This window comes from Bubalus bubalis, chromosome 2 (genome assembly GCF_019923935.1).
Source record: "Bubalus bubalis isolate 160015118507 breed Murrah chromosome 2, NDDB_SH_1, whole genome shotgun sequence".
Taxonomy (NCBI): Eukaryota; Metazoa; Chordata; class Mammalia; order Artiodactyla; family Bovidae; genus Bubalus; species Bubalus bubalis.
The window spans coordinates 185,174,403-185,439,670 of NC_059158.1; the positions used below are offsets into that span (position 1 = coordinate 185,174,403).

Below are 265,268 nucleotides of genomic sequence, written 5' to 3' on the forward strand. Positions count from 1 at the left end.
AGTGGCTTCTCTTGCTGCGGAGCACAGGCTCTAGAGCACTGGGCCTCAAGAGCTGCAGCTCCCGGGCTGCAGAGCACAGATTCAGCAGTTGTGCTGCACGGGCTTACTTGCTCCATGGGGTCCTCCTGGACCAGGGATCAAACCTGTGTCTCCTACACTGGCAGGCCGATTCTTTACCACTGTGTCTCCAGGGGAGCCCTAGGGTTTTTTTAACGTATTTTTAAATAAAATATTTATTTATTTGACTCTGCTTGGTCTTAGTTGTGGCATGCAGGATCTTTAGTCAGGTCATTTGGGACCTAGTTCCCTGGCCAGGGATCAAACGTGGGCCCCTTGCATTGGGAGGGCAGGATCTTAGCCACTGGACCACCAAGGAATTCCTTCTCAGGTTGGTTTTAAGCCAGGCCACGCCTTACAAGATCTTAGCTCAAGTATGTCTGACCCTCCCGGCAGCCTTAAGTTATGAAGAAGGAGGCACGATGGATACTAGAAACGGGTCCCCTCGCTAGCGTCGTTCCAGACCTCTATCTAAATCACCCTGTTGCACCATGCCCTTCGTTTTCCCCTTCACATTTGACTCTCAGTCTGCCTACCTTTACACTTGGTGATTCGTTTTCTCCACTTGTGAGCTCAGTCGCTTCAGTCGTGTCTGACTTTGTGCGACTCCGTGAACTGTAGCTCGCCAGGCTTCTCCGTCTATGGGGTTTCCTGGGCAAGAACACTGGAGCGGGTTGCTGTGCCTTCCTCCAGGGGATGGTCCCAACCCAGGGATCGAGCCCGTGTCTCTTAGGTCTCCCGCACTGGGAGGCGAGTTCTTTACCACTGGCGCCGCTTACAGTCGCTTTACCTACCAGACCACATATTTACCACCGCTTCTCTGCCTTGGCCTTTGCTTTCCTTTTTGGCCAAAATGTGGAGTCTTTCTGACCTCAGTGGTATTGTCTGCCTTAGATAAATAGGTCACTATGTCTAGCCTGGGCCTAACAGTTAATGACCTCAACCAAGGTCCTCTCATGGTCTGCATGCCATTGGTTCACTTGAACAAAAAATAAAGCTGATACGTGTGTTTATTTACTTAGAAAGGTTGAAGCTTATGCAGTGGAGAGAATACTATTTTCTTTCCAAAATTTTTAAAAAATTCTACATGAATTTAAATAATGCTTCACAGGGCTGTCAAATCCTTTTTTTAAAAACGTTATTTTGGAAAAACAGAATTTTCTTATTTTGGCCAAATTAAATTTATCAATTTATTTTCTTTTTTTAGCTTGCACTTTCTGTATCCTAAAAAAACCTTGGTCTATGCAATGTGGAGAAGATTTTCTCTCACATTTTCTTCTAGGAGCTTGAAGGTTTTAGTTTTTATGTTTATGTCTGTATTCCATTTTGTTTTAATATTTACGTGCAGTAAGGGTCAAGACTTATTTCTAGCACCATTTGTTTAAAATGCTGCTATTTCCCCATTAAATTACATTGGCACTGTTGTCAAAAATCTTTTAACTGTTAGCAATTCCCTGGCAGTCTACTGATTAGGACTCCATGCTTTCACTGCTGAGGACCTGGGTTCAATTCCTGGTCAGGGAACTAAGATCCTGCAAGCCTGCAAGCCTCCCAGCATAGCCAAAAACAAGAAAGAAAAAAACTGACTGTCTATACGCAGGTCTATTTTTGGACTAATCTGTTCCATTGATCTGTGTGTCTCTGCTTACGCTAATGCCACACCGTTCTGATTTCTGCAGCTTTATGGTAAGTCTTGAAATCAGATAATATAGGTCCTTTAATGTATTTCTTCCTTTTTCAAGATTCTAAGATCTTTGCATTTCCATATGCATTTTAAAATCAACTTGTTCATTTCTAAAGAAAAAAAAACTTGCTGGAATTTTGAATTGGATTGCAATGAATCTATGGATTATTTGGGGGACAATGAACATCGTAACAATATTTTCTTCCAATGCATGAATAGGGTATCAGTTCAGTTCACTCCAGTCGCTCAGTCGTGTCCGACTCTTTGCGACCCCATGAATCGCAGCACACCAAGCCTCCCTGTCCATCACCAACTCCGGAGTTCACTCAGACTCATGTCCATCGAGTCAGTGATGCCATCCAGCCATCTCATCCTCTGTCGTCCCCTTCTCCTCCTGCCCACAATCCCTCCTAGCATCAGACTCTTTTCCAATGAGTCAACTCTTCGCATGAGGTGGCCAAAGTACTGGAGTTCCAGTTTTAGCATCATTCCTACCAAAGAAATCCCAGGGCTGATCTCCTTCAGAATGGACTGGTTGTATCTCCTTGCAGTCCAAGGGACTCTCAAGAGTCTTCTCCAACACCACAGTTCAAAAGCATCAATTCTTCAGCGCTCAATATCTATTTATTTAGATCTTTAATTTCCCTCTGGGCTTCCCTGGTAGCTCAGCTGGTAAGGAATCCTCCTGCGATGCTAGAGACCTGGGTTCGATCCCTGGGTTGGGAAGATCCCCTGGAGAAGGGAGTGGCTGACCACTCCAGTGTTCTGGCCTGGAGAATCCCATAAACTGTATACTCCATGGGGTCACAAAGAGTTGGATGCAACTGAGCGACTTTCACTTAATTTCCCGCAGCAATGTTTCCTAGTTTTCAGAGTACCCAGGATTTGCAGATCTTTCATTAAATATATCCCTAAGTGTTTCGTGTTTTGTGTTATGGTAAGTGAAAGAGGAGAGTGAAAAAGTTGGCTTAAAGCTCAACATTCAGAAAACTAAGACCATGGCATCTGGTCCCATCACTTCATGGGAAATAGATGGGGAAACAGTGGAAACAGTGTCAGACTATTTTTTTAGGCTCCAAAAGCACTGCAGATGGTGATTGTAGCCATGAAATTAAAAGACGTTTACTCCTTGGAAGGAAAGTTATGACCAACCTAGATAGCATATTCAAAAGCAGAGACATTACTTTGCCAACAAAGGTCCGTCTAGTCAAAGCTATGGTTTTTCCAGTGGTCATGTATGGATGTGAGAGTTGGACTGTGAAGAAAGCTGAGCGCTGAAGAATTGATGCTTTTGAACTGTGGCATTGGAGAAGACTCTTGAGAGTCCCTTGGACTACAAGGAGATCCAACCAGTCTATCCTAAAGGAGATCAGTCCTGGGTATTCTTTGGAAGGACTGATGCTAAAGCTGAAGCTCCAATACTTTGGCCACCTCATGTGAAGAGTTGACTCACTGGAAAAGAGTCTGATGCTAGGAGGGATTGTGGGCAGGAGGAGAAGGGGATGACAGAGGATGAGATGGCTGGATGGCATCACTGACTCGATGGAAGTGAGTTTGAGTGAACTTCGGGAGTTGGTGATGGACAGGGAGGCCTGGTGTGCTGTGATTCATGGGGTTGCAAAGAGTCGGACACAACTGAGCAATTGAACTGAACTGAACTGAAATGGTATTTTAAAATATTTTACTCCCCATCGGTTGTGGCTTTGGTCTTTTGATCTAGCTGGTGGGCTGCAGTCCATGGGGTCACTAAGAGTCGGACACAACTGAGCGACTTCACTTTCACTTTTCACTTTCATGCATTGGAGAGGGAAATGGCAACCCACTCCAGTGTTCTGGGGTTGCCAGGGACGGGGGAGCCTGGTGGCTGCCGTCTATGGGGTCACACAGAGTTGGACAAAACTGAAGTGACTTAGCAGCAGCAGCAGGGATCTGTAACCCCCAGGCCATGGACTGGTACCGGTCAATGGTCCCTTAAGAACCAGGCTGAATGGCAGGAGGTGAGCAGTGGATGAGTGAGCAAAACTTCACCTGTATTTACAGCCGCTCCCCATTGCCTCCAGATGGGACCATCTAGTTGCAGGAAAACAATCTCAGGGCTCCTACTGATTCTGCATGATGGTGAGCTGTATACTATTTCATTATATATCACAATATAGTAATAATATGAATAAAGTGCACGATAAACGCAGTGCACTTGAATCATCCTGAAACCATCCGCCCACTCGGGTCCATGGAAAAATTGTCTTCCACAAAACTGGTCCCTGGGGCCAAAAAGGTTGGGGACCACTGATCTAGCCTTTCACTTGACTGGTTTTCACATGAAAAAGTCTTGCCCTTTTTTTCAGCTCCTACATCAGTTCTGCAGCTGGTTTAGTTTCATTCAGAACATTTTGTGCCTGATTGGAATGAGGGATGAGTGCCTTGGAAGAGTTGTGGGGGACCCAGGTTTCCATCTCAATCGTGTTTCCCTGGCTTCGCACTTGACGGGCACCATATTCCAGATCTGTTCTGTGATGTGAGCCATGGTCCCTGCCTCAGGCAGCCCGGAGAGTAGTAGGGGCAGATTACAAATGAAAAGGTGTCCTAAGAACAGGGTTTCCATGGGAACACAGAGAAGGAGGCCCCCAAACGCAGCTTTCGAGGGGATCGGCAAAGAATACTACACGAAGGAGGAGGTGACCATCCTTCTGGGTTTGAAGAGTTAGCCTTAGGTGCGCTGTTGAGGACATCCCAAGCCTGGTGGGTGGCTGGCTGGCCAGTTTAATAAACAAAACATGAATTCTCCCAACTATGCATGTATCAATAAAAACTCCAACAGCTGGCCCGCATGTGAGAAGCCTTGCTCTAACTCTGAGCAAGACCCCACAGATGGTCAGGATACAAATAGTTCTGCTCTAGCAGAAGGCAGCTGTGAGTTCTCCCAGGTACCTATTAGAAAAGCAAAAACAAAAGCCCCGAGAAGGTGATGTCTAATCCTCTGACAGAGCATCCCCACAGCGCTGAAGACTTGGGGGTGTGTTTAAGAGAACCGGAGTGCTAGTGGTCTGTCTACCTCCCGCCCCCTGCCCGCCCCCACCGCTGCTTCTTGCTGTGTACTTTCAAGCTGCTGAGGGCTGGAAGAAGTTGATCTAAGCGGTTTAGCCAAGACTGCCACCCCTACAAACCACGTAATGTTCTGTCTTCAAAGGAAATCAGCATTTGGCGGACCTCTAATCAGTCCTGCTTAGGATTCCAATGATAAGAAATTTATGAGACCTAAAAGGGGCCTGTTTTGATCATTTGCATGAGCTTACCCCAGAATGCATGCTTGTCGTGACCGTCTGGTCTTTTGTGTTTCTACTCTTCAGCATCCTTTCTTCTTCTTTTGGTAATAGTACCCTGGTCCCCCCTCGTTACATTGAAACAGTCCCCCCCACTCCATTATGGGGTCCCTATCCTGCCAGCCCCAGGGGTGGGCTCATGACTGAGGCCTGCTGGTAACTCAGGCCATGGGTGTGGTGAGATTGCCTAAGGAGAAGCTGCAAGGTCAGAGGAGGCAAGAACCCCATCACTTACAGGGTAGAGAGTCTGCAAAGAACAGTGAAGGAGCAGTCAGAGAGGTGGGACTGAGACCAGGAGAGTTACCTGATATCAGGGAAGCCTGTGGACCAGAGTGCTTCAAGAAGGAAGAAGTGGGAATTCCCTGGTGGCCCAGTAGTTGGGACTCTGTGCCTTCACCACTGGGTCATGGGTTCAGTTCCTGGTCAGGGAACTGAGATTCTGCAAGCTGTGTGGTGTGGCAAAAAAAAAAGAGGAAGCAGTGACTGACCAGTTCAGGTCAGTTCAGTTCAGTTGCTCAGTCGTGTCAGACTCTCTGTGACCCCATGGACTGCAGCACGCCAGGCTTCCCTGTCCATCACCAACTCCCGGAGTTCACTCAAACGCATGTCCATTGAGTCGGTGATGCCATCCATCTCATCTTCTGTCATCCCCTTCTCCTCCTGCCTTCAGTTTTTCCCAGCATCAGGGTCTTTTCCAATGAGTCGGATCTTCCTATCAGGTGGCCGAAGTATTGGAGTTTCAGCTTCAGCATCAGTCCTTCCAATGAATATTCAGGACTGATTTCCTTTAGGATGGACTGGTTGGATCTCCTTGCAGTCCAAGGGACTCAAGAGTCTTCTCCAACACCACAGTTCAAAAGCATCAATTCTTCGGCGCTCAGCTTTCTTTATAGTCCAACTCTCACATCCATACATAACTACTAGAAAAACCATAGCTTTGACTAGACGGACCTTTGTTGGCAAAGTGATGTCTCTGCTTTTTAATATGCTTTCTAGGTTTCTAGGTTTTAATATGCTTTCATAGTTTTCCTTCCTTAAAAAGGAGCCAGCGTCTTTTAATTTTTTAAATGACCAATAGTGTCAATTATTACTGGGGAGTCCAAGGAGCTGAGAATTGAAACACATCCACATGTGATTCGACAAGAAGGGGTGACCTGAGGGCCATTTCTGTGGAGGAGTGACGGACTAGAAGGGAAGGTAGGAGATAGGACATGCTGTCTTTCTCTGTAGCTGAGAAAGACAGGAGACAGGGTGGTGGGCTAGAGGAAGCCGTGCAGGCTTTTTCTCTTTTTTTAACATACGAGACATTTGGGCATGTTTAGAACCACAGTCACCATCTAGTTGAGAGGGACTCATTCAGCAATCTAGGGGGGCGTCCCTGGTGGTGCCGTGGTAAAAACAATCCGCCTGCCAATGCAGGAGACACAGGTTGGATCCTTGATCCAGGAAGATCCCACAGGCCAAGGAGCAACTAAGCCGGTGAACAACCACAACTGCTGAGCTCTAGAGCCCGGGGCCACAACCTCTGAAACCCATGCACCCTGGAGCCTGCGCGGCAACAAGAGAAGCCGCCGCGATGAGAAACCTGTGACCGCAGTGAAGAGTAGCCCCCAAATCCGCAGTTAGAGAAAAGCCTGTGCAGCAACAAAGACCCCGCATAGCCGTAAATAATAAATAATTTTTAAAAATTTTTAGAATTTTAATTTAAAAATTAAAAAATAAAAACCTATCTGGGGGGAGATGGAATAACTGAGGTTCTTAAAAAAAAGAGACTCCCCCAAGCAGGAATCTTTTTTTCTACATTTCTCAAATTTACTTGATGAGCCATCCCCCGGCTTCACTCAGTTTAGTGTTCTGCGGGGAGCATTGTGGTCCAAATTAGGTCAAGGGCCTAGCCCTAAACCCAGGCTATGCTTTGGCTTCAGCCAATCAGGCTCCTGTCCTCGGGAGCTGGGGATGGGCTCCACTCCACCCAAACTAAATGTCTGAAGGAGACTTGAGTGCTATAAAAGACCACTAAGTCAGCTGAGTGATGGGGAGATGGAAATACCAGGTGGTATTGCTTCCCTCCTGGGACTCTTGGTAACAAAGATCCTTGAACTGAATCCCACTGAACCTTCAATATATGGAGTTAGGATGTTCAAGGGATATGGTGTAAACTCCTTGTCTGCAGAATTCAGAGAAGCGAGGGCTTAAAAGCTGGCTAATTCTAGGGTTCTCTTATATCTCCAAAAGACACAGTAAAACATCTATAACCACTTTTAGTAATGAGAAGATCCCCAACTCAGGAAGCAGGCTCTAGCCTGTTAAAATCAGAGGTGATTTTAAACAAGTCTCAGCTCTTGCAACAACTGTGCATTTATTAACCCGACAGTTCCAGCTGTGGAGACTTAATTGAAGGAAGAAAGAAACCACATTGGGCACACTTCTGGGTAACGCCCTTTTCATGCGTCTGATGTTGTTTGCTGTTTGCTCAGCTGATCAGTCTTGTCCAGCTCTTTGCGGCCCCATGGACTGTAGCTGGCCAGGTTCCTCTGCCCATGGAATTTTCCAGGCAAGAATACTGGAATGGGTTGCATTTCCTCCTCCAGGGGATCTTCCCAACATGGGGATCGAACCCATTTCTCCTGCAAGTTTCCTATATTGCAGGTGGATTCTTTACCGTTGAGGAAAGCCCATATGTATATATATATATGTATCTGTATATGTATAGATATATGTATATATGTAGACAGATATAAAACTGGATCCCTTTGCTGTACACCTGAAACTAACACAATACTGCAAATCAACTATATGTCAATAAAATAAATAAAGCAAACAAAAAAATATTTGGGGGAAAAAGGCAAAAGGACCTAGAACTATATTCAATAACCTGTGATAAACCATAACGGAAATGAATATGAAAAAGGGTGTGTGTGTGTGTGTGTGTGTGTATATACACACACATATATACATCTGAGTCACTTTGCAGTAGAGCAATAATTAAGACAACACAGTGAAGCAACTATACTTAAGTGAATTTTTTAAAAAGCACTTGGAACCATATTCAATACCTTGTACTAACCTATAAAAGAAAAGAATTGAAAAAACGCATATATAATAAATCACCTTGCTGTGTACCTGAAACTAAAAACATGTCTTGTTGTTGTTGTTTTTTGTTTTTGACCATGTTGCATGGCTTCTGGTATCTTAGTTCCCTGACTAGGGATTGAACTCAAACCCCTTGCAGTAGAAGTGCAGAGTCCTAACCCCCAGGCCACCAGAATATTTCCCTAATACAATATTGTAAATCAACTGTTGCTGTTCAGTCACTCAGTTGTGTCTGCAGCACGCCAAGCTTCCCTGTCCTTCGCTATCTCTCAGGGTATGCTCGGACTCATGTCCATTGAGTTGGTGATGTCAGCCAGCCATCTCATCCTTTTTTGCCCCTTTCTCCTGTTCTCAATCTTTCACAGCATCAGAGTCTTTCCAATGAGTCGGTTCTTCGCATCAGGTGGCCAAAGTATTGGAGCTTCAGCTTCAGCATCAGTCCTTCTAATGAATATTCAGGGTTGATTTCCTTTGGGATTGACTGGGTTGATCTTCTTGAAGTCCAAGGGACTCTCAAGAGTCTTCTCCAGCACCACCATTCAAAAGCATCAATTTTTCAGTGCTCAGCCTTTTTTATGGGCCAAATGTCACATCTGTACATGACTACTGGGAAAACCCACAACTTTGACTATATGGACCTTTGTTAGTAAGTTATGTCTCTACTTTTTAATGGGCTGTCTAGCTTTGTCATAGTTTTTCTTCCAAGAAACAACTTTAATTTAAAAATCAGGGAAGGAAGAGAACATAGGGAAGATGCAGAATTGTTGGTAGAGGAGAAGGTTTCTGTCTAACTCCATCATGTCTGTGAAGTAAGACACCAGCTCATCTGCTTGGAGTGAAAGATGAGAAAAGGACAAAGAAAGAAGACTGAAAAATCGTCCTCATGGAGTGTGGGAACCAAATACAGCAGGAAAATACAGCAGGAAGGCTAGGCAGGTTTGAGGGCTCATTTGAAACTAGTGGACATCAACGTAAAATGATGCCTGTCACTTTTAATTTTCCATCGGTGTTCAGATATTCTGATGCAGGCAGAGAGGAGGGGAAGAGCTGAGTTTAACCAGGGTTGGCCAAGAAGAAAAGAGAGGGGTAAAGGAGGTATGGCAGGTGGAAGACTATGACACGAGGAAAGAAGAAACAGTACCAAAAGTAATGATGGAATTTGCCTCCTACCCACAGCCCCTCAAAAGTAGCTGCTTAATGCCACATGCCCCCATGTTCATAGCAACAGATGACTGGTTAAGGGGTGGGCTCTGATCTGTGGGCAGCCAGTCTGTGGAGCTGGCCAGTGACCTGACCAACGAACTGTCATTATTAAAAGATGAGTTGAGTTAACTGGATTCTGTCTTAGGAGCTAAGCTATGAAACACAAAAGAATCTGCCAGTTAATAGGACAAACTGATGCAGAGAATAAGAGGGGCAAAGGTCAGCGGGATGACTCCCAGGCAGGCCGAAATGTTGAGGGAACAGGGCTACAGGCAAACTGAGGATGCCAGACAGTCAAGAACGCAGCAGAAATGGGGCCACGTGAGAGGGATGGATTAGCCTGTCCCTGAGTTCTGGGTTGGTTTCCAGGCCCTCTTATTATGAGTGAACTTAACTTTCAAAGGTTTTTGAGCAGGAGAGTGATGTGATCAGACCTGGGGTCATGAGTGTAGACTCACTCACTTCTCTCTATGTTCACCTCCTAAGTAAGTCAGCTCACCTAGGTGTTTTATGCATTTAAGTACCTCAAAATATCATTTATTAGCTGACACTTCTCATCAATTTATCACCAACTCCAAACTTTCATATCTGACTACTTGACATCTCTATTTAAACCTCTGAAAGGCAACTCAAACATAACTTACCCCAGACTGATTCTTACTAGCCAACCCCTCAAAAAAAAAAAAAAAGAAAACCAAAATACTCAGACTTCTGCTCCACCACCCCCCCAACCTTCCACAGATCAATAAATGGCAAATCCTTCTGGTGCTGATCAAGCTGAAAATCTTAGCATCATCCTGACTCCTTTCTTCTCATGCCCAGAGTTGCGTCTCTCTGCTGTGTGACCTAGGGTTTATCTCCCCAGGCCTCCGTTATGAGGATTAAATGAGTCGTTATTTGTAGAGTGCATAAGAGTGCCCATCACACAGGAAGTCCCATATAAGTGCTTTTGAAATAAATAACAAATGCCTTTCATACAGAAAGGGCTTTCCAATGGCCCTAGTCCCCCTACAGTCCATTCAGGACACAGCAGTCTCCCCATCCCTTGAAAGGCCAGGCCAAATCCTGTCCCTGCCCTGCACCTCTCTGACCTCACTCAGCTCCTGCCTCTCTCCCCGTGTTCAATCTGAGCCACCCATTTCCACCTCCTTGTGCCACAAACACACCAGGGACTGTCCTCTTTCGGACTTTGCCCTTGCTGTTCCTTCTACCTCCCTCTGATCAAATGTTAGGCCTTCCAGAAATCCAAAAGAGAAGGGATATATGTATACGTATAGCTGATTCACTTTGCTGTACAGTATAAACTAATACAACATTGTAAAGCAACTAAGAAGGGTTATTCGCACAGTCTTATCTGACTCTTTGTGACCCCACGGACTGTAGCCCACCTCTGTCCATGGGATTCTCCAGGCAAGAATACTGGAGTGGGTAGCCATTCCCTTCTCCAGGGGATCTTCCTGACCCAGGGATCGAACCCAGGTCTCTTGCAATAAAAATTAGTTTTAAAACAAGTTAGGCCTTCCTTGGCCCCACTTTTGCTGATCTGATGCTGGTTCCCTCACTCTGATTTTCCTCCACATCTCCATTTTTACTTAGTACCTAGTTGTCTCCCCTCCCTTGTTTAAACTCTGCAACAGGAAACGTTTTGTCCATTGCTCTATCCTTAAGAGCCTAGAGCAGGGCTTGGTAGACAGTAGATGCTCAATAAATACCAAGAGAAAATTCCTAAACGCCACGCCCTTGTCTGAATCCTCTTAATACAGGTCTGAATCATTCTTGGGGGACTTATCTGGGTCACTTTCAATGCCAGTGGCTGTTTTTACTTGACTGTGAGCTATACCTGAGGACGGGGCGGGCTGTCATGGCCTGGCTGGTGGTGCCCATTCCTGTCATTTGTACAATGTTCTGTAGTTTATAATCCCCTCACCAGTGGCCTGATTTGCATCTTACAAAAGAGAGAGAGAGAGCAAGCTAGGGAGAACAGTTATTACTAGCGGGGCTAGCGTCCCAGGCCTCCTGACTTCTAGATCAAGCGTAAATACTTGTTGAGCGAAGAGAAAAGAACATTTGAGTCCCTGTGCGGAATGAAGAAGCCCCCCTGGGCAAATGGGCGGGCGCTCCTCTTAACATGTGACGTTTCTCGTGCCGGATTTTCTCATTTCTGCCTGGGTGGTGCTGACAGCATCCTCGGAGCAGGGGAAAGATCGTTATGTCCCTTTCATCCCTGCTATCTTCGGGGCCGCACCCCACGCTCGGTGTGTGCTGGCTGCTCAGAGAGGAACGTGGCCCGAGGCCCGGTTTTCGCAGCGACTGGCTGCAGGTCCCACACGCAGCAAAAAGCGGCAGCGCGGGGGTTGCACTCGGGGATCGCTGGCCCCGCCGTGTCTCCCGGCGGGCCGCACCAGTTCCGGGCGCGCCGCAGGGGCGAGCGCGTGCAGCGCAGTGGGGGTGGCGGCTGACCGCTCAGGGTCCCAGCGCCTTCCGCATCCCCGCCCGCAGGACCCGCCCCTCAACAGGCTCCGCCCCTCAACAGGCCCCGCCCCTCGCAGCCCCGCCCCTCGCTTCCGCGTTTGGGGCCCCGCCCCCCCTCGCCGCGCTCCATACTTGGCGATCGCCGAGGCCTTGCGCGCTCATTGGCCGACAGCCGGCTGCGTGGGGGGCGGGCCCAGGCCGGGCCGGGGCGGGGAAGGAAGGAAGGCGGCGGCGGCGGCGGCTCGGCGCGGGGGGAGGGGGCGCTGACCCGGATGTTCACTCTCGGGCACCCGGGGAAGTGGAAGCGCCGGGCCCTGCTGCGGGGGGGAGAGCCACAGACGCCGGGACCGGGAGCGCCGACGCCGCCGCCGCCGCCGCCGCCATGGTAAAGGCCTGATGGCCCCCGCCCCAGCCCGGGGCCCCGCCGGGGCTCGGACCCCTCCCGCCGCCCGGCCCGGCCCGCTGAGGGTGGGCTCCCCGAGTGGGGGAGGGGCGCGCCCGGAGCCCGGGGGGACCCCCTCCGGCTCTCGGGAGGGGGCCCGGCTGGGGGCGACCCCGGCCCCCGCCCCTGCTTCTAGCTGGACTCCACGTCCGAGTCCAGGCTGCGCTCTCTCGTAGCCCGGGCCAGACCCTTCTGGACCCGTGGTCCCGGCCGGGCACCCCCTTCGGAGACCCAGGCGTGGTCCCTCTTCCCCCCGGACCGGCCCGGCCTAGGCCCCCATCCCCTGTGCCTCCGGCCCAGGCTGGGCTGTCGCTTCTTCCTCTTCCAGCCCAGGCTAGGCCTCTGTCCCCGTGTCCCCTTCTCCATGGCCTCAGTCTTCCGTCCTCCCTTCTCCGTGGCCTCTGTCCGGACCCCCAGTTCTCCCCTTCTCCATGGCCTCTGCCCCCTTTTCCATGGCCTCTGTCCCCCGTCCCCTCTTTTCCATGGCCTCTGTCCCCCTCTCTCCCCCTTCTCCATGGCCTCAGTCCGGACCCCCGTTCGCTCCTTCTCCATGGCTCTAGCCCGCATTTGCTCCCCTCCGCTCCGCGGCCTCAGCCTGGCTCGTCTCCTCCCTCCGCGGTCTCAAGTCTGGACCGCACTCCTGCGCTCCGGGCCCTCGCCCGGACGTCACCCCCTCCGCGCCCGCCGTCCCCCTTCCCCGGACTTCTCACCGCCCGGCCTGCGTCGGCCCCACTCTGTCCTGGGCTTGGGCCCCCCTCCCCCGCCCGGGGGCCCCTGACCCAGGTGGTCCTCTCACCTCCTCCCGGGGTGCGCCCTCCTTGCCGCCAGTGGGAAACGAAGGGCGCCCCCCGGCCTGGGTGGGGACGCGATCCCGGGGTTGCGCGGTGCTCCTGGCAGCGAGCGGGCGAGGGCAGGGCGGGCATCAGTGTGTCCGGAAGGCAGCGCGGCGCCCCGCGGGCCGTCCCTCGCGACCGCCACCTGGGCGCCGGGGGGCGCGGGACTAGCGGAGCGCTCTGTCGGGGTCCGCAGGGCGCCTGGGGTGTGCGCGCGAGCCGAGGGGTGAGGGCGGGGGAGCCGCGGGGCCGGGGATGAGCGCACAATCGCCCTTGTGAGGCCGCCGCCTTTGGGGGGCCCCCCCGGGCTCCGAGGCCAGCAGACGGCCCGGACACGATGCACCCCTGCAGACGCAGCCTCCCTTTCCCCCTCAACTGTCAACTCGTGAAGGTTGGAACTGCAGATTATGGAGGTGCCTCGGACCAGGTGAGCCGCCGCTGGCTCCGCTCTGCTGTTTGTTTTGGTAATGAAGGCAGCTGCTCGGCGCTGCCGAGGTTTCACCTAGGCCCCCCATCGGCCAGCCCTCCACTTTTGGAACCTTCTTGCCGGGCAGGCCCAGCACCCAGATTGGAAGGGCCAGAGGGCTTCTGCCTCAAGTCGCCGAGGAGCCTTGGGCGAGTGGACTGAGTGTTCAGGCTGGGGGCAGGCAGATGTTTGCATGTGGACTTTGGGCCCCAAAGGGTTTTGAGGCTCTCGGTTCCTTGTTTAAGGAAGAGATGTTGCTGCTGAACTAGGGTGACTAATTCAGAGCAGCTCGGTTTTTTCTTAACGCCTTCCTGTATGGTGATGATGAAAAACGTGGCCCTTGTGATTGGCCTTCTCCGATAGCATCGGTGGAGAACTGACTGCAGGGGAGGTGGCCCAACCCCAGGCCTGGGTGGGGAAGGACTTCTCCAGGACAGTTTTGGGTGAGGACTCGGAGGGAGGTTTTGTACATTTGCTGTTAGGGCAGAGGCGGGGAGGAGGGTTGGCGTGGCCAGTGGACCTGCTCACGGCAGCATCTCTTGCTGTTTGGGGGTCGGGTGCAGTGGGGAGCATCTTGCCTTGGCCTGAGCCACAGAGGTGATGGAAGGATGCCTGTAGTGACCCAGAAGGGACCGGATGATACTTGAGGCTTCTGAGCATCCTGTATTTGGGTCTTAGATAATCTGAAAGGATCATTGGAGGAGTGTCAGGAAAAGGCCTTCTTTTCTGGAAGGGTGGGTGGGGCTACTAGATGCCAGGCCCTTAACCCACCCAGGGCCTTGTGAGGCAGTTACTATCCCCATTTTACACGTGAAGAAGCTGGGGTTCATACAGTGGGATAACTTAACTAAAGATGCTGTTTAGTTGACAGAGGGCTCTAACTGCATCCTTCCCATTGTCCCAGGCTGCTTGTGTGTTGAGGATGTGAAGGACACTGTTTAGAAAACAGTGAGGATGGTCATTCAGATATGGGGAGGGGGGAGCAGCACTTACTGGCTACTGACGCGGTCCTGGTTGTTTGCACAGGGATATCGTTTCATAGTGAAACTGATGATGATGTGATGCAGGCTTACTTGACGTGAACTCTCTCAGGGCAGGGAGTTTTGTCTTTTGTTTTGCCTGTCTATATCCCTGGGGCCTAGAACAGTACCTGGCACTGAAGGAAATAGCTCAGAGTGTTCCCTTTTGGGGCGTGTCTTGAACTTAGCCATTTGGATTTCATTCTCATGGTCTTAATAACTTGTTCTTAGTATCCCCCTAGGCTTGTAAGTAATTTCTGACTGCTTATTGTTCAGTTTCTTCCCTGCCTGAATATTCTGACAAATAAACCAACATAGACCAGTTGGGATAGGGCAGAAATGGTGGTGGAGGGTTGCATAATAGGTAAATTAATTAAGACCATTGTGTTTTTTATTTTCAGTAGGTTTGATGGTAGAGAAACCAGCTAGTTCTCAGTTATCTAACTTAGAAGGAAATAGCAGTTTGAGAATCTAAAATACTTTGGACTTTGAAGAAAATGCCATGATTTTTGTTGGCATCAGTTATAAATGCATAGGCAAATAGAATTTCTTTGCATTCTCTTAGCAGGTAATAATCTCACTATTGTAAGTGCTTTATAGTTACAGAGCACTTTTCCTTGCCCAGCTCTAACTTCTAATGTAGAGTTTAATTTAGAGTTATGATTCTGGTGCTGGGTGGTGGGGCTGCAGCATGCAGGGACGGGCCGGGCCCCCTCCGGAGTTGTCCTTCCAGCTCCCACATGGTTTGGCCTGACAGGAGAGGAGAGGAGAAGCCTGTTGTACTGTGACAAGGGGAAACCATACTCAGACCCCACATGTATATACAGCCTTGTTCATTTCAACCCAGCTGGATGTTCTTTGGCGGAATCCTTCAAAAAAGTGGCCCATGGTTGATCAGTTGGCTTGAGGTGAAGGAGATGCTAAACCATCTGACTGAAGCAGATATTCCTGTTTATAACCCGGAAGTCCTATTCTTTTATGTCCCCTGGGGGAGGGGAGGGGACAGATGACTGGCCGCACAGGGAAATGGTGGCTGGGCAGGTCCTTTGAACATTGAGACTCTTGCTTCTTAGACAGGGAAATGCATGCCATCAAGCAGAGTGGGGTGTGAGGGGGTGCTGGAAGCTAACAGGTAAGATTAATACACCGTATGCAGCATGTGTATGAGGGGCTTTCTCTGTGCTGTTTTGTGTACTGGGGACAGGATCGTCCAGTGAACAAGACAGACGGGCGCACGCCTTCACAGCTTGCATTAGTTGGCCGGGAGGCATGTCGCTCTTACCTGAAGTTTAAGGAAGCAGAGCCTTGATTAGTATAGCTGCGAACACACTTGCATGAGATGATGTGGGAGACTTAAGAGAAGGTTGGAGCTTGTGCCAGGCTTCAGCCCTGGCCTTGGGGTGTGCACCCGCCCTTGAGATGGCACTGGCCCCATGGTCTGTCCCCTGCAGACCGGAAGCTCTCCCAGCGGGGAAGGTAACCTTGTGCCATGGAAATCCAGCCCTTCTCTTCTGGGCAGTGACCTCTGATTGAGGATCTGCCGTCATCCAGAAACCTGACTTAGGTCTTGCCTCATCCCTGGATGGATGCTGGAGAGGTTGAGTGACTGGTGTGAGTGGTGGGTCTGGGACTCGGGTGTGGGTCCACCCTCCCCTGTGCTGAACATTCACTCGGTTCCTAAGAAACGGCGAGCAGCAGGGATCCCAGTACAGACTCTGGTCCCATTTTTCCTTGTGGTGGATCCTGCCAGTGAGAGAGTGGGGCATGGACGTCCAAAGTGTGCAGGCTCACCCACGAACACACTTGGCATAAGACCGGCGAGGGACTTGGCTGGTGGTCCAGGGGCTAAGACTCCACAGTCCCAAGGCAGGGGGCCTGGGTTCCATCCCTGGTCAGGTAGATCCCACGAGCTGCAGCTAAGAGATGGTGAAGTGGAAGTCACTCAGTTGTATCAGACTCTTTGCATCCATGGAATTAACCAGGCCAGAATACTGGAGTAGGTATCCTTTTTCCTTCTCCAGGGGATTTTCCCAACCCAGGGATCGAACCCAGGTCTCCCGCATTGCAGGTGGATTCTTTTCCAGCTGAGCCACAATGCCGCAACTAAAGATCCTGCACACTGCAATGAAGATTCAAGATCCCAAGAGCTGCAACTAAGATCCCGGTGCAGCCAAATTAAAAAAAAAAGATCAGTAAGAGCCATGCCATTTCTGAATTTAGGCTTTTAGAGATCAGGTCTCTGGGGTGAGGAGGTGGAGGCTTGCCTGCTGCGGGAGCTCTGGCCCTCTTGCAGCAGCCCCACCAGGAAGGTCCATCCAGTCTTAGGAGGGAGGCAGCATCGCATGCAGACTTAGGAGCCAGACAGCCTTTGGGATAACAGTACCTCCTCGTAAGGCTTTTATGAGGATTAAATGAGATAATACTCTTCAGATGCTTTCCGGCACATAATGAACATGCATCATGGCTACTGCTGTCGCCATGTAACAGATGGGCGTCAGAGGGGTGAGTGGTTCGTCTGTCCGTAGCTACTAAGTGGAGGAACCAAGTTTTCTGGTTTCCGAGGTAGATCCCTTTCCTCTACTCTTTCCAGCCTGGTGAAGGCAGATATGAAGTTTGTTTGGCTTTGGGCTGTGTCTTGAACAAAGCACGTCGCTGGCAGGGTCTGAGGCTCTGCTCCACCGCAGCGGACCAGGCGCTGTGTGCTTCAGATACCACATGGTGCCGTGGCCTGATGCTGTGTCTCGGGCTCTAGATACCTGGTCTGTACCCGGTGGAGCCCCCCGTGAACGGAGTCCGTGCCTTCTGCCACACCTGTGAGCCTGTGAGCTCCTCGAGGGCAGACACCTGTCTGTTTGGGTCCCACCAAGAACCCACACCTCCCATGGTGCTCCTGGCACTTGGTGAGCGCCTCATAGATGCAGAATGAGCAAGTGGTGGGCGCTGAAAGGGGGCCGCTCCCCAGGACATGGGCTCTGGGGTTCGGCAGATGGGTGAGGAGTCCTGTTTCTGCAACTCAGTATGTGACCGAAGCGAGGATCGTACTCTCCTTCAACAGGCAGAGCGAGAGCCGCATTTTATAGGGATCCGGGGAGAAAGAGGTGGACATTGTAACATGCTTAACCCATGCTTGGCGCACAGTGCATGGTCGCCGTGCTTATCGTTTGCTTTGTCCTGTGCCCTCCACAGTAAGGACACGAATTGCCCTGATCCCCATGCTCGGGTCCAGTAGGGGAGGCCAGGTGCATCCAGAAAGCTAAGTGCAGCCGGAAGGAAGTAGTAAGAGAGACTCAGTGGGTCACGCGTCTGTCCATCCCTGCGGGCTTGCCTTGCAGTCCACTGCCTGTTCCACACCCTGCTGACCACACCAGGCAGCCTTGGTGGCGACGGGGTGGGTTGAGGCCCGGAGAGACCATGACCAGGTGGAGAAGAAGGGGTGGGGTGCAGGGGCCTGGAACAAGAGCAGAGGTCAGGGTGACAGTCACCTGGCGAGTTTGGGGACCAACTGCAGAGTGCATGGCCGGGGTGGGGGAGCCTCGGTCTCAGGAAGGAGTTGTGGAGTGCCTGAGTTGCTAAGCTAAGGAGTTTGCATTTGATCTGGGACAGCATGGAGCCAAGTTAGATTTTTGACAGGGCAGGTGGAAATTGGAGGAGGCTGGCAGAGTCGTGGTATTTTAGGAAGAGGCATCTGGTGGTGGTGTGCAGCCGGGAGGGAGGCGTTTACAAGCATCACCCTGCAAGGTTCTCAGGGTCCCGGCTGCCGAGTGGCTGCGGGGAGGAAAAAGGAAGGGGTGGGTGAGAAAGATGAAGATAGGAAGCCGTGAGCCGTCGTGATTGATCATGTCTGGGCTGCGGGAAACCTGCCCTGGAGCTGCCCTGTTCAAGCATTTGGACAGGATGCTTTATCACTGACCCAACCGCTATTTCTGGGCAGTTTAAATCCTAGATAGTGGTGTCTGCAAAACCTTGATATCCTCCTCATGCCTGAACTGGGGTTTCGGTCTGGTTAGCCCGGGGACCCAGCTGCCCAGCCCTCTCTGCCTCTGTGGTGGCACCGAGTCCCACTCAGGCTGTGCGACCCTCACGTCCCCTGCATCAGCTAGCCCACCAGCCCCCAGGGCCTGAGCTCTGGGTACCAGGCCCCTCTGTCACTCGTGATTTTTTCCATCAGGTCATTCATCCCCTTGATGCTTACCCAATAGTCAGACCTACTAGAAGGTGACTCCTAAGTAGAGGAGGCAGATAAAAACAGGCTGGTCTGAGATTGTGCCTGACTGGGTCATCACCCGGTCCCTCTCCCCCCCCACCCCCCGATTTCAGACAGCTCTGAACACCTCTGAGAGGAACCTTCCTCTGCAACTATTTCTTCCAAGGCTGCAGCAGCCCTGGCTGTTATATCCACCTGCCTCGTGGTGGTTATTGTGAGGACCGAGTGAGTTTGCACATGGAAAGGGTAGAAGGTGCCCAGTACTCTGTCGGTACAGCAGGACTGATTACGTTACTAACATCAATGGTTGAGAGGTGGTGTTTTACTTAACCTCCAGGCCGCCTGGGAGCTAAGTGGTTGTGGCCTCAGTTCTGCTGAGACCCCGGAGAGGCAGAGGCCCTCGCTGTCGCCCGGCGATTGGAAGGGCTTCCAGCCCCGTGCTTTCTCCCCGCGAAGCTCTCACCGCACCGCAGGTCGTGAGTGCGCGTGTCCACTGGCTCGGCCCGACTGTCTCCACCCACTGCTTAAGCCGCTCCGCAAAGCTTCCTCTTCTGGCGTGGAACTTGGCGGGCCCTTAAGAGTTAGGATCTGCTCGGAAATCCGTATTAGTTTAGTGTTACCTGGACTTAGCATCTCAGAGGTTTCCATAAGATTTGGGCGGAGGACTCACTGTAGGTACTAAGTGAAGTATCTTCAGTGTAAAAAGTGAGGGTCCTGTCAAGATGCTTTTGCGCGTGCCCTTTCTGCCGGGGTCCGTGACAAGCAGCGTCCCCTTGGAGGTACCAGGGGCTCTCCCCCTTGTCGGTGGTGGCGAGAGACGCAGACAGGTCGGGTGTGGCCTGTTCACAGGGCCCGCTGCCGCTTGAGGCGTCTCCATGAGTCTTTGGCCCTGAAGAGGTACGTCTGATTCCGCGTGGACGGGCTTCCCGCGTGCTGTCCTGGGCCCAGGAGCTCAGAGGACGAGCTTTTTACCTGCTGCACGCTCCTGCGGAGAAGTCTGATCTAAGACCCTGTGGCCCCCGAAGGAGCTCCTTTTGGGTTTGTCTCGGTCTGACCCGAGGCTTCATTTTTTTATCAGCCCCTCGCTTCTCCGCTGAGCATGGCTTGGTCAGCGCATGGTTCCTGGAGCTGGATGCGAATGCAGCAGCGGCCGGGCTGGCCCGCTTCAGGCGCTTGGCTCTGTGAGAGTTTCTTTTCTTTTTGCCACATGACACGGCAAAGGCGGAATCTCAGTTTCCTGACGGGGGTTGGAACCTGCGTCCCCTGCATTGGAAGGCAGTCTTAACCCCTGGACCACCAGGGAAGTCTCGCTCAGATTTTCTGACGTGCGCCGTCCTTGCTTCCTTCTGTCCCCTCCTCCAAACAACTCCTGTCTCAAGACCTCTTGCAGCCGTAGCGGGTGTGGAGCCCCAATAGTCCGGGGTTTTGAGGCCTCTGACTTGGTCTCGAGGAACAGGAAACGGAGGTGCAGCGTCCCTCCCGTGCGTTATCAGGTCTCCCTCCCGGACTCTCAGTCACAGAACCGCCTCCCTTCTGCCCTGGTTTCTTCTGGGTGCACAGTCACTCTCTAACTCTCTCAGCCCCAGCCCTGTGAGGTCTGTTTCCTCATCCTGCAGATAAAGCTCAGAAAGGTTTAGTAATTGGCCTAAGGGGCCTGGCCAGTTAGTGCCAGAGCCAGCGTTCGGATCCAGCCGTCCCGCTCCTGTCGGGTCAGTTCTGTGGTCCTGCCTGCTCATGTGTGGACCCACCAGCACGTTTATTTTCTAGATGAGGAACCCAGGGCCGCGGGGCTCACCGCGGGTCCCGCCACGGTGGCTGAAGAAGTCTGAGTTTAGGTTAGAAGTTCAGAGGGTTGGGACTTCCCTGGTGGCTAACAGTCTGCCTTGCCATGCGGGGGATTTGGATTCAAGCCCTGGGGGGTGGTCGCGGGGGCAAGATCCCACATGCTACTGAGCTTGAGCACTGCAACTCCAGAGTCTGGGCACTGCGGTGGAAGATCCCACGTGACGCGTCTGGTGAATCTGAGTGCTGCTACTCAGAGCTACATACCGAATAAGTAAATACTAAAAAAAAAAAAAAAAAGTTAGGAGGGCTCTTTGGTGCAGGGTGTAGAAAATGAAAGCAGCTGGAAGCTCCTGAGCCATGGTCTGTTTCCAGAAAGATGCCTGCTGAGCCTGCAGGTTAGGTGTGTCTCATCTGCCCTCCTTAGGGGGCACCTGGGCATTCCGGCAGCACTGTTGTTCATCGTGCTCTAGGTGTGCACATCCTGGTCGCTGTGGGGACCCTGGGCTCTTCCCTGTGAAGCCCGTCCTGGCCTGGGCACCACAGACTGGGCCAGGTGCCTGGGAACCTGCGGGGAAAGACCACACTGTTCTAGTAGTTGTATGACTTTGAGCAGGGTGAGCTGGTCACCCTCACGATGCCTGATACCTTCTGTTTCTTGTCCTTGGGAGAGAAGGCAAATGCCAGTTCCCCACTCAGCTCAGAGCTGTGTGTGGTCGCCATGGTCCGCTGTCTCTGGCACATGGGCCATGTTTTCATGTTAAATGGGTGAATGTCTGCTGCTGCTGCTGCTGCTAAGTCGCTTCAGTCGTGTCCAACTCTGTGCGACCCCATGGATGGCAGCCCACCAGGCTTCCCCGTCCCTGAGATTCTCCAGGCAAGAACCCTGGAGTGGGTTGCCATTTCCTTGTCCAATGCATGAAAGTGAAAAGTGAAAGTGAAGTCGCTCAGTCGTGTCCGACTCTTTGTGACCCCATGGACTGTAGCCTACCAGGCTCCTCCGTCCATGGGATTTTCCAGGCAAGAGTACTGGAGTGGGGTGCCATTGCCTTCTCCAGGGTGAATGTCTAGTAGGTCCTAAATGAACATAAGTGCCCTCTCCGCGTTGACTTGACGTGTGTGTGTGCGTGCTCAGTCACATCTGACTATGCATCCTATGGACTGTAGTCCGCCAGGCTCCTCTGTCCATGGGATTCTCCAGGCAAGAACACTAGAGTGGGTTGTTGGGCCCTCCTCCAGGGGATCTTCCCCACCCAGGAATCAAACCCATACCTCCTGCGTCTCCTGCATTGCAGGCAGGTTCTTTACCCTCTGGGCCACCTGGGAAGCCCATTTGAACTACATGCGTGCTCAGGTCACTCAGTCATGTCAGACTTTGCTTTCCTGTGAGCTGTAGCCCACCAGGCTCCTCTGCCCATGAAATGCTCCAGGCAGTCGTACTGGAATGGATTGCCATTTCCTCCTCCAGGGGATCTTCCCGACCCAGGGATTGAACCTGTGTCTCTTGCATCTCCTGCATTGGCAGAGAGGTTCTTTACCACTGTGCCACCTGGGAACTTGCCATTCTCCTAGGTCAGAAATGGCCAAATACACGCATTTCATGTGGTTCAGCCTATAACAGACCAAACGAGAGGGCCGGGCACTTCCAGAGGGAGGCTTTCGAGCACGTGTCCAGATCTCCTGTGGGACCTAAGCCCTCGGCCACACCTGGCTTCTCAGGACAGCAGTGTTGGGCTCCTAGTCGGTCAGTGTCACTTCAGGTGGGAATGACTGGAGTGGAAGGAGCCAAGCGGGGTCTGCCCATGGGATTGGGTCTCCTGGTGCAGAAGACTGTCTGGAGGGTCCAGTGGTGGGGGATCGGGGCCGTGTGGAAAGGGGGCCCTAACGCTGCCGGCATTCGCTGCAGCTCTGCACGTGGGGGACGCCGAGCACTTGGCCGGGTCACACAGCTGACCGTCCTTGGAGTTGGAGGCAGGCTTGATTCCCTTGAGTGGAATCTTGACCTGGACCTTGAGTCCAGGTCATCAAGGGGCAGGTTCTGGAGCCGGACTGCCAAGGTCCTGGTCCGAACCTGCAGCCTTGGGCAGCTTCCTTCATTCTCTGCCTCAGTTTCTTTGTCTCACAGTGAAATGGTGGGAATAAGAGTATTTCTGATGGGTTTTATGAGGATTACATGAGTTAATGCATGTAAAGCCAGACACAGGATGGCATTAACTACTATTACTAATAATACTGCATTATTATCAGTGACATGGGTTTTTGGCGTGCTGTTAGAGCCGAAAGAGACTTGAAATGTGGAAACTCCCTCTGCTTTGTGTTGGAAGAAGTTTGGACTTTGTGTTTTTGTTAGTTTCCCAGAGAAGGCGTTCCTTCTCCCAGAGCTCGCTGGAAACACACCCCTGTTAGCACGGGCCTTACAGGCATGTACCTGCCTCTCCATGAGCGGTTGCTGGAAATGGTCCTTTTGTTCCAGGTTATAATATAAGTCACTCCTCTGGAAAATGGCTTAATTCTTTTTTTTTTCTTTCTCGGCATGAGTGGCCAACTCTGGGGTGCCAGTTACATACAGCATCCAGAGCCTCCGAGGGGAGCAGGGCAGGGTACTAATCAGTGGGACTCGTCTCCCCCCACCCCCCCCCCCCCACCCCTCCGGCCCCATGCCCCTGGATGTTCTGATCTATTTTCTCCTTTTCTGAAGGTGGCAGGTTTTCACAGGGGCTCTCAGCTGCCACTAAGCAGTGTTGCATTTGTGAACTTCTGCAGACCTGCCAGACTTCACTGCCTCAGGGATTTCATGTTTGATTTTTAAGGATGTGTGTTTGATTTTAAGGTGTGTGGAGTGTTGGGGTTTAGGAGTATAAGAAGGAGGCACAATAAAAGAAAATGGAGGGAAAAATGATCATTGGAAGGCAGTCTGGTGTAGTATAGTGGAAGGGAGACCCCTGAATCTTGTCTTCTCAGGGACGGTGTGAGCTCGAACTACTTACTTACTCTCTGAGCCTCAACTTTTCCTCATCAGTGAAATGGACATAATCTCCTGCTCTTCTCAGAGGAATAAATAAGAATAATACACATCAGTGCTGTAGCTCAGGCCTCATATGATGACGCCTTGTTATGTATAGGAATCTCATCTTTTGTCTTGCAAATTAGCACCGGTCCACTGGGAAGAGAATTGGATGGCTCTAGAAATCCCTGTACTAAGGAATACCCTAAATCTAAGACGCTGGTGTCCTGATGATCCTGAGGCGAGTCCTGACCTCCAGCGTCCCCAGGGCTGGCTCTCTGGCTGGGCAGTCCTCCGTACGCTGGCTTAGATAGAGGATTTATCGTGCGCATGGACCTGCATGAGGTCAGCCTCTCTGTGCTGAGCGTTGAGGGCACCGTCGTCTGTCACGTATGCCCGGGCCCTGGTCCTGCCCCTGTTGTGCAGTTGTGAAGGTGGAGGCCTCAGCGGTTAATGAACCTCGTACAGGATCACACAGCTAGTCGGCCAGGGGTGGCCTTTAAACTCCATCCTTCTGATGACCGCATCCTGCCCACAGTGCGCACTGCAGGCTGGCCCAAGGGTGCCTTTTCACGTACGGGTTTTCTCCTCTGAAGATCTACCAAGTGTTCTTCAGCAGTTTTTGCCTTCTGCAGCTCGAGGCAGGCTGTTCGCCAGCCGCCCCCAGTTTGGCCCATCCGCGCCGTCGGCCCTGGAGCCTTGGGTGAGCGTGCAGTAGCTGCAGTCCTTCGTTTGCAGGGAGCCTCACGTCCTGCTGGGAACCGCTGGCCCACGGCAGGTGTGGCCTCCCTTTGGAGGCCCCGGGCCCCTCACCCTCTGTTCCTCCCTGCACCGTCTCCTCATCCCTGTGCATGTCTAGGTGGCTCTGAGATAATGCAGCTGTCGTGAGCAAACTGGCATGGGGACTCAGAGCCAGCCCACCCCGCGCCCTGGCTGTGCCACCCTGCAGTGGGGGCCGGCAACGAGAAACGTGCTGTAAGGACAGCAGCGCCCCTGGATACCCCGCGGACGGCTGGGCGTGCCGGTGCCAGGTGACCCGTACGTGGCTGCTGAGCGAGGCTCCTGTCCTCAGGGAGCTTCGCGAGCCGGGCTGTGCTGTCAGGACCTGTCCATCCACAGAATGGGCAGGGTCTCCGTGACTTCCGGTCATCTCGTCAGGCACTAGATGATATTCCTGGGAATACGTCCAATCTTCCCAATTCCTTATCCACCCTGATTTCTTCATTCCTTCCTTTAAATAACCTCTTCCAAGGGTGTTTATGTCGCAGCCCGCTAGAGCAGCCTTGTCCTCTTCTGCTGCTGCTGCTGCTGCTAAGTTGTTTCAGTCGTGTCCGACTCTGTGCGACCCCATAGATGGCAGCCCGCCAGACTTCCCCATCCCTGGGATTCTCTAGGCAAGAACACTGGAGTGGGTTGCCATTTCCTTCTCCAAGGAGTGAAAGTGAAAAGTGAAAGTGAAGTCGCTCAGTTGTGTCCGACTCTTAGCGACCCCATGGACTGCTGCCCACCAGCCTCCTCCATCCATGGGATTTTTTTTTTTTTTTTTTGAAGAAGGAGACTGAGCTTTTATTATTTTAAATCAAAGTACAATTGTCAGACAACATCTATTAGTATCAAGTGTACAACATAATGATTGAGTGTTTGCACATGGCAGACTGTGGTTTCTGAACTTGCTGAATTCCAGACGGAGAGCGCGCAGCAGCTCCTTGGGACTTTACTCCGGGATCCTGCTTTTATTTTCATTCCATGGAATCTGCTTGGTGCACATTGATTGTTGAGGAAGCATTTCTTGAAATAATAGACAAGAACTTGTTGCTGTGGTCCCCAAGGAAGGGCCAGCCCATCGGTGACTAATTACCAGAACGTGGACATAGACATAGCATTGGACCTTTGCTTGGTGAGCTCAGGGCGCTCTGTGAGGCTAGGCTCCTACTCGCACGTCCTTTTGAAGCATTGGATTAACTGCTGGAACTCTGTAAGTTGAATTCCATCACATGGCAGAATCTCTAAGGAAAGGAAAAAAACAAAAAACAAGATTTCTAAACCTCAAGTGATGGGCTGTGTATTGAAACAAGTGCAGCCAGATTCCAGGTCAGCTGAAGCATTGAGCAGGCCCTCAGAGTAAGGAAACGGTGGCAGGAACAGCTGTCACTTACGCACTTTACTTAGCGCTTGACATGCATTATCCTGTTAGTTCCCTGAATTTTACTTAATCACAAGGTCCTGGGAATTTAGGACTTTAGGTAAGTTATGCTGCTGCTGCTGCTAAGTCGCTTCAGTCATGCCTGACTCTGTGCGACCCCATAGACAGCAGCCCACCAGGCTTTCCCATCCCTGGGATTCTCCAGGCAAGAACACTGGAGTGGGTTGCCATTTCCTTCTCCAATGCATGAAAGTGAAAAGTGAAAGTGAAGTCACTCAGTCGTATCCGGCTCCTAGCGACCGCATGGACTGCAGCCCACCAGGCTCCTCTGTCCATGGGATTTTTCAGGCAAGAGTACTGGAGTGGGTTGCCATTGCCTTCTCCATAGGTAAGTTATACGTTGTGTAAATTTAGAGATTCTACAGATGGCTAATCAGTGGCAGAGTCCAGACTTGCACACAGCTGCTCTGCAGTTAAAGCCGCTGGCCTTCATCTCTGCTGTGTCATGGAGTTTCATCATTCACACGGCGCTCGCTGGTGGCTTGTCTGGATCCCACCGTGAGTCCCCAGGCACTGGGACTAGGGTCCTCGTCTGAACGCTCTAGAATCGACTCCACGCCCTGGAGTAGGCCATTGTCTTTTCTACCACATGAACTCAGGCCCATTTGAAAGCTCGCCTTTGAACGTGCTTGTCCAGTGACGCATGGAAAGACCACACTTTTCAACATGACCTTGTCGAGTTCCTGTTGTTTAGTCACTAAATTGTGTCCGACTCTTTGCGACCCCACGGACTGTAGCCCACCAGGCTCCTCTGTCTGTGGGATTCTCCAGGCAAGAATACTGGAGTGGGTTGCCATGCCCTCCTCCAGGGGATCTTCCTGATCCAGAGATGGAATCCAAGTCTCCTGCGTTGCAGGCAGACTCTTTAGCCCAGGAAGTCAGTACCCTGAGGTAAAGAAGAGATCTGCGGGCAGATCCAGGTTCAAACCCGGGGCCTTTTGAGACTTGCTGTTGTGTTGCAGTGTACACAGGAGATGTGAATTGCAGTGACAAAACGCTGGAGAAAATGAATGTAGATTGAAAGGTAGAAAGTATTGTAGATAGAAAGACTGAACAAAGGTGGTGTGTCTCTTCAGTGGGACATGATGTTTATCTACACACACACGTATGTGTGTTGTATGTATTTGTCTCCCCTTCTTTTGAGTCACTTAAGCTAACTCCTCAGGAGTGGGACCTCGGGGCTGAAGAGGACCCACGTTTTCCTCAGCGCCCGGCCTTCCCGGCACTCCGCTCTGGGAGCTGCCATAGCTTCTGCCTCCCTGGCTGGCCCTTGGGGCCCTCTGATCTGACCAGTTGAGAGTGCTCTTTGCTTTCCTCTCTCCATGTAGAACTGTTCAGTTTACTTTGAATTGCCTCATCTTTTCAACTTGAATTATTTAAGCAGAAGGATTTCCCTGGTGGTCCAGTGGCTAAGACTCCGAGCTCCCAATGCGGGGGCCAGAGTTCGATCCCTGGTCAGGGAACTAGATCCCACATGCTGCAACTAAAGGTCCCAGTGCCACAACTGAGACTGGGCACAGCCAAATAAATGAATATTTTTAAAGAAAGACAAAAAAAGGAATTATTTAAGGGGACCTTTGTCATTACCATGAGTGGAAGACTAATATTAATTGCCCCGAATGGAAAGTACAGTTAAACAAACCTGAGTAACTATGGATGTGGGAGATGCAGCATCTGTGGACCAGCTGATGTTGGTGACTGCCGGTGTCCAGTGCCTTCCTGGCTCTGGGCCTCCAAAGACCCCGGGGGAGGGAAGAGGGTGGCGGGCAGGGGTGTGTGCAGGGGCCCTGAAGGAGGTGTTCGGCTGGGGGCCATCAGGGCAGGGGCCCTAGGGGAGAGGTCCAGGAAGAGAGGCCTCCTTTGCCAGAAGGACAGGGGGGGCGGGTACAGAGGACAGCGGGTGCCGGGACGCAGAAGTCACGTTCAGGGACCCTGACAGCAGCATCACGTCCCTGGAGCCAGGAGGGTGAGCGAGCTCGGCGCAGAGGCGGGGCGCCTTGTAGGGAAGGCCTGCGCGTGAGGGAGGCTCCGGGGGCGCCCGGTCCCTTTTAGCACCCTTTGTAGCCCGACCAGACGGCAGCCCAGCAGTTGGCTTGCTTTCCTTGGGTGTCATTTGCTGCCGGCTCCCTCTCACCCCCGCCACTCCCCAACCCAGCCTTCCGGGCGCTGGGTGCTGTGGCGGGCCCGGGGCTCGGGGCAGAGAGACAGGCGGGCCGGGCCCAAGTTGCCCGTGGGCTAGCGGAGGAGAGATGGCCATGGGCACCAGCGGCAGGGGCCCGGGGAGGCGTCCCCTCCGTTCGGCATCCCTTTGGAACCTGGCGTCACTGTGAAAGTTTTTTGTCCTGTTTTCTCTTTTGTACGAAAGGAACACATTTGGGGTCCCCCTCGGTGGCTCTGTGCTGAGGACTTGGCACTTTCGTTGCTGTGGCCCCCTCAGTTCAGTCCCTGGTCAGGGACCAAGATCCCACAAGCTGGATGGCACGGCCAAATAAATAATGTGCTCATTCCAGAAAGGCTGGAAAACATAGAAAAGGCGGGAAATCACCCATAACCTCACTGGCCAACAGCTGCCCTTCACCTGGTGTATCAGTTCAGCAGCTTTGTCTCTGTACAGCTCAAAGGTTTTTCCTGTGATTGAGTTCATACCGGTCTGTGATACTTTTCTACAGTGTTTGTTTGATTTGTGACCGTGTCGGTTCTTAGTTGTCGCATGTGGAATCTTTGCTGTGACGCGGGGCTTGTCTCAAGTTGGCCGCTCACGGGCTCCAGGGCGCCAGGGTCAGCAGCTGTGGCTCACAAGCTTAGCTGTCCCAGAGCACGTGGGACCTTAGTTCCCTGACCAGGGTTCGAACCCGTGTCCCCTGTATTGGCAGGCAGATTCTTAACCACTGGACCATCAGGAGTTCCCCTGGGTTAATTTTATATTCTGCTTTTTTCCTTATAAGATTTTCTTGTTTACGAACCCTTCAAGAACATTTTAAATGACTAATATTTCAACTGGTTGATATGGTCATTTGGTTAACCATTACCCTAGAGTTGGACTTCCCTGGTGGCTCAGCTGGTAAAGAATCCGCCTGCAATGTGGGAGACCTGGCTTTGATCCCTGGGTTGGGAAGATCCCCTGCAGAAGGGAAAGGCACTCCAGTATCCTGGCCTGGAGAATTCCATGGACTGAATAGTTCATGGGGTCGCAAAGAGTCGGACGCGACTGAGCGACTTTGACTCTACGAGTCGGACACGTGGGGGTTCTAGGTTTTCTCTGTGCGTTGCTCTGCGCTCTGTTGTTTTTCCTGCTCTGTTCTGACTGCTGAAGTAGCCTGTGTCTGAAGGTGAGGACCAGCGCTCCTCGCCGAGTGTACACAGTGTTCTTGTTGCTTTGGGCTTTCTTTCTGTAAAGTCACCACCAACACTGACTAAGCAAATCCTGAACCGTTGCTTCCAGGGGAGCACGGTAAGGTTCCTGGGATGCTCTGGTGAAATTTTTGTCGTCTGATCGTTATATAACCGGGGAAGACAAATATTGTGTAGTATCACTTATATGTGGACTCTTAAAAGAAAAATCAGATTCGTAGAAACAGAGTAGAAAGTTGGTTGTTCATGGGTCACGAGTCGGGGAACGTAGGGAGATATGGGTAAAAAGGATTTGAGTTTCAGCTCTGAGATGAGTTTCAGCTCTGAGATGAGGCGCTAATGTGAAACATTAAAAATATTTTTTTCCCCTGATTTATGTGTGTTTCTGCTTAAGGACACCTTACTTCATATCTATTTCTGACTCATCACTGAAGCCAGGGCCGACAGCTTGTCCATCGCGTGTTTTCTCTGTAAGCGCATCTCAGCCCTTCCATCCTTGGGACGCTGGACAGCACTGCGCGGGGCCGTTTTTAAACAACAGAGTCCACAACGAGGCGGAAAGTGTGCGCCGAGAGGCTGTGAGAAGCGCTCCGTTTACAGTGGAGAGCTGCACCTAGAAGGGCAGAGGTCGCCTCGTTCACACTTGGCTGGGTCGGGCGCGTTGGGGGTCCTGGATTCTTCTCCACTCTGCGTGTGTCTGGGTGACCCCACCAGTGGCCCCAAGGATTGATTTGGGGGTTACGCATACATTTTAGCCAGTGGGTGAATTTGCAGAATGGAACTTGAGTTAAAGACAGTCGACGATTCCTGCCAGCTACCCAGCGAGCCTGGGCTGCGGCCCGTGCTGGACCTGCCTGCTGGGGGAGGTGTAGTGACAGGGAGGGCGCTTCACGAGTAAGACTTGAGTAGGCTTCTTCCACGTGTTTTGATTTTTTTTTTTTTTTGGTTGGTGGGTGGTGTGGAGGGAAGGATAATCCCTATGAGTATTTGATACTTATTTTTCTGCTTAATCAGTGAGTCTCAAAGTCTAATAAGAGCTGATGAGACTTTGCGAGTCACCCTGTTCCCTGTCTTAGAACAGGTGTGCTCTTGTCTCTTAGAGGAGGCCCAGCTACAGCGTGACCATGAGGCTCTTTGTGTCGGTTGTATTTTATTTATCGATTTGCCTCTGTTGGATCTTAGTTGCATTTGGGGTCTTAGTTCCTGAACAGGGATTGAACCCACAACCCCTACACTGGAAGGTGGGTTCTTAGCCACTGGATCACCAGGGAAGTCCCTCCCCGGTGATTTCAGACGAGACCCCCACTCGTCAGACCCACGGGTGGGGGACGGATGGCACTCCGGGGCCGCCGCTGCCCTGCAGTGTTTCTGGCTGCACTTCCGAGCCTCTGGTGCTGATGTGGAGACTTGTGATCCGAATTGTCCTTTAGACCAAAGCAGCCTGGTAATTAGGGCTTTCGTAGCAGAAGAGAAAGGAGAGTCATTGAGGTGAGGAAAGGGCTCAGACACTGACAGCTGGCTCTGGGGTAGGGAGCAGAAGGTAGTCACCTTGACAGTAGTCTCTTGAGTTAGGGGGTCCATAGGATGCAGGACCTTGACTCCCCCGACCGGGCTGACACTTGATGTTTGGGGTGTAGTGTAGGCTGGGTCGGCTCGACAGGAGTTGGGGGATGAGACGGGAGGAGTGAGGCACTTTGTCCTCCGCTGCAGGGCCCTGGCTCCTGGTGCAGGAGCCGGGTCACCTGTGGGGACCACGGCAGGACTCCACACATCTGTTCCTCTGGCTTCCTCCATTCTCCCTTCTTTCTGTTTCATCCTTTCCTTTTATTCTTGCTTGCTTTAATCTGCCCCCGGATGAGCCCAGGATGGCGGAGACACGTTCCGCTACTTGACTGTCTACCAGCGCAGTTTATTATCTCTGTAATGTTTTTCTTTAAATTGTCTTGAGCCTAACACCTCAGTCAACTTGAAGCAGAAACATCTATGAAATCACACTTTTGATGTGCTTAGTTATATTTTTCCCATGCATATTAAAAAGAGGTAAACCACTAAACTGCATTGGTCCGTATCCCTTCTGACACACCTTTCTCAAACCCCGCTGACCTGTATACCATGCTCTGGAAAGTGCGGGAGTGGCAGAAAGAGCACTTCCTCCGGAAGTCTGGAACCCTGACTGCATCTTGGCCCCTGACCTGCTGTGTGATGTTGACCTGTTCCCCTCCTGCCTCCTGGCCTCGTTTGCTTCCCATTGGACTCAAGAGCCGGGCTCAGGAGCTGAAAGGATGCAGGTCAGCGGTGCCGCCATGGTTTCCTAGCCCCTCTGACAGCAGCTCAGGACTCTGACCTGGTCATGTAATTGATTTGTTCAAAGAAGTAGAGACTTTTAAAACACTGGAGTTCGGGAACAGTTTGTCTTCAAACGGGCTTCCTGTTTTTATTTGGGTTTCGGTGGTCACTGCTCGGTAGCAGGGAGGAAGGAAGCAGCTTGTTTAAGGGTGCAGAGGGAGGGTTGTGACCCTTCCATCCTTCTGGCTCCACCTCCCTGATGTGGGAATCTAAGGCCCTCCTGGCAGGGCTCTCCTTGCAGAGGAGGCCAGATGCATCGAGCCGTGTGGTGTCTGATGTGGGTTCCCTGCCTGCCCTCAGCCCACGTGGTGTAGACCTCAGTGTTGCCTCTGTCCTGGGAGCAGAGTGGTTCTTGGACAGCCGTGTAAAGCTTGGCTTCTGGAGCCGGACTGCCTGGGTTTCGGTTCTCGCTGCTCCACTTCTAGCTGTGCCGCTCGGGGCTTCGTGTGACTCTCTGGGACTAGTTCCTCCTCACGGGGTCTTTTGGAGACACTTTGGTACCTAGCGGGCAGTGAGGGCTCCGTTCATGCTGTTGATTTACCCTAATGGGACGATGCTGTCCAACTGAGGAGTAGCAGCTGGGATACAGGAAGTGCCCGGGACATGGTGGCTGTGGCTTTGTAACCTGTGGCAGGAGGCCTGGTCCGGAGTGAGAGCAGAGGGCTGGTGTTCCACCCGCGACTCCTGTTGGATGAGCCCTTTCCTCCTCCCCACCCCCACCTGCTCTAAGCCTTTCATGTCTGTAACTCTCCAGCAGGAACCCAGTGTTGGACCGCACCGGCCCATCTGAGCCTGCGTACAAAGTCCTCCTCTGCATTTGGCTGGAAAAGAATTGTAACTCAGTTTTGGAAAAGGCAATACAGTCATAACCTCCAGAAATAAAAATACGTGGCTAAAATATTGTGTGGTGAAAAATCTCACTCTTGTTCTCCTCCAGCTTGCCCCTCCGTTCCTAAATCCTTGAGCCCTGGGTAACACTGCTAATATTTCTAGGGTCTCTTTAAGACATTATTTACATACAGTAAAACTCACCAGTTTTAATTGTCCATCTTAATGAGTTTCATTAATAATTCCATAACCACTCCCACAGTCAAGTTACAGAACAGTCCCCCACCCCAAAAAGTTCTCTCAAAAAGCTCACACCCTACCCCCTTCCCTGGGCAACTACTGATCTGCTTTGTCACTATGGTTCTGCCTTTTCTGTAATTTCATAGAAATGGAATCATAGTACATAGACTTGTGCTTGATCGATTTCACTTAGCATGGTTTTTCTTTTTTGAAAAGTTTCCGTGTTGTTGCATATATTGCTGTTTTGTTCCTTTTTAGAGCTGTATGGGACTCTGGAGTATCCCAAAATGAAAGTGAAGTCGCTCACTCGTGTCCGAGTCTTTGTGACCCCCATGGGCTGTAACCTACCAGGCTCCTCTCTGTCCATGGCATTTTCCAGACGAGGACTGGAGTGGGTTGACATGGCCTTCTCCGGGGGCTCTTCCCGACCCGGGGACCGAGCCAGGGTCTCGCGCTGCAGATGGGCGCTTTCCGTCTGAGCCACCGCTGGGAACCAGCAGTGCCCGGGCTTCGGGTAGGGCAGCGTGCCCGTTACCCAGCTGGTGGGCGTTAGCTGGTGTTTCCAGGTTTGGGATGTTAGGAATAGTTCTGTTATAAATCTTCAGGGCTGAGTTTTTGTGTAGCTCTTTTTTTTTCTGTCCTTGTGTTTTTCAGCATGACAAATAGGAATAAATTCTGTTCCTCCCCCACTTTCTACGTAAAGGGTGAACCATTCTAAAGACATCTCTGGCGCCCTGTGCTTCTTGAATGGGCTTGAACACCACGTGGGGGGATCCCTGTCCAGCCTCTGATTCGGTCCTGTGTGCTGGTGTCCTCGGAACTAAGGCCGCAGAGCTGTCTTCCTGCCTCCCGGAGGGGGGGGGCGGGGTGGCAGCCTGGCCTGCTGGGAGCTCGGCGGGTGTGGCTGCAGAGAGGGTGACCGTGAGGTTCTGCTGGGCCTCGACAGGGTCACGTGAGTGCTTTGGCATCAGAATTGTGAAGGAAATTAGCTTGGGCACCAATCACATCCTGTTGCAAAACCACAGATGGTTAGCAGAGGTAATGCCCACCCTTTTTTTCTGTGTAAGTGAGGCTAGATGAGGGGCTGGCGGACCTGCTTTGAAGAAAGTTCTGTTTACTAATATGGAGGACAGTGGTACAAATTATGTGTTTGTTCGGGACTCCTTTTACTAAAGACACAGTTTCACTTGTCCCTGGTCCCCACTGCTTTCCGGACTTCAGCATCCCTCCTTCCCCCAAGGATATACTGTTGAGATTTTTCTGAGGGAGATTAGGCTCCGTGGAATGTGCAGATTTGCATAAAAAAAGAAGGCTGTCGAGGTCTTTCCCTTCTTACCTTCTGGTAGTGTTGTTAGTAGACAACAGGATTTAAGAAACTAAACCCACTGTTTAAGTAAAGGTCTGTATTGCCAGGGAAGTCTACTGCAGCTGTATTTACAACTAGAAGTGCATGGGGTGGTGCTCAAAGTGTTCTTTGTCTGGGTGGTGGTGGTGGTTCAGTTCCTAAGTTGTGTCTGACTCTTCGTGACCCCATGAAGTGCAGCACGCCAGGCTTCCCTGTCCTTCACCATCTCCCGGAGTTTGCTCAGAATGTCTTGTGGCTCTTGGGGCTTTCCTGATGGCTCAGCTGGTAAAGAGTCCGCCTGCAGTGCGGGAGATCTGGGTTAGATCCCTCGGTTGGGAAGATCCCCTGGAGAAGGGAAAGGCTACCCACTCCAGTATTCTGGTCAGGAGAATTCCATGAACTGTATATTCTACAGGGTTGCAAAGAGTTGGACACGACTGAGTGGCTTTTACTTTGTGGCTCTTGAGCCCTTGAAATATGTCTAGTGCGATTGGGACTGAATATTTAATTTTTAATTTAATTTTAATGAAAACTTAAACTTCAATAACCTTATGTGGCTGCTGGCTGCTGTATAGGTCAGCTTGGGTCCAGATGAACATTGACTCCCAGTGTTAAATTTTCTTTAATTAAAAAATTTATTCTAGATAGAAATCATAGAGAATACCATTACACTGCATCTGCTTTAAGTGATTTTTAAGCAGATTAGATGGCTACGTCATTTCATTTGGGGTGTTATTTATATCAGTTCAGTTCAGTTGCTCAGTCATATCCAGCTGTTTGCGATCCCATGGACTGCAACAACGCCAGGCTTCCCTGTCTATCATCAACTCCTGCAGCTTGCTGAAACTCGTGTCCATCAAGTCAGTGATGCCATCCAACCATCTCGTCCTCTGACATCCCCTTCTGCTCCTGCCTTCAGTCTTTCCCAGCATCAGGGTCTTTTTTAGTGAGTCAGTTCTTTGCATCAGGTGGGCAAAGTATTGGAGCTTTAGCTTCAGCATCAGTCCTTCCAGTGAATATTCAGGACTGATTTTCTTTAGGATTGACTGGTTTGATCTTGCAGTCCAAAGGACTCTCAATAGTCTTCTCACACCACTGTTTAAAGGCATCAATTCTTCGGCACTCAGCTTTTTCTTTATGGTCCAACTCTCACATCCATACATGACTACTGGAAAAACCGTAACTCTGACTGTATGGACCTTTGTTGGTAAAATAATGTCTCTGCTTTTCAGTATATGGTCTAGGTTTGTCATAGCTTTTCTTCCAAGGAGCAAGCATCTTTTAATTTCATGGCTGCAGTCATCATCTGCAGTGATTTTGGAGCCCCCCAAAAAAATAGTCTCTCAGTGTTCCCATTGTTTCCCCATCTATTTGCCATGAAGTGATGGGACCGGATGCCATGATCTTAGTTTTCTGGATGTTGAGTTTTAAGCCAACTTTTTCACTCTCCTCTTTCACTTTCATCAAGAGGCTCTTTGGTTCTTCACTTTCTGCAATAAGGGTGGCGTCATCTGCATATCTGAGGTTATTGGTATTTCTCCCAGCAATCTTGATTCCAGATTGTGCTTCATCCAGTCTGGAGTTTCACATGATGTATTCTGCGTATAAGTTAAATAAGCAGGGTGACAATATACAGCCTTGATGTGTTCCTTTCCTAATTTTGAACCAGTCTGTTGTTCCATGTCCGGTTCCAAATGTTGCTTCTTGACCTACATACAGGTTTCGCAGGAGGTAGGTAAGGTGTTCTGGTATTTTCATCTCTTTAAGAATTTTCCACAGTTTGTTGTGATTCACACAAAGGCTTTAGCGTAGTCAGTGAAGCAAAAGTAGATGTTTTTCTGGAATTCTCGTTATTTATAGAGTACTCGCCTTGGTAAGTGCTGTGTTGGATAATCAGAAGTTATCTAAGTTACTTACCCTCCTTGGACCTCAGTGTCCCCGTCTGTAATGAGAATATTGGACCAGATGGGCGTTTTAAAGTCCTTCCGTGTGCAGTCAGGTTTACGATTTGTCATTAATGCAGTAAGACTTGTTTTTTGCACACCCCTGTGTGCCAGCAGTTGTACCCAGGACAGTAAGTAAGTGTGTTATCTCATTTAAATGGAATGAGCCTGTGGCCCCAGGGGAGCAGGAGTTCTAGCCTCGAAGATGAGAGCACCGGGCTCTGCAGGGTCCGCAGTTCACCTGGAGTTCCGTTTGTTGGCAGTTCACTGTGGAATTCAGAATTCCCACTTGGGTCTGCCTCATTCTCAACTAATTTTCAGTTAAATCTTTATGCAATGGCTGTTTTGAAAATAGATCGCTTCCTTAAACATTTACAACTCTTAAGTAAAAATTCAATCAGGTTTTGTTTTGTTTTTTAAATAGTCGTGCTCGTGTTGGGAGTTTAGGAGCGAGGTGAGCGGGTGGTGTGGCACAGGCCAGCTCACGAGGCACGCGCACGTGCCCCTCTGCGCACCTCCGTGAAAGGCCCGGCTTGAACCCCCTCTGGATGCCCCCTCTGGTGGGGAGGGGAAGACGGCGACCTCGGTCGTGAAACATCATCTTGTTCCCCTGTGCCCCCGAGCAGGAGCAGCCGAGGACAGGCTGACAGACTGGAGCCGGAGGTCGGCCTGGTCTGCCACCTGCCTACTGGCTGGACGGTGCCCCGTGCCCATCAGGCCCCGTCTCTGAGCCTGGAGCTTCCCTCCCGCCTGCGCCAGCTGCACTGCTTGTGACTGTCCTGTGCGCCAGAGGGCAAGAGAGCCCGGGCCTTTGTGAAGCCTCATTCTTTCAAAAATTGGATTGAATTTTTAAATTCACTTTTGGCTGCACTGGGTCTCCGTGGCTGCGTGTGGCTTTCTCTGGATGCGGTGCTCAGGCTTCTCTGGTCGTGGGGCACGGGCTCTAGGCATTTGGGCTCAGGAGTTGCGGCTCCTGGGCTCAGTGGCTCTGCGGCCTGTGGGATCTTCCTGAACCAGGGATCGCTCCTGTGTCCCCGGCATTGGCAGGCGGATTCCTAGCCACCATGCCACCAGGGAGGGCCCGTGAAGTTTCATTCCGATTGCTCCATTTCCCATCCTCAATACAGGGCCGTGGATCTCGGGGACCTGCCTTTGGGGTTGTTCTGGCGAGTTAAGGAGACACCTGGTTAGCCCGGTTACGGTGCCCCTCCGCAGAGCTGCCTGGGTTGGTTCCCCAAGGCCGGTGCCCTGTGGCACTAAGTAACTCTTCAGTCAGAGTCCTGGGCTGCCATAGGCGGCCCTGTCCTCAAGGCTGTTCCGAAGGGGCTGGGCGCTCCAGCTCAGCAGAAGCCACACCGGCGCAGGATGCTCCGAGCACAGTGCCCTGCCCTGGCGGTCTCCGCTACAAGGTGTTTCTTTTCTGAACACCCCTTTTCCTCTCTTTTTGAATCGAGAAATCCTGCCACGTGGGAACGGTGAAGTAGGGGCTGGCAGGCTGAGCAAGGAGTGATAAGTCAGTCAAAACATCTCCCATTCTCTTTCTTTTCCTTAGTGTTTTTCTGACTGCAAAAGTAATCCCTTATCTATCTGAACATAGACATGTGTAACTTGGAAAGTGAAAGCGGCCTTATTCCCCCCACCCCACAGATTTTGATAGACACACTTGTCTGAATATTTTCAACACATGTGCTTATACGTAAAAAAACAAACGGCCCCACCCTCTGTAGATGGACCTTCCCTCTGCCTCCTTCACTGTGAGGCTTCCTGCCCTTCAGATCCTGTCTCTTGGGCACAGGGAATCAGGGTACTTCCCAGAATAAATCAGCCTTGTCCTGAGGCCAGAAAAGGGAAGCAGACGTCCTCTCAGCCACTGGCCTGAGAAGCTGGTCGGTGGAAGGGCAGGCAGAGACGAGAGGGGAAATCCAGGAGGGGACGGATTCCTCGCCCCCACCACACCCTCCTGCAAAGAATCGCTCCAGTGTTTGCTTTTACCTTCTGGCTTTCCTGAGCCGGTGAAGGCTCTCTGCCAGTTGTTTGAATTTATGGCATAGAAGTCCCATCACGGTAGTGGATGCAGAACCTGGCCACGTTGTTCAGAACTGGGCTTAAATATGGTGAAACTTGCTTTAGCTGTTTTTTCTATTAGCTGTTTCATATTCTTTTAGAAGGGTTTCTTTACTTTTTTTTGGATTATACAATTCTAATGGTGGATTTTAGACCCATCAATTCATTTACCCATATGTTTGGAAATGTTTCTTTATGTTAATATTAAACAGTGGGTGGTGGTATGGAATAAAGATAAACATTGCAAATGTCTGACGTTATTAAAAGTTACTTGAATTATACAACTATTAGCTTGAACCATATGAAATTGCACTTTTTGTAGGCCAGAAATGGGTGATCATTAGCTGTTTCATATGGTTCAACATAAGCTTCAGTGGGGGGACGTTTGGATCCTAGAAGAAAAATGGCTTGTAACAAGTTGGTTTTTTTTTGTTTGTTTGTTTTGTGTAAGGCCTTTCTTTTTGTGTATATCTATGGTTTGTGATTAGTTACAGGCTCCATATAATTTTTTATCTTCCTTTTTAAAAATCAGTATGACCAAACAATGAGATACTACTGTATAGCTGTTCAGTTGCTCAGTCATATCTGACTCTTTGTGACCCCATGGACTGCAGCATGCCAGGCCTCCCTGTCCATCACCAAGTCCTGGAGTTTACTCAAACTCATGTCCATTGAGTCGGTGATTCCACGTCCAAGGGCAAAGGAGAAGCCCCAGCAAGACGGTAGGAGGGGCGAAATCGCGATTTAAATCAAACCCCTTACCCGCCAGAGGTGCTCAGAGGGCTCAAACATACCTTGTGCACGCCAGGACCCAGAGACCCCACAGAGACTGAGACGGAACTGTGTGTGAGTGTCTCCCAAGGGGGTACAGGTCAGCAGTGGCCTGCTGCAGAGGCAGGGGCTCTGACCTGGGTGTGGCATAAGCCCTCTTGGAGGAGGTCGCCAGTAACCCCGCCATAGAGCTGCCGGAACTTACACAGGACTGGGGAGACAGACTCTTGGAGAGCACAAACAGAACTTTGTGTGCACCAGGACCCAGGAGAAAGGAGCAGCGACCCCACAAGAGACTGACCCAGACTTGCCCGGGAGTGCCCAGGAGTCTCTGGTGGAGGCGTGGGTGGCGGAGGCTGCTGCAGGGTCGGGGGCACTGAGTGCAGCAGTGCCTTTGTGGGGCCTTCTGAAGGAGTCGCCTTTATCTTCATTGCCTCCACCATAGTTTGGCCTCAGATCAAATGACAGGGAGGGAACACAGCCCCGCCCATCAACAGAAAATTGGATTAAAGATGTACTGAGCATGGCCCCGCCCATCAGAACAAGACCCAGTTTCCCTCACAGTCAGTCTCTCCCATCAGGAAGCTTCTTATTCTTCTCCATCAGAGGGCAGACAGACTGAAAACCACAATCTGTCTGATCATGTGGACCACAGCCTTGTCTAACTCATTGAAACTATGAGCCATGCCGTGTAGGGCCACCCAAGATGGATGGGTCGTGGTGGAGAGTTCTGACAAAACGTGGTCCCTTGGAGAAGGGAACGGCAACCACTTCAGCGTTCCTGCCTTGAGAACCCCATGAACGTTATAGCTGTTAGAATGACCAAAATCCAGAACTCTGACACCACCCGAAGCGGCAAGGATGGAACGACAGGCGCTTCCGTTCCTCGCTGCTGGGAATGCCGAATGGTGCAGCCACTTGAGAAGACAGCTTGATGGTTTCTTACAAAACAAAATACTATTAACCAAACAGGTGATCTAGCAACTGTGCTCTTTGGTATTTACCCAGAGGAGTCAAAAACTTATGTTTACATGCTAACCTTGCACGCTTAACATTTGTAAAGCAAGTTTCCACTCCAGAATGGCCACTCTAAATGTCTGAAAACCCCACCTGCCAAAACTTGGAAGCAACCAAGATGTCCTTCACCAGGTTGAATGGATAAACAAACTCTGGTACATCTAGACGATGCTATATTAAGCTGCCAAGCCCTGAAAAGTCATGGAAGAACCTTCAATGCGTATTAAGTGAAAGAAGCCCATCCGAAAAGGCTGTCCACTGTTGTTCCAATTGTGTGACATTCTGGGAAGACAGCGCTGCGGAGAAAGGAAGATCAGTGCTTGCCAAAGGTTAGGGGAGGAGGAGAGAGGAGCAGGCGGAGCGCAGAGGGTTTCCGGGCAGCAGTCTGTGCTGCTGTGCGTGGTGCGTGCGTGTCACTGTGCGTTCGTCCACACACAGGCTGTAAGTAACCAAGAGTGGGCGTGGAACCGAGTGATGTAAACCGCGGGCTTCGGGGGTTAACGGTATTGTCAGTGTCGGTTCATCAGTTACAACCAGGGCACCACTCAGAGTGGCGGGCGGGCGGTGATGAACCGGGGAGATGACGCATAAGCGGGGGAGGAGTTATATGGGAACTCACGTTTGGTGAGATTTTGCTCTGAATGTAAAACATCTCTAAAAAGATCTGTCAAAATTAATATCACTTAGGAGTTTTTCTACATTATTAGGAAGACTTCGTAACCATGATTCCTTAGTGGCTGCTCAGTACTCAGAGGGGAGAAGACAGACACAGCAGCAACTTCTGGAACACTCCGCCTTTAGGTTGCTTCTGGGTTTTGCGTTATAAGCAGTGATTCAGTGTCTGTGGCTCTTTTTGCAGTTTTCTTTGTATTTGGATCCTTGTGTAGGATGAGCTCCCAGGAGCAGCGTTACCACGCCACAGTGTGAACACGCTCAGAGCTGTTGACAAACACTGCCCAGTCGTTCTCCCAGCGGCGGCGCTGTGTCACAGGCCGCCAGCAGCGTGACTGTCAACGTGCTGCTTCATTGTCAACCCGGGGCGTTTGTCTCCCTTGGTTTTTGGTTTAATGAGCCAAAGGTAGTACCTTGTGTCTCTGGTGGGTGAACAGGTGTGAGTGTTTTGCCCACACACGTGTTTGCTGGGCGCCTTCATTCAGTGTCATTTCTCCTCACCTTTGAGCGGTGTGTGCTCGTCCCGAGGCAGGGACTTACCTGTGGGGCGTGGCACGGGAAGAGCGCTGCCCAGACGTGCACGGGAGATGACGCGGTGCTCTGAGCCGCTGTTGGGAAACGAGGGGTGCCCAGGGAGTGTGGGTCAGGGCTGGGGGCCAGCACCTCAGGCCTCGTGTGCAGTCCCTGGGGCCTTCGGTGGTCTCTGTGCCATCTCCCACCTGCGGCTGCTCCGTGTGCCCAGCTGAAATCTGATCACATTACAGTGTGGCCTTGGAGAGAGGTTGCTCAGTCGTGTCTGACTCTGTGACCCCGTGGACTGTAGCCTACCAGGCTCCTCCGTCCATGGGATTTTTCAGGCAAGAGTACTGGAATGGGTTGCCATTTCCTTCTCCAGGGGATCTTCCCAACCCAGGGACTGAACCCAGGTCTCCCACATTGCAGGCAGACACTTTATCGTCTGAGCCACCAGGGAAGCCTTCAGTATGGCTGAAGGGCCTAATTAGCCGTAAACCTCCGGAAATTCTAAAATTAAAGAGTCCATTAATCCCATGGCCCCTCCTCTCGTTACCGCTCTAATTCCCCTTGGGTTCGCTTGATTCTCCTGCTGTGCTTTAGTTCCCACAAGACTTGGGTAGAATGACAGCCTTTCTGCTGGAACTTCGTGCCTTTCTGGGGTTAAATGTAACCCTTTAAGCCTCCCCTCTCGCCTCCCCCCACCTCTGAGCTAATCTCTGAGTTAATAGTCTGGAATGCTGGTCATTATTTCATTTCCTGGATGAAAATCCTCCAGGGCCTTAAGGTGCCTGTAATGACCCTTAATCGTGCCCCTTCCCGCCTGGTGACCTGGGTGGCGGCACCTCCTACGGACGTTGCTGTCAGAACGAAGCTGGTCCGCCTTTCCTCTCCCCTTAAAGTGCTGGCGGGCTTGTGCGGGCTCTGTCTGGCTTCCTGTGGTCTGAGCAGGAATTAGAGCAGTCAGCCCACCAGTTCCCCCTTCCCTTCCCACACAGACTGCAGGGGCAGCGCTGGGGAAGGTCACATTGTTTGGGGCTGTCCCATGTTGGAGGGGCCGGGACTCAGAGAGGGGGCTGGGGGTGGGGAGTGCCTGCCTTTCGGTGCAGTCGTGCCAGGGTGGGGGCGGTTCTGCGCCCCTTCTGAAGCTGTGTATTTATGAGCCGAGGGGACCTGCATTTAACATTTAAGGGAACTCACGACTGGGGTCTTGACGCTGGTGGAGTTGGAAAGATGTTCCTGTATGCCAGGCTCTGTGGAATCACATCTGTAGTGTGTGTGTGTACACATGTGTACTAGCATCCTACAGAATACCCGATCCTGCCTTGGATTTGCAGCAGACCCTCTTCTGAGAGGTTTTATTAGCATTCAGAAATTAGTTTTGTATTTCTTTCATCTATTTCTTGAAGCTTTCACTTCTCTCTGTAACTCATTCCATTTACTTTATCTGTTCTTTTTAAAATTATGAGCATTGTATATAAGAACCCTGTGAAATGCAGGAGAATGGGTTTTTTTTATTTTTCTTGCATCAATAACTGGCTCTGATACTGTGACCTGTTCATAGCTCAGAAAGTGTCTGGTCATCTGCGTGGTGCTAGATGTGGCTGGGGCCGTGGGCCCCTGCGCCCGCCTGCCCTTTGGGAAGAATTTCAGATGACCAGCACGTTCGGGCCTTGGGGCTGTTTTCTGTCTGTAGGGCCTCGGCGACTTCTGTAGAACAGGATTGCAAATGCAAAGGGCCACGTTGGTGAGTGGATGCCAGTGAGCTGGCCTGGCCGGAGAGACCCCCGAAGTGGCAGGGCCACGATAGATATGGCCTGGATGTCCTGCTTATCCTAAACCACCAGTGTGTCTGTGGGATACTGCAGGCAAGAATACTGGAGTGGGATGCCATGCTCTCCTCCAGGGAATCTTCCCGACTCAGGGATGGAACCCACGTCTGTTGTATATCCTGCTTTGGCAGGCAGGCTCTTTACCTCTGGAGCCACCTGGGAAGCCCCCCGTGTGTTACAGGATAGATTAAATCATGAGCAAAGACCAGTGGTCCCAGGCCAGATCTTGAGGACCAGGCAGGGATTCCTGCTTGTCTGGACCTCTTGTTGCTGGGTGGGCCCATCAGGTGGGCATGCAGAGGGGCCCTCCTGAATTTTGGCCTCTTTTTAAATTTTCTTCTCAGTTTTGCATTTATCTTATAACTGCAGGTTTGTATCTTTTGACTACCTTCGTCTGATCTCCACCTTCCCTCACCTCCACCTCTGCTGCTAAGTCGCTTCAGTCGTGTCTGACTCTGTGTGACCCCAGAGACAGCAGCCCAGCGGGTTCCCTGGTCCCTGGGATTCTCCAGGCAAGAACACTGGAGTGGGTTGCCATTTCCTTCTCCAGTGCATGAAAGTGAAAAGTGAGAGTGAAGTCGCTCAGTTGTGTCCGACTGTTAGCGACCCCATGGACTGCAGCCCACCAGGCTCCTCGGTCCATGGGATTTTCCAGGCAAGAGTACTGGAGTGGGGCGCCATCGCCTTCTCACCTCCACCTCTGGCAGCCACAAGTACGATCTCTTTTTCCATGGGCGAGTTTGCTTTTGAAGTGCAGGAGACCTAAGGGCTGTGTTAGTTCCTGTGCACAGCACAGCGCCTGGCATTTCTGTGCATTTCGGAATGGCCGCCGTGATGGCGGCAGGTCCACTTGTGGTCCTCAGCATACAGATGCGCCTGGCAGTTGCTGGCTGTATTCGCCACACTGTTACACTTCCTGTCTTTGACATTTTTGTTGTTGTTACTGCGGGATTTTTTAAAAATTGGAGTTGATTTACACTGTTGCATTAGTGTGGATGACTCTTGTTAACTGAAAGTTTCTGTCTCTTAATCTCCCGCACCTCTCTTTGTCCTTTCCCCAGGTAGACCGCCCTGCTTTAGAGCGGAGTTTGAGATAGAACTTAGGGATGGGGAGTCCTGGGTGCGATTGGCGGCAGAGCTCCCCCGGCAGGGCAGAGCTCCCCCGGCAGGCGGCACTCCCCTTCGCCCGCGCTCAGCTCACCTTTGACCTCTCGTGCTTCTCAGAGGGCCGCCTTTGTTTCCTCTTGGCGGGGGCACCTGTCTCCACCTGCCGCTCCTTCCACGGTCGGGCTGCCTGTGATTTGAGGGGGAGGGTGGTGGTCGGGCTGTCTGTGCTTGGCCCGGGCTCTCTGCATCTCAGCCGCTGGGTCTGCAGTTTGGCTTCCTCCTTGCAGGCTGATTCCTTGAGTTGAATCTGCCATTTGTACTGCCCCGAGCAGCGCCCTCCTGCTTCCCCTCCCCAGGAGCTTGGCTCTCCTCGAGGCTTCCTGCCGATGCTGGTGGCTTTTGGTCCAGGGAGCGCGCAGCTGCGGTGGGGTGCGCAGGGATCACGTGGGAGAGCCGGGCTTCAACTCGCACGGGCTCCGGCCGGCCTTCCCGCTTCCAAGCTCTGCTGCTTCCGCGAGTGCTTCCGGGTCACTTGGAGAAAATCGCAGCACGTTGCCGAAACGCACGCTCGAAGCTTTCGGTGTCGTGGTGAAGAATGCACGGTTGCAGTCTGACAGCCTGGACTTCCACCCACCTGCTCTGGGGTCTGGACCAGGTTCACTCCACCATGGAGCCTCCCGGTCAGTCGGGACGATCTTGTGAGCCTCGCAGGGTTTAAGGAAGTGGAGATGGTGTGTTCGTGTGCGATGTGTACGAGACAATTCGTGGTAGCTGCTAGTAAGTGTGTATAACTTTCCGACAGGAGCAGTAGGAACCCCTCGCAGATGTCATTTGCTTGGACAAGCAGATGTCCATTTTCTGTGGAAAGGTTTTTAAAAACCAGGATGTACGTATTTAAGGGTGAAACAAGTGGCCTCATGGGACGGACTTGCCTTCAGAGGGTCCGTCGTAGCGGCTGGCACCTTGGTGCCCCGAGAGGCTGCCTCTTCCTTGGGGGTGGGCAGGAGAGGGCTGGGTTGCCCGCCTGCCCTGGCCTTGGGGTTGCTGCCCCAACCCTGCAGTTTCTCCTAGGCTTTTTTCCAGGACCGCCTGGGAGAGGCCGGGCTCTGGGGAGCACTCTGCGGAACGGGGGTGCCTGCGCTCCTGGAGCCCTTGTTGGTGCTGCAGACAGCCGTGGTCCTGGAGCACGGGGGGCAACCCCCGGGGTAGGGTCCGTGCCAAGGGGCTGGAGCTGCTCCCTGTGTCCCTTGCCCTTCTCACCCTGAGAGGGGCCGAGCTTCCAGTCTCGGGCTCCTCTCACTGCCCGGACCCCGGGAAGGCCTCGGGGTCGTGTGCGTCAGGCTCTATTCCAAGGGCTACAGCAGGCCGCGGCGCTCAGCAGGAGGACGCTGTGGTCTCATGAAGTAGGTCGTTCTGATGGCTACAAGAGGCCAGGGAGGGCGCAGAGGGAGTCGTTAAGGCATCCAGGGAGGGAGAAGTCGGAGGCGGATAGCACTGGGGCTTGCTCAGAATCACAGGACTTGGCGGTGGACATCGATTCCTATTAGAAGGCCCCTGGGGTTTGTCTGGGTTGAGTGATGGACGCCTGCAGGTCCAGGCACCCTGGGCCTCCCTGTGCGCACGTGAAGACTGTTCTCCCCACACGTCCCTGCTGCACCCACGTGGGAGTAGAGGGCCCTGCAGGACGGGGGCCCAGCCCGCAGCCCCTTCTCTTCCCTGCGCTCAGGCAGAGGACAGAGCCCCCAGTTTGCCCCGTGAATGTTGATTCTCCATGCGTGCGTGCTCAGTCGCTCAGCCGTGTCCAGCTCTTTTGCGACCCCATGGACTGAAACTCACCAGGCTCCTCTGTCCATGGGATTCTCCGGGCAAGGATACTGGAGTGGGTTGCCATGCCCTCCTCCAGGGGATCTTCCTGACCCAGGGATCAAACCTGCCTCTCCTGCATTTCCTGCATCGGCAGGTGGGTTCTTTACCATTGAGCCACCTGGGAAGCCATTTATTCACTGACCATGACTTAAACTCTGTGCCAGGCCAGGGTGATACCGAGGTGACTGAGAAGGACATCACCGTCACTCTCCTGAACCTGTAGCCTCGTGGGGGAGATGTGATGTGTGAAAGTCACTCAGTCGTGTCTGACTCTTTGCGACCCCATGGACTGTCCATGGGATTCTCCAGGCCAGGATACTGGAGGGGGTAGCTGTTCCCTCCTCCAGGGGATCTTCCCAACCCAGGGATCCAACCCGGGTCTCCCGCATTGCAGGCAGATTCTTTATTGTCTGAGCTACCAGGGAAGCACAGGTGGAGATGGACACCAGCAGACGGTCACTGTGCCCAGGGAGGCTTGCCGCCACGGGGCAGGGACAGTCAGGGCGGGCGGGGCTTGAGCTGAGGGAATAGCCGCCCAGGCGGAAGGAAGAGCGCGTTTAAAGGAAGGAGCAGAGAGGGCTGGTGGCTCTGTCTGTATCCCGGGGACCCTTGAAGGGTGCAGTCAGTGAGGGGTGATAAGCTTGAGTCCAGAAAGCCGTGGAGAAAGGAGGGAGCTGGCACAGGAGACGACAGATGGGGCAGGTGAGCCCCAGGAGTGGCTTGTGGGGGGGGGTTGGTATGGGGCTGGAGAGACATAATAATAAAATGATAATTACGGTAAGTAATAAGTTTAAACGCTTCGCAGCATTACTGACACAATAAAACTAAAATGCTCAGTAAGCGTTAGCTATTATTTACATGATAATCACAGGCTTTGGTGGGGGAAAACCCTGAGGTTCGCTTTACATAAATTGAGGCAGTTCTGAGTCATCCCGAGAGCAGTGGAGGCAATGCAGTTAGACGCGCATCCCTTGCTGATATTTCCGGACTGTCCTGTGCAGAAGTGTGCTCAGGTCCAGCCGCAGCCTTGTCACGGGTGGCCGTGCGGCCCCGGGGCGCTGACCCCCCAGGCCCGCGCCCTCCTGTGTGGAGTGGGGCTGCCGTTGCCTGCCCTGCCGCTCTGTTTGAGGGTCCAGGAACCCTGCTGGGAGCGCTGCAGGCCCTTGGGCGCTGCTCTCCTGCAGGCTAGGGTATCCTTTCCTCTGGTCCTCTCCACCCTTCCCAACACGGGATTCGGGTCCACGCATAGGATTGTTCACCCTGCTCTTCAAGGCTGCCCGCCTGCCGCCCAGTTCAGGAGATCCTTTTTCTCTCGGCTGTAGTCCTCCTTTACCTGGATGTCATTCTCTCCACCCCACCACCCGTTTCTGCCTCTGCCCCTGCCATTCCCCTTCCTGGTGCCCTAATCCACCCAGACCCCTGTGGTGGATTCTCCTTGGGAACTCGCAGATTCCGTGAGCATTTCTAAGCAGTTCGGTGGCTGGAGGTTGATGAGCTTGAACGACAGCGTCCTTAAGGCCTTCAAGCAGAGGAGGAACAGCTGGTAATAACGAGAGGCACAATAACAGTTGCTCCACCAGCTGACTTGCTGCCTATCATGTATCAGGCAATGATAATTGTTACAAACTTTGTAATTCGGCAGTCTTTGCTTGTTGCCAGATGAGAGCATTCCTGGCATGCAGGAATGAGTCATATAATAGCAGAGAGAATTCCTACAAATAATAAACATCCCTTTCTGTAATTCCGTAGACAGGCATGTGCCGATGGTGCCAGTGAGGCTCTTCGTAACCTCTCGTGGACTCCTGGCTGGTCTTTCCCAGTCATATGTGGCGAGTGTCTGCATTTTAGTTACTTTTCCCTCGCTGGCCCCATTATCCTTCAGACCTACGAGATTTCCCAACACAGGCCTAAATATCAGCTGACGCTGCAGAAGTGTAAAAGGGTAGTTTTTGAGGGCTTTTGCTTCCATGGGGTCTTGGGCCAGCTTCTGTCGTGTTGGGTCCAGTGTTCTGGTTTGTGGGGTGATGGGGTGAACTGTAATCCTCTCCAGGCACTGTCCCCCCTCCTGCGTCAGCAGATGATCTTGGCGCCTGGCCTTTGCTCCTAGATTGTAGGAACACTCTGGAAGTGGACAGTCAGTAACACTGACTTTTTGTATGTCAGACACACCCTTAGGGTTGATATAATGAACTTTAAAAAAAATTAATATTTTTTTTTAAGTGAAAAATTCTTCTGCCACATGTGGTTATTCTTGGCAGGAGGTCTCGGGGGGTGGGGGACTCTGGGAAAGGACTGGAATGCTCACCTGTTTGGTTTCCTAAATCAGGGTTCCCCCTGCCCCCCATGCCAGCGGGTCAGGAAGCAACATCAGAGCCTGGCCGTGTGGCTTACTGTTCCCTCTTTGAAGGTGCCTCTTGGGAAGCTCTCCCATGTCTGGTTTTGCAAGTGGACACTTGTTCTCCACTGGTCCAGACCATAATCCACAGCAGTGGCGTTTCTGTTATCCATCCAGGCCTCTTGAGACTGAGCTTTTTGTTCTGATAGGGTGACCTGGGCGGGGCTAGTGTCCAAAGGCCAACTGTATATTAAAAGACCACCACATGACTCTGACCTAGAGTTCAAAGTACCGAACGGCAGCTAATCTTTCCGCCTGAATTCAGAGCTGCTCCTAGGTACAACTTTTAAGAGGCAAGGGCCGAAGCGCACTCCCAAGACTTAACCAGCATCAGCCTGCCTATGAACTTGGACTGATGTAAGGATCGTTGGGGGATAATTCAACCGAGGGGTCCCGAGACCTGCATTGTAATTGTGTTAGCGTCAGGCGTGCACTCTGCTCCCTGGGTCCTAAGGAGCCTGAAATGGTTGAAAAGAGAGCAGTGGTGATGAGAAGCTCACGGTGGTGGTGGCCGCCTGTCCATCTTCATCTGGAACTTGCCCTGGAAGGAGAAGGGGATGGTGGAAGGGGAGGGGGCCTGCAGGTGGGCAGACGTGACCTGAATCTTGGTCAGCTTCTTCCAGGCACCATGGCTCCAGGCAAGTTCCTGGACTTCATTTACTTCCTTTCATGCCCTAGGGAATGAGGAAGAGTTGACTAGACATGTATGTTACACGTATGTTACATGCCCAGTAGGGTGGGCATCAAGAAGTGGCAGCTGTTAGTAACATTTTGGGCCCCCAGGAAAGGATGTCATGATATATGCCAGGAGCTCTTCCTGTGCTCCAGTTTCAATCCCAACAAGTCTCTGATGTTGGGAAGTGTCCTCCCATTTCATAGGTTAAGAAACGTGTGCTAGTTGGGTGGGAAGTTCAGTAACCAGGTGAGGGTTTCGTTAGATTTGCTGGGACTGATTACTGGCAATCCCTAGTGCTGGCAAACTGAGTATCTTTTTTTTTTTTTTTTTTTTGCTGATCACTGGACTTTATTAAGATGAAATCACTGATAATTACACAGAAATTACTTGCCTAAGCCAAAATCCTTGAGATTCACATGAACTTAGTTACACAAATAAACATCATGTTCAAAACTATGAGGAAATATCCCAATGCCCAGGTGATGAAGGCTGGGGTGAACAAATATGCACACTTATTTCAAGCTGTTAAACAGTTTGTGGGCCACACAGTGGTCCCTTGCATGCAAGAAGTCCAAGAGCTCCTCTGTGCAGTCCTCCTCTGTCTGTGACCTGGAGGATACACGCTCATCACAGAGCTCGAGCCGCTCCCGAGCCTTTACACATTTCTCCAGCTGCTCGCATTGCTCTCTCACTGTTGTTAGGGGATCCACTAATTCCTCCTCCTCCTCTTCCTCCTCCTTGGGATCTCCGGACCCAGTCAGCATCCTTTGCTCGTCCTCTAGCCCCATGTCCAGCTGCGGCTCTGGACTCAACACAAGCAGCAGCAGCGGCACCTATTCCACTTCAGGATCAAAAAGCCTTTTTTTTTTTTTAAAGGATAAAATGTGAAGGATAATAGTCACAGTCTCCTCCTAATTTTGTAAATTGTAGAAAGTTAGAAATATAGCAGAGTAGAAGATAAATTAAAATTACCTTATTCCCACTACTTAGACAACCCGGTTGTCATTTGGAGTATTTCTTTCTGGTCTTTTCTTGTCACTTAATTGTTTGGAGGGTATATCCATAGATACTAGAATGTCTGTATTACATTGTGGGTGGCAGTATTACATGGAGTCAGAAACATGGCCTCTGGACCCCGGTTGCCTGGGTTCACATTCCAGCCCTGCTGCTTACTAGCTTTGTGATTTGACAAGTTCCTTAGCCCCTCTGTTCCTCAGTCCTCTTGTCTGTGAAATAAGATTAACAGCAGAGGCTGTCTTAGGCAGGTTGTGAGGACCAAGTGAGCTAACACATGTAAGTAAAGGACTTAGAACAGGGTCGGGCCCGCAGAAGCCCCCGGTCAGTGTAACTTATAATCACCGTTTTTGTAGCGCATCGGCTTTTCTTCTTAAGCCTGACTTTTGCTGCTTTGTGATATCGCATTGTGTAGATGTGTCGTGATGCGCGTTGAAGACCTGCTTATCCCCTCTCTCTGTGGGCGTGTTGGCAGGACAGAGATGAGGCCTCGTCCCCGGCGTGGGCGGCGTGTCAGCATGGCCATCCTGGAGCCCACTCTCTGTGTCCGCGGTCCAAGCCCGGCCTTGGAGGCAGCCTCGTCACACCAGTGCCTTGCTCTTTCTTGGCTGCGGTCAGAATTTTCAAGCACCCAGGCCCTACTCTGTTCCTCTACCCTCCGGCTCCGGCCCTGGGACGCGTGGCCTTGCAGGCCCCTCGGTGATGGGCTGGCCCGCTCTGTGCCCGTCAGCTTTATGGCGATGCCAGGATCCGGGGCCGGTGGCCTTGGCCACCAGGGCTCCATCTGTGCCTGAAAACCACCTGGCCGGCCGCATGGCCCAGACGGAAGCCAGGTGGAGACATCAGGAGGGGCACTGCGCTGGGGCCTGGAGTGGCGTCTGGTGTCCTGGCCTTCTTCCGCTGCCCCGGTCTCTCCAGCTGCAGAGGGTAGCCGGTGGCCCTCACCTCCTCCACCCCCCAGATGGTTCCAGGGTATGGCGCTCTCCCGCCCAGGCCCTGGGCAGCCCAGAGGATCTGGCCCAGCACCTGGAGAAGGGACCCAGTCTCAGAGCTGGTGGAGAGGGGGCGGGTGGCTGGCTGCAGGGCTGTGAGGGTGGACGCGCTCACCACCCTAGCGAAGGAAGCTGGCGGGAAAGGGAACTGCAGAGTTACTGGGGTCCACGCGGTGCGTGGGTAGGAGAGAGGTTCTGGCGTGAGCACGGCCACGCTAGCAGACCCCGAAAACAACTGTGTCCCCTCCCCATCCCCCATCTTTTGTTGGCCAGCCAGGGAGTAAAGTTGGTCAGGTCGCTGGGCAGCTTCTGATGTGAGTCATCTGCAGTTGAACGTAGAATAAAAAGCAGTTATCGGAAGGAGGAGACGTGAGACGCTTTGCATCTTTGTTTGATCCAGTTGTCACAGGTGCCCCCAGGTTTCGATTCGTGATTCAGAGAGGAAAAGTTTGTGAGTTTTTAACCTCTGGGCTTTGTGGGTTAAGGAGGGTGCTGGAGTGGGGAAATAATGTATTTATTTCAGGCTCTAAACACCCTTCATTTTGAGCAACAAGAGTAGGAGAATATTCATCAGATGCGCCAGAGGGTGGGAGGGAGGAGGAGAGGAGAGGACGCTTTCAGATTGATTGACTGCGAGGAGTCAGAGTTGCTTGGACCGGGCCCCTCCCAGGGAGAAAGTGCCAGCAGAAAGGAGGCTCTGCGTTTGCTGTCGCCCCTGGGGCAGCCCCTGCGGTCCTGTCTGTGCCGGCGACTCATCCCCACCAGGGCACACTCCTCCCTTAAAAACGGCAGGCGTGCAGCCTCGATCTTAGGTTTGATCACTTGGAGACGGGAGACTTCCCATCCCTCTATAGACTGTGGACCCCAAACACTCAGTTGGCTGATAGGTGGGTTGGCCCTTAACCCCATCCAAAGTCCCGCTCACCCCACAGCAGAGGCTGGGGTTTGCCAAGCACCACCCCCCACTTAGGGGCTTCCCAGGTGGCTCAGTGATAAAGAATCCACCTGCCAGTGCAGGAGCCCCAGGAGACATGGGTTTGATCCCTGAGTCCTGGCTTGGGACGATGCCTTGAGGAGGGTGTGGCAACCCAGCCAGCGTTCTTGCCTGGAGAATCCCACGGACAGGGGAGCCTGCCGGGCTGCAGTCGCAGAGTGGGCATGACTGAGCGCGCACAGACACCCTCCCCCTTAGCTCTGTCTCCCACCTCGAAGAAAGCTCATTAGCATACCGGTGAGAGGGTCCTGATTAGACAGCAGACCTGGGGTCTGCTCTAGTTCCTTTTGTTCGTTCGGCTGCGCTGGGCCTTGGAGGCTGCTCGCAGCGTCCCCGGCTGTGGTAGCAGGGACTCTGGGCTTCAGCCGCGGCGGAGCACTGGCTTGGCTGCCGGGGCGTCTCTCTGGACCAGGGGCCGAACCTTTGTCCCCTGTGTTGGCAGGCAGGCTCCTGACCGCTGGACCACCAGACACGTCCTCTAGTTCTTAAACGTGAGCGCACTTGGTCCTTCTACTGCAGTTCTGGCAGATAGCTCGGGCGGCCGTGGGGCAGCCCTGGCACGGAGACTGCCCGGCGGAGGGGCAGGAGGCGAGCCCCCAAGGCCGCCAGCTGTCTGCTGAACCGCCTCTGACCCTGAACCTGGGGTGGCATCCTTGGGGCACGTCTATGAGACTCACTCAGCTGGATTGTTGTGTCCGCAGAAGACTCTTAGGAGGGCAGAAAGAGTGTGTGGTTCCAACTTCCTTCTCAGTGACGCGAGGTTCCCTCAAGGATTCTGTCCGGTCCTGACCAGAGACTGTTCGGTTTTAAATTTGTCAGTATTTTTTTTCTCGCATAAAAAAAAGCAACAACTGCTACAAGATCCTTATTTCCAAAAGAAAGTGACGTGAAAGTTGCTCAGTTGTGTCCGACTTTTGTGACCCCGTGGACTATACAGTCCATGGAATTCTCCAGGCCAGGATACTGGAGTGGGTAGCCTGTCCCTTCTCCAGGGGATCTTTCCAACCCTGGGATCGAACCCAGGTCTCCCGCATTGCAGGCTGAGCCACCAGGATCATTCCCAAAGGATGATAGAAGTTTTGTAAGTTTTATATGCTCCTAATAGAGATTATTCGAGGCGGGCTGGCCAGGTAGCACTGCTCGGAGGGCTCACGGTCATCCTGTGTGTGGCCATCCGTTTTCAACCAGTGGGGCTGTAATTTGAGAGAGCGCATTCAGGATTAGAATTTTATGTCTGGAAAACAAAGCGTAGTTTGTACACAGTACAAACCCTAGAGGGTAAAGTTAACAGAATCCAATTGGCAGGTGGATCATAGACTTTTTAGAGATTGAGAAATACTTTTATAAAAAATTTGGAAAGTTCTGAAAAGTAGATAAAAGGAGAAAAAGAATCTCTTAATCTCCCTACCCAAAGAAAAACACTGCTGACGTTTTCACTTACTGTTTCTCTCCAGGATTTGGACATCTTTTTCTTAGTTGAAAAAAAAACTAAGAACTTTTTCTTAGTTGAAACGCTTCCCTTGTGGCTCAGCTGGTAAAGAATCTGCCTGCAATGCGGGAGACCTGGGTTTGATCCCTGGGTTGGGAAGATCCCCTGGAGAAGGGAAAGGACTGTATAGTCCATGGGGTCACAGAGAGTTGGACACGACTGAGCAACTTTCACTCACTTCTTAGTTGAGGTTAAGTTTTTATATCCGACTTTGCTAATTTAACATAAAATAATTGCCCCATGTTTTTAAGAATGCCCTGGGCTTCCCTGATAGTTGGTAAAGAATCTGCCTGCAGTGCAGGAGACCTCAGTACAATTCCTGGGTTGGGAAGATCCTCTGGAGAAGGGAAAGGCTACCTACTCCAGTATTCTGGTCTGGAGAACTCCATGGACTGTAGAATCCATGGGTCACAAAGAGTCCGTGACTGAAACCGCTTTCACTTTCACTTACGGACACTCTTCACAAACATGGCAATAATAACATACTATTTGATCATTTTCCTGTTATTGGGAAGTTATTTCTCTTTTTTGGCAGCAAAATAGTGGGCGTATTTGTGCATAAATGTGAGTGATTTCTTAGGTTAGGTCCTAGAAGGGTGTGAGCACTGCAGAAGCTTTGGATGTATAGCTGCCAGCGCTGTCTCCATGAAAGGGCCTCTCCTGCACCCTCAGGCAGCCCGGTTGCCCTTCTCCAGTCTGTGGTCCTTGTGCCTTTTACATGTGCGTGGTCTCCACTCCCCCCTTCCTACGGCTTGCTGTCACGTTCCTCTTTGTAACGTTGGCCCGTGTCTTCTCAGCTCCAAGGACGCCCAGGGGGTGGCACCTTGTCGGGGCAGCTCGTGGCCTCTGCTGAATGAGAGCAGTGTTCCCAGCTGTCCTGCTCCGCGGCCTCCTGAGCCCCGTGGGGCATGTGGGCGGTCGGGCCAGGCCTCTGTCTCCTCGGCCGCTTGTCTGAGGCCAGCTGGCAGCTCCACCCGAGCCCCATGAGCCGCCTTTCAGGGGCCAGTGCTCTCCTGCATCCTGTGTACACTGGGCCTGACACACACACACATGCACAGACACACACACACACACACACACACACACAGACACACACACAGACAGCCAGTGCTCTCCTGCATCCTGTGTACACTGGGCCTGACACACACACACACGCACAGACACACACACAGACACACACACACACACAGACAGCCAGTGCTCTCCTGCGTCCTGTGTACACTGGGCCTGACACACACACACACACGCACATACACGCACACACACACACAGACAGCCAGTGCTCTCCTGCATCCTGTGTACACTGGGCCTGACACACGCACACACACACGCACAGACACACAGACACACACACACACAGGCACACACAGAGACACACACACAGTGCTCTCCTGCTTCCTGTGTACACTGGGCCTCACACAACATGCGCGCCCTGTTACCTGCTCAGCCTCCCGGGCAGGCTGTTTGTCCAGTGATTCTGAGAGGCTGCCAGCTTCCTGTGTTGCTGCCTCATGGTCTTGCCATGTGCTCCCGAGAGGAGCCGGGCACGGAGCCGGGCGGAGGCGGGGCAGCCCTGGGGCCTGCAGACCCGCTGGCTCTGGCGTGTGTGTGTTTTCTTTTCCAGCTGCTTCATAGAGGTGTGACTTCCATATCATAAAATGTCCTGGTTTTAAGCGAATCATTCAGTTTTCCAAATTTTTTAGTACAGAGTCGTGGCACCATCTCACAGTCCAGGGGTGGACAGTGTTTCCATCACCCCAGAAAGTCCCCGCGCACTGTGTGCGGCTACTCCCGGGTCCCACCCCTGCCACCACAGACCTTTCTGGACCTTTCATACATGTGGCCTCATACGGATTATTCCTTTAAAAGCAGTTATATGATTATAAAGGTAATGCCTGTTGGGGAACATCTGGAAGAACGGATGCCAAGTCATCATTGGTAGTGACCTTTGGGGAGTAGTTGCCTCTGGGTGGTGGGATTATGGGAGGCCTTTTCTCTTTTTAGCCTTTATTTATGTAAGTATTGGGCTGCGTGGGGCTCAGCTGAGGCGTGTGGCTCTTCCTTGCGCCCCCGGGGATCTCTCCTTGGGAGCACGTGTTCTGTAATTGAGGCACGCCGGCTCAGTTGCTGCAGAGCATTGGCTTTAAGTTGCTCCAGAGCCTGTGGGATCTTAGTTCCCCCACCAGGGTTCGAACCCTCATCCCTTTATTGCAAGGCAGAGTCTTAACCACTGGACCACAAGGGCAGTCCCTATAGGAGGAGTTTCCATTCTCTATAATGCTTGAGTCTTTTTACAGCAAGCCAGTATTAATATTTGCTGTCAGAAGAAAAAGGTAAAGGGAAAACGGCGCATGCTTCACGTGTGGAAAATGCAGACACCAAAAAAGCATAAAGAGGATGAAAAAATAAGAGCCACTCAGAATTCCCCTCTCATGGAGAAAACCACCTTTTACTCCTTTGCGTTTTGCAGCTTTCTCTAAGCACATTTTATTATTTTTTTTTTTCTAAGCACATTTTAAAATACACCTTTCATGTTTTAAACTTTGCGCCCTGCTTTTTCTCACTGGCATCACAGAAGTCTTTCCCCACTTAACGTAAAACATCTTTGCAAAACTTCCTGTTAATGATTTTTAGTGGTTCTAATCTTAATGGTTGTACCATAATGTACTTACATGGGGTGCTTTTTACTCTTTTGCTAATATAAATAATGCTAAATCAAATGTCTGTGAAAAGCTTTGTCTAAGACCTCTGCCACATTCTGGGCCAAGGGTTTTGTACCCAAAGAAAAACTTTTTCTCCCATTTTGAAACTGTTCTTGCAAAATTGCTTTCCAGAGTTCTCTGAATTTCACCTGCTCCTTGAAATGACTGGCTTCGATCCCAGCATTTCCAGGAGGTGGCTCTTTACCACAGGGTGGGACGCAGGGCTGGAACTGTCAGGGAAGTGAATGAAGAGCCACCAAGCCAGGACCCACAAAGGCTGACAGTGCCCTTAGGAGCCAGGACATCGTCTGTCTCCACGAAATGTTATCATCTGGACCAGGTTTAGGCACGTTGTGTTTTCTGTAAATAGTCCTTTTAAAATTTGTCCTTGGCTTTCAGCAGAGGTTCTTTAAAGTCTGAACAGAGGGTTTAAGCCTGGGATGTTGGAGGGCGGGGGTTGGGGGGGAATCTGTGAAGCCACCAGGTACCTTACTCACTGTGGTCTGCACGTCCTCTCCTGGGGAGAGGGCCTCTGATTCGTCATGCTTTTGCTGTGGCCTCACAGAGGGCAAGGCCCGCGCGGCCCTCTGGGTTTGGGGTCTTCCTCCCCAGGGAAGGCTGTGTCTGGTGCACCCTGACGCCTCAGCTGCCGCGTGTCCACGGCGTGGTCTTGGCCAGGTGACCTGGCCCCGCTACGCTTCAGTGTCCGCATTTGTGAAGAGCTGGGCGCACTGGGGGCATTCCCATTCACATGAAAACGATGACTTAAATTTTCCAGCTCATGAAGTTTTTAAAGGCCGCCAGAAGTTGCCCTGGGTAACCTCTCTCTCACAGCTGGGCCCTGAATGGCGCGGTGATAGTGTGGTTCTGCTATACAATATCGTGTTTGTTTTAAAATCAGAGTTGGAGGGCCTTCCCTGGTGGTCCAGTGATTTAGACTCTACTCCCAGCATGGGGCATACAAGGAAGATCCCACATGCCATGTGAAGTGGCCGGAATATACATGTATGTATAATAATAGATGGGTTTTTAAAAAAAAAACCTCTCATTGTGTAGAAGGGTACAGTTATCAGTGTTGTGGGGCAGAGGAAGGGGTGAAATCAGTCCATTGCTAGACACCTGTGTGTTTACCCATCTGAACACTGATGGGGCGAACACAGATAACGAAGCCTTCTTTTAATGCAGTTGGTGTGGAGTGAGTTACCCCAGCATGAAGGAACTGTGTCTTTATGGCAGCCAAACTAAAGCCAGAAGCAATGGAACTTTCCTAAAAACAAACCAGAGTCTGGAGATTCTGGAGCATCTGGTGGCCTCTTCACAGGAAACCAGCGGAAGCACAGCTTTCCGGGCTGAAGGGGTTGGCGATTAGCGAAGACCCTGGTGCTTGCTCCTCGAGGCGCCTGGTCTGTGCAGCTCCGCTAGGTCTCCTCTCCTCCTCCCTCCTGAGGAGGGTCTCCCTGGACCAAGTGCAGCAAGAGAAGGTCGCGACGTCCAGGGACCGTTAGACGCCAGCCGGCCTCAGCGGCCCCTGGGACTTCCTGCAGGGCAATGGGGCCTGATTTAAATTCTTAAGACACTTTTTATTATGGAAAATTTCAAGCCTATTAAATAATGAGCCCCATTTACCTGATGCCATGGCCAATCTTGTTCCATCTATACCCGCCCACTCCACCCTCTCCCAGCTTAAATTAGTTTGAATCAGATTGTCTGGTTTCATTTCAACGAGCAATCTGGGCCCCTCCATCCTGAGAACAGAGTTCTCCTACATGGTGTACCGCGGTCTCATTGACCAGAGTGATCGCTGGCTTTTGTTGTTTGAAAATTGTCGGTTTAAATACTTTTTTAGCCTTTGTTGTGATTTAAGAAAACCAATGCATGCCCATTACAATTGGCGATCCCAAAGGTTAAAGCTCTCAAGCCCTGAACAGCTGCGCCACCTGGAGACGCCCAGCCTGGTTCTGAAGGGGCCTGTGGGTGTCTCGGGCCATGACCCTCTCTCCCTTCTGCTCTTGCCCCCCACCCCCGTCACCCGGCGTCCCCATTGCCGCTGCCTATTGGAGCCAGGGAGGGTCTGACGTCCTGTCTGCAGTGGCAGTGAGTGGGTGACACGCCAGGTGCCTGTTGTACCGAGTTGAGCATGCCCGCCACACCCTGCAGTTGATGGCTCGTTCTTTATATGCATGGTCAGTGCTCAAGGCAGGAAGTTAAACAGGGGTGCCGTACCCCCACTCCTCTGGGGCCAACAGGGCCTTCTGTTTCTGCCTTGAAACCCTTCTCTCCCGGAACTGGGTGGGCTGAGTCCCAGAGGACATGGCGTGCTCCCAAGGACACCCCTGCTCTCACTCCGCTTCCCAGGAGAGTCCCCAGGCAGGTGCCTTCCTGGGGCATGAGGCAGGGACGGGTGGACCTGGGCTCCAGTCTGGACTCAAGCCGCACAGCCAAGAAACGCTTGACAAACCAGCTGGAATTCACTCTTAGAGTTTGCAGCCCCGAGTAGTGTTACGTGTGTTTTCTAATTCCACTGTTCCTTGAGAGTGTAGTTTGTAACACACGATAGCCTGCCTTCAGGATGAGCTGGAGCGCGTGAGGAGACTGGCATGCAGGGATAGGTACCAGACACTCATTCTGAGTCACTCCGCCTCCGGGACCTCGCCTTGGATGTCCGCAGACTTCTTCTGACTTTGCCCGTGGGGTGCAGCCCACACGTCCTAGCAACGTGGCTTCGGATCCAGGGGTTGCCGTCCGGAGCAGTTGGCCTTGGGCTGGACCAGGATTTACCCTTCTGCTGTGAGGAGAGGTTGGACTGAGCAGCCAGGGCTGGATTTTAGGAGAAATACTTCATCTGCATAAGAGAGCAAGTTGTTTTGATGTCATCTTTCCCAGCATCATTTCTAACAAATATTCATTACCAATGGGTCTTGTATTAGTGTGTTCCTTGAATGCTTGTACCTCAAAGTACTTTCTGAGTAGCCTGTTGGATGTGGCTGATCTGTGTTTCACTTGAGCTGTTGGGAACTTTGGCAGCCACCCTGCCTGCTGCGCTCGGGCCCTGTGCCGCTCTCTTCTTTTCTTACTGACGTATGATCGCTCTGCAGCGTTGTTCATTTCTGCCGTGCGGCAGTGTGCATCGTCTCTGTACACGCGTGTCTCCTTTCTCGTGAGCTGCCCTGCTTGCTTACGCCTGGGCACAGGGTGTGAGGGCAGCCGGAGAAACTGCCGAGGAAGCACTCAATGTTAGGACCTTGAGTCCCTCAAAGAAACTAAAAAGCCCCCCAAAATAAACAAACCCACCACCAAAAAAAGAAAAAAAAACACCCAAGCAGACTCCAGGGGCCGAATCGAACAGGAATAAGCTCCAGGATGAGTGGCACATGGTGAGCCCTCGGCGCATCAGTGGGATTGACCCCGGGAACCCCCCTGAACTGTGTCACAGGCGGGGCACAGGCGGAACCCGGAGTGTGGCCAGGAGCTGAGGAAGGACATGGTGGCCTGCACCAGGGATTTGAAGCAGTGTTGCCAACCCAGAAGTGGCACGTATTTGGATGCCTGGAGGACTGGGGGACGGGTGGTGGGTGGGGATGGCAGGTGTGTGCCCAGCGCCGCCCTGGGACGTGGGGAGTCGGCCACCGCTGACACCGATCAGGCTGAACGACTGGGTGCTTCAGGGGTTTCCTGAGAGGGAAGTGGGCCTCAGAAGTGAGGGTCTAGATTCTTCAAGGACCTTTGACTCAAAGACTTTGGGAGTTGATAACCATCTTCTCCTGTGTTAATGTGAAAGTGCATGGTTGTGCTCTACAGGAAGGACGCGGTAGTTAAGATGGTTTTGAAACTTTATTTCTGTACGAGTAGAACAGGAAAGGAAGTGGATTACAGGAAGGAGGTGGATTTGTACTTCATCTCATCTCTCTGTGATGGGAGCTTTGCAGATACCTTCCACGGGGTGTGTTGTTTGCTGACTGTGATGGGCTCATCTCCTGGCACCCTCACCATGCTCCGTACCTCCTTGCTCTTACGTGGTCTTGGGCAGAGCCCGCTGATGCTCACATCGTGCAAGGAAGAGTCCTGACCCAAGAGGAAATCTGTTTTCCATCAGTAATTGGAAACAGGTTCCTGCCCCTGCCCCCTTGTTCTGGATTTAATCCTCCTGGGAGCATCAGCGAAGCCATTTTCCCAACACCGACCAGCTGCCTGCCCGTGGCTATGGGAGAACCCTAAAGGAGGGTGGACAGCCCCTGCTGGTGACCTTGACGGCCCCTCAGAGCCCCTGAGCCTCCGGTGAGGAGTTGGGCACCTGTCCATGTAGACTGGAAACAGCTCCGCGCATCTGAGAGCGGGGACCCTGCCCCGGCCCTGGCTTCTGTGCCGAGGCCCACTAGGGAAGCCGCACAGGGAGGCTCACGGCGTAGGGCAGACCTGGTCCGGATTCCAGTTCCACGAGTAAAAGCTGGGACGAGGCCCCGGATCCCTCGGAGGGCATGGGAAGCCCCCGGGTCACCTTCCAGGGCACCTCAGGGTGCCGCTTGGCATGCTCTGGGTTGCCTCACTCTTGCTTCCTAATTGAATTTTCTCATTCAAACCTGTGGCCCCTGAGCTCTCGGGCGGCACTACACTCCGGAGGAAGCGAAGAGTGGCTGGCGCTTCGTTGCTCTTTTCTCCCCCGGCTTTGCTGGGCTGTAACCGAAGCCCAGGGCGGCACGTATTTCAGGGGTGCACAGCGTGATCCTTGTCTGTTTGTTTTACGATAACACGGAACATCTGCCTCCATGCGCCCCCGTCCTCCCCAGCCCATCAGGACGTGGCGATCCAGCTGGCGGCGCTGGGACAAGTGTGTCCGTAAGCATTCCCACGATCCCTGAAGTGAGGAGCGTGACCTCGGAACTGTGTGCCCGGGCCCCTCCCCCGAACGGGGAGGAGGTGGGCGGTAAGAACAATATGGGGATGGATGGATCCCTGTCTGGGGCTCTGCGGGGAAGCTGAGCATTTGTAGGCCGTCCAAACACTGGCCCTCTCCTGGGATTCACAGGTTAGAGGGGAAAGTGAATTGATTTCTCCCTTCATGTTGGAGGCAGGAGCCTAGCAAAACAGCCCCCTCTGCTTTGTTAAGCTCTCTTGTGGTGCCTCCCGTTCATTCCGGTCTCAGAACTTAGGAGTGAAATGTAAGGAAATTGGCCAAGTGCAGCAAACATGTCTTCTCTCTGTGTCCACGAAGCTGTCCCGCTGGTGGGTTGAGGCTGGCTTCGCTGGGGTCCCTGGTAAACAGTGTATTCAGTTTCCCTGGGCTGGTGGGAACCGGGGAAGACGCCTTGTGAGCCGTGGAGACCTCGAAGGCCGTCTTGCTGGGAGTTTCACTGCCCAGCGTGTCTGGCTCCTGATCGCTTTTCCAGTTGCACGGATTCTCCATTTCACATCAAGCCCTTCAGACTATGCAGAAGGGCTCTGAGCACCGTAGGCCAGCTGCCTCTGCCTTCTCTATTTATTCCTGTGACCAAGAGACAGGAAGTCATGGATGTTACCATTTATTTCCTGTATTGGAAATTTAGCAAGCATCCCACTGAAAAGCTTGTCTAGGAAAGCGTGTCGCGTGAGGCTCCGCTATGCGCTGCCTGGCTCTGAGTGTCATCTTCCTCTGTGGATGAGGACTCTCCGAGCTGGAGGTGATGAGGGTGATAATATCCTGGCCCTTGAGTCGTTCAGCACCTGGTCCTCAGATTTCTCCCCATGGTGCCCTCAGAAGCACGTCGAGAGGGCCTCTGCCCTGAGCTAGAGTGATGTTTCTTACATTTGTGGAATACCCTTACTCAGTGAAGGTCCCAAATTGCAAGACTGCTTTCAGTGAAAGTGATCAGTCAGTGGATATTTGTATCTGGATGAGATGTGGTTTTATGTCCTGCGGAACAGGAGAACGCTGTTCTGAGAAGTCGAGTGTTCAGAGTCATAAAGAATTATAATAAAAGCCATCCTTGAACTTTGGCTCCATAGAGGTGTGTGCTGAAATAGGCTCAGCCCAAAGCGCCGAGCCTCATTTGGCCCTTCTCTGATCAGACCGTCAGCCCGCCGGGCTCTGCTGTCCCGAGGCCTCGCTGGCGCTGAGTTGATGCATACAAGCCCAGCCCTGTTCCTAGCCCTTGGCAGAAAGCCAGCGAGGCCTTTATTGTGAAATTCTAGGTTATATCCATCTACCTTTTCTTCTTCCGCTTCTCTGTTGACTTTCCATGTAGAATGCGTGCAGTGACTGTGTCCCAGCTATGCTCTGTGAGGACACCCCCGCTTGATCCTTAAAACAACAGTATGTGACGTAGGTGCTGTTTAATTAATTGCCTGTGGGTTTTTTGCTGTCATTTTGGGGGGTTTTTGGTTGTTTTTTGTTGTTGTTGTTGGTTTTTTGTTTCCCTTCTTTTTTAACTGCAACATGCATCTTGCGGGATCTTAGTTCCTCTACCAGAGATCGAACCTTGAAGGCCTCTACCAGAGATTGCGGCTTCAGCAGTGAAAGCACAGAGTCCGGACCACTAGACTGCAGGGAGTTCCCTGATGACGCTTGATTTGTAGATGAGGAGACCTAAGTGAGGCACAGAAGAGTGAGTCACTCGTCCAGGGTCACACAGCTGAGACCTGGTGGGGTCAGGGTTTGAACTCAGACCTTTCTCTCAAGCCTGTATTGTCAGCTGGAGTGCCATGTCGCCTCCCTCCCAGGCTGCTCAGCTGTGCAAGGATCTTAAAACTAGTCATTCTTTCCTCTTCTTTTGGAACCTTGAAAACAAAGAGGTAGCCGTGGTGGTCCTTAGGACGAGGAGGGAGCACGGTGGCAGCAGGTGATCCGGCTGCCAGACAGCACAGGGCAGGCCTTGGGGTCAAAGGCAGGCTGAAGCCCAGCCCCACCACCGTTACCAGTGGAACCCACGGTTTCCGCATCTGCGTCCTAGGGCTTAACGTCCTGGGACTGTTTGTGAGATTAGGTGAGACAGTGGCATTTAAAGCCCTTGGAGCGATGTTTTAATAAGTTCTAGCTGTTGTTTTTATTAGTGCGTTCTGAGCCTGTAAGTCTGGTCCTGCCGTGGAGTCACTGCCCAGCGACAGGCTTTGGTGGCGGTGACGGTGGCGTTTGCTGGCGGGGCCTCCTTTGGACGGTAGAGGGAGAGGCGGTCCTCATGGTGCTGTGCAGCGTTTGAGCTTAGTCTCTGGTTTCCTTTTCTTTCTCTCTTTTATTTTTTATACTCTGTGCCCCACGGGGCGTGCGAGACCCTAGTTCCCTGACCAGGGATTGAGCCCACGCCCCCTGTACTGGAAGTGCAGAGCCTTAACCATTGGACCACCAGGGAAGATCCAGTTTCCAGTTTTCAAAAAGCTGCCTTGGTGTGGACATAGAAGGGGGAAGGAGAGGGTGGGGCAGATGGAGAGAGTGGCCCTGACATGTATACGCTGTCCTGTGTAAAGCGGGCAGCTGGTGGGAAGCTGCTCTGTAGCAGAGGGAGCCCAGCCTGGTGCCCTGTGATGACCTAGAGGATTGGGTGGGAGTGGGAGGGGAGGGAGGTGCAGGAGGGGATGGATATGTACACAGTGACAGCTGACTTGCCCTGCTGTGCAGCAAAAGCCAACACAACACTGTAAAGCAGTTACCCTCCAATTACAAAAATATCTTGGGATTGGAGCTTGTTGCTTCCCTTCGTTTAATTATTTTTACTCATTGAAGGACTTTTAAGCTCCTCACTCAGCCAGCAACCTTCTTGAGACATAGCACTCAATGTTCAGCGAAGGATGGAAAGAAGGTTTTGAGCTCGTCAAAGCGTCTTGTTGGCGAGCTGTTCTCTAAGGAAACCTGTCTTTTGAGAGAGGAGGGGTGTTTTCACTCAGAAAGATTAGTTTGCTCTGACCCAGAAGAGGTGGCCACCTCTGGTTTGATTTTTCAGCTCCTGTCCCGTGGCTGCCCACCTGGCATGCCCTCAGGTAGCGTGAACCACAGACGTGGAGAGGTGTGTGTTAATGCCACGTGGGAATGCTGGGGTCCTGTGCCCCCGAAGCTAGATTCTGTGGAAGAGGTTGGTGATGGTATCTGTTGTTTAACTGAGTACTTAGTACGTTCCAGAAACTCGGCAAGTTTCTTTACACACACTTTATAATGTTCTCAAAACAAGGCTGCGGGATAGGTTTTATTATTAGTTTTATTTAACAGATGAGGGAATTGAGACTCTGGAAGGTGAAGGACTTTTCCAGATCTCCATTTCTAGGACGTGGCGTTGAAAGATTTGAACCCATGTCTGTCTGACTGCCAGGGTCTTCTGTGCCACGTGCAGCCTGGCAAGGGGATCTGTTTTAGGTTCTAGATACTGAAGCTGGAAGGACCTCGCTTTTAGACATCTCCCCGTCTGGTGGGTCCTGACAGCTGGATGAGGAGAGCCTTGTAACAGGTCTTGAGTTGGATTTTCAAATCCGTCACAGGTTGGGGAAATGTTTCATTGTCCTTCGCCATCACCAAAGGCGGCGGAAGCTTTGGGTTGTGTTTGGGAGTGCCAGAGGGCCTGGCGTTGTTGCGGGATTCCCTGTACTGGGATGTGCTGTGCCCAGGGTTGGTGGTGGGGTGTGGCACTGTACGAAGGAGCTGCCCTTGACCTGGACGGGGCAGGCAGAGACGGGGGTTTCCGTGCTGATTCCCACTGGCGTCTGAAATGAGAGGTCAGGGACCCAGGGAAGAAGTGGGCCAGCTGTTTGGGTGGATGTGTTAGCCCTGTGTTCCTCTTTTCCTCAAGCCGCCCTTTGGATGCAGGTCAAAAGGCAGCACTGTGCTCTTGTAGATGATGTACTTGGAGGGAGGCTTTATCTGGCTCACGTCCTTCGCGTCTTCCGCTTCCCCGGGACTTGCCCACCTGTGCTTCTGGCACTTGGGACCAGTCCTCTGGAAGCCATGTGCGATGTCTGCCGGCGGAAACCTGTGGCGAAATGTTGCCAATTTCCTCCAGCCCATCTTAGAAGTCAGTTTAGAGGAAGGTTTATGTGAATTGGCTGCTTCTGCCATGAGAAAGGGAGTATCCTTTCCTCAGCCTTCGTCAATGAACACGTGGATGATGTTTCTCCCCCCCAAAAATATTCTTTTAACTCTTCTTTGCAATACCAGGATGCTCTGTTCCAATCACCTTTGACTTTGGTGAAAGGTTTCTTGGATTTCTTCTGCCATCAAGGTAGAAATGGACGGCACGCAAGGCATCCATTGAAGACTCCTTGGGATTACCCCTACCTGTGTCTTTAACTACCAATTGACAAAGTGGAGGGATTAGTCTCTTGTTATGTGAAACCCGCCAGGACCCTGCAGAGGCAGCAGCTGAAGACATCTGTGAAACATCCGTGATCAGGCAGTAGGTCATGGAGCCTTTCAGATCTTCTGAGGAGTCCGGAAACCATCCACCAGAGAGACAATCTGTACCGTTTTCGAGAAATCCACCCATCACTGATAGTGTTTGTGAGGACAGAGTCTGTAGTGCAGGGGGACAGGAGGTTTCGGAATTTGTTAGGAGGTAGAGCTGTCCCTCGTTTGTCCAGCCCGGGATCAGAAACTTGCGGCCCCCGTCTGATTTCTTGAGCTAGCAAGTTGTTTTCCCAAGTCACCTGAAATTATTTTCTTCTAGTTTGGGTTGTTTAGCATTCTCTAGAGAGATGGTTAGATGGCCATCACCGACTCAGTGGACACGAATTTGAGCAAACTCTGGGAGACAGTGAAGGACAGAGAACCCTGGTGTCCTGAAGTCCATGGAGTTACAAAGAGTCTGATGCGATTTAGCAATGGAACACTCACACACACACACACACACACACACACACACACACACAGTGTGTGTTCACAGGAGGCAGAACGTGGATTTCATTCTTTGTCCTTCTCTGCCATGCGCGCTCAGGATCTGGACTTAGACACACACACGCACGCACGCGCACACACACACAGTGTGTGTTCACAGGAGGCAGAACATGGATTTCGTTCTGTGTCCTTCTCTGTCGTGCGTGCTCAGGATCCGGACCTTTCTGAGCCTCGGTTTACTGTCTGTAAAGCCAGGGTGACAGTGCCCATCTCACGAAGCTGCTGTGAGGCTTTCCCGAAAGCCACACTGACAGAGCCCGGCCCTCCAGTGGCCCAGAACGGAAGCCCGAGAAAAGACTACGCCTTTAGGCTGAGTGTTGATTGGGACTGGAGTGCCCGCACACAGGACGGTGGCAGGCTCTCTGAGGTTGCAAGCCCGGGCCAATAGAGGTGGAGGGGGCCAGAGGAGGGGGGCCCTTCTCTGCTTCCAGAATGCACCCTGCGCTGCGCACCTTGCTCCCAGCAGGCCTCGCTCCCAGCAGGCCTCGCTCCCAGCAGGCCTCGCTCCTAGCAGGGCCTCCGCCTGAGCAGGTAGAGTGCGCTTGCGCCCTTGTGCCCCCTTTGCGGACCCCAGTTGCTGACTCCTGGTTGGGAATTTTCACTGTTCCGCCAAACTCACCACGTTAGCTTTGTCCCTGCAGAGGAGCTGTCCCCCGGTCTGCAGTTAAGAGATTTGGGGAATGTAAACCTTGGGTATCCGAAACCTTTTCCTTCCCCACCGCATAGCCAAGAGAGCGCTCCACCTCCTGAGTGATTCATTTTGGACCCTTCACTCCCTGAAAGATGTGTAAGGGAAAATCAGCCGATCGCTGTAGGAGTCGACATGGAGCCTGTATGGAGGTTGCTAGGCTTTGCTGCAGAGTAAACATATCAGGGGGAGAGGCTCTTGGACATCCTCGTTGCTGGAGGGGAAGCTGAGGTGATTTGGGGTCTCTGCTAGGACTGTGGCATTTGTATGTTCCTGATGGCCTCAGCTGGCCTTGGGGACAGCGTTGGTGGCTCAGTCGTGTCTCACTCTTTGCAACCCCATGGACTGTAGTAGACTGCAGCCTGCCAGGCTCCTCTGTCCATGGGATTCTCCAGGCAAGGGTACTGGAGTGGGTTGCCATTCCCTTCTGCAGGGGATCTTCCCAACCCAGGGATCGAACCTGGGTCTCCTGCTTTACAGGCAGATTCTTTGCCTTCTGAGCCACCAGGGAAGCTGGCCCTGGGGAGTCCAGTCAACAGGGAGAAAAGCGAAATGGCAGGACTATGTCTTGGTGCTGTTCTGGGCTGAAGAGATGGTCAGAGGATTGAGGAAAGAAAGCTGAACGGAACCCAGGAAGACAAAGGGCAGGCGGTCTGCTGTGGGTGAACGTGGACTGTGGTCATGTCTTTCTGTTGTTTTCTGCCCAGAAGGTCTGTGCGTTCTCCCATTCTGGTTTTAGGGGAGCCATGCACTCCTTACAAACCGGGAGGAGGGTGTTGGTGGGGTGGGAGTTGGGAAGTCTGCCATTTTTTGTCGGTACTTAATGACTTGGAAACTTGAAATAACACTCCACCTGCCTTTCTTGAGACTCCTGGCAGCCTAAATGGAAAACTTGTGTCAAGTGAGCAGAAAATGAGGGAGGAAAGGGCCCTGGAGCACCCAAAAACTATTGTGTAGAAGTCCTGGCAGATAAGCTGTGTGCTTCCCAGCCCGGGAAAGCGCCAGCACTCACGGAGGCCGGCCTGCGGGGACACCCTGGGGGCCAGACTCAACCGCGCTCCCAGCGCCCTTCCGGTGGAGGATGAAGGGCTGACCTGCTTCATTCCCCACCCCGCTCCCCGCAGTAAAGGGGAAGAACCACAACACACATACAACACACACACACACCACACCACACACACAGCCCACACACACACCCCACACCATACCACACACACAACACACACACACCACACCACACACACACACCACACACACACCACACACACACACACCACACACACACACACCACACCACACACACACACCACACACACACACCACACCACACACACACCCCACACACACACCCCACACACACACCCCACACCATACCACACACACACCACACACACACCACACCACACACACACACCCCCCCCACACACCACAGCACACACACACATACACACACACACACACCACACCACACACAAAGACACACACATACAGCACACCACACACACTGTACCACTCCACACACACACCACACACTATACACACCCACACACACCACACACACCACAGCACACTTAATCGCGCGCGCACCGTAGCACACACACGCACCTGGCTTCACACAGTGTCCGAGTGCTCACAGACTCGGGGACGGTGACTCTGGACCCAAGTGTTTGAACCTGCGACTTGCTCCTCCTGTAACAGTTGGGTTTTTCCCAGTTTTGTTTGTTTGCTTGTTCGGTGGGTTGGTTCTGATTTCGCAGCCCGTAGCAGGGGAGGGCAGGAGCGCAGCCGGCGGCCTGACAGGAGACGGAGAGGAATTGGGTCCAGCAGTGCCCGCCGCGCGGCGTCCTCTGCCGGGAAACGCGCTGACACACCGTCGTCGTGTGGAAGCATTTTAGAGGGAGTCCCTCTCAGGATTAACGGAGAGCTGGTTCGTTCGCGCCTCGGGTTGGCCCCAGGAGCCGCTGCGGAGACCGGAGCCCGCGCTGTCGAGCCGCTCGCACGGGAGGCCACGCAGCCGCCTCGGGCGTGGGACGCCGGGGGAGCGGCGCCGGGTCGCTCCGTGGAGCCGCGGCCCTTGCTGCCACGGCGCGCCTGGCCGGCGTGAGCGTTGGCTCGCCGGCCCCTCAGTCGTTCAGCTCGCGCGGCGGTGGCGCAGGCCCAGGGTCGGGAGGAAAGCGGCCCGGGTGGGGAGCACGCTCTCCCGCGCCACCCGCGGCGCGTGCTGGTTCTGCCGCTGACCGTGGGACCCTGCACAGCTTCGTCTGAGCCTCACCGTCTGTCTCTAAAACGAGGGGTCAGGCTTTAGATGAACTTGGAAGGCCCATCTGGATCTAAATCCCTGTGATCCTGGCAGGACTTCTATTATTTTTTAGTTTTAATTTAGTTTTTTTTTTTGGCACGTGGGATCTTAGTTCCCCTCCCAGGGATCGAACTCGCACACCCACCCACCTCTTCCCACCACGCTGGAAGTGCAGAGCCTTAACCACTAACTAGTCTGCCAGGGAAGTCCCCTGGCAGAATTTTTTTTTTTTAAAGCAGAGGCTTGTGTTTATGTTTTCATGGTGATCAAAACAACATTGTCCCAAGGCACTGAATTGCTATCACCTTGAAATGGTTAATTTTATGTTGAAGATGACCTTGACCCAGCAGTGAAGATTCTCAGCGGAGGCGTGGTCCGCCAGATGGGCTTCCACTGTGGCTTTGTGGAGCTTGGTGTAGGGTTTTGGAATTTCCCCTGGGAAGGCACGCCATCCACAGGGACGGCCTGTGTGTGTCTGGTGGGCTGCCGCCCTCCGGCCGCTGTCATCGCCACGTCCCTCGCAGAAGATTCAACCAGAGGGCACTCAGTCAGGGCAAGGAAACACTTTTTCTTTTTGTTAATCCAAACTGTGCAGTTTCCCAGCGGCCTGCAGATGAGTGGTTGGCCGGGCCGCCCTGCAAATCTTCCCCACGTAGCCCCCGGCACACATTGTTCCCGGGCCACATGGCAGAAAACAGATTCAGCTTTTAAACAAAGTTGCCTGTTGGGTCACAGATTATACAAGACAAAAGCCACGGTGCCTTTAGACTCCATAAACTTGTGATAAATCAGCCTGGGCTCCAGCGAAGTTGGCCTTTGTGCTGTCTGTGAAGTATTTGCTAAGCCTCTTGGGAATGTAAACGAGGGAAGGACTTGATGAATTTAAGAACAAACTATAAAGGCCTTGAAGCTTTGGCTGGTTGTTTATGTGTAGACAGATGCTGTTAAGTACAGATCGGCCTCAACCCGTCCTTGGAGCAGGCCAGGCGGGGCTTCTGTTCAGAGAGCAGAGCAGTTTGAAGTTCCTGCGTGTCCTTGAAATTACAGTCGCTGTTTTAAAAGGGCACACACAGTCATACACGCGCCAGTGAGGCTGCGGCGTCATCTGGTGGGGGGCAGAGGGGCCCCACTGGAAACCTCAGGCATCTCAGACCCCTTGTTTCTAGTAGGTTCCCTTGACCTGTCTGTCCTGCCTCTTAAAGTCTTTGGCCCTCCCGTCCTCTCCAGCCCCACCCCTGGTCACATGGGCTCCCCACAGGCGCCACGGGCCTCCTCCTGTGTCAGTTCCTGTTGGCGTCTCACAGAACCACTCCAGAACCTGGGGACTGCAAAGAGCCGCAGTCACATGTTACCTCCATTGGTTCCGGGGCCCGGAAATTTAGGGGAGAGCCTCGGCCAGGCGGCTCTGGCTCAGGATCTTGGGCTGTTGAAGCCGGCAGCACCTGCAGGCTGGCCAGGGTTCTCCCTTCACCCGTCCAGGCGTCTCTTCAGGTGGACTTTCTTCATCAGGCGGCTCTTCCTCACAGCGTGGCTGCCTCAGGGCGGCTGTGCGAGGCTGCAGGCCTGAGTGTTGAGCGGGCGAGGGGGAGGATGAATGATCTTTTATGGCTCAGAAGTGACCAAGGTCAGCCCTGCTGATCGTAGGAGTCAGAAAACTCCCCGTTCCAAGGAGGGGTGGGGGGACGTGGACTCCACCTGTCAGCAGGGCAATGGCCGAGTCACGCTCTAAGATGGGCGAGGGGTGGGACAGCTTGTTCAGGCGGGATTTTGGAAACTAGTCTGCTTCATTCTCTACGACATGACAGTACTCCTCTCAGTCCTCTGTGGAGAAATCTTCAGGGGCTCCTGATCCCTCCTGGAGAAGCAGGTTTTAGAGTTTAAAGGCCGAGCAGAATGGCACAGAAGCTGTACTTAAGAAGTTGACCAGCGCAAAACTGCTGGGAGCACGGAGGTTCCATTCCGTTCCCTGGAGCCTGCCGACAAAACCTCTGGGGTTTGGGCTGAAGCCGGCCTTGCTCTGACCCCTCGCTTCTCCTGGAGCCAGGCCACAGCCTTTCCCAGCCTCTCCATCCGTGTTGGCCTGGGGCACCCTTGCTCAGCCAGTAATAACGGGTCATGGACACCCTCCCCTCTTTCTGAGGAGTCTTTGGTGGCTCCTGGCACCACTCATGTGCACATTTACTCCAAGGTTTCTCATTTTTGTGGGCAGAGGTGTTTATCGCATTAAGCTTTGAGCTATCCCTGGCTAGGACACGTCCTGTCCTCTGCACCCCCGCCGGGAGATGGAGTTGCTGCTATTGCTGATGATTTCCGAGTTAGTCTTTGCCCTTGGAGCTCCTGCGGCCGGCCAGGTTCCACTGCGTGCAGATGCTTGGCAGCACCGCCCGGTGTCTGAAAATCCCACAGTAGATCTCTTCAGCTGTAGTGTTTTATTTGACTTACTGTCCTGAAAAAGTATTAGCAGTTGTTTTACTTGTCATCAGATGATTTTAAGCAGTTCATGTGTTTTTTCAAGCCATGTGAGAAACCAGCAGAGTGAAAACGTTCCCTCGCTGTTGATGTCCTGAAAAACAACCACAGACCTAAACTGACGCCGCGAGCCCCACCAGCGCACAGCGGGCCGGCTGTCCCCTCTGCATGCGACACCCTAACACGGACTCCTCTGCCGTCTTGTTCTGTGTGGATTTTGCTCCGTGAGCTCCTGCAGACAGTGTCAGAACTGGTGCTTGTCACCTCGGGAATACTCGAATTATTCAACAGCTAATTGAATGGGTAGAGAATTCCAGAGAATGACGTGAAACGGTCGTTCTTGTCCTTTTTACCTTTCAGCCTGGAAAATGCCACCAGTAGGAAGAGGGAGCCGGGAAAGCCCCTTTGATGAAGGGGAAGTGTGTCTAGGACCAGTTAGGATTTCGAAGGAACCGTCTCGTGGAGACCCCTGGTCACGGGGTGACTGGACAAAATAAAGAGCCTGGAAAGCCTAGGGAAAGAATTGACTCACGACGAGGCGTGTGCGTGCACGTGGTGTACCGGGGGCTGCCCCGTCTCTGCAGCTCCCGTGTCCCCTTGTCAGGGACCTCACACTCACCTCGGGACCCTGTGCTCTTCTGTGGCTGGTTCCTTGAGGGTCGGGAATAGGTTTCCTTCCCTGCACGCGGTTCAGGGCGCTCACGGCCCGGTGGTGGAGCTGAAGCCTAGTTGCGGGCCTGCAGGGACTGTTGAAGGGCAGGGCGGTGCAGGTGCATCTGCTCTTACCCTGGGGACGGTGCACAGCCCACCAGGGGGAATCTTAGCGTCCTCTCCCCAGATCCCAGGCCATGCGGCTAAGACCAAAGCAGAGCACTCCTGACCCCTCTAAGGTCTGGAGGCAAAAGCCCCAAGAGGCCTTGAGCTCCCTGCTCCGGGGGAAGATCTTAAAGGGGTTGCAGCGCTCCCTGCGCGCTTCCTGCCAGGCTGCTGTGGTTACCCAGGCGGTGGTTGTGGAGGGGCCTCACTAGGCAAAGGCGAGGCTCTCGGCACCCGGTCCTGGCACTGGAGTCCGACGCGAGGTGGGGGTAGGTTCCACGCGAGAACACCTTCCTTCCCTCTCCTCAGGCTTTAGACTCTAAGCTCCTTGATCCCCGTGCCTGTCCTTGCTTGCTCTTGTTTTTTTTTTTTTTCCGTGTTACCTTTAAAAAATATTGAGTGAAGTGAAACAGTGACAATAAAAAAGAGAACTCAGAAATCAACCTGTGCGTATATGGTCAATTCACTTTGGATAGAGGAGTCACAAATGAGTATACAGTGGGGACAGTATCTTGACTGAATGGAGTTGGGGAAATTGGACAGCCACATGTGAAAGTCTGAAACTGGACCCCCATCGTACACGGTACACACATCAGCTCAGAAATATTTAGATTCCTGATAGCTGTAAAGGACCATACTAACATATGTGTAAGTTTAAGCATCCTATCATGAATATCTCTGAGTCCATTATTTCATGTAGGACCTCGATGAATGTCAAGTTTTATTTTTCCCTCGTGGCTCCTTCTCCCTCTTCTGAATTTTGTATTCATCATTCCCTTGTCTTGGCAAATGAGAAAGCCTTGCTGTGTTAGTTTAAAGTGTGTGTGTGTAAAGTGTGTAGAGTTCAGGACTGCTGGGTTTTGAGCTTTTTGAAAGTGGCCGCACCCTCTGTAGTCCTCTGGGACTTGCTTCCCCAGCCCCACTCTCATTCTATTTCTGGGGCCACTCATGTTGCTTGTAGCTGTGGACCAGCCATGTTTTCTTCATCCTCTTGTGCTATTTCCTGTTTGGACCTCTAAGGATTTGGGATGACTCCCAAGCAAAGGGCTCCAGTTAACTATAATTTAAAATATTTTTGCAAGCTGTCATTAAGTTTTCCCATGTTGCTTGGCTTTATGGGAAGCTTTTTAGTCATTTACTAATTTAACAACAGTTAGACATCCTTACTCCTTGGAAGGAAAGTTATGACCAACCTAGACAGCATATTGAAAAGCAGAGACATCACTCTGTCAACAAAGGTCTGTCTAGTCAAGGCTATGGTTTTTCCAGTGGTCATGTATGGATGTGAGAGTTGGACTATAAAGAAAACTGAGCGCCGAAGAATTGATGTTTTTGAACTGTGGTGCTGGAGAAGATTCTTGAGAGTCCCTTGGACTGCAAGGAGATCCAACCAGTCCATCCTAAAGGAGAGCAGTCCTGGGTGTTCATTGGAAGGACTGACATGGAAGCTGAAACTCCAATGCTTTGGTGAAGAGCTGACTCATTTGAAAAGACCCTGATGCTGGGAAAGATTGAGGGCAGGAGGAGAGGGGACAACAGAGGATGAGATGGTTGGATGGCATCACCAACTCAATGGACATGGGTTTAGATGGACAGGGAGGCCTGGCGTGCTGTGGTTCATGGGGTCACACAGAGTTGGACATGACTGAGCGGCTGAACTGAAGACATCTTTAGCCTTAGAAATTTGTAGTGAGTATTTCCTATTGAGATGATTAGGATTGATTCAAAATACAAGTTAGACCATTTTGCAGTAATATTTTAACGCTTTCAAGCTGAATGCAGTCAGAGGGCTGCCCGGGAGGAAAGCCTTCATGCTGCCAGCGCTCAGGGCTGCGGCTGCGGCCAGTGCGTTGGAGACGGGCATATGCGAACAGGCTCCTTGGAAGCATGAAAACGGCGTCTTTTCATGGGGACCTTTTCTGGTCAAGTTATGTTGTTCCCTTTTCTAAATACTGAGCTTCTGGTTAATCCCTTCTGAACTTCCCATTATGTCTGAGTTAAAGATTCAGTGTAGCTAGGCTTCTTTTAAGAACTTGCCCTTGTTCTCAGGAATATTGTTAATATCTAGTTGAGATTATTTCCAAAGACCAGACGTTTTAGGGTTATGGATAGTCTGTGAGTTAGAATTGTATGTAAAATGTTCTGTGCGTGTGCAGTTTTCCGGATTCTTAGCTTTAACCAGAGTCTGGGAGTTTGTAATTCCCCAAAACAATTCTTTTAAGCCGAGGTTTCTCCAGCTTGGCTTTACTGCCCTGTTGGGTCAGGTTGTTGGGGTCTGTCCTGTTCATCGCAGGATGTTCGTTCAGAAGCGTCCTGGGCGCCTTCCCATTAGGTCCCCTCCTGCACAGTGATTACAACCGAAAATGTCTCCGTACGTTCCTCGCGTCTCCTGGGGGTGCTGTGGGGAGGGCAGAATCGATCCCAGTTGAGAAACACCTGTTCATTTTTTTTAAAGAGTGGTTTTAGGTGTGCAGCAAAGGCGAGCAGAAGCTGCAGAGATTTCCCCTGCACCCTGGGCCTCTCCTGCTGTCGGCATCCCCCGCAAGAGTCAGAGCTGATGCACCTGCCCTGCATCCTCATCACTCAGAATCCGTGGTTTTCATTCAGGCTCACTCTTGGTGGTTGTACATCCTGTGGGTTTGGACAGATTTGAAATGACATATCCCCCTGATCCCTGCACACAGCACGACCAAGCAGGCAGGCGGGTCAGCCCGTGTGTGTGTGTGTGTGTGTGTGTGTGTGTGTGTGTGTGTGTAGGCAGGCAGGTCAGCCCGTGTGTGTGTGTGTGTGTGTGTGTGTGTGTGTGTAGGCAGGCAGGTCAGCCCGTGTGTGTGTGTGTGTGTGTGTGTGTGTAGGCAGGCAGGTCAGCCCGTGTGTGTGTGTGTGTGTGTGTGTGTGTGTGTGTAGGCAGGCAGGTCAGCCCGTGTGTGTGTGTGTGTGTGTGTGTGTGTGTAGGCAGGCAGGTCAGCCCGTGTGTGTGTGTGTGTGTGTGTGTGTGTGTGTGTAGGCAGGCAGGTCAGCCCGTGTGTGTGTGTGTGTGTGTGTGTGTGTGTGTAGGCAGGCAGGTCAGCCCGTGTGTGTGTGTGTGTGTGTGTGTGTGTGTGTGTGTGTAGGCAGGCAGGTCAGCCCGTGTGTGTGTGTGCGTGTGTGTGTGTGTGTATAGGCAGGCAGGTCAGCCCGTGTGTGTGTGTGTGTGTGTGCGCACGCGTGTGTGCGTGTGTGTGTAGGCAGGTCAGCCCGTGTGTGTGTGTGTGTGTGTGTGCACTGAGTCAGGTCCGACTGTTTGTGACCCCATGGACTCTAGCCCTCCAGGCTCCTCTGTCCATGGGATCTCCCAGGCAAGAATACTGGAGTGGGTTGCCAGTTCCTTCTCCAGGGGATCTTCCCGACTCAGGGATCAAATTCACATCTCCTGCCTTATAGGCAGATTCTTTACCACGTGAGCCACCAGGGAAGCCCTGAATGACACGCGCCTGCCATTATCACTATTATATATAGTATTGTAATACAGTTTCACTGCCCTAGAATTCCTCTGTGCTGTGCTGTTCTCATCCCTCTCTCCCTTCCAACCCCTAGCAGCCACTGATTTTTTTTTTTTTTAATTGTCTGTGTAGTTTTGTCTTTTCCGAAAGGTCGTAGCTGGATTCATCCGGTATGTGCCCTCTTCAGATCAGCTTCTCCCGCTTGGTGGGCGTGCACAGTTTGCCTCCTGCGTGCCCTTTCACGGTGTCATAACACCCCGCTGTCTGTGTTACCACAGCTTCTTTATCCACTCACCTACTGAAGCCATCGTGACTGCTTCCAAGTTTTGGCAATTATGAATAAAGCTGCCATAGACAGTTGAGGGCAGGCTTTCGTCAGAACATTTGTTTCCAGTGTTTTCTGGATTGTGTGGTAAGAGTATGTTGAGTTTTGGAAGAAACTGCCAAGGTGTCTTTGGAAGTGGCTAAATGGCAACCCACTCCAGTGTTCTTGCCTGGAGAATCCGAGGGACGGGGGAGCCTGGTGGGCTGCCATCTATGGGGTCGCACAGAGTCGGACACGACTGAAGTGACTTAGCAGCAGCAGCAGCGTTATGCGTATCCTCCGACAACGAATCGGAGTTACTGCGGTGCCACGTGCTTTTCAGCTTTCGGTGTTAACAGAATTCTGGGTTTCGTCCATTCTAATGGACGTGTAATAGTATCTCATTTTGCTTTCTATTTCTGGTGACGTGTGACGTTGAGCATCTTTTCAGATGGTGCTATTTACCGTCTGTGTTTGTTTGATGAGACATCTGTTAAGGTCTTTGGCCCATTAGTTTATACTCTTCAAATAGTTTGATTTGATTCATTTAGGGTTTTCTCTTCTTGCCTGGCCAAGGGAATACAGAGCTATTTACAGAGTTTTGAACAGCTAGCTTCTGTTGAGAGCAATAGGAGAGACTTCTGGGTTGCCTTGAGTAGGCAAATGTTATAAAATATTTATATTTTACAATATTTTTAAAAATTGAAATATATATTTGTGTGCATACACAAAAGCACTCCCAATCAAATATATACTAGTATGTGTTATGCATTTCACAAGTATTCTCTAAGTCATCCTGACGACTCTGTGAAGTAGATAGTATCCTCATTTTATGGATTATCAACCTTTAAAAGTAAAATAGCTGGTTATTTTACTAGCAAAATGGACTTATTTGGGAATTGCAAAGAATTACAATTCAGGAAAAAATAGCAAAGTGTGGCAAACAAAGGGGAGGAACCTTACTTTATAGAGAAAAAGGAAGTTGAGAAGGGGTGCTTAGAAGGAATGGCCGCTGGAGGAAGGGGCGAGTTCGGGCTTCAGGTGGTGATGTCTTCCCGTGGGCTGGGCTTGCCGCTGGACAGGAGAGCTCCTCTCTCCTCCTGGAACGCAGGGTCCTCTCTTCCTGTCGGAGTGTAATTGGTGTTGTGTGTCGGTGCTTGAGAGCTCCCCCTTCTGGCCGTCCGGCTCCACTTTAAATGTAGTTTCCTTTCTTCCCCTTCACAGGATGAATAGATGTCCCTAGAGGTTAAGAAATGTGCCCAAGGTCCTCAGCTAGTGAATGGCAGAGCAGAGCACTGAACAGAAGGCAGCAGCGCCACGTTAGTTTATGTGTGTTGTTGACCCTAGAAGTACTAAAACGTCTTCATGTCGGTGGGCCGCGTCCCGTGGGCTTGGCTGGCACAGCAGGCCTGGCACCCGTGGGGAATACCTGGCTGCTGGGAAGTTTCACTAAGCAGAACAAGTGCTGTGAGGTTTCCGGAGTGTGCGTGTGTCTCTCTGCAGAGTACAGCCTGTTTGTTGTGTCTCAGAATAAATCCTCGTTGATAACCATCTTGAGCCAGCGGACAGGGGTTTTTGTTTTCTTTTTTACAAACAGCCTGCTGTATATGCTGTATTGGTTACCTGGGAGGGAAACTGCCTTCAGTTAGCATATGCGTTATGTCTCTGGGTGTATATAAAATGCGTGTTTGTCCCACAGCCTGTTTGTGGTTGATGTACACGGAAGTGCAGGTGGTCGGAGTCAGAGTTTATATTTTATTACTGTCAAATGTAGCATTTCCAGGATTACCTCGTGTAGTTTATAAAGATTCTGGAGCTTGTTGATTTAGGGCTTTCAGAACTCCTGAGATGGGTCTGGGCAGAGCAGATTAAGGCTGCAAATCAGCCGGCGCCTCTGGCTGGGTGTGTAGGGCCCCGCCTGCCTCACTTGCACTTCCCAGCATCACGTGCGGTGGTCTTCCCCGTCCTCCCAGGCTGGCCTGTGTCACCTTACTTCTGGCTGCTGTGCCGGAGCACTGACTCCCCTGTGTGAGAGCCCACTGCGCACTGAGTTAATACCTTGCACTCTCCCGGTCTCGCCCCGATTCAGTTCCTGCCTCCCTCCCTCCACGGTTTGTTGCGCTCTCAGCGTGTATCTGCAGCGTGAATGTTGTAATTTGTTTCTTTTGACTGTGCTGGGTCTTCACTGCACGCAGGCTTTTCTCCAGTTGCAGAGAGCAGGGGCTGCTCCCTAGTTGTGGTGCATGGGTTTCTCATTGAGGTGGGCTCTGCTGTTGCGGAGCTCAGGCTCTGGGCGCACGACTTCATACTTACGGCTCGTGGGCTCAGTAGTTGAGGCTCATGGGCTTAGTTGCTGAGGCACGTGGGATCTTCCCAGACCAGGGATCGAACCTGAGTCTCCTGCATTGGCAGGTGGATTCTTACCAGTGGGCCATCAGGGAACCATGCAGTATAAATATTAAATGAAGAGATGAGTATGAGAGGAGAGCAGTCTTTATCCTCCTGGCCCTGCAGAGCACCGACCCCAGTTTCCGCCCTTGTCCGCCTGGCCAACAGGAGGGAGCTCTTGACTGGAACTATTTCTGGTCTTGGTCTGTTTTGCAAGGGCCTGGCACCTGGGAAGGTAGGCCCAGCCTCGGATGAATGACTGCAGCCCTTACACGTTGGCACGCATCTTGTTCTTTGCCTTTTTTTTGTCCTTGGCTTGGAGCTCATCGGGCAGCCTCACCTGGTGACATGTCCTGACGGTCATGGCCCAGTGACAGCAGAGAACAAAGCCTGACTGCTCCTTGAGCCTTCTCACTGCAGAACCAGTTAGGAGTCCTACATCTGCCAGCTTATCGAGGTGGAGAAGGAAAGTGCATGAGACTTTGAGACGTGTGTTGAACAGGGCAGCTTTCCAAACTCCTCGGCCCCCTTCCGCAAACGTAACTATCTTCTGAATCCTCCACTTGAGACAGATGCTGCCGTCCTGGGGGCCCGGCCGGTCTCCCCTGGGAGCCGTGGCAGCGGGCTCACTGCAGGCCTGTCTGCTCTCAGGATACCTGGGCAAGCTGCCGCTGCCGGAGCGGCTTTGAAACAGGGGGTTTTGGTGTTTCTATGAACAGAATGACTCAGACACTCCTGTTTATCTTTTGGCAGAGTGATCAGCAGCTGGACTGTGCCTTGGACTTGATGAGGCGCCTGCCTCCACAGCAAATCGAGAAAAACCTCAGTGACCTGATTGATCTGGTAGGTGCCTTGTTTGTGTGCTTTCATCTGGGGCTGCCTTATACACCTGTTCCACGAGTTCAGACCACACCAGACACCGCCTCCCCAGCTGGACACCACTGCTGCCTTACGGGGCTCCTCGGGAGAGGAGAGGAGCTTCCGCTGGCTGCCACTCCTCCTGAGCGGTTGTGCTCATAATGCCAAAGACGGGCGCTCTGAAGCAAATGCTGCGCCCCTTCCTCAGCTGCCTTGCTTCCACCCTCCAGACGCTTGCAGTTAGGCTTGGGGAGGTGGGGCCACACACACACACAGCAGGACATGGCTCCGGCTATGCCAGTCTCTCTGCCGCTGTGGGCGTTTCTCCAGCCAAAGCAGGACAGAAATCCAGCCTCCCAAATGCCTCATTGGCTTCACTTCTAGCTTGAAATGGCACAAAGCACAGAACTGGGCTTTTAAAGAGCTCATCGCATCTATTTCGAAAATATTTATTTGTATGAGAACAAATGATACAGAAGGGAATGTTTTAGAGAGACACTTTCTGTATTGAAAAAATCTCTTACTCTTCAGCATAGGAGACAATGCAGTTTCAACACGAGATCATCAAGAATGATTTCCCTGTGGTCCTCTGTGGAAACTTTTGGGATTTTGTGACAGTATTGATTGGAGTGAAATGCAATTCTATTATAGATTTCTTCTTTGATTAATAAAACTATTTTTAAAATATTATATGTATGCACTTAACTGAGATATCACAAAATGATTATTTTGTAATGAGATTTCAAGGTAAGTAAACACGTGTGTCTTTTAAAAAAGCATTTGTTTATTCATGTATATATACATGCATGGAGGGACTGGTCTCTGGTGCCAGAGAGTCACTGGCACCATAATGTTATTTGAAAATGTTTAAAGTGTTAAAAAAAAAACCCTATGAAACTGTGAGAAATCATGCAAAGAAGTCAAATAAGATCAAGATTCAGCTGAGGCACTAGATCATTTGGCCGGTGGGTTCTGGCCCTGGGTGGCAGCCGGAGCCCCATCAGCCCCTGCTCTTGTCACTGTGTCCCCCAGCTTCTCAGAGGGATGATCAGTTGCCAGCTGTTGCTCATCAGTAGCTTAAAGATAGTAGCGTGAAAACTTGTTCATATGCTGTAGTGATACCTTTAGTTCCACTGTGTGCATTCAGAACAGCTTTACTGGGGAAGCACGTCACTGCAGGAGACGCGGGTCGCTCACGGCTGGGGCTCTTGCCGGCGGTCTGCAAGGTCCATTGTGTGGCTGTCAGTCTGTAGAGACACAGGCTCCAGGAGAGGCAGCTGTGTGGATGAGGCAAGCTGGTGGATGGGACTGTGAGCTTGCTGCCTTTTCTGTGTAATAGTTCTGGAAGGAAGGAAGGAGAAGGGTTCTCCAGGAAGAGATGAGAAAGCCGTGATGAGAAAGCCCGCTCCAGGTGCTTGTGATAGAAACGGGGCAAAGGTGGCTAGAACTGGCAGCAGGTCCTGGCCGGGCAGTGAGTCATTTCAGGTGTGAGGGAACAGAGGCTGAATTGAGATGCATGCAAACCCACTGTGTGCTCGGAATCGGGGACCCACACCCTGCACCTGGCAAGGGCCAGCTCCAGGGCCTAAGTGGCCTTGGTGCGCACATGAGGTCTGGCCAGCGTACCCTTTGCTCCTGTTGCTTCTTGCCCTGTGAGCTCTGATTCTCTGGGGCTTGTTTCCAGATTTCTCTGGGAGTGCCGTACATTGGGAGTTCTATGTGAAAGATCCTAATTTTTAAACATTGGCTCAGACATCGGATGGGCGTGTGAAATGTGAGTCAGAGAAACGGTCTTTGTTGGGAAATGATGAAACATAAAGTTGGATGGGTGGGAGATGTCCTTAAAAGTCATCAGGAGGGCTTGGATTTGACGTGGCATCGTCACCATCGCCCCATCACCGCCACAGCCTTCTGTTCCTCACGCTCATCTGAAATGACTGCTGTCCCTCGTGGGCAGTGCGTCGTACCGAGCGCTTTCTCTGGGTGGCCTCAGTTACCTGTCAGCAGTGCCGTCGGGTCGCAGCGTGAGAAGCAGGCTGGGCCGTGCTGCATGGCTTGTTTTCCTTGGAGAGCTCTAGCTGGCCAGCTGCGGCCCGGGGTAGGCAGAAGCCGCAGGTAGGATCAGGCCCCTCGGCTGGTCAGCTAGGAGGCCACGCTGCTGCTCCTCCGCCGGGCGTCACGGCTCGCCTGGCCGCGCGTCGGATCGGCTCTGCTCCTCCGCCGGGCGTCACAGCGCACCCGGCTGCCTGTCGGTTCAGCTCACCAGTTTAGTTATTACTGTGTTTTAGAGACAGACCAAACAGAGAAGTCAGAAGTGATGAGCAGATTTTTTCTCAGTGGAGTCTCCTTGGTGTTTCACAGGCTGTTTTGTTCTTATGGCAACTGAAGTGTTTTCCTACAGCTGTGTCCTGTCTCAGTGGCGCCCTCGTCCCTGCCGCAGAGATGTGTATGTAGCCGCTTTGGTGGAAACCTGGTCAGTGGGTTCCTAAGCTGCAAGGGCCAGTTCTCCTTGGGCTCAGCAGGGACATCGCAGTGCTGACGGTGAATGAAGGAGTGAGTCACATGCCATCCTTGACTTTGGCCAGAGAACAGCCTGCCTCGGGGGTCAGTGTGCAGGACTGCACTGGTCCAGGTGGGGTCCCGCGCTGTGGGGCCCCTGATGGGCCACGGGGGGGAAGCGGCGCCCCAGAGGTCGCTGTCGGGGGCACTGTTCTCCTACCTGCAGCGTAATCTGTAGAAAAATGGCTGGAGAGGGGACGGAGGCGGGTGGAGGTTGGGGGGTCAGCAGCTAGCGTTTGGTGAGCACGTGCTGCGTCCCCAGGACTGAGCTGGATACTAGTTGTGTTGTTTCATCTAATTTTCCAAAAAGAAAAGGGGAGAAAAGGGGCCGTTTTAAAATTCAAACCGCTGGGAATGCTCCCTCAGCCAAACCTTACATATCATAAGCCTTCGTCATCTGAGCAAGTGACTTGAGTGTATTCCAACTGTTTGTAAACTTGTAACTGTATATCGTAATACCCGGTTCATAACTAAGCTTCTAAGTAGAGTCGTGACATCTGTCGTTGGCCTCTTTATGTCTGCATACACATTATACGTGGGCTTCCCTGGTGGCTCAGCAGGTAAGGAATCTGGCTACAATGCAGGAGACCCTGCGGATGCAGGTTCGATTCCTTCGTCAGGAAGACACCCTGGAGGAGGAAAATGGCGACACAGTCCAGGATTCTTGCCTGGAAAATCCCGCGGACAGAGGGGCCTGCAGGACCACAACCTGTGGGGTCTCAGAGAGGCAGACACTACTGATGCGCGCGCACTGATTTTCACAATACCCCTCCAGTGTGCGTGGATCACTGTCCTTTACTGGATGGCTTAATCTCTGAGGAAGAAGCAGGTGGTGCTGGGCGCCTTGACTTCGTATCGCTGACACCCGCAGCCACAGATTAAATATGGTGCCTCTTCCTCGTCTGTCTGTCTTGCCTGTTAATAGGGGAAATGTTAAGTGATTAGTAATCCACAACATTTAAAACATAGACTGTAGTATGGAAAAGCATTTAAACTTCACATAATGAAAACCAGCCAGAGACTTGAAAGCTGTTCCCTACGGGCTGGCCCTTGGGATACCCAGCTCGCCCTGGTCCACCGCTTCACTGGGCACCGGGGGGCGCCTCCGTCCTCGCCCGGCGGTGTGGGGCCAGCCTTTTATTTAAAAATAAAAAAAAATTTTTTTTTGACATGCACCGTTTTTTAAGTTACCTGTTTGTTACAACATTGCTTTGTGTTACAACATTACAATGTGTTATAATGTTACAACATTGTCTTGTGCTTTGGTCTTTTGGCTTCAAGGCATGTGGGATCCTAGCTCCCGCTGGTCGAACCCCCCCACCTCCTGCAGTGGAAGGTGAAGGCCCGTCCACTGGACCTCCAAGGAAGTCCCTCGCTCCTTTTTTAATTTGAAGTATGATGAGTGTCCAAATGGAAATGGAGCCTGACTCTGCACTGAGTTAGGGTCTGATGAGGCATGCCTCGTTAAAACTCTATGGACGTGCTTCAGAAACCCGCCTGAGGCCCCTGCTGTGCTTTGTGATCGGTTCAGAACGTGTGGGCAGGTTTTGTGGGTCCTGGAAGTTACTTCTTTGAATGTTTATCTTTCATCACTGCTATTTTTCTTCCATTTTCCCCGGGTGTGACAGGTCTGTCTGTGTTACCTTCTGTTTTTTTGTTTTTGCTTTTTCTTTGTAACTGGATGAGCAGAATTCCTTCATTCTTATTAGTCTGTGCTGGGTGTAGCGCTATGGCCCTGGAGTTGACTTGCAGCTTTAGTTCCTCTTCAAACGGTCATTTGAGGAGACTCGCCCTGTCTTGAGCCCATCTAGAAGCTGTGCGTCCAGGCCTTTGTTCCCTGTAACCTGGGATCAGGCAGACGTTCTCAGAGCCGCTATTGGCCCGGCCCGGCGTTCATCCCAGCCATTCCTCCCCGGCTTACCTGCCCCGGTAATGCCGGGGGGGGGGGGGGGGGGGGGGGCGGTGGCGCTGTTCTCACGGAAAGCCTCCAGCTCTTAAGACTGGATGCTGGGATTTGCCAGCATTGCCCATGGACGGAATGGCCTTGCTTGGATGTCGGAGCCAGGGAAGTGTGGGGATCCATCGGGTCCAGCGGTGCCCGATTCCTGAGGAGCATTAGAGAGACACGTGGAGGGCGCCTGGCAGCCTTGGGCCGGGCAGCCTGACTCAGCCAGGTCGGTGTGCTTTTTTCTTTCCTCCGTCTGAGCTTTTGCTGCCTGGGATTATGATGTGTGCTCTGATTGGTGGAAAATGACCTTCCTTTGCAGATGGCCAAAGCATCATTTTATTACTTATTAATCCCATTGTGCTCGAGTGAAGCCAGCCAAAAGCCATGGTTAAGCTGTTTAAGAAATACCCGCAGGTCCATGTGGGCCAAGAATCACATGACATTAAGATGCTCCCTTGGCTTCCTCAACTTTGACCTTCTATGGCTTTACTCTGCACGCTGGCAGCAAGAGCCGAAACTTCTCCACTGGGGTGTATTTTGAGCCCTGAGCTGAGGAAGGAGTTTGTTTCTGCACATTGGCACCCAGCAGGCCAGCCGTCCTTTGCCTTTTTAAGAGCAAACCAAAAATAGACCTAAATCTGTTTAACTAAGCAGAAACGTCTTTGCTTGCAAATGTCAGTCACTTCATTTTTTAATTCCTCCTCACTCCTTTGCTTATTGTCACCCAAAGGTCCAGCTCTTGGGTGTCCCCAGACTTGATTTACTCCAGTGAGGGGGTTAAAGCACCCAGGCCATCCCGCTCAGTCTGTGAGTTAGAGGTAAAAGGGCCTGATGCTCTGACCAGGGAGTTGAGAACTTGATCGGTTTTCATTTCAGCGTATTTCTTCTTAGCAGCCAGAATTGCTCTCCAGAAATAGAAGGGCAGCCTCAGCAGTACCTACTCTTGGAGCAGCTCACAGAAAGGGGCCTCTAGTAGATACGCAAGGTCCGCAGGGAGATCCCACTTGGCAGATTAGAAGGCTGGCAGGCACAGGGCACACCTCAACATGGGCTCTGTGAGCCAGTGGGTGGAGACCTCCAGCTTGTGTTGGCCAGGACCCTGGAGCCACGCTCTCACACCTCTGTGATTAAAGTTGAGGCTGATCTTATTATTTAACAGTCATTAACATCACTGATTATCTATCTGACCTCAGCCACATGTTGTTAGTTTTCAGTCTTTAGTAGTTGAACCCATGAAATCTGGAGATGGTTTTCTCAGTGATAGCTGTGTGTCGTGAGAGCGTCACACTCAAGCTCTGTCTCCAGGAGGTGAAGCTGAGCCTGCCTTGGGCCAGGCGTGACCTGCCCCGTCTGTGGTCAGGACTGACCCGGCTTCCGTGTTTTCTGCCTGCCTGGATTCCCCGTGACTGTCACTGTTTAAAGCAGTCTCGTGCCAGCATGCTTTTCTCTTTTGTCTCAAAGACGGCATTTAAACACGTCTTCTTTCTGAAGCAGTCTTAGACCTAGTAGGTGAAGAGGGAGTGGGTTCAATCAGCGTTTCGTGAATACTCCCTTCGAAGCTCACACTGTGCAGCTCGGGGAGAAGTGTGCCGCCTGTATCCCTCAGCTTCTCTGTCACGGGGAACAGAAGACGCAGGGATCCTAGAGCTGGGTCCGAAAGAGGGACGGTTTCGGGTGGAGCTTCTCGCCTCTTTGAACTTGACCAGCTGATCAGCTCCGAGGACGCCTGTCCTGAGCTGCGGAACTGAGTTCTTCCTGTAAGCGTCTGACATCCTGGGTGCCAGACGCTGTTCTGGGTGCCGTGGGTGAGAGATGAAAGGCCTGGCTCCGAGGCGCCGACACTTAACGAGGGATTCAGGCGAGGTTTTCTGAAAGGAGGATGGCTTGGCCGCGCCAGCTTCGCTCCCTGTCTGTCACGCACCCCAGCAGGCAGGGTCGTTTGTCCTGAGTAACAGCGTCCGGCTCTTCAGGGAGCTTCCGCTCTCTTCTCCCTGGCTGTGGCCACCTCTCCCCCTGCCTCTCACCATCCCTTAGGTTCTTTTCCCAAAGTTTCCCTGACAAAGGATTCCTGAGGAGAGCAAATATTTACATACCTCTGGAGTTTTGAGGGCAAAGCCAAAAGTGGCCGCCTCTAGCAAAGAATTTTGTTTTGTCTTAAAAAAAAAAAATTGCATTCCAGTTCATAACTTGCCCACATGCAAGACATTTTAACATAAGAAGAATGCTTTCTTCACCAAATCCTTGAGCCCAGTTGGTGTTGCGGGAAGTAGGACACCCCGGCCCCGTGCTCCCCCCCCTCCACCCCCGCCCCCGTGCTCAGGGACCCTGTTTGGAGATGCTCAGTGGGGCCTTGTGGCTGGGCCTCCCACCGCTTGTAGGTTTATCTGCTGTTGGTGGGGAGGGGTGGGGACCTGAGAGCCAAGGAGAGGGGACTCCCCACCCTGGAGCCAGGGCGCTGTAGCCCTGCAGGCGAGGAGGAGGCAGGGAGTCAGCCTCCACTCATGCCTTGGCAAGTGCCTACGCTGGACTTCCACTCTTGCGTGTGACATGGGGCCTGTAGGAAGCGTTTTCTCCCCAGGTGGTGCTGTCTCTGGAGCCGGCCCTGGGGAAAGAATGGAAGCCTCGGTGCTCTTGCAGGGACCCCTCCACAGCCTGATGTTTCTGAGCTTATCCCCAGCTCTCCTGCAGGCGACTGGTGCTGCAGTTCTGTTTTACAAGGGAAAGCATTCCTGCCAAGGGCCTCCAGCAGGATTTTAATGAGCTCCATTCCTTGGAAAGTTGTGGCGAGCCTTTTCCTGCAAGCGTTTGTGCTCCTCGAATGGCCTGCAGCTGTGGTGACGAAAGCAAGGCTGCGGGAAAAAGCGGACCCAGACTCTGGGTGCCAGATTGGCCCTCTGTTCCCCGCGCCAGACGGGGGTGGAGGTGGCCCTTCACGACTCCAGCCTGTTGCCGAGACGAGGACCCCGCCACCTGATGGTGATTGATGTCAAGATGAAATGGTGTGATTTGCTTAGAAAGAGGAAACAGGGCTTCCTGGGGGCGCTCCTCTGATCTCCCCTTAGGGATGGCTGGAAGTTGCTTGGAATTCTGACGAGTTCTGTTATGTGCAGACTACCAGACCCTCATTTGATCCAGTGCAGGATGGCCTGGATTGCCTCCTGATCATGCGGTCCAGAGCCTTAGAACTTGAAACCAATTAAAGGAGAGAAGCACGAGGCCCTGTGCTGTGTTGTGGGCGTGCTCGTAGGGAGCAGAGGGTCTGTCAGGAGCAGACTCCAGGGATGCGTCCTGAGCATCCTGGAGCAGTCGAGGAGGTTACCCGCTGTGGCTATGGGCTTGAAATTCTCCAGAGCTCGGTGGCTTGAAAGTTAGTGATCTTCCATCCGCTTTGGTGTCAGCCTCTGAGTAGTATGCTTCTGTTAGACTATAAAGGGCAAGAGGGAAAGTTTTTGGTTTGGTCTCAGATTGAGAATTTGACTCCCCTCTTTTCATTCATCATAAGATCTTTTTCAGCGATGACAAAGGAAAATGAATCGCCACAGTGGAGATCCATCAAGCGTCAGGAGCACTGGTGGAAGGGCCTCACTGGTAATACGTCTCCGCTGTTACCACGTTTTGTTTCCACAGCCGCTCTGTGAAGTAGGTGGGAGGGACCGCCTTTTACAGACGAAACCGAGACTGTCCCAGCACCCGTGAGCCCCGGGCCTGAGCCGTGACCGAGGGGAGGGCAGACTCAGCCCCCGCTGTTGATTCCAGTGTGTTGTCCTTTGAGCTGCTGCCTTTAACAAGGAAAACACATCATTTCTGACATGTCCTGCTAAGGCCAGACCACCTTCTACAGTGAAACCATAAAAAATACTTGTGATAGGGGCAGATAGACACCACGGAACTTGTAAGGACCTCAGGAAAAAAAGACCCTTAGAATCTGTCTTCTGCTGTGAAGCCCCTTCAGACTTGGATGAGCAAGGAAACTGCTGCCCCATTCTGCCTGGGCTGGCTTTGGGGCCCACTGCGCCAAGGTGGACGCTTCCATAGGAGATGCCCTCATCCCAGCACACACACACAGATACACACACACACACACACACACACACACACACAGCTGTGCCAGGGTGGACGCTTCTTAGGAGATGCCCCCATCCCAGCACACACACACAGATACACACACACACACGCACAGCTGTGCCAAGGTGGACACTTCTTAGACGCCCCCACCCCAGCACACACACACAGATGGACCCACACACACAGCTGTGCCAAGGTGGACGCTTCTTAGGAGACGCCCCCATCCCAGCACACACACACACGTACACAGACACACACACACATACACACACAGATAGACCCACACACACAGCTGTGACAAGGTGAACGCTTCTTAGGAGATGCCCCCACCTCAACATACACAGACACACATAAACACACACACAGATACACGCACAGCTGCGCCAAGGTGGAGACTTCGTAGGAGATGCCCCCATCCCAGAGCGCGCACATAGATACACAGACACACACACAGCTGTGCCAAGGCGAACGCTTGCTTGATGTTGGGAGTTGGGGGAAGGCCTTCATCAGGCATGGAAGCTCACGCCAGTGTGATGGGCTTGAAATGTGCAAATTTAATTTTAAAGTTTAAACAAAGTGAAGTTAAAAGGCGAAGAACAAACTCAAAGATAGCTTGTAGCTTCTGGCAGGGATTGTATCTCCTTAACTCTTCAGAAAACCTTTTCTGAGGTTGTTGGTTGTCTGTCCCCACCTGGGGGAAGCAGCCCCAGGGGCTTCGGCAGCTTGTCCAAGGTCAGCGGGTGGTAACGGAGGAGCCAGGCTGTGAGCCCGGGCAGCCCAGGGTCCTGCACTGCTGCGCCCTGTCGCCCCCAGCGGTGAGAACGTAGGGACAGCGAGATGCACAGAGGAGGCCGAGCAGAGGCCTCGTCTGCAGACAAGACGAGATGAGCTGGCTGGGAAGGCCCCTGCACCGCTGAGCCCTCTTCTGCTCAGGGCACAGCGCAGCTTACCCCTGCCCCAGCTTCCGTGAGATTGCTCAGCGCCCTTTGGTGTTGAGTCTCTTGAGGAACAAAGACAACGAGCAGTTGGAGAAACATGGCGTACTGTTGATTACCTTCTAGAAGCTTCTCCTCCATATTGCCACATTTAAAGGTTCTGAGAAGTCCTACAGTTGGAAAAAGAAGAGCCTGCTCTCCTTTAGCCCGCCATCTCTCTAACTTACCATCATGCACTCCAGTGTGGAGAGCACGGGTCCCCTGGAGGGCTCGTGACCCACGTGTGAGACGCGTACTCAGTCGCTCGGCTGTGTCCGGATCTTCGTGGCCACGTGCACTGTAGCCCACCAGGCTCTTCTGTCCGTGGGATTCTCCAGGCAAGGACACTGGAGTGGGTTGCCATGCCCTTCTCCAGCATGGGAGATGACCTGGATTCTAGATCCTTTTGGGCAGCGGCCCTACACGTGGTGTGTGACACTTTCACGAATGCATGGTGCAGCGTTGTGGCTCTCCTTGTCATTGAATCTGTTAGTTGGGAGGGAGGCAGCGCTGCGCGTGGAGCAGCCCTGTTGGCAGTCAGGGCCTGTGCTGTGCCTTCGGGGGCCGCCAGCTTGCCCTGTGACCTGCAGGGGTCTCCGGCTCCCCCTCTGAAGTGGCAGCTGGCTGGTCTCAGGCTGAGCACCTGGGCTCCGTCGCCCAGAACTAAAAGAGCATCCCCATGGACACCCTTCAGTTGATGTCACTGCTTTCAGGGCCCCCCTCTGCCAGCAGAAGAGGCACCGACTTCCCTCAGCTCTGTGAGTCTATAGCCTGCCCCACCCCGAAGGTTGGTTCTGTGGAGAGAGGCGAGCGATGTCCGCTGGTCACCCGCCGTCTGGCAGAGCCAGGCTGGCCAGACCTGGGGCCCGCCTTCCAGTTCCAAGACCTCAGGCAGCTTCCTTGGCCCCCCAGAGCTGCTTCCAGGATCCTAGGTGGCAGTAAGAGCCTGCATTCCTGGGGCCGTCGTGAGACCCTGGGAGTCTCCACGAAGCGCTGACGTGTGCAGGAAAGGCAGGTGCTTGAAAAGTGCTCACTGAGGCTTTTTCTTCCTTCACGGGCTTCCTCGGACCCACTTGCCGACCCCCACGTTCCGCCTGCCTGGCGGCTGCAGCGCTCACATTCCAAGCAACCTGCCTGGCTGCTTTCACAGGTGGAGGTGGCCCAGGCCTTGACCTTCAGGGGGCGGGGGGTGGGGGTGGGTGGGAGGGGGTGCGGTGTTACGAGCCAGCGCCCAATCATAGGGACTTGGTTGGTCTCGCCTGGAAGGGAGGAGGTGCCGTGGCCCCCGCGGAGGCACTGAGGGTGAACTCCCCCTGCCCCGCCTTCCCCAGGCTCCCATGTTGGGGTCCCTTCACAGAAAGCTGGGAAACGCCACTGCCCACACCCCCAAAGCCCATGGAGGGGGCCAGGGTCAGACCGTGGCTGAGTGGTTTCATGACTGGTAATAGTGTTTGTCATTCTGCAGAGATGGGGTAATCCGATAGCACGCTTGTTTCTCTGTCTGCCCTGGTTGGGGCTGGGGGTCCCTGGATGGTTGGGTTTCCTCCACCCCCCCTTGCTCATTGCTCTGGCCATTGTTCTTCCCCGTTCCAGTTCCCAGGACGCGTAACTGCTCTTGGTTGGTCATCGTTCGGAGTCCTTTGGAAGCCTGGGGGCGGGAACCCTAAACAGTTGCTGGATTGTCCAACAAGGCAGAAGGGGTTTTAAGGTTGATCTCAGCATCCAGGGAGGATCCAGGTCGCTTGGCCCTGTGGCCTGTGCTCCAGGGGAGCCGCCCAGGGGCCCACCTGGAGTAGCACCTGACCCCCGGGGCCGCCCGTGAGCGCCGAGCCCTCAGGGTCCCTTTGTGTCCAGTGTCCTGCTTTCTCCCACCTTCACTTTTGTTCCCTTTGCGCTTGCAGCTCATCAGGACTGCTTGTCTCTTGCCCCTGGCTTGAACCCCTGTCTGACCTTTCTCTGCCTCATCCATGTGGCCTGTGTGACCCCAGGCACCTGCTCTCCAGCCCGAGACCCCCAGTCCCACCCCTGAGGGTCTTTGGCAGTCAGCCAGCGGTGGTTCTCTGCTCCATGGTTGGTGGCCCCTTGGAGCCTCCTGTGAAGCTGCTGCTTGTGCTGGGGGGGCTCTTTTAGCCTCTCACTGACTCCTGCCTGTTCTTACCCCCTACACATATGTCATCAGCCAAGGAGTGGCGTTTAGGGGGTGGGCTAGAAACAATGCCCATTTATTTTGCACTTTTCTTCGAGACAGGTTATTTAGTGGTTCTCTCCTCCCTGTGCCCCACCCACACCCGCATTTGCCAGGTTAAAGTATCCTTTTTTTTTCTTTTTTTTTTGCATATACTTGGAGGTCAGGGTTCTGTAAACTTCTTGATTAGGTGTTCTAGGGCAGCTCCTCGTGTGAGCAGTGGGGTGTGAGTCAGTTTAGCGCTATGTACTCTGAACACCCAGCCACACTTGGCTCACACTCTGAAGGCCCAGCCACACTCCGCTCTCGTCTCCGTCACAGCTTAGCAGCGTGTCCTCAGAGTCTCGAGTTCCCTGTCTAGGAGACGAGTCTGACGACACGCATCTTGAGAACTAGAGATGGCGAATGGAAAGCTTTAGCGCAGTACGTGGCCTTGAGGGCCTGAGTGGGGTTCTAAGGTCCCCCCAGACTAGTATAATTGTGATGTGGTCAAGTGCAAGCGAATAAACACCACGCCGAGTAAGCCGAGATGCTTTACTCCATAACCTTCAGATGCCAGAGGCGGCTCAAGATGCCTTTCCCATTGACCACAAGGTCAGTCTTCTCTAGCCCCATTTTCAGTTCAGTTCAGTCGCTCAGTCGTGTCCAACTCTTTGCGACCCCATGAACTGCAGCACGCCAGCCTCCCTGTCCATCACCAACTCCCGGAGTCCACCCAAACCCATGTCCATTGAGTCGGTGATGCCATCCAACCATCTCATCCTCTGTCGTCCCCTTCTCTTCCTGCCCTCAATCTTTCCCACCATCAGGGTCTTTTCAAATGAGTCAGCTCTTCGCATCAGGTGGCCAAAGTATTGGGGTTTCAGCTTCAGCATCAGTCCTTCCAGTGAACACCCAGGACTGATTTCCTTTAGGATGGACTGGTTGGATCTCCTTGCAGTCCAAAGGACTCTCAAGAGTCTTCTCCAACACCACAAAAAAGAAAGCTGAGCGTTGAAGAACTGATGCCTTTGAACTGTGGTGTTGGAGCAGACTCTTGAGAGCCCCATTTTACAGATGAAAAAACTGGAAGCTTTGGCGAGCTGGTCGGAACCTTGCGGCTGATCAGTGGGCAGCAGGTTAGACGCCCCTCCCTGCCTGCTCTGTGCCCCTCGGCTCCCCAAGCAGCTCTCTGCTGTCAGCGCAGGCCATCAGCAGACGGCGGACTGGACGCAGACACCGGCACGGCCGTCAGCACCAGGAGGATGCTGGTCAGTCTTCACAGAGTGTGGCTCTCACCTTCCCGTGTTGAAAGGGCATCCAGTTCGGGCTTCCGAACTGGATAGTTCTAAGCCGAGATGCAGCCGGAGGCGCAGGTGTCCGTGGCCACGCTCACGCGGCCCCCACGTCCAGGCTGCGCCCCCAGTGGCACCACTGCCCCCGTTCTTTCTGTTGGGGGATGGCAGATGGGGGGCTTCCTCGCGCTCACATGAAGGAGTCAGAGCTTCAGAAACGGCGCGGGGCTGAGCAGTGACGCCGCCCTCCTCTTTTTGTGGGTCAGCGGCCCTCATCAGGCTGGACACTTGTTATTCATTAGCCGGACGGTTTGTGGTTGCCCCTTTGCCACATCTTTTGCCGGCTTCCTGGGCCCGTTGCGCTCACAATTAAGGTTCATTAGAGACCCTGTCAGTCACAGACGCACAGAGCCTGCCCCTGAGAGGCCTTACGAGGGGGCCGTGCGGACCGTGCCCACCCCCACCCACGGTCCCCACCAGCTGGCGGGGGTTTGGGGGACAGGAGGGCAGGTGTGCGCGGCTCTTCTGAGACTCCAGACTAGGGGGTCCTCGTGGGCCTCGTCCCTTTTGTGTAACTGAGTCCTTCAAGCTAAGGGCAGACTGGACGTTACAGATGGTGGTGGGAGGAGTTACGTCAGATGGAGGCTTTGGAGTAAGTGTCCGACAGCAGGCCACTCGAGGTTCAAAGCCGAATGCAGAAGAGATTTAATTAGCGTTAGTCTCTGCGTCCGCTCTTTCTGGAATATACGGGCACCCTTAATTACTGGTGATTGGAAGCTAAAGTAACACTCTGGGTTCGGAACAGAACCCTTTATGAGATTGGCCCCGTGGCCCAGGCCCCCAGTGGTACCCGCCTGGCCCCCCGTGGTGCCCGCCTGGCCCCCAGCGGTGCCCGCCTGCTGTGGTCCCCCAGCATCTTCCTGCCTGTTTGTTGGAGCTTCGTCGTCTCAGCCCCACATGTCAGGGAAGCCATGTCTCACACGATAGGGCTTGGCCAAGAGCTCTCGCGGTCGATGGTGTGCTGTGAATTTGTGGTATTAGCACCCGGGGCCCTCTGGCTTGGAAGCGCCTGTGGGATGGAGCTGTGCTCACCTGTGTACCCAGACCCTGTGCCATGCCCGACCACCCCGTCGGTGCTCAGTAGATACCAGTTAATGCGTGTGTGCATGCGTGCATGGAATCGCTTCAGTCAAGTCCGACTCTTTGTGACCCCATGGACTGTAGCCCGCCAGGCTCCTCTGTCCCTGGGATTCTCCAGGCAAGAATCCTGAGTGGGCTGCCATGCCATTCTCCAGGGGATCTTCCCGACCCAGGGAGCCAACCCATGGTTCTTACATCTCCTGCATCAGCATGTGGGTTCTTTCCCACTAGTGCCCCCGGGGAAGCCCTAACAAGGCCGTGATCTTACCCACCCCCAAGCTCTGCGAGGGGCAGGGGCATGTGAGCCTCTTTGAATGATGCATCGTCCAAAGCCAAGACTTGCAGGGAGACCGAGGTGCCTCGTGAAGCTGACATAACTCGGGAGACCCCAGCCCCTCATCGTCAGGGCTGGTGCCCCGAGGCGGGGGCAGCCCATGGAAAGGCGGAAGTCACTGTGAGTTGCGAAGACTCTGGGGACCTGACTTGGCAGCCTCTGGGTGTGCCCTGCATGTCTGGGTGACCTCAGGGAGGCGGCTTGAGTTCTCTGTGCCTCGGCTTCCCCGAGTGTGCCAGGAGGAGGACGCCGGCCTCATTCTCAGCAGGGGCGAGCAGCGAGCCATGCGGGTCAGTGTCAGCCCGGGCTGCCGTGATCACAGGGCAGACCTTGCGGCCCTGAGGACAGCGGGCAGTGAGTGGAGGGGTGGGCGGTTCGCCCCTTGAGCTCTTGGCCCTGCCCGGGACTGTCTAGCGTCCTTCTAAGGAGGGGGAGGCCTGCGTCATCAGGTTCTGGAAGACGGCGCCTTCTCCCTGCAGGAGACGGGGAGGCTTGCTCAGGACAGTGGAGTAAGCAGACATGTGACCGCTGGGCGCCCAGGGGCAGGGCAGGCCCCAGCGGCGCTAGGCGCACCTCAGAACCCCCAGAGGCCAGTGGAGACATGTTCCACGAGCCCAGAATGGTGACTTTGAGAGAGCACCACCGCCTCCAGCCAGCCAGCCAGCCGAAGGGGTGTCTGTCCCCGTGTGGAGCGGTCCCGGGAACCTCTCTTGTGCTGCCCCTCCGAGATGAGCGGTGGCTCTGCCAGCCTCGGGCCCTCTGTGGCCGTGGTCCCCCACCTGCAGCCAGAGGAGCCCTTGCACGTGCGGCGCTGGCCATGCGCGGCCCTTCCTGACTCCTGCCTGTCAGCAGGCTTGAGCCCAAATGGCAGTCTCAGTCTGAGAACACGTGACCTGGCCCCGTCCCCCCTCTCCTGCCCGCCCTGAGGCCCCCTGCTCCAGGGTCTCATGCGGGCCCCACGCCCAGCCTGGTGTTCCTGCCGCACTCCGCTTGGGCCTCACTGCCCCCCACCTCCCCCAGCCACGGGGCTCGCCTGTGCTCTCAGCCCTCTGATGATGGGGAGCATGTCTGCTCTGTCCACCTTTGTGGGGCGCGTGACGGGCACTCAGGGAAGGCTTGTGTGAGCCCCTCCTGAGGGCTAGAGCCAAAGCCCTGGGGTCAGCAATTGCGCAGTGAGCTCTGTGTCCTTAAACAGCTCGTGCTCATGAAGGGAGCAGATGGCCAGGAGGCTCTTCTGCAAGAGTTCCTGTGAGAGCAAGGCAGAGTTCTGTGCAAGCGCCGCCCAGGACACCAAGCCCTCCCTGGGTGAGTGGGTTTCAGGGAAAGCCCTTCAGAGTAGGTAGTGCCTGGGACACCGCCCAACGGGGTGGCAAGAAGGGAACCGGCGGGGCAGGGCAGGGGCCACGCGTTTCTGCCCCGGGTCCCTCCCCTGAGCGTGGGCCCCGACTCGGGCCTCACGGCTCCCTGCCAGCAGGTGGGTGATGGCTGCCCATGCCAGCTTCGCCAAGGGCCAGCTGCTAGTCGCTGCTCAGACTTTCTCGGTGGATGAGGGAAGGGCCAGCGATCAGTTGGCGCTGTGTACTTTTTTAAGATTGGAGCCGGGAAATGGGCCCTTTCCTAAGGTGCCTCCCCGTGCCTCTGCCCACATCGCGCCTTTCTGGGAGGCGTGGCCTCCCCGTGCCTCTGCCCACATCGCGCCTTTCTGGGAGGCGCGGCCTTGCTGGCCCTTCTGAGCCCGTGTGCTTTTCGGAGCTGCCAGCGCCCCCGCCTCTGTCCTGTCTGACCCACAGCAACCCGGGCCGTCCTGAATCCCGCCAGTCTGGTGCCCTGTCGAGGGCCTTCTTTGCAGCTCTGCTCAGTAACAGCTGCTGCCCCCAAGGGACCCCAGAGTTAACTTTTGACTTTCCATCTTTTCCTGAGCTCTTGGGTTTTGGTGGAGGAGAAGGGCGCAGAGGCTGCCTTTGGGGCCCTTATTGAGGTTTGGTGGTTCTTCTCATACCTGCTGGGTGCCCTCACACAGGGTGTCCTGAACAGCAGAGTCGAGTCCCCGGTGGCCCAGCGCCACCTGCATTGAGTGTCCTCACGTCCCTGAAGGAGAGGGTCAGTGTGGGCGTCGGCTGTTTGGGGAAGGCCATCACTTCCGATCTGGCCCCTCGAGAGTCCAGGGTTCCCTCTGAACAGAGCGGGGGATCCCATTTTCCCATGTGACTGCAGATCATCTGCCCGTGTGCAGGGTATTTAAGTCTGTTGGAAATAACTGTGAGAGCTGGTGGTACACGCAAAGGGAAAAACACCCCCTAGGTCTGGGGGCTGGGCGGGGCGGGGGTGGGGGGCCCGGGTAGTTTCCCCTTGACTTCTGTTTTTGCCTTAAGTCTCCTCAACAGAAAAGCTTTCCTGCGTGGTGTCTGTGGGAGGCACCCCTAGGAAGGAGAAGGTCCCGCCTGTCTTGTCCAAAACCTGGTAGTCCTCTTCGGTTGCTTTAAGGACCCCTGGGACCCCTGAAAGGCGGCCAGGGACTGGACCACACGCCTCCTTCTCGGTGAGAGTGTCCAGCAGATTCGAACTTGTCGACTACCCCACTGCTGTACGCATTCTTCCCATTCCGGAGACCAGGGGAGATCTGCCCGACGCTCCGCAGGCTGTGCAAATCTTTCCCTAATTAAAGGGCCTCCCAGCTGCGCGCGTAGCTCTTCTGCCTCAAATCTCTGCCCTTTGGTGTTTGTGTTTAAAATTCCATCTTTCCAAGATGTTTGCCCCACTCAGCAAGTCTCCTTGAAAGCCCCCACTTTTGTTTGGGGGAAGGTTTTTTTTTTCTTTTTGGCGTTTATTCTGCCTCCGTACAGGAAATTTAAGTCTCCTTGGAATTCCGTGTGCAGATGCTCTGGGCTTGTTCTGTTGTGGTCATGACGTCTGTGTCAGCATGGCGCTGGCAGCACCCGCTGCTGCTGGCGGCCACGCTCCTGTAACCTCTGGGTGAGGGACTGCAGGATCGTGCTGGTCTCTCTCTGGGTAAAATCAACACGAGAGCTGTGTTCTCGGGCGCTTCTGTTCAACGCGAGCACCACGCCGGTTCGGGGACCGACTTCAGAAGGGTCTGGCCTCGGTAGGGGCCGGGGGGTCGGCAGGAGGCTACTCTATCCTCCCGCACCTCCCCCGAAGACCCCTGCCGCAGCCTTGCCCTGACAGTTGCTAGTCGGAGTCTGTCTGGCTCTCAGAGCATCTCGGGAGCTGTGTGGCAGGCACACTGTTGTTGGGAGCCCTGACAGAGCAGGGCTTTGTGGCATGCTCAGAGCACTAAATGAAGAGGGACGAGGAGTCTGGGTCAGACTCTGCCCTCTGGTTGATGGTGCAGGTGAGCTGGAGGGAGGTGCTGGGCCAGCAGAAGCAGAGAGCGTCTCTTTTCTGCAGGCCGTAAGGAGGTCCGGTGCCGGCCACGGGCACTGGCCCTGGAGCAGGAGAGCCTGGATCGCCCCCTTAGGGCGCGTCTGGCTGGGGAGGCCAATTCACACCCTTGCGGAGAGCAGGGCCTGCCTGGCCTGGTGTCCCACCTTTGAAGCTAGCCGAGGACTGGGTCCTGCAGGATTTCAGATCAGTGAGGGGGCTGTCCTTCATGTCCTGGATGCCGGCCTGACCGTGGGGAGCAGCAAGGCCGGGCATCCGGTTAGGGAGTAACTGGGGCGGGAGCTCTGGGGAAACCAGTCCTGGGGGAGGGAAGGGGGGCGATCTGGGTTTTACAAATGGAGAACTTTCCTGAGAACTTTGAGTCTGAACCGGAGTTCAGAGGAGCAGTGTATCCTGCAGTCACAGGCTGCTGCTTTCTTCCCCACGTGGGCACCTCGGAGACGGGCCCGGAGCTTAGTTTTGGTACTTTGGGGTCTCACCCAGGACCTTCCTCAGTAAACATTTTGTTTTGAGGAAGAATGTCAAACTTACTTTCTTTTTTTTTTTTAATAACATCACAACTTTTTTTCTTACAAAGTGAAAGTGACGTCTCTCAGTCGTGTCTGACTCTTTGCGACCCCATGGACTGTAGCCTACCAGGTTCCTCTGTCCATGGGATTTTCCAGGCAGGAGTGCTGGAGTGGGGTGCCATTGCCTTCTCCCGATCTTCCCGACCCAGGGATCGAACCCCGGTCTCCCACGTTGCAGGCAGGCGCTTTACCATCTGCGCCGCCATATCCTGAATGGTCACAGAGATAGCAAGTTAGGAAACTTAAGTCTTGTCCTGTGAAATTTTGTGGGATCGTAACACTGAAGTGATGCTTACTCGTCGTCTAGTTGAGTGTTTTTCTTTCCTTTTAAAAGCTAGTGGAGCCCTCCTTTCAAACTCAGTCTTTTGCCAAACTGGAACAAGACAGACAGAGGTGGGCCCAGACTTCCTCTCTTCCTCTTAACCACCCGGAGCCCGCACGTCTCCACCGGCACCCACCCGCCACCGACGCCTCTTCTTTGCCTTGGAGAGTCCCAGCCCCGCCTCGTCCAGTTTGGGTCCTCAGGAGACTGAGGACCAGGGCAACTGTGGCTGATCTGGTCACCCAGCCCCGCGTCCCTGAGGCCCGCCCAGCCTCCAGGCGGTGGTGGGTCCCCACCCTGTGCTGTGTGGATCTGTTGTGATGTAGAAGGGCGCAGGGTTGCAAGCAGCTGAGAAGATGCTCGATTGAAGAGAAGGGTGACCCTGCTCCGGATGCCTCGTGCCTGGGGGTCGCTTTTTACTCACTGAAACTTAGGTCACATAGCATCCCCTTACCTGCTGGAAACCCCAAGTGGTGGTTTTATATTTTCACTGAACTTAGAGTTCCCTGGGTATTCTTGTGCTGTCTGCCTGGAATACTCTCTTGATTGACTCTTTAAAAAAAGAGAGACACTTACTTGTGATTATGTAGATATAACCCCCCCTTAAAGTGTGCAGGGGTTTTTCCGCATCTTCACAGAGTTGCGTGACCCTCTGTGCTCGGCACTCCATGCCTCACTCCTCCGACCAGGTGGGCAGTCCCACCAGCTTCTCTGTGGCCCACTCCCCATCTGCGGGCTTCAGTTTTTACGGCCGAGCGGAGGCATCAGCCCCTTGAGACCTGTTCCGCAGTCTCGCCCGCACCTCCGCTGCCCCAGAGGCGCTCTGGGCAGTGCGCCTCGTATCTGCAGCATCCAGTCCTCCCCTTCCAGGGCCCAGAACACCTCCCCCGTGCCCCACTCTCCCCTCTAGCCTGGGGACGCTGATTTCACCTCTCACACACTTAGGCAGACTGTATCTGGCGGATTTGAGTTTTACTTCCTAATGAACCAGAGTGGAAACACGGAGGCGCTCTTGCTCCAGGCGCACACGGCCAGCACAGGGCACACATCTGTTGCTCCCGAGTGGAGCCGTTTCCCCAGCAGGAGAGCTACAGCTTCACTTGGTGTGCGGTCATTTTCTCTGAGTGACTCAGTGAAATGAAAACAAAACCTTGCTGAGACATCCATCCAGTGGAAGGAATCCAGCGTGAAACGTTGTGGTCAGCCAGCCCGGATGATTTTTGTGCTAAGGGAGGGGAAAGGAAGAAAAAAGAGCCACCAGCTTTCCCGGGTCTATCTCCTATAACATGGCACACCAGTGCTGGGCCTCGCTGCCTCTCAGAAATACACACACACACAGACACACGGCATCAGCAGCGTCGCTGGATCCTGATGGGCTGATGCACTGTCTGGGTTGTTCAGGAGGTGGTGGTCACGAGAGTTTGGAAGGAATGTGTGGTGGGCAGAGCCAGGACTGTGGTGTGTGACTCAGTGGTTGCGTGGCTCTGAGGCTCATGAGCTCCCTGGCCGCCCTGCAGGGCTCTGAGGGGCCCTGGGGTGGGAGTGGATGGGTTTCCTTCAGTTCTGACTGCCGCCTCCAAACTATGCGAGCTCAGCCTCTCTGTGCCTCTGTGTACTCCTCTGTAAGCAGTGAGAAATTTGGCATAAACTGGTTTGTACAGGGTTGCCATGATTTTAAAATGAGAATATGTATTCCGTGCTTAGAAGAGTGTTTCGTGTATAGCAGGCACTTAAAAAGAAAAGTTTTCAGTCTTTAGGATCTTCGCTTTAATACTGATGATATTAAAATAGTAAAATAAAACAGAGGGATCCTCTGTCCTGCCCATGAAATCGCACTCTCTTTGCAAAAAGACCATCTTATAAATGAGTTGTTTTTATGTATTTTTACCTGGTCTTTCTCCCAGAAAGGTGGGAGGTGATTTGTAAGAACGCAGCCAGCGCCTTAATAATGCTTTCTCACCCTCACCCTGAGAAAGCAGGGCCCCGGGCCGCCTGGGAGGAGGTTTCTGCTCTGTCTCAGGAGCCTTCCTCACTAAGGGAGGCTGTGGGCACAGCTCCAGGGGCACCTGCGTGGAGTGGCGGGGTGGACAGAGCAGTTGGCATCCCCCGGGAAGGGAGTGCGGAAGCTTGAGTCTGCGCCCGACTCGGGAGGTCACAGTGACGTGCCACCTCCCCAGGCCATGGCCCTCTGTGTCCATCTCGCCCACCCAGCCAGTCGCTGGTCCAGCTTGGGACATTTGGAGGAGCTTCCCACTGGGACAGACACAGGCTTCAGAAGGTCAGAACTTGGGGACTTCCCTGGTGGTCTAGCAGCCAAGACTCCGAGCTTGCTGTGCAGGGCGCCGGGGTTTGATCCCTGGTCAGGAAACTGGATGCCACATGCCTCCACGAAGATCCCGCGTGTCACAACAACAGAAAAGATGTTGCGGGCCGCGGCCAAGACCCAGTGCAGCCAGAAGGAGATAAAAGAGGGATCAGAGCCCCCCCCGAGTGGCCCTGGTTTTCCACAGTTCAGAACAGTCCCACTGACTGGACGTTTAGGAAGCCCTACCAGTGTCCCACTCGGCCCGGGGCCGTGCAGACCTCCCTGCCCTGAGGAAAGAGCTCCCCAACCTGAATCTGGGGCCCCAGGCTGGGTCTGGTCCAGGGCGTCAGGGGCACGGCCCGCAGACCGTGGGTGATGGGATCACCGTGGCTGAGGAAGCCTTGGGTGTGTGTGGAAGGGGACCTTGGAGGAGAAGTGGGGCTCTCCAGGTGGCACTGGGGGGCCAGGTGATCCAGGCCGAGAGGCGGGCTGGGGGACAGCGGGGGGGGGCTCGTGGGTGGGGCTGCAGCAGGAGGCTGGGCCCGGGCTGGGGGCTGGCACCTCTGCCCGCCGCCCCCCCAGGCCGAGGCGGTGGCCGCCCTGTGCGCCGCAGCTCCTGACCGCGGCGCGGTGGCTGCATGCAGCCCTCTGGACGCAGTCCGGGTGACGTGGGACACAGTGAGTCTCCGTTTCTGACTTCTTGAAGGTGCTTGTGTAGTGTGCCCAGTCCCTGGGGGGCCAGCTCTTCCTTAGAGAGGCAGGCAGCTTAGGAAAACCCTGGCCCCTCTGTGTGCACAGGTGATGAGGTCACTGCTGGCCAGGGAACGGCGAATTTAATTAGGCACCGAGCACCTGGTCCGCCCCCTTCAGGAAGCGTAGGGTTACACGTGGAAAACAGGAACCTGGTGTGTGCCCCTGGGTGACCCACGTGTCCTGATTTTAATTTCTCCTTTCAGCCTGTCTTCTCTTTGTTCCGACCCTCCCTTAGAAAAGCCCTTCCGGCCTCTCGCTCCAGGCTGCGCGCTTCCAGGAGGCTAAGCCCTGGGGGATGAGTGGCTGAAACCTAGCCCAGGAAGTCTGCCTTTGTTTATTATTATTTGGGGAGTTTTTATTACCCCCATATGGGGGTGGTTTGAGGCACCTGCCTAGGAGAAGAAGCGCGGGCTTATTGTTTCCTCAGAAAGCTCTCTGTCGTTAATGGCATGTGAAAAGTGGATCTCTGAGCAGAGTAAAATGTGTTGATCGGAACCGATTCCCGAACATTGGCAGCTGCACGTGTGTTAGACCCTTGGCGCCAGAACCCGGCGGGCAGTGCGTGCTGGTATGGAGCTCGAGCTGGGGCCCGGACGCAAGGGGCACAGCTCACGCACGTTATAACGTTGCCGAAATCAGGAAGTTGCTTCTTAACGCTCATCACGTACAATTCACGTTTTCCTTCCAAGTGGTGGTGTTTAATCAGTAAGTCGTGTGACCCCATGGACTGTGGCCCACCAGGCTCCTCTGTCCATGGGATTTCCCAGGCAGAGGCACTGGAGTAGGTTGCCATTTCCTCCTCCAGAGACTCTTCCCGACCCAGAGACTGAACCTGCGTCTTCTGCATTGCAGGCATATTCTTTACCTCTGAGTCTCCTGGGAAGCCCTCCTTCAAAGAGCACTCTCAAAGTGCTCAGTCTGAACTTGCACTGAAAGAGCATTGCCCTGCAAGTCCTTCGATAGTTTCACTGGGAGACGGTCAGGACCTGAGACACGAGGAGGGCTGGTAGCCTTGGGGTCGGGCCATGCTGGGTGGTGCGAGGGTCCCAGCCCGCAGTGCAGCAGGAGTGGAGGGGGGCAGGCAGGGGCGTGCAGACCCCAGGTCCTCCCCAGCTCTCTTCCCTCCGGAGCCCCCAGAGGGGCGGTGGGAGCGGCAGCCCCTCGCCGTGTCCACCCGTCGGGGCCTGGGCTCTGGCGCCCCTGGGTTGGAGTCTGGGGCTCATGGCCCTGTCCCCCCACCCCCACCCCCCCCGCCGCTGGCTGGCTGTGTGAGCGGCCACCTGCACTCGGGTCTTCCCCTCCACGGGGGCGGGGCTGTGGAGTCTTGGGGAGCCCAGCCTCGCCCCAGAGGAGGTGCTCGAGGGCATTCCATCCCGTGGTGACAGGGTTGAGGGCTCCTGGGGTGAGCAGGGCCCTGGGTGTCCCCCTGCGCCCTCAGCAGACCCTCCCTGCAGACTTAGAGGAAGGGGTGCGGGCCCCCTGTCAGGGGCAGAGGCCAGTTCACTTGGAAACTTGGCTTCCAGGGCCCAGAGTGCTCTGGCAACAGCGCTGCCGCCGGGCAGTCGTGGGAGGACTTGTGTCCTCCACCCTGAGCAGGAGGTTGGGGCGGGGGTCTCTTACCTCCCATGGGCTCTGGAGGCGCCCTGGGCCTGATTTCACAGATGGGTCCTCGAGTGTGTCCTTAAACCTGGGAGGCTGGTGGGGGTGCGGTTTATAAGACAGTGCGACGGCTGGAGTCACGTTGACGGGCGCACAGGCTCTGCTCCCCCGGCCGAGGCCCCACCCCAGCCCCCGGACGCGTGTCTCCTCCGGGTCCTCGCCAAGGCCCCGTGCCGGCTCCCCTCTCCCCAGGCAGCGCCTCCCCGCTCCTTCACTCCTGGTTCTCTCAGTCTGCCTCCCAGGTCACTGACTCCTGCGGTCCCCCTCCCGTCACGGCCCTCAGCCCTTGGGGAGGCTCCTCCTGCCTTGCCTGTTTCCAGCGGCTGGAGAGCGCTTTGCAAGAGCAGGGCTGCACCCGTCCACCTCGTCTGCCTCTGAATCCGTGGCACCTCACGCGCCTGGTACTCAGGGTCATAGAGGCAGGCGCTGCAGCCCCCAGTTCCGGGGTTCAGGAAGTGGCAGACCAAGGATTTGAACCTGGCTTTGATTTGGGGGTTGGTGTTTTTCAGAATGCCACCCCACAGGTTGCATTTCTGACGCAGGCACGTGTGTCACTAGAAACACTCTCATTTTTAAATTTTTATTAGGGAGAATCAGGGCAAGTTTGAGGCCCTGGAAAAAATAAAAGGAACAGGTTGTAAGCAGAGACCTCTGCCGGCCGCGGGCAAGGAGCTCCGGCATCTTGACCTGCTGCGCTCTGCTGGGGGAGTGGGCCCGCCGCGCTCTGCCCAGCCGTGATTGCGGCCATGTCCCCAATCTGAGCGTGCAACCCAGCGAGCAGGGTCTGTTTTCGATTCTTATCTCTCTGGTGGTGGGCTCTCAGCCAGCGGGCAGATCAAAAGACAGAATGTGTTCATTTGGCCCTATTTTTAAAAAAAAAACCAAAAAGCTGAGGTACGGGGCGCCATGAATTAGGTTATCCATGGAGTTGAGCTGGCCTGGCTTTTGTGCCTTTTTTTTTTTTAAAGGTTCGTCTCGAGTTTCTCTTTTTGGTTGAGCAGTTTTTTTCAACATTAATAACTAATGGAGAAGGGGAAGAGACAAAGTAGAACCATATGGCGGCCCGAACACCAGCCTCGCTCGTGGCCGGAAGCTTCTGATTTGTATCTCTTCATGTGATCAGCTGTTGGGCTCGATAGTGGGAAAGTATGCCGTCCGGGGCAACAGCAAGAGGGGATGTAATTCCCGTTGTTGTTGTTTTTTTTTTAACCCAGATGCATCTCACATGTCTTTTCTTAGACACTGGCTGGGAGCTATGTGACTTGGGGCATGTGACTTCTTTAAGGCCCTTCTTTGGAAGAGGGACCATGACTGAGTCTGTATACAGGGCTGTTCAGAGGATTCAAGGAGGCGACGCAGGCAGAGTTTGCAGAGTTTACAGTGCCTGGCAAGCCCCACCAGGCGCCTGAGGTTCCATCCTCCTCCTCTTGATTCTTCTCATGCTTACGGTGTCCCCTGAGGCAGTGGGTCGAGGCCTGCTGGCCTCTTTCCTGCCTTCCACCTTCTGGGCTTCTTACTGCCCCTGCCCCCGCCCCCGCCCGTGTCGCCCCGTCTTTGCTGTGGCCCGTGGGCACCCGTGAGCTGAATGGGGGTTGGGTACCAGTGGTGGGGGCTGAACTTGACCGCCAGGAGGAGGACAGGACGGCTGTCTTGGCCCAGGCAGCGTTGTTTATTATTCCACATCACTTGGAATTAGGCTTAAATCCCCCCCAACAGCTTGGATTGGTCTGACACCTTTGTGTTTTCTGGACATTGCTCTCAAAGGCCGTTAAGCAGATCGGATGGGCAACCTGGACAGAAACCATCCGCCCTCGGGTGGTTGAGAGGCCTGCCTCGGGCCCCGAGGCCGCAGAGGACACGCACACTGAAGGGATCTCCCGGCTTTGTCTGGACCTGTCCTTCCGTTTAAATTGTTTGCAAGCTCGTGATCCCTGAGACTTAATGTGATTTCTTCCCCGTTGTAAGCATTTGACAAGAGGAGGAGGCAGGGTAGGTTTGGGATGAGTGCAGGGAGAGAGTCATTAACTGATTGACTGGATTTCAGAGATAAACCGTTTTATTCTGCATCTGCCCTGTGGCCTCAGATCACAGGATTGACACCCACTTTCATGAGCAGCCAGAGCACCCGCCAATGTGTGTGTCCCTGGCTCGGGTCTGGGGGACCAGCCTCTAGGAGAACCGACTCAGGGCTCAGTGAAGAATGCTAAGTGCAGAGGAAGGAGTAACGTGGTAGCCAAGGCCAGTGTTAGGACAGCCATCCCCAGAGCGCTTGGGGTTCAGTTGACATCCATGTCACTGCAGGAATCCAAAGAATTTGGCATCTTGATACAGAAGTTGGGAGTTTCGGCTGATCCCTGCAGGGGTGGTAGGATCATTATCGTAGGATCAGTATAACTAGACATACTTATGATGAAGTTGGAGTGAAGTTGCTTAGTTGTGTCTAACTCTTCGCAACCCCATGAATGTAGCCTACCAGGCTCCCCCGTCTGGGATTTTCCAGGCAAGAGTACTGGAGTGGGTTGCCATTCCCTTCTCCAGGAGATCTTCCCCACCCAGGGATTGAACCCGGGTCTCCCGCATTGCAGGCAGACGCTTTACCATCTGAGCCACCAGAGAAGCCAGGCATTCTTATACTAAAATATTATTCATTATGTGTCTGAAATAAGAATGTAACTGACCAGTGCATTCCCTTATCCAGCAGCAGGGAGGGTTTTTAAGTGGAAGAACGCGTGCTCAGACGTCTACGTCCTGGAACAGTGCGTAGGACAGGGTGGTTGTTTGCGAGGGCGCAGGTGGAAGTGGAGGGGTGGGGAGAGGGGATTAGGACGCGTGCGACAGGCGGGTCGACTGCTGTGCCCTGAGGCAGCCGCACTTGTGCAGATGTGGAGGCTCACCCTGAAGTCCACACTCCCCCTTCCCCATGACGACAGTAAGGTTATTCTTACAGAGCATCTTATCTTTGATCAGAGAAACAGGACTGGTGGAGCGAAGTCGTATGCAAGGATGTGGCCCAAGTTGAGAGTTTATCCAGGAGGCAGAAATTTTTTGTACCAGTGGGGGTGGAGAATCACTGGGGGAGTCACCGCCAGGTGCTGCTCACCGCTGGCGAGTCAGCCGTCACTCGCAAGTGCCCCGAGTGTGTCTGTGCTCCTCTGCGGCTTTGTGAGTTGCAGTTCAGATGTGTGTTTTCCTGAGGCGGGGTAGTTCCCGGCCACAGATTCTGAGAAGTCCAGGCGCAGACCTTCCAGGTGGGCCAGATCCGGGCACTCAGGTACGGTCTCCACGGCTCTGCCGTGCCCAGGAACGCAGGGAGGGGGTCTCCGGATGCCTGCTGCACCCCCGGCCCAGCTGCCCTGGCAGAGAGAAGGCAAGCCGTCCACCGCCCCCCGCGGCCCGGAAGCACTCCTCCCCGCATACAGCAGCGGCTGACACCCTCTGGTTGCCCATGGCGGGCGCTGGCAGCGTGGAGATCAGCCCTGGCCGACCGTGTGGACGGAGGAGCCCTGTGACAGAGGAGTAGGAAAGGAGGCCGGGCGGGCAGCTGTTGCCGGTCCCACGGATCAGCCCCCTCCCTACCCTGTGCTTTAATCTGCTTTGTTGTTCGAAGGACTGGAGTTACAAAGTGGGGTGGCGGGGGGCGCTCCTACGCCTTTATGCCAACCTAGAAAGTACCCAGATCTGCTTGGGCAGCAGGGAGGACTGGATCCCACTCTGCAGAAAACTGGCTGCCTCGTTTTTTTGCTTTAACTCCTCCAGAAACATTTAAAGAAGAGGAGGAGGAGGTCATTGGGTTGTGAACCTTTAAAACAAAACCCATCCTCTCATAAAATTTCAGACGTTTTAACGCCCCCTGCCCCCCTGCAAAAAAATAAGGCATTCTCAAATAAAGGGTGAATACGTTTATCCATACGAACAACGTAGCGTCGTTTTGACGAGAGTCTTTCTCTACCCGAATTGTCTGCACTGAAGCCATGAGGCTCCTGCTGCAGGGCAGCAGCCGTCTGTGTCCGGTGGCTCCCCTGCTGTTTGCCAGACAAACCGCCCTGGGCCCAGCCCTGGCCCACGTGGCGAGTCAGCAGCAGGCAGGGGCGCGAACCCAGGGCTCTAGTTTCTCAGTCTGCACTGTGGCTGTGCTCCTTGGGGTCATGTGGTAACAAACACACCCACACACCCAGGACTTCCACTAAGACTCCCGCACATACACACCCAGGACACACTCATACACCCACACACCCAGGACACACACACCCAGGACTTCCACTAAGACTCCCGCATACAGACACATACACACACACACACACACACACACACACACCCAGGACACACACACCCAGGACTTCCACTAAGACTCCCGCATACAGACACACACACACACACACACAGGACGTCCACTAAGACTCCCGCGTACACACACCCACAACACACACACAGGACACACACACCCAGGACTTACACCGCTAAGACTCCCGCATACACACATACACACACACACACACACACCCCCAGGACGTCCACTAAGACTCCCGCACGCACACACACACACACACACACACACACACCACACACACACACACACACACAGGACACACACACACAGGACTTCTACCACTAAGACTCCCGCATACACACACACACCCAGGACACACACACCCAGGACTTCTGCTAAAACTCCCGCCGTCTCTGCTGCTCTGGAGCCACATCACCGGCTTGCGTTTGAGATGCCTGGTTGGAGCCACACTGACATTGTCGTTGGTAACCATCAAAGTTTAGTTCTTGACCCGACACTCGGGGTGAAGATTCTTGTTGCTCATCGAGTTATTAATGTAAAGCTGCTTGACCTCTGGGAGGCCCCGTGTTGTAAGAGGGGCTTCTAGATGGTGCTAGCAGTGGAGAACCCGCCTGCCGGCGCAGGAGATGTGGGTTCACTCGCAGGGTCAGGAAGATCCCCTGGAGGAGGGCGTGGCATCCCACGGATAGAGGGGCCCGGCGGGCTGCGGTCCATGGGATCGCAGAGAGTCGGATTTGACTGGAACTACTTAGTGCACACACATACACACACACACACACACACACACACGTGCTGTAGAAGTCCTCCCTTTCTCCCCACCCCTGCCGAGTTTCAAGGGCTTGCTGTGTGCCATTCGCTGTCCAGAGACCGAGGATTCAGTGGTGAACAGGATCAAAGTCCTTGCCCTGGAAAAACTTACCTTCTGGGGAGAGTGAAAAATCAGTGTTAAAAAAAAAAAACAGAAATGGTTTCAATGTTAGTATAAGTGCTTGTAAGAAATTACTGAAATACCTTTGTTCCACATGTTAGCCTCTTGAATAGGAGTGAAGTCAAGCCTTTTTATACCAAATCCCATCATCTTGGGAGTGTCCTGTGTTGGAGACTTAGCTGCCCACAGCAGGCCTGGGGGGAGAGGGCAGTGTGGCTCTGGGCAGAGCTGGCTCTCAGCGGCGCATTTCCCTCCAGCACCTGGGGCGCTGCCGTCCGTTCAGTTGTGATCTAGGCTGGAGCTACTGCTGCTGCCCAGGCTAGAACTGCTGGCTAAGAACAGCATGAGCACACTTGCCCTCCACTGGGCGCTGCGCTGAGTCCCGAGTGAAGGCGTCACCCCCAGCTGGGTTGGTTCTTCTTTTCCCCACTCTGCAGGTGATAAAGAAGTCCAGTAAGTTGCCCCAGGCCAAGAGGCCAGTGAGGAGTAGAATGAGGAAGTGTGACTTCAGAGCCTGTTTGCTTGGTCTTTACTATAATCCAGGGTAAATCAGGCCAGTAGCATCAGGGCAATGGCACCCCACTCCAGTACTCTTGCTTGGACGGAGGAGCCTGGTGGGCTGCAGTTCATGGGGTCACTAAGAGTCAGACACGACTGAGCGACTTCACTTTCACTTTTCACTTTCATGCATTGGAGAAGGAAATGGCAGCCCGCTCCAATGTTCTTGCCTGGAAAGTCCCAGGGACAGTGGAGCCTGGTGGGCTGCCGTCATGGGGTCGCACAGAGTCGGACACAACTGAAGTGACTTAGCAGTAGCAGTAGCATCAGGGCCCAACAGGTTAGCCAAGATTCCAGCCCAGTGAAACAGTGACGCCAGGGAGAGGCTGTCACATGCTAGGCAGGCACACAGGTGCCCGGGGCCATTTCACGTGGCCACCGATAGGAAAGAAAGGCCACTTCAAATCCCAGCTGCCCTGGGCGGAAGCTACTAAAATCTTCCTCGCCTTGATTTGGACTTTTCTAGGTGAAAGACTCTGTGGCCTTCCATAGCTGAGCCGCGGTGGGGTCATTTCCCAGTGGGCGTACCTTGGGCCCGCTTGTTCAGTCTCTAAGTCGTGTCCTGCTCTTTGCAACCCTGTGGACTACAGCACGCCAGGCTCCTCTGTCCTCCACCGTCTCCTGGAGTTTTCTCAGATTCGTGTCTGTTGAGTAGCTGATGCTATCTAACCATCTCATCCTCTGTCATCCCCTTCTCCTCCTGTCCTCGATCTTTCCCAGCATCGGGGTCTTTCCCAGTGAGTTGGCTCTTTACGCTGGAAAGCGGAAAGTATTGGAGCTTCAGCATCAGTACTTCCAATGAATATTTAGGGTTAGTTTCCTTTAGGATGGAGTGGTTTGATCTCCTTGCAGTCCAAGGGACTCTCAAGAGTCTTCTCCAACACCACAGTTCAAAAGCATCAATCCTTCAACACTCAGCCTTCTTTATAAGTCCAACTCTCACATCTGTGGGCTTCCCTAGTAGCACAGTTGGTAAAGAATCTGCCTGCCATGCAGGAGACCCCTGTTTGATTCCTGGGTCAGGAAGATCCGCTGGAGAAGGGATAGGCTACCCACTCCAGTTTTCTTGGGCTTTCCTTGTGGCTCAGCTGGTAAAGAATCCACCTGCATGCAGGAGTCCTGGGTTCAATCCCTGGGTTGGGAAGACCCCCTGGAGAAGGGAACAGCTACCCACTCCAGTATTCTGGCCTGGAGAATTCCATGGACTGTATAGTCCTTGGGGTCGCAAAGAGTCGGACACGACTGAGCGACTTTTACTTTCACATCTGTACCTGACTACTGAAAAAACCACAGCTTTGACTGTATGGACCTTGGTTGACAAAGTGATGTCTCTATTTTTAATACACTCTTGGGTTTGTCCTAGTTCCTTCCAAGGCGCGTCTTTTAATTTCATCACTACAGTCACTGTCTTCAGTGGTTTTAGGGCCCAAGAAAATAAAATCTGCCCCTGCTTCTACTTTTTCTCCTTCTGTTTGCCATAAAGTGATGGGACTGGGTGCCATGATCTTAGTTTCTTTAATGTTGACGTCCTCCTTCCTCGTCGCTGTCTATTAAACCAGCGTTCCTGTCAGAGGGGAGACTTCTCCCTCTGCCGCTTTGTCCTTGTGTGGGCCTTGGGTGCACTAATGAGTGTGGGATGGGAATAATGCATCATGACTTCACAAGACGGTGTGAGCTTCTGGTAGGCAGGAAACCATCTGTGAAGGGCCCAGCATAGGGCGTGATACACGACCGACGCTTGGTGTTCTCGGCACCAAAACGAACTGAAAACAGCCCCGTTTTTGTTTGTGTGTCTTTCTCGGGGAGGGAGTCGAGCACACAGGTGGGTTTTACATCCAGAAGGAATTCTGACATAAACGCATCATATAAGGGGCTACTGGTGCGCGTGCGCGCGCGTGTGTGTGTGCGTGCATGCATGTGTGCGTGCGTGCATGTGTCTAGGGTGCTGCCCAGTGTTTTGTTTACACAAAACAGCTGTGAGTCACGGGGCACGGTCACCACCTCCCGGGGGTGCAAGACAGTGCCTTCCGGGCTGAGTTTGGAAGCACCCCACAGTCAGCAGAGGCACCTCGAGAAGCCCGTGGAGGCTGGTGGTCTCCGAGGCGGCGGCGACCCCGTCCGTGTGTCTCTGGTCGCGGCGAGGGTCTTCCAGGGCACCCAGGGACTGCCGTGGCCGTCAGCGCCTCTGCTGGGTATCTGCCACATGATCTAACTTTTCCATGTGGAAGGGTTGTTGGTACCATTGGTGGTCCACTTGTCTGGTAAACGATATGGTGGGGCCTCCGTTAACCCAAGCCCATGAAGCGAGTAAGTCAGCACGTTGAAAATACAGTGTGGAAGTGACTCAAGCCTGGAGGAATCCATTCCTGAGAACGCAGCCCTCCCTGCCTGGAATATTTTGGTGGAAGTTGATGTTTGAGTTGGGAGGAAGAGGCCAGAGGCCTGGTTCCTAGCAGAGCTCTGCGTCCAGTTTAGCAGCGTTTGCTGGGATTCCGGGCCCCCCTCCTCAGTGAGGAGTCCCAGGAGGGTCAGCCTGAGCACAGCAGCTGGAGCTCGGCGCGGGGGAAGCTGGCGGAAAGCTACCTTTGCCGCAGGTAGGGCTGATGCTGCGCGCCGACCGGTAATGCTTGGCCGGGGTCTGGAAAGAGCTGGAAACTCCACCCGGCGTGGAGCCTGTGGAGTGCTCGGCACAAACAGGCTCTTCTTACCCCGAGTTCTCTGGGTTCCTGTGTGTGTGAGTGTTTCCCTTCTTCTCAGGACGCCCCCCAGACACCGGCCCCGGCACACACGTACTTACGTGTGCTGGACCACCCTGGCGGCCCCTTCATTAGAGCTGCACACAGGGTGGAGGGAAGGCCGTGTGGGAACTCACGCTCCACTGTAATCCAAGAACAGGTTTCTTTACAGCGGGACGCAGTTGGTGTCAGACACATATGGAAAAGAAAGGAGCGGGCCCCTGATTCTGGCAGGGCACCAAGGGCCAGATGCTCAGCATGCGGGCCGTGGGCCAGCTGCAGTGCCGCTAGCCAGCCGGGGCACGACGTGTGATCTTGACCCCGGCTCTGCCTTTTCCTCTCTCTCCCCAGGTGCCCAGCCTGTGTGAAGACCTCCTGTCCTCGGTTGACCAGCCACTGAAAATCGCCAGAGACAAGGTGGTGGGGAAGGACTACCTCTTGTGTGACTACAACAGGGACGGGGACTCCTACAGGTGAGCCTGTGCCCTGGCCGCCCACTGCCGCCGCTGGCAGCCAGCCTTCCTCCTTCGGTTCTGTCCATCCTTCCATCCTTCCATCCACCCAGTCTCGACCAGCCGGTGTTTGTGGAGCGCCTCTAGTATGCATGGGAGATGTAGCAGGAAACAGGAGGCCTCTGCCGTGGGGGCTCACAGTCTAACGGGAGAGAGATGTTGCTTAAAAACAGCCAGCTACTTCATTAACAATCTCATCAAATCCTGCAAAGGAGAAGGTCCAGGGTGTGCCCGTGACAGGGATCCCAAGTGCAGGAGGGCCTGTGTGCTTAAGGGCATGTGAGTGAAGCTTGTCAGACAGACAGGCAGCTCTCCCTTTGTTTCACCATCACCCTTTCCAGAGCCATGAATTACTAAGTCAGTGTTCATCCCTGCCGCCGATGATCACCAGGCTAGAGCAGGAGACACACCGGGGTCTGGTCACTTGTGACGTGATTGCTGCAGCCATGGCTAGGCTTATTTGAGGGTAGCATAGAGAAGGCCAAGGTTGACTCCAGGAAGACTTGCTGAAGAAGGTGATGTCTGAGCTAGGTTTTTAAAGGTGCATAGAAGTTCTTAAATGTTAAAAAAAGATGGAAGTGAACGTTGCTCGGTCATGTCTGGCTCTTTGTGACACCAGGGACTATAGAGTCCATGGGACTCTCCAGGCCAGAACGCTGCAGTGGGCGGCCTTTCCCTTCTCCAGGGGCTCTCCCTGACCCAGGAATCGAACCGGGGTCTCCTGCATTGCAGGTGGATTCTTTAGCAGCTGAGCCATCAGGGAAGCCCTGATAAAGATGGAGTGGGGGGAAAGATGAGGAATCCTTAAACCTGTCCGGTATTCCTGGGATGGGTGGCGGTAATCAGTGCCTTGAAGGATGGCGGAGGAATGCCGTCTGCCTTAGGTTTATGTAGAGGCTGCAGAACCTGAGCTAAGTCTTGATGCCTTGGCCTCGTGCTCTTTGAGGGACGGGTGGGCCCTAAGAAGTAAAAGCAGGAGAAAATGGCTGGAGGGAGCCGGCACGGGCTCCGGGGCAGCACTGCCTGCTGGAGCAGCTGGAACTCTGACGACCAGTCTCTGGTCTCTGGCTCTCTCGAGTGTCAGGTGGAGGGGACGGGGCTCACTCCTCTCACAGGACGCTCAGCAGCGCTTCTGTGTGAGCAGGCACTCGTCCACCAGGCACAGGTGCTCTTCTGTGCGGCTTGTGTGTCCTGCTGAGGACTCCAGAGAGCGATCAGATGTGGAAACCCTGGAGACTGTTGAAGAGCGGGAGAGGATAGGGAGGGGCGGGAGGGGCGGCAGGCCCGCTGACGTGATGGTCAAGGCTGACGTGAGCCCTCAGGACAAGAAGGTCCCCTCCCACGCAGGTCTGGGGCAGAGCGTCCTGAGTGAAGGCCCTGGGTGGGATGCATGGAGCCCGGCAGGGAGGGAGGGGAGCCTGGGGTGGAAGGGAGGCCGGAGGCCTTGCAGGCCAGGGAGGGGTGATGCAGGCTCAGTGCCGGGCACTTGGGGGTTAAGGGAAATAATGCCCCTGAAGTGCCGCACAGCACAGAAAGCGAAGTGGCGTGAAAGTGTTAGTCGCTCAGTCGTGTCTGACTCCATGGGCTGTAGCCGCCCGGCTGCTCTGTCTGTGGGGATTCTCCAGGCAAGAATTTTGGGATGGGTAGCCGTTCTCCAGAACTTGGGGCAGAAATTACAAAGAACTAATGCTGCTTAAGAGACTGGATAGCTGTCCTAGAATGGTGTCTCTTTCCTAGCTTCAGATGGGAAGTTGGGTAAAGAATGTCCTTCAGCCTGATCCAGACTGGAGCCTAGAGCGGAGACGGGAAGAGGTGGTCAGGTTTGAGGTTGGTTTTAGACGTAGAGCCAGTGGAGTTTGCTGATGGGAGGGGGTTGAGGAGGAGCAGCTGGAGAGGTGGCGGGGTCCCTGAGTGTGGAGGTGAGGAAGGCTCTGGGGTCATCTTAAGCTCCAGATGCCCAGCGGATGGAAGTGGAGAGTCAGACAGCCTGTGTGTATTCTTGACTCCAGGGAGGCCTGGGTGGGGATGGACGTACAGAGGTGGGCGTCTGGCTCCAAGGTGGTGAGACTGCCTGAGGCAGGTCCAGCTCAGCCTGAGGGGGCTGGCCACGGCCTGGGTCGTGGGCAGAGGGTCGCGTCCCGTCCTCAGTGGGGGTGAGGCCCCAAGGGCGGTAAGTGGTCTGGCAGGCCAGGGAGCCCGTGACAAAAAGATGCCGCAGAGCGCGTCATCAGACACGGGGTTCAGGGGGGCGTCCTGGAAGAGGGGCCCAGGGCTGAGGCTTGCTAAGTCAACATCATCGTTACATTTCTTGTTCCCTCCTGAAAATTCGGGCTTGCTGTATGAGACAGCTGTTCCCCAGCGGCCGGTGGAAGGCTGGGGTCGTTTCCCACTCCAGGCCAGTTTGCCGGGCCTCCTGGGGACGTGGGACCCGCGGCCCCTCCAGGTCACCCTGCTGGCTCCCACCCGCATTCCTAGGGGCTCCAAGAGGGCTGTGGGGTCTTCGGCCGAAGAGGAGCCCGGGCACAGGGCTTTCATTTTTTCTCTTCTCGGTATACAACCTCAAGGTCTTCTGATTTTCCGCACACGTTTCTGCGTAACCGTGTTTGACCGTTCGCTTAAATAAGATCCTTATGGTGTGACGGTCTGCCAGCCAGCAGCGCCGTTTGAAACCTGTTAGCTGAAACAAAAAGCATTCTCTGAGGGAAATGAAAGGCCTGACTTTTGAAATCTAAGCGTTCCTGTCCATCTGTCTTTTTTCAAATAGCCTCCATTTAAGCTCTTTAATGTGTTCTGAGTGCCCCTTCCACTCAGAATATTCTGGGTGATGTTATGATTTTTCCCCCAGCTACAATTACCCCGGCTCCAGGACTAACGGCTGGAAATGCTGTCGTCTGTGAGCCGGGGGAGATGTGAGGTACAGGCTTCTTGAAAATTCCAGACTTCCAGTCAGCAAGAGAGATGGGCTGTGTCTCAGTTGGGTTGCCTGTAAACAAAAGCCGGCTGGGGCAGGTCTTCCAGCCCCGCCCCACCCCGGACAGCGGGGGACGCATAGCCTCGAAGGGCAGGCCTCTGAGGGTGCCGGCCGGGCAGGCAGGCGAGGAGCGGAGGGTCTCACACTCGGCTTCCTTTCCACCCGCCTTGGCGAGTGGAGGTACGAAGCCTCCTGGTTTATGTATAAATAGTGGTGGGGGCAGCCCTCTTCATCTCTGGGCCTGGTAAGAGGTCTTCGTTGATTTTTTTTTTTAATTCTCAGGCATCCCCCAGCAGAAAGAGCAGAGAGTTGCTTCATCTCTGTTGGTTCGGAGGAGCCAGAATGGTCGGGGGTCCTTTCCTCCCCGCCCCATGCTGGCAGGCTTCGGCCCGCAAGCTCCGTGCTGGGCGCCGGGCCACGAAGGCAGAGCATGCCATGGGCTTCTACCCAGAGCACCCTTGCTGCCCAGGGCAAGGTCGGGGGGCTGGGCTGTGACCGCGGCAAGGGGGTGAGGGGACAGGCGGAGAAACGGTCCCTCCTGCTGCGTGTCAGGGTGGCGATGGGCGTACAGTGACGGCTGCACTCTGCTACTTTGCTGCTCGAGCGCGTGGAGCCAGGCCCCCTTCCAGGTGGGGAGCAGGACAGACATGACTCCTGCCCTCCGGGAGCTCAGCTTCTCAAGTTGACCGTCTAAACTAGTTTGCAGTTCAGTAAAGTTTTAGAATTCAACTCTGCAGCCACACCAGTGCTCAGGAACCACCTGAAGCTCCTGGCTACCGTTCTGGACGCACAGACGCAGAACCCTGCCATTGTCGGGGAAGTTGTGCCAGGCAGCGCCGTTCTGAGGGGTGAGCACGGTGAGAATGGCCCTGCCCGGGGAGGGAGAGAGGGGAGAGGCCCAGGGTGGACCTCTCTCCTGCCCGCCAACCAGGCAGGGCTCTGGCGGGCCCCGGCACCCTTGCCAGTGGCCTGGGCACGGCCCAGTGTAACCCGCAGGCTGCCTGCTGGTCACGGGGCAGCAGGGGCATCTCAGGCCGTTGCACGTTCTCCTGACACAGGTGAGTGAGGTTGGGGGCTGGCGTGGAAAGAAGGGTGCCCAGGCACCTCCTGCTCTGGGGGGCGCTGGTGCAGGGAGACCCTTGGGGACACCAGGCACAGCGACTCTGCCCTCACTTACCTGTGTAGACCCGCAGCCTTGAAAGGGGGGCCTCTGCCCGAGGGCGGCGTGGAGGTTGCCTGGCTGATGTGATGGATCTGCTGAAGTAGGAGCCACGCGCCAGATACCAGGAAGAAAGATGTTTGTACACAGGACTCGTTAAGGGGACGGGGATGCCTTTTGCCCCTTACCCTCAATCCCAAATCAGTCAGCCCTGAGTCCTTCACGACATGAAGTGGTGTGGTCAGGCAGGGAAACGGGAAAGGCAGTGGGGTTTCTGACCATGGGTGCGTCTCGGTCTTTACAGCCCAGGGTGTGAAGGACTTTGTCCGGATTCCACGTTGCCCCGGCCGCCTCTCCTTTTCCCTCTCACCTTTGTAATTCCCTCTCTCTGTGCCCCCAACCCTGGGAAGTCCACCTGCGGGAATTAACGAGTGAGTTTCCCTTACAACCGCCTTCCCAGCACTCTCTGTGGTTAAATGCTTTCCTGATGTGGCAAAAATACATTTTTTAAAGCACAGCGAGTCTTTGGGCTGGAAAAAGCAAGGCTGGTTCTCATTACTTTGCAGTGTTCTGTGCGCACACAGCCCGTGGAGGCTGGAGGGCCCTCCTCTGCTACAGGGAGGGCTCCGTCCCCGGGGTGTCCTTACGTGTGATCTGCGGTCTCTTGCTGCCCTGACAGCTCTCATTTTAATCCTTAATTGTCTGAGACGATCTGTGAGGAGAGTGACATTTTCTCCAGAATGGCTGGCAAGTCAGGAAGAACTGAGTGGTCTTTCTTCATCAATACAGTGGTGAGAACAAAGGAAGGTCTTTAAAAGATGAGAAAGAAGTGATGTTTGTTACACACTTAACTGTATGCTAGTCTCTGGGCACTTGATGTACTTTTCTCCTTTGCTCCTTGAAGCAGACCTGTGGGTAAAGAGTAGCCTTCATTTACATACGAGGAAAACGAAGCTCAGAGAAATCAAGACACGTGTTGGAAACACACAGCTAGTGAGAGCTGGGGCCTGGCGGTCACAGCCAGGTCTGACAGTCTGAGCCCTTGCTCTCCGAACCTCGAGAAAGAAGGCCTCATCTGTTGGCCAGGGCCTGTGGGTCGCGGCTGCTCCTCTGAAATCTCAGAAGCCGGGGCTGATGGGCTCAGCTGCCTCGCCCCGCTGGAACGAGTCGTGTGACCTTCTCCCTCTGCCCTGCAGGTCACCATGGAGTAACAAGTATGACCCTCCCCTGGAAGACGGGGCCATGCCTTCTGCTCGCCTGAGGAAGCTGGAGGTGGAAGCCAACAACGCCTTTGACCAGTACCGAGACCTGTGAGTTAAGGGGCTCCCCTGATAAGTAGGTTGGAGAGGAGACATGACCGGCCCCATGGCGGGCCTGACCAGGGACAGCTCTGAGCGCCCTGCAGGACGCTGGGCGGGAGTGTGGTCCCCGGGCCCATCCTGAGAGGCGGCTGGCACGTCCAGGCACTGCCCTGCGTCGTGAGCACCGCCTGCCTGCAGGACTCCAGGCCCGATGCCCTGTACCCTTCGTCTCAGATCTTCCCCAGCGTGGGTGTTATTATAGTCCCCATGTTTGCCGAGGAAGAAATCAGCTCAGAACAACTCATTGAATCGGAATTGAACTCATTGTGTCGGAGGCCAGAGGCAGAGCAAGGAGTCAAACCCGGGTCCGTCTGTCCGCAGAGGCCCCTCTGGGTTTCATGGCACCGCCTGCCCTGACGGTTCTCGCCTGGGGCCCAGGGCCCTGCTCCCACACCAGTCTCCAAGGCCAGGGGGATCCGGGGGGAGGCAGAGGCAGGGGTCGGGGTTCCTCGGTATCCATAGCTCCCCCCACGTCAGTACTGCTGCCCCCGGGGCCGTCGGGGCCTCAGCCTGCACCGTGTTGCTGTAGTTCAGTCGCTAAAGCGTGTCTGACTCTTTTGCGACCCTGTGCGCTTAGGAAAGTGTTTTTGCTGCATCTGCTTAGATTTCTGCCTCCTGCTGCACCCCCAGAAAGGGCGGCCACTCGCTCCATCCACCGCGCATGGGAAGGCTCCAGAGAAGGTTATCTCCAAAGCATTTTTTTCTTAATTGGATCTCATTTTTAATTAAGCTCCATATTGAAAATATAGCAAACCTATAATATATGCAGTGCTACCTCAGTACAGACCCAGTGATTCAGGGGAGGACTTGACATATATATGTCTGTAAAGGACCAGATAATAAACACTTTAGACTTTGCAGCCACGTAAGTCCTGTCACTTTTTCTTTATTCTTTCTTTTTTATGTATAAATTATCCTTTCCTCGTAGCTCAGTTGGTAAAGAATCTGCCTGCAATGTAGGAGACCCGGGTTTAATTCCTGGTTTGGAAAGATCCCCTGGAGAAGGAAATGGCAACCCACTCCAGTACTCTTGGCTGGAAAATCCCATGAACAGAGGGGCCTGGTGGGCTACAGTCCATGGGGTCATAAGAGTCAGACATGATTGAGCAGCTAAGCACATCCCACATCCTTTAAAAACGTAAAGCCCTCTCTTGAGCCTAGAGGTAGGTGGCATTTGGCCTTCAGTCTAGAGTGTGCCCACCCTGACCTGACCTAGGATGTAGGTGGGGAAAAAGAATGAGAGAAACAAAGCCTCCGACTGCTGTCGTGTGTCTGGACGCGGCGGCGCCACCCTTGGAGAAGGAGCTCAGGCTCCACCTTGCAGACAGCTGCCATGGTGGTCCAGGTTTTAGCAGATTTGACATGTATAGTACATCATACAGAATTACATGTGTCCATCTGACACGTGTCGACAAAAAGACCCACAATGCAGAAGCAAAAGCACGGCTCTGAGGAAGCCGGGAGCCGCTGGCCCGCAATGTCTGAGCTGCCCCAGATGCGTCGCCACGCAGGTCAGCTTTGTCTTCGCTCTGCCGTGTGCCAGTATTTTACATGCAGTATCTTTAATCCTTTCAAGAACCTCTGGGGCAGTTGATGTTCCCATTTTTACTCATGAGACTGGGGTTCCCAGAGGCTAAATGAACCCCCCCACACACATACAGGACCTCGAGGTGAAGAGCTAGAGTTTGAGTCTATATTTGCCTAATGTTTCCACATATTATTGAGTCTCACCATTAGAGTAAATTTCGGTGATTGAAGACTCATGACATCTAGAACGTTGCCCTGTAGTAGAACAGCTCCTTCTCCAGTGAGGCCGAGACGTGGTCTCGTTGCTGGCATTTCTGGTTTATCTGTAGCTGTTCTTACCCAGCCGTGTGGCAGGAAGCCTGTGCAGCTGCTGAACGGGCATTCCCAAGTGGACTGAGTGTCGTGGGCTGGTGATGCTGTTGATAGTGAAGCAGCCGTGCCGATAGCAGCAGGTGCCGGCCAGTATCCGGGCGAGCCTGGCGTCCACGCCTCTCTCGGTCTCACTGAATCTTCACGTCGGCCTGTGCAAGAGGGTTCTCCCCGTTTTACAGAGGAAATGACAGATGCAGAGAGGTGAAGTCTCTCACCAGCTTCACCCAGCCAGGGGCATATTTCATGTGTTCTATTCCGGTTTAAAACCATCCTTATCCAACTCAGAGTGCAAAACTTAACTCGTTTACTTGACCAGCATTGGCGTGTTTGACACAAGCCAGATGCTCGCCAAGTCCTAGGGCTCCGGCCCTGAGTCCAGATGACCACATCCTTGCCCGCATGGCGCATCCGCTGAGGACACAGAGACGATAGAGCGAGAGCGGGTCGGTGCTGAGAGGGCGATGGGACACAGAGTGCCCGGGGTTTGCGTGGTGGGGTCGGAGCGCCTGTCCGGGAGCTGGCCTGGGCTCTGGTGCCCGGGTGGAAAGGGGCAGCCAGGCAGGGTGGCTTTCGGGTCTTTCAAGGAGCAGAACAAGGCCAGTTCCAATTGCTGGTAGGCGTGAGCATTCGAGTGGCGACTTCCTGGGTATGGTGATCTGCGTGGGCTGCTCCCCTTGTGCTGCCATGGAGTGGGGGCGGGACAGGCCTGGAAAGAGGCCCGTGTCCTCTCTGACTGCTCCCTCCTGCCTGCTGGCTCGTGGCTTCACGTGTATAATGACGCGCAGTCTGTTCGGCATGTGCCTTCTGTGAGGCCTCGTTGGGCCTCATACGGTAGAGCATTTCCCCATCCCCCTTCACAAGGCTTCCCTGTTGGAACAGTGGCTCTGTAGGGTATGTGGGAGTTGTCTACCAGGCCATGAGGCCCCTGCTCGGGGAGGTCCTCCAGGTGGTTAACCCGCTGGGAATCTGCAGGAGCTGGATTCGTCCCCCAGGTCTAACTCTCCGCACCGCCTCCTTAGAAGGTTCCCCCGCCTGGGCAGAGTCCCCCGTGAAGGGGCTTTCCGCCTTGATGACCCGTATCTCTGTGGGCCTGTGCGCGTTGCCTGTGCTCCCCTCTGAAGGGGAGCTGACCTACGGGGAAGTGAGGAGGGGTGGCAGGGCAGCTTCCTGCACCCAGGGGGGATCTCACAGGAAAAGCCAGCCCTGAGTTTCTGGGACGGTCTGGAGAGGTGGAATCTGGGCCTAGAGCCGCCCCTGGGGTTCTGGGAGGGTCTGTAGAGGTGGCATCCGGGCCCAGAGCCACCCCTGGGGTTCTGGGATGGTCTGTGGAGCCGGGGTCCGGGCCCGGAGCCGCCCCTGGGGTTCTGGGATGGTCTGTGGAGCCGGGGTCCGGGCCCGGAGCCGCCCCTGGGGCTCTGGGAGGGTCTGTGGAGCTGGGGTCCGGGCCCAGAGCCGCCCCTGGGGTTCTAGGAGGGTCTGTGGAGCTGGGGTCCAGGCCCGGAGCCGCCCCTGGGGCTCTGGGAGGGTCTGTGGAGCTGGGGTTCCGGGCCCGGAGCTGCCCCTGAGATTCTGGGAAGGTCTGGAGCTGGGGTCTGGACCCGGAGCCGCCCTAGGGTTCTGGGAGGGTCTCTGGAGGTGGTGTCTGGGCCCGGAGCCACCCCTGAGATTCTGGGAGGGTCTGGAGGTGGGGTCCGGGCCCGGAGCCGCCCCTGGGGCTCTGGGACGTCTGTAGGGCTGGGGTCCGGGCCCGGAGCCGCCCCTGGGGCTCTGGGACGTCTGTAGGGCTGGGGTCCGGGCCCGGAGCCGCCCCTGGGGCCCTGGGACGTCTGTAGGGCTGGGGTCCGGGCCCGGAGCCGCCCCTGGGGCTCTGGGACGGTCTGAGCCGCCCTTGAGGTTCTGGGACGTCTGTAGGGCTGGGGTCCGGGCCTGGAGCCGCCCCTGGGGCTCTGGGACGTCTGTAGGGCTGGGGTCCAGGCCCAGAGGATGCTGCTCTGCCCCCAGCTGAATCAGAGTGCTCTTCTAGGCGGGGGGAGACGGTCCGTGGCCTCCAGGCAGCACCCGCAGGGAGGGGCAGGGGGCCTCTCATTCCCTCGTATGTGGGGCGGCCCGGTCATCCCATCACGGCAGTCCCAGGCCCCGGAGGGACCGTGGTGGGAGTTGTCGTCGGGTGCCCACAATCATCAGCGCGCTGGGACACCCACTCCTGAGGCCCATGTCAGGGCCATTTCCCCAGTTGCTGAGCCAACCCATTTCTCGTTTAATAATTATGAATCCAAGTCTCCTTTTTCTTTCTTTCCTTCCTTTCCCCTCCTACTCCCCACCCCCTAGTATCTTGCCCACTTCCTGTTGTCAGAGTGCCCTGTGGGTTGTCAGAGGTCACATTAGTGACCTTGAACTCTCCCCACTGTGGTTCTGGGGCAGACAGAGATAAGCCCAGGGCTCGGAGGCCTCGCCCCTGCCTTGGTCAGCGCAGGCCAGTGGTCACTGCCAGTTTCCTGGGGCCAGGGCCTCGCCTTTCACCCTGGCCTTCGTTCCTGCCCCTCCGTAGTCTAGGCCTCTCCCCACAGCAAGGAAGACTCCTCTGCTGTCACCGTGGCGCTCTCGATAAACAGCCTACCCGCCATCGCAGGAGACGGAGTAGACGCGGTTTCAGTCTTCAGTCCCTGGGTCTGGAAGATCCCCTGGAGGAGGAAATGGCAACCACTCCAGCATTCTTACCTGGAGAATCCCGTGGACAGAGGAGCCTGGCAGGCTACAGTCCATGGGGCTGCAAAGAGTTGGACACAACTGAGTGTGTGCACGCACACACACACACACACAGTGAAGGAAACCACAGCGCTCCTCCATGGAGCCTTCCACCTAACTTGCTTCAGTTCAGTTCAGTCGCTCAGTAGTGTCCAACTCTTTGGGACCCCATGAACCGCAGCACGCCAGGCTTCCCTGTCCATCACCAACTCCCGGAGTCCACCCAAACCCATGTCCATTGAGTTGGTGATGCCATCCAGCCATCTCAACCTCTGTCATCCCCTTCTCCTCCTGCCCTCAATCTTTCCCAGCATCAAGGTCTTTTCTAATGAGTCAGCTCTTCACACGAGGTGGCCAAAGTATTGGAGTTTCAGCTTCAACATCAGTCCTTCCAGTGAACACTCCGGACTGATCTCCTTTAGGATGGCCTGGTTGGATCTCCTTGCAGTCCAAGGGACTCTCAAGAGTCTTCTCCAACACGTGCCTTCCTTACACGTCAGCAAACAGGCTCAGGCAGAAGGTCACCGTGAGGGGAGGCTGCCCCAGCACCGCCTCACGCCCGCTGGCTGTTGGTGAGCCGCTGCCTGAGGGGCTGAGGAGATGGCCCGTGTCCTGGGCTTGCAGACAGACACCTGGAGCCTTGGGCAGACCCAGAGGGAAGCGAGTGATTGCAGGGCCTCCGCCAGGAGAGGCTGGTGCCCGTGGCTCCAGGGGGCGGGCTGCAGGCCTGTGCCCCCGGGAACTGAGGACCTCAACACACAGGCACTCCACTGTGCTCACCCGGACTTTACCGCCTGCTGTTTCTGAATTCTGGGATCCTGGTGGGTCGCAAAACTAGAACTGGGTTTGCCTTGTGCTCTGGCCTCTGGACCACCACCACCCCACCCCCAAGGGACTGGACGCTGCCCTCAGGCTTGGAACCCCTCGTGCTGAGACGCCTCCAGGCGCTCCTTGTTCTGTGGCTCGCAGCAGGAAGGGCCCTCGTCTACACCAGGAAGGTGCACTGAACTCCACTCACGGAGGTTGGTTGTCATCTAAGCGCCGGGGAGTCAACCAAAGAAAAGCAAAAACAGGCCAAAGGCGCCCTTCCCTGCCATTTCGCGCTCCGGGGCCCTCCTCTGGCTTATGTCTTCAGCCTGAACCTGTGGCCGTGGAAGTGAAGACAGCTCCTGGTTCCCAGCCCTGGTCCCCCAGCCTTCTGCCTCCTGGCGTTCTCCTAACATGATGCGGGGAAGGAGACTGCAGTGAGCATGGAGGTGGAGCTGAGCCATGGCCTGGCCAGGTGTCCTGGACCCCAGCAGGCCGGCCTGCCTTCCTGGAGAGGGGGGCTCGCCAGCCCCCAGAGGCGTCTCTCTGCTATGGGGGCTGGAGGCTCTGTCACCGTCTTCCTGGAGAAAGGCCTTGGCTTCTGGGCTCCAGGCTTGCATCGCCCGGCCATCAAGGTTCTGACTCTGTAGGGATTAGGATGAGTCATCCGCACGTCAAATTGTGATAAGGTCTGAGTGAGAGTCCGGGCCGGGACCGGACTGATGAGCAGGCCCTCTGGCTTACACCTCTGGGTACCCCCTCTCCGCCTGTGGGCAGGGTTTCTGCAGCGTGGCTTAGAAGTGCCAGCAGCGGGAGCGTGCCTGCTTTCCCACAGCGGGCACAAGGTGCCTGGAGGCCCAGAGAGCCGAGCCGGGGTCCTGCCTGGTTCCCATGAAGCCCGGTTCCTCGCTCTTCCCGGCTCCCTGCCGCCTTCTGTCCCTCCCATCCCTTCCACAGTTACTGCTTTGCTGCTTTGCCATCGCTAGTGACAGAGAGGGATCCTGGAGGGAAACTTTCCCAGGAGAGTAACTGTTGAGCAGCCGCTGATTGCACAGCTCTGATTTTAGATGGAACGGCTCATTTGCTGACAACCCTCAGGAGATGACAGGCGGGCTCTGCTGGAGTGCTTGCACTGGGGGAGGCCATCGTCTGCTCGCCAGTCTGGAATGTCATCACTCCCCAGGCCCTCCCACCCTGGCCGCCAACATCCCAGCGGCTCCCAGTCTTCCCCACCATGCCCCCAGGTGGTCTCCAGCCCCAGTAGCCCTGGGCGCCAGGAGAAGGAGTGGAAAGGGCCACTTCTCAGGCATCTGGCTCACGGGGACGCTGCTTTCCTGGCAGAGCCATCTCCGCTTTCTCAGGCCCAGGCCTGGGGTGCCCAGTGAGCCGTCTCCCTGAGGGAGGCCTAGCAGAGGTTGGCGCTTGCTGCTGCCAGAGAAGCATCTCTTTTGCGGTGTGAGCCACCAGCAGGCCGCCGTGCCCCCTGCGGTCAGTGCTTTGCGTTCCCAGTTTCCCAGGGAAGAGGGGAACCTTCCCCGCTCTGGCTTCCACACTGGGCCCTCGGTCAGCCCGGGTTCTTCCGAGCCCAGATGTTCTAACCCAGGGCCTGGCACTGCTTTTTCTCAGACATGATTGCTCCCATGTGTGCCAGACAGCTTGCCCCACGCTCTGCAATCCTCGGCTCTTGGCTCGCAGCAGATAATACCTTCGAACATGCGGTTGCAATTTATTGGCCTTATAAGTTAATTTTAGTGGGTGTGCAATTGATTGAAATCAAAGCTTAATGAAGGCCAGAGTCGGGGGTGCAGAGGCACAGGGCGGGAAGGCACTTTGTGTTCTTCCTTGCTTTGGGTCCGAGATAATCTTCAAACGCTTTAATTAGGTTTTCTAATCAGCCGCTCTTGTCTGGAAGAAGTTTACAGAGTGAAACGAGGCTGGCGCCCCCGTGGCAAGCGCAGGGCCCGCGAGCCTCTCCCGGCCGCGGCCGCGGTCCTCCGCCTCCTCTCGCTGCCCTGGGGCCCGCCTTACAGTTCCGGCTGTTTCCGTCCTTCCTGCTTCCCTTCCCTCCCCTGGGCCTCCGTTAGGTGGTGCTTGAGCAGCACCAGCCGGCGAGTGCAGGGTGTCCAGGGGCCTGTAAGGGAAAGTCTGTTGCCCAGGTTTCTTGTGTCTTCAAAACAGACCTCGCACCCTGGGCCCCAAGGGGCCACCTCTTCCTGGGACGTGAGCGTTGGGCCCGAGAGTTTGTCTGTCCCGACGGGACTCGTAGGTGGCAGCGGGAGGCTGGCTGCTGAAGCGGAAGTAGCAGAAGTGTGCGTGCGTGTCCTCACTCAGTCGTGTCCGACTCTGCAGCCCCACGGCTGTAGCCCGCCAGGCTCCTCTGTCCGTGGGATTCTCCAGGCAAGAATACTGGGGTGGGCTGCCATGCCCTCCTCCAGGCGCTCTTCCCGACCCGGGGTCACACCTGCGTGGCGTGTCTCCTGCACCGGCAGGCGCTCTTCCCGACCCGGGGGCACACCTGCGTGGCGTGTCTCCTTCACCGGCAGGCGCTCTTCCCGACCCGGGGGCACACCTGCGTGGCGTGTCTCCTGCACCGGCAGGCGCTCTTCCCGACCCGGGGGCACACCTGCAGGCCGGGTCTTTACCACTGGTGCCACCTGGGAAGCCCAGCAGAAGTCTGGGAAGCAGGTGACTGGGGGTGGGTGGGCCTGGATACCTCCCAGGAGCTGGCTCTGACCCCAGGACTGTGTCCGGGTCAGGCTGCAGAGCGGGGCGGAGCTGTGCTGTGGAGGAGGCCGGGCCTCAGTTCTCTGTTGTGTCCTTGCTCGCTGACGGTGGGCCAGGGGTCCACTTGCTGAGCCTCTGTTTCCTTGTCTCATTGAGCCGTGCCTGTCTTGGTAGGGGGTGCTGTTCCCCTCCCAAGGCTCCCCTGTGTCCACTTGGCCCCTCGAGGGTAACGGACTCGTCCTCGTTGGGCGGTAGTCCTGTGTGGGGCGGTCTTAGGTCGGGTGGGTTTGCAGTTGTGGCCGTGGGGTGAGTGCAGACGCGGCGGACAGCAGGCCGCACTCAGGAGGCTGCAGGCTTCAGTGGGGCCCGGCCCCAGCGTTCAGTGAGGCCCCAAGGAGGTCTGCTTCAGCAGCGGGCTGCAGTGGTCGCCGTGTGCGGTGACGGGAGGCAGTCCTTGTGACCGAGCCTCCAGTGTTTCCCGAGACCCTGCGGTGCTCTCAGTGGTGCTGGTGCCATGCGGGTGAGGGGTCCCCAGGGGACAGAGTGAACCGAGGCGCTAAGGACTCGCTTGGTAAGCGCTAAGAGAGACCGAAACGCGGGCGCTGTGGTGGGGAGAGCGCCCACAGCGGGATCGTGGGGGCCCAGAGCGGCGTCCCTGTTACGGGGGACGTCCTGGCATCACAGGCCGGAGGCCGCGCTTCCTGGGCTGGCCTCCGGGAACTTGGACTTGGGGGGCTTCCTGTGCTCCCTGATAGGAATGGTCACGGTGCAGAGACTGTCACGTAGACACCGTGGTTTGTGCTGAGCTGCAGCCTCCCTCCCAGAGCCTGTGTACAAGGCAGAGGGCTCACCAGGAAGAGCAGTGGGCGTTGAGACTGGGGGGCTCCGCGGCCCATCGCTGGGACCTGAGGGCACCCCATGTGGCTCGGTGCCGGGAGCCAGGGGCGTCTTGGGAGCCTGCACCTGGTTCCCTCCACGGCCTCTGCTATCTCCTTTCCCTGGAGTGACGCGGGGCTGCGAGCACGGCTCTTCTGAGTCCAGTGAGGCCTCCTGGCGAATCGTGGAGCCTCAGGTGGTCGTGGGTAGCCAGGCCAGGCTGTGTAACCAGAGCAGGAGGACCGGGTGGGCTTCTCTGAGCCAAGGGCCTTGCTGGTGAGGCGGGAGAGCGTGGGCCGCCAGGACCGGACGGTGGTAAGAGCCGCAGAGGCCCTTGTGCAGCGTGGCCGGGGTGTCGTCCTCCGCACCTGGGGAAGGGGCTGCAGGTCCTGGAGTACCTTGGACAGTGCTCACTGTATGACCTCCGCCGTCCCCCAAGGCTCTGCAGGCTGGGGAGGCAGACCCTGACCCGGGCTCCTCCTGGTCTGACCGCGGCACCTGTGGCCTGAGGTTACCCTGTGTCCCCCTCCCCAGAGACGGCCGGTCCAAGCTCCCTAGGTCTCCAGAATGAGAGACCAGGTGGGAAACGGGTGAGAGCAGTGAGCAGTGTGAGCTGAGGTCACGGAAGTGTTCAGGAACGTTCTCGGGAAGGTGAGGCCTGGACCACCTGCCTCGGCCCTCACCCTCGCCGTCTGCCCCTTTGATTTGTCTAGGGAGTCTCTGCCCAGAGGTGGAGGGCCTCTCTGTGCATGGAGGCCCTGCCACACCTCCCTCTGCTGCAAATCCTGTGCTGTGGGGACAGAGGGCTGGAGGGGGGAAGTCATGTCTCGCTCTGAGCACGTTGGCAGCGTAGTTAGTGTTTGTGTTTCCACATACATTCTTCGTATCTTCAGCCACGCGTCCATCGGAGGGCCTCTGAGAACCCGCCCTGCCTGTGGACTTGGGCTGGGGTGAGGGTACAGGAAGCAGCTAAGGGAGCAAGTCAGGCTCGCCTCAGCTGCACTGCTCTGATCATGTGGGAGGCAAGCGAGGAGAAGCCTGTCCACCTGGGGGAGTTGAGTCGCTTCCTGCTCTCGTGGTGCAAGTTTCAGAGGCGGGAGCATCAGTGGAGGTGCCGGAGCCCCTGCAGGCGGGGTACAGCCGGCCGCCCACTGCTCCCAGCCTGGAGCCCAGTGACAGCCCAGCCGCTTGGTCTGCTTTGCCTGGTCCCCAGGCCGTGCCCAGGGCCTGCGTGCCTTGGCACTCATTGATTGTCCTCTGCTGGAAGGAAGTTAAATGGAAAACAGGAGCGTGCGGAGAACAACTCCATTTGCAGACAGATCCCCGGTCAGCGTCAGGGACCGGCTCCTCCAGGGTCACGCATCAGGCTTTGTGGCTGCACGTGTTGGGGTGAAGCGAGGATCTACTCCCGCTGGCGGAGCTCCCTGGTCCTCCCGGGCTCACCGGGAAGCAGTTCTGTGCAGGTGTCCAGGCTGGTGGTCTCACAGAGGCTCAGCCAGCAACCCCTGCCGCCCCCTGCAAGTGGAAGGCCCTCCTCTCCAGAGGTCCTTGTGTGGGGTGCCCAGTGCCGCCTGACTCCTGGAGACCCCTTCCTCCCTGCCCTGACTGCTCCTCCACCTTGAGGCAGCTGCGTGGGGGCGGTGAGCTTACCTGAGTCCAGCCTCACAGGCTGAACCCGGGCCAGCAGAACAGGGCACGGTTCTGGGGCCTCCAGCTCCCCCTCCTCTGCCGTGTGCCTCGGGTGCGTTCCTTTCTCTCCCTGGGTGTCCATGATCGTAACTCTAAGGTAACGTACGCAAGGCCTGTGACACAGCTCACAGCCTTCGGGCAGTGGCCCCGAAACTCCGGCAGACCTTGACTGTCCACGTCCCCTCAGGGAGGGCGGCATTTCCCCGGGCAGCCCAAAGTGACCGAAGGTGCTTGTGGGGGCACGGTCAGATACGAGGGCCGTTGTTCCCAGCGAGGCCTTCGTCATCCCTCTTCAAGGACGAAAGCAAAAGGCTTGTAAAGAGGCTGTGCAGCGCCACAGCCTCCGTCCAGATGTGCGCGGCCGAGTGCATCGGCGTTAAAGCAGCGTGTACCTGAGCCCGCCGGCCCGTCCGCGCCTGTGTGTGCTGGAGGCGTTTACACCGCAAACCTGTCCTGAGGCCGTGGGCAGGGGTTCTGAAAACCGTGGCAGAACTGACCATCCCTGGAGGTGTGGAGCCGAGTCCCAGTGCACGCGACAAGGGGTTAGGAGGCTGCACCGCAGCTCTCGGGGCCGCCCTCACACCAGCCCTCCCGCAGCCTCCAGATCCTGGAGCGTCGTCAGGGCCAGCGTTTCTACCTGAGGAATGAGAGCGCCGCACGGGCACCCCACACGTCCCCCTCGTTCCTCCCGGCTTTGCTTAAGGACGCCAGCTTGTGCAGTGCTCAGCCCAGCACCTGGGGGCGGGGCCTTGTGCCGGCCCCTCCCCCGACCAGTCTGGGTCCGGGGGTGACCCGCGTCCTCCGCCTCCGGGGTGGGGGGAGTCATCGCCCTGCCAGAGACCCACGGCCATGCCCGCCGCTCGCCCGCTCCCAGCTGAGGGCCCGCACATTGGAGTGAAGCCGCGAAGGGCCTGTGCCCGCAGAGCTGGGCCGGCTGTGACTCTTGCGTGCGGGTCGTGCATGTGATCCTCACTTGCTGGGGCCTCTGCGTTAGAGCTGAGTCCAGCCCGGCTCCCAGGGGGTGATTTGACGGGAGGGAGGGAGGCCAGCCGCGAAGCCCATCCAGTCCCGCCTTTCCTGTTACACGCGTGGCCCCATGTTGGCCAAGGTGGGTTACAGCCCAGATTCCTGAGCCGAGTTTCCATCCCGTCTCCACGCACAGCTCAGCCTCAAACACCCCATAAAGCTCAGGGAACCAGAATAGGTGGCTGTTTCTTATTCCTTTCTTTGGTGAAGTAGATCATTTTGAGAGTGAAGTATTGCATTTTTCTCTTCTCCTCCCCAGAAGTCCCGCGGTTGGAGACTTAGGGTCATGGAACCTGTGTGTGGCCCTGACTCTGGCCCAGTGGACGAGGGCATTTCAGGGGAGGAATGGCTCTCTGGGGAGAACGGAGTCCGGACGCCCCGGGCGCCTCACTGACCCGGGTGCAGGGGCTCACGGATGGAGAGGCCACCACCCAGGCGCTCCGCCGCGACTGGCTGTGCAGGTCAGCGGCCCGCCACCCGAGGGCTTGCCCACGACTCCTAGCTCCTGGGGACTCGGCCTTTTTGAAGTTGATGAAACCTGGTTGTAGTCAGCATGGTGTTTTTCAGACGGTGGGACTTACAGAGCCAGCCCAGGTGCCCCTTGACTGTAGTCCCTGCTGTCTGAGCTCCGGATGGCTACGTTTGCCTTAAGAAATGTTCATCTCTGCCGGGGCGGTCTTGAAAGCCACCGAGACTGGGAGCCCATGGTTGACGGAGCTCCCTCTTGAGTGGACTGCAAAGCTGCGTTTTCCTCTCGTTCCTGGGCTGGTCTGGGCTGCTCTCCCATCCCCTACTCCTGATGATCCTGGGATGTGAAGGACCCAGGGTTTCCTGGCTCATCTTTCCACGGCGGCTTCTTCACCGTGTCCCCACCGACTGACTGAGCCTTACCACATGTGTGGGTTTCAGCCCTCACTCCCTGAAGGCCTGAGAGAAGCCCAAGGGGTTCAGTTCGGGGCATCTGCGTTTTAACGATGTTCCCCAGGCGGCCCACTCGACTGGGGACCGTTTCCGTCGAGCTCAGCTCAGCGGGGCCGTGGCCGCGATACTGGGCCTGTCCGCCCTCCCCTGTGACGGGGTCCCCGATGTCCCCGACGGAACCAGGTCAGAGCACAGGCCGCCGGGCGAACCCCATTCACGTCCCCAGCAATGGGGAGCCGCCTTATTGAAATGGCATGCTGGCATTTAAACAATATTGATACTACTTGACTCATTAAACACCCAGAGGTGGGTAAAGTGCTTCCACGTGTGCGCTGTTGGTGCTGGCCGCGGCTCCTCAGATGCTTTATGTGGTTTCAGACACATTTTAGCACATTCTTAAAATGCCCACAAAAGCCTTTATGTAAAGACTCATAAATGTGAACCACATAAAAATTATTCTTCCCCCCCGTTTCATGTCATTATGATCAAAGTAAGGTAGGCAGGAATAAGTTTCCAAAAACCTGCTGAGGTCCCTTCTTTAATTAATGCGCGCACAGAGCTGGGCCGTAAACCGCGGGACGCGGGCTGTCTGTGCCCGCAGGCACCTTGCCCCAGCGGCCAGCATTGTGGGCGGTGCTGAGCCAGCCCTGCCTGCTCGCTCATCCCTCTGCCGTCTGTCTTGGCGCGTCGGGTCGAGACTTGCAGCTACACACGTCCCCGGAGGTGGAGTGGAACGCGAGTCCGAGCTCGGGCGCACGGGAACCGCGGCCCCGGGCTGCAGCTGCCGCCATTGCTTTATAAAAAGTCAGATGGACGGTAAATTCGGACACCACCCACCGTAGTACCGTCCCCGCTGTTAAAACCAGTTCTGGCGATCACGTGGCCCCACGAAGGTGCGCGTGATTCCCGCCAAGTGGGGAAAAGCCAAGCCCAGCCCAGTCCCCTTGCTGTGCTTCCAGTTACGTACAAAGCAAGCGTCTGGGCATAGACTAGAGGGGAGTTTGGAAAAATGAGGTTTATGGGAAACGTTGATTTATGGTGTTAGGGGCTAAATGTTAAATTTCTCTTTCATAGAACAACGTTGTAACGATTATTTTTCTTTTTAATTTGGAGGAAAGAATAGTAACCCCCATGAGGCCAGACTCAAGCTTGTACTGCCCTCCTGTGTCCCCCAGGTCGTGAACCTAAAGGGCCCCGGCCAGGGTGGTCCACTGGGCAGTGGAGATGCCAGGGAGACGCCATCCCCAGAGGGAGCCGGGAGTAGGAGCACCCGGTTCTGCTTTCCATGTCAAACGCCACTGTGTGGTTTCTTTGGAAGAAAACAGGGATCCCAGGGAGCGGACTGAGGGGCTTGACCACAGACCGCCTGGTGCTTCTGAACTGCTTGCTGGGTGATGTGGGTGAGGGCTATCAATCCACCAGGCCCTCGGCCGGCTCCCTCCCAGCATGGCCTACCCTGCCCTGCCTGAGCCCCAGCACAGAGAACAGCACTCTGGTCTAGGGGGCAGGTGAGGCCAGAGGTTGTGCGCCGGAAAAGCTGCTTTTTAAAAGGTGTCGTTTTTCCCCTTTTGATGTGGGGCTGCTCTCCCGACTTGCAGACAAGAAGGGAAAACCATACGTTGGAAGCCAGCCACCTGTCCTGCCAGGACGGGTATTGGCAGGTCTGCTGTGGGCTGCCCGCTCCTGCCCAGTGGCGCTGCTCTGCTTCCTGGTGGATGCTGGGGGGGAGAGGGGGCAAAACCCAGGAGAGCGAGCAGGCAGGGCCCTGGAAAGAGTGACTTCCGCTTGCCTGCATGAGGGCCCAGGGGCGATCCAGGGGGGCCCTGTGTGTGCCCAGCCCACTGCAGGCCGGGCCAGATCCAGGTGGCTTGTGGGTGGAGGGGGCGTCTCAGGCTCTGAGCCAGAAGCCTTACCGCTTGGGGTTCGGAGAGAGATCTAGAACGAGGGAAAGAGCCGTCCTGAACGGGGTCCCCAAGTGCCCAGTGCCGGCCAGTTTCCTGGAGGTCACTGGGCCCCCCAGGCAGCTCTCTTCCTTCTCCCGCGCTTTCCCTGCACCACTGCCCTGGCCTGGAGCCGGAGTCTGCCCCCTTCTTGGTCTTCTTACCGACATTTGGCCCAGGGGCCGGCACCCCAAATGTCCTCCTGCCGTCAGCCCCTCCTCACGGCCAGCTCACCAGGGGACACGAAACCGTTAGTCTCGGCTGACAGTTACGTGTGCGGGATGAGCAGCGGGGGCAGCCTGCCTGAGGGGCCCTGGCAGGGCGGCTCTGGGAGCAGACCGAGTGTGGAGCTGCAGGCGCCCAGCCCAGGGGGCTGTGCTGGGCCCAAGCGGGGGAACCCGGCCGCCCCGGGGCCTGCAGCTCAGCAGCACGGGGGCGCCTGCCTTTTCTGTCCGCTGGTCTGGTTTCACCCTGGCGTGGATCACACGCTGGGGCCTTTGTGCAAAAACTTAGTCTGAAAGAGTTTCAGATTTATAGCAAAGTTATCCAAACAAGAATACAAAGAATTCTTGCACACCCATCACATGCATTCTCTAAGGAGTACTGTTTACCATTTATATTGTCGTTGTGTGATACCATCATCGAGGTATAATTCACACAGATGTTTGTCTTTCTTATTTGTCATGAGGATAACCCTTAGTCGGGTACCTCCTTCTTTTAAGTGTGTGTTTTCGGGCGCGCGCGGTCTTGCTGCGGCCCCTGGGCTTTCTCTGGTTGCAGCATGCGGAGGCTTCTCACTGCAGTGGCTTCTCGGGCGCACGGGCTCCAGGCCCCGAGGGCTTGGTAGTTGGGGTGCTCGGGCTTAGTTCCCCTGCGGCTCGTGGAGGGAGCCAGGTCATCTTCCTGGACCAGGAATCGAACCTGCGCCTCGTGTGTTGGCAGGTGGATTCTCGCCCACGGGACCACCAGGGAGGTCCTCCCATATTGCTTTTATCTCTGAACAGTGTCCCTGTGTCATAAGGAGACCACGGCCGCGTTCGCACAGCTCTTGCTGTGGATGAGTCGCCGTTGGGCGAGTAGGCGCAGGCGCGGGCGGGGATGGGGACCCCTGTCTGCCTGACGCCCCGCCCACGTGTTTCGGTGCCTGCCCTGCTGCTTGTGTCTGAGGCCGTGTGTGGCCCAGGCCCTGCTGGAGGGACCTGGAATGTGCCTGCCGCACCATCCACACGGGGTTAATTGGGGTCAGAGAGGCCACAGACTTTCCGGTAGCGAATACGTGAGCTGCCAGAGGTGAGCTCTTCCCAGAGCCTCAGTTGGGAGTCGCTGCACGAAGTCTCTGCTGCCCGAGGCCCTCAGACCTGCACGCACAGTTGCTGCCTGGTGCCCGTGGACCTGGGATCCTCTCCTGAATTTCTCGACTCCTCTGGCTTTTTCTTAGCCTCTTGCATTTGAGCTGAATTAGGAGCTCTGATTGGAGAAGGCAGTGGCACCCCACTCCAGTACTCGTGCCTGGAAAATCCCATGGACCAAGGATCCTGGTAGGCTGCAGTCCATGGGGTCGCTGAGAGTCGGATACGACTAAGCGTCTTCACTTTCACTTTTCACTTTCATGCATTGGAGAAGGAAATGGCAACCCACTCCAGCATTCTTGCCTGGAGAATCCCAGGGACGGGGGAGCCTGGTGGGCTGCCGTTTATGGGGTCGCACAGAGTTGGACACGACTGAAGCAACTTAGCAGCAGCAGCAGGAGCTCTGATTCAATATTGCTGCAGACCTGCAGAGAAGGCTGAGTTCCAACCTCATTGTCGCAGCCGGTGCTCTGAAAGACCCATAGACCCCTGGGGTGTGCAGGCGTGGAGCATCCTGGAGGGGAGGAGAGCCGTGTCTGCTCTCGGTGGGAGGAGTCTGGACTGTTGTTGCTGTGGGTTTTTTTTTTTTTTTTCCCTCTTCTTTTTCACCTGTAAAGTAGCCATCCCAAAAGATAGGAATATCAGACTGTAACGATGACTCAGTAGTAATGAGCCCCACTGAGTGTCTGTTACATGTCACACATGTTAGCGGATCCTTCCTCTGAAAGTGATGTGAAGCCTGGAGGCGTTGTGCCGGCTCGGCGGAGGCTGCAGAGCTAGCATCGGAGGGCAGCTCAGGCTCAGAGTCAGCTCAGGACTCCTCACTCTGTGCTCCTTCTGTGACCCGGCCCCCGGCCCCCGGCCCCAGAGGGTGCAGCGCCCTCTCCCCTGCCCAGCAGACGCGCAGGACACAGCCTCGAACCACCCGTGGCGCCCCGATAGGGAGGGCCTGTAAACCCAGATGGACGTCCAGACGACTCTGGGCCAATGCGCCCCCCTGGGACCTGGGGCGGTGATCTGCAGTTTGACGGGCTTAACGTTTAACAGGATGTGGGCCTGTTTGCTGCAGGTATTTTGAAGGTGGTGTCTCATCTGTCTACCTCTGGGATCTGGATCATGGTTTTGCTGGAGTGATCCTCATAAAGAAGGCTGGAGATGGATCAAAGAAGATCAAAGGCTGTTGGGACTCCATCCACGTGGTGGAGGTGCAGGTACGGCTTCCCGCAGCTGGCCCTGGGGTGCTGCTTGATGAGGCGATGTTGTGGTGTGTAAAGCCCCGCTGCTTCCTGCGAGTGCCCACAGCCGTGTGGACGGAGATAAGTCGGGAGTACAGTCGTCCCTGATGAAAAAGGTCCCCAGAGGACTGGGGTACACATGATTGCAGATTCACCCCTAAATTTAAAAACCGTTTGGGATTTTTACAAGGTCACATCATGGTGAGGTCTTAGGAAGGGAATGCTCGAATGACCTGAATTCAGGGGCCCCTTGGGGCTCAGCTCAGGGTCACACGCGAGGTTCTGATCTCTGTCTCGTCCTGCAGGAGAAGTCCAGTGGTCGCACCGCCCATTACAAGCTGACCTCCACGGTGATGCTGTGGCTGCAAACCAACAAATCCGGCTCTGGCACCATGAACCTCGGAGGCAGCCTCACCAGACAGGTAGAGCGAGTGGGCAGTGCCCAGGCCAGCCCCAGCACTGGCCGTGTGTGGAGATGCGTGGGCAGCTGCCCCCACAGGGTCCAGGGCCGGCCTGTGTGACGAGTGGGGTGCCCCGCAGGCCTGTGGGTGATTGCTGAGACTCAGTCATGGGGGACTTTTCCCTCGGGTCAAGGTGCTTGCAGTAAGGCGCTCCTGTATGTGAGACTTTTCCCTCGGGTCAGGTGCTTGCAGTAAGGCGCTCCTGTATGTGAGACTTTTCCCTCGGGTCAGGTGCTTGCAGGAAGGCGCTCCTGTATGTGAGACTTGTCCCTCGGGTCAGGTGCTTGCAGGAAGGCGCTCCTGTATGTGAGACTTTTCCCTCGGGTCAGGTGCTTGCAGTAAGGCGCTCCTGTATGTGAGACTTGTCCCTCGGGTCAGGTGCTTGCAGTAGGGCGCTCCTGTATGTGAGACTTGTCCCTCGGGTCAGGTGCTTGCAGTAGGGCGCTCCTGTATGTGAGACTTTTCCCTCGGGTCAGGTGCTTGCAGGAAGGCGCTCCTGTATGTGAGACTTGTCCCTCGGGTCAGGCGCTTGCAGGAAGGCGCTCCTGTATGTTTGGGACGTGCTACTGGCTGCATTTTCGAATGGATTCACTTGTTAATTGTGAGTCCTGCTCGCAGGTGGCAGAAGCAAAACTAAGCAGCGTAAGCAAAAACGGAAACGAGCCAGCTCACATACTTGCGAAGTCCCGTTGTCGTCCCGCCCAGCGGGGTCTCAGACGCACGTGATGTGGACGGGACCCTGAACCTCTGCGTGGGGGCGCCTGGCGACCTCTGGCCATCCTAGGGGAGAGCGTCTCCCTGCTGCCTCGGGCTGCTTGTCCAGAACAGAATCACTTCCGGGGGCCAGGGTCACGTGACTACCTGTGGGTGGAGTTAGACTAACAGGGGGTGTCAGTTTCCTGAAGTGAAATCGGGCAGCTTTTCATAGTTTGGGGGGGTGGTCGGTGTGGGCAGCGTGAGCAGTGATGGCGGCCAGGGGGTCTGAGCACCAGGCCGCTGGGGGTTGGCCATCAGGGTCCCCAGAAGGAGAGAACTGGCTGAGCTGGAAGCTGCAGGGCTTCAGAAGGAGGAGAGCCTGCTTCAGTCTCCGAGCCAGTTGCCAGCCTCCCCCGGCAGCTGCCTGGTGGTCACGTCTGCTCTCTGCTCCACTCCCAGCCCCCCCACCCCCAGCAGCGCCCCAGGGACACGGGGTCACAAGGGAATGACAGTCACCAGCATCCTCCACTCTGCACCCAACCAGGGCACTCTCCAAACCCCAGAGTATCCGTTCATCTCATACAGACAAAAAAAACTGAGTGTCTGGCTAAAGCTGTCCACAGCCTGCATGAGGCACAGTGTCTGCACGTTGGAGGAGTTCAGAGGGCATCTCCCAACCCAATGGGACGCCCTGTGCTGCCCTCCTTGGTGGCACCCCGGGGCGCGCGGCCCTGCGGGTAGCCCACTTCCTTCACGTCAGCCTCCGCAGGAAGTGGCATCAGGAGAGAACCTGCTCTCCAGGGTGGGTCCCCTGCCGCTTGGCGGGCGCCCTGCAGGTATGCGGTTGGCTTGGTTGGCACCCCTGCCCCCTCCTCTTTCCCATGAACTATTGACGGTCCAGGGATTTCCCGTTCTGTTTCTGTGTGGTTGATCTTTCTTAAAACGAGGTTTTCCCTGTGGACCCGCGTTTCGGGCTCTGCCCCTTCTGCCCATGACAGATATGTTGAGTCTCGGTTTCCATCATCCCTGGGTTCGTTGTTCCTTCTGGCTTTGTTCCCGCACATTAACTCAGACGAATGAGTCTTTGTAGTAATTCACAGCCAAGTTCAGAGCTCTCCGGCATGGCTGTCAGAGACTTCCGTAGAGGAAGTTGTAGGGCACTGGTCTTTAGGGTGAGCTGGTTCAGTTCTCATTCACCACCTAAGCAGACTTCACATTTCCGAATAGATGCTGTTTGAGGTACCTGTGGCTGAATGCTGCCTGCTGTTTCCCAGCCAGCTCCCTGCTGTGCTGGGACCAGGTGGCTGCAGGCTCGGCCTCACCCTCGTCCTCAGGACTCAGCGCATCTCTGCACCTCAGGCTCCTTTGATGTGGCAAGAAGCCTTGCTTTGCTCTGTTTCCTGTCGCTGTGGTCCTGCAAGCCTGACGGGGCAGGCGGGCTCTCTGAGAGGCTCGTCCTCTGCAGCTCGGTGGCACCTTCCTGCCCACAGCCCAGTCAGGAGGGCCCTGCATCAGCGCCGCGTACCACAGAGCTGCTCACAGGTCCGGAGAGTGAGGGCCCCGCCCTGACCTACCAAATTGAGACCCCAATGTCATAAAAGTCTCCAAGTAATTTAAGTGCCCATTAACATTTGACAGACGCTACTCTTCTGGGCGGGGGTGGGGGTGACGGCCACGCCACCATCAGCAGCTGTGTGGCCCCGGCAGGGCGTCCTGCGCGCCCCTCTCGCTGGAGACAGTGTCAGGCTGCGTGTTCAGGGCTCAGTCCCAAACGGCTGCCTGCCCGCCTCCCCTGAGACACACCTTCAGACTCTAGGCGAGTCCAGGTTGTCACCTGCACTTCTGACCTACTGGCTACACATCAGAAGTTCCCACGACCCCTTCCTTGGGGTCCATTAATTTACTAGAGCTCCTCGCCGAACCCAGAGAAACCCATGTACTCATTAGCCTGCAGGTTTATTGCAGTGGACGTTTAAACATCACAGATCAACAGCCAGATGAAGAGATCCGCAGGGTGAGGTCTCAAGCAAGGCCTGCTGTCCTGGTGGAGTTTTGGGGCCCTGCACGGTGGCACCTGGAAGCCGGTTGGCTTCTCAACCTGGAAGCTCTCTGATTCCCATTTTTTGTGAGGTTTCACGGAGACTTCCTTGGGCTTCCCTGGTGGCTCAGATGGTAAAGAATCTGCCTGCAATGCGGGAGACCAGGGTTTGATCCCTGGGTTGGGAAGATCCTAGAGAAGGGAATGACAATCCATGCCAGTATTCTTGCCAGGAGACTTCCACGGACGGAGGAGCCTGAGGGCTACAGTCCATGGGGTCACAAAGAGTCCGATACGACTGAGCAGCTAACACACGGAGACTTCCTGACAAAGGCGTGATTGATTAACTCACGGGTGATTGATTCGACCTCCATCCCTTCTCCCCCCACCCCCTGGAAACCAGAAGTGGAACTGAAAGTTCCACTCCTCCATTTGTGATTGGTGCCCCTGGCAACCAGGCCCCATCCTGAAGTGGTTTCCAGAACTCACCTCGTTCACATAAACCTAGTCGTGGTGGAAAGAGCTTGTTACGAGTGACAAGGCACTTGTTTCCCCTTTATGGCCCTGAAGCAATTGATGTCAGGAAGCGCAGATGAGACTGAATATCGTAAAAGATGCTGCTGTTGCTGCTCGCTCTCAGGAAACTCCTAGGGTCTCGGGATCTGTGAGCCAGGAGCCATGGATGAAGACCAGAGGCACACGAGGGATGGGTGTGGGTCATCCGAATGACCAAGCGTGTGTTCCTTACGAGCCACAGTATCACAGCTGCTGTGTACCCTTCCCTTGCCCGTCTCTGGCTCAGGTTATCATGAGTAGCTCGTCTCCAAGATCCCCTTCCAAGCATGTGTCAGGTGAACTGGGAGAGCTCAGACCACGAGATGCCCCCTCCCCTAGAGCAGCCTTCACTTCCTACTCCATGTGCTACGTTAAGTTTCTAAGCAAGTTCAAGACCCTAGCTTAAGAGTCCACTCTTAGGGCTCGTAACAGGCTGTCCCTTGGGGAGGCCTTTGCCCCAGCCAGCGTGGGCCGGTGGTGCCTCTGTGTAACAGGAGGGGACCTGCAGGCCTCCGGGAAGCCGGGCTGGCAGCCCTGCAGCAGCCCTGAGGACGTCCTTTCCAGTCTTCAGCCTGAACTCCATGAGGATCCCTTTTAATATCAAGATTTTTTTTTCAGTAAGATAATTGTACTTTTAATAGCCATTGATTGTTTTTTAACGTGGCGGAAATTATCAGTTGGGAGCTTGGTTATTTTTTGGGGGCTTCGTTGCTGTACACGGGCTTTTCCAGCTGCGGCGAGCTGGGGCGCCTGCTCTCGGGGGTGCACGGGCGTCCCGTGCGTCAGCCCCTCTCGCTGTGGCACATGTTCTAGGCACTCGGGCTCCAGTCATTGCAGCCCACAGCTTAGTAGCTCAGAGGCACGTGGAGTCTTCCCGGACCAGGGATAGGGCCTGAGCACCCGACACTGGCAGGTGGATTCTCACGCGCTGCAACCAGGGAAGTCCCGTAGTGATTTTTTTTAATGTATTGAGTATATTTTAAATTAGAGGATGATCACCAACAACATTGCAATGGTTTCTTCCGTGTGTTTCTGTTAGTTGCTCAGTCGTGTCCAACTCTTCACAACCCCTTGAACTGTAGCCCACCAGGCTCCTCTGTCCATGGGGTTCTCCAGGCAAGAATACTAGAGTAGGTTGCCATTTCTTTTTCCGGGTTTCTTTCATACCTCACCATGAATCAGCCGTAGGTATACATATGTCCCGTCACTCTTGACCTCCAGTTCCGTTCAGTTGCTCAGTCATGTCTGACTCCCTGCAACCCCATGGACTGCAGCACGCCAGGCCTCCCTGTCCATCACCAACTCCCAGAGCTTGCTCAAACCCATGTCCATTGAGTCGGTGATGCCGTCCAGCCATCCCCTCCTCTGCTGTCCCCTCCTCCCGCCCTCGGTCTTCCCAGCATCAGGGTCTTCTCCATCGAGCCAGCTCTCCTCCTCTGCCGTCCCCTCCTCCCACCCTCGGTCTCCCCAGCGTCAGGGTCTTCTCCAGCGAGCCAGCTCTCCTCCTCTGCCGTCCCCTCCTCCCGCCCTCGGTCTCCCCAGCGTCAGGGTCTTCTCCAGCGAGCCAGCTCTCCTCCTCTGCCGTCCCCTCCTCCCGCCCTCGGTCTCCCCAGCGTCAGGGTCTTCTCCAGCGAGCCAGCTCTCCTCCTCTGCCGTCCCCTCCTCCCGCCCTCGGTCTCCCCAGCGTCAGGGTCTTCTCCAGCGGCCAGCTCGCCCCTTTGCGACTCCTAACTGCATTGTGTCGCAGCTGCAGAAGCGTCTCCAGGATCTTGAACAGAAGCAGCGCAAGGCACGTCCCTGCACTGAGGGCTGGAGCCTCAGACTGTCCACGTAGAGCCTGCCTGAGCCACAGGGGGTCTCAGGGGTCCCCTTCTCTGGCCTCGGGGCAGGGCTGTCTCCAAACCCTCCCAGAACCAAGGCGAGTGCTTGCTGGGCAGAGCCCATCCTTCCACAAGGAAACAGGCCCTTGCTTCCAGGAGGCACTGATGAGGCGGGGCAGTGGAACCCCCAGGCAGCTGGCTCCCCCGCCCCGCCACCCGAGGAGTGCTGGAAAATCCTAAACCCGTATCCGGAGACGGCTTCCTGCATCACTTACCGCTCTGAACTGTTTATAATTCCACCCAGTTCACAGTGACCTGGACAAATACTTAATCCGCAGCCTTCCTAATAGTTCAAATCAGAGTTGTCAGCCCACGGCCAGGGCCTGGTTCCAGCTTGCCGTGCACGGCGCCTGCTGCCAGGCCAAACGCCGGCCCGATGAGACGCTGTCCTCCGTGCGCCGGGCCGGGCCGCAGGCCTGCGTGGGCTGCCTTGTACTCTCGGCTCTAATGAGGAGGCTCAGGCTTCTGTCATCCTCGCGGCCGGTCACATAACTCATCCGAGGCACGGTAAAGCCAGGGCTGGTTTCCAATGTAAGTAACTGCAGGAGGCGGGCCCGGGAAGCCACGAGGGTGACAGATCGAAGTTAATGACGCGTAGCTTCTGCGCAAACGGGGAAATGAGGGTTGTGGGTTTCGCTGTTTGTCCCAGGTGAACCTTGGGGAAAACTCCTCTGCTTCTCTTGGATGGGAGGCCAGGGCGTTCCAGGAAAGCTGAGCGGATCAGTGATAGGGTGGACAGGTGGGGTGGCGCGGGCTGTCTCCACAGGTCGGGTTGTGAACAGCATAGCGTCACTTAGCAGGTGAGGAAACTGGGGTTCCGGCTCTTCAGTGGTTTGCCCCATGGTGACTTAACGAAGCGGCACGCAGAGCTGGGACGTGAACCCAGATTTGTCCCTTAGGAGAATGAAAAAGGCTGCGTTCTGCCACACTGCATTTTTTGGTCTTAATCTGTCCCCTGTGCCTGGCATTCGTGAGATGCTCGATAAGCACTTCCACAGACGTGCATTGAGCAGTCGGCTCAGTGTAGACAGGACGCTGCCCCGTGGGCGCCCAGGGACTCTTCATGGGCAGCGGCCGTGGGCGAGTGGGCCACCCCTGGGGAGGCCCGTGGAGGGGCCAGGCCTCCCTGCACCGTGCTCAGCCGTGCTGCCCTTTGGGTGTCTCTTGTGGGAACCAGGTTGACCACAGGAGACGCCTTCCCCGCCGGAAGCAGTGAGGAGGGCTTTAAGATTTTTAAGTAGTCGACTTATCAGATGTGTGTCTTCAAAAGGTGGCTCTGTGTGTGGAGTGGAGGCCGGGTTGGCAGGAGGGGGCTGTTGAACCCGCCCAGGAGAGGGGTGGCCAGAGCCCGGCGGGGCAGCCCCAGGGGCTGGGCATCTGGCCTGTGGCCAGCGGTCAGTGAAGGGCCCTCAGGCAGGAAATACGAGGAAGGGCAGAGGCAGGAGGAGAGGAGGGGTGGGTTAGAGAATCTTGGGGTGACGCCCAAGGTGTGTGCCCTGGGCTCGGAGGCTCTTCCCTGGCTTGAGTACCTCCATGAGGCCGCAGCTGCTGACCCTGGGTGTGCGGAGGGAGGGCCCCGCCACCCTGGCCACGCCACAGCCACAGCGGCCTGGGCCGCCCTTCCTGGGGTGACCCCAGGCCCCCCCACATTCCCGCTTCCCTCGCCTGTCTTGATTGACTGATGGCCGGGCCAGGTCTTAGTAGTGGGTGTGCAATCTGTAGCTGTGGCATATGGGATCTAGTTCCCTGACTGGGGATCGAGCCCGGGTCCCTGTGCTGGGAGGTCAGAGTCTAAAGTCCCTGGTGCCTGGCCCCGGCTCGGGCTTGGCGGCATTTGCCGCCCCCGCCCCGTCCCCAAGGGCCCCTTTCCCTGGCTCCTCGGGCTTTGCCTCCGTGCCCTCCTTGCTCGGTGTGGACAGTAGGAGCTTGCACTGACCATCTTTGCCTCTCGGTGAGCGTGCCAGCGTGGCTGGCCCACCAGCGGTGGGGAGGCTCGGACGACGGCGCCTTCCCCGCCGCCTGCAGTCCTGCCTGCGTGGCCCCTCAGGGTGCCCCTCAGGGACGTACATCCGTGGAAGACAGAGTGGACACCGTGTTTTGGCAAGTCCCTGCAGCCCTGGGGCCGTGGGAGGCAAGTGGGGGGTGGTCCTCACAGGGGCTCTCACAGCCCGACCTTGTGGGGGCGAGGGCGGACGCTGGCCCCCGGGCCCCCACGGGAAGGCCGCCGGCCGAGCACCAGCACACCCGCGAGGACGCCGCGCCGCGAGGTCGCTGCTGCGTCAGAGGGACGTGGGGAAAGGCGGGACCCCGGGTCTCTGGAAGGAAACCCACAGGCCGGGCCCTGCAGATGTGCGTTTGATTTTTTTTTTTCCCCCAGATTCTAAGTATTTAACAACAAAGGTGGAATGTCTCGTGGGGAGGGGAGGTGAGGCAGTCCCTTGCCCCCGCAGTGAGTCTGCATGCAGTGAGGCTCCAGCGGGCGCCCCTGCCTGCGGGTCGAGGCCGGGAAACCCACTTTGACCCTTCCTGGGCAGTCAGGCTAGGCACTGTACTCGAGCCGGGCAGAGGCCGGGTCCGCGCCAGGCTGGGGGTGGTTCAGGGAGGGCATTCTCCTGGGGTGGCCCAGCTGCAGCTGCTCCCTGTTCTCTGAGGCTCCTGGGTTTGGGGTGGAGAGGCTTCACGCTGTGGGTTCTGGGGGCGCCCCCGAACACGTCTGGTGACCTGGGGTGGAATGGCCCCGGCTTGGTCCAGGGGGCGAGCCAGGTCAAGGCTGCCGCCCTGTGCCGTGCCCCACCAGGAAGGTCGGGCAGGAGCGGAGTGGAGATCCAAGGGAGGGCAGGGACGGAGCCGCTTGGAATGTCTGAGCCCTGCACTGTGGTCTGGCCTTGATTTTTCCGGTAAGGAGCGTGGATGAGATTGAGCAAACAGAGAAGTCTCCGGGAAGAAAACAGGCTTTGGAATCATCCAGGCCATCGTTCCAGTCCCAGCCCAGTCTCCTTCCAGCTGTGTGACCTGGACAAACAACTTCCCTTCTCTGAAGTTCAGCATTTTCACCAGCGAGCCCATAACACCCCTTTGGAAAGACTGTTGGAGCAGAAATAAAAGCTACCTTGAGGCACGGGTTCTGCCCGATAAATAAAATAGTAGCTGTTGCTGCTGGTACCATGTACCATGCAAGCTAGGCTCTGTTAAATTTTTCCTGAATTGGGCAGACAGAAGCTCCGCTGAGAGGCTGTCCAACCACTATCTTCCGGCTTGCCAGAGCGCCAGGCCCTGGTCTCCAGCCCCACGCTGATCTGGAGCCGGCCCGAGGCAAGTCCCAGGAACAGTGCAGCCGTGAAGCCCGGCGCCACTCTGGGCCCGGGGCGGGTGTTGGCTCATCCCGAGCACGGCAGCAGCAAGGAGATGGAGGCCTTTCTGGGCCGAGGCCTGGCCCTGGGGCTGCAGAGTGGGGGCCGCCTGCCAGGCTGGCTTCCCGCAGGGCCCCGGAGAAGCGCCGCCCGGCCCTCTGCTCACGTTTTCCCTTTTGAGGAAAGCAGTCTGCTTTCTAAACAGGCCCACGTCCTCCGCATCCCCCGGGGTGCCGGGTGGGGGTGGGCAGGCTGGGCTCTGACTTCAGACTCGGCTGGAACCACCTTGTGGAACATCTGTGTGACCACAGCCCATAAAAATGTTTTCCTCTGGCAGCTGCTTTTATGAGATGTAATAATATCCGCGTTGCAAAAATGGCTCTGTTTTTGGTGGGTCAGCACTGCCAGCGAGCTGACCCTGACCAGGTGTGGAGGGAGTCGGCAGGGGGGCCGTGGAAACACATCCGTGTGCCAGGCCACTGCCCCCCTTCCAGTCCACCCGCTTCCTTCCCTCCCCCGGGGCCCTGCTGGGCCTTTGCCTTGGGGTCAGATTTCTGGCCTCGAACTTCACAGCCCCTTGGGTCCTCCCGGGGAGTCAGTCTGCTCCCAAAGAAGGCTCACGCCCCTGCCCAGGCCTCTCTGACCTCTGAGAGCCTGGCAGTGCCAGCCTCTCCCTTTGTTGGAAGACAGCTCTGATTCTGAAGCAGAGATGATGCCCAAGCTGTCCGACACCCGATGGGGCTTCGCTGACTCCATGGCCCTGAGCCCTTTGCCTCTAGAGGTCCTGGCCTCAGCTTTGGGTGATTGGTGCTCATTTAAGGTGGGATTCGGGTTGAGCTCACCGCCTCTGTGCTTCCCTGGGTGTGCCAGGGATCCACCGTCCATGTGGAGCTGGGGAAGAGGGGAAGCTGATTTGTGGGAGGACGTAATTCACTTGGGTCAGAGCCGCAGGCCTCTCCTTGCCCAGAAAGAGCAGCCCTGAGCGGCCATCAGGCCAGGCACAGGAGCCTCCTCTCCGGGGGAGGAGAGAACCCTGGTGCCAGCATGTTGGTGTCCAGATTACCTTTCAGGATTGGGTGGGCAGCCTCCGTCCTTCTCTGTGGCAGGTGGAGTTGCCAGCCCCTGTTCAGCAGGCGTGCGCTCCAGCCGTCAGGGCCGAGCGCATCTCACAGATGCTGCAGCTCTGCCCGGTGGGGGCGCTTCTCATGCTGAAATGGTGAAGTTCACAAGCATGCACACCCCCTGTTTTGTGGGGACCCCTGGAATGTCCGAAGATCGAGTCTCCCCGGGACCCTTGGCTAGAGTGCCTGGGGGGCTCAGGGCCCAGGGTCGGGGCGGAGCAGCCGGTCCTGCTGGCATCTTGCCCCCTTTCCGGCTCGGCCAGCCCTCCGCAGAGCAGTCTGCCCAGAGCCAGGCGTCTTCCCTTTCAGAGACTTGGTGTCCTGGCTTTGGAAGGCGAGGACTTGGGTTCCAGACCTTCACTGCACTCTGGTTCCCCCGCTTCCCTGGCTTGTAGCGTCATGACACAGGGCCGCCCGTTCCTCCGGGGACCCCTCTGGGGACCCGGGGCTCCTGGCTGTGTGAGCGGGCGCTGAGACAGCTCCGCCGCCCTCGGCAGTGACGGGCATCGCTGGACTGCCCCGCCAGGCAGCAGGTTTCAGAGCGTGGCCATGACCTCCCGTGTCCTCCTTCTGGCCTGAAACGCCCACGTGCTTTCCCATTTCTTGGGCTCGGGGCATGCAGACCTTTGACGCAGAAGAGCATGTCCATGGCTCTCTGAAACCCAGACTGAACCCAGCCATGCCGATGGGGCCGGGCCGAGAGGGGGCCCTGCAGCTCCATCAGGGAAGGGGCTGGGCATGCGGCCCCTGACCTGGACACCAGGAGCAGCTTCATTTTGATCCTGAAAGGCACACAAACACTGTCCTAGCAGGCACCTCGCATTCCTGTCAAGTGAAATCACCCAAAACCCACAAGTCTCTCTGCTGGACCTGTTCCCCACGTTGTTGTTGGTGAGATTAACGTCTGAGCCAAAGTATGTGGTCTGCGTTTGCCCGGGTGCACGCAGTCACGCTGGAGCACAAGTCCAGCAGGGCTGTTGTCTGGACAGGCTCTGTGACGTCTGCCTGCCTGTTTCCTCGGGTGCATGGTGGTCCTGAGGAGGGGCAGGCAGACCGAGGCCCGAAGCTCTGTGCTCCGCCGCCGACCCGTGCCTCTCTCCGGGAGCGACCCGTCCGTCACCTGCACCCTTGACTCCTGTGGCGTCGCCCCACGGTCCTGCACAGACAGACAGAGCTGGGGCCCGGCAGGGAATCCTGTGGGCGGCCCCGGGGAACTGGCGGGCCGTGGTCCAGCCAGGGCCGCGGGATCCTAGGTGGGAAGCTGCCACAGGGACGCGCTCTCGAGGAGCCTGTGTTCCTCAGCCCAGCATCCCCGTCACCACCGGAAACCAGAGACTCATGGCAGGTCGTGTCCACAGCCAGCCCGCGCTGGCTCCTGGAGCATCTGATTTGAAAACGCGCCAGCAGATGGCTTTTTTTTACCAATCCCGTCAAAAGTTGTGGCCTGGATCAGCGTCAGGCCAGTGTTTAACTTCCAACTCCAGTCTGCCTTCTGTCACGGAAGTGGGGTCAGCTTCCGCCCTCTGCAGAGTTCTGGTACCTCTGAAGCATGCTCTAGCTTTTCAGGGAGGTCTGTGTCACGGAGTCGGATTTGTCTGACCTTGAAGCCTTATCATTTTAAATGATTTGTTTCTCTCCTATCACCCCCTGCTTCCAGCTCTGTCTCCCTCTTATCTGGGTCTGTTGTACCTTTCCCAGCCTAAAAGTCACCCTAAAATTCATCGGTAAGAGAGGTAAAACCAGGTGAGGCGACGGAGGCCTTGAGCCTCTGAACAGACCGCCGTCCACCGCAGGTCTGCCCTGCCCTGTTCTTCCGGCTCTGAAGGTAGTTAGCCGTCCACCTTCGCTCTGCTCTTCTACTGATCTGAATTCATCCTGTGCTCTCGCCTTCCCGATCCGGCTCCTGTCTCCTCGTCCGTTTCTCGGTCGCTTCCAGAGTCTGTTTCCGCAGCGGCAGCGGCTGCGGTCGGGCGCCAGTCGGGTTGGACGGCATCGTGCGCTCAGTGATCCGCTCGGCGCCTGTGACCGTCACAGGCGCATCCGCCCTGAAGGATGTGTGATCGCAGAGAGAATAAGCCCTAAACGTGGGGAGGAGTTGCGGGGAGAGCCGTGGTGTCGTGTCGTGACTCGGAGTGCACATCAGGGGCCTCATTGCCTTCTCCTCCTTCCTGTCGGCCCTCAGAGGGCTCATCCCTGGGCCAGAACCAACTCGCTGGGCACCTCTCCTCCAGAACCCCCATTGGCCCTGCAGAAGAGCCGTCTACATTATTAAATACTAAAGAGACACGAGTTCAAAACAGTCATTGGACAGTTTGAAAACTAGCGGAGCGCCTTTGAGAGAATTATTTGAGGAGAAGAAGAGGACTGAGATGAGCCACAGGAAGGCGAGAGCACAGAGCTGTGCCCCCTCGACGGGTGTGGCCCGAGGAAGGCGAGCTCGGCCGCTGGACGGCTAAGCGCAGGCTCTTGTGCACCGCTTTCCTAGCCGTAGGTCGCATGTAAGAGGCCGCCTGGGTGGATGGTGCGTGTCCTTTTCTGGCCACGCAGTCCCCAGGAGGAGCCGCACCTTCAGCGGGAGTAGACAGAACACAGGCTGGGAAGTGGGCACGACGTTGACCCAGGCTCTGCCTTCCCCCCCTGTCTGACCTTGGGCAAGTCACCCCTTCGACCTGAGCCTGGGGTCTCCTGTCTGACCCCTGGGTTGTTGCCCGCCCCCCCCCCCCCACCCCTCCCTCTGTAGCTGCCAGGCACAGCCGCCGCTGGCAGGCGCCTTAGAGGCTCACCTGTGACTTCACAGCCCGAAGCCACACGAGTGCCCTCCCGCGTGCTGCCGTGCCGGAGATGCCCCTGGAGACAGGCCTGTGACCCTCGTGCCGGGCTTCCCACAGCTAGGACAGCAGGTTCTGTGCACCCCGGCAGCCGCCCCCACCCGGCGCTCTGACTCAGCCGTGTCCCCGTTCCCTTGCAGATGGAGAAGGATGAGACCGTGAGCGACTGCTCTCCACACATAGCCAACATCGGGCGCCTGGTCGAGGTGAGCGGCCGCCTCCCCCGGGGCCTCCCGGGTGGCTTCCCGCCAGCTTCCAGCGGCGCGGCGCCCGTTTCTGGGCCCGCCTGGTGTTTTCTGCACCTTCTGAGCCTGGCTCAGAGCCAGAGGCCCCTCCTCTGCGGCCCCCAGAGGACTCAGCGCGGGAAGCCCTCAGCCCTGACCCCCTCCACCGAGTGCGGGTGCAGACCGCCCCTCCCCACACCCTCCGGAAGAAGGGGGTGCTCTGCAGAGTTGTCCCCCAGCCCGCACGAAGGGCAGCCAGGCCCTGGCCGGGGGCTCCCGCGCACCCCCGTGTGGCCGCCGCGGGGACTGCAGGGCGCCCCTGACTGGCCGCCTCCGTTCCAGGACATGGAGAATAAAATCAGAAGTACGCTGAACGAGATCTACTTTGGGAAGACAAAGGACATCGTTAATGGGCTGAGGTAACGTACCCAGGAGCGCAGCCTGTGGGACCCCGAAGATGGGGGTTGGGGGTCCGAGGTCACCGCTCAGCAGCTCCACTGCCTGGGGCCTCAGTCTCCTCTGCAAACCAGGGCCGGAGTGCCCGCCCGACAGGGTCGTTAATGCAGGTTTTCGAGCTAAAGCCCCATACGCAGGACTTGTTCTCAGGGTAGACGTGCGTGCCGAGCTCCTCCATTTGTGTCTCCTGGGGACCGTCCGCCTTCACGGCCGTGGTGCCCTCCCTCCTGCAGCCACCGCTCAGTCCCGTGGGCTGAATCCTGCCTGAAGCTTCTCCGTGTACCTGCTGGTCCTGGGGCCTGAGGACCCCCGGGTCTGACCCTAAGATGCAGCGGGGAGTGCGGCCCCCAGTTGGCCAGGTTTTGGGCAGCAGAGCATCCCCCAGAGAGAGCCCGGCCCATTGCTTTCTGCGGAGGGCCCCACCCCTGGTCCCCCCACGCCTTGTTCCCGCGGTTCTTCAGCGAAGGCCAAGGGAGGCGCAGGGGCTCCCCAAGTCCTCCCGGTCACGGAGGGTGGTGGAGGCTGCGGGGGAGAGAGCCCTGGCCTTGGAGTCCCAGCCTGGGGTCTCAGGCAGCCTCTGCCTCCCCGAGCTCCGTGGCCTTTGAGCAGGGACTCCTCTCGGGGGCATCTCGCCTGTCCAGGAGCTGGGGCAGGGGGCCCGAGGCAGGGAGGATGGGGTCTGAGTCTCATCGCCATCCCACCAGTCCAGCGGCTCGCGCTCCGCCCATGGCCCCCGGCCCTGCAGGCCCCCTGTGGACAGACCCCTCTAGGCCAGGCAGGGGCAGGAAGTGGCCTGGGGCGGCCCTGGTTTGAGTCCGCCCAGAGGAGACGGTTTAGTCTGTCTTTCAAACAGCTGGAAGAGTGGCGCCCGCTCTGGACTCGCCTTTCTGACCCCCCGTCTGTGGGGAGCCTAGTCTAGCCCCTGGGGTTTACTCCCCGGCTTACCCCACGCAGCACTGCTCTCCTTCGGCTGTTGAGCCTGGGGCCTGGGGAGTCCTCTCTGCTCAGAGCTTCCCAGCCTGGGGCCCCTGCATCATCAGATGCACCAGACACGCCTGTCGGCCTGCACCATCCCAGGTGATGGCTGGAAAACCAGGGGGAGCCGCAGAGAGCCTGCGGGGGGTGGGTGGGCCCCCGAGAACTACAGCCGCCCTCGCCCGAGCCCCACGGCCCCCGCTGCCTCCACGCTGGGGCCCCTCCACGGCCCTCACTGCGCGTGCTCTCTGTAGATCTGTTGACGTTATCCCTGACAACCCCAAGTTCCTGCAGTTGCAGAGGGAGCTTTCCCACGTGCTGTCGCAGCGCCAGATCCACATCCAGCCCGATAACTAAGCCGCTCCAGGTACCCCGCGCGAGAGGCCCGAGCGCCGCCCCGCTAAACAGGACTCACCAGCCCGCCGAGACCCCGCCGCCCCTTAAACACCACTAACCTGTGTCCGCTCGGCCAAGAGCCGCCCCGTAACTGCCGACATCGCCCTGCGTAACACAGGCCCAGATCACGTGTGCAGTGTGTGTGCTTGGCACTCTGGGCAGAGCCGCATGTGGGGCAGGCTGGCAGGCCAGGGTGCGGTCACCCATGCTGCTCCCAGGGGCTGCCCGCTTGGCCGGAGGCTGAGGCGGCCTCTCCGTCTGCTGTGTGTGCAGCCGGAGCTTTGCCACCTTTCCACCAAGGACCCCAGAAGCTCAAAAAGATCCCTTTTCGGTGGGCAGTTGCCTGGAGTCAGCTGATCTGAGGTGTACTGCCCTGAGTCTAAGAGTCGAACGCAGAGCTGGGTCTCTTAAGAGCCCTCTGTCGGTCGCTCAGTCATGTCTGACTCTGCGACCCCGTGGATCGTAGCCTGTCAGGCTCCTCTGTCCATGGAATTCTCCAGGCAAGAATACTGGAGTGGGTAAAGATTCCCTCCTCCGGGGGTCTTCCCGACCCAGGGATGAAACCCAGCTGTCCCACATTGCAGGTTTTTAATGTCTGAACCACCAGGGAAGCCCAGAGTGGGGCTGTAAAGTCTGAGCCAGGCCTGGTGCCCCCAGACCAGGTGCCCCTGGAGCCGCCAGGACCCGCATCTCCCTCCGCCCCTGGTGAGCTGCAGCCATCCTCCTAAAGGCCTCACGCTCAACAGAGGGGGAGGTCTTGCTTGTGAACAACAGCCAAGAGCCGCGACTTGAGCATGTGATGGATACAGATGTACAGAAGCGGGCAGCTCCTGGAGAGGAGGCGGGAAACTGGGCTTCATATCAGGCATCTGGAGACCAAGCTGGGCAGGGCTGCAGAGCCCGGGAGTAGGGGCTTCCTCCCAGGCCTGGGAGCTGGACACAGGGCCCCAACCCAAAACAGGCTCGGGGGGCTTGCACGGGGGGTGGCCCTTGTGCAACCAGGGGGGCTGCTCTGCTGTGGCTGCAGCCGTCTGGTCTGGGTGCGCGCCGGCATCAGGCCTGGGGCATTCCCCTGCCTTTAAAAGCGCTGCATACAGCACAGTTTCCCCCAGCCCCTCCGCTTCTAGGGTGGGTCTAGAATCTTCTGGACCCCTCCCCTTGGCCAGGCCCTGTGGGGACATAGGACCCCCGTGCCCCCATCCCCTGCTGCCCAGCCTGGCACCTTCTGTCCGGGACACACAGCACCTCCTGCAGACACTGGTTCCCGGTGGCTTGGCCGTGACCTTCCTGAGTGCCTTTCCCTGAACAAGCACTCTCCCCTCCTGCCTCCAGCTGCTCCAGCCTAACCTGTCTCTTACCAGTTCTCCCTCTGGACATTTCCCCTTGTTGGGGCGGGGGGGGAGGGGCTGGGCACAGCCCAGGCCTGGCGTGCCCCTCCCAGAGGAGCCAGCACGCACTCAGGCCGGGGAGCCGTGGGAGCTGTCACAGAGCAAGCACTCAGAAATGTGTGTTCTGCAGCATCAGCCAAAATGTCAGCGTTTCTCACGGGAGGCTTTTTAGTTGCACATAGACTCTCTGAGAGTCTTGTCTCTGCCACCCTCTTTACCTTCTTGAGGGGGCTTCCCATGGTGTTCCCAGGACTCGGTAGCCAGCATTCCGCGTGGATGCTCCTGGTCCTACCTCGTTGTACTTAAGCCACATTTGGCGCTGGCTGAGGGGTTACTGTCTGGTCTCTCCTTCCCATGCGGCTTCACGGCCAGCGTGTGTCAGGCTTGAGGTTCCTGTGCCAGGCAGCCTGCCGCCCTTGCTCTCCGCTGCCTCGAGACTGTCACAAAGGCTGTACGTCGTTTAATCAGCCCCTGGTTAGCCTGTACATCGGGAAACCTTGACCAGGATCACTAAGGTCATTGCCGGGTCATTGCATTTCTCAGAGCCTCAGTTTCCTCATCTGTAAATTGGGACTAATGCTCAGACTCCTCTGTGATGCTTGTGAGAGTGAAGTGTGCTTGGGAATCACTTATAAATGACAGACGACACAACGTCCACAAAGCTCAGCTCTTGCTCGCCTCGTGTAACCCGTGTGTCGGTGCGCTCACGTGAACGTCTCCCCACAAACCCAGGAGTTGGCCCGGAAGCCACTTGTGGTTCAGGCCGATGTTGTGTCGTGTGCCTGGAGTCCGGTCACAGCCAGCCTGGGGCAGAGCTGGGCCGAGCTGGGCCGTGGCCTCCCCTTCAGGGCCCGGCGAGGTGCTGAGGGGCCAGCCTCCAGCTCTGGGCCCCTCCGCACCCCCGACCTTCCCGCACGGCTTGCAGCTCCGCTGCTGGAGGCGACGTGGGTGGAGAGGTGCCCGGCCCCCCCACCCCGGACGCACCGCATGGCCCTTCTCAGCCCCTTTTCCTTTCCTCTTCTGCCCGCTCATGACGATTCTTCCCCACCTCCACCCCACAGGTCTGTGCAGACTTTTGCAGACAAATCAAAACAAGAAGCTCTTAAGAACGACCTGGTGGAGGCTTTGAAGAGAAAGCAGCAGTGTTAAAAGCCTCTGCTTCCCACTGACCGGAGACGCCGCGCGCTGTTAGGCTCCTTTCTTAGACACTCGTTTCCTGCTCCCTCCCTCGTCCCTTTCCTTCCCAACAGGTCACATAACAACTCAACTCAACTCGCATCACCACCGCAGCGCCATCTCTCCCGAGAATAAACCTGGTAAAAACCCGGTAAACACCCCTGGTCTCGGAGGCCTCCTTCCCCCACCACGTTTTGCTATCACAACTTGGTATTCCCATAGAGACCGCGTTTTCTGTCCGCCCTGGCGCCCCCCCACCCACCCACCCCTGTCTCCCCACCACCCATTTATAGGCATAAAAATACACTGTCTGCCTCCCTCCCCTCCCACCTTTTTGTTACATTGGTGTAAAAAATGTAAAACAAAAAAATTTTATGAAATAACTGTGGTGTGTGAAAGATAGAAGAAAAACTGGAAATCTGATTCCATGTGTGTTTGGGAGTTGCTTGGGGTTGGGGGCCGGGCGGGGGACGGGGACAGCTCTGGGAGAAAGGAGAGGTGGCCCTCGGCTCGCGGTGGGGGGCGGGGACTGCGGACCGCCCTGCTCTTCTGGCCAGGTGCTTTTCTGTCAATTTTTATGGAATGCAAAAGGAGTTTTTGTTTTATTTTGTTTTTTTGTAAAGCTTAAAAAAATCTACATCTTATACTTGAGCTTCCATACTTAAAAAAAAAAAGAAAGATAAAAAAAAAAACAAAATAAATAAAAAGAAACTGGGACGCAGTTAGCCTTGTATTCTTTCTCGCCTGCCCCACTTTCCCAGGACATGTGACTCTGGCTGCCCCGCTGGAGGGTTGACCCCAAGCAGGGGCGGGGGAACACGGTGGGGTGTCGGGTATAGGGAGTGTGGAGCCCACGCAGCAAATGAGTGGGGTTGGGGGGGGTCCCTGCAGGACCCCAGCTGCTTCTCCAGACCCCCGCCTCTGCACAGACCCCGCCCCGCCTGTCCTGAAGAGTGTGATGGGGTGGGGCTCCCCAGCCACATCCCCTTTCACTTCGGCAGACCTGGGCACAGGCATGACCTGTCTAGACCAGTCCCGGCTTCTCTCCACTGGGTCTGATGAGAAGGTTCCCAGATGGGGGCACATCTCTGAATACCAAGCACCGCTGAGATGGAGGCAGGGAACCAGAGACCCTTGCACGCAGGGCCTTTCAAGGACCTTCAAGTGGAGATGAGGGAGGTGGACAAGTGAAGGCGGGAGCTCTGCCAGGTGGGTAGAGCCAGGGACAGCCCTCCAGGTGTGCCGCCAAGCTGACGTCCTCATGGCTCCTGGGGCAGAACGCCTGGCTCAGACAAGCCGGTTCACTCTTGGTAGGTGTTCAGTCCCGGGGTCAGGAGTCACACTTGAAAGCCAGAGGCTGTAACTCATGATGTATGGGAGGCCTGATCGTCCTAGTCTAGAATTTTCCGTCACTGGAAGGGCCGTCGCTGCTTTTTCTGGCGCTGAGTCAGGCTGGTGTGATGAGGAACCGTGGGCTCAGAGACCAGGTGCCCCCGGCGAGGGGCAGCCGGGAGCAAGTGGCAGGAGAGCAGTGTGAGCCCCTGGCTGAGGGCCACCCCTGGCCAGTCCTGACCGTGCTCGCGCGAGGCGGGCACCGTGGCGGCCGGCAGGCCCCCGGCGTTCTCCAGAGGGACGCTAGGCTGGGGGAGCCGTACACGGGCTGTGGGGGGTCGAGGGCTCTCTGGGTCCCCCTGCTGTGGGTGGCTGACTCCTGGGGTTCGAGGGCAGCATTGCATGCTCCCCTCCAGGGGCATGCTAGGTGCTTGCTTGGCACTTGACGGGTGATGGGAGGCCGCTGAGGTGAGGGAGGGGCAGCAGGAGTCTGGTCTGGGCCGGGGTTTCCGATCTCGCCCACCTTCTGATCTCAGCCCTGCCGGAGTCACCGTGGTGCGCCTGGCACCAGTGACGGTCTCCGTTTCTAGAAGCACGAGGGCTCCTGTGGGTGACCGGGATTCCTCATGCACGGCCCTTCCACTCCCCGCTTGCTGCAACCTTAACAGGCCAGCCTCTCGGATGGAACCCTTTCTGAGCCCCCAAGTCCAAGACTCTGTCCTCAAACCTTCATTCATTCAGATCCTGGAGCAAGCAGCCGCTGTGCTGCAGGGCAGGCCCAAGGGGACCTTAAAGCCTGGAGGGTAGCCCAGGCCTGTGGACCTGCTCTGGGCTCCTCTGCGCTGCCACCCCCTCCCCGCAGCCCCGGGGGGTCGGGGCAGCCTTTGCTCCAAACCCTCAGCACTGGCAGAGGCAGGCAGCCCCCCCAGGGTAGCCGGCCCCCTCGGCCCCCTCGCTCACCCTGCTCCCCTGGCTGGTGCCTCCGAGAGGGGACCTGTGTCTTCTCCTGACCAGTGATTGTTGCTTGTTACTTTAAGTATCTATAGCAAAATCTTACAAGACAGTATGTCTGACTCCAAACAGTATTATTAAACATGATAAATTACATATTAATTACAGAAGTTCAATATTATCAATTACAATGTGCCATCATTTTTTCTCAGTGTAACTAAAACCTGTAAAATTTTCAGCAGGAAATCCAGATTATACTTAATCACACCACGTCAAGTCGATACTTCAGACAAAACTCCTACTTCACAACAAGTATTTTGCGTGAGAGCTTTCTTACTGATTCTGCAAGTCGCTTTTCAGCTGTTCACAAAACAGGTGGTCTATTGATATTCTTTTAAAATTCATTGTTGAAATTTTTTCTTGTTTTATAAAAAGTTTGGACATAATTCCTGTCACTTCAACTCTAATTAGCTTTTTAAAAAGATGGGAATTTCAGAATACAGATAGTTTTATATAAACTCATTATTTAAAGAAGTTTTCTGAAAGATATTTAAGTGTGGGGCAGTATTTTAAACATTTTTGTTTGAATTTCCTACTCTTATTTTATTTAAAATAGTAATTTAAAATATTACTTCAAATAATAAAATATCACTTCATGAACACACTCATGACCATTCTCTACTTTCCTTGTGAATGACTAAATGACATCCTGTATGTGTGTGCACACACGTGGATGTGTGTGTACCTCTGACAAGTCTAATGAATGAAACCCTTTACTCCTCCACACACCTGACTGACCACCCATTCCCCATGCATATTGGACATAGATTATTTTGTAGTAACTATGTGTGAGGAGCAATGTTGCAAGATATATTTTCATGACCCATAACTTGCCATTCAAGTTTTAAAAATAGCTGACATGATATTTATTCAGATAGCTTTACTGAGATATAATTCACATTCACCTCACCCATTTAGTGTTCAAATGCAGGGACTTCCTGGCGAGCCAGCGTTTAGGACTCCACACATCCTCTGCAGGAGATACAGTTTTGATCCCTGGTCAGTGGAGAAGGCAATGGCACCCCACTCCAGCACTCTTGCCTGGAAAATCCCATGGATGGAGGAGCCTGGTAGGCTGCAGTCCATGGGGTCGCTAAGGGTCGGACACGACTGAACGACTTCACTTTCACTTTTCACTTTCATGCATTGGAGAAGGAAATGGCAACCTACTCCAGTGTTCTTGCCTGGAGAATCCCAGGGACGGGGGATCCTGGTGGGCTGCTGTCTATGGGGTCGCACAGAGTTGGACACGACTGAAGTGACTTAGCAGCAGGGAAGTAAGATCCCACATGCTGCTTGGCATAGCCGTAAAAAATAAAGTGTAGAAATCCATATGTTTAATGGAATCACTCTACTGTACACCTTAAACTAACACATTTTTAAATCAATTATACTTAGATAAGGAGGTTCCCTGGTGGCTCAGTAAAGAATTTGCCTGCAGTGCATGAGACCTGGGTTTGATCCCTGGATCGGGAAGACCCCCTGGAGAAGGGAATGGCAACCCACTCCAGTATTCTTGCCTGGAGAGTTCCATGGACAGAGGAGCCTGGTGGGCTACAGTTGATGGGGTCACAAAGAGTCAGACACCGCAGAGAGACTAACACTTTCATACTTAAATAAAATTTAAATAGTTATATATATAAAATAAACAAACAGTACAAATCCCACAGCTGTGTGATGGTCACGTGCCCCTCTCCGTTTGACTGAGGCTTCTTGGGGGACTGTGTTTCAGGCATTCACTTCACTCATTTGTTCACCACTGCCCTGGGGACATGATGGTGACGGGGGAGATTGGTATACGGTCTGGTGGAGGTAGGGGAATACTTGCCAACAAGTCTCTTGAGCACTCACGTGTGCTGGGTGCAGAGCCTCTGGTGGGTGGCTGTGTCAGGGGTGGCACGGGGCTGGGAGACAGATACATAGTTATCCTCTGGATTGAGTTAATCACAGCACAAGGCATTCCCCACTCCCTTGTTCAGTCACTCAGTTGTGTCCGACTCTTTGCGACCCCATGGACTGCAGCACGCCAGGCCTCCCTGTCCATCACCATCTCCTAGAGCTTGCTCAGACTCATGTCCATCAAGTCGGTGATGCCATCCAACCATCTTATCCTCTGTTGTCCCCGTCTCCTCCTGCCTTCAATCTTTCCCAGCATCAGGGTCTTTTCCAATGAGTTGGGTCTTCGCATCAGGTAGCCAAAGTACTGGAACTTCAGCTTCAGCATCAGTCCTTCCACTAAGTATTTCCTTTAGGATTGACTGGTTTGATCTCCTTGCTGTCCAAGGGACTCTCAAGAGTCTTCTCCAACACCAGAGTTCAAAAGCATCAATTCTTCAGCACTCAACATATATGGTCCAATTCTCACATCTGTACATGACTATTGAAAAAACCATAGTTTTGACTTGACTGACATTTGTTGGCAAAGTAATGTCTCTACTTTTTAATATGCTGTCTAGGTTGGCCACTTTTCTTCCAAGGAGCAAGAGTCCTTTAATTTCATGACTGCAGTCACCATCTGCAGTGATTTTGGAGCCCAAATAAATTCTTTCACTGTCTCCATTGTTTCCCCAACGATTTGCCATGGGACTGAATTTCATGATCTTAGCTTTTTGAATGTTGAGTTGTAAGCCAGCTTTTTCCTCTTTCACCTTCAATAAGCAGCTCTTTAGTTCCTCTTCGCTTTCTGCCATCAGGGCTCTTCAGCTCCTCCGCACTCCCTGCCATGGGGCTCACGCTAACTGATGAGTTAGCGTGACACGCAGCTCCTTCTGTTTCAGGGAGCCCTGTGGTCCCACCATTCCTCTCCGATGAGAGCCAAGTGCAGCAGGAGGGGTGAAGAGAGGGGACTGTAGATTTCTGCTTTTTCTTAGCTGCAGGGACTGAAGGCCATGCAGCCAGGGGAGACAGGCAGTCCACCCGGGACCTTTCACCTCAGGGACCTCACCGGCCAGTGAGCACAACCCAGTCTGGGCAGCAGAACTGACTGATGGTCAGACTGGTAGGCCCACTTTGGGAGGAACCCAGGGCGTCCCTTGGGTGGACACGCTGATGAGCCTTCACCTGGCAGACCTGCCTTGTGAGTCCACTACACGATGGCCTCCGTCAGACAGGGCATGCCCGTGTCTCCACCATCGCACTCGCTGATGAGGAAAGAACCAGAGCTCTCATTAGACTGGGTGGTGCCTGCAAGCAAGAGCCATCACCCCACCAGACGGGGTGTTCCCCAGAAGGAAGGGATTATGTCACCCCCCCAGGGCAGGGGCCGAGCTAGCTTGTGCCTCTTCCCCGCCCAGCTCGAGCCCAGGCCCGCACCCGGCTTCATGCTGAGCCCCCAGGTCCTCTGGCTGGGGGGCCACCAGCCTGGCCACAGCCCTGGGTGGAGCCAGACCCTGGCTGCAAAGGGCACTGAAGCAGCTGGCACGTGGGCGTGGGAGGTGCTGCTCAGGACAGTGGGGAGGGGGGCCTGAGCCCAACAGGGTGGTGCTGTCCCCACGGACAAGGCGCTGGACCCCCAGCCAAGGGCACAGCCTCTGACGGCCGCAGGGGGCAGCCTGTGCAGAGAGCGGCCGCACGCGGATGGAACTGCTTCTGGCCCCAGGCCCCGGGCACGCTGCTTAGCTCTTCCGAGCCTGTTTTCCCATCTGGAAAATGGCCACGATGGCCGCACCTCCCTCCGAGGGGGTTGTGGGGAGCGAGAGGGCACGGCCCGGCCCCCCACACAGCGTGTGCTCAGCAAATATCAGCTGCAGGCCCGTCCAGGATGGAGCTGAGGTGACGGGGCCCCCTAGCCCCAGAGCCCAGCTGAACCTCAGAAGGGGCTCCCCAGACCCCAGTTCCCTCCTCCTCTCCCCTCCACCACCACCCCAGCCAAATCCAGCGGCCTGCCACGAGCCTGGGCATCCGGCCCAGCCCCCACCACCATCCTCACCCAGACTCCCATGCCCGGCCTTTGCACACACTGTTCCCTTGTCTGCTCCAGGGCCACTCCTCCAGGAAGCCTTCCCCGATTGCCTCCTCATTCCTCCAGCAGTTTGTATCTTCTGGCCACATTCCTTCCCTCCAAGCCCAGCAACCATCTCCCCTCCTTGAGGGTGAGGACCAGAGTTGGTCCACCCCAGGTGCCCAGCACAGCCTGGGCCAGGGTGGAGAGGAGAACTGCCTTTGGCAAATATTTGTGGCACCAGACTGTGCTGGGCATCCTCTGAGGCTGGAGAAGGAAGATGCTGAGAGACAGGCTCACACTGGGGCCCGCCTCCTCCCTACCAGTCTTCGCCCTCACCTGGCACCTCCCACCCCAATGGCTCCTGGGACCTGGGCGGGCCAGGGCGCGGTGTGTGGAGCCAGCACAGAGGGGAGCTTTGTCCCCAGGCCCCCACGGGGTTGCAGCCAGGAGGAGGTGGACTCAGGTCAGGGTATGGGAGACACACCGAGGCTGGGGCAGAGGGGCTAGAGCTCCGAGCTAAGCCCAGCCCTCCTCTCCACCCTTCCCGCCTGCAACACCCTTACTTCCCCAGGGTTATCTCCTGCTCACCCTTCTGCCGTGTCACCTCCTCCAGGAAGGTCTCCCAGATTTCCAGGAGAATCTGATTGTCCTCCTCCATCATCAAAAAATGACCAAAGCTAACCTTCATGGAGCTTTTACTGCCGCCAGACTTGGGGTAACCTCCATAACCACACCATTTTATTTACTCCTTAGAAGGACACATGAAGTGGTGGTACTATCGTCCCATTGCACAGATGAGGTAAGTGTGGCACAGGGAAGCTGAGATGCAGAACCAAGGTCTGAACCTTAACTGTCCTGCTTCTTGCTGAGCGCCGCAGAGTGGGGGCCCCCTGTTGGAGGGTCTCTTCTTGCCGCTGAGTCCTTTCCACCAGGTATGGAGGCGTCACGGAGAAAACAGGTTCAAGAACCCAGAGGCCCAGGAGGCTGGGCAGGGACAGGCCAGCAGACACAGCCCCCTGCGGCCTGGATCTCCCACACTCTGAGCCCTCAGGCCCACCGGGGCCTGACTCCCAGCCCTCCCGTTCCCCAGAGCCTGGCATCTGGGGAGGGAGGACCGCCATAGGCCACCTGGGAGTACCGTTTACTAGGCCACGTGCAGTGGACAGAGCAGGCCTGGGTGCGCCTGGGTCCCTCTTTGGGAGGTAGGGGGTGCCAAGGGGGTGACAGGCAGTGAGGTAGGTGAGTCGCGGGGCTCAGGGCCTCTGAGAGGTGAGTGTCCACTGCAGCCCGTCCCCGGGCTCCAGGGAGAGTGGCCTCCGGCCCCAGGGAGGACAAGTCCCAAGTGGGGGTGACCGGGCCAGGGGCCGTTTTCCTGGAAGAGGCAGTCAGCCAGGGCTTCAGCTCACGAGCCTTTGGGGGCACTGGGGGCGGTTGGGCTGGCAGTTCTGGGCCCCCCGGCGCCTCCCTGGCCTAGACCGGGGCGAGCACCACCATCACTGCCCGCTTCTCCCTTCCTGGGGGCGTCGGGGGCCCGGGCACCGCCCCGCCCCCAGCCCGGGCTCGGCAGTCCTGTTCAGCTGGGGAGGAGCGGCTGGCGCTCGGGCGAGGGGGCGGCATGCCGGTACAGGAAGAACTGCACGGAGATCTGCGTCAACGTCAAGGCCCAACACGCGGAGACAGGCTGGCCCCGCCCCGGGGGGCCTGTTCAGAGCTGCTCCCCTCTGCCCTCTCTCCCTGCCCCGCATGCTGCCGGCTGGGAAGGGTCAGCCGTGGCCTCCCAGCCCCTGTTTGTCCCCATCACCAAACCCCATTCATCTGCCAAGTCCAGTGCTGGGGTCCTCCTACCCCAGGCAGCCTCCTTTGACCCCAGCCCCAACATCTGGCCTTCCTCCCCTCCTCCAACACCCTAGGGGGTCCCCCAAGTGGCGGTGGCAGCAGGCAGGGATCCGGGGACACTAGAGCTTAGCTTTTCTTCATCTCTCTTTGCACCCACCCCGAATGCCACAGACATTGAAACAAGGGCCACGTTTACTTCCTCCCGAAGGAGATCAAAGTAACACCCTGCCTGGCCCCCCGCCTGCAAACCCTCACCGAGCATGCGCGGTGTGCGAGGTCCACTGCCGAGCACTTCCAGAGGCCTCAGCTCATGTGACTGCCCCGCGACCTGATGAGACATCGAGATGGGGACATGCAGAGTGCTCCGCGTCACACAGGACACAGGGGAGCCAGGACTGGAACTCAAGTTTTTCTGGCTCTAATTCTCCTGTGTCTCCAAAGGTGCAGCTTTCCTTTCTGTGGCCTGGGTGGGCTGATTCATGCCCTGTTCCCCAGGGCCTTTGCATAAACTGCTGCCGGAAACATGCCTCCCTTGCCTTTGCCTCCCTAACTTCTTCTCTTTCAGGGCACAGTTCAAATGGCACTCGTGGAGGCCTCTGCTGAGCTTCTAAACCAGGACAGCCCCCTGGTCACACACACTTAGTTTTCCTCCGTGGTACTCGGCACCGCAATGAATTACTTATGATTACATGTGTCCTGTCGGCCTCCCCACTGAGCTGTAAGCTCCCCGAGGCAAGGGCCATCTGTTCTTGCTCGTGACTGGATCTGGTACCTACAGGGGTGCCCAGCACATGGGAGGTTTGACTCTTGAATGGGTGGACAGATGCATGGATGGATAGAAGGATGGATGGATGCACAGATGGATGGATGGATGGATGGGATGTGGATGGATAGAAGGATGGATGGATGGATGGATAGAAGAACAGGTGGATGATGGATGAATGCATGGATGGATGGATGGATGGATGCACAGATGGATGAATGGATGGATAGATGGGATATGTGGATGGATAGAAGGATCAATGGATAGACGGATGGATGGATGGATGGAAGGACGGCTGGATGATGGATAGATGGATGCACGGATGCTGACACCGTGTGCAGGGGAGGGTGCCACAGCCCCAGCAGCCCCACCCACCCTCACAGCCTGAAGGATACAATGGTGTCGAGCAGCAGGACGCCCAGGCTGCCCACGAGCCAGGGCAGGTGGTGCAGCACGTAGCTGCCCTCGCTCTGGCCCTCCTCCGGGTTTTTAAGCAGCACGCTCAGTCCATACAGCGTGTTCCCCAGCATCACCAAGGCGAACAGCGAGTACGAGATCCCCTGGGTCGACTTCCGCAGGAACTGGAGGCGGGAGAGGAGAGGGTCAGAGACCTCCAACAGTGTTCCTGTCTCTCTGGACCACAACTGTGCATGTGCCCGTCTGCCCTGTTACACTAAGCCGACTGCACAGGGTGTGACCAGCGCCCGACACAGGCCTGGGGCCCAGACTGTCCCTTCCAGGGCCTGATTCCTCATCCCCGTTCCAACATCCTCGCCCAGGTAGGCAAGAGACTGGGGCTGCGCCACCCTGCCGGCCCCAAGCTGCCCCATGCCAGCTCAGCTCAGCAAGCCCCCGCGGCCCTGGCTCCTCGTCTCCTCTTCTGCCCTCAACCTCTCGCTCCCACCTGACCCCCTACCTCCCCGGGGCACACAGGGGTCCTATACCCCGGACAGCAGGCCGGCATCTCATGTCCGTTTCCAGAGGCAGATACTGAGGCTTGGAGAACCGGATTCAGTTACCCAAGCCAACAGTGAGGGTGGACCAGACCTACTCCACGAAGACCCCGCACCCCCGTGCTCGTCCTTCACCCAGGGGACCAAGCTGCCAGCCGGCCCTGCCCACGGCCCTGCCACCCTGCCCGCGGCTCACGTTGGTGCGGATCTGAGGCAGCCGGGAGAACAGGTACAGTGCGCTGGACACGGAGCCGATGACAAAGCCAATGATCTCCTTTCTCGTGAAGGGCTGAGGGCGGGGGAGGCTGCTTGGTGCCCCGCAGAGGCCAAGGGTGAAGGGCGAGGGCCCCAAGCTCCCTTCTGGGGAGCGAAGCCCCCCGACCACATGGCCACGCGTGGCCCCCCCAACCCCACTCCGCCCTCTCACGCCCGCGTCTCACCTTATTGCTCGGTTCCACAGACAAGAGTGTCCGCCCCTGGAAGACCTCCCTCGGGACAGCCACTGAGCCAGCGCTTCTCAGCAGCGGGGTGGTGCACGCCACGCCCAGGATGAACAAGAGCAGAGAGTTGATGGGGGCAGACCCTGGACGTGAGCAGGGGGACGCTGAGGTGAGGGGTCTGAGCGCGGGCAGACAGGCGGGGCTGAGTCCTGGCCTTACCCCTCAGTGGCTGTGAGACCTTGGGCAAGTGACCTAACTTCTCTGAGCTTTCATCCCTCATCTGCAGAATGGGTATGACGAGACTACCCTTCTCCTAGGGTTTGTAAGGTGACTCGGTGAGGGCGATGGGGGCAGGAAGAGGGTTACAGAGTATGGACATGCTCATGAAGCCCCGCCCCACGGGCCTGGGTCCTTTCCTGTAAAGCCGGGGATCTGACCCTGGGGAACACTTCAGGGCAGCGATGGGCTGTGGGCCGGGTGCAGAAGAGCAGCCGACGCTGCGCTCACTGAAGGAGGCTGTGCGCACGACGGGGACGCCCTTGTTCCTGCCCGGGCGTGCTCACTGCCCTCGGTTCATCAGGGGATCAGGCTGCGGCAGTCAGATAAGGCCAGGGGAAGCCTTCCTGGGGTTCGCTGTGGCACCAGCAACAGAACACTGCCTCCTCCCAGCCTCCCAGGCCTCCCCCAGGCCCCCAACACCCGGGGCCCCCGTACTCACACGGAGAGGGGCGCTTCTTAAACTTGTAATAGAAGTACAGCGAGAGCATCAGCACGTCGGCCAGGACGTAGTACACGGCTGTGTAGGTCTGCAAGAGGGGGTGGGCCGGGGCGCTGGCGGCGGTCCCAGGCTCGGGGGCCACACGCCAGCACCGGGCAGCTCAGCCTCACGCCGGCTGGGTGAGCCTGAGCTTCACCGCTCGGGACTTCCGTTTGCAGGTCCAGAACGGAGGGGGTCGCAATTCCTAACCTGGCAGAGCTAGACATCAGGTAGGGGAGGGCCTGGCAGGGGCCTGGCCGGGCAGAGGGAGGGAACACTGGTAGGGATGACCGGGCAGCACAAATGGGGCCTCAGTGAGGTGGAGGCTACAGTCCGGCCTGACCTGGAGGAGTTACTCACAGTCCCCCTTGGGAAGACAAGAGGTTCCTGATCTTGAGTCTCAGCTCCACCCAGTCACAGAAGGGTGATATCCAGGCTTCCCATGGGAAAAGCTTCCTCTTCCAGGGCCCCAGGCCCTGAAAGCTTCATCAGGATCTTAGCATCTCAGAGGTCAAAGACCCCAGCCATCCTCTGGTTTGATGTGCTCATTTTGTAGATGGGAAAACTGAGGCCCACCAGAGGGCAGTGACCAGCCTGTTGTCATGCCAGGCAGCAGGCAGAGGGGGGCCCTCACTAGATGGAAGGATGCCTCTGCCATGGCTGTCCCTGGCAGCCCACCCTGCCGGGGGACCGGCCCACCTGCAGGGGCAGCTGATCAGCGAGGAAGGAGCCAATGAGATTGCAGGAGTCTCCGCCGATCCAGCCCAGGAGGAACCAGAGGGACAGGGCCTGGTCCATGTTGCCCGTCTTGCAGGCCTTGATGTACTGGCTGTGGGGGAGGAGGGAGACGTGGGTGGAGGAGGTAGACAAGGAGGAGGGGGTCGTGGGGGAGGAGGGGGTCATGGGGGAGGAGGGGGGAGTCGGGGGGGAGGAAGGAGTCAGGGAGGAGGAGGGAGTCATGGGGGAGGAGGGAGCTGGGGAGGAGGGAGCTGGGGAGGAGGAGGGAGTCGGGGGGGAGGAGGGAATGGGGGGAGGAGGGAATGGGGGGGAGGAGGAGGGAGTCGGGGGGAGGAGGGAGCTGGGGAGGAGGAGGGAGTTGTGGGGGAGGAGGGAGTCGGGGGAGGAGGAGGGAGTCGGGGGAGGAGGAGGGGGTCGTGGGGGAAGAGGGGGTTGTGGGGGAGGAGGGAGTCAGGGAGGAGGAGGGGGTCATTGGGGAGGAGGGAGTCGTGGGGGAGGAGGGGGTCGTGGGGGAGGAGGGCTTCGTGGGGGAGGAGGGGGTTGTGGGGGAGGAGGGAGTCAGGGAGGAGGAGGGGGTCATTGGGGAGGAGGGAGTCGTGGGGGAGGAGGGGGTTGTGGGGGAGGAGGGGGTTGTGGGGGACGAGGGAGTCGGGTAGGAGGAGGGAGGCGGGGGAGGAGGGAGACATGGGTGGAGGAGGGGGGCGAGGAGGGAGATGGGGTGGGGGGAGGAGGGAGTCGCGGAGGAGGAGGGAGACGTGTGCTCAGAGCTGTGGCAGCGTGTGGGGGTAAATGTGGGAGACCAGGGCTGGGGGCGCCGCACAGGGGTGATTGGGGACCGACCCCACCTTGGGTGGCATCCTCATGGGCCTGTCTTCGCCCTTCGGGGCTTCTCACCGGGGAATCCCTTCCAGCCCAGCTCTCTGGGACGTGCATCCTGCTACAGTCAAGGTGGGGTACAGATTCCCCCCACAGCAGGCTCTCACTGGGACCAGGGCTCAGAGGGTCCCGAAGCTTTGTGTCCCAGAGACCCGGGGTTCTCTCTTCTATGAAGAGGTCTGGGGTGTCTGGGGTGGGGGGTGGCATGAAGGAAGGATGGCTGTGGCCGCTGCCCTATCTGCAGGGAGATGGATGATGAGATGGGCCAGGCCTCGCCTGTTATCACCAAGGGCAGCAGAGAAGGGGCGAGGCTGCGGCTCTGTCTCACCACAGATGCCAAGGGGTCAAGTCCGTCGCTGATGGGCCTCTCTGGGGGTGGAAAGTCCAGGAACCAGGATTCATACCCCAGATCCCGGGCTCCAGCCCTGCTCTGAGTCATTCCACAAGGGCCACCTGCCACTTACGTTTCTCTTTAGTCGTCGGCATGTATTTAAATTAGTAAATGGGACCACCTAAACAGGACCTCATCCCGGATCGCTGGAGACAGAAGGCAGGACAGCTGGGCCGGCCCTGGGCCTCCCCCGCGTCTCCTGCCGAGTGCCCCACCAGGCACCTCTGCAAGTCCGTGCCCCGCAGTTCCAGCCGCCCCCTCAAGGACCTTTCTTTTCTTTCTCTCTCATTTTTATTTATTTTCTTGGTCACACTGCATGGCCTGTGGGATCTTAGTTCCCTGACCAGGGGTCGAACCCAGGCTTCCTGCGCTGGAAGATGGATCTTAACCACCAGACCACCAGGGAAGCCCTCGAGGATCTTCTGAAACCCCCATCTTGCCAAACTCTTTCAGAGCCTCTGACTGTCTTCGGCAAGGACCCCCACCCTCCCGAGCACATCCTGACCGGCCCCCAGGCCCGCAGGCCCCCCGCCTCTGCACTCTCCTCCTCCAAACTTCGCCTCGGCAGACGGCCCGCCAGCCCTCCTCTGCATCCTTCAGGAAACTTCAGTTCCTCCTCAGGCCCTTCTCAGATGAGAGCGCTGCCCGTGCCAGCCACCTCCTGCTGGACTCAAGCCTGCTGAGGGACAGGACCGTGTCCAGCACAGGCCTGGCCCTGAGGAGGCCCATAAGTTTGACACGGACCTGAGTAAAGTCCCTCCCAGGACACAGTGACTTGAAGAGTCTCCATATGTCTCAGGGACAGCCGTTTCGTCACTCTCACAAAAGGCTGAGCCGTAAGGAGAAGCAGGCAGGTGGCTGCCTTTCCATCCTTACCTGGGGCTTCTCCCAGGCCTCTGATGCCCCGTCCCTGGTTAAACAGCCAGGCACAGGGCTGGCATCACGCCCTGCTGGAAAGGAGATGCCTTAGCCCGCTCCTCGTGGCTTTGGGGACACCCTCACCCCAGGACAGGAAGCCCCTCTCTTCCCTCCACCGGTCACCCAGCTCCGGCCAGCTTGCCTCCTCAGGGCCACCGAGCCAGCCGCCCTGACCCCACTGCTTGCTGACACCTGGCACAGCCTCCAAGGCAGCCTTTCTGCCTCCAGTCTCTCCCTGGCCATCTCACCCTCTTTCTCTAACGGGAGCTCTGCAAAGGCAAGCATGGGGTCGGCACATCTGGAGTGGCAGCTGGGACAAGGTGAGTCAGAAACATGTCAGGCTCCCAGCAGCATGCAGGGACATAGGGTGACGGTAGTCTTTAACACCTGAAGCTGGGACAACTGGGCGCCTCATGCAAAGGAATGGGGTTGGACCCCTGCCTCACACCGCATACAAAATCCAGCTCAAGCTGAACCAAAGCTCTACATCAAGAGCTGATTTGTGATACCGTGATTTATAACAAGAAAGATATATATTTGGTTTTCTTCCCTGCTCCCTACAAAGCTACTAAAACCCCTGGAATGTCCTAAGGGTTGAGAGACAGAGAAAGAGAGAGAGAGGTGTCTTCTGTAGCATTAACAAGGTGACTTTTGGAAAGCCTTTAGGTCGCCTGAGGATAAGGACCAACTGTGTGATCAGATGGTTAGGACAGTCTTTCAGGCTGGGGGCGGGGGCTGTCCTGCCCTCTTCACCACCTCCAGAGGGGAGAAAGGCTGCAGAGTGAGCCCAGTCACTAATGACCAACGACCGTAATAAAGCCTCTACAAAAATCACTTCGCTGAGTTCCGTGAGCCGCTCTAGCAAGCTAATCGAACCTGAGGAGGGGTGGGGGAACCCCCGGTCCACAGCGGGAGGTCCGAAGCGCAGGGACACCCTGGACTGGCCTCTGAAGTGGGGAGGAGAGAGCACTCTTCTGGGACTTGGAGGACTGGTTCTTAACCTGTGGGATCTGAAGCTGTCTTCAGGTGTAGACAGTATAAGAACTGACTGCTTGATTGTGTGGGGAAAAGACACACATCGGACTTGGTGTCAGACTTTGAGAAATCTATATAAAACTCTTAGAAGAAAAGATAAGGGTGAATCTTTTTTACCAGGATTAGGCCATCATTTTTTAGAAACTACACCAAAAGCACGGTGGCACTAGTGGAAGAGAATCCGCCTGAGCGCAGGAAACATAAGAGATGTGGGTTCAGTCCTGGGTGGGGAAGGTCCCCTGGAGGAGGGCCTAGCAATCCACTCCAGTGTTCTTGCCTGGAGAATGCCCATGGGCAGAGGAGCCTGGTGGGCTGCAGTCCATGGGATCGCAAAGAGTCAGACAGCACTGAAGCGACATAGCACACGCATACACCTCAAAAGTATGAGCAACGAAAGGAAAACCAGACAAACTGGACATCATCAAATTTTTGAAATTCCGCGCTTCATGTGATACCATCAAGAAAGTGAAAAGGCAACCCACAGAACAGGAGAAAATCTTTGCAAAGTATACCTAGAATATATAAAGAACTCTTAAAACTCAACCACAAAAAGACAAATAATCCAACTGAAAAGTGGGCAAAGAATCTGAATAGACCTTTTTCCAAAAAGAACAGAAGGTGGTCAGTAAGTACATGGACAGCTACTTAATATCACCAGCCATCAGGGAAACAAATCAGAACCACAGTGAGATACCACTTCACACCCGCTAGGATGACAATAATCAAAAAGATAGGCAATAACAAGTGTTGATGGAGATTCAGAGGAACTGGAACCTTCACATGCTGCGGGTGGGAACGTGTAATGGTGCGACCGCTTTGGAAACGGTCTGGCAGTTCCTCAGAAGACTAAACACAGGACTTCCCTGGTGATCCAGGAGTTAAGAATCCACCTGCCAATGCAGGAGATGCAGGTTTCGTCCCTGGTCCAGGAAGATCCCTCGTGCCGTGGGGTGATTAGGCCCGCGCACTCTAACAAGAGAAGCCACTGTGATGAGACATCCACGCACCTGGACTAGAGAGCAGCCCCGATCATCACAACTAGAGAAAGCCTGCACGCAGCGGCCAAGACCCAGCACAGCCAAAAACAAATCAAAAACACATTTCACAGATCGAACTCACCAAGTGACCCAGTATACCCATATACTCTTAGGCATACACCCAAGAGAAGTAGACACACATGTCCCCACAAGAACTCATATGTGAACCTGCAGAGCGGCCTTAATCATACTGGCCAGAGCCAGAAATCACCCATGTGTCTATCAATGGACGAATGAATGAACAAAATGTATATACATACAACAAACTACTGTTCAGACGTGAAACAGAATGAAGTGCTGGGGCTTCCCTGGTGGTTCAGGGGTTAAGGATCCGCTTTGCAATGCAGGGGATGCAGGTCTGATCCCTGGTCTGGCAGCTAAGCTCATGCATCACAACTAAGACCCAACACAGCCAATCAAATAAATTAAAAAAATAAAAATAAATATTTTTTAAAAAGGATGAAGTACTGACACTCGCTACGTACAACATGGATGAACCCTGAAGGTGTGCTGAGCGAAAGAGGCCCGTCACAGAAGGCCACGTCACGGTACGAGCTCCTCGTGCAAAGCGTCCAGAACAGGTGCGTCTAGAGACAGACGTGGACCGGCGGCTGGGCCGGGAGCTTTAGAGGGAAACGAGGGACGGCTCGTTTCTTTCCGGGTTTCTCTGCAGGGTGGTGAAAATGTTCTAAAGCTGGCTGCGGTGATGGTGACGCAGCTCTGCAGATACTAAAACCGTGAACAGATACAGTTAAGCAGGTGAACTCTACAGAGCATGAATGATCCTCAGTTAAACCACTTCTCTTTCTGCCAGAAGAGAAAGAGCATAAAACGTCCTGAAGGTGGAGAATGCTCTTACACTGCAGGGCCCTTGATGACCTTTCTGACCTCACCTCTCCCTGCCCCCCTGCCCCCTTACTCCCTCGCACAGTGTGTAAAGGCCATGCTCATAGCAACCCTGTGAGGTAGGGAACAGTATTCTCATTTTACAAAGAAAACTGAGGCCCAGGGCAGTGAGGGGACTTACAGGTCCCACCAGCTTGGTGTTCCCCAACCACAGCAGTGGCCACGCTGTTTTGTAATCGCAGCGTGCCCTTCCCCAGACGGTCTCAGGACAGAGGCCGAGCTGATGTGCCCCAGCCCTCCACTCCTCTGCCTCCTCTCTGACTGGCTGTGCAACTCAGAGCCAGTTACTTAACCTCTCTGGGTTTCCAGTAAAGATCGGATAGGAACTGTACGTATTTCACAGGGTGGTTATGGAGACTGTTGTTCAGTCGCTCAGTCGTGTCCAACTCTCTGCGACCCCATGGACTGCAGCATGCCAGGCCTCCCTGTCCATCACCAACTCCCAGAGCTCACTCAAACTCATGTCTATGGAGTCGGTGATGCCATCCAACCATCTCATCCTCTGTTGCCCCCTTCTCCTCCTGCCTTCAATCTTTCCCAGCATTAGGGAAGACTCATCCAATGAGTGGGCTCTTCACATCAGGTGGCCAAAGTATCGGAGCTTCAGCTTATGAGGATTAAATAGGGTGAAGATATGTCAGGTTCTTAGAAAAGAGCTGGGTACAGGGGGGAACTCAGTGAACAGGTGGTATGATTATCATCTGCGAGTCAGCATGGCTGAGCTCTGGGTGAGGCCTAGAGAGGGGCTTGCTGCGGTGCCCTCCGGGGGGGCTGGAAGTCAGTGAGCAGGGCTGGGGAGGCACACATGGTGTGAGTCTGGAGAGGCCCAGGGCCAGCCAGGCAGCCCCTCCTCGAGGCAGCCCCCTGCCCACCCCATGCAACCCAGCCCCAGTGCTACTCACGGGAAGGTGGATGCTGCGAAGCAGAGGATGGACAGCAAGCCCAGGCCCACACTGGCCTTGTCCCAGCCGTCCTGGGCGCACTCGCCGAGCACGTCCCATATCCACTGGCTGGAGCCGTTGGGGCAGCTGGAGAAGTTGGAGGAACCCAGCTTCACCCAGACCATGGCTTCGGAGGGACGAGGGGAGGGAGCCTTGTGCTGAGGCAGGAGACGGCTCTGCGGGAAAAGAAAGGGACCTTCAGCCTCAGGAGGTCTGGTCCTCACTGTGGTCCTGCCACTCTAAGCCCACCCCAGGCTTCCTGCCTGGCCCTGATGGAGCCCCTGAACCCCAGGACACAGTCAGGACAGACATCAAAGGGGCCACACACTGGCTCTGCAGTCAGACAGGTGCATGCGAGTCCCCGCTCTGCCCATGAACACCACGACTTCGGGCAAGCCGCTCCGCCTCGCCGTGCCTCAGTCTCCCCATCTGCAGGATGGGGTGATGACAATGCCCCCCCACCCCACACACTCGTGAGGGTTCAGGGAGCTCATAAATCTAGCGGGGAGGATGGAGCCCTCAGACAACGCACCTTTGTTCTAACTCTTGAAGTTTCCATAGTTTCCAGCCTTTCCTTCCTGTAAATCGTGCTGCGAGGGTCTGCTGAGACCAGGTGCTCTAGACACATCCTCTCGTTTAAGGTACGGCTAGGGACTTCCCTAGGGCCCCAGGGGCTAAGCCTCCATGCTTCCAGTGCAGGGGGCCCGGGTTTGATCCCTGGTTGGGGAACTATCCCACGAGCCACATGGTGCGACCAAAAAAAAAAAAGAAAAAGAAAGAGTATAGTTGTCCGCCTTATATTGGTCAGCTGAGGCAAGCAGCAAAAAAGGACCAGGTGAGTCCAGGTTACACAGGTGGCTGGAACTCAAGCTTGGCGCTCCCAAGCCACATTCTCCCAGCAGCCCGCGTGTGGGGGGAATCTGCTGGCAAGGAGCCGGGAGCCACTTCCCTGTTTTCACCGCCACCAGTGCCAGGAGCTGGCTGGCTGCAGGGGCGGGTAGGGAAGTCCCCTCTAGGTTTCTGTCCCAGAGCAGTCACTGCTTAAGTGACAGTCCCAGGGGAGGGAGAGGAGGCGGGGCTGCCGGAGCGTCTCTGCTGGGCAGGATCAACCCCTGGTTGCTGAGCAGTTCGCCAGCTCTGCGCTCAGCACCGTGTAAGCTTTTCCTCATTCTGCTGCACACCAACTTCCCTCGTGGCTCAGCGGGTAAAGAACCCGCCTGCCAATGCAGGAGACACAGGAGACACGGGTTCAATCCCTGGGTCAGGAAGATTCCCTGGAGGAGGAAATGGCAACCCACTCCAGTATTCTTCCCTGAAAAATCCCACGGACAGAGGAGCCTGGCGGACTACAGCCCAAAGGGTCACAAAGAGTCATATGCAACTGAGTACACACACACACACACACACACACACACACACAGCACAACTCTATGAAGCTGGGGCTACTGATACGTCCATGAGGACCCGGGAGAGAGTGACTTGCGGCACTATACTTCTGTCCCTGGGCACAGCAGCACCCTCAGGCGGTCTGGCAGGGCTCCCCAGGGTCTCCTGCAGCCAAAGGCAGGCTTCCCCTTTTCTCACTGCACTCAGAGGGGCTTCCTCACCGAGGATGAGGCCTTCTCTAGTCACTTTCAGTTTCTGTTGGTGTCAGAAGGCCCAAGATCCTCATAAAACGACATCCGTAGACAAGGCTACAGACTCAATCCTATGTCCTTCCTGCCCCCAAGTTCATGTGTTGAAACCTACCCTGCAGTGCGATGGTGTTTTGAGGTGCAGCCTTTGGGGAGTATTTAGGTCGTAAAGACAGAGCCCTTATGAATGGGATTAGTGCCCTTATTTAAAAAAAAAAAAAAAAAAGACCCCAGGGAGCTCCCTTGCCCCTTCTGCCAGCCGAGGACCCAGCGAGAAGACAGCCATCAGTGAACTAGAAAGTGGGTCCTCACCAGACACTGACTCTCCCAGCATGCTGACCTCGGACTTCCCAGGCTCCAGAACCATAAGAAATTAATGTTTGTTTCTAAGCCACTCAGACTATGGTCCTTTGCTACAGCGGCCCGAATGGGCTGAGATACCCTGCTGGACCCTGGAACTGCTGAGGCCGCGGCAATCAGGGAGCAGCGGGCAGGGAAAGGAAGCAAGTCTGTTGCTTTTCTCGAGAGGCCCCAGGCTCTCAGCGCTAACGTGACTTGCCAGGGGGCCCTGGAGCTGGGGGTAAGGGCACTGCAGGTCACCGCCTGGCTGGTTCTCACCACAGTCCCTCTGGGGCCCCACAAGGGGGGCTGAAAGCCTCGTCCCGTGCCTCAGTGGCCCACCTTGAGCTTCAACACAGCTGAGGTTGGAGCCGTCTATCTTACATCCAGCCACCAGTGCCTGCAAGGCCACCCCAGGTTGACACCCAGTCCAGGTAGGAAGGGCAGCACCAAAGGCACCTCAAAATCAGTCCTTATGCTCCCCAACCACCCTACCCCTGGATCGCCTCCTCCACCCTCTTCTTGTGCAGTAGAACCCACACACCGCCGCAGGTCATCAGGGTAGGACACCGCCATCCTCATTAACTCCTCTGCAGGGGGAACACTGTCCTCATTTTAAAGATAAGGCTGAGTGGCCTTGCGCAAGTAACCGTCTGAGTCTGGGTATAAAATGAGGAAAACGACACTCACGCTTTGGAGTTGCTGCACCAATAACACACACACAAAGCTCTTGGCCCAGGGCCTGATGCCACAGGAGTGACAGAGAATGAGAGACTAGCATCTCAAGCACCCCGAGGTCACTCTCACCCCGTCTTTTCACCAGGTGAGTGAAGAAAGAGGGGCTTCCCTGATGGCTCCATTGGTAAAGAATCTGCCTGCAATGCAGGAGACCAGGGTTCAATTCCGGGGTCGGGAAATTCCGCTGGAAAAGGGATTGGCTATCCACTCCTAGAAAGAAAGAAGTTGGAGGGCTTCCCTGGGAGCTCGGTGGTAAAGAATCCACCTACCAATGCGGGAGACACGGGTTCGATCCCTGGGCCGGGAAGAGCCTGCATGCCGCAGACTAAGCCGTGCACAGCTACTGAGCCTGAGTTTGGTTTGTTGCAATAAGAGACAGCCTCTGCGCAGCAGTGAAGACCCAGACCAGCCAGAGCTAAATAAGACAGACAATAAACTGAAAAAGAGGGGCTACTGCAGTGAGAAGCTCGAGGACCGAACTACAGAGTGGCCCCCAATGGCCTAACAGTGAAGACCCAGCACAGCCAAAAATACAATAAAATTATTTTTTTTTAAAAAAGGTGGACACATGCCTGGTGAGGGTGGGGGGATGTCTTGAGGGATGTACTTGGGCTCACAGGGCCCAGGGCCCTGGGTGGGTGGTCCCCTGTCCATGCACGGGGCCGTGTGCAGCTCGGGGCTCAGGACACACACCTTTGAGACACACCTGAGCCCCGAACAGAAGGCGCTTTCCTCTGAGGGCCGCTGTGTATAGAGCCTGTCACTCACAGGTTCTGATCCAAGTAGGAAGCCAGCCTGGGCCTACCTTCTGGCCAACAGCACCGAGTGAATGGACATCCAGGGTTGACACAATAGTTGCCCAGGTCTGTAGGTGTGATGAGGACCACAGTAGGGATTTTTTTTTTTAGAAGCTGTACTTCAGGGGTGCCTTATCGATGTTGGTGGTGCTTTTAATTTTATTGAAGCATAGCCGATCAGGGGTGCCTGTGAGCATGAAGGCCGCATGTTTGAACTTCAGGGTCCGTGAGGCTGGGCTGGGGAGCAGGGATGTAAGAAGCTTCCCCAGCAGAGCCCGAGCCCTCGCATTCTGTGTACATGATCACACCTGAAGAACGGCGGCCCTGGAAAAGGTATCCCCTGCAACAGCCAAGCAACTCTTCCAGATCCCAATCTGAGCTGCTGGCCACTGCTGCCTTTATCTACCAGATAAGTTCAAATGCCTTGAGACAGAGCTCCAGGGCACTCCAGATGCCCCTCCCCATCTCCTGTCTCTCCCTCTGGGCCTTCAGAGGCTCATCCCAGGTCTCCAGACTTATGTCTAGGCTGTCTCCTCCTCCAGGCTTCTCCCTCATCCTGAAGAGCATAATAAAAAGACACTAAGACCAGTTCTGGGACTTCCCTGGTGGCTCAGTAAAGAGTCTGCCTACAGTGCGGGACACCTGGGTTCGATCCCTGGGTCAGGAAGATCCTCTGGAGAAGGAAATGGCAACCCACTCCAGTACTCTTGCCTGGAAAATCCCATGGACAGAGGAGCGTAGTAGGCTACAGTCCATGGGGTCGCAAAGAGTTGGACACGACTGAGCGACTTCACTTCAAGACCAGTTCTAAACTGTCCTCTCAGTACAGAGGGGCCTCACAGGAGTCGCTGGACAGCACCTGTCATCTCTTCCCCTGCCCTCCTCCACACGCCAGAAGAATGCTCATCAGAGGCCTCAGGGACCGCCGCTTTTAAGCTCACTCCTCTCTGTCATCCTAGTTGGGAAACTTATTCTTAGAACCTAGACACAACAGCTGCACAGTAAAGGTTCAAAAAACAGCAAGAGACAGTCAGAGAGGGAGGGTGGGGCAGAGAGAAAGGAAGGAAAGAAGGAAGGAGGGAGAGAAACGAAGGAAGGGAGACCTAATCGTCAGCTAATAGGTTGAGAAGAAAGCTCTCTGGAACTGACCTGCCTGAGGACCGCTAGAGTAGAATCCCTGGGCAAGCGACTGGGTCTCAGAGTTCCAACCTGTAAAACAGGGAATGATGTAAGTATCCACCTGGGAGGCTAGCTGCAGAGTTACATGAAATAATCCAGGCAGAGCGATCAGAATGGTGCCTGGCACAGATTAAGCACTCAGCAGAATATGGAGGGATGGTGTTATTCCCTTCTGGCTGAAGCATTCCCCTCCCCACACCCCCCCAGAGTCCCTGGCAAACAGCAGGCTTCAGCAAGCGCTAAATAGACAAGACCACGCTAGTCCTCATCCTTCCGAAGGCAGACTGCCCATGTAGGCACTTTGGAAACCTGTCCTAGGGATGGGGTAACAGGGAGCAATCTAGGCTCCCTGCAGACTTGGGGCGCATCTGAGCGGAGGAGCGTCCCGGTTAGGGGCTACCACCCATTCCAGCCTTCCAGGTCCTCGGTCACAATTCCCTTCGAGTGACTCAGCCCAGCACGGGGCCGCCTGTTTAGCGAAGATAATCATAGGGAAGCCGCTGGGATCAGCGCTCGTTCGCCACAAGGCCCTCTCCCCTGGCCCGCCCTCGGGGAAAAACAAAGCCGTCAGAACAGAAGGGGCCAGTCGGCCGGGATCGGGAGATAAACAACGGACCCAGACCCTAACTCTGTGCAAGGCTGGCCGGAGAGGTCGTGATGGTCGCTTCTGATGGGGGAGAGGGTGGGGAATTGGACCCCAATTCCAGTCCAGAAAGCCTGGCTCGAGGATCTCGCGCCCCAAGGTGGGGGCAGCAGCCCCCAGGGCCGTCCCGGAGCTGGAGGAAGGTGTTGGAAAGATGTGGCAGCGAAGGCCCGGGGTTCCTTCCCTGGCCCCTCGCAGCCCCAGCCTCAAACTCGGCTTACCGCGTCTAGATCGTCCGCACCGCCCGGCTTCTCGGTCCTCCGGCTTCTGCCTGGGTCAGCTGATCGGAGGCCCCGCCCCGTCCCGCCTCGCCCCGCCCCGGAGCTGCGTGGCTCCGCCTCCCGAGCGGCGCTCATGGCGGGGGCAGTCCCTGGAGGCGTGACCAGCGAGCCGGACGCGCGGATGGGGCGGGGTGACGCCGGGCCCCGCCCCAGCGGCGGGTGGGCGGGGCCGCAGGCGCCCCAGCGCGCAGGCGCCGGCCTCATGCTGAGGACCCTGACTCGCGCGGTGGGCCGCGCCGCCGTCCGCTGCTCTCGCAGCCCCCAGCATCCCGGGGCGCGCACCGCCGCCGCCGCCAACGCCATGTCCCGGTCCCCGCGGGCCGCCTCTGGCTCCCCGGCCCGGCCCGCTACCGTGCTGGGCACCATGGAGATGGGGCGCCGCATGGACTCGCCCGCCAGCGCCGCGGCCGTGCGCGCCTTCCTGGAGCGCGGCCACGCTGAGCTGGACACGGCCTTCATGTACAGCGACGGCCGGTCCGAGAGCATCCTGGGCGGCCTGGGGCTCGGGCTGGGCGGCAGCGGCTGTACAGGTAACGCCCGGTGCCCCGACCGCCTGTCCTCACCCAGCCGCGTGCCGTGCGGACCTTTGCGCAGGACGCCGACCCGACCCAGCCACACCCCCGCAGCGGCCAGGGCCGGCACCTCCGTCCTCTCCCGGGGCGCCGACCTCCTCTCGCCGTCCCACAGCTTTGTGGACCCCCCGCTCGCTCTTCGAGCTCCGTGCGCATCCAGTCCGGACAGCTGAAGAGCGCTTTATCCAGACCACCTTCCCCTCCGCTCTTCTGGGGTTGCAACTCGGTAGCCCCCCGAGTCTTACCCGAGCCTAGTCTAGTCCTTGCCTTCCTATCTCTGTTGCTTTCTTGGTGCTCCTCTCTGCGGCACTGGTCTCCAGAGCTGTGCCCTAACCCGCCTCCTACCCTGCCAGGTGCGCATAACCGGCCCCCAGGCGCTCTGCCTACGCCCCTCTCCCCATTGCCTTCATTGCCGGTGCGCCCGCTCGAGCTCCCTTTTTCTCTTCCCTTTTCTTTTCATCAGGCCCTAGACTTAGTTCATTTGGCAGTACCCCTGGCTCTCCCACTGTGAGCGTCAGCATTGCTCCTGGCGAGGCTGGCAGAGCAGGGGTGGTGGGCTGAAGAGTGGGGAGGTGTGAGAGGGGGTATGGGCTTTCTGTCCATTTCTGTAGCCCCGTGCCAGCTTCTTATGGAGGTATAACCCGCCTCCAGGGAGCTCGTCGTCTAGTGGGGAAGACGGAAGCAAATGATGGCAGAGGAGCCTAGAAGAGGAAGCACTTTTAAGGGAGGAAGGCATGAGGGGCCCAGGAGGAGGACCTCGGAAAGGCTCAGAATGCCCTGGAGCTGCACCATCGAGGACCAGTTGTAGTTTGCTGGGCAGAGAATGAGAGAAAGGGGCGTAAGAGGTGGAGGGCATAGCTGTGCCAGGCCTGGTGTGTGGAAGAGTGGCCTGGAGGCAAGTGTGGCTTGAGTGATGTGTGTGTGTGGAGGGATGGTCCCTCATTGGCCTAATGCCATTGGACGTGCCTCCTGTTTCATCCTGAGGCTCTTCCTTCCTAGCCCTTGTGGGTGGTGCCCTCTGGGTTCGCCTTAGATTCACAGCTTGGTGGATCTGCAGGAACTGGGAATGAGCATCTCAGACCCACGCTCTAGCTCACCTGGCTGCCTCTCTTGGCTAATGAAAATCTGATTCCTGAACTGTTTTTTGTCCCTCCGGCCTTTCCCCACTTCCTTCTTTGAGGCCAGGTGCTCACTGAGTCCAAGTCCTCACGTTGGACCCAGGCAAAGTTCACACCAAGAATGCAGCAGGGGAAGTGACAGATGTGGGGATGGAGAAAATCTGGACTGGAAGCTGAGGGACTTGGTCCTCCCCTCTGAACCACCGAGTTGCCTTTGCCAAGTGTGGAAAGGACAGAATCCAGAGAGCTGGCATTCTTTTCATTTTCGTTGTTTGCTGCGTTGTGAGGCTGAGGCCTAGGTAGTTCCCAAGCAGGGATCAAAACCTGTGCCCCCTGCAGTGGAGGCACGGAGTCCTACCCACTGGACAACCGGAGACGCCCCAGAGGGAAGGCATTCTTCACAGCACTTCCAAGCTGCTTGCGTGACAGAGCACTCTCTTGTTCTGCTGGGGGTGGGGGGTGCCTCCAGGAGTCTAGAAGCGAGAGGCCGCCGCCACTGCCTCTGCTCATCTCACCTTCCACCTCTCTCTCAAATGCACCTGCCAGGGGCCATGTTCCGCAGCTGCATCTCTTTCCCGAATTCTTGTAGCAGCTTGTATACTTGTTCCATCTCCAGGCGTGTCTGTCTGTATGGCCATAGTGAACGCAGCTGACTGGTTCAGTCAGGGAACCTTTGAACGATGGATGGGATTTGAGAAAACCCTTTGGAATTGGGTCTGGGCCCCCTTCTCTTGTCTGGTGTCCCAGCGCTCCCTGCCTGGGGCTCACGCTCTTATAACTCAGTATTCCACCTGCTGTGCTTTCTTGCCTTTGCCCAAGTTCCCACCCTCTGAAATGTGCTTCCCACCCTTCCTTGGTGGCTGGGACTCTTTAGAGACTCAACTTCAGGGGTCAGGAAGCTCTCCCTGGAATTCCTCAGTTGGACACGCAGGTCTGCTCTGGTCTCTACTGTGCTTTCCTGTTTAACATCAGCTTCTAGCCTGTGAGCGCCTTGAGGGCAGAGATGGAGTGTGATTCGTTCATCTCTGCATACTTGGGCTCTGCCCAGGCTCACCAGCCAGCAGCTGTGACTGATGGCGGCAGTGAACGTCAGGAGCTCACACAAGACGTTATTTGATCCTCATGCTGTCCTTACGAGGACAGATCCATTGTTATCACCCTCATGTTGAAGATTAGAGAATTGAAACTCAGAATTTAAGTAATTTCTCCAGGGTCATGTGGCTAGTAAGTGGTTACATTAACCATGACATTCTTCCTGCAAAGCAAAAATTGCTACCAAGGCCAATCCCTGGGAGGGGAAGTCACTGAAGCCTGACAGCCTCCGGTCCCAGCTGGAGACGTCCCTCCAGCGGCTGCAGTGCCCCCGGGTCGACCTCTTCTATCTGCATGCGCCGGACCACGGCACCCCCGTGGAAGAGACGCTGCGTGCCTGCCACCAGCTGCACCAGGAGGTGAGGGCGGCCCCCGACTCCCCACCCTGACCTGTCGGTGCCCAGAGAGCAGAGGCTCTGGGGCTGCCCCGGAGCAGAGCAAGGACGGACCCCACGCCCAGGGTCCCAATCTCTGGGACTGGCGTTCTGGGCTGCGGGGGGATCTGACCGTGGCCTCTCCCCCGCAGGGCAAGTTCGTGGAGCTCGGCCTCTCCAACTATGCCGCCTGGGAGGTGGCTGAGATCTGTACCCTGTGCAGGAGCAACGGCTGGATCCTGCCCACCGTGTACCAGGTGAGGCCAAGTCTGCAGAGGCCCATCTCCAGGGCTCCTGCAACCCCAGGTCCTCTTGCGCACCCCTGCCCTCTCCAGAGCAGCCACTCCCCTGCTCCCAGCCTGTAGACGACCCCCGGGGGCCCACAGGCCGGCCATGGGCGCCCGCCCTCAGGCCCTGGCCCCCCTTCCTGCCTGCTTCTGGCTCTGCGGTCAGCCCGAACTCGCCTCCCCCTTCCCCCTGGCATGAGTGCCCGGGCGTCACTTAGATACCTCTTCCTCTGGAGGCCTTTCCCAACAGCGCAGTGGGTCCTCCAGTCTCCAGACCCCACCTTTATGCATTGAGCGAGCATTTCTGAGAATCCGCCGTGATCACAGAAGCCACCTCTATGTGATCATCTGTCCTGTCTTTTTTGTTTGTTTATTTGGCTGCCTTGGATCTTAGCTGCCTCATACGATTATTGCATCGTGTCCCACAGACTCTCTAGTTGCGGCTCTCAGGCTTAGTTGCCCGACCAGGGATCAGACTCGGGTCCCTTGCATTGCAAGGTGGATTCTTAACCACTGAACCATCAGGAGAGTCCACTCCGCTTTGTTTTCAACTCGACTCTGGCATCTCTTGAAGCAGAGAGCTCACCAGATCCACGTGTGTTTGAGAGCTCAGGGTCCAGCCCACGGTTGGTGCCTGCAGATGTGTGTGGGATGGCAGAGCCAGGCCGCCGTCCCTTCCTGGGGCCCAGCACCATCTCCCCGTCCACCAGTAGTGACTTTGGAAACCATGCTGGAGTCCTGGGGGTCTTGACCAAAGACTTTGAGAGCAGGCTGGGGCTCCCCGGCCGGGCCCCCGCTCAGCTGGCCCTTCTGCCTGCAGGGCATGTACAACGCCACCACCCGGCAGGTGGAGACGGAGCTCCTGCCCTGCCTCCGGCACTTCGGACTGCGGTTCTACGCCTACAACCCTCTGGCTGGTACGGGCTGTGCGGGCACAGGCTCCCCTGGGCGGGAGGGCCTTCCTGACCGCGTTTCTGCCCCTTCCTGACCCGGGAGAAGCCTGGCCCCAGACCTGGGAAGGGGAGGGCTTTGCCAGGACCTCCATCCGTCCTGGTTCCCCGCCATCACCCCCACTTCCGGCCCAGGCGGGCTCTGGGGGCAGCGCCTGGGGGTCTGACTGCAGCCTTCCCGCAGGAGGCCTGCTGACCGGCAGGTACCAGTATGAGGACAAGGACGGGAAACAGCCCGTGGGCCGCTTCTTTGGGAACAGCTGGGCAGAGGTCTACAGGAATCGGTGAGCTGGGGGCGTCAGGACGGGCGGGGCCAGAGGGTTCCCATAGTCTGAAGGTGGGGCGTCCCTGGGGCTGCTTTCCTTTCAAGGCCTCCCCTTGCTGCCTGGACCTAGCTCTCTTGATTCCTGGAGGAATTAGGAAACTCTCTGTAAGGCTTCGTTTTGTTTTCTTGGGACCTCCGTGAGGAATGCCGACCCCTGGGCCTTATGGCCAACCTTCCAAGTCATAACTCGTGCCTAGGAAGTGCTGATCACCTGCCAAGGGGGAAAGACAGGGCCCCGGGTGAACAGGAGGCTGGGGCCGGGCTGTGCCCCTGTCCTGGCTTCCTGTTACTCCAGGTAAAGTAAGGGCAGGTTTGAATTCTTAAGAGTAGAGACATCCTTGAGGTCTCTGGTGAGGGAGCCAGCGTCCTGGGTGGCTCTGTTGCCCAAAAAAGCAGGAGACGCCCTGCTTGAGGGGACCCTGGCCCCTCCGTGCTACAGGGGCTTCCTGGGTTGAGTCTTAGGCAGTGGCCCCCTGTGTGACCCTGTGGTCCTGACCCCGTGCTACCGTCCCCTCCTGTCCAGCTACTGGAAGGAGCACCACTTCAAGGGCATCGCCCTGGTGGAGAAGGCCCTGCAAGCTGCGTATGGCACCAGCGCCCCCAGCATGACCTCAGCCGCCCTCCGGTGGATGTACCACCATTCCCAGCTCCAGGTAACCTGCCCCCCGCCCATCCCGTCCCCACCATCCCTGGACGCCCTGCCCCTGCTCTCTTTGAGGAGCCAGCATGATTTCTAAGTCGTTTTTCCCTCTGAAATCTCTCTCTGGTCCAGTTCTCAGGCAGCCTTCCTGTTGTTCTGGGTAGCTGCCGAAGAACCAGGCCCTGTCGCGAGGGCTTTACAAGCATGGATTGAACTATTGCTTAGGTCTGATGCAGTGGGATTATTCCAGTTTTACCAATGAGCAAACAGCTGTGAACGGGAGAGAAAGTTATAGTCACGGACTTGATCTACAGCCCACTGGTCCTGCTCCTCTCGGGGTGTGGGGGGTTCCCTGTCTTTGGTGTCCCCTGTCTTCCTGGCTAACACTTTCCTCCAGCTGCAGCCGTACACAGTTGCATAGTCTCTGGCATGTATACAGCAGGTTTTCAATAAGTGGGAGTTAGGTGCTTTGTGTAATTTCTCATTCCCATAAACACAGTGAAAACTGAGATCTGAGTCTTGGGGGCTAAAAAGCTAAACCAAGTTTACACAGCTGCTGATGTCAGAACTGGACTCTAAACTGAGGTCTGAATGAGGGTGAGCGTCGCGGCAGCAGGGCAGAAGAAGGCGGGCTCGGGGTCACACAGTTACGGTCCTTGGAGGCACCGTGAGTGCTTTGCACAACTATGTAGGGTGTAAAGAGTATGTCCAACCCCAGGCCTTGGCAGGGGTGGGGCTGGGAGGCGGTGTGTGTGACAGGGTCTCCATGGGGCATCAGTGTGTGACGTCTGGCCGTCTCCCCTTGCAGGGCACCCACGGGGACGCGGTCATCCTGGGCATGTCCAGCCTGGAGCAGCTGGAAGAGAACTTGGCGGCCACTGAGGAAGGGCCCCTGGAGCCGGCCGTCGTGCAGGCCTTTGACCAGGCCTGGCGCCTGGTCGCCCACGATTGTCCCAACTACTTCCGCTAGGCTCCTACCCGGATCAGGCGCCGAAGGTTTCTTCCTTTTCTGTCGCCTCTTCTGCTCTCTCCCTGGCTGGTCTTTGCCTTAAGTTGATTTCGCGTGGTCTTTCTCCATTGTCTGGATCCACGCGTTATTTTTCTAGAGCCTGCCTCACTCCCAGTTGCCTTCACGATGCATAACGCCTTGGGCTGAGCCCCTTGGGGCATTTCCCGTCTGAATAAAGCCAACACTAGACCTGCCTGCAGCCCAGTCATGAGCGGACCCCGCAGGCTTCTCTCCTCAGCTGTTGGGACTTGTCTCCTCCCTGCTGGGCCTTCCTGCCCGAGGGGTGGAACCGCGGGCTGGAGCCACCAAGGGGCAGAGGCGGCGGGGTTGGGGGGTGGCTGCAGGCGGCCCTCACGTGCCCATGTGACAGGGAAAGAGGGCCGTCCACCCTGCGGTGGATTTTCTTTCCGATTATCTCACTGAATACTCAGAAAGGGAGTAATTTGGACAAAAACCTTCCAAGAAGGATAAAACCCCAGGATGCTGCGGGGCATTTTAATGCAGTCACCTCATCGGCGACTCTCCTTTGCTCCCGCCTTCTGCTCATCCTCAGATTCTCCACTCTGCTGCTGGGTCTCCTTGACGGGAGTAGCGTTGGCCGGCAGGAACCCCACTTTCCTCAGCAAGTCCCTATTCCACGTAGGAAGTACCCAAGACTGGAGAAGAAACGCAATCCCAGGGCAGAAAAACCACACCCTGGGCGAGGGGTGGGTCGTGGGCCAAGCAGCAGCAGGTGGTGAAAGGGGCTCAACTGGGAAATTCAGACGAATCCACCAGTCAAAGACTCTTTGTTGGACTTCCCTGGAGGCCCAGGGGTTAAGAATCCATCTGGCAATGCAGGGGACATGGGTTCAATCCCTGGTCAGGAAGATTCCACAAGCTATGGGGCAACTAGGCCATGTGCTGCCCTTATACCCTGGAGCCGTGCTCTGCAACAAGACGAGGCAGCCCTCTACAGCTAGAGAGAGCTCGCGCGCAGTGCCAAGGCCCTGGCACTTAAAAAGGACGCATTTGAATCAGTTCTAATGAGCTGGATGAAACTGGAGCCTATTCTACAGAGCAAAGTAAATCAGAAAGAAAAGCACCAATACCGTATACTAATGCATACATATGGAATTTAGAAAGATGGTAACGATGACCCTATATGTGAGACCGCAAAAGAGACACAGATGTAAAGAACAGTCTTTTGGATTCTGTGGGAGAAGGCAAGGGTGGGATGATTTGAGAGAATAGCACTGAAACATGGATATTACCATATGTGAAATAGATCGCCAGTCCAGGTTCAATGCATAAGACAGGGTGCTCAGGGCTGGTGCACTGGGACGACCCTGAGGGATGGGATGGGAGGGAGGGGGGTTCAGGATGGGGACACACGTACACCCATGGCTGACTCATGTCAATGAATGGCAAAACCACCACAATATTGTAAAGTAATTAGCCTCCAATTAAAATAAAAATTGAAAAATAAAATTTTTTAAATGTGAAAAAAAAGGGACCCAGCACAACCATAAATAAATAAGTAAAAGTCTTCCAACAAAGACACCTTCCTCTGTCTTCACCCATAATAAAATGGATGCTTTCCCAAGTGGGGGAATTACCCTCCTTGTATTATTATTATTAACTATTTAAGTTCTACCAGTTTATTGCTACCTACCCATCTCCCTCCACCCTCACGCATGCATGTTCAGTCATGTAGCCGCACGGACTGCAGCCCACCAGGCTCCTCTGTCCACGGACTTTTCCAGGCAAGAATACTGGAGTGGGTTGCCGTTCCCTTTTCTACCTGCTCATATTAATCATAATATAAAACTTAGTGTTGCACAGCAAACCACCCCAAAATTCTGTTGCTTAAGATGACAAAATCTGAAACTGACCTAAGAAGGTTCAGTGCAATTTCTATCAAATATCTTAAAAAGATCGAATACAAAACTATAGTCTGTTTTTTTAAGGAAGAATAATAGCTCTTCTGTGCTGATGCACCCCCTGCCTTAAGGGAGGAAACACAAAAGCTGAGAGGTTTATGCTGAGGTGGAGGGAATGTTCTATAAAATTCTGTGGCCTGTTGATAAAGGGATTGGTACTGTGACCTGAAACTGAACTTACCATGAGAACTTTAGAGGATGTTGTCTCTAAAGTACAGTGGCCAATCCCTGACTGAACTGCATAGTTTGATACGTGTATTTGGAATCTGTTGAGGCAGTCTGAGCTCGGGTTGGAAAAAAAATTCCAGACACAGAGCATTTCGGAATGGAGTGCGCTTCTTAAGAGCAAGGAGCAGAGATACTGAGGGCGCCGGGAGCCCAGCGGGGCGGGTCGACCTCCTGACAGGCGGGGGAGGGCTGAGGGGCTGCTTCAGAACCCTGGGCTGGCTCAAGGGGGACCCGAGGCTGTTCTGGAACCCACTTACAAAACCTCTGGCCAACTCAATACAGTGATAAACAACGAGGGTCACACACCCCGACTCGTTACATTTCATCCCAAGAATACAGTTTGCTTTATATTTGCAAATCGATCGATGCTGCAGTGGCATCAATCAGTTGATGTTAGTCAACTCTGTTGGTCAAAGATTTTTGTAGGTAGGTTCATGAAGACTACTGGGGTTAGTTTTTGCTGAGTCATGCAGTAAGTGTATTTTTAACTTTATAAAAACTCACTTATCTGTTTAAAAGGCTAAACATGAAAAAGGTTAAAAGTTATATTTATCTTCACATTTACCATTTCCAGCACTCTTCTTTTTGTGCGTGTGTAAATCCAACTTTTCTTCAGTCTAAAGAATTTTTCCAAATATTTGCTATACTGAGAGCTGGCTACTGTGCATTCTCCCCAACCTTTGTCTGAACAAAGTCTTTATTTTGCTTTCATTTCTGAAAGGTGTTTTCGCTTGAGTTCTTTCAGTACTTTAATACAAATGCTGGCTGGAGCTTTTGGCAAGTCCCAACAAGAAAACCACAGAGCTGAGTTCTGGGGCCTGCAAGGTGGCAGGAAAAGTAATCAATATAGTTGAGTGTACTAACACCAGGGACTTCCCAGGCGGTGCAAGTGGTAAGGAACCTGCCTGCCAGTGCAGGAGACAAACAGGGGTTTGATCCCCGGGTTGGAAAGATCCCCTTGGAAAGATCCCCTGGAGGAGGGCACGGCAACCCACTCCTTTATTCTTGCAGAGAATCCCATGGAGGGAGGGCTCCTCCCTCCATGGGATTCTCTGCAAGACTGGACTATGGGCTACAGTCCATAGGATCCCAAAGAGTCAGACGTGGTTGAAGCAACTTAGCATGCACACATACTAGCATCAAAGAACATGATTATCTCAATAGATGCAGAAAAAGCATTTAACAAAGTTTAATACCCATTCATGAAGGAGAAAGAAAAAACCCTCAGCAAAATAAGAACAGGGAATTTCCTCAAAATGAAAAAGGGCATATTCAGAAAACATATAGCTGACATTATAGTTAATAGTGGAACAACTCTCCCTCTAAGATTGGTAACCAGGCAGGGATGCCTGCTCTTGAGGCAGCAGGTAGATGGGTCCCACCAGGGCAAACCGATTAGACAGTCATTCCCTGTGAACCGAAACTCCAAGATGAGGAGAGCAGGACAGTGAAGAGAAGTAGCCGGACCCTGCCCAGACCACATATTTCTCATTCTCGAAGTCAGGGGACCTTCCCAACAGCACATGCACAGAAGGGCTCCTTGGAGGTCAAAGGGGAGTGATATCAAGGGATACGCTACCCGTAGGCCTTTTCGGTAGACTCCATCTTGGCTAAGAGATGCGTGTGCCCACGTGGAAGGATCCTGAGCTACACTAAGTGTGGACTGTGAACCAGGCAAATCAAAACGACTGGCCAAAGGAAGCCCGGAAGACAAGCCTGTGCCTGAGGCACGGGGCGCCTCTCTCGCTCTCTGTGTCTGCCAGCCTATCTACCCATGTGTACTGTACTCTTTTCCCACCTAAAAATACCTGTTTCACTACTTTCCGTCTTTGTGGGAATCCTTTTCTGCAAAACTGAAGGGCCAGGGCCCTTGTCCGTGACCGCTGGTCTAGTGGTTAGGATCCGGTGCTCTCGGCGCCGCAGCACGGCCTGAATCTCTGCCTGGGAACCCAATCCCCGCTTCAGGCCATTGCAGCGCGAGGCCACCACGGTCACTCACACCTCTCATTCAATACTGTGCTGGAGACGCTAGAGACGCCAATATATGCCAGGGTGCATGCATTGCAACAGGCAACTTCTTACTTAACTACAAAGCCACGGTCACACTAAAAATAAACAAACAATTCTTTTGTGTCACTTAATACCACATCTATATTCAAATATCCCTGATTGTTTTTAAAAAATTTCAGGTGGCTTCAGGACTTCCCTGGTGGTCCAGTGGTTAAGACTGTGTTTCCAATGCAGGAGATGAGAAATTTAAAAAAAAGAAGTTTCAGTTGGCTTCCATTAGGATAAGACATGGTTGACACATTACATTTGGTAGTTATGTTTCAAAAGTCTGGTTTAAACTTCAGCAGTCTCACCACTTTTCATGCATCTGTTTATGGAAGAGACCTACCACTTGGCCTATAGAACATCTCACACTCTTTTTGCATAGTCATAGTTTCATTTAATTTGTTCCTCATATTTTTCACCAAATGGAAGTGCTAATGACTCGATTATATTCTAGTTCAACTTTTTTTTTCCCCTGTTAAGAATGCTTCATCAGTGGTCCCGTGGACTTCCTAATGCGTACCATCAAGGAGATACAAAGAGCGTGGGTGATCCGCTCCTAATAATGCTGACGTCAAGCAGTGGGCTGTGTGGTGTCAGCCTGCTCCCTCCACGTCGAGTTCCCGGTCGTTCATTTTAGGGTTCGTTGCAGGAAGGGCTACCCTGTCCAGGGTCCAAGAACAAGCTCTTGTCTAACACCCGGGAATGAACTGTCCGAGGAGATACACATGCCCTCAGAGCAAGAGGCTTTACTGGGAAGGCGCATCTGGGCGGAGGGCAGGTCAGGGAACCCAGGAGGACTGCTCTGCCACGTGACTTGCAGTCTCAGGCTTTACAGTAATGGGAAGAGTTTCTGGGTTGTCTCTGGTCAATCATTCTGACGCCGGGTACTTCCTAGTGGCACACGCATTGCTCAGCCAAGACGGATTCCAACAAGGAAGATTCTGGGAAGTTGGTAAGACATACGGATTGGCCTCTCCTCTCTCCTTTTGACCTTGCCCAGATTTTTCTGGCTGGTGGTGGCTTGTTAGTTCCTTGTTTCTTACCAGCACCTTCTGTCCTAAAATAACTCTTGCAAACGCTCACTATGGTGCCTGGTCCAAGGGTGTGGTTTCCGTCGTATCTCTCCTAACAGTTTCGTCTATTGATGATCTTTGCCTGAAATCAAGATAGAATTTTTAAGTCTCAGATTATGTTGTGTACATGCTAAAAATAGATCTTAGAAGCATAAGTTTAATATATATGACCGTCTGACGACAGTTGGCCCCTGAATAGCATAGGTTTGAACTGGGCAGGTCCACGGATACACAGATATTTTATTCAGTAGTAAACACTTCAGTATTGCACAATCCAAGGTCTGCTGAACCCCAGGATGTGGAAGAGGGAACCACGGGTACTGAACAGCCTCACACGCAGAGGGCTGACTCTAAATGCAGATTTTCGACTGTGCAGGGGGTCAGCGCCCCTCACCTCCTTGTTGTTCAAGGGTCAGTTGTACTTGGGTTTTTTTTCCTTGCTGTACCATGTGGTCTGCGGGGCCTTAGTTCCTGACCAAGGATTGAACCCGGGCCCAGGGCAGTGAAAGCAGAGTCCTAACCACTGGACTGCCGAGGCATTCCCTCAACTGTAATTTTAAATGAGAAGTAAAGTACAGGTGTTCTTTTTATAATTCAACTTTTTAATTTTTGAGAAAGTTTTAGCTTTATATGCAGTTGTAACAAATAATACAGAAATGTCTTGTATCGTTTTCCCAGTTTCCCCAACATCTTGTAAAATTATACTACGCTGTCATAACCCAGATACTGGCATTGAAACAGTCCGTATACGATCGTTGTTAAGTGGAGTATCCTATAAAGGTTGATTAGATCCTGCTGTTGGTGACTCCTTTGAGTTCGTCTATATCCTTGCTGATTTTTCTGAGTAGTTATTCTACCAGTTGTTAAGAGAGGGGTGCTGAAGCCTCCGATTATAGTGGCGGATTTGTCTCTTTTCATTTTCAGGTCTATCAGTTTTTGCTTCACATAGTTTGGCAGCTGTTTGGTGTTTAAATATTTAGGACAGCTGTTCCTCAACGTGTTGAGTCTTTTCATCATTACATAGTATCCCCCTCTGTCTCTGATAGTTTTCTTTGTTCTGAAGTCTGCTTTCTTAGACACTGCTATAGCCATGTTGATCAAGCCATTGTTCTTGATCAATATTTTCACTGTATTTCTTTCTCCATCCTCTTACTTTCAGTTTGCCTGAATCATTATATTGTAAGTGACTTTCTGTAGAAAATCTGTAGTAAGGTCATTAGACAATTTATTTATATATTGGCTGCACCAGTCTTCACTGCGGCCTGTGAGACCCTGAGCTGAAGCACGTGAAGTCTTGGTTGTGGCAGGCAGGGTCTGGTCCCTGACCAGTGATCGGACTCGGGCCCCTGCAGAGTTTTAGCCACTGGACCACCAGGGAAGTCCCAAGTTTTTGCTTCAACCATCAAGTTTAACTCAGAACACTTTTAAGAGAAGGAAAACCTATCGTATTTATCCATGTTTCGCTTATCATGTTTTTTCTTCCTTCGTGATGTTCCAGGATCCCTTCTTTCATCATTTTCTGTTTGTGTAGAGAATTTCCTTTACCGATTCACTAAGGATTGACCTTCCAGCAACAAAGTCATAATTTTTCTTTATCTGAGAATGTTTTGATTCCCCCTTCATTTCAGAAGGATATAGTGCTGGGTATAACATTCTAGGTTGATGACTCTTTTCTTTCAGCACTTGAAAAATTGTTGCACCACTTCCATCTTTTCTCAGTATTTGGTTTCAAGAACTGTGCTGAGGGGATCACATGTTTCATTCTGTGGTGTTTGTGGCATGCAGTAAGCAGTTATTGTCTAAAACGTTTCTGTCTTCCCAGGATACCCCTTTCCTAGCTCTTGGCTAGAAAAAGCAGGCTTTTGTTGGGGCTTTTTCTATCTATGTCAGTATTTCCAGGTTGTTGGTGTCTTCAGCTCTAGGTCTAGGATATAAGAGACAAGAAGAAAACTCAGGAAAATTATCTCGGTCATTCCTTGGGTTCTGAGGTCCCTAGCTAGTCTGACTTCTTCTTTCCACCTTTCAGAGTCTTCTTATATTTGTGTTACACATGTTGTCCAGGATTTTTATTTGTACTTAGTAGGAGAAATAAAAGGAAACATATGTCTATTTTATCTTCCTGTAAGCAGAGGTCCTCTGGTTTTGCTAAAACTAAAGTTACAAATATAATTTTCATATAATTTAGCAATCCCACTTCTATACATGTGCCAAAGAGAAATGAAAACATATGTTCAGGCACTTCCCTGGTGGTCCAGGGGCTAGGACTCCAAGTTCCCGATGCAGGTGCCTGGGTTCAATCCCTGGTCAGGGAACTACACCCCACAGGCCACAACTCGGACCCAGCACAGCCAAATAAATAAATAAAAATAAATATTTTAAAAAACATATGTTCAATTTTATTGTTGTTTCATTGCTCAGTTGTGTCCAACTCTTTTGCAACCCCATCAACTGTAGCTTACCAGGTTCCTCTGTCCATGGAATTACCCAGGCAAGAATACTGGAGTGGGCTGACATTTCCTTTTCTAGGAGATCTTCCGCACCCAGGGGTCAAACGTGTGTTTCCTGCATTGGCAGGTGGATTCTTCACCGTTGAGCCACCAGTGGATGCTACGTCGCTTCCGTCGTGTCTGACTCTTTTGTGACCCCATGGACTGCAGCCCGCCAGACTCCTATGTCCATGGGATTCTCCAGGCAAGAATACCGGAGTGGGTTGCCATTCCCTCCTCCGGGGGTCTTCCCCACCCAGGGATGGAAACCACCTATTAAGTCTCCTGCGTTGGCGGGCGGGTTCTTTACCACAAGTCTCACCTGAGAAGAGAACCTCAATATTCAAATGCTTACACATTAATGCTTATGTCAGTTCATTCACAAGAGCCCCACATTGGAAACAACTAATCAACTTGTGGCACGTTAATACAATGGAGTATGGTGTCAGTTGAGTCAGTTCTGCAGACCCCACGGACTGCAGCATGCCAGGCCCTCCTGTCCATCACCAAAACCCAGACTTTACTCAAACTCATGTCCATTGAGTTGGTGACGCCATCCAACCATCTCATCCTCTGTCGTTCCTTTCTCCTCCTGCCCTCAATCTTTCCCAGTGTCAGGGTCTTTTCAAATGAGTCAGTTCTTTGCATCAGGTGGCCAAAGTATTGGAGCTTCAGCTTCAACATCAGTCCTTCCAATGAACACCCAACACTGATTTCCTTTAAGATGGACTGGTTGGATCTCCTTGCAGTCCAACAGACTCTCAAGAGCCTTCTCCAGCATCACAGTTCAAAAGCAACAATTCTTTGGCACTCAGTTTTCCTTATAGTCCAACTATCACATCCATACATGACTACTGGAAAAACCATAGCTTTGACCAGATGGACTTTTGTTGGCAAAGTAATGTCTCTGCTTTTTAATATGCTGTCTAGGTTGGTCATAACTTTCCTTCCAAGGAGTAAGCATCTTTTAATTTCATGGCTGCAGTCACCATCTGCAGTGATTTTAGAGCCCCCCAAAATAAAGTCTGTCACTGTTTCCACTGTTTCTCTATCTATTTGCCATGAAGTGATGGGACCAGATGCCATGATCTTAGTTTTCTGAATATTGTTTTAAGCCAACCTTTTCACTCTCCTCTTTCACTTTCATCAAGAGGCTCTTTAGCTCTTCTTCGATTTCTGCCATAAGGGTGGTGTTATCTGCGTATCTGGGGTTATTGATATTTCTCCCGGCAATCTTGATTGCAGCTTGTGCTTCATCCAGCCCAGCATTTCACATGATATACTTCACATATACGTTAAATAAGCAGAGCGACAATATATAGCCTTGACGTACTTTTTTTCCTACTTGGAACCAGTCTGTTGTTCCATGTCCAGTTCTAACTGTTGGTTCCTGACCTGCATACAGATTTTTCAAGAGGCAGGTCAGGTGGTCTGATATTCCCATCTCTTATAGAATTTTCTACAGTTTATTGTGATCCACACAGTCAAAGGCTTTGGCATAGTCAATAAAGAATGAGAACAGGTAAAATTAAAATAACTTTCAAAATCAACTAGTTCACCATCATGGCTGATGTCTACACTACTCCACTGTGCTGAACGATGCTTTCTTATCAGGGGACAAATCTTGTAGACAAGATACATAGAGCCACTCATTTGGGTAAAGCAGAAGTTGAGATAGTCTCTTGTCTCTATAGGGTGAACAGCTACTTATTCATGAAAATAGCTGCTAAAGCCTTGGGGACCAGTCTTTGTCCTTGACTGAATCTTCTAATACATCACAATTCTTCTTTGGACATGACCCAACTTTGTTGCTGTTGTTCAGTAGCTAAGTTGCATCCAACTCTTTGTGATCTCATGGACTGCAGCACACCAGGCTTCCCTGGCATTTACCACCTCCTGGAGCTTGCTCAAACTCATGTCCATTGAGTTGGTGATTCCATCCAACCATCTCGTCCTCTGTTGTCCCCTTCTCCTGCCTTCTGTCTTTCACAGCATCAGGGTCTTTTCCAGTGAGTTGGCTCTTCACATCCCGTGACCTAAGTACTGGAGTTTCAGCTTCAGCATCAGTCCTTCCAGTGAATATTCAGGACTGATTTCCTTTAGGATGGAGTGGTTCGATCTCCTTGCAGTCCAAGGGACTCTCAAGAGTCTTCTCCAGCACCACAGTTTGAAAGCATCAGTTCTTTGGCACTCAGCCTTCTTTAGGATCCAACTCTCACAGTTTACACGACTACTGGAAAAACCATAGCTTTGAGTAGATGGACCATTGTTGGCAAAGTAATGTCTCTACTTTTTAATATGCTGTCTAGGTTGGCCATAGCTTTCCTTCCAAAGATCAAGTGTCTTTTAATTTCAAGGCTGTAATCACCATCCATAGTGATTTTGGAGACCAAGAAAATAAAATCTGCCCCTGTGACCCAACTTACATGGTTTTGATTCAGAAAGAAGTTATTAAGGATGAGAATGTTGAACTGGAGAATTAGAGCTTCCTTCTAAATCAGACAATTCCTTACTAGAGTCTAGTAATAGATTAGCTCAAAGAGTATGCGTGATTCAGCAGAAGGCTCAAATTCAAAGTTCAGGGAACAACAAACACCATCAGTATCTCAATGCCAAAGCCTCTAAGCAGTGATGAGATTATTATGCTGCTGCTGCTGCTAAGTCACTTCTGTTGTGCCTGACTCTGTGCGACCCCATAGATGGCAGCCCACCAGGCTCCCCCGTCCCTGGGATTCTCCAGGCAAGAACACTGGAGTGGGTTGCCATTTCCTTCTTCAATGCATGAAAGTGAAAAGTGAAAGTGAAGTCACTCAGTCATGTCTGACTCTTCACGACCCCACGGACTGCAGCCTACCAGGCTCCTCTGCCCATGGGATTTTCCAGGCAAGGGTAACGAAGTGAGTTGCCATTGCCTTCTCCAGAGATTATTTTAGTCACCTATAATTCTTTGGGGTTTGAATGAGATAGAAAGTAGAGCTTGATTTACTGCCATCTAGAATGCTTTCATAAGGGATTTGATTTAGGTCATATCTGAATGGTCTAGTGGTTTTCCCTACTTTCTTCAATTTCAGTCTGAATTTGGCAATAAGGAGTTCATGATCTGAGCCACAGTCAGCTCCTGGTCTTATTTTTGTTGACTGTATAGAGCTTCTCCATCTTTGGCTGCAAAGAATATAATCAATCTGATTTTGGTGTTGACCATCTGGTGATGTCCATGTGTAGAGTCTTCTCTTGTGTTGTTGGAAGAGGGTGTTTGCTATGACCAGTGCATTTTCTTGGCAAAACTCTGTTAGTCTTTGCCCTGATTCATTCCGTATTCCAAGGCCAAATTTGCTGCCCGCAGTAGTAGATATAATGGTCATCTGAGTTAAATTCACCCATTCCAATCCATCTTAGTTCGCTGATTCCTAGAATGTCGATGTACACTCTTGCCATTTCCTGTTTGACCAATTCCAATTTGCCTTGATTCATGGACCTAACATTCCAGGTTCCTATGCAATATTGCTCTTTACAGCATTGGACCTTGCTTCTATCATCAGTCACATCCACATCTGGGTATTGTTTTTGCTTTGGCTCCATCCCTTCATTCTTTCTGGAGTTATTTCTCCACTGATCTCCAGTAACATATTGGGCACTTAACGGAAAGATGATGCTGTGAAAGTGCTGCACTCAATATGCCAGCAAATTTGGAAAACTCAGCAGTGGCCACAGGACTGGAAAAGGTCAGTTTTCATTCCAATCCCAAAGAAAGGCAATGCCAAAGAATGCTCAAACTACTGCACAATTGCACTCATCTCACATGCTAGTAAGGTAATGCTCAAAATGCTCCAAGCCAGGCTTCTGCAGTACGTGAACCATGAACTTCCTGATGTTCAAGCTGGTTTTAGAAAAGGCAGAGGAACCAGAGATCAAATTGTCAACATCTGCTGGATCATCGAAAAAGCAAGAGAGTTCCAGAAACACATCTATTTCTGCTTTATTGACTATGCCAAAGCCTTTGACTGTGTGGATCACAATCAACGGTGGAAAATTCTGAAAGAGATGGGAATATCAGACCACCTGACCTGCCTTTTGAGAAACCTATATGCAGGTCTGGAAGCAACAGTTAGAACTGGACACGGAACAACAGACTGGTTCCAAATAGGAAAAGGAGTATGTCAAGGCTGTATATTGTCACTCTGCTTATTTAATTTATATGCAGAGTACATCATGAGAAATGCTGGGCTGGAAGAAGCACAAGCTGGAATAAAGATTGCCCAGAGAAATATCAGTAACCTCAGAAATGCAGATGACACCACCCTTATGGCAGAAAGTGAAGAGGAACTCAAAAGCCTCTTGATGAAAGTGAAAGAGGAGAGTGAAAAAGTTGGCTTAAAGCTCAACATTCAGAAAATGAAGATCATGGCATCCAGTCCCATAACTTCATGGGAAATAGATGGGAAAACAGTGGAAACAGTGTCAGACTTTATTTTTTGGGCTCCAAAATCACTGCAGATGGTGATTACAGCCATGAAGTTAAAAGATGCTTACTCCTTGGAAGAAAAGTTATGACCAACCTAGTTAGCATATTAAAAAGCAGAGACATTACTTTGCCAACAAAGGTCTGTCTAGTCAAGGCTATGGTTTTTCCAGTGGTCATGTATGGATGTGAGAGTTGGACTATAAAGAAAGCTGAGCACCGAAGAATTGATGCTTTTGAACTGTGGTGTTGGAGAAGACTCTTTAGAGTCCCTTGGACTGCAAGGAGATCCAACAAGTCCATCCTAAAGGAGATCAGTCCTGGGTGTTCATTGGAAGCACTGATGCTGAAGCTGAAACTCCAATACTTTGGCCACCTCATGCGAAGAGTTGACTCATTGGAAAAGACCCTGATGCTGGGAGGGATTGGGGGCAGGAGGAGAAGGGGACAACAGAGGATGAGATGGCTGGATGGCATCACTGACTCAATGGACATGAGTTTGGGTACACTCTGGGAGTTGGTGATGGACAGGGAGGCCTGGCGTGCTGCGATTCATGGGGTCTCAAAGTCGGACACGACAGAGCGACTGAACTGAACTGAACTGAGATCACTTCCACATCTTTTTTTTTTTTACTTTAGGAGTCTCTTTTCACCTTTAGATGTTTATCTGATAAGTTTTTACAGAGATTGAACAGAACTTCCAGGTTATAATGTGCTTTTCTCAGGCTATGACAATGTGAGTGTTTATCCTTCATGTCTGGGGACCAGGAGCTAATAATTTGTTTTATAGGAGTTGGGAAATGCTTTATTCAACTCTTACATCTGTTCTTTTTCAGATTATTTTCTCTTATAGGTTATTACAAAATACAAAGTACAGTTCCCTATATACTGTAGGTCCTTTCCGATGATCTATTTCATACATGGCAGCGTGTATGTGTTAATCCCAGACTCCTAGTTTATCCCTCCCTGCCTTTCCCCTTTGGTAACTGTAAGTTACCAAAAGCACCATAAGGGTACATTTTCTCCCCTATAAGTGCTGCTGTTAGAATTCCTGGACTTTGAAGGCTTTGGAATATCAGCTGTTCCCCTTAATGCTTTCTGCTGAAGTTATGGAGTCAATCCCTAGGTATCATGAATGCTTCTAACCATCACATCACACAGACACATCACACACACACAGCTGCACCTCACACAAACAGTTCTGTGGAGTCCTGCCCCAAGGCCACAGATACGGAGGCCAGAACCAAGGTCACGTCTGAAGCTGACTGAGCCCCTTTGTAACTGTTGCCAAAAGCCCCCCTGATCATCAGCAGCAGGCCTCCTGACCCTATATGAGGCAGAAGTGCCCACCCCCTACTCACCCTATAGCTCTCAGACTCCGAACCACTGGAACACAGGTTCAGTTCCTGGTCCAGAGTCCATATGCCGAGGAGCAACCAAGCCCATGGGCGACAACTCTGGAGCCCACTGCTGAAGCCTGTGTGGCCTAGAGCCGTAGCCTGCAATGAGAGAAGTCACTGAAGGGAGAGGCCCAAGTGCCTCGGCGAAGAACAGCGCCCACCATCTGCAACTAGAGAAAGCCCTGTGCAGCAACAAAGACCCAGCACAGCCAAAAACAAATACAGTTCTTTAAAAAAGAATACATCAAAAAGTAGTGTTTCTGCTTTGTTTTTAGTGTATTCAGCGTTGTACAACCATCACAATCAAATTTAAAGCATTTTCATCACCCCCAGAAGAAACATCATCTACTCAAGGCACATTAGTTTGAGTAAACTCCAGGAGATAGTGAAGGACAGGAGGGAAGCCTGGCGTGCTGCAGTCCATGGGGTCGCAAAGAGTTGGACACAACTTAGCAACTGAACAACAAAAGAAACCTGTACTCATTAACAGTTAATCTCCAGTTCCTCCATTTTCATCACCCCCAAAGGAAACGTGTATTCATTAGCAGGTAATCTCCAACCCATCTCTCAGCCCTAGGGAACCACAAGTCTAGGTTCTGTCTCTAGTAGATTTCCCCATTCTAGATATGCCACACAAATCAGATCATATAATATGAGACCTTTTGGAAATGTCATCTTTCACTTTGGGTATCACCTTCAAGGTTCTGTTAGGGAAATTAAAAGGGAGGTAGTCTTGTTCAGGCTCCAGAAGCAGGAGACAGCAGGAGACCAGGCCTCTGACTTGCTTCTGACCTGCATGGACGCTGCACGATTCTGTGCCCGCCTGCAAGCACAGCAAGTCAGGCAGCACTTTAGGGAAGAAGGGGAGGAGGTCTTGGAATTTCTTAAGCCCCTGAAGGGCTGGCCACGCCCCCCGGGTCTCACAAAATGAAACAAACTGCATTGCAAAAGGAAAACCGGAGCTGCGCTTCTGCGTGTCGGTTTGCGCCCTGGAATTATAAGCGGGGCCCGAAACCGCAATCTGAAGTCTCGCCCGTGGGATGGACTCACTGCCTGGGACCCTGCCCCAGTTGAGACTCCGTATTGCTGTTAACAGGGGACTTTGCGGCACCGGTCAAGTCGGGATGCTGGTCAGCCCAATTTGGTGATGTGTGTAGAGTTACTTTCTTTACTGTTTCTATTTCAGTGACTGTATATTGAAATTAAGACAAATAATTATAAAAAATCAAAATTGCTTATGTGTAACAACCGATTTGCTGACAAATCTTTTGAACTTAAAATGTAAGTAAAGCTTACAGCAAAACAGCTTCACCCATGTTACAGGCATTTCATCACTTCACTGGCTGAATAACATTCCATGGTACGGACAGGTCACTTTTAATTTATGCGTTCATCAGTTGTTGGACTGTTTGGATGATTTCTGCTTTTAAACTATTATGGATTTATTTCTGGACTCTCAAGTCTGTTCCATCAGTCTATATGTCTATCCTTAGGCCAGTCCCATACTGTTTTTTTAATTTCTGTAGCTTTGTAGTAAGCTTTGATCTTGCTTGTTTTGGCAATTCTGTGTCCCTTGAATTTCAAATGTGAATTTAAAAATAATTTTTTCAGTATCTGTAAGAAAAAATCTAGCAGGGTTTTGATAGAAATTGAATTGAATCTTCTTAGGTCAATTTCAGATTTTGTCATCTTAAGCAACTCAGTTTTGGGGTGGCTGGAGTCTCGGTGAACTCCGGGCGTTGGTGATGGACAGGGAGGCCTGGTGTGCTGCGATTCATGGGGTCGCAAAGGGTCGGACACGACTGAACGACTGATCTGATCTGATCTGATCTGCTGGGCCACAGTGGCTGATCACACAAGCAGGGTAACTACCCCATTTGGGGAAGCATTCATTTTATGACGGGTGAAGACAAAGGGAAGTTCAAAATAATCAAACTGTATCTGCAGTGTCTCCTTCTAGATGGCAAGCAGGGCCTTTCTTTGGACTAAGGAGCCTCTGATTGGTGGCTTTGGCTGCGTTTCCAAGTTGAGTCCCTGTTGGCACTTGAGAGACGGGTTCCGGCGCTGCCTGCTCCTGCTGCTTCGCTCACATCCCTCGCCCAGGGCGTGATGTTCTAACAGCAACAACCAGACCTCGGATTTCATTTCTTCTCCAGCCTTGGGTGCCTCCTACTTGGAGCAGGGATTTGCTGAGGGAAACTGGGGTCCTGGCTGCCCAGGCCCATGCTAACAGAGGGAGGCGCAGCAGCAGAGCTGAGAATCTGTGGATGAGCAGACGACAGGAGGCTTCAGCTAACAGTAAAGGCACTGCTTTTGTTTTTAGAGGGGCGGGCCCCACAGTATGTGGGATCTTCACTTCCCAAGCAGGAATCGAACCTGCACCCCCTGCGCAGAGTCTTAACCACTGGACCTCCAGAAAAGTCCCACTTTTCCCCTTTTTTTTAAAGCCACTGATGAAACGACTGTGCGTTAAAATGTCCCACAGCATCCTGGGGGTTTTATCCTTTTTGGAAGGTTTTTGTCCAAATTATTCCCTTTCTGAGTATTCAGTGAGATAATTTGGAGAGAAAATCCATGTCAGGGTGGACGGCCCTCTTTCCCTCTGTCACGTGGGAATGTGAGGGCCGCCTGCAGCCACCCCCCCACCCTGCCACCTCTGCCCCTTGGTGGCTCCAGCCCGTGGTTCAACCCCTCAGGCAGGAAGGCCCAGGCAGGGAGGAGACAAGTCCCAACAGCTGAGGAGAGAAGCCTGCGGGGTCCGCTCATGACTCGGCTGCAGGCAGGTCTAGTGTTGGCTTTATTCAGATGGGAAATGCCCCAAGGGGCTCAGCCCAAGGCGTTATGCATCGTGAAGGCAACTGGGAGTGAGGCAGGGGTCTAGAAAAATAACGTGTGGATCCAGACAATGGAGAAAGACCACGCGAAATCAGCTTAAGGCAGAGACCGGCCAGGGAGAGAGCCGAAGAGGTGACAGGAAAGGAAGAAACCTTCGGCGCCTGATCCGGGTAGGAGCCTAGCGGAAGTAGTTGGGAGCCTAGCGGAAGTAGTTGGGACAATCGTGGGCGACCAGGCGCCAGGCCTGGTCAAAGGCCTGCACGACGGCCGGCTCCAGGGCCCCTTCCTCAGTGGCCGCCAAGTTCTCTTCCAGCTGCTCCAGGCTGGACATGCCCAGGATGACCGCGTCCCCGCGGAGGCCCTGCAAAGGGAGACAGCCAGACATCACACATTGATGCCCCACAGAGACCCCGTCACACACACCCCCTCCCAGCCCCGCCCCTGCCAAGACCTGGGGTTGGGCATACTCTTTATACCCTACATAGTGAGAGAGTTCATTCTCAGGTAGTGTGATAAGAAGTCCAGGGTCCCCAGCGAGGACAAAGGGGTCTGGGGCTCTCAATAGGAGAAAAGGACAAACTTGTTTTCACATTCCTTAGTCTTAGTCACATTAGACCTTAGTTTCTTTAAGCCCAGAGCTAGTGATTACACAGCAGAACAACTCATCTTAAGCTCTGTACTAAGGCCAAAGAACGCTCAGACTACCGCACAGCTGCACTCATCTCACACGCTAGTACAGTCATGCTCAAAATGCTCCAAGCCAGGCGTCAGCAACACATGAACCGTGAAATTCCGCATGTTCAAGCTGGTTTTAGAACAGACAGAGGAACCAGAGATCAAACTGCCAACATCCGCTGGGTCATCAAAAAAGCAAGAGAGTTCCAAAAAACATCTATTTCTGCTTTATTGACTATGCCAAAGCCTTTGACTGTGTGGATCACAATCAACTGTGGAAAATTCTGAAAGAGATGGGAATACCAGACTATCTGACCTGCCTCTTGAGAAACCTATATGCATGTCGGGAAGCAACAGTTAGAACTGGACATGGAACAACAGACTGGTTCCAAATAGGAAAAGGAGTATGTCAAGGCTGTATATTGTCACTCTGCTTATTTAACTTATATGCAGAGTACATCACGAGAAACGCTGGGCTGGAAGAAGCACAAGCTGGAATCAAGATTGCTGGGAGAAATATCAGTAACCTCAGATATGCAGATGACTCCAGTCTTATGGCAGAAAGTGAAGAGGAACTAAAAAGCCTGTTGATGAAAGAGGAAAGTGAAAAAGTTGGCTTAAAGCTCAACATTCAGAAAATTAAGATCATGGCATCCAGTCCCATCACTTCATGGCAAATAGATGGGGAAACAGTGGAAACAGTGTCAGACTTTATTCTTTTGGGCTCCAAAATCACTGCAGGTGGTGACTGCAGCCATGAAATTAAATGACGCTTGGTCCTTGGAAGAAAAGTTATGACCAACCTAGACAGCATATTAAAAAGCAGAGACATTACTTTGCCAACAAAGGTCCGTCTAGTCAAGGCTATGGTTTTTCCAGTAGTCATGTGTGGATGTGAGAGTTGGACTATAAAGAAAGCTGAGCACCGAAGAATTGATGCTTTTGAACTGTGGTGTTGGAGAAGACTCTTGAGAGTCCCTTGGACTGCAAGGAGATCCAATCAGTCCATCCTAAAGGAGATCAGTCATGAGTGTTCATTGGAAGGAGTGCTGCTGAAGCTGAAGCTCCAATAATTGGCTACCTGATGCGAAGAAGTGACTCATTTGAAAAGACCCTGATGCTGGGAAAGATTGAAGGCAGAAGGAGAAAGGGACGACAGAGGATGAGATGGTTGGATGCCATCACCGACTCAATGGACATGAGTTTGGGTAAAGTCCGGGAGCTGGCAATGGACAGGGAGGCCTGGCGTGCTGCAGTCCATGAGGTCGCAAAGAGTCCGACACAACTGAGCGACTGAACTGAAGTGAAATGAAGTGAAATCGCTCAGTCGTGTCCGACTCTTTGCCACCCCATGGATTGTAACCTACCACCCTCCTCCATCCATAGGATTTTCCAGCCAAGACTACTGGAGTGGGTTGCCATATCCTTCTCCAGAGGATCTTCCCGACCCAGGGATCGAACTTCAGTCTTCCGCATTGTAGGCAGACGCTTTACCGTCTGAGCCACCAGGGAAGGATTGTATAACAACAAGGTATCTTGCTGGAAGACATGTTTCTCCTTTTAAGAACCTTCTGACTAATCCTGTTTATGTGAAGTGGGAGTGGGTCTGCTAAGACCTTTCTGTTGTTAATATATGTCGTGGGAGTGGGCCTGGTAAAAGTATATAAGGCCTTGATAAAACTAGCGAATGGGGCACTCTCTGGCCCTTTCTGATGTCTGTGTCAGAAGCTTTCTTCGTCCTTTCTCACTGTAATAAACTTCTGCCACACAAAAGATGTGAGTGATCAAGCCTGGTCCCTGGTCCCTAAGCTAAATCTTCTTCTTCGGAGATCAAGAAGCCGACATGGTTCACCATAAGCTATCGATAGTTGTACAAAGCACTTACGGTGCCTTCAACATTCGTGCCTATGTGACCCCGAATCCTCTCTTCTTTCCTTTGCTGCCAATGTTCGTCCTCGTTCAGACCTCAGTTCAGAGCCCGGTCCTGCTACTCAGCAGCTGTGCGAACCTGGTTTAGCTATGTAAGCCCAGAGTCTCAGATCTAAAGCACAGGCGGCTGCCACCGGCGCGCCAAAGCGCAGCCGAGAGGAGCCACCCCACGTCCGAGGTCAGGGGCAGAAGCCGGGAGGACCCCATGCCCGAAGGGCGGCAGCCAAGAGGAGTTACCCCACGTCCATGGTCAGGGGCGGCGGCCGGGAGTACCAGACTGCGACGGCGCAGGAACGGCGGAGAGGAGCTACCCTGCGACCGAGGCCAGGGGCGGTGGGTGGGAGGAGCTACCCCAAGCTCCTAAGCCCAAGGCCAGGGGCCGCGGCCAGGAGGAGCAAACCCACGCCCTAGGCCAGGGGCGGTGGCCGGGAGGACCAACCCCACGTCCAAGGAGCTGTGGCTGCACGGGCGCAGGAGGGCCTAGAGGAGCTATCCCACGTTGAAGGTCAGGAAGGGTGGCGGTTAGGAGATACCCCTCATCCAAGGTAAGGAGCAGTGGCTGTGCTTTGCTGGAGCAGCCGTGAAGAGATACCCCACGCCCAAGGTAAGAGAAACCCAAGTAAGACGGTAGGTGTTGCAAGAGGGCATCAGAGGGCAGACACACTGAAGCCATACTCACAGAAAACTAGTCAATCTAATCACACTAGGACCACAGCCTTGTCTAACTCAATGAAACTAAGCCATGCCCATGGGGCAACCCAAGACAGGCGGGTCTGGGTGGAGAGATCTGACTGAATGTGGTCCACTGGAGAAGGGAATGGCAAACCACTTCAGTATTCTTGCCTTGAGAACCCCATGAACAGTATGAAAAGGCAAAATGATAGGATACTGAAAGAGAAACTCCCCAGGTCAGTAGGTGCCCAATATGCTACTGGAGATCAGTGGAGAAATAACTCCAGAAAGAATGAAGAGATGGAGCCAAAGCAAAAAGAATACCCAGCTGTGGATGTGACTGGTGATAGAAGCAAGGTCCGATGCTATAAAGAACAATCTTGCATAGGAACCTGGAATGTCAGGTCCATGAATCAGGGCAAATTGGAAGTGGTCAAACAAGAGATGGCAAGAGTGAATGTCGACATTCTAGGAATCAGTGAACTGAAATGGACTGGAATGGGTGAATTTAACTCAGATGACCATTATATCTACTACTGTGGGCAGGAATCCCTCAGAAGAAATGGAGTGGCCATCATGGTCAACAAGAGAGTCTGAAATGCAGTACTTGGATGCAATCTCAAAAACGACAGAATGATCTCTGTTCGTTTCCAAGGCAAACCATTCAGTATCACAGTAATCCAAGTCTATGCCCCAACCAGTAATGCTGAAGGAGCTGAAGGTGAACGGTTCTATGAAGACCTAAAAGATCTTTTAGAACTAACACCCAAAATAGATGTCCTTTTCATTATAGGGGACTGGAATGCAAAAGTAGGAAGTCAAGAAACACCTGGAGTAACAGGCACATTTGGCTTTGGAATACGGAATGAAGCAGGGCAAAGACTGATAGAGTTTTGCCAAGAAAATGCACTGGTCATAGCAAACACCCTCTTCCAACAACACAAGAGAAGACTCTATACATGGACATCACCAGATGGTCAACACCGAAATCAGATTAATTATATTCTTTGCAGCCAAAGATGGAGAAGCTCTATACAGTCAGCAAAAACAAGACCAGGAGCTGACTGTGGCTCAGACCATGACCTCCTTATTGCCAAATTCAGACTGAAATTGAAGAAAGTAGGGAAAACCACTAGACCATTCAGGTATGACCTAAATCAAATCCCTTATGATTATACAGTGGAAGTGAGAAATAGATTTAAGGGCCTAGATCTGATAGATAGAGTGCCTGATGAACTATGGACTGAGGTTCGTGACATTGTACAGGAGACAGGGATCAAGACCATTCCCATAGAAAAGAAATGCAAAAAAGCAAAATGGCTGTCTGGAGAGGCCTTACAAATAGCTGTGAAAAGAAGAGAAGTGAAAAGCAAAGGAGAAAAGGAAAGATATAAGCATCTGAATGCAGAGTTCCAAAGAATAGGAAGAAGAGATAAGAAAGCCTTTCTCAGCGATCAGTGCAAAGAAATAGAGGAAAACAACAGAATGGGAAAGACTAGGGATCTCTTCAAGAAAATCAGAGACACCAAAGGAACATTTCATGCAAAGATGAGCTCGATAAAGGACAGAAATGGTATGGACCTAACAGAAGCAGAAGATATTAAGAAGAGATGGAAAGAATACACAGAAGAACTGTACAAAAAAGATCTTCATGACCCAGATAATCACGATGGTGTGATCATTGACCTAGAGCCAGACATCCTGGAATGTGAAGTCAAGTGGGCCTTAGAAAGCATCACTACGAACAAAGCTAGTGGAGGTGATGGAATTCCAGTTGAGCTATTCCAAATCCTGAAAGATGATGCTGTGAAAGTGCCGCACTCAATATGCCAGCAAATTTGGAAAACTCAGCAGTGGCCACAGGACTGGAAAAGGTCAGTTTTCATTCCAATCCCAAAGAAAGGCAATGCCAAAGAATGCTCAAACTACTGCACAATTGCACTCATCTCACACGCTAGTAAAGTAATGCTCAAAATTCTCCAAGCCAGGCTTCAGCAATATGTGAACTGTGAACTTCCTGATGTTCAAGCTGGTTTTAGAAAAGGCAGAGGAACCAGAGATCAAATTGCCAACATCCGCTGGATCATGGAAAAAGCAAGAGAGTTCCAGAAAAACATCTATTTCAGCTCTATTGACTATGCCAAAGCCTTTGACTGTGTGGATCACAATCAACTGTGGAAAATTCTGAAAGAGATGGAAATACCAGAACACCTGATCTGCCTCTTGAGAAATCTGTATGCAGGTCAGGAAGCAACAGTTAGAACTGGACATGGAACAACAGACTGGTTCCAAATTGGGAAAGGAGTACGTCAAGGCTGTATATTGTCACCCTGCTTATTTAACTTATATGCAGAGTACATCATGAGAAACGCTGGACTGGAAGAAACACAAGGTGGAATCAAGATTGCCGGGAGAAATATCAATCACCTCAGATATGCAGATGACACCACACTTATGGCAGAAAGTGAAGAGGAACTAAAAAGCCTCTTGGTGAAAGTGAAAGAGGAGAGTGAAAAAGTTGGCTTAAAGCTCAACATTCAGAAAACGAAGATCATGGCATCCGGTCCCACCACTTCATGGGAAATAGATGGGGAAACAGTGGAAACAGTGTCAGACTTTATTTTTCTGGGTCCAAAATCACTACAGATGGTGACTGCAGCCATGAAATTAAAAGACGCTTACTCCTTGGAAGGAAAGTTATGACCAACCTAGATAGCATATTCAGAAGCAGAGATGTTACTTTGCCAACAAAGGTTCGTCTAGTCAAGGCTATGGTTTTTCCAGTGGTCATGTATGGATGTGAGAGTTGGACTGTGAAGAAGGCTGAGCACCGAAGAATTGATGCTTTTGAACTGTGGTGTTGGAGAAGACTCTTGAGAGTCCCTTGGACTGCAAGGAGATCCAACCAGTCCATTCTGAAGGAGATCAGCCCTGGGATTTCTTTGGAAGGAATGATGCTAAAGCTGAAACTCCAGTACTTTGGCCACCTCATGCGAAGATTTGACTCATTGGAAAAGACTCTGATGCTGGGAGGGATTGGGGGCAGGAGGAGAAGGGGATGACAGAGGATGAGATGGCTGGATGGCATCACTGACTCGATGGACGTGAGTCTGAGTGAACTCCGGGAGTTGGTGATGGACAGGGAGGCCTGGCATGCTGCGATTCATGGGGTCACAGAGTCGGACACGACTGAGCAACTGATCTGATCTAATCTGATGGGAATGAGAAATTACACAAAGCACCTAACTCCCATTTATTGAAAACCTGCTTATACATGCCAGAGACTATGCAACTGTGTACAGCAGCAGCTGGAGAAAAGTGTTAGCCAGGAAGACAGGGGACACCAAAGATAGGGAACTCCCACTCCAGAGGAGCAGGACCAGCGGGATGTAGATCAAGTCTGTGACCATAACGTTCTCTCCCGTTCACAGCAGTTTGCTCATCAGTAAAACTGGAATAATCCCACTGCATCAGGCCTAAGCAATCGTTCAATCCATGCTTGAAAAGCCCTCGCGACAGGGCCTGGTTCTTCGGCAGCTACCCAGAACAACAGGAAGGCTGCCTGAGAACTGGACCAGAGAGAGATTTCAGAGGGAAAAATGACTTAGAAATCATGCTGGCTCCTCAAAGAGAGCAGGGGCAGGGCGTCCAGGGATGGTGGGGACAGGCGGGGGGTGGGGGGGGGCGGCGGGGGGCAGGTTACCTGGAGCTGGGAATGGTGGTACATCCACCGGAGGGCGGCTGAGGTCATGCTGGGGGTGCTGGTGCCATACGCAGCTTGCAGGGCCTTCTCCACCAGGGCGATGCCCTTGAAGTGGTGCTCCTTCCAGTAGCTGGACAGGAGGGGACGGTAGCACGGGGTCAGGACCACAGGGTCACACAGGGGGCCACTGCCTAAGACTCAACCCAGGAAGCCCCTGTAGCACGGAGGGGCCAGGGTCCCCTCAAGCAGGGCGTCTCCTGCTTTTTTGGTCAACAGAGCCACCCAGGACGCTGGCTCCCTCACCAGAGACCTCAAGGATGTCTCTACTCTTAAGAATTCAAACCTGCCCTTACTTTACCTGGAGTAACAGGAAGCCAGGACAGGGGCACAGCCCGGCCCCAGCCTCCTGTTCACCCGGGGCCCTGTCTTTCCCCCTTGGCAGGTGATCAGCACTTCCTAGGCACGAGTTATGACTTGGAAGGTTGGCCATAAGGCCCAGGGGTCGGCATTCCTCACGGAGGTCCCAAGAAAACAAAACGAAGCCTTACAGAGAGTTTCCTAATTCCTCCAGGAATCAAGAGAGCTAGGTCCAGGCAGCAAAGGAAGGCCTTGAAAGGAAAGCAGCCCCAGGGACGCCCCACTTTCAGACTATGGGGACCCCTCCGACCCCGCCCGTCCTGACGCCCCCAGCTCACCGATTCCTGTAGACCTCTGCCCAGCTGTTCCCAAAGAAGCGGCCCACGGGCTGTTTCCCGTCCTTGTCCTCATACTGGTACCTGCCGGTCAGCAGGCCTCCTGCGGGAAGGCTGCAGTCAGACCCCCAGGCGCTGCCCCCAGAGCCCGCCTGGGCCGGAAGTGGGGGTGATGGCGGGGAACCAGGATGGATGGAGGTCCTGGCAAAGCCCTCCCCTTCCCAGGTCTGGGGCCAGGCTTCTCCCGGGTCACGAAGGGGCAGAAACGCGGTCAGGAAGGCCCTCCCGCCCAGGGGAGCCTGTGCCCGCACAGCCTGTACCAGCCAGAGGGTTGTAGGCGTAGAACCGCAGTCCGAAGTGCCGGAGGCAGGGCAGGAGCTCCGTCTCCACCTGCCGGGTGGTGGCGTTGTACATGCCCTGCAGGCAGAAGGGCCAGCTGAGCCGGGGGCCCGGCCGGGGAGTCGCAGCCTGCTCTCAAAGTCTTTGGTCAAGACCCCCAGGACTCCAGCATGGTTTCCAAAGTCACTACTGGTGGACGGGGAGATGGTGCTGGGCCCCAGGAAGGGACGGCGGCCTGGCTCTGCCATCCCACACACATCTGTAGGCACCAACCGTGGGCTGGACCCTGAGCTCTCAAACACACGTGGATCTGGTGAGCTCTCTGCTTCAAGAGATGCCAGAGTCGAGTTGAAAACAAAGCTGAGTGGACTCTCCTGATGGTTCAGTGGTTAAGAATCCACCTTGCAATGCAAGGGACCCGAGTCTGATCCCTGATCGGGCAACTAAGCCTGAGAGCCGCAACTAGAGAGTCCGTGGGACACTATGCAAGATCCTGTATGAGGCAGCTAAGATCCGAGGCAGCCAAATAAACAAACAAAAAAGACAGGACAGATGATCACATAGAGGCAGCTTCTGTGATCACGGTGGATTCTCAGAAATGCTCGCTCAACGCATAAAGGTGGGGTCTGGAGACTGGAGGACCCACTGGGCTGTCGGGAGAGGCTTCCAGAGGAAGAGGTATCTAAGTGACGCCCGGGCACTCCTGCCAGGGAGAAGGGGGAGGCGAGTTCGGGCTGACCGCAGAGCCAGAAGCAGGCAGGAAGGGGGGCCAGGGCCTGAGGGCGGGCGCCCGTGGCCGGCCTGTGGGCCCCCGGGGGTCGTCTACAGGCTGGGAGCAGGGGAGTGGCTGCTCTGGAGAGGGCAGGGGTGCGCAAGAGGACCTGGGGTCGCAGGTGCCCTGGGGACGGGCCTCTGCAGACCCGGCCTCACCTGGTACACGGTGGGCAGGATCCAGCCGTTGCTCCTGCACAGGGTACAGATCTCGGCCACCTCCCAGGCAGCATAGTTGGAGAGGCCGAGCTCCACGAACTTGCCCTGAGGGGGAGAGGCCATGGTCAGACTCCCCCGCAGCCCAGAACGCCAGTCCCGGAGATTGGGACCCTGGGCGTGGGTCCCGTCCCCTGCTCTGCTCTGAGGCAGCCCTGGAGCCTCTGCTTTCTGGGCACCGACAGGTCAGGGTGGGGAGTCGGGGGCTGCCCTCACCTCCTGGTGCAGCTGGTGGCAGGCGCGCAGCGTCTCTTCCACGGGGGTGCCGTGGTCCGGCAGGTGCAGGTAAAGCAGGTCCACGCGAGGGCACCGCAGCCGCTGGAGGGACGTCTCCAGCTGGAACCGGAGGCTGTCAGGCTTCAGCGAGTTTTCTTCCAATGGATTGGCCTTGGTAGCAATTTTTACTTTGGGATGAGAAAAATAGAAGTTCAGGTCAACTTACCAATCATTGGAGAGGATCTAGGGTTAATGGTTAAGAGGCAGGCCTGGGTTCATACCTCAGCTCTGCCAATACCAGCTCTATGACCTTGAGCGAGTTATTCAACCTCTCTGAGCCCCACGCCAGTATTCTTGCCCGGAAAATCACAGGGACAGAGAAGCCTGGCAGGCTACAGTCCCTGGGATCACAAAGAGCTGGACATGACTGAGCACACACATGCGTGTGTGTGCACACACCACACAAACACACACACAGTCTCAATTTTCTCAACTGTAAATTGAGAGTGTTAATGGTACTGTTTGGTTGGGAGGCCCTGAGGATTGATCACAACTTTGACACACTTGCTCATTATGAGTTGCTAACGTTATCACTACAGTGACTATTTACCAGAGAGCTAGGTGTGCCATGCCTGGCACTTCAAGTTGGAAGATGAATGCCAACCCTGGATCCCTGCCCTCAAGGACTCACAGTCTAAGGGGGCACCACAGAGTACAGGAGCAGGGGAGAGGAGCCCTGAGAATTCAGGGAAGGCTTTCCAAGGCTTTGCATCTCCAAGAGGAGTCAAAGGCTACCCTGGGGCAAGAACATGGCTTTGAGGAGTCATGCCTGCGATCCCACGGACCTAAAATACCAGGTCTGGGGGTACATGAGACAAGAGAAGGGGCCACAGAACAGAGAGATGCAAAGGGCCCTGAGGGCACCCCTTAGGGGACCACAGGGCGACTCTGAACACTTCCAGCCAGCAAGCTAAGGGGTCAGCTTTGCAGTTTTGTACGATGACTCCGAATGAAACACAAAGAGCCTCGGGCACAGGTCTGGAAACAGGAAAAATGACAAGGAGACTGTGGCAGGAATTCAGGAAAGAGAAGCAAGAGGCCTCAACTGGGGGCCCAGGGAAGGATTATATTTCTGTCAGAGAAGCATCCAACTGAGAAAAGGCCAGTGTCGTGCTACCTGTGTGACTCAGGAGGGGGTTAAATACCTTTCTCCCCGTCAGATGAGCTGACGGCTGAGAAGAGAGCCCTTTCTGCGTGGTTTACTCTTAGAAAGTCAGCTCGGCAGGCCAGACCCCTTGAGATGGGAGAGATCAGGCTGGAGGGCTGAAGGCCTACTCATTTGGAATTTTCCATTCCACCACCTCCTCCCCTTTGGCCCACACCCCTTCTTGACATTAACTTCAAATCTGAGATTTAAGAACTCTAGCCCAACTGGTTCCAACCTAAAGGAGGGAAGAGGAGGTGCTGCAGAAGAAAAGTAATCAGAAATAAGACCAATGTAAATGCCTATGACAGATTAATGGATAAACAAATGTGGTACGTATATACAATGGGATATTCTTCAGCCATCAGAAAAGAATGAAATGATGCCATTTACAATAACATGGAAGGACCTAGAAATTATCATACTAAGTAAAGTAAGTTAGAGAAAGACAAATATGATAGCGCTTACATGTGAAATCTAAAAAAAAATTATACAAATGAATATATTTACAAAGCCGAAATAGACTCACGGACAGAAAACAAACTTATGGTTACCAAAGAGGGAAGGGGGTGATAAATTAGGAGTTTGGGATTAACATATACAATAATATATAGAAAATGGGGATTCCCAGGTGGCTTAGTGGTAAAGAATCCACCTGCCAATGTAGGGGACACAGGTTTGATCCCTGGATCAGGATGATCCCCTGGAAAAGGAAATGGCAACCCATTCCAGTATTCTCACCAGGAAGATCCCATGGGTAGAGGAAGGAGCCTGGAGGCTACAGTCCATGGGGTTGCAAAGAGCTGGACACAAATTAGGGATGGAGCAAGCAATATTTATAAAAATAGATGGCCAACAAGGACCTACTGTAAAGCAAAGGAACTATACTCAATATCTTATAATAATCTATGATGGGAAAGAATCTGAAATATATATATATATATATATATATATATATAAAACTAAATCCCTTTGCTGTACACCTGAAATTAACTCAACATTGTAAATCAACTACACTTCAATTAAAATTTAAAAAAATAATAATAAGACCAGAGTTGTCATGCGAGGCAGCCAAGTGACCTAGAAAGAGTTCAGAGACCCATGCATATTCTCGTCTTGATCCAGATCTACCCTGCCGTGAATCATTTCTCCCGGAGACACCCTGGAGTGAAAGGCGGACAGGCTGCTAACGGCATCTACTGTTACCACAACCACACGACCACTAACAGTATCAGCCAGTGTTGCTGAGCCCTCACTATGTGCCTGCCCGGCACATTATAAGTACTTCAGATGGCATCAGACTGGTGGGGGACCTTCCCCTGGGCCCACACAATAAACCTCCGCTTGGCTCCACTGCCTGCTTCAATACCCTCAGCACTGCCAAACCTCATTGCCTTTGCACATTCACTGCTCACACCCACTGCCAGGAAAGCCCTTTCTCCTCTTCTAGAAAAGTGTCAGTTCAAGGTCTGATGTTCCCTTTTCTGAGCATTCCTCTTTGGCCCTTTCTGTGAAAGGGTCCCTCTTCTGGGCTCCCCAGCTCTCTCTAGACTCTGAGCTCCCGGGATTGGGTGACTGTCAATTCTTCTATGGCTTGGGACAGAGGCTGGCACAGATGTGGCCATTAGACAGGGTTCCTCCCCCACACCCGTATCCCAGCTAATGCTGGTAGCTCCTGCTGCTCCCAGGCGTAAAGTGGAAAAGTGAAAGTGTTAGGCACTCACTCTTGTCCCACTCTTTTGCCACCCCATGAACTGTAGCCTGCCAGACTTCTCTGTCCATAGGGACTCTCCAGGTAAGAACACTGGAGTGGGTTGCCACGCCCTTCTCCAGGGAATCTTCCCGACCCAGGGATCGAACCCAGGTCTCTGTATTGCAGGCAAATTCTTTACTGTCTGGGGCACCAGGGAAGCCCTGGTGAAGTGGGAGACACTGCAGACTGAACCGTGCAGCCAGGGCTCCAGGGAGGAGGCCAGGGTTCACAGCAATGAGGAAGCTGGTCCCTGCCGGTTCCGAAGACTGATCTGAAACGGTGCCAGGGAGTGCCAGGGCAATAAGGGCAGGACTCCTGCAGATCGGACTGTACCGGGCACTGCGGGGGAGGCGAAAGGGGGAAGGGGTTGCCCAGCGCCAGATTCCGTTTTCAGGGCCCCCTGACAGGGGCTAGTCAAGTCATTCCAGGCTCTGCCACTGTCGGGACGTTACTGAGAGGGAGGGAAAATGAGAGGAAAAGAGTCAAGACCAAGTGTCTGGCTGTCCGGGCTGATGTGCAAGGGCGCTGGGAATCGGGGGTTTCACAGAGCTGCGGGGAGGCCAGAGGAGGTAGGCGTCCCAGCAAGGTGGACAAGGCTGTCGGTCCCGGCCGCGGCCAGTGCATGGCTCGGGGGCGGTCACGGTGCCGACGTCCAGGGAGCCAGGCGTTACCTTTGCAGCCGCTGCCGCCCAGCCCGAGCCCCAGGCCGCCCAGGATGCTCTCGGACTGGCCGTCAGCGTACACGAAGGCCGTGTCGATCTCGGTGTGGCCGCGCTCCAGGAAGGCGCGCACGGCCGCAGCGCTGCTGGGCACGTCCATGCGGCGCCCCATTTCCATGGCGCCCAAGACAGTGGCAGGCCGGGTCGGGACACCCCGTGGGTACGACTGTGGCTGGGCCATGGCGAGGGGATGGGCAACGCAGCCGCCCCAAAGCCGAACGCACCCGAGGACAACGAGCTGAGGGCGGGAACTTTAAGGAGAGGTGGGCCCCGCCCACTTGACAGGGGCGGAGCGAAAGTGACGCGTGTAGCCCCGCCCCCTACAAAGCGCCCTATCACGGGCAACTCGGTGAGGGCAGGCACTTTAAGGAGGGCGTGGGCCCCGCCCACCGGGCAGGGGGCGGAGCGCTGGGGGCGGGGCGACGTGAGCGTGTTGGCCCCGCCCCACACACAAGCGACCCCTACCCGGGACCCCTAGGCAGAGGCCTTTCCTAAGGGTTGAAGATCCTAAATAATGTGACAGACTTTATTTTGGGGGACTCCAAAATCACTGCAGATGGTGACTGCAGCCAAAAAGAAGCTTGCTCCTTGGAAGAAAAGCTATGACCAACCTTGACAGCATATAAAAAGCAGAGGCATTACTTTGCCAACAAAGGTCTGTCTAGTCAAGGCTATGGTTTTCCCAGGAGTCATGTATGGATGTGAGAGTTGGACGATAAAAAAAGCTGAGCACTGAAGAATTGATGCTTTTAACCTGTGGTGTTGGAGAAGACTCTTGAGAGTCCCTTGGACTGCAAGGAGATAAAACCAGCACCAGTCAATCCTAATGGAAATCAGTCCTGAATATTCATTGGAAGCTCTGATGCTGAAGCTGAAACTCCAATTCTTTGGCCACCTGATGCCAAGAACTGACTCATTTGAAAGACCCTGGTGCTGGGAAAGATTGAAGGCGGGAGAAGAGGGGATGACAGAGGATGAGATGGTTGGATGGCATCACGGACTCAATGGACATGAGTTTGGGTAAACTCCAGGAGTTGGTGATGGACAGGGAGGCCTGGAGTGCTGCAGTCCATGAGGTCGCGAAGAGTCGGACACGACTGAGCAACTGAACTGAAGATCCTAAAATGTGGTCTTAGCCCAGGGGTGGTGCCTTGGGGCTGTCCCACCATCTTGCAGGCCCCAGAGGCTGGCTCTGTGGTTCTCTTGTTGGGACTTGCCAAAGGCTCCAGCCAGTGTTCAGGTATTGAAAGAACTCAAACGAAAACACCTTTCAAAAATGAAAGCAAAGACTTTGTTCAGATGAAGTTAGGGAGAATTTATAGTAGCCAGCTTTCACTCCGGGCTTCCCTGGTGGCAGCTCAGTTGGTAAAGAATCTGCCTGCAATGTGGGAGACCTGGGTTCGATCCTTGGGGTTGGGAAGATCCCCGGGAGAAGGGAATAGCTACCTACTCCAGTATTCTGACCTGGAGAATCCCATGGACTGTATAGTATATGGAGTGGCAAAGAGTCGGACACAACTGAGCGACTTTCACTTCACTTCACTTCTTCACTATAGCAAATATTGGGAGAAATACTTTAGATGGAAGAAAAGCTGGATTTACACACACACAAAATGGAGAGTGCTGGAAATGGTAAACACAAGGATAAATATAATCTTTATCTTTTTTCATGTTTAACTTTTTAAACAGCTGAGTTTTTATTAAGTTAAAATACACTTACTGTATGACTCAGCAAAAACTGCTGCTGCTGCTGCTAAGTCGCTCAGTCGTGTCCGACTCTTAGCGACCCCATGGACTGCAGCCCACCAGGCTCCTCCGCCCATGGGATTTTCCAGGCAAGAGTACGGGAGTGGGGTGCCATTGCCTTCTCCGTTAGCAAAAACTACACCCTAGTAACCTTTGTGAACCTACCTTCAAAAACCTTTGACCAATTGAATGCAGTGATATATAACAAGAATAATACATCATGGCACACAGAATTTCATCCGGACATACAGCTGGCCTTAAACTGGCCGATCAATCAATAGAGTCAATGTTAGTCAACTATATTGGTCAAAGGTTTTTGAAGGTAGGTTCATGAAGATTACTGGGGTATAGTTTTTGCTGAGTCATATAGTAAGTCTTGGCTTTCCTGGTGGCTCAGCGGTAAAGAACCTGCCTGCCAATGTAGGAGATGTAAGAGATGTGGGTTCGATTCCCTGGAGGAGGGCATGGCAACCCACTTCAGCATTCTTGCTTGGAGAATCCCATGGACAGAGGAACCTGGTGGGTCACAGTACGTAGGGCCACTCTTGCTCGGAGAACCCCATGGGCAGAGGAACCTGGTGGGTTCCTCTGTGGCATGTAGGGCCACAGAGAGTCAGACACGGCTGAAGCGACTGAGCACACACACAGTGCGTCTGTTTTTAAGTTTATAAAAGCTCAGGACCGACAGCTTTGTCCCCTTCCCGGGACGCCAACTTCTCTGGCCACCTCGCAGCTCTGTGACACCCCTGCTTCCCAGCGCCCTTGCACATTAGCCCTGGACGGCTGGACAGTACTTTGTCTTGACCCTTTTCCTCTCCTTTTACCTCCTTTCAGCAACCCTTACCTAGGCTGGAACGACTTGGCTAGCCCCTCTCAGGGGGCCCTGAAAACGGAATCTGGCGCTGGCCAGCCCCTGCCCCCTTCCCCTCAGGTGCCCGGTGTGGTCCGGATCTGCAGGAGTCCTGCCCTTATCGCCCTGGCACTCTCTGGCACTGTTGCAGATCGGTCTTTGGAACCAGCGGGGACCGGTTTCCTCATTGCTCTGAGCCCTGGACTCCTCCCTGGAGGCCCGGGCACGTGGTTCAGTCCCGGTGCCTCCCACTTCACCAGGGTGGGTGCGCCTGGGAGCCCTGGAGCTACCAGCAGTAGCTGGGATGGGGAAGTGGGGGAGGTACCCTGTCTAACTGCCTGCTCTGTGCCAGCCTCTGTCCAAGGCCACAGAAGGGGAACTGACACTCACGCACTCAGGGAGCTCAGCATCTAGAGACAGCTGGGAAGCCCAGAGGAGGGACTGCTTCTTGGGACGGGCCAAAGAAGAATGCTCAGAAAAGGGAACGTCAGACCTTGAACTGACCATTTTCCCGGAGTGAGAGGAGAAAGGGCATTCCTGGCTGTGGGCGTGGGCAGTGAGTGGGCAAAGGCAATGACATTTAGTAGCGCCGAGGGTGTTGGAGCAGGTGGCTGTGGCCAAGCGGAGGTTTAATGTGTGCGGGCGGGGGACGCCCCCCATCAGTCTGATGCCGTCTCAGTGCCCTGTGTGCCATCTGCGTGCTGGGCAGGCACACAGTGCGGGCTCGGCCACATTAGCTGTTACTGTTAACAGTATCGTCGTGGGCACCCTGTGCCGCCTTTCACTCTGGGGTGTCTCAGGGAGAAATGATTCATGGCAGGGTAGATCTGGAACAACACGAGAATATGCACGCGTCTCAGAGCCTCACTCTTTCTAGGTCACTTGGCTGCCTCATCGAGGCAACTCTGGTCTTATTATCTTTTTTAATTTTAATTTTTTGAAGTATAGTTGATTTACAATGTTGTGTTAGTTTCAGGTGTAACCAAAGTGATTTTGTTTCACATTTCAGATTATTTTGCATTATAGGTTATTACAAGCTATTGAATATAGCTTCCTGTGCTATACAGTAGGTGCTTGTTGGTTATCTGTTTTATATGTGTGTATATGCTGCTGCTAAGTCGCTTCAGTCGTGTCTGACTCTGTGCGACCCCATAGATGGCAGCCCACCAGGCTCCGCCGTCCCTGGGATTCTCCAGGCAAGAACACTGGAGTGGGTTTCCATTTCCTTCTCCAATGCATGAAAGTGAAAAGTGAAAGTGAAGTCGCTCAGTCGTGTCCAACTCTTAGCGACCCCATGGACTGCGGCCCACCAGGCTCCTCCGTCCATGGGATTTTCCAGGCAAGAGTACTGGAGTGGGGTGCCATTGCCTTCTCCGATGTGTGTGTGTGTGTGTGTGTGTGTGTGTATAAATATATAAATAGTATATATATAAATATATATATTTATTATTTATATATTTATAATATATATTTATATATTTATAATATATATTTATATATATATAAATAGTAAATATACACTAATATATATATATATTAGTGTATATTTAATCCCAAACTCCTGATTTATGCCCCCCTTCCCCCTTTGGTAACAATAAGGTTGTTTTCTGTCTCTGAATCTGTTTCTAGTTTGTAAATAAGTTCACTTTAATCATATTTTTAGATTCCATATATCAGTTCAGTTCAGTCACTCAGTCGTGTCCGACTCTTCGTGACCCCATGAATCGCAGTACACCAGGCTTCCCTGCCCATCACCAACTCCCGGAGTTCACTCAGACTCACGTCCATCGAGTCGGTGATGCCATCCAGCTCTGTCGTCCCCTTCTCCTCCTGCCCCCAATCCCTCCCAGCATCAGAGTCTTTTCCAATGAGTCAACTCTTCGCATGAGGTGGCCAAAGTACTGGAGTTTCAGCTTTAGCATCATTCCTTCCAAAGAAATCCCAGGGCTGATCTCCTTCAGAATGGACTGGTTGGATCTCCTTGCAGTCCAAGGGACTCTCAAGAGTCTTCTCCAACACCACAGTTCAAAAGCATCAATTCTTCAGCGCTCAGCCTTCTTCACAGTCCTACTCTCACATCCATACATGACCACAGGAAAAACCATAGCCTTGACTAGACGGACCTTTGTTGGCAAAGTAATGTCTCTGCTTTTGAATATGCTATCTAGGTTGGACATAACTTTCCTTCCAAGGAGTAAGCGTCTTTTAATTTCATGGCTGCAGTTACCATCTGCAGTGATTTTTGAGCCCCAAAAAGTAAAGTCTGACACTGTTTCCACTGTTTCCCCATCTATTTCCCATGAAGTGATGGGACCGGATGCCATGATCTTCAAAGCAGTATTATATTTGTCTGGAGAAGGGAATGGCAACCCATTCCAGTATTCTTTCCTGGAGAATCCCATGGACAGAGGAGCCTGGCAGGCTGCAGTCCACGGGGTCGCAGAGTCAAACATGACTGAGCAACTAACACACACACACACACTGTATTTGTCTTTCTCCGTCTGACTTACTTCATTTAGTATGAAAATCGGTCCATCCATGTTGCTGTGCATAGCTTTACTTCATTCTTTCTGATGGCTGAGTAATATTGCACTGTATATGTATACCACATCTTCTTTATCCATTCATCTGTTGGGCATTTAGGTTGGTCTTTTTCTAATTGCTTTTTCTTCTCCAACTCCTCCTTCTCTTCCCTCCTTCAGGCTAGAACTAGCTGGGCCAAAGTTCTTAAATCTCAGGTCTGAAGTTAACATCAGGAAGGGATGGGGACTGTGGTGGAGGAATGGAAGATTCCAAATGAGTAGCCCTCAAACACTTTGCAGATGGCTCAGTGGTAAAGAATCCGCCTGCCAATACAGGAGACCCGGGTTCCGTTGGCTACAGTCCATGGGGTCACAAAGAGTTGGACATGACTGAGCCGCTGACACCTTCACTTTCAGTGAGTAAGTGTGTCAAAGTTCTGATCAATCCTCTGAGATTCCCGGCTAGAGAGTACCATCGTCATCCTCAACTTACCCTTGAGCGGATTGGGGCTCAGTCTGTGTGTCCACCCGTGTGTGTGTATGCGTGTGTGCACGTGTGTGCGCGTGCTCGGTTGTGTACCACTCTTTGTGACCCCATGGACTACAGCCTGCAAGGCTTCTCTGTCCAAGGAATTTTCCAGACAAGATTATTGAAGTGGGGCTCAAAGAAGTTAAATACATTGGTCAAGGTCACAGAGCACATCCTCTGCCTTTGTCTTTTTAACTCGACTCTGACATCTCTTGAAGCAGAGAGCTTACCAGATCCACGTGTGTTTGAGAGCTCAGGGTCCAGCCCACGGTTGGTGCCTGCAGATGTGTGTGGGATGGCAGAGCCAGGCCGCCGTCCCTTCCTGGGGCCCAGCACCATCTCCCCGTCCACCAGTAGTGACTTTGGAAACCATGCTGGAGTCCTGGGGGTCTTGACCAAAGACTTTGAGAGCAGGCTGGGGCTCCCCGGCCGGGCCCCCGCTCAGCTGGCCCTTCTGCCTGCAGGGCATGTACAACGCCACCACCCGGCAGGTGGAGACGGAGCTCCTGCCCTGCCTCCGGCACTTCGGACTGCGGTTCTACGCCTACAACCCTCTGGCTGGTACGGGCTGTGCGGGCACAGGCTCCCCTGGGCGGGAGGGCCTTCCTGACCGCGTTTCTGCCCCTTCGTGACCCGGGAGAAGCCTGGCCCCAGACCTGGGAAGGGGAGGGCTTTGCCAGGACCTCCATCCATCCTGGTTCCCCGCCATCACCCCCACTTTCGGCCCAGGCAGGCTCTGGGGGCAGCGCCTGGCGGTCTGACTGCAGCCTTCCCGCAGGAGGCCTGCTGACCGGCAGGTACCAGTATGAGGACAAGGACGGGAAACAGCCCGTGGGCCGCTTCTTTGGGAACAGCTGGGCAGAGGTCTACAGGAATCGGTGAGCTGGGGGCGTCAGGACGGGCGGGGTCGGAGGGGTCCCCATAGTCTGAAAATGGGGAGTCCCTGGGGCTGCTTTTTTGGGTTCCAGAGCCTCCCCTTTTGCTCAGACCTTGACCCCTCAAGCTCAGCTTTACTGAGAACCCAGCCGGCACCCCTAAAGTTTCCCCAGTGTCTCTGGGAGTGACTGGGGACTTGGATTGGGAGTGTGTGGAGCTCTGGCCCTTCTGTCGGGTCTGCAAGACTGTGTCTCCTCCCTCGAAGAGCCTCCCCCCTGCCCACAGCGGCAGGAGAAACCTCGCATCGGGACTGGGGAATCCTGAAGCTTGCCGCTGGCCCTGTCACCTGGGGCACTGAGTCTAAGTTTTGTAAATTCTTGGCAATAAAATTGTCATCAATGTCTAAAGTTATAGTTGAACATCTGTTGGGACCAGCCCTTTTTCCCTTTCATTTTTTTAAAGTTTGAAAAAGTTATCAATGTAATACATGCCCGCAGCTAAAAGCAAGCCCTTTCCAAGTCACATTCCTTAGAGGTGATGCTTTTAAACCCTGTCAGCTTACTCTCCCTCTGGCGTTGACTGTAGGATCTCTGACGTATATGCTTTATTGCTATTCCTTAATGTATCAAATTTAGACATTATCTATGGACTGCTGGGAAGCTCATCTTTCAAGATTTATAGAAGCTAAGTCTCCAAAGCTTCAGTGCTAATTTTGTTGAAATGTCCCAGGACTTTTTAAGCAGCACAGTGTCTCATACTTGGAACCACCTCTGTATGCAGTGGTGTGATTTAAACCCTAATCCAGGTGCCCACCCACGCCAGGGTTTCTAATTGTCTGACCAGGTTTAGAAGCCATTTCCTTAAGCAGCATATCAAGGAGCTTGTCACACCACCAGTGCCTGGGCCTCTCTCTTGGAGGATACTTTTTGTAAAAAATAATTCACTTTTTTTTTTTGCTGTCTTGGGTCTTTGTTGCTAGGTGGGGGCTTTCTCTAGCTGTGGAGAGCCAGGGCTACTGCTTGTGGTGAGCAGGCTTCTCCTGTGGCGACTTCTCTCACTGTGGCACGCAGGCTCTAGGGCACACAGGTTTCAGGAGTTGTGCCCGAGGGCTCAATAGTTGCGGCTCACGGGCTTTAATTGCCCCGTGGCGTGTGGAATCTTTCCAGACCAGGGATTGACCCGGTGTCCCCTGCAGTGGCAGACAAGTTTTTACCCTCTGTACCTCCAGGAAAGTCACCCTGTAGGGTCTTGTGCTGTGCTCAGTTGTGTCCAACTCTTTGCAACCCCATGGACTGCAACCTGCCAGGCTCCTCTGTCCATGGGGATTCTCCAGGCAAGAATACTGGACTGGGCTGCCATGCCCTACCTCAGGGGATCTTCTCAACCCAGGGATCGAACCCAGGTATCCCGCATTGCAGGCAGATTCTTTACTGACTGAGCCCCCAGGGAAGCCCAGGATCTTGGCTGATGGTTTTTACCTTCTCTGCTCTATTTAGCTGAGAAAGCACGGCAGGTCCATTATCTCCTTTACATTTTGTGCTCACCGTGTGGGGCTGGCTTGGGTTGTCTCCTCACTGAGCAGGTAAGTGAAGGCAGGTGGCTGATCCAAGGACAGAGTTAGGTAGGACTGGAAGCAGGACTTGTCTTGTCCGTGATCCAGGGCACACAGATGTGGTCCTGACGTTGGGGGTTGTATTGTTCATATCTGGTGAGCATGTGCAATGCAAGGATTCTTGCCCACTGCATCCCTGCGGGTCCCACCGCTGGGCAGGGACCACCACGATGAGGGACCCAGAAATCCTCATGCTTTCTGCTGCTCAGGGAGGTCAAGCCTCCACTCAGACTGACACCCTGCAGGAAGCCCCTCTGCCCCTGTGCCACCCTCCCTGCCCCCTGCCCAGCTACTAGAAGGAGCACCACTTCCAGGCCACTGCCTTGGGTGGGGAAGGCCCTGCAGGCTGCATGTGGTGCCAGAACCCCGCGTGGCCTCGGCCGCCCTCTGCTGGACGCACCGCCACCGCCAGCTCCAGGTGGGAGGGAGCGGGAGCTGCATGACTTCATTTTTAGTTGTGTTTAAATTTTTGCTGCATAGTGGCTCAGATAATAAAGAATCTGCCTGCAGTGTGGGAGACCTGTGTTCAATCCCTGGGTTGGCAAGATCCCCTGGAGAAGGAAATAGCAACCCACTCCAGTATTCTTGCCTGGAGTCAGACACAACTGAGCAACTGCATGTGATATTAAAACTTCCATTTTTTTCTCCGTTAGCGTTTATGTCTCTGGCCGCCCTCCTGCAGTCTGTCCTATTCCCACCATCCTACTTTCCCAATACCTTCCTCCAATTTGGGCATCACATACTAATGGTGCCTCTTTCTTGAGCCTGTTAAGTGCCAGGCCTGAGGTAAAGCACTTTCAGTTCAGTTCAGTCGCTCAGTCGTGTCCGACTCTTTGCGACCCCATGAACCGCAAAACACCAGGCTTCCCTGTCCATCACCAACTCCCAAAGTCCACCCAAACTCATGTCCATTGAGTCGGTGATGCCATCTAACCATCTCATCTTCTGTTGTCCCCTTCTCCTCCTGCCCTCAATCTTTCTTAGCATCAGGGTGTTTTCAAATGAGTCAGCTCTTTGCACCATGTGGCCAAACGATTGGAGTTTTAGCTTCATCAGTCCTTCCAGTGAACACCCAGGACTGATCTCCTTGCAGTTCAAGGGGCTCTCAAGAGTCTTCTCCAACACCACAGTTCAAAAGCATCAATTCTTTGGTGCTCAGGTTTCTTTATAGTCCAACTCTTACATCCATACATGACTACTAGAAAAACCATAGCCTTTACAAAATTTTAATCCCCACAATCACCCTGCAAAGTAAAAGGATCCTGAAGCTTAGTGAGGTCATGTAACTCAGGCCTGCCCAGCTGCAGAGCAGCAGGGGAGGCCCCAAACTCAGGCCTGCCCATGTGTGTCTAGGGAGGCAGGGCTTTGGAGTTGTTTGAAGGCAAGGTAAGTTCTTTCTGGAATAATGCAGGGTATGGACACTGGGGGCTTCCTGGCAGCCCAAGTGGTAAAGAATCTGCCTGCCAATGCAGGAAATGCAAGATACTTGGGTTCAGTCCCCGAGTTGGAAAGACACCCTGGAGGAGGAAATGGCAACCCACTCCGGTACTTTTGCCTGAAAGATTCCATGGACAGAGGAGCCGGGTGGCCTACAGTCCATGGGATCAGAGTCAGACACGGCCAAGGGACTGAGCACACAGATACTGGCTCCCAGGTCTTGGCAGGGGCGGGGCTGGGCGGGGGTGTGTGTGATGGGGTCTCTGTGGGGCATCAGTGTGTGACGTCTGGCCGTCTTCCCCTGCAGGGCGCCCACGGGGATGCGGTCACCCTGGGCACGTCCAGCCTGGAGCAGCTGGAGGAGAACTTGGCAGCCACTGAGGAAGGGCCCCTGGAGCCGGCCCTTGTGGGGGCCTTTGATCAGGCCTGGCGCCTGGTCGCCCACGATTGTCTCAACTACTTCCGCTAGGCCTAGTCTGGGGTGGCAGAGGGCACACTCCACCTGTCAACTCCTTTTTCTCTCACGCCATTTTGACCTTAGGCTGCTCTGCGTGGCTGGTTCTTCCCTCACAGTCCCGTCTACAGACGGTTCATCTCCCATGTTCTTGTGAACACTCCCTGCAGCCTCCACCACAGAAAAAGGCTGGGGCCGACCAGGCGTTTACTGTCTGAATAAAGGGGCACTAGCCGGGCTGGAGCCCAGGCCCATGGTGAACCCGGCGAACAGCTCCTCTGCAGCCACGGGCTGTTTCCCGCCCCCCACAGGCTTGGTGAGAACAAGTGGGAAGGAGTAGGGATCAGGCTTTGAAGGGCAGAGGCAGCAGGAGGGGCCTCTGGAAGGTGCCTCTCTCTCAGCCCCTCTCAACAGCAGGGCTGCAGGTGGCCCTCACGCTTCTACACACGACAGAAGAGGGCCGTACACCCCGAGGTAGACATCTTCTTGTGTACAATCACCTCCCTAAATACATATTAACAGAACCATCTGGGCAAAAACCTACCACCCGGAAGAATAAAACTGCCGGGTACATTTCTCACACTTGCTCAGTTTCAGTGGCGCTTCATTCTTTTTTTTAAACGCTTGTTTATTTCCTTATTTGGTTGGGCCAGGTCTTAGCTGCCGCAGGTGGGATCTAGTTCCCCGACCAGGGATTGAACCCAGGCCACCTGCATTGGGATCACGGAGTCTTAGCCACTGGACCACCAGGGAAGTCCCATCAGCGGTGGCTTTATTCTTGCCTCAGCTAAGCCTCCCGTCTTCAGGTCGTCTGCAAGATACCTGGCCCAGGTGCGGGAGAAGGGGTGGGAAGAGAGAAGACACAGCTGGGGTAGGAGCGGGCGGGAGAGGTGCCTGTTCCCCTCAGCAAAGCCCAGCTTCCAGCCAGGGCCGCTGAGGCCGGAGGAGAGAAGGCGCTTCCTCCCGGGCCCCCGGAGCCGCCCGGCCACATGGCCATGCAGGAGCCAGTCCTGGAAACCGGCTTGAGGAATGAACAGACCCCTGGGAGTCCAACCCAAAGCCCAAACCCAACAGCGTCTTTAGCTTTTTTCCCCAAGAAAAGTCCCTTTTGCAGGAGACAGCCTGAATGACAAAGTCTCATTATTTATAGGAAAGTTGCCTGTCCTTGCCCCCCTCGCTCATGTTCTTCCACAGCAGACACACAGCCACACTCCGGGAGGGCGGTGGCAGGGCCTCCTGGCCGTCCTGACGAGACTTGGAGGCCCCGGCCCCTCAGCTGTCGTCTTCCTCCTCTGACTCGTCTCCTGACTCGGGCGCGCTCTCTGGCAAGTCATCTCCCATCTGCTGGAACCTTCCGGACTGTGCGTCCCACATGTATTTGATGCTCACCTTGAATTCAGCCATCTCATACCCGAAAAGCTTCTGTGAGAGATGGAGGGAACCAGCGGTCAGGAGGGCTGAGTGCGGTCAGAGGCGCCTGTGGACCCCACCGTCGCGGCCGCGGACACCGGGTGGGTGGCTGGGGGCCGTGGGGACCTCACCAGGATGCGGGCCTGCTCCGGGGTCAGCACGTCGCCCTCTTTGCACACCTCGTAGTCGGACAGCAGGGTCACCACACCTGCAGAGAAGGGACCCCGAGCAGTGACCCCAGCACAGAGGCCTGGGCAGCGCCGGAGGATCAGGCGGCCCTCTGCCTGAGACTCCAGCAGCTCAGGCACTGGGCTTCCTCCTGAGCGGTCAGCTGCCTGGGGCAGGAGGTTCTGATGGTGGGGGGCACCGACTCCTCCTTCCTTGTCCCTTGACTGCTGTGCTCTAACTCTAAGTCCCTGACCATGTTCACCCCAACCACGAGGCGGGCACTCCTGGTCCCATTATCATGTAAGAAAACACAGGCTGATAAAAACAACCTTCTCCGCTGGAAAGGTGGGGGCAGGGTGGGGAGAGCTGTCTGGCTTGGAAACCTGGCTCTCGGCCCTCAGGTGTGAGCTCTCAGCTCCAGGGACACCCCTACCTTTCTTGAGGGCCGTGGGCAGGCCCAGCTGCCTCAGCTGGGGCTCCATGGAGTGGGGGAACTGCTCCAGGGGTCCCGGGTCCAGGTTCACAGTGAACGTGGCTTTGTTCCCCGCTCGGGCATAGTCCATTTCCGTGTACTTTGTGAACCACCTGAGGGAAAAGAAAACTGGACTGTTAAAAAGGCTGAGCGCTGAAGAATTGATGCTTTCAAATTGTGGTGTTGGAAATCAACCCTGAATATTCACTGGAAGGACTGATGCTGAGGCTGAAGCTCTGATACTTTGGCCACCTGATGCGAAGAGCTGACTCACTGGAAAAGCCCCTGATGCGGGAAAGACTGAAGGCGGGAGCAGAAGGGGACGACAGAGGACGAGATGGGTGCATGGTATCACCGACTCAATGGACATGAGGTTGAGCAAGCTCTGGAGTTGAAGATGGACAGGGAGGCCTGGCGTGCTGCAGTCCATGGGGTTGCAGAGTCAGACAGGACTGAGTGACTGAATCACGAACAACGCCCATCTACCTGAGGTCAGGCGCTGCCTGGCTTTGCCTGGTCTCCCCGTCCTCCTCGGCTCAGCTGGGAGCTCTGAGCTGGGGAGGATGGAGACCCGGTGACAAAGTTCCAGGAACCAGGTCTTCCTTGGACCCTCCACTGGACCAAATCCCGGCTTATTCCTTCCCGGGAGACCTCACCCACCTTTCCCTTCCCACCACTCCTCCAGAGCACTTACTCGTCCACTTCCTCCTTAGTGCGATTGGTGAAGAGGAGACCAACTTCGCCCCTCAACTTCTTGCTGACCTGCAAAACCAGAGAAGGGTGGCGTCCGTCGCGTGGGAGCAGTGGTTCTCAGCTAGGGACGATTCTGCCACCCCCACCCCCCAACACTTGGCAACACCTGGAGAGGACTGTGAGGGGGCGGAGGCTCAAGGAGAGCTGAGCCTGACGCCAGCCCCTGGGCCGGCCAGACAGCTGGAGGGCGCCACCCCCGCCGGGGAGAGCCAGGACCCACCTGATGCAGGTTGTCTTTGTACTCATCAGCCGGGCTTCGACCCAGCGCCACCATCATCACTTTGTTTTTGCCAAAGAACATCCTACAGAGAAAAAGAGGGCTCCGTGAAGGAGGCGCCCCGCCCTCAGCTAAGTGCTAACCAGCTCCAGTCCCCCGGACCGGAGCCCCAGCCCAGGAGGAGGCGGGGCCAGAGGCTGCTTTCCATGTAGCCCAGGGCCCCTCACGTTCTTTCCCGCACAGACCTGACCCGCACACGTTTTGTCTCAGCTCACGGGGAGTGCATCTGGGTCTGTGGAAGAGGCCTGATGGACGGTCTGAACCAGAGCTGCTGGGTGTTCCGTAAGGGACCAGACCCCAGGGCTCAGGGGCCCCCTCTCCTGGAGGGATCACTGCTCTCCCCCCGCCCCCAGGGCAACACCGACTTTAACAGTTAGGGACTTCTCAGGTGGCCCAGTGGATAGGACTCTGCATTCTCACTGCAGAGGGCCTGGGTTTGATCCCTGGTTGGGAAACGACCATCTCCAACCAAGCCAAGCAGCCTGACCGAAAAAACCAAACAGCCACCCTCCCAACCCCAAACAGTTAAAAAGCATCCTTCATCGGGGGCTGGGGAGGGTGGCATTTTGTCCTTATTAAGGCGATACTTGTGACCCAGGTACCCAAGGTCACTCACTGCCCTGTACTTTCTGAGCAGCCTGGCCCCGCCTCCCACTGCCCACTCACCGACTGTGCTTCCAGGCGTTGCGGATGTCCTTCAGCTTGCTGTTCCTCATGTTGGCCACGGAGAAGATGAAGAGGTACTTGTATGTGTCCACACATTTCCGAAGCTACGGGACAATTCATGGGGCTCTGGAGTCCCAGGGCAGCAGGGGTCGGGCAGTAACACTCTAGCCCCAGGGGGGAAAGAGGCTGCTCCGAGGCCTCTGACTTCACCGTGGATGTTTAGAGCTGTCCCCGACAGATAGTCCCACACCCACCTTTAAAACCAAATACAAGGGTTGGGAAAATAATAATAACAATAATAAAAAACAAGCTCTTACCTCTTCTATCAAGTTCTGTTTCAGTTCCAAGCCTTTCTTGGCAGTTTTGGTTAGGGAGACTAACACAGAGAAGAAAAAGGGGAGATGATGAGAGAGAAACCTGGATGTCTCCGAGACTCGTCTCCCCTTTGGTACCCAGCTGGATGGAGCCGATCCAGGCTTTTGTGGCTACTGCTTGTGGCTTGCAAGGCTACTCCCAGGTCCCCAGAATGCCTCTCCAGCAGTCCTGAGCCTGAAGATCCCTTCACATCTGTCCTGTTACTAGAGAAACCAGCTATCTACAGCCCCTCTGGGGCTAACTCCCTACTGAGGAGTGAGGGTGGGGTGCTCCCTGGAGACCCAGCCTCCTGTCTGGGGCCGGTCCCTTCCTGCTGGTGGCTGCAGTGTGTGGAGACCATCTACGGCTTCTCTGTGTGGAAGGATGAGTCTGGGGTCTCTCTGCTACATCACGTCTTACAGTTTGGACCCGTGCATGCAGCGGCACCTCTTTGGGGAGGGACAAGCACCTCTTCTCTAACAACAGCTGAGACCCAGTTTGCCCCTTACCCAGAAGGGTTTGGCACTTGCCAGGTTTGACCACGGATCCCGCCACAGAATCCAATCATTCCACAAACGCTTAACAGAGGATCAAATGCAAAGCCCTGGGTCCCAGGAGGGACCTGGATGGATGAATAAAAAGTCCCTCTTCACGAAGGACACATCAGAAAGGCAACCACAGCGGGCAGGGACGAGTGCAGCACAGGAGGGCAAACAGAATCCAGCTGTCTCGTTTCCCAGCGTTTCCACTGCTACGGCTGTGGCCCAGGCCAGCACGGCGTTCTCTTGGATTACTACTTGTCTCGCTGCTTCGACCCTTGCCCACTGCCCCTGCCCTCCCCGGTCCATTCTCAACAAAGCAACTAGAGTGATCTTTTTAAAAGTAAAGTGGAACCACATCACTCCTCTGCTCAAGCTCTCTCCTCCCACCTCACCTGGGTGTGAAAGCCAATCCCGTGCAAAACTCTTTCAAGCTCTGCACACTCTGCTCGGTTCTTTCTCCCCCCATTTCGCCCACTCTAGCCTCTTGCAAAAGTTAAACACGCTCCTGCTTCAGGACCTCTGCCCTTTGTGTTCCCCCTCCTTCGACTACTACCCTTCCAGGTAACTCCTCGGGTTGCTTAATTCCTTTCTGCAAGTTCCGGCTCATTTGTCATCTCAACAGAACTTCTCTAGCTACACTGCACAAAGGAACGTCAAGTGCTTTTTTCCTACATGAGGCTCATCACCATGTGAATTTATGGATTCAATTTTTAGTATCCTGGAAGACACACTTCCCCAAACTAAAACTCTATGAGGGCCCTAGACCTTCCATGTTGTAACTGCAGTATCTTTCAAAACCTAAAGAGTTGCCAGGTCTCTAACTTATTGAGTGAATGTGCCGGGATGAAAGAGACGCACCATAAGTAGAAACAGTCAGAACAGTCTCTTAGGAGGGGTCCTACGGACTGCCACCTAACAGCCAGCCATACGAAGATCGAAGCACGACCATGCCGGCAGAAACAACTTGGAGAACACAACCACCATACTCGGGGATAAACCCGGGCTGAAGGAAAAGGGGCGAGGGGAGGGGGAGCGCGGAGAGCAAGAGAGAGAGACGGGCTGAGGTCGGAGAGGTGGGCCAAGGCGAGATCGCCGGCACCCCAGGGGTGCGGAGGCTGTTCCCTGGGCCAGCCGGCCTTGGGCAACTCTCTCTGGAGGCCTGGCAAAGCCCCCTCCACTTCGCCGACGCGGCTCCAGCCTCCCCCGGGGTTTCCGCCACCTCCAATACCCCAACCGTTCCACCGCGCCGCGAGCCCGCTCCCTCCTCGCACAGGTCCCAGCGTCCTCCCCAAAGCCCTAGCGCAGCTGACAGCCGGCCCACAAACTGGCTCCCGGGGGCCCAAGGCCTTCGGGGCTCACCTTTCTTGTCGCGCTTGGACTTGGGCATCTCGCCGCGGCCACGTGGGCGGAAGACGCTGCTGCCGGTCAGGCCCTCGGCGCGCGGGGGCCTCTGGGAAGGCCCTCGGTGGGCGCCCTCGCGCGTGCCTGACCCAGCCCGCGCTGAGGCCCTGTTTTCCCTGCCCGGTCGCCACCTGCCCTCTGCCCCGAGTCTCCAGGTAGACTTCCCACGCGGGCGGGGGACGCCGGAGTCTGGGGCGCCGCACCGAGAACCCCGCCTGTGGGCCCAACTCTATGGTTCCGCACCGAGGACCCCCCCCCCCCCCCCCTCGCCTGTGAGCGCGACTCTATGGTTCCGCGGAGGCTGGGCCCGCGGCGCGGTGCATGCCGGGCCCAACTTGATGGTTCCGCACCCGGGACCCCGCCTGTGGGCCCAACTCTATGGTTCTGCGGAGGCGGGGCCCGTGGTGCGGTGCATGCCGGGCCGGCGGCGGGCGGGCCCGCGCTCCCATCATGGCGGCGGCCTCGGCTTCCCGGTTGTGGCTCTGGGCTGCCCTGCTTATCCCTGCTGCAGCGGTCTACGAAGACCAAGTGGGCAAGTTTGATTGGTGCGTACGGGGCGGGGGACGAGGGGCGGTTCCTGTTCGGGAACTATTCCCTGTACCTTTTCTTCTGTTTAAAAGGAGGAGGGCTTTACTATGCAGCAGGGCCGGCTGCATAACTTGCGGGGCCCAGGGCAAAATGAAATGTGAGACCCCTCGTTCAAAAATTTTGAAAGAATTTTAAGGTGGCCACGGCAGAGCGTTAAAGCGAGAGTTGGGGGCTCTTCTGAGCCAGTCCCTGGGCGGTTGTACGGGTCGCAAGCCAGTGAAGCGGGCTCTGCCGTCCGGGCTTGCTTGAGTTCTGGTCAGAGGTCACTTCTCCCCGCCCGGCCGCGCTTCTGTGACTGTCAGGATCTGCTGGGTGTCCGACGTCGACCGCTCTCAGCGAAGATCCTCGTTCCCCACCCTTCCAGCCCAACTCGGCCCTAGGCTCAGAACAGGGCCGCTCAAGACGCTTCAGCCAGGAGGTGCCATTCATTCATTCTTTCTTTCACTGACTGGCTCACTCACTCTCCATTCATTCATTCACTCATTCAGCACTTTTGTTCATTCACGTCTCATTAATGCACTCATTCAGTCACTCACCCACTCGTCCACCCACCCACCCCATCCTTAAGGCCAGGGAATTGGCTCATTTTTGCTTGAAATGTCCATTTGCCACTTAAGCATTGTGTGATCTCAGGAAAATGACTTAACCCACTCTGTGCCTCGGTTTCTTGATCTGTAATTGAGTTTACTGATAGTCCATTACCTCCCACAGTAGCTGTAAGAATGAATACGGCAATTCTTTTAAATTACTCTGCGCAGTGGCTGGCTGGCTGAGTACAAGCAGTATGTTACCAGTCATTGCTGGTCAGGGAACACTTTCAGAGCCCAGCTCCTCTGTGAAGTCTTTTCTATATCAAACCAATGGATTTGCGTGTTTGTTGAGTGCTTGTTGTTGGCCAGTGGTCATGCTAGGCACTGTGGGTGCAGAGATGGAGAGGAGCCCAGGCTGGTGAGGGGCAGATACGTAAGTAGGTGATACAAGGCAGTGTGGCTAATGCAGCATAAGTCCTGTGTTTTTTTTTTTTTTTTTTTAGCGGGTCGGGGGGAGTGCTGTGGCTTTTGGGATCTTAGTTCCCTGACCAGGGATCAAACCCATGCACCCAGCGTGGGAGTCCTAACCACTGAACTTGTGGAGAATTCCCATATGTCTCATTTTTAATTATGTGGGCAGATGCTCACAATATACAGTTGACTCTTGGACAACGCAGGGGTTAGGGATGCAGACCCTCTCTGCAGTGGAAACTCGAGTGTAACCTATAGTAAGCCCTCTGCGCCTGCAGTTCGACACCCACAGATTCAACCAACCATGGATTGTGTAGCACTTAAGAATTGACTGTAGAAAACAGCCAGCGTAGGGAATTCCCTGGGGGACTCCATGCTTACAGTGCCGGGGGCCCATGTTTGATCTCTAGTTTAGAGACTAAGGTCCCACAAGCCTTAAGGTGCCACCAAGAGAGGAAAGAGAAGAAGACAACCAGCGCGTAAGTGGATCTGCTCAGTTCAAACCCATGTTGTATATGTTACACCCGTACAACATGTCATCCAATTTAGCAGAATCCTAGGTATATGCAGTTTATAAACTGAAAAGTAAACAGAAAGAAATACACCAAAATGTTAAATGTTTATTGCTGAAAAAAAAGTTTATTGATGATGGTATTTTAGGCATTTTTTTTGTTTTCTGTTTTATACCTTTGTGTATTTTTCATGTTTTCTTCAATAAGCAGGCGTTACTTTTATAGTCCAGATAAAAGATATCAGCATTTTAAAAGAGAGCGTGGGATTCAGACGTAGAAGATTAGGTTAGATTTGGATTTAGACTTAATTTTGCATTCTAGTTCTCACAGCAGTTCGTTGATGTCAGTGGACTTTGGTTTTCTCGCCTCCAGAATGAGAGTGATGGTGTCTGTCCTGTGTACTTGTAAAGGGTTCAGGATTACAGTGAGATCCAAGTAGGCTAGAATACGGTGGAAACTGTCAGATGTCACACACACCTGTCACTCTATACTAATATAGCTCCTTCTTTTGTAAAAAGTCAGACCAGACTGTGTAACAAGGGAAATTCTGTGTGAATGCTGTGTGTTTGATTTGCTGGAAGTGGCATTCGTGAACAGCAGCGTGCCACTCGCCGCCTCTGTAGGTGCTGGTGTGTCAGGGGAAGCCCACTGTGCTCCCTTTATGCAGAGATAAGAGTGTTGAGAGTGATGAGGTATATTCCAAGGAAAGTATGAGTAGTGAGTCAGATGGATCCTGAGCACCGTGTGGGTTAGAACAGGCTGCAAAGAACAAAGGCCTGACTCAAATCTGTCAAGTTTTGTTAGAATGTTTGTGTAACTTTTCTCCAAAGATCAGTGAAAATAGAAGGGGAAGTTCGGTAGTGTATCATTGATAACAGGGTTCATGTCTTTTCTCTCATATGTAATATGAGTGTCTAGTCCCACTATTTTTTAATATTAAAAAATAGTTGCAGCATGTGGGATCTAGTTCCCCGCCCAGGGATCAAACCTAGATCCCCTGCCTTGGGAACACAGTGTCTTACCCACTTGACCACCAGGGCAGTCCCTGGTCCCGCTATTAATGAGTACAGGGAAGACTGTAATTTTGTTCTAGTGGGATTTAGGCCAGGTCCCCTTGTGGGTAAGGTAAATACGTGCTTGCATTTAGAAGGAAGAGTGTTACGTTAGCTATTAGGGTGTGTTCTCTCTTCTTCCCTTTGTTCCTGAGCACATTGCCTGGAAATCTTGCTTTTGGTCAGATCTCTTCATTAACAAACACTTCTCGTGCATCCCAAGACAGGTGTGATGTGATAACCTCCTGTATTTGTGCAGCTGTCTTTTCCAAAGTGTCCTGTGCAGCGATGGCCTTGGCCCCTTCCATTTCCCTCGCCTCTTTCCTTTAGGAGACAGCAGTATGTTGGAAAGCTCAAATTTGCCTCCTTGGAATTTTCCCCTGGATCCAAGAAGTTGGTTGTGGCCACAGAGAAGAATGTGATTGCAGCACTGAATTCTCGGACTGGGGAGATCTGTGAGTGGGCCGGGTAGCTGGGTCGCGGGGGATGGCGTGGCTGCGCATAGTGAGTCCAGGATGTCCCGTGGCCCGCAGCGTCTGCCTGGCTGATACCCCACCCCTGGGGACCACACGGCCGAAAGCTGCGTCCTTTACCGGATTTGGATCGTTTATTTATTTTTCAGTTTTGCCATCTTTGAAATACTTAATATATTCCTATAACTGGCCTTTGAGTTTATTTCCTCAGCCCGCGTCCTGACTGTTTTTAAGTAAGATATTGCTGCAAAAAACACATTTTGCTATTAAGATTTTACAGTGAAGCTTTGGGTGTTCCCCGTTTCCCCACCTCCAATCATTTATATCTCTTTTGTGGATGTTTTTAGGCATTAAAATCATGGAAATGTGATTTATAATCACTGCTTTGCTTGTGAGTCATAGAGATTTTGTGAATTTTGTCTTTGTCCATTTATCTGTTTGGTGGGGTGAGTTGGGGATGGGAAGAGCGTGGTCTCAGATCGGCACAGCGGTGGCTCCCCTCGTTACCCCGGGAGTGGGGCGGGTCACTGCTGGCTAGTGGTAATCCTTCCCTCCCTGAAATAAAACGAGGCACTTCTGTGCAAACAAAGGCTTGTGCGGTTCTCTCCGCGTGGCTTCCTGGATGCCTCCCGTGCTTCACAGTGACGTCTGACTCTCCTGTCTCTCAGTGTGGCGCCATGTTGACAAGGGCACAGCGGAAGGGGTGGTGGATGCCATGCTGCTCTACGGACAGGGTAGGTGGAGCCCGGCTCGTTCTTGTGACGGCGTCAGCTCCCTCTCCTCTTCCCTTGGTTCCTTCCTTTGTTCAGGGGCTGGGAGGGAATGGAGCGGGGGCATTCCCAGCAGGAAAGGACAGGTGCGGTGTGCATCTGCACTTGGACGTGGGAGGTGAGGCCGCTGGTCACAGGCCCTGGGAGGCTCCAGGCGGCGCAGCAGTTTGGGGATGATCTCACGTGGTCTTTTCTCTTCCAGATGCAATCACTGTGTCCAATGGAGGCCGGATCATGCGCTCCTGGGAGACGAACATTGGGGGCCTGAACTGGGAGGTTACCCTGGACAGCCGCAGGTAGAGGAAAAGAAGCTGAATTTCATCTTGCTTTGGTTAAAGGCTTCGCTGGAACACAGATTCTATGTAGACAGCAATTCTGGGCCTTTTGGCTTTTTTTCCCAGTGGGAAAAAACCACGGAAGAACCAGAGAGCATCAAATGTCCACTCTTGATGTCTTGAGGTTATGGGACACGTGCTTACTCAGCCACCGTTTATTGAGCACGTGTTGGAGGCAGAGTGCCATGCTAGGGGCAGTGTTCACTTCTGGTATCGATTGCTTTTCCTAATCTGACCACGACATGAGAGCTTTGCAATGTTCTAGGTAAGACAAAGTGAAAGTGAAAGTCAGTCATGTCCGACTCTTTGCGACCCTGTGGACTGTAGCCTGCCAGGCTCCTATGTCCATGGAATTCTCCAGGCCAGAATACTGGAAAGGGTTGCCATTTTCTCCTCCAGGGGATCTTCCCGACTCACTGCACCCGGGTCTCCTGCATTGCAGGCAGATTCTTTACCAACTGATCTACTAGGGAAAGAAGATTCTAGTATGAGGATGGAGAATACAGCTTCCTGTGTTTTAATTTTATGTTTAAAAACAGTTTGCGCTGCTGTTTCAGCTGCGTCTTGCTAAAGTTGTTTAAATGATGGGGTTGGTTGCATTAGGTTATGCGTTCTCTGATAGTAATTTATTAGGTAAGGGCTTGGGGATGCCCCCAGGCAGTGGGAATCCACTGGTGAATGTGAAACAGTTTCCATCATCAAGTAAGCTCTTGTGTTTGGGCGAGGCCGGCCTGCCGCCTGCTAGCGACAGCTGTCTGACGGCTGCTGTGGTAGAGGCTTGGCCTGGTCACTGTGAAGCCCCAGGGAAAGAAAGGAGCAGCCCTCAGCAGAGTCCGCGCGTCTCAGGGAAACGGTGCAGTCGAGTGGCTGAAAGGACAGTCTTTCAGGTCAGCCAGCAGAGAGCAGAGCCAAGCTCAGGGTGCGGATGCCGCTGAGCCCAGAGCCTGTTCTGTCGCCTCCCGAGGTGGCGGTCGTGTCCCGGGCCGTCCGGCCTGCGACGCGGGAGTCTCTGGGCGACGCTCACCCCTGTTCCTGCCCTCAGTCTCCAGGCGCTGGGGCTGGTCGGCCTGCAGGAGGCTGTGAGGCACGCTGCGGTCCTGAAGAAGACCACCCTTGCCCTCCTTCACCTCTCCAGCGGGCACCTGAAGTGGGTGGAACACCTCCCGGAGAGGTAAGGGTGCCTTCCCCCGGGTGGTGGCCGCCGCCTCCTGCTCTGTACCAGCCTGTCTTTCTCCTTGAGAGCCGAAGCATTTGAATCCTGTGTAGGGCTCACTAGCCTCTAGGCCTGCACTCCAGGGCTGTGGCTGCCTCTGGAGTTTCCTTTGCAGTGAGGAGAAGACTCTCCCCACCTGGGCCCGAGAGCCAGTCGAGCGAGGGGAGTGGCTAACTCAGTTTGTCAGGGACCCAACGCTCAGATTCCTAAGGGGCCGACTGCGTAGCATCCGTGCGCGGAATGCTGGGAGCCGCAGTGTGCCTGGCCCGCCTTAAGGGGGCAGCCTTACTCAGCTGACCGTGCCACATCTTAATTTCTTAAAGAAAAGCTAGAAATCTTACTGTTACATGCTGAATCTCAGTTCTAAATGTTGACAACAAATTCAAATTAAAAAAAGAAAACTAAACCAAACAAAACTTAACGGAGGCTGCTAGTTTGTGACCGCTGGATCAGTCCCTGGCGGCCGGGCTTTGGAGCCCGCGGGTGGTCCTGTTCTGCGGCTAAAGCTGTGGTCCCCTGCTCCTCCTTCCCTCTCTCAGTGACAGCATCCACTACCAGATGGTGTATTCCTGCGGCTCAGGGGTCGTGTGGGCCCTCGGAGTCGTCCCCTTCAGCCATGTGAACATTGTCAAGTTTAACGTGGAAGATGGAGAGATCGTTCAGCAGGTACGGTCTGGCTGGAGGAGCCTCGGGAGTTGCGGAGGGGAGCGGGTACAGCCCTCCTTTGCACTGGGAACCAGGGAACTCGGCCGGGTGAATGCCAGAGCCACTCGTGGTCCCTGCTTCCGGGCACTTGAGGGCTGCCTTCTGCTCTCAGGCGTTTATTTAGAGCCCGCACGTTTGCACATGGCGCACTCTCGGGTGGCTAAAGAAACGGTTGTGTGGATCTGTTCACTGCCTGTATGACCTCACAAGGCGATACTGAAGGTGGTGATACGAGCCCGCGTATGACAGATGCAGCGGAGGAGTGCCGATCGGAGGGCCGAGGACGCTGCCCGGCAGCTCGCAGCCCTGCCGGCACCGTGGCAGCGGCGGCCCTGCTGCTGCTGTGCTGCTGGGGCGGAGAAAGTGGCGACGTGCGCGCTCAGGGCTCAGAGCAGCAGGCGCCAGGAGTGAGCCGCAGGCAGATTCGCCAAGACGAGAAAGCAGTGTCCAGTATTGAGGAGGGCCTGCTTTCGTTTTCAGACTACCAGAAGGCAGATCCCGGTCTTCTCCAGCTGTGGAGCTCTCGGAGGCTGGGAGGGATGGGAAGGTCTCCTCCTTAGTCCACAAGGAAGAACCTTTGAGCTGAGATCCTCCCCTGGGATCTGGTGGTGACAGCTGGTGAGCTGAGAGCGAAATGTGAGGATCCCCAGGAGCCTCCTGTTCTCTCGTCTTTCGTGTAGGTCAGGGTGTCGACCCCCTGGCTGCGGAGTCTCACCGGGGCCTGTGGTGTGGTGGATGAGGCTGTCCTGGTGTGCCCCGACCCGAGCTCGCAGTCCCTCCAGACCTTGGCCCTGGAGACGGAGTGGGAGCTGAGGCAGATCCCACTGCAGGTAAGAGGCTGGAGCTGCTTCCCCGGCCCAAGGTGCTGCCTTGGCCGCTGGGAAAAGCCTTTCTCCCAGGCAGCCCCTTTGAGGTCCGGCCTCTGGCGGAACTGGAATGAGGGCAGACGGGCCACTCTCCTCCTTGGAGAGCCTGAACGGGAGCTTCTGGAGCCCTGTGCCGAGGCCTCGTTACTTTCACTGGCAAAGTGGGACAGAGGCCGCCAGCCTGAGATGGTCCATCCCCTGTCCTCTCCTGGCCCTCAGCCTCTTCCTTCTCGTCTCCCAGTCTCTTGACCTAGAATTCGCAAGTGGATTCCAACCCCGGGTCCTGCCTACACAGCCCAGCCCGGTGGATCCTTCTCGGGCGCAGTTCTTCCTGCAGTTGTCCCCAAGCCACTATGCGCTGCTGCACTACCACCACGGCGCCCTGAGTCTGCTTAAAAACTTCCCACAGGTAACTGCAGGCAGCGTGGTGTGCTAGGATGCAGGAGGATCTAGCTGAGGCGTGGATGCTGGAAATCCCAGCCTTTGAATTTGGAGATACTTACTCAAGACAGAAGACCTCTTTCCATGAGTGTTTTGAGAGGGGTTAGCCTTAGAGTAGGAATGGAATACTTTGTCCTTTTGAGAGTTACAGAGGATTTTTAGAGTAAAAGTGGTACCTTCCTGAACCCATGGGAGAGAGGGCACGTTAATTAGAATTTCCCTATAGATGTGAAGAGCAGCATTGAGCTTGCCTGTATTGGAGGTCAGGCAGGGCCTGGCTCAGCTGTGGGTGCGGTAGGGCCTCTCTGCTCTCAGTGCTCTGGCCATCATCCTCCAAACTTGGGAGCATTTTTAACTCCAAGGCTAAGGGTTCTTCCTGTGGAGGCGACCCTAAGGCTGCTGGCCAGGACAGGCCCTGTTTAGGAACTGACGCCTGACTCTACCCCAGGCTGCCCTGGTGAGCTTCGCCACCACCGGAGAGAAGACAGTGGCTGCAGTCATGACCTGTCGGAACGAGGCGGTGAGTGTTGGGAATAACAGCGTTTGGCCACATGCGGGATCTTAGTTCCCTGGCTAGGGATCGAACTCATGCCCGCTGCGGTGGAAGCACTGAATCTTAACTGCTGGAATGCCAGGGAAGTCCCAGGGTTTTCTTTCCTTATCTTTGCTGGAAGCCCTGAGAACCAAAAGTTTGGGCATGTTCACCTGGTCGCTTTGAACCGGGGCGGGGCGGGGGAGCAGGAGGCTGTTGGGAAGCTATCACTTCATCTGTAGGGCTCTGTGTGCTTCTCCTTTGTGCCCAGGAGTGGCACACCCTCACAGTCATCTGGGACTGTTCCGGGTTGCGTGGGGTGTGTGGGTGGAGACGGGGGTGGGATTTGCCCTCTCCCAAGGGCTGAGATCTGGAGGTGGAAGCTTCATTCTCATGGCTGGGAGGTGACCCTTTGGCTGTATTTTCTCGTTCCGTCCTTCTCGTTTCCATAGCAGAAGCCTGGCGTTTCTGAAGACGGGTCACCTGGGAGCTTTTCGGAGAAGTCTGGTCCCCAGGTAGGTGTGGCCCTGGGCAGTGCTCCAGACCTGTATCGGGTGGGGTGGGCCCCCAGCGAAGCTGGAGGAGCGGTCAAGGCTGGGAGTGGGTCTCCTCGAGGTCCCAGCCTCAGATGGAGTTTTCTAAGTTTTGTAAATTAAACCGTGTTTCTCTTAGATCTTTTTCAATTGGGAGATTAGAAAGTAGAATTCCTAGAATCTGTTCTTAAGCGCGTTCTCCTCTGGGCCTCCGCCTCCTCATGTCTTGTGGGGTCCCTGCTGGTGGAGTTGAGGGTTAGTCTGAGCAGCTGCCCTGACGCAGAGTGTGGGGCGCTGGCCAGAGGCACAGGTTTGGGTCGTGGCTTCCGTTTCCTCAGCTTTTCCCAAGGGGGTCTGCTTTCCCTGCCTGCGGTCTTACTAGTCACTCTTTGGGATGTCTCTCTCCACTCCTTGCTTCTTCTGGAGTAAGTGTGTATGGTGGTTGTAATTTTATTTATTCACTCATGCACCTTATTTCTGCCTTAGGATTTAGCTTTGCCCTTTGGCCCGGGTCCTTCTCCAGGATGTTGCCCCCCCTTCCCCCCAGCCCCACCCAGATTCTTGGACTTCCTTTGGGGGACTTTGCTTTGGGGGACTCCTGTAGCTGACCCATGCGGTCTGTTCCCTAGGACTCGCTGGCATGCTTCAACCAGACCTACACCATTAACCTCTACTTGGTGGAGACAGGCCGGCGGCTGCTTGACACCGCGATCACCTTCAGCCTGGAACAGAACGGCACGCGGCCCGAGCGGGTGAGTCGGGGCCTGCGGGCCTCTCGGCCTGGGGCTCTCTTTCCTCGGGCTCAGCTCAGCGCCAGGGGTCCCCGCCGTGCGCTGTGGTTCTACCTGAGCCACTGGCCGGTCAGAAACGCCTATGAATGCCAGCAAAAGAGGTGCCGCTTAAGCCAGGTTGTCAGTGTGCCGGGCTGCACGCTAAGCTGTTTACTTACTCACTGATGGACTCATCCTCCCGATAAGGGACCTCCCTGATGGTCCAGCGGTGAAGACTGTGCTCCCAGTGTGGGGGGCCTGGGTTCGATCCCTGGTCAGGGAACTGGAGCCCACATGCCAGAACTAAAGATCCCACTTGTGGCAACAGAGGTCCCAAGTCCCACAGCTAAGATGGGGTGCAGGTAAATAAATATTAAAAAAAACATATCCTCCCGGTAGTCTTTTGATTACCACTGCCCTAGCCTTATAAGCAAGGAAGCCATGCCTGGTGAGATTCAAGATGCTATCGCTGCCCAGCCTTGCCTTTGTGCACGTCCAGTGGTGTTCCTCAGCCTCCCTGGGCGGCTGCTGCTTGGTCTACTCCGGGCCTCCTGCTCGCTTTGTGGTGTGTGATCGGTGCATAATGAATGATCTGAGAAGGTCTCAGGTTCCTCCATAGAGAGGACCCGAGCTACCTGCTCTTTTGCTCTGTCAGCTCCTAAGGATGCACGGTGTCTATAAGTGGAGTCCAGGAAACGCTGTGTGCTTTGGACACACGGGGACGCCGTGGCCTGAACTCTGACCACTCCTCATGCTTTGAATCTCGGGGTCTGGGCTCTGAGAGGCGTCTGGATCCCCGCTGACTGCAGGGGTCTTGACTGTTTGGTTCACAGCTGTACATCCAGGTCTTCTTGAAGAAGGATGACTCCGTGGGCTACCGGGCCTTGGTCCAGACGGAGGATCACTTGCTGCTTTTCCTGCAGCAGCTGGGTGAGTGGGCCTCACTCAGCTCATATTTGTGGGCCTGCCCATGAGTTGCATTCAGACCCTTCATCTGGGGCTGTGGCCAGGCTTCTGGGAAAGATTCAAGTGTAGTGTATCCTGCCTATTTTTCCCAGAGCCCTAGGTGACCTGCCTTTGAATACTTCCTTAGCACTCCTGGGCGGGAGACAGAACTCTCCTCACTTGATCCCAGCCCCCAACCCTGCCATTTCTCTTTTTGGCCCGAGAGCGGGGGTGGCCCCTGAGCCTCCGAGAAGGGTCCCTTCAGGGAACGGCGGAGGCGGGCCTGACTCTGGTGACCTTGGCTCCTGCAGCAGGGAGGGTGGTGCTGTGGAGCCGTGAGGAGTCCCTGGCCGAGGTGGTGTGCCTGGAGATGGTGGACCTGCCACTGACCGGGGCGCAGGCGGAGCTGGAAGGGGAGTTTGGCAAGAAGGCAGGTAGGAATGGGGGGCCAGGAGGCAGAGCTGCCGGGGGAGCTCTGGGGCCGCTGGCACCCCCGCTCCCTCCCCGGGCTTCTGGCGTGGCCGATCTGCCGGCCTGCTCTGAACTCGCTCTGCGCCCCGTCTCCGGTGCGTTTGTGGCCCTGTGGCTTATGGGCCCACTCCTCTCCGAAAGGAGTGCCGTGTGCCTCTCTCCAGGGAAAGGCCCTGATGAAGGAGTCTTAGTGTAGCATTGTCGTAGCTGCTGCTGTCTGAGGACCTGAAACCGGCCAAGCGCCTTGTCAGGCACTGTACAGCTGTTGCCCCCAAAGCAGGAGCCCCACCTTTGCAGAGAGCCGTGACTGGCTGGCCCAGGTTCTGTGGGGATAGGCCGGTGCCCTCCAAACCCGGCCGCGGTCCCAGACCCGGGGTGAACTTGGTTCACTCTCCCCTGGTTCCGTCCTGCCCCCGCCTCCCTCCGTCCGTTCGCCCGGCCAGCCCGGTGGTGTTTGCCGGGAGCCTGCTCGGGGCCAGCCGCCCTGCTAGGCGCTGCAGGTGTTCTCAAGCCGAGGATTAATGTGCCTTTACCGTTTATTTCCGCTGCCTGGATCCAGCCATCCAAGGTAAAACCTGCTTCCCGCTGCCTGGTTGCTTGTTGCCTGCCACACGGCTAGCTTTCTCCTTCGTTTGTCTTCCCGGACTCGCCTCAGTGAGGTGTAGACCATGTGTGCGTAGACTGCTTGCCTGTGACTTGCCCTGTGTGCCCATCGCTTCTCTCCCTCGAGCCGGGGTTGACAGACGTTGGCCTAGAGAAGGCGCTGCTCTTTCCCTTGAGCGCTCTGCACCCCGCCCCGGGAGATCCCGGGGGCCCCTCACGAGGTCTGGTCTCGGCAGCAGCCCGGTGGGTGCTGTGCCTTTTACAGATGGGGAGCTGGAGGCTGCAAGGTGAAGTACGTTTCCCAAGGGTGTTGTCTGATTCCTCAGTCGTGGCCGACTCTGTGCGACCCCATAGACTGCAGCCCGCCAGGCTCCTCTGTCCATGGGGTTTCCTGGGCAAGAGTGCTGGAGTGGGTGCCGTTTCCGTCTCCAAGGTCACCCAGCCTGTAAGCAGTGCAGCTGGGATGTGCATCCCGGCTGCAGACTCAGGCCTTGCTTCTCACCGTGCTGCCTTGCTGCGGTGACCGGTCTTGTCTCCAGAGGAGATTTGAGGGTGGTGGTCTCGTGGATGGAGGAAGGGGAGGAGTGAAAGGGAGCCCTGGGAGTGGGCTGCAGGGACATCTGTTGGGAGCAGGTTGAGCAACTGACAACCTAGGCCTGAAGCCGAGAGAAACAGAAGTACCAGTTGATGGCACACACACGTGCACCCCGGCACCCCCACAGCCTGCCCTCGTCCGGCTTTGTCACGGTGCCCGGGAGCCTTCTGCTGGCCGTTCTGGATGTGGGCTTGTGGTGGAGATGTTTGTGGCACGGCTGCACCCTGCATGGCTGCCCCCTACCCTTTTAGCCTCCTGCCCCGAGATTGCAGGCAGGTGGCGTGCTGAGAGCCCCATGAGTAGGTCTTAGAAGTTCCCGCACGGCTGTGCCTGAGTGTGGGACTGTTGGCATCGGACATAGGACTGCTCCTCGGGCTCGTGACCTGGGGTGTGGATGACACGAGTGCTGCGGAGGAGAGGGAGAGAGCCCTCCTTAGGGGGAGCAGGTGCCCCATCGCTGGAAAGCCCCACTCCGCCGAGGAGAGAGCCTCAGCCGCTGTCCCTTTTCCTTGACACCAGACGGCCTGCTGGGCATGTTCCTGAAGCGCCTGTCTTCCCAGCTCATCCTGCTGCAGGCCTGGACCTCCCACCTCTGGAAAGTGTTTTACGATGCGCGGAAGCCCCGGAGCCAGATCAAGAATGAGATCAACATTGACACTCTGGCCAGGGATGAATTCAACCTCCAGAAGATGATGGTGATGGTGACGGCCTCAGGCAAGGTGAGCCCTTCAGAGGCCCCGGGAGCCGGACAGGAAGCCCGGGGCGGGAGCTGGAGCTGGTTCTGGTTTTCAAGGACAGAAGTAGTTCTGGGTCAGCCTTTCTGGTAGTGAGCCCGGTATTTATTTTGCAGCTTTTTGGCATCGAGAGCAGCTCTGGCACCATCCTGTGGAAACAGTATCTCCCTAACGTCAAGCCGGACTCCTCCTTTAAGCTAATGGTCCAGAGGACGACTGCCCACTTCCCCCACCCACCCCAGTGCACCCTCCTGCTGAAAGACAAGGTGAGCCTGCTCCGTGCCTCTGAGCCTGTGTGGGTGCGGTTTTGTGTTTTGTAACTCTAGTTGGGCCTTTGGGATTCTCTGAGAGTTACAGACAGAGAGTCAGGGCTTAGAGCTCTGTTTTCTTGCAGTTTTTTGCCCGAGTGCCCCTCCTCCCCGACCAGGGGTGGTGGTGGCCGAGGAGGAAGCGGCTGTAGCGTAGGTGGGACGTTACCAGGTCCCTAGTAAGCTGGCCCTGTTTCTCCCAGACACAGGCGGGTGTCGGTACCTAGAGGGCAGCTTGCTCTTCTCCCGGGGATGGAGGGCATGACGCCAGCTGTTCTTGCCTCTGCCTCCCAGCGAGCAGATGGCTGTTTGCAGATACATTCTGCCGTCATTGGAAAGGGGACCTGGTAGACATTTCGTTTGTTCCTCAGCGTGACACATTCTTAGATTTGGAGCTAGAGGCGGTTAAACTTTTACCCTTTTGAAACATCAGCTGTCAGACGCTTTCACCTTCAGCCAAAGCTTTGTTTTCCACAAGGCAGGGAAAGACTGGGGGATCCACCGTGGCTGAGCTCAGGTCCCCAGTTCCTTAGGATTTGCAATCTTTTCCTGTTGGTGGAGGCTGACCTTTGCTTGCCCATTTCAGGAGACGGGAATGAGTTCGCTGTATGTCTTCAACCCCATTTTTGGGAAGTGGAGCCAGGTGGCCCCCCCCGTGCTGAAGCGCCCCGTCTTGCAGACTCTGCTCCTGCCCATCATGGATCAGGACTATGCCAAGGTGCTGTTGCTGATAGACGACGAGTACAAGGTACGCGTCTGCAGAGGTTGCAGAAACCGCCCCGCCCCCGCCGTCGATGGGTGGGGGCAGGGTGCTCACACAGCAGCTCGTGGGCTCCAGGTGGGCGCTGACTGCAGTCAGGCCTCAAAGGGCTTCTCTGCGCAGCGCAGTGGCTCTTTCTGCACTTGTGAAAACTGGGTCTCTTAAGAGAATTCAGTTTAAGACCTGATTGAATTTAGCAGACTTTAATTCCTTTAAGATCCTCTTTGATGGGAAACAGTAAAGAGTCTGGAGAAATCCATGCTTAGGGATTCCTTCTCCTTGAACTCTTTTTCTTAAAAAAAAAAAACCAAACATTTATTATTTTGATTTTATTTGGCTGAGTCTTCGTTTTGGCTTGCAGGATTTTCGATCTTGGTTTCAGCACGCAGGATCTTCAATTGCGGCATGTGGGATCTAGTTCCTTGATCAGGGATCAGTCCAGGGCCCCCTGTACTGGGAACGTGGAGTCTTAGCCACCGGACCACCAAGTCCCCCCCATAACTCTTCTCTGGGGTTTTCTAGGTCACAGCTTTCCCAGCCACTCGGAATGTCTTGCGGCAGCTCCATGAGCTCGCCCCTTCCATCTTCTTCTACTTGGTGGACGCGGATCAGGGGCGGCTGTGCGGATATCGACTCCGGAAGGTGGGCAAGGGCATCCTGGCAGGACCCGTGGTGGGAGGGGTGTAGGTAACAGGAGTGGATTATGCTGGCCCTGGTGTTGTAAACGTAGATCGGCGTCAGCCTGGGGTCCGAGGCCATCATTCTCGTGTTTGTGGAGTAGGCCCGGTCGCTGCTGCCGTGGACGGAGCTGTGCACGACAGACGGGGCCTTGGCCCCTGTGGAGCGTTCACTCCATGTCCCTCTCGGGTGGCAGAAGGAGTGTTTTTGCCATCCTTAGTGGGGGAGATGGGAATGGTGATTGAACAGTAGTGCTTTCTGTACGAAGGTGGTGTTATTGATCCACTCTTACTTGAATGTGAGTTTTGAATTTTATTTCTAGAATTGGGATCGATTTGCTCCGATTCTGACATACTTGAGTCCAGCTCTTGGAAATACTGATTCACGCTGGCTCTGAAGTCCTGCTCTGAACTTCACAGGGGCTGTCTTGGCCCCGAGAGCAGGGCCGTGTTGAGGGCTGATCTGAGACGTGTCCTCCCCGGCGGGTCCTGCCGTCCTGTCTGGAAGCCTTTTGGAGAGGCTCAGACCTCGGGCCCAGCTGCTCGTGCAGGAGGCCTGGCTGTGCCCCTCGTGCACTTGGCATCCTTGGGCAGATGGCTTCCGGCTGGTCTTCTGTTTTCTTGTCTGTAAGACAAAACGGTAATAATAGTACATCAGAGTGTTTTCATGATGAGCTGGAGAGTGAATATGTCTAAGTCTCGTAAAGCAGGGCCTGGCACACAGTCCACGCCACATAGGTTTCACGTGCTGTTGTTTAAAAAATGCAGTGCCCTTTCCTGACATTTTGTAACAGCTGCTGCTGCTGCTAAGTCGCTTCAGTTGTGTCCAACTCTGTGCGACCCCATAGATGGCAGTCCACCAGGCTCCCCCATCCCTGGGATTCTCCAGGCAAGAACACTGGAGTGGGTTGCCATTTCCTTCTCCAATGCATGAAAGTGAAAAGTGAAAGTGAAGTCGTTCAGTCATGTCCGACCCTCAGCGACCCCATGGACTGCAGCCTTACAGGCTCCTCCATCCATGGGATTTTCCAGGCAAGAGTACTGGAGTGGGGTGCCATTGCCTTCTCCGTTTGTAACAGCTAACCTTTAGCATAAACAGCACAGGAATGGTCTGTCCACAGAGTGTGCTCTTTACCCGGTGGGTAAAGAAACACTGCTCTTCTGAGTTGATGGAAAAGGGGCCTTGAAAGAGTTCATGGGCGGGGGTGTGACCCAGGGTGTGGGTGTCATGGACCAGTGGAACCCTGAGGGTGTCATCGTAAAGACGGTCTAGGGGAGACACAGGAGGCAGAGCTCCAGAGGGAGTCAGCCGGGGGTGGGCTTCCAGGCTCTGACCTCCGGGGGCTCCCTGGTGACGTTGCTCTCCGGAAGGGTTTTAGTGAATTCTGGTGTTTTCATAGGAATCTGTGAAATGTTTTCATCGGAGCCGTATTTTTTAATAAAGATTATTATTGAAAAGATTAAAAAAAGAAGTAACATGTGAATGCATTCTCCTGGTGAAAGTTTGCACGGATACAGTGTTGCGTGAGCAAACCGCGAAGGGCCCGTTGAGCCCCATTGCCAGCTGCTTCCCCGGCTGGAACGTGCGTCCGTGGCCCGCACGCCTTCCACATCCCGCTGCCGTGCCCTCCGCTGAGGACACGACTGCGTGGTCCGCATGGGCAGGCGCAGCGTGTATATTTCTTACCTGAACTGGAATTGAGCCACATTTAAACAGTAGGAAGTCTGCTTTGTTCACTTGATAAGTTTCCTACTTCCTTCTTTTGTTAAACCCATATCTGATTAAAATACAACCCTGAGAAGAGTGCAGAATCCTGCGGTCACTGCTCAGCGGCCCTTCACGGAAGGACCACACCTGTATACGCAGCAGTCAGAGCAGGAAGCCCCCTCCAGTCACTACCCACCCCCCATCCCTTAGGGCTCCGTGTAATTCCACGTGTGGAGGTATAATCACGCGTTTAACCATACAGGTTTATTGGTTTCTTATGACAATAAAGAGGATTTCTTGTCACATTTTGAGGTCCCTTCCAGCTTAGTAGTTCCCCACTGGCTCAGTGTACAGGGACCTTAGATGTTGGTAATAAGTGGTAAATTTCCTTTGAATTAGTCTTACTCAGATAAACAATGGGATACTACTAACTATTCTTCTTTCACACTGGCTCTAGTATCTTTCTTTTTTTTTTTGACAGAAAGTAGGATTATTGGTGGGTGTGAGTGAGGAGGGGTGGCTCTGAGGCTCCCGTGGGTGCGGGCCCGCCCGTGTCCAGAGGGCCGCAGAGTAGGGCTGTGTGTGACCCCACAGCCGGGCTGGAGGCGCCGCTCCTCAGCCGCCAGGTCTCCAGGTGCATGTGCCTCGCGCTTAGCGCAGCTGCACTTCTTGCGGTTGCAGATCTGCCGGCGGCCAGGGAACTTGAACTTGGCTCTGCGTTGGGCCTCAGCCACATGCCCCTTGTTCTGCATGTTGGTGCAGATGGACTCCATGGCTTGGCTGACCGCTGCGCCCTGGAGATTTCCAAAGGCACCGTGCTGTGCTGTGTGGAGCCTGGACTGGGGACAGTATGGGGTCAGACACATATCCCCCAGAGAGGACTGTCTCAGGTCCCCTCGGGCAGCCCAGACAAGCAACAGGTGCCTCCAACTGCCCAGGAGGCTGCTGTTTGCAGCCATTGCACACCAGGCTGTACTGGTTTTCTAACTTGAACTAGGAGTTCCAAAACCTCTTTCCAGACTAGATCCTTACTGCTGCTTCTCTAGGACCTCTGAACCCTGTTCCATCCTGCACAGAGGTGCCCGCTGAACTGCAGGACAGGTCTTGCCACACCTGTCGGGGGCCTAAGGGTGCCTTCCTGATGATCGGTGCCGGTCCCTTCTCTTTGGCCCCACCCCAGGACCTCACCACTGAGCTGAGCTGGGAGCTGACCATCCCCCCGGAGGTGCAGCGCATCGTCCAGGTGAAGGGGAAGCGCAGCAGCGAGCACGTCCACTCCCAGGGCCGAGTGATGGGGGACCGCAGCGTGCTCTACAAGGTATGGCGGGCGCCTGCTGCCGTGCAGAGGGGCCGGGCTTTCGTTCCGACTCTGCGATTGGTGGAGAGGGGAGCTTCCTGTCAGTTTTTTAATCCCTTTGAGCCTTACTTTATTGCTTGTGAAATGGGCCTGTGAAATACGCTGTTCTCCTGGGGTGGTGGTGATGATCACACGAGACAGCACCCAGTGCCAGGCGCCTGGCCTCTGCCCAGCAGCTGCCACCTGTTAGGGTTAGTGGTGGTGCTGATAGACCTTTCTGGGGTTAAACCTTAGTCAATCCATCAGAAACTCCCATCTGTGATCCAGCATCCTCCTGAGTGGGAGATGGAGAGGCGACTCGTCAGCTGCAGAACCATCCACGAAGGAACGTAGTCCTTAAGGTGATGAACATGAGTCACAGCCTCTGGCAGAGCAGAGACGGAGTTGGAGGAGGAAGCGAGGCCTAGAGGGGACCGGGTTTTGGCAGGTGTGGAAGAGGAGCTAGGCCTGGGGCGTGTTGAGTTTGCCATGAGACATCTGAGCAGCGATACTGACGTGGTGGTCCATTAACGGGTCTGGAGTTCAGGGAGGGGCCTGGCTCAGACATGTAAACTTGGGCGATGCCAGCCCCTGTAGATGTTCTGGAAGTCATCAGATTGGCTGAGGTCACCGGGAGAACGGGTGCAGCTAGAACACCCAGAGACTGGAGAAACGAGGACGGACCTGCAGAGGGGACTGGGAAGGAGCAGCCACTGAGGCAGAGGACAGGTGGGGCCTGGGCGTCCCGGACGCTGGGGGAAGGCATCTTAGGAGGGGAGTGATCGCTCACGTTACCAACCTAGTCGGTCAAGGTAGACGAGAACCGAGACGTCTCCGTTGCTGTGGTGGTCGCAGGGCCCTGGTGGAGAGACGTCAAGTTGCTGGACCAGTGTCCTTCCGTCAGGAAGTGGGCCGGCTGGGGCTGTGCCTCGAGTGACCGTTGGCTTGTTTGTGACCTGAGCGAGTTGCTTAACTACTTTACGATGCTTCATCTGTGGAGTGTAGATAGTAAGTTCTGTTTGCAAGGATATTCATGAGATTCAATGGACCAAGCCCAGCCCCCAGTGGACACTGAAAAAGTACAATGATGATGACCCCTGATAGGAAGCTCCTCCACCCAGAAGAGCTGCTTCCTCTGCCAGCCGGAGGGCTCTGTGCCCACCTCCCTGCCCCAGGCTCACGGTGGGGTGCCACTGTGGTTCTGAAGGAGCCTTTCTCTCCGTCTTCCCAGAGCCTGAACCCCAACCTGCTGGCCGTGGTGACGGAGAGCACGGACGTTCACCACGAGCGCACCTTCATCGGCATCTTCCTCGTGGACGGCGTCACGGGGCGCATCGTCCACTCGTCCGTGCAGAGGAAAGCCAAGGGCCCCGTCCACATCGTGCACGCAGAGAACTGGGTTGCGGTAGGTGGGCGGGCAGCCTGGGCGGCGCAGCCTCCGGGGCCCGGCCGGCCTCCTGCAGCTCCAGTCCCCCCCCCGACCTCTTGTTCGGGAAGCCGGTTGCTGCTTGGTGCTTTCAGAATTCAGAACCCCTGGCTGGCAGCAGAGGGGGCTGGGTAGGGGGCTGGGATGCCTGGATTTGATCGAGTTCTTCCATTTTCGGATTTTTAAACCTCGAGCTAGTTACTTAAGCTCCCTGTGTCATACCAGAGGGGTAACAGTAGTCACCTCCTCTAGTCAAGTTTTGAACAGTGCCTGGCATGTTGAAAGCACTCAGATGTTAGCTGTTAGTCTTGTGACTTGTAAGACTCTTGCGAATTCATTTTTCTTGGGGTGCACCTGGGTAGTCCAGATGCAGCTACCCTGAATGTTACTGAATTCAGTGAAAGTGAAAGTCACTCAGTTGTGTCTGACTCTTTGCAACCCCATGGACTGTATAGTCCATGGGATTCTCCAGGCCAGAATACTGGAATGGGTAGCCTTTCGCTTCTTTAGGGGATCTTCCCAACCTGAGGATTGAACCCAGGTCTCCCGCATTGCGGGAGGATTCTTTACCAGCTGAGCCACAAGGGAAGCCCAGCTCAGTAGCAGGAAGAAAGCTGGGGTGCTGGTGGCTTTTTCCTTCTCAGACATGCCTCTGCACGTCGATTCCCCTTCCCAGCCAAGCCAGCAGCCGGGCCCTGAGCAGCGCCCCCTTCTCTCTCCGCAGTACCAGTACTGGAACACCAAGGCCCGGCGCAACGAGTTCACGGCGCTGGAGCTCTACGAGGGCACGGAGCAGTACAACGCCACGGCCTTCAGCTCCCTGGACCGCCCGCAGCTGCCCCAGGTCCTGCAGCAGTCCTACATCTTCCCCTCCGCCATCAGCGCCATGGAGGCCACCATCACAGAGCGGGGCATCACCAGCCGCCACCTGCTTGGTGAGTGAGCCGCGCCCTCGGCGGCCTTGCTGGGATCCGCGAAGAGGGCTTTGTTTCAGCAGAGGATGCTCCCCGGTCCAGTCGGCTTTGCCGTCTGTGAGAGAGCTGACACACCCACCCCAGCCCTTGTTTCTGATGGACCATTTTCACGACACCTCTGCTTTGTTTGCCCCTCGCTTGGGACGTTGCACCCTGATGGCGTCCCTCACGGGTAGCCTGTGCAGATGGGCTGCAGAGACTGGCGAGGTGCAGGGTCTCATCTTTGTGTAGTTCAGATTCAGGACGTGGTGACTACATAGCAGGCTGCTCCATCCAGTTGTTTTTACCAAAGACGTTTGGAGCTCTGAGCTTTGACAGACACTCTGCATCACTGTTTTATCCTCAGAAGTGAGGAAGACAGCCCTCTTAGCGGTTTCCCCCGTTTAATTCCCACTGTTTCTAAAACAGGCGATCCTGCGGGACCTCATGTTGCCAGGCCCTTCCTGTCCCCTCCTCCTGTCCCCCCCCATCCCCTATGCCCCTGCCCGCATCCCGCACCAGCTTCCCTGCATCCTATCCCCTCCCCCATGTTCCCCCCATCCCCCGCCCAATCCTGCACCAGCCTCCCTGCTGCCCCAGCGTGCATGCTCATGTTTTGCAACAGCGAGGAGCCCTGCTGAGCTGGGCAGGTGCTACTGGAGAACAGGATGGGAGATACAGAGGTCCAAGGGCCTTCCACTCTTTTCTCTTTCATCATTCCCTAGTTCTTGATTCTAGAACTTTATTTTCTGATGTCTCAGGATGATATGTGAAGAGACTAGTGTCTTCAAAAGTGAGAACCTTCCTACAGACCCATGTGTATTAGGACTATTGTTTTTGGCCATTGAAGGGCACCTCATTGACCTGTTTTTTTGGTTTTAAACTCTATTTTGATTTTTGCGATAAGGACATTTTTGTAAGTAGCCCTAATCTGGGATCAGGTCCACGTGAACACTCACTTCTGTTGACTTGTCTCTGTGCAGTTGGGCTGCCTTCTGGAGCGATCCTTTCCCTTCCTAAGGCCTTGCTGGATCCTCGGCGCCCCGAGATCCCAACAGAGCAGAGCAGGTAGGCCCTTATGGGACACGCTGAAGGCTGTAACGTTAAAGAGCGCTGCCTGTGGATGATGTTTGGTTCTCTTTCGGCTGTGCTGTGGGCGTGGCCGTGAACAAGTCTGCCCTCATGGAGCTTGCGTTCTACTAGGGGTGGCGAGATGGACGATAAGTAAGATAAACAAGTGAAATAATGCTATGTTAGATGCTTTTAAACGTTAAGGAGAAAAAACTCTTATAAAAAGGGGCAAGGGGCTAGGAAGGGGTGGTACACGGGGTGAGGTTTGAGAGGGTGGCCTGGGAAGGCCCCCCCCGAAAAGGCGACATTTGAGTAAGCACTTGAAGGAGGCGAGAAGCTGGCCTTGTGGCTGTCCGAGGGCGAACCTTCCAGGCGGAGGAAACCGCCATCGCAGATCCCTGAGGTCGTGTCTGGCGAGTTGCAGGAAGGGCTGGAGGCCACTGCGGCTGCCAGCGTTGGGCACACTGGGAAATGAGGGGAGGGAGGTGACCGGGCCGAGGTCCCATGGGGAGGCGGTGGCTCGTTACCGATCATACCCATTTTTAAATTTCTGGCCATCATCTCTGTGTGTTTTCTTGCCTCTGTCCCGGATCTCTTCCCTCGGGGGTGAGGAACTGTGGGCAGGGTGAGGAGGTGCCAGGTATGCCCTCGCATGCAGGGGAGGCAGGAGGGCGGCTCGGAGAGCGGGAGGCACAGCTGAGCTGAGGCGCTCGGGGGAGAAGAGCCGCCAGCGGCCTAGTGCTTAGCGTCTTGCTTTTAAAGTGGTCCTTCTTCCTCTAGTGTGAAATCACCGGCTGTCTGGGATGTTTTAGACTCAGAACAAGGTAGGAATCCAGGTCTTACTGTACACAGCGTCCTCTCGTGCAGCCCTTCCAAACACTCAGCTGCTCGGTGTTTAGCTCCCTGATGCACGTAGGCCTCAGAGGAAGATCGGAGGCTGATCCGTGGCCTGGAAACCGCCCAGGGCTCGGGGCAGCCGGGAGATCCCCTTACAGCAGCTTTGAAAGCAATCCTGGTTGATGTTTTTGCAGAGAGGAGAACCTGATCCCGTATTCTCCAGACGTGCAGATCCACGCGGAGCGGTTCATCAACTATAACCAGACAGTCTCCCGAATGCGAGGCATCTACACAGCCCCGTCGGGCCTGGAGTCCACTTGCCTGGTGAGCAGAGCCCCCAGCCTGCCCTGTGCCCCCTCATCCAGCCCCAGCTGCCCTGCGTGACCCTGCTCTCTGCTCCCCTCGGGAAATGACCGAGGAGCCTGTCTCCCTTCTGATACCCGAGTCTGTGGCCGTGGCGGCCGCTGGTGCCTTTCTCACGGGCTCGCGCTCCCTCTGCCCTCCAGGTCGTGGCCTACGGTTTGGACATTTACCAGACCCGCGTCTACCCGTCCAAACAGTTCGACGTCCTGAAGGACGACTATGACTACGTGCTCATCAGCAGTGTCCTCTTTGGCTTGGTCTTCGCCACCATGATCACGAAGAGGCTGGCGCAGGTCAAACTCCTGAACCGTGCCTGGCGGTAAAGGCCCGAGACCCCCTGCCGGAGAGCGGAGAGCCAAGGGGAGCGAGGGTCGGGCGCCAAGCTCCAGTGGCATGTGCCGGGTAGGGGGGGACGTGTGTTAGGCACTCATCTCAGTTAAATGGGGAGGAGGATGGACTCTCGTGGAGACTGCTCTGGGGACACGTCTGTGGAGGAGTCACCAGAGGCGGACGCAGGCTGGACTCTGTCAACCGAGACCGCAGAGCATCCTGACCGACTTTCCCCTCGAGTCCCAAGGCTGTCGTCATCGCCTTCTGTGCCCATCCACAAACGTCACTGTTCTGTAAGACCTCCAGCAGACTTCTCTTTCGTGAGCCCTGCTTAAATTGATGTCGGTTTGCCTTCTGTCTCGCAGGTGTATCTGGAAAGCCTTCTCCTCGCTTCCAGAGTCAGAGGGAACTCTTACCAATGACTGTACCTTATAGGTGCCTTTGCTGTCTTACACTGGGGAGAAGGAAGAGCCTGCCTTAGCTGAGGTTTGAGAACCGATCCAGCCTCTCATGGCTTCTTTCCAAAGTAACTGTGGGTCGAGGAATCTATATTTGTGTCACAATTTCTCTTAACTAAGCCTCTCATTTCATGCTCCCATTCATGAGTGGGCCAGCCGGCCTTAGATTCAGTTTATCGAAAACCACGTGCGTAATAGTGTTTTCCTTTGTCAGTCATCGTCCAAGCTTTTCTCCTAAGATGTGTCAGAGCTGAGGCCTTTTTAGTACTACTGAATTGTCTGCACCTTGAAAGGATTTCAAGGGAGGAAGGCAAATCTGCCCGTTTCACACTCTCTCTTAACCTCTCCTTTCACCTTCAGGCTGACCTGGTCATCTTATAACCCAGTTGGAAAAAGTTGTCCTTGTTTAAGAAACCTCATTATTTATGTTTGGTTATGCGTTAATGCTTGGGTTACTATACTTCTTTTAAAATCAGCAGATTTTAAATCTTACCTGTAAACGAGGGAAGGAAGGGGCAGGGGCGGGGCGGGGGCGTCTTGAGGCTATAGCCTTGTTGACTGGCTGGGCTGCTGTTTCTAGTGCAAACTAAAGACAGCCTAAAAATGTTCCCTGTTGGTGGATTTGGGGACTGATGGAGTTTCTCTCTGCTGTGAAGAATGAAATGTACAGAGAGCCCTGTTGGGAGAGAGGTACGTTTAAGTGTCTGAATAAAGCGAGTGGCGAATGACAATGTTGAAGTCCTTTTTTGTGGCTTTGGAGCGTCACATTGGGGCCACTGCTGCCTCGGAGGCGACAGAGAGCTGTGTTCCGGAGTGGAGCGAGCGCAGTGTTTTAATTGGGAAACAGGCCAGTTTAATCATGCAAGAGTTGTGTCATATAAAAAACAAAAGTTTCTGTTTCTGTGGTCACATGCTGGTGGTAGAGAAGGAAGAGAAAGAATAATTTTACTTTATTATTATTATTTTAGCATTTATTTACCTGGCTGGTTACAACACACAGGTCTTGGTTACAACACACAGGATGCTTGTTGGATTATGGGGGACCTTTCCTTCCTTCTCTGGTTGTGGCCTGGGGGCTCAGTAGTTGCGGCTCACAGGCTGCATTACCCCTTGGGATACGGGATCTTAGTTCCCTAAGCAGGGATTGAACCTGTGACCCCTGAGTTGCAAACTGAAATCTTAACCACTGGATCACTGGGGAAGTCCTGTGAAATTTGATTTTAATGAATGAATGAACATCTGAGTATCTTCAGAAAAAAAACAGGCAGCTATTCATCCTGACTCAAGGCTTATTTTGTTTAAAGTGACCTGGGAGATAGGGATAAGTACCAGTTAAAGAAAAAAAATCTGCCCTACTTTTGAGGAAGCCTGGCTGGGATTTTGTCTGGCCTGTATAAATGTGGACAGGTTGCATCCTTAGCTGTTGCCCTGACGCCTGCTCTGCTTACATAGTAGCCCAGTCAATCTGCTAAATTCTAGTTTTCACGGATGTGCCAGAGTCTGAAAGAAGAAGCTGATGAGATGGAAGTTAATCTGCCTTTCCGTAAAATTCCTTATATTTCGGCTTTAATCATAACTATGTTACTGAAAGTTATTGAAAAGCATTTAAAGTAGCTAATGCTAATGACTGGAGAAGGCAGTGGCACCCCACTCCAGTGTTCTTGCCTGGAAAATCCCATGGGCGGAGGAGCCTGGTGGGCTGCAGTCCATGGGGTCGCTAAGAGTTGGACATGACTGAGCGACTTCACTTTCACTTTTCACTTTCATGCATTGGAGGGGGAAATGGCAACCCACTCCAGTGTTCTTGCCTGGAGGATCCCAGGGACGGGGGAGCCTGGTGGGCTGCCGTTTATGGTCGCACAGAGACGTACACGACTGAAGCGACTTAGCAGCAGCAGCAGCAGCAGCAGCAATGCTCATGGCATGGTCAAATCTGAGTCTCCTTAGGTCTCAACCTTCCTTAATCCTAGGGCAGCACTTGCTTCTGACCAGCTACACTGAGCCTCTGCCTATGGCTTTTGAAACCGCTTCCTCTGAATTCTCTGATGTGTTTCCTTTCTTCTTTCTCCTTCCTTTCCTTCTCTGCTCCTCTCTTTCTTCCATCCTGCCAGGGGTGGAAGTGCAAGTCCTATCACTGGACCGCCGGGGAATTCCTGTCTGATCTGTTTTCTTGTCTTCCTCTTTTTCTGTGTGTATCCCAAGAGCCATCTGTTTTCCCCTGCCTACACTGTTGTTCAGTCACTCAGTTGTGTCCAACTCTTTGGGATCCCATGGACTGCAGCACGTTCGGCTTCCCTGTCCTTCACCATCTCCTGGAGGTTAAATCTTGTCTCTAAATGAGGGGAGGAAAGGGTAGGGGTGGGACACGGGCGTCTTGTGGATGTAGCCTCGTTAACTGGCTGGATTGTTATCTCTGCTGCAAACTAAAGATGGCCTAAAAATGTTCCCTGTCGGTGGATTTGGGGACTGATGGAGTTTTTCTTTACTGTGAAGAATGAAATGTACAGAGAGCCCTGTTGGGAGAGAGGTACTTGCGGTGTTTGAGTTAAGGAAGGAAGTTCCTCAGTATTTTTATTAGTGTGGTTAGCATACAAGATCTTTTGGTGTAAAATTTTGCTGCTGAAGAGTATTCAGTGATTCTCAGTCTCTTTTGGGAATCATGTAGAATGGTCTGTGGTTTTTGCTCTAATTTCTCCTTCGTCTTTGACTGGTTGGGAGTCAATGATTGGGAAACATGAATTGTAGTTAGAACATTCAGGATCAGTAAGAGCTTTTAAAAATTTTGGTAGTTTTCTTTGGCAGGGGGTTTAAAAAATCATGTATTATGCCCCACTGACCCTCTTAAAATTATACAGCCTTTTAACTTAATAGCACTTGAAGAGTGGTGATAGCTGCTCCCCTTCTCCCATCCGTAGCAAAGAAGTTTGGTGAGCAGCTAATATGCAGTTAATACCGTTTGATTGTCATAAATTAGGAGATGTTGTTGTTCAGTTGCTAAGTTGCGATTAGGAGTGGTTCTCCAAAACAAGTTACAGAGTTAAACGTTTCTGCACCCAGATAATTCTTGCTAGCCTTCTTCCAATGTGTATTTTGCCTACAATCTACAACCGTAAGTCACCAGGCATTTTGCCTTTCTCTTAGTTGCAGCATGTGGGACCTAGTTCCTTGACCAGGGATCACACACCAGTCCCCTTGCATTGGGAGCGCAGAGTCTTAGCCATTGGATCACCAGGGAAGTCCCCTATCACTTGCCTTTTTTTGATAAGAACTTATTACATAAGCTACAATTATCAGGCTTCCCTGATAGCTCAGCTGGTAAAGAATCCACCTGCAATTCAGGAGACCCTGGTTTAATTCCTGGGTTGGGAAGATCTCCTGGAGAAGGGATAGGCTACCCCCTCCAGTATTCTTGGGCTTCCCTGGTGGCTCAGGTGGTGAAGAATCCACCTGCAATGCAGGAGACCTGGGTTCGATCCCTATGCTGGGAAGGTCTGCTGGAGGAGGGCATGGATACCCACGCCAGTATTCTTGCCTGGAGAATCCCATGGACAGAAGAGCCTGGTGGGCTGAGAGGAGCCTGGCAGGCTGCAGTCCGTGGGGTCACAAAGAGTCGGACACTACTGAGCAACTTTCACATAGGGCTTCCCTGGTGGCTCAGATGGTAAAGAATCTGCCTGCAGTGTGGGAGACCTGGGGTTGATCCCTGGGTTGGGAAGATCCCTGGAGGAGGGCATGGCAACCCACTCCAGTATTCTTGTCTGGAGAATCCCTATGGACAAAGGAGCCTGGAGGGCTACCGTCCATGGGGTTGCAGAGAGTCAGATACAACTGAATGACTAAGCACTATTGCATAAGCTACAATTGTCAGGATTATCCCAAAAATTACTTATAGCTTTCTGTTCACTTAAAATTTTGTTTTAAAGTCATGAATCTATTTTTTATTTGGAATGCTTTCTTCCCCTCTCAGAATCTGGTTTGTCTGAAATCTAAACTCCATAAAACCTTCCCTGTTGACTTTGGCTACCCAGGACCTCCAAGTTTCCTGGCTACTAACCACATAATTTCCTGAATTATGTATCCTCATATTTTGTTATTTCAGTCATTCTTCGCCTCCCAGGGATCGTCAGACTGTTTTCTGAATTCCTCATGGTCCTAAGCATGAAGCGGGCACTTGACTAAACAGGTCCCCGAATGGTTACACCTTCTTCGCAGAAGCCTTAGGACATGTGTCCCTCGTTTCTTAAGTTTCTACAGTGCCCTTGATGACTTCCTATGGAGTTCTTATGTATATATTTAAATTTATTTTAAATTGGGAATAGCCGCTTTACAGCGTCGTGTGGGTTTGTGCCGGGCAACAGCGTGGATCCACTGTGTGTATGCTTACTCCTCAGCCAAACTCCCCTACTGTGCATCCCGCCATCTAGGTCGTCACAGAGCGCCGGGCTGAGCTCCCCTTATTAAGGAATTCTTACACTGACTGAAACGCCAAGAGGCCATCCTAACCCACCTTTTCCTGTTGTGCCTGGAGCTCTGACAGACCTACTTTACCACTTTTTAGAAAATGCTCATAAAATCAATATGGGGACTGAGGGATTTCCCTGAGGGTCCGGTGGTGAAGACGCTGCACCCCCACGGCAGGGGATGCAGGTCGATCCTGGTCAGGGAGCTCCGATCCTGTGTGCCATGCAGCATGGCCAAGAGAAAAATAGAAAGGTATCTTTTTGATCTTATATTTATATGTTCTTACATAAAGTAAAAGAACTTTGATTACTCGGACTCAAAGTCCAATATTCAAATATTGACAGTTATCATTCTTGTCAATCATTATTTGACAATATTCAAAATAAGGTAGATGGCATTCTGTGTACTTTTATTTTATAAAATGTACACTGAGGATTCTCTGGTGGTCCAGCAGTTAAGATTCTGAGCTACCACTGCAGGGAGTGTGGGTTCAATCCCTGCTTGGGGAACTAAAATCTCATATGCCACTCCATGTGGCCAAAAAGTAAAAAAAAAAAAAAAAAAAAAAAATGAACTGCTTCAATTTTTGCTGCTAAGTTTTTTATTTTAAAAGACTATAGAAGTTAAAAATAATGGAAGCAATGCCCCCAAAATATTAAGGCAACTCTCCCCCTTCAACACTTTTCCCAACCCTCTATTTCCTAGAGGTAAGAAAAAAGAAATGCAGAAAAGCAAAATGGCTGTCTGGGGAGGCTGTACAAATAGCTGTGAAAAGAAGAGAAGCGAAAAGCAAAGGAGAAAAGGAAGGATACACCCATTTGAATGCAGAGTTCCAAAGAATAGCAAGGAGAAATAAGAAAGCCTTCCTCAGCGATCAATGCAAAGAAATAGAGGAAAACAACAGAATGGGAAAGACTAGAGATCTCTTCAAGAAAATTAGAGATACCAAGGGAACACTTCATGCAAAGATGGGCTCAATAAAGGACAGAAATGGTATGGACCTAACAGAAGCAGAAGATATTAAGAAAGAGGTGGCACGAATACACAGAAGAACTGTACAAAAAAGATCTTCACGACCCAGATAATCATGATGGTGTGATCACTCACCTGGAGCCAGACATCCTGGAATGTGAAGTCAAGTGGGCCTTAGGAAGCATCACTACGAACAAAGCTAGTGAAGGTGATATAATTCTAGTTGAGCTATTTCAAATTGTGAAAGATGATGCTGTGAAAGTGCTGCACTCAATATGCCAGCAAATTTGGAAAACTCAGCAGCAGCCACAGGACTGGAAAAGGTCAGTTTTCATTCCAATCCCAAAGAAAGGCAATGCCAAAGAATGCTCAAACACTGCATAATTGCACTCATCTTATACGCTAGTAAAGTAATGCTCGAAATTCTCCAAGCCAGGCATCAGAATACGTGAACCATGAACTTTCTGATGTTCAATCTGGTTTTAGAAAAGGCGGAGGAACCAGAGATCAAATAGCCGACATCTGCTGGATCATCGAAAAAGCAAGAGAGTCCACAAAAAAAACAGCTGCTTTATTCACTATGCCAAAGCCTTTGTCTGTGTGGATCACAATAAACTGTGGAAAATTCTTCAAGAAATGGGAATACCAGACCACCTGACCTGCCTCTTGAGAAATCTGTATGCAGGTCAGGGAGCAACAGTTAGAACTGGACATGGAACAACAGACTGGTTCCAAATAGGAAAAGGAGTACTTCAAGGCTGTATATTGTCACCCTGCTTATTTAACTTATATGCAGAGTACATCATGAGAAACGCTGGGTTGGAAGATGCACAAGCTGGAATCAAGATTGCCAGGAGAAATATCATTAACCTCAGATATGCAGATGACACCACCCTTATGGCAGAAAGTGAAGAAGAACTAAAGAGCCTCTTGATGAAAGTGAAAGAGGAGAGTGAAAAAGTTGGCTTAAAGCTCAACATTCAGAAAAGTAAGATCATGGCATCCAGTCCCATCACTTCATGGCAAATAGATGGTGAAACAGTGGCTGACTTTATTTTTCTGGGCTCCAAAATCACTGCAGATGGTGATTGCAGTCATGAAATTAAAAGACACTCCTTGGAAGGAAACTTATGACCAACCTAGACAGCATATTACAAAGCAGAGACATTACTTTGTCAACAAAGGTCTATCTAGTCAAGGCTATGGTTTTTCCAATAGTCAAGTATGGATGTGAGAGTTGGACTGTGAAGAAGGCTGAGCGCTGAAGAATTGATGCTTTTGAACTGTGGTGTTGGAGAAGACTCTTGAGAGTCCCTTGGACTGCAAGGAGATCCAACCAGTCCATCCTAAAGGAGATCACTCCTGGGTGTTCTTTGGAAGGACTGATGTTGAAGCTGAAACTCCAATACTTTGGCCACCTGATGTGAAGAGCTGACTCATTTGAAAAGACCCCAATGCTGGGAAAGATTGAGGGCAGGAGGAGAAGGGGATAACAGGATGAGATGGTTGGATGGCATCACTGACTCAACGGACATGGTTTTGGGTGGACTCCGGGAGTTGGTGATGGACAGGAAAGCCTGGCGTGCTGCGGTTCATGGGGTTGCAAAGAGTCGGGCACAACTTGGCGACTGAACTGAACTTACCTGACCTAGTGAACAGTTTGGTATGCTGCTGCTGCTGCTAAGTCGCTTTAGTTGTGTCCAACTCTGGGCGACCCCATAGATGGCAGCCCACCAGGGTCCTCTGTCCACAGGATTTACTAGGCAAGAATACTGGAGTGGGTTGCCATTTCCTTCTCCAACAGTTTGGTATGCATCTCTTCAGACAACATAATATTCTGCCACTTGATTTTCTTATCTAACAGATCATGGATCTCTCCCACTCTGTTTTTAGTGGTCACAGGGTTGAAACTTTTTTTTTAATTAGAGTATTGTTGACTTGCAGTGCTGTGTTAGTTTCAGGTGTACAGCAAAATGAGTCAGTTATACATATATCCACTCTTTTGCATTCTTTTCCCATATTGGCCATTACAGAGTATCGGGTAGAGTTCCCTGTGCTACACAGCAGGTTCTTATTAGTTATCTACTGTATTTTATATACCGCAGTGGTATTTGTCCATCCCAGGCTCCCAAGTTATCCCTCCCTCCCTTACCCCTGATAAATGTGAGTCTGTTTTCGTAACTCTGTTTTGTAGAAGTTCATTTGTACCCTGTTTTTTCCATCCCACATATAGGTGACATCATGAATGTCTTTCTCTTTCTTCAGTCAGCATGACAGTCTCTGGGTCCACCTGTGTCGCGGCACACGGCAGTATTCTGTCTCTTTATGGCTGAGCGATGTCCCACTGTCTGTCGCACGCCTTCTGTAGCCAGTCCTCTGCTCTTGGACATTTAGGCTGCTTCCGTGTCCTGGCTGTTGTGAGCAGTGGTGCAGTGAGCACTGGGGTGCGTGTACCTTTGTGAACCATCGTTTTCTCCAGATGTGCCCAGGAGTGGGATGGCTGGATCACACGGCAGTTCTGTTTTTAGTGTTTTAAGGACCCTCCGTGCTGTTCTCCACAGCGGCCGTGCCAGTTCACATTCCCACCAGCAATGTAGGAGGGTTCCCCATTCTCTAGACTCCCCAGTCCATGGGGTCGCAAAGGATCAGGCATGACTGAGCCACTTTCACTTTCTCCAGCATTTATTGTTCGTAGATTTTTTGATGATGGTCATTTTTTTTAATTTACATTTTTTATTTTGCATCGGGGTACAGCTGATGAGCACTGCTGTGATGGTTTCAGGTGGACAGTGAAGGGGCTCAGCCACACACGCACCCATTCTCCCCAGACGCCCCTCCCTTCCAGGCTGCCGTACAACACAGACCAGGCTCCCTGTGCTATACAGCAGGTCCTTGCTGGCTATCCATTTTAAATGCCCATTTTTTTAATTGATTTTTTTTTTGTTTTGATTATTGAACTGCATGAGATATTTATGTATTTTGGAGATTGATACCTTATCAATTACTTCATTTGCAAATATTTTCTCCCATACTGAGGGTTGTCTTTTCATTTTGTTTATGGTTTCCTTTGCTGTGTATAAGTTTTTACTTAGGTTTCATTTGTATATTTTTGTTTTAATTTTCATTACTGTAGGGGGTAATGTAGGGAGATGGTAAAGGACAGGGAAGCCTGGTGTGCTGCAGTCCATGGGGTCACAAAGAATTGGACACGACTGAGCGGCTGAACAAGTGTAGGAGGTGGATCAGAAAAGATCTTGCTGTGGTCTGCGTCAAAGAGTGTTCTGCCAGCTTTCCTCCTCAGAGTTCTATAGTATCCAGCCTTACATTCAGGTCTTTAATCCATCTTGAGTTTATTTTTGTGTATGGTGTTAGGAGTGTTCTATTTTTATTCTTTTATATGTAGCTGTCTAGTTTTCCCAGCACCACTTATTGAGGAGACTGTTCTCTGAAATTCTTAAGTGTTATTCCATTGAGGATTTTTATGAAATCAACTGAATACTCTTTTAGGTAAGTCTCTTTTGTATTTTCCATCTTTTATAGTAAAGAATGTGTACACCCACCTCCTCATCTTTTAAGGAGTTTGGTGTGATGTTAGCTGAGACTGATCTCCAACCAAGAAGCCATTTTCCGAAAAGTCCTAGGGCTTATCTAAATTTCTGATTGCTGATGCCAGGAACATGCCTATTCCAGTAGAGACCAAGCCCATTTATAAAGGTATCTTTGTAAAATTGGGCTTTCCTGGTGGCTCAGATGCCACCTGCAATGCAGGAGACCCTAGCTACAGACTTATAGTGAAGCACACTACTTTTTTTTTGTTTGGCTGAGCTGTGCAGTTTGTGGGATCTCAGTCGCAACCAGGGACTGAACCCATGCCCCCTGGAATGGAAGCATGCAGTTCTAACCACTGGACCACCAAAGAATTCCCTGAAGCACACTCTTGAGTACTGGTGCCTAACATGCAATCTGAAAGGATGAAAGTGAAGAGAGCAAAAATACACTTCAAAGGCACACCTACTCATAGAAGCTCCATCGTACTTTATAGTCTTGGTGATATTATACATCCCATGCACTGTGAAAAGATAACCTAGGCTAGAAGACTGAGAACCAGAATGCCAGTTTATTGATGACCGTGAAGACAAATTGCAAAGAGGAATAGATGACTCATGTCTGCGAGTTGGAATATATATTCTCTCCTATGAAAAAGCCTGGAAACTAAGTTGAAATGCTATTATAAGTTGGCTTGGTCATTACGGACTTAGACTAGGAGGTGTGATATCCCATCCATGACTTTGTCAGGGACATGTATGGGCACGAGAGACTAGATCACTCACTTCTGCAGGCCAAGGTGCCCCCTCTCCACGTCCCAGCAGTGCGAATGTATAACCGTTTGACTCCATTCTTCCCAGACTTCATGTACACTCCTCTGTTAAGTGCCCGCCACGTCATTATACTCACACTCACCAACTCAATGGACACGAGTCTGAGCACGTTCCAGGAGATCGAGAAGGACAGGGAAGCCCGGCGTGCTGCAGTCCACGGGGTCGCAAAGAGTTGGACACAACTGAGCTACTGAACAACAGATGATAGCCGTGTTTTCCAATTACAAAGAAAAGTGTTTACAAATGTGTTTTTTAAAAATTCTTATTTTGATACAATTTCAGACTTACAGAGAGATTATAAGAAGAGTTCTAAGGATTTCCCAAATGTTGATATCTTCCCCCCATTTGTTTTATCTTCCCTCCAGTCTCTCAATGCGATGGTCCAAAACTTTGCTGAATGTAAATCCTCAAAAATGGCAAGAGCAGATCTGAGGAATATAAAAATCATTTTACAAATCAGAAACCCTTCTGATTGACTCTTTTGGCTGGGCTGTGAGGCACGTGGAACCTTAGTTCCCTGACCAGGTGCTGAACCTGTGCTCTCTGCAGGTGTGGAGTCGTAACCACTGGAAGCTCCAGTGAAGTCCCTATCCTGTTTCTCTCGTCTACATTTAGAATGGATGCCATTCCAAATCTTTGTTATGACCACAAGAACAAACCTCCAGTACTGAAATTAATGTGGTATTTATAATGAAAGGTCATTACCTTAGAATGCATTCTTCAAATCTGTAAGCCCAAGATATTAAAAAAAATTTAAAATACGTTTATGTATAGGTGCACATCTTCCTGTGATAGTCTGTTTGCCTTTTTACTGTCTTCCAGCGGCAGCAGATGAAGGCGATGCAGGCGAGCAGGATCATTTGATTTTTTATTATTTCCTGAAACCTCTCCAAGATAACCTTTGCAGATTAACTTTGTTCTTTGTGTAAAATAAAATTAGTCTCCCAAAAGCCACTAAAAAATGCTTGGTCTCCAGCCTTCTCTTTAGGACTCTTAATTCTGTATGTTGCAATAGGGCACTATTTATTGTGTTACAGAAAGGTTTCTTTTACCATCTTTCATTTTTTGTATTTTTAATAAAATCTGCTGTTACATTAAGTAAGACACTAATATAAGTCAGACACTAAAGGAAAGTCCCTACTGTTAACTCTGAAGCCAGGTTTTCCTCCAAAACTGGCCTTGTCTTGACTGAATTTTATTTCTAATGTAAAATAGGTCTTTCCTTACAAAAAGCCTAGATTGATCAACCAACCTAGATTTGGTACCAACTTATCAGGATTACAGCAGGAATAAAAGGCTTCCCCGGTGGCTCAGATGGTAAAGAATCTGCCTGCAATGTGGGAGACCTGGCTTTGAACCTTGGGTTGGAAGATCCCTGGAGAGGGCATAGCAACCCACTCCAGTATTCTGGCCTGGAGAATCCCATGGACAGAGGAACCTGGCGGACTACAGTCCCTGGGGTAGCAAAGAATCGGACATGACTACACAGAGCAGAGACAGAAGGTGTTCTTCCAAATGCTGGGGGACAAATTCAGGGCTTTCAGGATATTCAAACCGGGTCTACAGGTCTTGTGAAGATTTTTTGATTTCGGTGGACTGTGGGCCTGGGGCTTGACGTTGTCTACCAAGAATGCACATACAAGAGGGCCAGCAAGGTCTGCCTACCTTTCCTTAAGTTAAACTGCTTTTCCCTCTAGATCTGGAACCCAGATCACTTTTTATCAGCAAAAATATGCATAGTATTCCCTGTGGATAAATGTTCACATTCTTTTCAGTTCAGAGCAATGATGGTAAAGATGATGAAAGAACTTGGGAGGAGAATGGATACACAGAGCAAGAAATTATTATTAAAAAAAAATTTCCTATTATGTTTTATTACAGGATATTGAATACAGTTCCTTACATTATACAGTAGGACCTTGTTTGCCCATTCTATATGTAATAGTTTGCATCTAACATCTACTGATTCCAAAGTCCCAATCCATCCTTCTCCCATACTGCCCCGCCCCTGCAACCACAAGTCTGTTCTCTATGTCTGTGAGTCTGTTTTATGGATAAATTCATTTGTATCATTTTTACTTATTTATTTATTAACTGGGCCTTATGAAGCATCACTACACACAAAGCTAGTGGAGGTGATGGCATTCCAGTTGAGCTATTTCAAATCCTACAAGATGATGCTGTGAAAGTCCTGCACTCAATGTGCCAGCAAATTTGGAAGACTCAGCAGTGGCCACAGGACTGGAAAAGGTCAGTTTTCATTCCAATCCTAAAGAAAGGCAATGCCAAAGAACGCTCAAACTACTGCACAATCGCACTCATCTCACACACTAGTAAAGTAATGCTCAAAATTCTCCAAGCCAGGCTCCAGCAATATGTGAACCGTGAACTTCCAGATGTTCAAGCTGGATTTAGAAAAGGTAGAGGAACCAGAGATCAAATTGCCAACATCCGCTGGATCATGGAAAAACCAAGAGTTCCAGAAAAACATCTGCTTTATTGACTATGCCAAAATCTTTGACTGTGTGGATCACAACAAACTGGAAAATTCTTCAAGAGATGGGAATACCAGACCACCTTACCTGCCTCCTGAGAAATCTGTATGCAGGTCAAGAAGCAACAGTTAGAACTGGACATGGAACAGACTGGTTTCAAACTGGGAAAGGAGTATGTCAAGGCTCTATATTGTCACCCTGCTTATTTAGTTTAAATGCAGAGTACATCATGCAAAATGCCAGGCTGGATGAAGCACAAGCTGGAATCAAGATTGCTGGGAGAAATATCAATAACCTCAGATATGCAGATGATACCACCCTTATGGCAGAAAGCAAGGAACTAAAGAGCTGCTTGAAAGAGGAGAATGAAAAAGTTGGCTTAAAACTCAACATTCAGAAAACTTAAGATCATGGCATCTGGTCCCATCACTTCATGGCAAATAGATGGAGTAACAATGGAAACTGAGAGACTTATTTTTTGGGGGTCCAAAATCACTGCAGATGGTGACTGCATGAAATTAAAAGATGCTTGCTCCTTGGAAGAAAAGCTATGACCAACCTAGACAGCATATTAAAAAGCTGAGATATTACTTTGCCAACAAAGATCTGTCTACTCAAAGCTATGGTTTTTCCAGTGGTCATGTATGGATGTGAGAGTTGGACCATAAAGAAAGCTGAGTGCTGAAGAACTGATGCTTTTGAACACTGTGTTGAAGACTCTTGAGAGTCCCCTGGACTGCAAGGAGATCCAACCAGTCCATCCTAAAGGAAAGCAGTCCTGAATATTTATTGCAAGGACTGAGGCTGAAGCTGAAACTCCAATACTTTGGCCACCTGATATGAAGAAGTGACTCACTGGAAAAGACCCTGATGTTGGGCAAGATTGAAGGCAGGAGGAGAAGGGGACAACAGAGGATGAGATGGTTGGATGGCATCGTCAACTAGATGGACATGAGTTTGAGGAAGCTCCGGGAGTTGGTGATGGACAGGGAAGCGTGGCGTGATGCAGTCCATGTGGTAGCAAAAAGTTGGACACAACTGATCGACTGAACTGATTATTTATTTATTTTTGGCTGTTCTGAGCGGTATGTGGGATCTTAGTTCTCCAACCAAGGATCAAGCCCCCCACCCCCTTGCATTGGGAACACAGTCTTAACCAATGGACTGCCAGGGAAGCCTGTATGTCATATTTTAGATTCCCCATGTAAGTGATATCATATGGTATTTGGTTTTTTCTTTCTGTCTTACTTCACTTAGTACGATCATCTCTTGGTCCATCCATGTTGTTGCAAAAATATTCGCATTATAGGAGTCCCAGAAGAAGAGAGAGAAAGGGCCCGAGAAAAATATTTGAAGAGGTAATAGCTGAAAAGTTCCCTAACCTGGGAAAGGAAACAGTCACACAAGTCTGGAAGTGCTGTCCAGGAGATTAACCCACAGATATCCACCAAGATACAATGTAACCAAAAGGACAAAAATTGAAGATTGAGAATATTAAAAGCAACAAATAATATACAAAGGAATTCCCATAAGGCTATCAGCTGATTTTACAGCAGAAACTCTGCAGGTCAGGAAAAGAGTGGCACAATACTTAAAGGAGAAAAACCTACAGCAAAGCATGCTCTATCCAGAAGACTCTTATTCAGATTTGATAGAGGAAAAAAACCTTACAGATAAGCAAAAAGAATTCAGCACCACCAAACCAGCTACAGTAGAGGAAGTTCTGTACCCAAAGGGATCTAATGTAATCCCTAGTAGCTGCTATTAACATAAGGGCATTTTGCATAATGGTTTATTTGTCTCTAAAAACGTGTGCATAAACGATCTCCTTGATGTTTGCAACAGCCTAGTGAACTTGGTAGGGCCCTGCATCCTCTCCACTGGGCAAACAAGGAAACTGCGACACAAGGAAACATATGCACCATCATTACTGTTCTATAAGACACATAGATATGCAGAAGATACATCCTGTTTTACAGAGAAATTTTGAGGAACAGAAATTTTTATTTTTCATCACAGCTATCTGAAGGTTTAAAAGGAAAATGTTTTGTTTTGGTAATACATATATGATATCCTATATACTGGAAGGCAGTAGGTTATCATAGGGGTTCTCTGGTGGCTCAGACGGTAAAGCCTCTGCCTGCAATGCGGGACACCCGGGTGCGATCCCTGGGTGGGGAAGATCCCCGGGAGAAGGAAATGGCAACCCACTCCAGTACGCTTGCCTGGAAAATCCCACGGAGGAGCCTAGTGGGCTGCAGCCCATGGGGTCGCAAAGAGTCGGACACGGCCAAGCGATAGGTTCTAAACCAGCTTTACCACAAAAGCTAAAGGAACTTGTCTAGGTGGAGAAGAAAAGGCCACAACTAGAAACAAAATTATGAGAGGGAAAGTTTATATTCTTGCTTTGCTGGTAGAAAAAGGTGGGGAAGGGGGCCTTACACGGTAAATCACAGAGAGTGATGCAAAGGCGAGCTGGTA

General features: G+C 54.0%; 8 protein-coding genes and 1 pseudogene across 20 annotated transcripts; 3 read left to right on the top strand and 6 right to left on the bottom strand.

The window, feature by feature from the left end:
• Nucleotides 1-12,044: 12,044 nt before the first annotated feature.
• On the top strand, nt 12,045-152,564 carry CAPZB (capping actin protein of muscle Z-line subunit beta). 3 transcript variants are annotated; one of them, XM_025278837.3, is made up of 10 exons: nt 12,045-12,214; nt 78,983-79,072; nt 111,437-111,558; nt 116,924-117,037; nt 134,134-134,275; nt 134,605-134,721; nt 147,369-147,434; nt 147,795-147,871; nt 149,138-149,250; nt 151,729-152,564. In XM_025278837.3, exons 1-9 carry the CDS (start codon nt 12,212-12,214, stop codon nt 149,238-149,240), a joined length of 834 nt encoding a protein of 277 aa, XP_025134622.1. In that variant the 5' UTR covers nt 12,045-12,211; the 3' UTR covers nt 149,241-149,250; nt 151,729-152,564. The 3 variants fall into 3 exon arrangements, with proteins under 3 accessions (XP_025134622.1, XP_025134621.1, XP_006068164.1); XM_025278836.3 differs by lacking the exon at nt 12,045-12,214 and adding an exon at nt 13,427-13,531; XM_006068102.4 differs by lacking the exons at nt 12,045-12,214; nt 149,138-149,250 and adding an exon at nt 13,427-13,531.
• LOC112582984 (cytochrome b-c1 complex subunit 6, mitochondrial) lies at nt 49,121-49,595 on the bottom strand. Its single transcript, XM_044938194.1, has one exon. It carries the CDS (start codon nt 49,534-49,536, stop codon nt 49,261-49,263), a length of 276 nt encoding a protein of 91 aa, XP_044794129.1. The 5' UTR covers nt 49,537-49,595; the 3' UTR covers nt 49,121-49,260.
• A 4,069-nt stretch (nt 152,565-156,633) lies between the features above and the next one.
• LOC123332253 (keratin, type II cytoskeletal 1) lies at nt 156,634-158,850 on the bottom strand. 3 transcript variants are annotated; one of them, XM_044938195.2, is made up of 2 exons: nt 158,718-158,850; nt 156,634-158,393 (listed from the first exon to the last, which is right to left on the bottom strand). In XM_044938195.2, the coding sequence occupies exons 1-2, from the start codon at nt 158,815-158,817 to the stop codon at nt 157,801-157,803; spliced, it is 693 nt and encodes a 230-aa protein (XP_044794130.2). In that variant the 5' UTR covers nt 158,818-158,850; the 3' UTR covers nt 156,634-157,800. The 3 variants fall into 3 exon arrangements, with proteins under 3 accessions (XP_044794130.2, XP_044794131.2, XP_045020599.1); XM_044938196.2 differs by having other exon boundaries at nt 156,634-158,270; nt 158,718-158,844; XM_045164664.1 differs by having other exon boundaries at nt 156,634-158,318; nt 158,718-158,844.
• Nucleotides 158,846-175,392, bottom strand: SLC66A1 (solute carrier family 66 member 1). 6 transcript variants are annotated; one of them, XM_025278840.3, is made up of 10 exons: nt 175,272-175,324; nt 174,378-174,437; nt 172,701-172,846; nt 169,682-169,896; nt 163,578-163,707; nt 162,840-162,927; nt 162,122-162,264; nt 161,878-161,970; nt 161,124-161,309; nt 158,846-159,774 (listed from the first exon to the last, which is right to left on the bottom strand). In XM_025278840.3, the coding sequence occupies exons 3-10, from the start codon at nt 172,746-172,748 to the stop codon at nt 159,703-159,705; spliced, it is 975 nt and encodes a 324-aa protein (XP_025134625.1). In that variant the 5' UTR covers nt 172,749-172,846; nt 174,378-174,437; nt 175,272-175,324; the 3' UTR covers nt 158,846-159,702. The 6 variants fall into 6 exon arrangements, with proteins under 6 accessions (XP_025134625.1, XP_006068166.1, XP_006068167.3 ...); XM_006068104.4 differs by lacking the exon at nt 172,701-172,846 and adding an exon at nt 170,253-170,449 and having other exon boundaries at nt 175,272-175,308; XM_006068105.4 differs by lacking the exon at nt 172,701-172,846 and having other exon boundaries at nt 175,272-175,392.
• AKR7A2 (aldo-keto reductase family 7 member A2) lies at nt 175,390-181,892 on the top strand. Its single transcript, XM_006068108.3, has 7 exons — nt 175,390-175,861; nt 178,285-178,472; nt 178,640-178,744; nt 179,595-179,691; nt 179,909-180,008; nt 180,573-180,702; nt 181,498-181,892. The coding sequence occupies exons 1-7, from the start codon at nt 175,405-175,407 to the stop codon at nt 181,657-181,659; spliced, it is 1,239 nt and encodes a 412-aa protein (XP_006068170.3). The 5' UTR covers nt 175,390-175,404; the 3' UTR covers nt 181,660-181,892.
• A 16,208-nt stretch (nt 181,893-198,100) lies between these two features.
• LOC102410885 (aflatoxin B1 aldehyde reductase member 3) lies at nt 198,101-211,298 on the bottom strand (the record flags this gene model as incomplete). The annotated part of the gene is made up of 7 exons (XM_025278841.3): nt 198,101-198,517; nt 205,136-205,265; nt 205,831-205,930; nt 206,148-206,244; nt 207,097-207,201; nt 207,370-207,557; nt 210,998-211,298. Coding segments are annotated over 7 exons (1,083 nt in total), but the record flags the coding sequence as incomplete, so codon positions are not given.
• Nucleotides 211,299-221,822: 10,524 nt separating this feature from the next.
• Nucleotides 221,823-227,372, bottom strand: MRTO4 (MRT4 homolog, ribosome maturation factor). The gene is made up of 8 exons (XM_006068109.4): nt 227,073-227,372; nt 225,135-225,193; nt 224,818-224,921; nt 224,095-224,176; nt 223,816-223,883; nt 223,083-223,234; nt 222,613-222,689; nt 221,823-222,493 (listed from the first exon to the last, which is right to left on the bottom strand). Exons 1-8 carry the CDS (start codon nt 227,098-227,100, stop codon nt 222,344-222,346), a joined length of 720 nt encoding a protein of 239 aa, XP_006068171.1. The 5' UTR covers nt 227,101-227,372; the 3' UTR covers nt 221,823-222,343.
• Nucleotides 227,373-227,503: 131 nt separating this feature from the next.
• On the top strand, nt 227,504-251,211 carry EMC1 (ER membrane protein complex subunit 1). Of its 4 annotated transcripts, none has more exons than XM_006068110.3 (24): nt 227,504-227,659; nt 230,598-230,722; nt 231,409-231,474; nt 231,713-231,806; nt 232,888-233,016; nt 233,598-233,724; nt 234,444-234,593; nt 234,871-235,038; nt 235,519-235,590; nt 236,055-236,117; nt 236,765-236,887; nt 237,739-237,835; nt 238,162-238,284; nt 238,881-238,889; nt 240,039-240,238; nt 240,370-240,519; nt 241,148-241,309; nt 241,844-241,963; nt 244,887-245,024; nt 246,274-246,447; nt 247,193-247,403; nt 248,405-248,489; nt 249,524-249,653; nt 249,836-251,211. In XM_006068110.3, exons 1-24 carry the CDS (start codon nt 227,565-227,567, stop codon nt 250,013-250,015), a joined length of 2,991 nt encoding a protein of 996 aa, XP_006068172.2. In that variant the 5' UTR covers nt 227,504-227,564; the 3' UTR covers nt 250,016-251,211. The 4 variants fall into 4 exon arrangements, with proteins under 4 accessions (XP_006068172.2, XP_006068173.2, XP_006068174.2 ...); XM_006068111.3 differs by having other exon boundaries at nt 236,058-236,117; XM_006068112.3 differs by lacking the exon at nt 238,881-238,889.
• Nucleotides 244,586-244,700, bottom strand: LOC112583083 (annotated as a pseudogene).
• Nucleotides 251,212-265,268: the final 14,057 nt, after the last annotated feature.

Excerpts from the sequence above, each read along its gene's own strand:
- CAPZB (XM_025278836.3), top strand. The coding sequence starts at position 13,442 with ATGCACCCCTGCAGACGCAGCCTCCCTTTCCCCCTCAACTGTCAACTC. Across the intron at positions 117,038-134,133 it reads TTTGACCAGTACCGAGACCT|GTATTTTGAAGGTGGTGTCT; the intron begins GTGAGTTAAGGG and ends TGTTTGCTGCAG. Across the intron at positions 147,872-149,137 it reads GACATCGTTAATGGGCTGAG|ATCTGTTGACGTTATCCCTG; the intron begins GTAACGTACCCA and ends TGCTCTCTGTAG.
- LOC112582984 (XM_044938194.1), bottom strand. The coding sequence starts at position 49,536 with ATGGGGCTAGAGGACGAGCAAAGGATGCTGACTGGGTCCGGAGATCCC.
- LOC123332253 (XM_044938195.2), bottom strand. The coding sequence starts at position 158,817 with ATGAAGGTTAGCTTTGGTCATTTTTTGATGATGGAGGAGGACAATCAG. Across the intron at positions 158,394-158,717 it reads GGAGGTGACACGGCAGAAGG|CCTCAGAGGATGCCCAGCAC; the intron begins GTGAGCAGGAGA and ends TTCCTTCTCCAG.
- SLC66A1 (XM_006068104.4), bottom strand. The coding sequence starts at position 170,348 with ATGTGTCTAGAGCACCTGGTCTCAGCAGACCCTCGCAGCACGATTTAC. Across the intron at positions 163,708-169,681 it reads TTCGCAGCATCCACCTTCCC|CCAGTACATCAAGGCCTGCA; the intron begins GTGAGTAGCACT and ends CCTCCCCCACAG. Across the intron at positions 159,775-161,123 it reads TCCTGCTGCTCGACACCATT|ATCTCCGTGCAGTTCTTCCT; the intron begins GTATCCTTCAGG and ends ACGTTGACGCAG.
- AKR7A2 (XM_006068108.3), top strand. The coding sequence starts at position 175,405 with ATGGCGGGGGCAGTCCCTGGAGGCGTGACCAGCGAGCCGGACGCGCGG. Across the intron at positions 175,862-178,284 it reads GGGCGGCAGCGGCTGTACAG|CAAAAATTGCTACCAAGGCC; the intron begins GTAACGCCCGGT and ends CTTCCTGCAAAG. Across the intron at positions 179,692-179,908 it reads CGCCTACAACCCTCTGGCTG|GAGGCCTGCTGACCGGCAGG; the intron begins GTACGGGCTGTG and ends GCCTTCCCGCAG.
- MRTO4 (XM_006068109.4), bottom strand. The coding sequence starts at position 227,100 with ATGCCCAAGTCCAAGCGCGACAAGAAAG. Across the intron at positions 225,194-227,072 it reads GTCCAAGCGCGACAAGAAAG|TCTCCCTAACCAAAACTGCC; the intron begins GTGAGCCCCGAA and ends TCTCTGTGTTAG. Across the intron at positions 224,922-225,134 it reads AACAGAACTTGATAGAAGAG|CTTCGGAAATGTGTGGACAC; the intron begins GTAAGAGCTTGT and ends ATTGTCCCGTAG.
- EMC1 (XM_006068110.3), top strand. The coding sequence starts at position 227,565 with ATGGCGGCGGCCTCGGCTTCCCGGTTGTGGCTCTGGGCTGCCCTGCTT. Across the intron at positions 233,017-233,597 it reads GTGGAACACCTCCCGGAGAG|TGACAGCATCCACTACCAGA; the intron begins GTAAGGGTGCCT and ends TCCCTCTCTCAG. Across the intron at positions 237,836-238,161 it reads GCTTTTCCTGCAGCAGCTGG|CAGGGAGGGTGGTGCTGTGG; the intron begins GTGAGTGGGCCT and ends TGGCTCCTGCAG.